Here is a 284131-nt window from a genome sequence, read left to right as displayed (position 1 = left end):
GCTGTATTTGCGATAGTGATTCTTTAACTACCAGCCAGCTGTGCAGAATTCATCCCAACAAAACAAGGTGATTCAGGTAGCTACGCTGCTATTGGCTTAGACTGCCGGGGGACACATCTGGTTACATGGAGCCCTCTCCTCTCCTCTCCTCTCCTCTCCTCTCCTCTCCTCTCAGCTCATAAACTGCTTATAAACTGTTTTCTTGTCTGTAACAACATCCATGTCACATCCTGCCCTATAGGTAAGGGATCCCTCTTCTGTTGCTCACCCTGAGGTTTCTCCTGTTTTTTCAATTGAGTTTTTCCTCAAATCAAATCAAATCAAATAAACGTTATTTGTCCCGGGAGGGAAATTCGTCTTGGGCATAATACAGCTGCTTTGTACTTGTAAAACATACATACACAGTCCATACATTACAGTAACAACACTGGCACACATATCCAAGAGAGAAAAGAGAGAAAAAAAGAGAAAGTGTGGAGAGTGCGATAAATAGTTTAAAATACTCATAAAACAAGTTCAAAAAATAAAAAAACATACTAAAAAACTAAAAGAGAACAAGGGATGTTAATTAAAGCCAGCAGGTGAACAGGCAAACCGGATGTAATAGATATGATTGACTGATTAGTGAGTTGATGGGTTCAGTGGATGAAAGGACAGAGGATGTTGTTATAATGCCATGTAAAGCCCTTTGAGACAAACTGTTTATAAAAATGGACTAGGAAGAAAAAAGCAGAAAAAAGCAGTCGCTCAACTCATAGCCTTTGATGTAGAAAAAGTATATATAATTTATTAAAAAAGGACCAACGTTTCGACCTCACACAGGTCTTCCTCAGGGTGTACTGGCACGGAACACTGATGAGGGGATAAATAGGTACAGGTGTGTGGGGCTCGAGGGGGGCGTGTCCATCCACAGTCGAGCCAAGACAATATCAGTATAAACAGGGTAACCTCATCACTTATTATCACAATTGTATGCCACCAACAATAATATAACAAATATATAGAAAATCTTATGGACACCACCATAATGTGGTGCCAAAAAAATTCAAAAAGTACAGCCACAACACAAAATACATAAAATTGTATGCAAAAATGTCTATGTAGGCTACGAGACCCAATCAAATGAAAGGGATGAATAACAATTAGTAGGAAAGGGTGTCTGCTATAAACGATATAGAAACTGTGGAGAAATATGAGAAAACAAAACTCCGGAGGGTAAATAAAGTATCTAGCAGAACCAAAAAACCACGTTGAGCATGTATTGTCAAGTACAGTCAGAAAAATGCACAGTCAGAAAAAGAGAGGGTTATCAAAACAGCAGTGCCACTTGCATCGAGAACAAACGATTACAGGTGACTGCCGAATACACTTCGTAGCCTAATGTATATCTGGATTAAAAAAATGTACACTAATACAATACAGGTAATAAGGCTGGAGGAGTGATGACAAGACCCTCAAACTCCAAGCAGAATAGAAAAAACTTACAGCTATTTATAAAAAATGTTTCAAATCAAAATCAACATTCAAACCATAAGGGGCCAAAGTTTTCAATGAAAAAATCCAAAAAGACTCCCTTTTTAAGAGGAGGGTATCGAGGTCACCGCCTCTTCTGGGGGTGGTCACCTTTTCAATGCCAAGATAGCGGAGGGAGGAGATAGGGTGGCCTGCTTCAATAAAGTGCGCTGCTACAGGATATGTTACATTGTTGCACCTAATAGAGCTTCGGTGCTCGGCTATGCGCACCTTAAGGGCACGGGTGGTCTTGCCGACGTAATGTTTACCACATGGGCAGAAAATTGTGTAAATAACTCCCGTGGTATGACAGGAAATGACCCCTTTAATGGGGATTTTTTTACCTGAATGTGGGTGTTTAAAAGAAGATGTTTTAAAAGTGCTGTTGCACTGCGCACACGCGCCACATTTGTAATTCCCATCTGGGATAGGAGTAAGCAAGCGCTGAGAAGGGCGTTCAATAGGGGGCAGGTCTGAATGGACAAGGGAATCTCTGAGATTCCTGCCACGGGAAAAGACCACCATTGGGGGGTCTGTAAAGGAATCGCCCAAAGCGGGGTCTGATTTAAGAATATCCCAATGTTTGCGCAGGATGGGATTAATGTGTTCTGCGCAGCGGGAATATAATAAAAAGGGGGCCCTTCTTACTGCTTCTCTGAGCACCTCTAAGGAGATCAGTGCGAGAGACAGTATGAATTCTAGATGTGGCTACTTCAAGTTGTCTCTCCGTGTACCCCTTTTGTTTGAATTTATTTTTCATGTTTTGTAAATTCCTTGTAAAGTCACAAGGCTCTTTACAAATGCGCTTCAGCCTGCAAAACTGACTGTAAGGGAGGCTGTCTTTGAGAGGACGAGGATGACAACTGTCCGCTCTCAATAAGCTATTTCGATCAGTGGGTTTGACAAAAAGATCTGTATGCAAATCATGATTTTCTCTAATGATCAAAATGTCCAAGAAACTGATTTTATTAGAGTCAAAGCTCATGGTGAATCTGAGATGTTCAGAAGTCGAATTGAGAAAGTCACGGAAAGACAACAATGAAGATAAAGAGCCCTGAAACAGGCAAAAAATATCATCCACATATCTCCTGTACACCACTATATTGGACAGAAAAGGATTGACCAGTTTATTGAGGATTTTCGTTTATTCTAAATAACCCACATATAGACTGGCAAAATTGCATGACATATTCGAGCCCATAGCTACACCCTTTCGTTGCAGGAAAAATTTATCTTGAAACATGAAATAGTTGTAGGATAAGACCATCTCTGCTAAGGTTGTAATGCATAAATTCGAAGGACAGGGCTGAGTGCGGGGTTGCAAAAAATGTTCCAGCGCTGCTATACCTTCATTGTGTGGGACATTAGTGTAAAGCGCCTCCACATCAAAAGTAACCAAAAAACATTCAGGTGGCAGAGGATCTAAAGACTCAATGATGGAGAGCATATGACCTGTGTCTTTAACATAGGAGGGCAACTGCTCAGCCAGCGGTTTAATAAAACAATCAACAAAAGTGGACATGGCAGAAGTTAAAGAGCCAATACCAGCCACAATGGGCCGTCCTGGTGGATGAGAGGGATTCTTATGAATTTTGGGGATAGTGTAAAACACAGGAATAATAGGATGCTCGCAGAAAGTTAAATTCATTTTTAGAAATTTCACCTGTGTCCAAAAAATGGGTCAGTGTTTGAAAAATGATCTCTTCAAATTGTGAAGTGGGGTTGTTGTCTAGGGGAGTGTAAAAAGTTGTATCATTAAGTTGTTTCAAACACTCAGCTGTATAATCATCTTTATTTAAGAGTACTAATGCTCCACCTTTATCAGCCGATCGTATGATGACAGAGGGGTCTGATTGTAAATCAGATAAAGCTTGTATCTCTAATGAGTCCAGGTTGTGGTGAGTATGGTAATTTTTCTTATTACAAAGTAGCTGTTCAACATCCCTTTCCACCAATCTGCAAAAGGTCTCTATAGAGGGGTTACGATTGGGGGGGGGCATGAAATAACTTTTGCCTCTAAAAGGCGTGTGAGTAAAGGGCTGTGGGATACTATCCCCTGAGCTATGGGACTCAGAAACAGAAAAATTGTCTGCTGAAAAAAATTCCCTTAATCGGATGGTTCTGAAGAATTTAAACATATCGATTTTTACATCAAAATCATTAGACTGATGAGTAGGAACAAAATTAAGTCCTTTATTTAATAAGCTGAGGTGATCAGGTGTAAGAACCTTACTTGAGAGGTTAATAATGTTCAATGCTGCTGCTGTCTCCAGGCCCGGGTCGCAGGTCTCCGTGTGTTGTGCGGGGCTCCTCTTCCTCCTCCCCCGTCTGGTGCGCCGCGTGCGCGGCCGCCTCTGTTTGTTTGTCTGACGGGGGGGCGGTTGGGCGCCTCCTGATATAAAAAATCAGAGCTGGAAAAGGAGGAGGTGCTGGTGGAGCGGTGGTCCCGGGAAAAAGCGCGTCTGCGTGGGGCAACATCTGGACGGGTGTGCGCAAGAGGGGGCTGCTGGTCCATGGATCTCCAAGTGTAGACCCTGGCCTCCTCTTTGTCTTTCTTGTCCAGGTTGAATTTCTTGATTTTCCTCTCTTTGAGCTCAGATTGCAGTTTGTTTAGATTCTCTTGGTGAGATTGTAGAGTTTTATTGTAAAGGTCATCGCTCACGGAGTTTTGTAAAACAGTTTTCTTCTCCGAGATGTTAATGTCTAGTTCAACAATGTCCTTTTTCAATTGTTCTACTACAAGGGTCATGAGATCAAAAGAGCATTTGTTTAAGATTGCGCACCATCTCTCACAAAACTCATCAGTGCGTTTGCCCAAGGAAGGTGCTTTTTGCCATCTTAACCCTCTGGGGATGACGTTCTGGCGAATGTAGTCACTTAACGTTACCGCATGCAGGTGCATTCTCAGCCTGCGTGTGGAGAGGTTCAGTAAATCCTTGGAGGCATTGGGATCGTTGGATGCCTCGTCAAACAGAGACTCACTGAACACAATCTGGTCTCGTTGTGTCTGGCTGTATTCAAAGCTGTTAAGCTGTGACATCTTGAAGGCTATATCGTTAGGGTGCTGCTCCTGGGTAGAAGGAATCTTGAAAAGAACGTGGTAGGAGCGCACACCAGAATTGAAGAGGAGCTGACAGCCGGAACAAAAACAGTGAAGGAAGAAAAAAGCAGTCGCTCAACTCATAGCCTTGATGTAGAAAAAGTATATATAATTTATTAAAAAAGGACCAACGTTTCGACCTCACACAGGTCTTCCTCAGGGTGTACTGGCACGGAACACTGATGAGGGGATAAATAGGTACAGGTGTGTGGGGCTCGAGGGGGGCGTGTCCATCCACAGTCGAGCCAAGACAATATCAGTATAAACAGGGTAACCTCATCACTTATTATCACAATTGTATGCCACCAACAATAATATAACAAATATATAGAAAATCTTATGGACACCACCATAATGTGGTGCCAAAAAAATTCAAAAAGTACAGCCACAACACAAAATACATAAAAAATTTTTTTTATAAAAATGGACTATACACATATTCTTGCCTTGCCTCTGAGGACGTGGACCTCCTGCCTTGTGTCTAGTCTACATCTTATGTCTCTCGGATGCTGCCCCCTGGTGGCCACTCATGGTCAGGACACGAGTCCTCTGTTACCCAGGACTCTGTCAGGTTGATGATGGATCTAGAGTCCAGACAGAGAGACAGATGTGAGCCAACAAGACAAATACAAAGTAGAACTTGACCTTTCTCTGGTTTCGGTACCGTCCTGAAACAAGATGGCTGCCTCTGTGTTTTGGTGCGCTCTTGTCCGTCTTGTTTTGTGTTTTAATTCAGTATAGTATATGTGTATTTATCATATACGGTATGCATATTTCCTTTTTGTATAAAGTATATGCATATCTTTTGCACTAGAATATTTTAATTCATTCTATTTTATTTTATTTAAGTTCTTAATTCTCTAAATTCTTATTCTATTATATTTTTGGTACCTTTATGTTTGCACCTGACACCAAGACAAGTTCCTCGTGCTGTAAACTGACCTTTACTGCTCTTGGCAATAAAACAGTTCTGATTCTGATTCTGATTCTGATTCTGATTCTGAATCTGAAGAAGTTTCTAAGTGGGTCACCAACATGTTGAGCCTCTCGTTGTCAGGCCTGGGGTGGTATGAGGCGTTGGTTTCTGTTTGTTTGTCTCAGCCTCCGTATCTCGGCCTTCACTGGATCTTATGTGGTTGGTTTGTAAGTGTCAAGATCATGACAAAATAAAGCATCACCTTTTTCACCTCCGGATTTCTCATCAAAGTTCTCACCGCATCTGAGGCTTGTTCCTGTCGACTCTACTGTAGAAGTGGACTGAACTGCTGTGACATAATTTTGACACCCATGAATTATTTCCACCCTTCCCGTCAGTGTTTGGTTGGTTGTTTTCTGGTGAACTAAACCCACCAATGTTTCATGACCTGTTAGTGTGAAACAGAAACCCCCCTTTTGTGTAAATACCATCAACCAAGAGGAAGTGGTGTTGACTCTGCTGAGATCTGTAGTGCTGAGTCTGAGCTCTGATCACAACAGTGTGAGCTAGGCAACCATGGGAGCAACATCTCTTCTCTGGCTGCTCTGTAAGTACAATACTAGTTTTTAAAGTATTATATTTGCAGCATTTACACAGGTTAGATAGATGCAGAATTGTTTAATGAGGGGGTCAGGGTGCATTCAGAGTTGTTGACCCATGGTGGATGAAGCTGTCAGTGGTTAATGTTGAATGTCAAACCGTCCTGTGTCCTCAGTGTCGACTTCTGTCCTCTGCTGCTCAACAAACCAAGGTCAGACAACGTCTACTGTTAACGGTCACATCGATGTTTGTATAAATTACAGCAAACATCAACATTAAATCTGTTTTCTTCTGGTTCATGAATTTATTTTAGCTCGTCTGACTGTGAGTCCCAGCAGCTCTCAGCTGTTTAGAGACTACCCAGTGTCTCTGAGCTGTGAGGAGGACGACAGCTCTGCTGGATGGAAGGTGATGAGGAACACAACCAGAGGACAGAGGAGTCAGTGTGATGACTGGGGTAGATCAACTGGTTCCTCCTGTAGAATCAGTGTGACCGTCCCATCAGACAGTGGAGTTTACTGGTGTGAGCTGAGAGAGGGAGCAACAAGCAGCAGCAGCATCAACATCACTGTGACTGGTAAGATCAGACTGTGGAGTCAGTGTTGATGAAGCTGTGTGGAAATGGATCAACTGCTGTACTTTGTCTCTGTGTTGAGGTGGACCAGTGATCCTGCAGAGTCCTGTCCTCCCTGTGATGGAGGGACATGATGTCACTCTGAGCTGTCAATCAAAGGAGACCCCTCCCTCCAACCCCCCAGCTGCTTTCTATAAAGATGGCTCCCTCATCAGGACTGAGCCTACACGTCACATGACCATCCACCATGTTACCAAGTCTGATGAAGGCCTCTACAGCTGTGACATCACAGGCCATGGAGGGTCTCCACCCAGCTGGATCACTGTCACAGGTCAGGAGGTCAAAGGTCACAGGTCAGCCTCAGATAGGGCCAACGGGTCAGAAAGACGATGACCTCTGCAGTTGTGAAGAAGTATTTTGGCGAGATCACTGATTTATTCGATAGTGTCCGCAATGTTCCCAGGACTTAGATTAGATTTACACTGAGGTCCAGCTGTAGATGTTGTTGTGGGACACTCCTTAGCGGAGATTTCTACTGTTGACTTTGACCGTCCAGAGTTTGAGAAAACTTGTGGATGTGTCCCATCTACATCTAAATAGGTTCTAGATAAGCTAATACCAACCTACAGTCTTAAAACATCAGAGATGTGTTCCAAAACTCGCAGTAATTCTGGTCTCGTAGGCACTATTCTGGGAATATGGGATGCTCATCATCTCAGAGTGTGTGCATTCTCTGCAAAAGTTCAAGGGTGTTCAGCTCCATCAGGGTTCGAGCTTGTCGTCATTGTGGTTTGTGGTTTTCCTGAACAGAACTTGAAGACACAGCTGAAGTAGAGGTTGAGGAAGTGGTAAGAGCAGCAGCGAAACTGATCAATAGTCTTCTAGATGATAGTTCACTCTGGAGGGTTTCTGGGAATGTCCAACAGGAAGGAGATCCCAAGGTCTTGAAGGGGTTGGAAGTCGAAGTCCGATTCAATCTTTCACTCATGTGTGATGCCTTCAATGTCCTTTTTTATTGGGTCTGATTATTGTTTGCATCTGTTTTCAGAGAAACCCTCCCCCACCACACCTCCTCCCACATCTGGTTTCTCCATTGCTCCTCCCACCTCATCTCCCTTATCTTCTTACCTCTCTGTGTTATGGTCCATTCCATCCGGCCTGGTTCTGCTGGTTCTGCTGGTTCTGGCGGTAAAAGGGTGCATCTGCAGGAAACACAGAGGTGAGGCTCAGACTTTTGGATTCTTGGCTCTTCATTCCACCTGTAGGATCGGTCCAACCTTCAGATCTTCAACCAGAACTTAGTAGAAGTAGGAAAGTGAAATAGGAGCCATACACCTCTAAAATAAATAGAGACAAACGTGAATGTGCATTTTTTTTTTAAAATATCGGTACAGAGATTTTAAATCTTTGGCAGCTTTGTCACTTCAAAACTTCCCTATAATAAATGTAACTTTTGTTAGGCATAAAAAGAAGCAACAAAGAGCACAGGCTCAACAGTTTGTTCTTCCTGTTTGACACTGTGGTCACACTTTTTTCTCGATTGCTAAGACACATTTCTTCTGCTCTCCTTTTCTCTAAACTGTGAACACGAACCCCAATTTTCAAGCTACATTCACAAAACCTCAGGCTCTTCTTGCAAAACCAAACTTTCACCTCAAAACAGTTTAATCTGTTCTCAAAACTGAACTATGTTGTCAAATCGTGCCCCAAGTCAATCAAAATTACATAGAAGCTCTGTCATGTCTCATTGGAAGGAAACAGCCACCAGTGTTACCAGTGTTTGTCTTTTCTTTTGCTGCCAGTCTGCTGCTGCTCAGCTGTGAAACCATCAGAGGACGTCACCTACCAGCAAGTCGTCATCAAACCAAACGGGAACAGAGGTACAGCTTCGTTAACCAGCCTCATCTCTATTATCCACATTGTCTGTCGACTCATTTCTTCTTCTAAGAGAGAAATAAGTTAAATACAAGCTGGTGTTTACCTAGACAATATGATTCATATTGCTCACTGCAGATGCACAACGACAGCCTGTCTGTATCTAGACAGCATACTGTGGCTTCTCAGTTTCCAGTCGCTTTTCACACCAGAGGTGTTAAAGAAAGAACATGTGAGAAAATGGTGATGTAGGCCGACTGTGAAACATAAGCTCCAGTGTGTAATAAATAACAAGGTTTATTGGCAAAGTCTGAATACATTACCCATGAATATATTTGTATAAGTGTAAAATCACTATACGATAAAACCTGTTTGGTTTTCATAGCCTCATAATTCTTCTTTTACATATACATATAAGAAGGGTCTTGCTTTAGAGAGTGTTGCCATCTTGCGCCGCCATGTTTGAACGGCCCAGTCCTAGTAAACTAATTGTTTTGTCCTTGGAGGCCACCGTCACTTTGCCGACACTAGGGGTGAGCGCTGCAAACTAGAATCTGAACACTAGATATCAGGGGTTTTCCCCCCATTTTACACACTAGACCTTTAAGTTCTTCATCTCAGTCAGAGTCAGAGGTCAGAGGTCAGTCAGGACCTGCTCTCAACTCACCTTTCTGTGTGTGTTTTTGTTTGTGTGCAGAGGTTTCTCCAAAGCCAGAGGTCGTCTACTCTTCGCTGAGGACGTCCTTCCCTCCGAACACCGACGTCCTCCAGCTGCAGGTGGAGGTCTGACCAGGTGACCCGGTGGTTCTGAGCAGAAGAAGGTGCATTAATGATGTTTCTGGTGTGGGAACTGCATCAAAGTGTTGGAGAAAGACCCAGTCTGAAGATATTCACAGATGTAGCTAACCACAAAACCTCAAAGAAGAGCAACAGCTCTTCACACCTGAGGGGAAAACATGTTGGTTGATCGTCACATAATGGACTTCCTGTTGGTCAGTTAGTCTCTGCTGCTCCAGCTAAAACCATAAAAACCAGCCGTCTGTTATTTATCAGCAGGATTACGCAAAAAGTGCTGAACTGATTTCCACCAAACCTGACAACATGGGTCAGGGAGCAGATCCAGTCTGGTCCATGATGTTGGACACCGGGTCACTGGTCCTGGTGGAGCTTTGTATGGTTTACTGCAAGGTTGACAAGAGGAGAATTGGTTTATACCAAAGAAACTCATTAGGATTTTACTACAGTAATCCAACAGGCTGAGACATAGAAAGCAACAGTGTGTTGACCAGTGACACGGAGCAGCCAGCAGGTGGCAGCATCAGTCTGCACACTGGAACTAAACCTGCAGGATGAACTCTGATCCACTCTGAGAGAAAAGTGAAATGTGGTTTGGTTTCCCTCAGCCTTCACTCAGATTTCATCATCAGGCTCTTCAGGTGGTTTGTTGATGTTTGGTTTTATGTTGCAGCGCTGACAGGACGTGTCCCTGTGAAGTGAAAGTGAAACGCATGCACCGGCTACATGACGCTCCCTGCATTAATAACCCCACAACTATTTTCACCTCTGAATATTGGAGACGAACAGTGTGGGCCAGGGGAGGGGAGATGGTTTCAACATGAAACCAAACCTCTTCAGGGAAACCAAACAAACTGCAGGCGGGGAAGTTCTGTAAATATGAAATCAAACATGAATCTGCCAGTTTTGTAATATTTGTGTTGATCTTTGGTGAAATGTGTGTGAAACTGTGCAGGTCTGACAATAAAGAGAAACCAAACCAAGAATTAAAAAAAAACAACAACTTTATTTTACCTACGAGTAACAACCCTGTCAACACGTTCTCACTCCCAGTGCGTCAACCCCCTGACGAACGGTCACTGTCCCTCCTCGTCACATGCCTGACTCATTAGGTACCCGTTTTTCGTCATGAGGTGACGAGCGGGGATTTCAATTCATTCCAATGCAACCCCCTTCGCGGCGATATGTGACGCTCAGAGTAAAGTGATCCAGCCGACCGGACGCGGCGCTGAACGACGCACTGAGCTGGAAAACTTTTTTTCCCCTTTGAAGCTTTATTGAACCTGGTGTGTCTGACATAGCTTTCATCCAAGCCGTCATTTTGGTTATTATTTATTTACTGATCTTGGCGTTGGTGCAGAATAATAAATAAACAAACAAACAAACAAATAAATAAATTACATCCTTGTCGGAAGACCAGACGGGGTGGGGGTGTGTAATAAATAAATAAATAAATAAATATTTTTGTCCCGTGCGTAATTGTCAAGATCCGCATTTCGATTAAACTCGCCTTTCTTCTTTTGTACGAGTTGTTGGACGACTGCATTTTCATTTTATTTACTTATTTCCCTGTCCTAAGTCATGTTTATGGATACACAGTTGAATATTGTCATTTTACCCTCGGCATTTTCCCCTCACTTTGCTGAATATCTGTTGATTCATGTCATAAACACGTTTTGTTCATTAAAAACATGTGGTGTTTATTAAAAATATGTTGTTCATTCAAATCGGTTGTTGTTCATTGCAGAACAATAGAATATTAATACGGTGATTTATATACAGATATTGATCGCGCAGTGTGACCACAATCACTACGCACGGAGGCGTGAGGGACATTTGAAACAGCTGTATCAATCGTCCCTGCAGCGACTACTGACACTTCAACCTGTTTTGGCTCTAAACTTCAAAACTATGACATTGCATAGTTTAGGACCTGTTTATGTACGAATTCATCTGTTGTTAGGTCATATTATTATTGCATGAAACACACAATACAACTTTTGATCACAAAAAAACTACCGCACGTAACATTTTACTTTCCGTAGTAAAAAAAACAGGTTCGCGCTAATAACTTTTGAATGGCGTGACGTAATTTCACAAGCTTTCCCAGGATTGGTCGGTGTTGAGTGCTGAACTAGAGGATGTGACGTCATTGCAACGGCGCCACCATAGACTGCGACACTGCCATCTACGGCGTCTGGACGGAACTACAACACCTTAACAGTGTGTTTGTGATCATGAGGAGTGGAAATTAAGCCATGTTGATTTAATTCAACAGCATGTGAATAAACAGTGAGGAATCAGAACAGTTAGACAGCTCTTTTTCAACAAAGTCCAAATAATTCAAGTAACTCAAGTCATATAGGCCTTTTTTTTTTTAATTGCAGAAAACAACATTTCTCCCCCCTTCTCCCTCCTCCCGCCCAGGAACCTTAGTTTATAATATAGTGTAGAATGAACCCGTCCACTGTAGTAATGTTTATGCACAACTGCACCATTTTAGCCAGCTCCTTTATTTCTGGTTTTACATTGGACAAACTGATTAAGGCTCCATTTTCAGGAGACACAGCTATTCTTTAATAACTTCCACATTCGTTGGGTTACGTTCAGAGGTTTATCAGGGCAGGGCCTAGGGTCATCCAGTGTTAGCAATTACAGACCCATCTGACCTTCACAGGGGTCACAGGTCAACTTTTCATGTGAAATTTGACGATTTTTGCTATCAATTCAGGCATAAAACACCAATACTTGGAGCTGGGAAGCTGAAATCTTTAGATTCTAGTCCAGACCTTGGAGCAGATTGAAGATCAGAGCTGTGCTCCACTCAGAAGTGTCCAAAATGGCCATGGTAAGTGTCAAAGGTCACAGGGGTCAAACATCAAAGTTAATCCTAACAAAACACACACGCTTTAAGTAATCATCATGAAATTTAGATGAGTTGTATATCAGAGAGTCCTCTATCATTATATTGTATTCCCATTGCTCTGGGGGCCACGGGGGGCCCCTGGGGGCCACTTCGCTTTCCCATGCTCTCACAGATTCGGGTGTCGGGTCAGTGGATAAGGGCCTCACAATGAGTCCACAGGCCAAGTTTCAAGTGATTCGGTTGGTTTCTATGGAAACAGCGGCCTCCTGGAGACAGAGGAATGCGGCTGTTTGAAGCCCCGCCTCTCGAAAAGTAATGGCTCAATCAGGACCTTTTCTGACTCAGAAGGTCTCTCAGGCATTAAGTCTGAGAGGCTCTGAATCTGAAAAGCTGAAATGGATGAAATATATTTCTAAAAGTCGTACAGTTCTGAATTTGATATCAGTGGTTCCGGGGGCCCAAGACGAACGCGTTGATGTGCGTTCGGTCCTGATTGAGCCATTACTTTTCGAGAGGCGGGGCTTCAAACAGCCGCATTCCTCTGTCTCCAGGAGGCCGCTGTTTCCATAGAAACCAACCGAATCACTTGAAACTTGGCCTGTGGACTCATTGTGAGGCCCTTATCCACTGACCCGACACCCGAATCTGTGAGAGCATGGGAAAGCGAAGTGGCCCCCAGGGGCCCCCCGTGGCCCCCAGAGCAATGGGAATACAATATAATGATAGAGGACTCTCTGATATACAACTCATCTAAATTTCATGATGATTACTTAAAGCGTGTGTGTTTTGTTAGGATTAACTTTGATGTTTGACCCCTGTGACCTTTGACACTTACCATGGCCATTTTGGACACTTCTGAGTGGAGCACAGCTCTGATCTTCAATCTGCTCCAAGGTCTGGACTAGAATCTAAAGATTTCAGCTTCCCAGCTCCAAGTATTGGTGTTTTATGCCTGAATTGATAGCAAAAATCGTCAAATTTCACATGAAAAGTTGACCTGTGACCCCTGTGAAGGTCAGATGGGTCTGTAATTGCTAACACTGGATGACCCTAGGCCCTGCCCTGATAAACCTCTGAACGTAACCCAACGAATGTGGAAGTTATTAAAGAATAGCTGTGTCTCCTGAAAATGGAGCCTTAATCAGTTTGTCCAATGTAAAACCAGAAATAAAGGAGCTGGCTAAAGTGGTGCAGTTGTGCATAAACATTACTACAGTGGACGGGTTCATTCTACACTATATTATAAACTAAGGTTCCTGGGCGGGAGGAGGGAGAAGGGGGGAGAAATGTTGTTTTCTGCAATTAAAAAAAAAAAAGGCCTATATGACTTGAGTTACTTGAATTATTTGGACTTTGTTGAAAAAGAGCTGTCTAACTGTTCTGATTCCTCACTGTTTATTCACATGCTGTTGAATTAAATCAACATGGCTTAATTTCCACTCCTCATGATCACAAACACACTGTTAAGGTGTTGTAGTTCCGTCCAGACGCCGTAGATGGCAGTGTCGCAGTCTATGGTGGCGCCGTTGCAATGACGTCACATCCTCTAGTTCAGCACTCAACACCGACCAATCCTGGGAAAGCTTGTGAAATTACGTCACGCCATTCAAAAGTTATTAGCGCGAACCTGTTTTTTTTACTACGGAAAGTAAAATGTTACGTGCGGTAGTTTTTTTGTGATCAAAAGTTGTATTGTGTGTTTCATGCAATAATAATATGACCTAACAACAGATGAATTCGTACATAAACAGGTCCTAAACTATGCAATGTCATAGTTTTGAAGTTTAGAGCCAAAACAGGTTGAAGTGTCAGTAGTCGCTGCAGGGACGATTGATACAGCTGTTTCAAATGTCCCTCACGCCTCCGTGCGTAGTGATTGTGGTCACACTGCGCGATCAATATCTGTATATAAATCACCGTATTAATATTCTATTGTTCTGCAATGAACAACAACCGATTTGAATGAACAACATATTTTTAATAAACACCACATGTTTTTAATGAACAAAACGTGTTTATGACATGAATCAACAGATATTCAGCAAAGTGAGGGGAAAATGCCGAGGGTAAAATGACAATATTCAACTGTGTATCCATAAACATGACTTAGGACAGGGAAATAAGTAAATAAAATGAAAATGCAGTCGTCCAACAACTCGTACAAAAGAAGAAAGGCGAGTTTAATCGAAATGCGGATCTTGACAATTACGCACGGGACAAAAATATTTATTTCTTTATTTATTTATTACACACCCCCACCCCGTCTGGTCTTCCGACAAGGATGTAATTTATTTGTTTGTTTGTTTGTTTGTTTGTTTGTTTATTATTCTGCACCAACGCCAAGATCAGTAAATAAATAATAACCAAAATGACGGCTTGGATGAAAGCTATGTCAGACACACCAGGTTCAATAAAGCTTCAAAGGGGAAAAAAAGTTTTCCAGCTCAGTGCGTCGTTCAGCGCCGCGTCCGGTCGGCTGGATCACTTTACTCTGAGCGTCACATATCGCCGCGAAGGGGGTTGCATTGGAATGAATTGAAATCCCCGCTCGTCACCTCATGACGAAAAACGGGTACCTAATGAGTCAGGCATGTGACGAGGAGGGACAGTGACCGTTCGTCAGGGGGTTGACGCACTGGGAGTGAGAACGTGTTGACCCTGTACATTTTTTTTCCAGTACACATCCCTCTGCAAAGAACTGATGAAGCCTCTTGGATGAGAGGTGAAACGTCTTCCTAGACAAATAAACAAGTCCAGTTCCTTTATATTTAAATTCCTTTGAGATCCCTGTGCAAAAAGGCAACATTCATAGACAGACATTAAACACATGTATTGCACAGAGACTATTGCACAGTCCGTACAGCCTCGAGCAGCATTCTTTGACAGTTTAATGGAGATCTGAGGGGTAGAGTTTCACTTCACAGTGTAAGTCGACTCAGAGTTCAGGGTTAGGCTCAGAGTTTGTTGAACCTCCTTGCTAGAATACCTAACAGAATAAAGAGTCTTTTGACAGTGAGGAGTTGATCTGGTCTGAAACAAATCCTGTGGTTCTGTGTAAAAAACATTGATTCACTGAGCTTTGCGCTTCACCAGCGCTGAACTCAGGGAATAACCTGATGAAGGCAATAATATTATTTAGCCCTTTTGGCATTTTTATACCTTTTTTTTGTGATCAAGTTTTTATTATTTCACCCCCCCCCCCTTTTTACAATATGCCCACATTAAATCAAATTCACAGCAACATAATTGACATACATACACCACCGTACATCGTACATATACCACTGTACATCGTACATATACCACAATACTGTACATCATATATAAAATGTGTACGTCATAACTGTATGAGCTATTGTCCCACCCTTATCCCACCCATACCACCCCCCCTCCCTCTCCTGGCTTATTTCCCTCCCCTCCCCTTGCTGGATACAGTCAGTATCTGAACACAAAGGGGGAAGTACATCACATACAGTTCAATTAATTAACACAGGAGTGCCAAGTCCCCTTGTCCCTCTCATCTTCTACTAACAAATGTCCAAAGAGTACACCAGTAATAATAGAAAAAAAAGGGTGATCTTATCAGTTCACACTGCCAGTAGTATCCTTCCAAATATTCAGCATACATACCAAACATACCATACAGGTACCCCTCAACTCACAAATCCATATGCACAAATTTCCCCAAACATTTTTATACCTTATATTTTTCTCTCTGTGATGGAGGGGATGAACTCTGACCTCAACCTGGGCATGGCCTAAACTAGAGCGCTGTAATAAGAGAGTAACAACACTTCCATTGACTCCCGTGGTAAGCCTCATGTACCCCTAGTGGCAGGATATGGGTATTGCAAAAGTGCCCAGAAAACCCATTCACTCCAGTGTATGTGTGTTGCCCACTTGCTGGTAAATGGATGAAAACGGCCATGTTTTTGTTTTTAGGTGTCTTGGTCATATCAAATTATACTTATAATTTGGGGTGGTCCACGTGTGGTTTACCTCTCAGACACTTGACAACAACAACAACAACAACCACCAGAACAACAACCAGAACAACAACAACAGCAGTGAGAGCCAGGACTGCTGCTGCCGTTTCCCCCTTCCACATCTCCTGCAGCTTCTTCCCCAGATCTTCCAGTTGGTCCCGCAGGCCTTCTGGTGTTTGTCCTGCGGACGAGACAACAGGAAGCAGCTGAGGTCACGTGACCACAAACCTGCAGTCGATGGAGACACACACACACACTGGGCTGGGCGGACTCACCTGAGTGTGGGTTGACTGTGAGGTGACACATCTCAGAGTGCGTCACTTTACTTCCCCTCAGGTTTCCCATTGAGACGTAACAGCTGTACGTCCCGGCGTCGTCCACGGTGACGTTCTTCAGGACCACGGAGACGTCTCCGTCCTTCATGTCCGGGTCTCTCAGCTCCACTCGGCCTTGGAAAGACGGAAGCTGGTAGCTTTGGTACGAGCGCTTGTTCCTGTCAACCCTTCCTGTAGAAGTAGACGTAACCGTCTGATCTCAGGTCAGGTCTGGTCCACGTGAACACCTGGATGTCTTCACTGGTGGGACTGTGACACGGCAGCAGGACGCTCTGCTCTGGTGCCACCTCCACTTCCTGCTGACCTGAAGAAGACCAAACCAGGCAAACCGAAATATATGATTTTCACCCAAAAAAAACAAACATCTTTCTGTTGATTTGAATAAGAGTGTCATAACTACTTCTGATGGGACTCCTATCTGGACATCTGGATTGATGACAAGTTGTCTTTTCAACCACATGTAGCAGAACCAAGGGGGTCTGAGAAGTGAAGCTCACTTCCGCGTTAAAAAAAAACTGCAATCCCCTCGGATTCCTCTGGGGGCTGGTGTCAGAAAGCAGCATTCTCCATAGACCCCCATGTTAAAATCACCGACTTTACATCCTCAATAAACATGATCAAAGCCTGGTGTCAGAACGTTTTTTTGGTCTCAATCGATAGTTTCTACCCCCACACACACTCTGAGGGGGGTGATTTTTTTTTTAACTCTACCGTTTTACTGTTATTAGGTTAAAACTCTGGCCAATTAGGGCACAGAAACGTTGAGTGACAGGTCCGGAGACAGGCTGCTTCAAGGCCAGTGGGCGGGTTCTCGGCCGGCCAATCCAACATGGCGCTGTTCAGGCCGCCATATTTGAGTCCCAAAACGACTCCCCAAAACGACTCCCCAAAACCAATGGGTGACGTCACGGATGCTACGTCCATTCTTTTTACAGTCTATGGGCAGAACTAACAAAGTGAAACCTTTATTAGCATTCTTTTACAGAAAAAAATCTGGCCTTCCTTATTAGCCACTGTAGGAAGCAGATAGTAGTAGCATACAAGCTTTTTTTTTATCAATAGGCAATTGGACTATAGCTACGGGAATGTCATTCATATGCATGTTTTGCCATCTACACTAAAACTACAGTTTATCACACTGCAATTAGATTCATTACTGGTGATGGTTCATGACCCATGACCCCTGTTTATTTATAAGGTCTTTCTTTAAAAAAAACTCCTTTACTTTTAAGTTACCCAGTTACTCCACTCATGCCCATAATCCCTCGACTCTTACAGTAATATCCCAAATGTTAGAACTGTAGAATTGTTGTTTTTGTATTACTGCTTTATATTTACATCTTGTATATTGTATTGATGAATTGTTTGTAATCAGGGCGTCATCATGGCTTTCAGTTGGCCCTCCCCCAATAAATAAAGGCAGTTTCCAGCTCATGATGCAGCGCCAACTCTCTGCATGCTCGGCTAAATTTAGTTACCAGGCTTTTATTATTAGTCATCATGTCAGTAATGAGAACTCCAGCTGCTGCGTTCAGTTACAGCACTGAAATATAGATGCAGCATGATTAAATACAGTTTCTGTTTTGTTTTTTGGACTCAACAAACTTAGAAACTCAACATGGATGTGACACTGACATCAGTGCTGCTGCTCTTTAAGAGGCATCACACGGCAGGTTATCTGTGTGTGATGGGATGTTGGTGTTAGAAGGACAATGAGAAGCAGTCAGATGGTACATGCTGATTTATTTCATTATTTACAAGAAAAAACAAACAAAACCTGCAGCTACAGCAACAGCCACATGGAAATTGATGCCCTTTATCGTGAGTGCTACTTGGAAACTTCCATGCACAGGTTTCTACTAACTCACCTAACAAAACCATTAAAAAGAACAAATGCATATATATACTACAGTATATTTACAAAACTGAACACACTGCTGCCTCCTCAATATAACAAATGAATAAACACACACCAACTTGTTACTAGAAATAAAAACACCCCCCTGTCTCTCTTATTGGTCCCTCCCACAGCTAGAAGAAGGAGTCCGACCACGGTGGAACCTTTTGGTCATACGTCCTGAAGCAGACGGACAGAGACGTCTAACTCAACTAAAAACAGCTTCACACACACACTTATGGCACAGTGAACAAAAAATAGGGTGCACGACTGCACGTACTTTCTCTAACGTCCCTCTGTCTCAGGTGCAGCAGAGCCGACACCACATCACCTGCAGAAGACAAAACACAGATGGAGCTGCGTAAGAAATCTGCAAATATATAATGTGCAGAATGCTGTGCTCAAATCTAAAAAAGTGCAAATGTTTCTGCCAGAGTGCAAGAGCCAGTGTCCATGTGCACTCTTCAGCGTGGATGTTTTTAATGAGCTCAGCCCGTTGGGTCAGAAGCTTGACGTTCTCACCTTGAGCCACACAAACAACGACAAAACAAAGTAAGAAAACTTTGAGGGAATCCATGAGGACGAGTTCAGAGGAGCAGTTGCCTGAGCGGTTGCTGAGGGGAAAGTGTACATGAGCAACAGGTCAGGTTTATATTTGGCACCGAGGGAGTTTTAGTGTGATGGGAAGATTTGAAAGAACGCAGGCTGGATGTCACCGGACAGACATGTGCACACTTCTCAGCTGAGCTGCATGTAAACTTCTTAACTTCTTAATTAACTAAATCTTTCCTGGAACAGTCAGAGGCTGAGGGGAAGTCACGATGCTGAGCAGTAATGACTCCCTCTCTTTCACTTTCCCTTTCAACTGTGCAACATTCACCCCGAGCCTAAGGTCTGGATCTTCCTCTCCGGCAGTAAACCCCTGTCTTCAATTAAAGAACTGGCTCAGTGTAGTGGACAGATCTAAACCAGTGTCTGAGAGACTCTATCGGGCAATTAACATATTCAAACAAGCCCCCCCCCCACTGTCCCTTTGTGGGCAAACACACTGACTGGAGATGAGACATTAATGAGACTTGGTGGGCACATTATTGCTGTTGTTTTGAATTCTACAAAGTCTGAGTCTTTGGTGAGCTGGAGATAATAATCCATCACACCACTGAATGTTTGAACTGATTTCCTCTGGCCGGAGTCGGAGTCAGTTTATTTGCCATCTGCAGGAGGGAACCCACATTGGAAAACGATTTGCAAGAGATCAACACGAAGGACAGAAGGACAGAAGGACAGACAACAGTAGACAACATTGTTAAAAACCTAGAATGTGGAAGAATAGCGGATGCTATGCAGATGCTAATGGGGATCTCAATAAACATAAACATAAAGGTGGTGCAGGATTAGTTGAAGGTCCAGTGGTCCTCCAGACTGGTGCACCAATCACAGCAGAGGAGGAAACCTGGAGCTCTGCAGATGCATCAGCCACAACAAACTTCCTGTGACTGCAGAGTGTTGAGGCGACAGCACGGCCCCCAGCGCCCCCCGCTGGCAGAGCGCTTTAAAACATTCACATCCACATCAAACAAATATAAGGAGTCATTTCTAAACTGGGATTTTACTCTGCAGAGATGCACACAGTTCACTTAATTTCACTCTCGAGGAATGAATCAAAATCATGCACATCCTCTCCACACCGGAGCCTGAGCGTTGCTTTGCTTGTTTTATTTACATTTTTTGCATCAATCAGCTGATTGAGCTGACAGACTGAAGTGAAGTCTTGTCTGGAAACTGCGTGGCAGGAAGTCACACTCAGACTGAACTAAGAAGGATGTGGGTTATTCAGCCGTGGCAGTCGGGACTGATCGTCATGCTGTGCAGTGGAACGTCTCTCTGTCTGCTCTGTAAGTACCAGCTCTTCTCTTCAACAATACAAATGCTTTACAAAACTTTAGCTTGTTGTGTTATACTGGGCCAACTATCTCCAGTCATCAATCATTTTGTTTTTCAAATTTTTCCCAAAAAGTTGACAGAAATCCTCCAAACTTCAGTAACTACAACCCTAACCCTAACCGTAACCCTAACCCTACCCCTAACCCAGAGTCTGTTTACTACTGGAGGTTGATGATTTTTTTTAAATATTATTTTTTATTAATTCTTTTTTCAATCAAAAATAACACAAACCAAAACATGTGACAAAGACAAACAAAGGAAGAACAAAAAAACAACAACAAAAAACAAAAACAATCCCCCCCCACGTTCTTCACTCACACACATTCACACATCTATGGAGAGAAGCTTACATGAATTAAAGAAAATCCAAAATAAAAAAGAAAATTACAATAATGGAGGTTGATGATTGTTCGAATGTTTGGTTGTGATCGGATCATGAAGTCAAACAGATTATTTAATTTGTTCGATATTTAACCCAATGTCATTTTCCCTTCAGCGCTGGTCTCACTGCTGGGATGCACCACCACCACAGGTCGGTAAACTCTCAACCACACACCAAGACCATGTTTCACTTTGACTAGTGTGTACTCTATTTTTTCACACCTGCTGCTGCAACAACTTGCAGCATGAGACTCTGCTGGGACTAATGCAACAGTTAGAAGATGATCTGTTTCTATGTTGCATGTTGTCCTCATAGAGATGATGTCAGAGTGGATGTTGTTGCAGACCAGATTATAAACACGACAACTGAAAACTGCTGCTTTCATGTCCTGTGTGTTGTGTGGTGAATGCTGCACCTTGAATTTAGTGGTTGTGATCTTGAGGTTTGTGGATCAGGATCTTTTAGAGCTTTCCATATTGGCAACGACATTAATAGTAACCCCTGTCCCAGTTTAGATCATACCCTGAGCTTCAGGAGTCACATGGTTGTTCATCAATAAGCAGCAGCATGAAAACCAGCGTCACCTCCCAGCTTCATGGTTCATGGACGGTTACGAAGGACAAGTCTGACGAGCCTGTCAGCGATTGAATGTCTCTTTGCAGATCCGTCTGGAGAAGAAGACGATAAGGCGAATTTCCCAAAAAACTAGAGCCCACGGCAATCACAAACAGGTCTTTTACATTGGTGGGCTTAACGCCGTGACGACAGAAAAGTGATGTCAGGCAGCTTTTGTTTGACAGCGTGGTGTAAAGGCCTGTGTGGCCTTGATATTCGGGGATGTGAAGGCCACATAGGCATCGGCAACAGTGGGTCCTCCTTTCTCTCGTGTGTCGGTGTAGCCGATGTCATATCTGGCCCTTTGTGTTGTGTTTCTCACGGCCTGCCCTAGGTGGGGTTCGAACCCTTGTCTCCCGCACGGTGCAACGATGCAAACCGTTTTGCCAAGAGCTCAATGAGCGATTGGCAGTCTGGTTAGCACGTCCTTTATGGGTGAGTGAGTGCACATCCGTTACTTTGGCAGCCATTGAGTTAGAGAAGTGCATTCAACTTTTAAACCTTTGTGTGAAGTGGGTTTTTGCTCTACAGGATGAACCAATGGAAGTCTTTACAGTTCATCAAGAGCTGGCGTTATGATCGTCAGAGCATCTTTGAGACCCTAACGAGACTCTGATTCTCTGAATTCTCTCTCAGCTCGTCTGACTGTGAGTCCCAACAGCTCTCAGCTGTTTGAAGAAGACTCAGTGTCTCTGAGCTGTGAGGAGGACGACAGCTCTGCTGGATGGAAGGTGATGAGGAACACAACCAGAGAGACCAGGACTCAGTGTGATAAATGGGGAATTTTAAATGGTTCCTCCTGTAGACTCAGCTACGTCGTCCATTTAGACAGTGGAGTTTACTGGTGTGAGCTGAGAGAGGGAGCAACAAGCAGCAGCAGCATCAACATCACTGTGACTGGTAAGATCAGACTGTGGAGTCAGTGTTGATGAAGCTGTGTGGAAATGGATCAACTGCTGTACTTTGTCTCTGTGTTGAGGTGGACCAGTGATCCTGCAGAGTCCTGTCCTCCCTGTGATGGAGGGACATGATGTCACTCTGAGCTGTCAATCAAAGGAGACCCCTCCCTCCAACCCCCCAGCTGCTTTCTATAAAGATGGCTCCCTCATCAGGACTGAGCCTACACGTCACATGACCATCCACCATGTTACCAAGTCTGATGAAGGCCTCTACAGCTGTAACATCACAGGCCATGGAGGGTCTCCACCCAGCCGGATCACTGTCACAGGTCAGGAGGTCAAAGGTCAGCCTCCAGTTGACCTTGTTTTGACCTCATTAGTGCAGCTTCAATGATAAATCTTAAAACGTATTTAAATCATTTTGATGAATTTCAGACAGACCCACCACCACAGCTGGACCCTCACCCACCTCTCCTCCTGGTTCCTCCACCACCTCTACTTCTCCTCCTCTCTCCTTGTTGTTGCTTCTTCTATCCGTCTGTGGACTGGTTCTTTTGGTTCTGTTGGTTCTGCTGGTTCTGCTGGTAAAACAATGCGTTCAGATTAAACCTAGAGGTAAGAGACAGACTAAAGATTTTATATGATCATATATATGATGAATAAAGGAGACATATTCTGCCCCCTTTCCACAAATTAAAATAGTTCAATGTCTGTGACCTGCTTCAGTCAAAATACCCCAAGGATCAAACATCACAGCTCTTTTCATCCTCTCAAATCAGCCCTGTTCAGAACGGCCTGTCCCTTTAAATGCAAATGAACGATTGCTTGCCCCGCCCCTTATACTGATACAGGTAGGGGTGGTGTTATGCAAATTCAAAAACTAATTACATCATTGCTGGACAACCGAGGGCTCAATGTGGCTCGTAAAGCCACATGGATTGCAGTGCAGGGAGCCTGAAAATTACAGATTTTTTTGTCAATTCTCACATTTTGGGGGCCGGAAGGCCAAACAAACACCCAGATATATGTTAAAGAGCCTTCAAGAAGTGATATTTCAATACTGTCCAATTTAAATGTCTATGGTCTTAACTAAAACTTGTTTATTTCCCAGCTGCTGAAGCAAACCGTGGAGAAGGCGAAAGGGAAATCCTGTACTGTGAAGTTGAGATACCACAACACCAGCCGTCCGTCAGACAGAACAGAGGTGATGCTTTATTTAGACGTTACCGTAATGTGCAGCTTTAACGTTTACGGCCTCGTCTCTGCGTCGGCCTTCAGGTCGTTCAGGCGCTGGACTTTGGTTGCGTGCTGTTGTGCAGTGTGAGTTGTGGGTCTATTTTGAGCTACACGTTGAACAGGAACTGACAGCTCTGACAGCGTCCAGTTTCCTGGTAATAGTTAGTGTTTGTGACGAGCAGAGGAACCGAGAGACGAGTCGGTCTTTATTTAGTCTCTTCAAGTTTTACTCAGACTCACTAATCTGAAGAAGGTCGCCTGTGTGTGTTTTCTTCAGAGTGTCTGTCAGAAAATGCTGTTGTCTACTCGTCGTTGCGGAAGGCTGCCAGACAGTCACACCTATGCAGTCACTACTGGTGAGGTTTCCTGTTTTCCTGTTCTCACTGAACCCAAATGTGTTTGAATTTCTCTGCTGAAAACTCATGAGAGTGTTTTTTATGTCTCACAGGATGGAGCCGAGCTGAGCCGCTGAACAACCTCACATCACAACTCATTTACTTCTTTGTTACGCTACTATTTATAAGTCTGTAATCACAGCTGTTCTGGGTCCATTTTCTCACCCAAATATTTATATTTCATTGGTTTCTCTGCAGATATTTAGTTTATAGGTTGTCTGCTTCTGTGGGTTTCACAAAGACATCAGGTGGAACATCTGACCATTTCCGACTCAGTTGAAAGAAAACCTCCAACCACAAACACCTCCAACCTTCAGACGGTGGAGGAGAGTTTCCGTAGACTGTCGAAGAGAATAGAAACTTCAATTTCTAGAAAGACGAGCAAAAATGAATCACACAAAACCTCAAACTGCTGATGGCAAATATCCTGCTGTAATGATGCTAAATGACTAAGCCTTGCCTGTATTTCAATGCATCAACTAGACACCATCAGTTTACTGTTTAACCAGCAGGGGGCAGTGTTACATCATCAAATTCTCAGGTACTTTGCAAGATGCAAAACTGCATCCTGCAAAACAAAGTACAAACCAAATTCTTCCGAAACACGTGACCTGTCGATCCGTTTGACTCGAGGCTGTTGAATCATCTGATCCATCATCACAAGATCTACACAAAACACACAACCAGCAAGATGTAGAAAAAAGAAATTGGAACAGCAGAATGGCATACAGTGGTTAATTTAAATTTCCAACAAACTTGACGACATCAATTTGGAAAGTGCAAGATTTTCTACTGAGATATATTTCACCAAGTTATCTGCAGGTCATAGCTCTAATTTCACAGAATGTTGTAATTTTTGGATCATTTGATTCATATCAAAGCTGTACGATATTACATGTGTAAAGTTTAAAAAAGGGTGACTCTATTTGATCAAGTTAAACCAGCTTTTCTTGGTCCGACATGTTCACACACGTTGATGTTAACTCTACTCAAGGAGAACACACACATGAAACAAACATTTTCAAGAGCAAACCACATGTGACATTCTGCTGCTGCACAAAAACACCATTTGTCAGCTGTTTCAAACCAAAAGACAAAGACAGAAATGAAACAAATGAAACTTGCATGTTATATGATGGCTTTATCAGCACTTTCAGTGTGAAGTACAAAATTATTACAAACTCTGTCATAAGCTAATCACATTTCAGTTTTGAGACAAATACAATGTCTTTGAATGTTTCTTTCTATCTCCATTTAAGAATAAATTACATTTACAAAAATATATCATTGTGCCTTTTTAATTAACAAAGACCCTGATTGGCTGGAGAGTGTGCAATGTTGATGCGGATGTGAAACAGGATCAGGAAGTCCAGTTGGGGCGGGGGGGGGGGCAAGATTTACGATTGGTTTGGTTTGTGGTGCTAACAGACAGGAAGTTCCCAAAGCGGTGTTGGACCAGAGTCAACTGTTTTAACGCTGCATCGTCCAGGAAGCCTCAGAGAGAACTGCACCAACATGTGTTTGATACTTGTGTCCACATTAGTGTTCAAATCCACAGTCAGTCAAAGGAGAAGTGAAATAGTCTGAGGTGAAGGAATCCGCCTGATGACCTTTGACCGGGGGAATCCCAATCAAGTAATCAGAACTCCTCAGGGACACAGTTCCCACCCAGGACTCTGTAGAGTAATCTGGTCTGAGTCCTGCACATCTGGATTTGGGCAGTTCATCTGTTCTTCCCTGATGGATTCTCCTGATACTCCGTCATATTGGCTAGAAAGCGTCTCTGAACTTCCACCTTCAAGTCTCTCTGCACAGGAACTTGCAGAAGAGTCTGATCGGTAAAGCTGGTCCACTGTGCCCAGATCCAGCTTCAGGACAAGGCTTTCTAACTGTAAGCTACATCTCTTTTTCCACTTTCTACACCTTGGGACACAGACTTCTAGCCTCGTAAACCAGCTGCTCCCAGAAATGCAATTCATTTCATTTCTGAGGGAGAGTCTGGCCTCATCCCTGTTATAAGCGTTTGGCCTGAAACCCTCAGAAGGCCGAGCCAATCAGCGTCGCCACTGTGATTGACACAGCACGTTGGCCAATCAGGGACCGACTGGTGCAAAGCTTCGTCACTACACCAACTTGCTGATTGGCTGAATGGGGTTGTCTGTCAACGCTACTACTCCCGCCCACCCCAAATGCTTACAACGGGGATGAGGCCAGAGTCAGACTCTCCCGAGAAATGAAATGAATTGCATTTCCGGGAGTGGCTGGTTTACGAGGCTAACAGACTTCCACATGACCGCTCCATCACTCAATGTCTTTGGAGACATGTCAAGCCTCCACTTCCTCCTCCACAGTTCAACAGCTGGAGTTTCCTCCCTGGATGACTTCATCTGAGGACAGGCCCCTGTCCCAAAGTATGGGAGGGTGCGGCTGGTGTGCTGTCTTTGGTCATGTGCCTGACACTGGGACCAGAACGGCTCGGTTTGAACCTGGTACGAGTTTGGTATGTCAGGTGCACAAGCCTCTCCACCACGACAAGGTAACAGCACTGAGAGAGGGACGGAAAAAAAAGATGGACGTAGCTGCCTCAGGTCTCCATGGCTTGGATTCCTCATTGAAGGCAAATGGAGGAGTTGTGCAAACAGTCGTCATGAAAGAGGAAGTGATTCCGTAGACAAGCTGTTTCTGTACCAGGCTGTAAACATGTTTATCTCGGCTCTAGTGGTCAGCTGGAGGTTATTTAGTTTCAGTTCATTTTTCAGCTTCAGTTTACACTGGTTTAGACAACGCTGGAGTGGGGGCTGATGAAGCCAAATCAACTCTTATGTGGGTTGAAATTTCAGATGTGCTGTGGGTGCACCGTTCACTACCACACAGCCTCTGCTTTATTCAGCGAGGACATTACATACAACCATGGTACCATTCTTCATGAGTAGCACCATATCCAGGGGGGGTACATCTGTCCTTTTCTGTTGAAACCCCTCCTCACAGCTGTTACGTCATGTGACATTCCTTCAACACTCTGGTGAAGAGGAGTTGCAGACGAGCCTGATACACAGACGTTTGTGTGGTCAATTTAGACACAACTGTCCATAGTAATCTGGTGACTGTATCCATTACATCCTGTCACATTTGTGGATTTGCATGCCAACATGCTGACAAGTATCAAACACATTTGTGTCCTTCCCACTGAAGATCTATTGAATTTCACACAATGAAGCATTGGCGTTGTGCAGAAAATACAACCGAATGTGGTTCAACAGATGCTGCTGCTACTTTTCAGAGTTGTACAATCCCAACTGGTAATAAGAACCAGTATACAGCCAAGTTCTTGTTATGGTGGCCTTCGGATGTTTTCATGAACAGCTGGACACAATGGACTCATAGTTGTTGTCCATACACGCACAGTAAATCACTGAATCAAATCAAACCCAGGATTAAACGCTCACATCCATGCAAGAACTTATTCTCATGCAGATGCAGTTTTTCAGATCAGGCTCATTCGGTACCTTTGTGGTTTAGTGGCACCACTGCAGACATAGAAATTTAGTGCGTGCACACCCTTGCTGGTTTTCTTGTCTACAGTTGCTATGCTAGTACATTACATTCATTTAGAAATGCAAACAGATGCAAATCATGCTTCCTCCTACACTCACCAGCCGGAGACGACAATTTGAAATGCTATGGGAGGGGTAAGACAGGTGATAGCCACACCAGGCCACACTGCTGGGGTCCTGGTGACCACCACAAACAATTGGTGATGACCTCATCACCTCAGCTGTGTTCTCAGCATCTGAATCTCTGTGTTCAGCTCTTTATCCGTCTGTAACTTCAACCTGAATCTCCACGGTTCAAAGTCAAGTTTCTCTCTGTGTTTGTTCAGACATTAGCCTCAATTTACCATTCAATGTTCTGATTGTGAAGAAGTCTAAGCATATTATTTATCGCTAAACCCATTATTGGAGTTATTCATTAACCAAAACAAATATTAAGTGGATAGAGGTAAATATTCTACTCTGTTCTGTCTGTAAATTATCTTTAATGCTGCAGGTGACAGAGCCTCAGTGTTTGTGACACTGAGCACCTCTTTGTCCTGTGCAGTGGGAAAACACCAGATACATGGTTTGATACCTGGTGACGTAATGGAAAAACCCTAAACCACAGCAGCACAGGACAGAGAGATTACCCTCTAATGGTTAACTGCATGCATCAAAGGCAAAACCAACAGACAAGACACAGGAACAGTCCAGTATGTCCAACCGTGTGTTGACCATTCCCAGTGTTTTCATCCATACGACCTGCAGAACACAAACATACATGTGACGTACAATTTAAGGTAATTTCTAAAACAAAAGTTCTTTATTTTAAGAGCAGGCTCAGAGAGAAAACAACAACCTGAATCACTCACGTGTTTCTGTGACGTGGAGGTTGACGATGCTGACCGGGTCGGCCACGATGAAGGCCCTCTTCCTGCGCATTGCCTGTTTGACCCGGCACTCGTACCTCCCGGCATCGCCGTGTCTCACGGTCTTCAGAATCAAAGACAGGTCACCGTCCTTCAACCGACTGTCCACCAGCTCCACGCGGTTTTCAAAAGATGGATGCTGGTGCGTTTTATCCGCCTGTTCGTCCCGGTAAAAGAAGACATACTTTGAGCCCAGGTCGGGTCGGCTCCACTCTGCCGCTCTGATGGGGGAACTGTTGGGGGCTCGGCATGGAAGAGTCACATTTTGTCCAAGGTGAGCTCTGATGTCCAGGGGACCTGAAAGACAGAAACAAAACAGCAGTTAGCAGAGAAGTTATTCATCAAACAGACAGTTGTACAGTGTTTGACCTTGTGGTGGTTCCTCTTGTCAATCAGCCACTGTGTTTGTTAAACAACTACTTAAAGCCTATCTATGTTTGAAATGACAACACTGATGCTTTTATCATGGTGGGAGATTTATGGTGCATTCCAGTTCAATTAGGATTTGTGAAAAAAGAACATTTTAGTCAGTTTTCCCAAGCTCAGAAACTCTAGGGGAACCTCACCAAAACCAATCAAAATCCAAGATGGCTGCTGTGCACATCAACAAAGGTTGAATTTGTCGTACCATTCTGGTTCTTAGCACCTGTCTCTCATTAAATCACAAGTCATACAAGATACCATACTACTGACAATGAATTCATCCATTAAGTTACACAAATTAGGCTACAGCACAACAACAAAAGACAGTGGGGGGGAGGGGGGCAGTGGCTCAGGTGGTAGAGCAGGTCGTCCAATGATCAGAGGGTTGGCGGTTTGAATCCCGCTCTGTCCCGGTTGCTGCCGTAGTGTCCTTGGGCAAGACACCTTACCCACCTTGCTCCTGATGGGTCGTGGTTCGCGCCTTGCATGGCAGCTTCCGCCATCAGTGTGTGAATGTGTGTGTGTATGGGTGAATGTGATGTACTGTAAAGTGCTTTGGGTATCGCTCAGGTATAGTAAAGCGCTATATAAATACAAGACCATTTACCATTTACCAACAAAAAGATAAAATCTTCAAGAATCCTCAAAATCCAATGGCCAAGACCACATTAGTACAGAAGAGCTATTAGAAAAGAGCCGACATGAAGCCACTGAGCGAGGAAGTTTAGTGGAGAAGATGGAAGATGATTGCACGAACATTTATGTCTACACTGGTAATTATGAAACTGAGCATTCAATGTTTACTGATCAAATTCACTTATTATTGATTAAGCTATACTTTGAACAATGTGATAACCGAGCTGAAGTGTCATGTTGAATAATGAGATGGAATCAAGCTTTGGTCCCGTGTTACAAAGGATCAGTGTGATAATAGTTTTTATGTTTTTATGTTTAGTTTTTTTTGTGTGTGTCTTTATGTTTTTATGTATTTTACTTCAGTGTTTTGTGATCTGTGTTGTTGTCTGTATTGTCTCGCTGCTGCTTGTGACATTTTAAATTTCCCTTCTGGGATTAAATAAAGTATTCTATTCATCCCTTTTCTATTCAATACAATGAAGAGTTAAAGGGACATCGAGGAGTTTTGGAATTTCCCATGAGCCTCCGCGCACACGGTGAAATTCTTGGACTGGCGCAAGACGGACAAAAGCAAAAAGAATGTTTTGAAATCAAGAGTGAAAGTCGGAGGTTGGAAGATACCGTTGTAGTTTCGACCATGAACGGCGATTCAGCGGCGTTATTCCCATGACGCGCCAGGCAGCGTCCGCAAACACTAATAATAATAACAAAATAAAGACAAAACGATATATGTATCGAAAATGGACCCATTAACAAGTGGTAACATAGATTCATCCACATTAATATGAGACTTTTTTTTATAACCAAATACAAACTCCTCGTTGTCTCTTTAAGCCAGGACACTTTGAGTGTTTTATACTTTTATACTGTGAAGGGATCAAGTGTTTTTTTTATACTTTTGTGTAGTGTAGAAAACAATTCAAGCTAGACTTACTGTATACATTTGTTTTGAACTTAGTTGACCTGTTATGATTAGTTTACTATGTTATGTGACGTTTATTTATGTTGGCAAGCCTGTTATCCATCAAAAGAGACGTTGCCTGTTATCCATCAAGAGAGACTTCCTGTTGTGCCAGAGCAGAGACAGAAAATTAATGAGCAGACCAGGCCAGAACAACAAGATACGCAGGTGTCCTTGACACACAGGAAGTAAGAAACTGAGGACACTCCCCGCCTTTCCGAAAATTGACTTCCATTCTTTGTAATAGCGGGGTTTCCTATTTTTTCTAAAGACCCCACTCATATCTCCTAGCCCGCCTCTTCCCGGCGTTGAGCTAACGTGTCAAGGCAAGCACATTCCTGGTAGCTTGCAGCTCACCTGCAGCCTTCCACTCCGTCAAGGTGGTTACCCAGGATCACCAATATGGCTTCCCCCTCGGTAACCCTGGACACCAGGGATGCTAGTGGCAAGAAGAATAAAGAGGCGCCTTCCTGCTCTTGCCCAGAGGCGTGCTCTTATATATCGGGCAGAGATGGTCACCTTCTCTGCATCGTGTGCATGGGCATCAGCCACACCAAACTTGCTGCCGCTAACCCCGACTCATGCATCACCTGCTCCGGCATGCTGCCGCCCCCAAAGCAGATCCCCCTCTCTCTGCCTCCTCATTGGGAGATGCGGAGCCAGCCAAGCCTCCAACTCGACTTGACACAATGGTCACCTCTGTTCCGAAGCATTTCCCCCCGCCCAGTCCAGGCCTGGAAGGTGGGGGCTTTTCTCTGTTCCGGTGTGGCCACCAAGCACAGTTTCACCGCAGTGCACACCCAAGAAAATAAAAACGCAGTTGTTGCAGCCTGGCTCATTGCCGAGGACACAGCTAAAAACTAAAAACAAAATATAAACCTGAATCAGAGCCCCTCTCCTCCAGCAGAGGGCGCCGTTGCTCCGCTCTCCAGTCGGGCAGAGAGGTGGCAGGGCAGGTTGCAGCTGTCCATCCCTTTGTGCTGAAAACAGTTCTCAGAGGTTACAGACTACGGTTTGCCTCTCGACCACCCAAATTCAACGGCGTGTTGGTTTTGGTTGCAAGTGACGATTCAGCTGAGATTTTGGAGGGAGAAATCTCCTCCCTGCTGAGCAAGGGAGCAATAAGAGTCGTTCTGGAAGGAGAAATCCAAGAGGGTTTCTACTGCCGGTATTTCACGGTTCCAAAGAGGGGAGGGGGACTGCGCCCCTCTTGGATTTTCGTGTTCTGGACATTTATCTCAGGAAATACAAGTTCAGGATGTTCACCCTCATGGTGCTGTCTCGAGTCATACATCCAGACGATTGGTTTACTTCAATCGATCTCCAGGACTCATACTTCCACATTCATATCCTGCACACAGGAAATTTCTCAGGCTTGCCTATCAGGACATAGCCTACGAATACATGACACTTCCATTCGGACTTTCTCTCGCTCCGAGAGTGTTTACAAAGTGGGTGGAGGCAGCTCTGAACCGGGAATAAATTAATTAATTTAACACAATAAATGTGACAAAAGCAGGTAAATGTTATCATACTGACACATAAGCATATGCTATCCTATCCTGTTTACGCTCAGTCATGAACCAACAGATATGTGAAACTGGTGGAAATTTGTGCCATCTCCTCTATTTGTTTAACATAATGGCTGGCTAACATCCTGACATCCTTAATGATCGTGGCAGATTTGCGTATGTGCGCTCATTTGCATCATGATGTTGCTGTAACCCTGCAATTACTACTGCCGCCATGTGAACTATACCAAATTAGCTCCATACGCCTCAAAACGACCTGAAAATGCATTTATATGACACCACTGAATTCTTACATTTGTTTTAGAGCCATATTAAGGAAATAAAAGTGAGTTTTAAAGTACGTAATGACAGAGGGCCAAACTCTTGAACAACAGACCCAAGTTCATTTATTTCTGGACTGCGCATGTCAACTCTAGCAAATCCGCAGCAGCGCCATCTATTGGCAGAAAGATTATCTCACTGCGTACTACAGAAAACTGTTCAGTTTTAACAATAATGTGTTTGTTTTCAATAAAAGTGAATGTGAAAACTAACTGTCCACAGCAGTTAAAGCAATTTTTTGTAATATTGAACAAACTGACATTATTTAAACACAAAAAAACACACAACCTGGGGTTAATAGAGTTAACTGTTAATAGAGTTAGCGTTAGATGTCACATGAGGATAGTCTGGGAAAAAAAACAAAAAAGCTACTAAACCAGTTGCTATGTGAACAAGCAGCTGCTTGTTAGGACATGCCGGCAGGTGTGAAGGCAAACAAAAGAGCAGATGCCAGGAAAGAGGAAAATCCCAACGTCTCTACAATAAGTTTGATATAATGAGGATGGATGATAATAAGTCTTGAAGACAGCACACATGGAGATTAGGTCATGAAAAAAAGATATTCAAATTTATAATCATATCTCCTGTGTTATGTTCCAGTGACAGTTGGAAACAGTTGCCCTCACACTTTTTCTGGGGATTTCCAGTGAAGCTGAAGTCCAGAGTATCCATCACTTCAATTAAAATGAAAGACTGAAACAAAACACAATGTACTGTAACATACAGTAAAGGAAATACAATGCAATTCACAGAGACAAATACACAGGTATAGGTACATTAAGACATTTGTTGATAGTTGAAGGAAATGAGAAGAAAATGGGTTTTAAAAGTCAGAAGTCTGAGCAGCTGTAATGAGCAGGAGGGGTGATGAAAACATTAAGTCATGTCTGAACAGATACCTCAGACTGACATCAACATTAAACATCTTACTCACTGTCTGAAAGAGCAGAAGACAACACCCCGACCAGAACCAGCAGAGTCCACAGGAAACAAAGACTCATGTTGTTGTTGTTGTTGGTTTCTCGATGACAAAAAGAGCCAGCGACTGAAAATCAGAAAGTCCACTGAAAATCACTTTTTCACTCCAAATATTAGGACGGCGGTGTGGAAAGCCCCCAGTTATCAACTGTCTCAAGGGTTGTGTGTGTGTGTGTGTGTGTATGTTGAGCCGATGCAGCTCCGCCGAGAGAGAGAGAGAAAGAGAGAGAGAGAGAGAGAGAGAGAGAGGTTCAGCCCACTTCCTCAATGTGTGTTGCACATCCTTACAATAGCAGCAACAGAAGGAATCACTTACTTGATTTTACTGACTATTTGAATTTGTTTCTATATATTGAGTTTATTTGTGATGTTGCTGTTGTAAACATAGCTATATTGCTACTGTAGAAACATTCACAGTAGCAGCCACAGTAGTCATTTCTTGGTTTTGTCACATTTTAGATGTGTCGTACTGTACTTCTAATTTGCAGTTGCAAACCCAACAGTGCCCCTTTTATCTCCTCAAGCAGGCCGGGGTTTTGTTCCCTGATTAGGGCCTGGGTGGAGCTGTGGGGGAGCAAGGAGAGAGAAGGAGAAACAAGGCCAAACCCCTTTTAATTCAATTCAATTCAATTCAATTTAAAAAAAAACTTTATTTATCCCCGAGGGGCAATTTAAGAGCAAGCTGAGCAGTTCAAGTAAAATCACATAGACAACAAACACACGCACACACACAAAACTACAAATATGAAATAATAAATAAATAAATGCAACTTTAAAGTGCAGTGCATTCATGTCCTTCAAGTCCAATCAAGTCCAATCCAACCCTCCACACAGTTCATGGCCGCAACAGTAATGCAAGCCATGTTAATGTGCAAATACCATATTAGCCTTAGCCAGTTCAGATATCATGATTTGGTTTCAGGAATCTGTAAATTGGTCTAGCTTATTGTCTAGCTAAGATAAGTATGCATGCCACCACTGGAATGGGCAGCTGCAATTTCATTGTATTTTAATGCAGTGACAATAAGGAATCTTACCTAACCTCTTATAGGTCTCTGGGTTCGTTAGCTATGCTACGTCAACAAATCATTGACATCAGCATGTTGATTGCAGCCCTGTAGGCATGCAGACTAAACGGTGTAATTTGATTTTATTAATTGAACTATTCAACTGTAATTTAATGTAATTTATTTATTTTGTTATTAAGGTTTGAAAAAAAATTTGGCGCACGCACCTACTGCCCATTTGTGACGTTGAGCCCCTGCCCCCCTCTATAATCATGTGCATGTCCCTGATCCAACTCACAATTTCAGTTCAAGATACGTTGTCCTTTTATGTTATGAGACATGATAATCACATGTGATATGAAATCATGTTTGAACTGGTCAAAATGACCTTATAGTCTCTTGACCTGGAATTGTGACAAATGCCATAATTAAATTGTGGATATCATCACCTCGACAGTTCACTGTTAGGAACACTGTTAATCTCCTCAGCGTCAATACAGATGGAGCCGACTCACATGCAACTCATCACACCATAAAAGGATAAATATTTGTTGAATAAATAGAGACTTCCTCCATCTTTGGCGTCTCTGTTCTGTTCAAACATATTTGTTTTCCATGACGTGAGCTCGTCCATCCTACGTTAAGGATATAGATCCTGGTTCCCGCTCCTGCCCATAAAATGCAAATGTCACTTCTGCATCTGCCTCTCTTATCTTTCTTTATGGGGCCTGTTATGACATTAAACACAATAAACTCTGTGTTTAGTTTCACAACCCATTAAATGTGGGCAATTGCCTGGGGAACAGTCTGGAGCAATGGAAAGTGTGTATAAAGGATGAGAGACGTAGGACTCTCCAGTTGCAGTCAGCTGTTGTCAGACTGTTCAAACATTATGTCGTCTAACTTCTTCTTGTTTACCTTTCAGTGATCCGATACATGATTTTCCTGCAGAACATGCATGGTGAACTGTAAATGAAGCTCTGCAGTGAAAATTCACAACAACTTCCTTTTTTTTAACTGAACCACTGGGCGTTTGACTTCTTATCTAACAACAGCTGTGCACACCTGTTCTTATGGTTCTTACATCACCTGCCAGTCCAAACCTCTGCAGGTGTGAACACGAAGACGTCGCAGCCAGATTCAGGAATATAACAGAGACCATAGCGCCCTCTGCTGGCTCACCCTGGTTGCTGCAGGGTTTGCAGGGTTTTGTAATAAACAACGTATAAGTGTAATTTGATATGACCAAGACACAAGACAGTTTTCATCAATTTACAAGCAAGTGGGCAACACACATACATTGGAGTGAATGGGTTTTCTGGGCGCTTTTGCAGTACCCATATCCTGCCACTCGGGGCGCAAAACCCTTACCACAGGAGTCAATGGTGGTGTCCTTACTCTTTTTTCCAGTGTTGTAGTTTACCGTAACTGGTGCATTCTGGGAACATTTTTGCCTTCATGGTTAGTTTAGAGCTGATCATGTAGACGTTCATTCAACACTGTCTTTTAAAATGTGACCACCATGAACCTGACTCTGTGTGGCCTAAACAAACAGGATGTGATGTCGCACTTTATACAGAGGTAAACAAGCAGAGGACAAACACGCAGGCCAAAGATGTGAGATGTTACAGGTTCATGTTGAAGTTACTGTGCCGTGGAGGAAGGTACAAAACGTTACGAAACAATACGATGCCCTACATTCATTAGGGTTAAGCACTAACCACGTCTGTTAGGGTTTGTTTGTTTGTTTGTGACTCCCACTCACACATTTATGACTGGCATTGATCTATCAGATTTAAAAAGGTCAGTTTCCATGAGGTTCGTGCAGTCGATCTGGGGCACTGGAGGCCCCACGGTGTGAGCTCAGCCTCAGAGACAGACAGCAGCTGTGAAACGGGACGGTGCAGAGCTGAAATGCAGCTCGGTCGAGGATGTGGTCCGTGAAGTGGGACACAAGCCATGACACTATAAAAACTCCAGCGTGGCCTCTTTGTCTGCGTGCAGCAACGCTCAGTGACAGAGCTGAAGATGTCTGACCACACTCAGCCTCGCCCCCCCCCCTCATTTCTCAGTAGCTCGACCACCTTGTGCATCTTGGCCACGTACTCACCAGGTGAGACGCTATAACTAACCTGCCTGCATCGCCCTCGCTCTGTCAGACGATCAAAGTGACCGAAACCTTCTCTTCGACGTGTATTAAGGTAACGTTTGGTTTCATCGCCTGCACATCTCAACCTCCAATGTGAACAAAACACCACAGTAACATTTCCCCTAGAGACAGAAACTGAGAAAACCACAACAAGTGCCTCAGTTGCAGAAAGGAAGAAGGCAGGGCTTCACTCTGACTCACTAAAACTAAAAAAAAACTAAAAAAAAAAAAAGAAAGCCCAACTCTCACTACATTAGTTATTGTGACCATGGAGGACACGTCTTCACCATGTCTGCTCTGTAAGTGTCTCTTTTTCTGTCTTTATGAGCTTTGTGAGTTTCTCCACGATGCAGGAACCGGCTTCCCTCCAGATACCTGAAGAACCCTGAGCAGATGCACCAAGGTTCAAGAAGGAGGGAAGGGTAATGGGGGTGGTAACGGGGGTGTTTGGGGCAGAAAATCTGTCCTGATGCCTCAACCTAGAGATAAAAATCTTAACGCCAGCCTCGTTTATAAACACCAGGTATCTGCAGACTTGATTTTATCGCTATGAACCGACTGAACTCTGCTGCCTCAGCCTCGACGGGTTATAGTCCGACGTCTGATCAGGAAGTGATCAGAGGTTGAACTGTCCCCCCGTAACGGCTCAGGCCTGACTACGGGTTCAAGGCCGTGGGCCAGCAATGCTGAAGCTTCCCGCTAAAAGTCTGAGTCGAGGTCTTAATGTGTTGTCCTCAAGGTTTCTGTGAAGTTCCTATTGGAACAAGAGGACGAGGTAGCAGAGCTCTCTTTAGCTCTGACTCAACATGGTGACTGGAGACCGACTCCGTCACACTGATACTGTACTCTACTGTACTCTCTGAAGCTGCTTCAAATGCAGCGCTTCGATCGGTTTGATCTTCTGAAAGACCTCGCTGTCGTGCAACAACCTAAAGTACCCCCCCCCATCTAAGGAGAGTTTCGTCCATTGCTATAATCCCTAGGTTCATGACCTTTAATTGTCCGTGCAAGCTGTTTTTAGATCGACGCGGCAGCTGCTCAGTGAACGCAACGGAGGCACACGATCCTTTCATGCGTTCAAAAACTCCGAAACGGTCTGGTGGACGAGTTGTGACCTGCACATTCAGCACGCTATGAAATAATAACGTATATAATTGTGGAATTGTGGTCTTGAATGTAATTCCGGCTGAATTTTCCTCCAAAACAACTCTGTCTGGTAATGTTACATTATTATTTCATATAGCATGATGAATGTGCAGGTCACAACTTGTCCACCAGAGCGTTGTGGAGTTGTTGGGTTGTGTATTTGATGAGTTTAATGAGAGAAATGCGGAAGTACTGCGCCCCTGTGCAGAGCTCAAGTCTCCCGTAGATCAAAAAACAACATGTACTGACAATTAAAGGTAACAAACCTACTGCTGTGACTACAGGGATTATGGCCAATTTGCCAAAATGTTGAACTATAGCTTTAACCGTCATTGTTAAAGCAACGCTGTGTAGTTGTTCGACCTTAAAATAATGTTTCTAAACTCTTTGAAGTGGTAGAAAAGGGTTCATAGGATGAATGGTGGCGCTGCTGCAGCCTGAGTGGGGTCGTCCCAGCTGCAACTGCTCTCTGTAACTTTCCTGTTCGGGTAGGACACAGCGTTAAACGCAAGCGCCCTTTGCTGGGCTGCACGGCCGGCCAGCCTTCCCTCCAGAGCTCCGGCCGCACACAAAACCCTCTCTGCTTGGTATCAGTACTGGCTCCGTCAACACATTAATGTAGGCTACTAACTGTGCTTCTCCAGGGACACAGTATGCAAAAAATCGTACATTGTGTTACATCAGATCTGTAGTCTGGTGATGATACAATAGATCTTTGGGTTCTTTGATGCATGATTCTTCGGTGCATCATGCAATCAAAGTAAAGCCGTTGTCAGTTTGAGGAACCTTTGAAACGACCAACGAGACAAAGCGTTGTTGGGTCCGTCTCTTGAGGAGCGTATAGCTGTAAGGTTCCCAACCTTCTGACCTGGTTCCATGTGGACGTGTTCTTCTTCCAGGGTTGATCCTGACGCTGTGCTGCATCTTCACTAAGGGTGAGTTCACGTCTCCTCCTGTCGTCCAGACCCCAGCTGGTCCTGGTTCAAATGTAGAGTTTCTGTGACAGAAAAGACACAGGAGTCAGAGAGTTTCTGCTTCTTTAACGTTTTTTATATTTGTTAAAGTTAAATAAGTATTAATGGCCCCCCTTCTCTCTCAGCTCGTCTGACTGTGAGTCCCAGCAGCTCTCAGCTGTTTCAAGGAGACTCAGTGTCTCTGAGCTGTGAGGAGGACGACAGCTCTGCTGGATGGAAGGTGATGAGGAACACAACCATTGATACCAGAGCTCAGTGTGGAGCTGAAGGTGGGTGGGGGAAATCAAATGGTTCCTCCTGTACAATGAGCTACATCATCCCATCAGACAGTGGAGTTTACTGGTGTGAGTGTGGAGAGGGAGCAACAAGCAGCAGCAGCATCAACATCACTGTGACTGGTAAGATCAGACTGTGGAGTCAGTAGGTGCGTTTCCATTACCCCTTGAAATGCGCAAAACCTAAATATCGAAATGAAAAACTGGTAATGGAAACATTTCGAAAAAACTCTCAAATATCGCTAAAAAGTTTTGTAACACTCACATGAGGTGGTTTTTGAGAAGTATTGATACAAACGTGTATCGCAAAAGTGCTTTTTTTCACTGCTGGTGACGTGTAGAAGAGCGAAAAAAGTGTTTCCATTACACTTTTGCGATACACGTTTGTATCGATACATCTCAAAAACCAAACACTTTTTAGCTATATTTGAGAGTTTTTTTTCGAAATGTAGGTGTTTCCATTACCAGTTTTTCATTTCGATATTTAGATTTTGCGCATGGAAACGCACCTACAGTAGTGTTGATGAAGCTGTGTGGAAATGGATCAACTGCTGTACTTTGTCTCTGTGTTGAGGTGGACCAGTGATCCTGCAGAGTCCTGTCCTCCCTGTGATGGAGGGACATGATGTCACTCTGAGCTGTCAATCAAAGGAGACCCCTCCCTCCAACCCCCCAGCTGCTTTCTATAAAGATGGCTCCCTCATCAGGACTGAGCCTACACGTCACATGACCATCCACCATGTTACCAAGTCTGATGAAGGCCTCTACAGCTGTAACATCACAGGCCATGGAGGGTCTCCACCCAGCTGGGTCACCGTCACAGGTCACCAGTGCAGCTTTAGTCATAAAAAGTTCCTTAGTCTCATTTTAAAACTGTGTGAACTGTGAAATGACTGAACATATTTGTATTACCTTCAGAGAGTCCGACCACCACACCTGGACCTACAACCCCTCCTCCTCCTCCTCCTCTCTCTGTGCTGCTTCCTGTTGTATTGGTTGGTAGTCTGGTTCTTCTGGTTCTTCTGGTTCTACTAGTTGTACTGGTGAGACAATTTGTCCGGAGGAAACCTACAGGTGAGACACTGACTGGACATTTCACACCCGCTGTCTCTCTGTATATGTGACCATCATTCATCCGGCTCCTGTCGTTCACTCTGCTGCTGCTTCGATCCAGGTCCTGAGGCTGAGGTGGCGGGACTCGATGACATCACAGCATCACATCACCCGGGCAGACAAAGCAGAGGTAGCGTAGAGCTCGCACTGGGTTCATAATATTGTGACTCAATGGTTTAGATGTGTTGATGTTTGGTTGTTTCCTGTGGCTGAAGTGTGAAAAGATAGAGAGGGAGGAAGAAAAAGAAGAAGAGGAGGAAGAGGAAGAGGGGCTCTGTGGTTGTTTCCTGTTTCATGAAAACCACCAGTGAGAGCTAGAGCTGAGCAGCCTCACTGCTTCACAGTTTAAAAAAATTACAGGCATCATCATCGTCTATATCTAAAGCAAACTGAATCTGATTCGTTGTATCAAAACCACATGACCAATCACATTTCCTTTCACACCCACGTGACCACATGGTTGGTTATGATGTGTCTATGTGTGTGTTCCTCTTCCTCTGTTCATGAAAGTTCATTGGTATTCAATCATTTGGATTATGAAAGGCAACATGTTTATTTTGTACTCGATTTATAATTCATTAATTTATCTGTCATTGATCATGAAACAGCAATGAAACAAGGTAGAAGTAGAAAAAATAGTGATAACAACAGAATAAACTAAGTGTTATTAACCCTAAAGTTGTGTAATCATAACTGACCCAAACTAACTCTAATAAACCATGAACACTATCACCAAGAAGCCCTAACTAATCTTAACAAACCCAGAGCAACCACAAACCCTAACTAACTCTAACTTCTGACTAATCTTAACTAACCATCCTAATCTTATCTAACTCTAACAGATCCTAGTCTTACTAACCTTAACTAACCCTAACTTCTGACTCATTCTTACTAACCCTAACTAATCTTAACTAACCCTGACAAACTGTCTCTAATCCTAATTAATTTCTAAATAATCCTGGTTCATTCTAACTAACCATGAGTAACCCTAACCAACTTCAACCCCGAGTGATCCTAACTAACAATTACTTACCCTGAATAACCCTAATTTATTCTTATTAACCCTGACTAATCAACCAACTGACCTACTAACTCTTAACTCTGAATTCTAACAAACCCTGAGTAATCTTAACCACCTTTAACTAACGCTAACTAACTAACTAACAAATCCTAACTAACCCTTACTAACCATAACTAAGTGACTAACCCCGACTAACTCTAACTAACCTTGAGTGATCCTAACTAACTCTTACTTACCCTGAATAATCCTAACGTATTCTTACTAACCCTGACTAATCTTAACTAACTAACTAATCTTAACTCTGACTAGCCCTGAGTAATACTAACTAACTATAACTAATCCTAACTAATTTAAACTAACCTTAACTAACTCTAACTAACCCTAACTAACTAACTAACTAACTAAGGAAATCCTGACTATTCCTAACAAGTTATTACAACGCCTGACTAATCTTAATTAACTTCTGACTAACCCTGAGTAATCCTAACTAACTTCTAAGTGTTCTCGTTTTTAAGTTTTATTAACAAACAAATGAACTGACGAACATCAAAAGAATGAACAAACTAACTAACTAACTAACTAACTAACTAACTAACTAACTAACTAACTAACTAACTAACTAACTAACTAACTAACTAACTCTGACTAATCCTAACTAACACTAAATATCCCTGAGTAATACTAACTAACTCGAACTAATCCTAACTACTTTTTACTAACCCCAACTCACTGTGACTAACTCTAACTAACTAACTAACTAACTAACGCTAACTAATCCTGACTATTCCCAACAATTTATTACAAAGCCTGACTAATCTTAACTAACTTCTAACTAACCCTGAGTAATCTTAACTAACTTTTCTAGTTTCTAACTCTTACTAACTAACTAACTAACTGACTGACTGACTGACTGACTGACTAACTAACTAACTAACTAACTAACTAACCCTGGTCACATGACTCTTGTGTTGCAGAGCCGGAGCCGAACACCATTTACACCACAGTGAGAACGACAGCCGACGTCCGGACGGAGAGCAGCCGAGGTACAACAAGCTCCGCCCACTGTGACATCACCAGTGTGTATGACACGCTGCACCCACGTCCACACGCACACGTCCCCCAAGTTTATGACCACGTGCACAGACACATACACTAGTTTCTAAGTATTACTAACAAATGAACTGACAAATATCGAAAGAACAAATTAACTAACTCTTACTAACTAAGTCCTACTAACAGAAGTAAGGTGAATGTTTGTGTTAATATAAGTCTTAAATAGTTGTATCTTCCGACAGCAATCACTTCTATAGAGTGTTTGGTCTGAAACACGGGTCTGTCAGTCACTCTGCTCTGCTCTGAGCCCAGGAGAAAACTTTCCTTGTATCCTACAACCTTTATCCAATGAGGAGAGAGAACGGCATAAAGGGGCAGTCCTCTCTGTGTGTGCAGCCAAGGGATGCGCGTGAATGTGGTGACGTAGGGACGAGGGCAGGGACTGCTAACTCCATCAGCTGACAGGAAGTTAGCCAAAACCACCGGATCGCTTACTTCTGCTTTAACTAACCCTATCGTCTGACTCATGCTTTGTAACCCTAACAAACTGTCACTAATCCCAACTAACTAATCCTGGTTAATTCTAACTAACCTTGAGTAATCTTAACCACCTTTAACTAACCCCAACTAACTAACAAATCCTAACTAACCCTTACTTGCCCTGAGTGATCCTAACTAACTCTTACTTACCCAGAATAATCCTAACATATTCTTACTAACCCTGACTAATCTTAACTAACTAACTAATCTTAACTAACCCTGACTAGCCCTGAGTAATACTGACTAACTATAACTAATCCTAACTAATTTTTACTAACCCCAACTCACTGTCACTAACTCTAACCAAGCCTAACTAACTAACTATAACTAATCCTGACTATTCCTAACAAATTATTACAAAGCCTGACTAATCTTAACTAACTTCTTACTAACCCTGAGCAATCCTAACTAACTTCTAAGTTTTCTAGTTTCTAAGTTTTACGAACAAACGAATGAACTGACGAACATCGAATGAACGAACAAATGAACTAATAAACTAACTAACTCTTACTAACCCTGACTAATCCTAACTAATTCTTACTAACCCTGACTAATCTTAACTAACTTCTTAGTAAACCTGAGTAATCCTAACTAACTTCCAAGATTTCTAGTTTCTAAGTTTTACTAACAAATGAACGAACTGACGAACATCGAATGAACGAACAAATTAACTAATAAACTAACTAACTCTTACTAACCCTGACTAATCCTAACTAATTCTTACTAACCCTGACTAATCTTAACTAACTTCTTAGTAAACCTGAGTAATCCTAACTAACTTCCAAGATTTCTAGTTTCTAAGTTTTACTAACAAATGAACGAACTGACGAACATCGAAAGAACAAACGAATAAACTAACTAACTAACTAACTAACTAACCCTGGTCACATGACTCTTGTGTTGCAGAGCCGGAGCCGAACACCATTTACACCACAGTGAGAACGACAGCCGACGTCCGGCCGGAGAGCAGCCGAGGTACAACAGGCTCCGCCCACTGTGACATCACCAGTGTGTATGACATGCTGCACCCACGTCCACACGCACACGTCCCCCAAGTTTATGACACCGTCAGACCACGTGTACAGAAACACACACAGACACACACAGACACACACACCAAGTCCAGTCATTCTAATCTATAATGTGTGTGTGTGTGTGTTTAGCGGACAGAGAGATCGTCTACTCTTCACTGAGGTTCTCACCACTCTGACCACTGACGTCCTGCTGCTGCTTCACTGCTCACTCACACTGGCCTCATTATTTATTACACTGTATATAAATGAATTACTGATCGATCAATAAATGTTAAACTGTCACATGGTCGTCACTGGGGTTTTTATTTCACCTTTGATCACCAATATCTTAATCCAATCCCAGTCCCAATCCAAGTTTTTAAGGGGAGACACTGCAGGCGAATAGGGTAAAAATTTTAACTAACAGATTTCACCATGAAACATCCCAAATTTATCACTCACATTAAGACAAATATTTTTTGTATTATAAGTTTTGTCAAATTTTATGTTGAAATATGTAAATGAGGCAATATCTAATGAAATATGCGCTAATTTGCATACATTTCCAGAACCGAAATCTGAAAAATGGATAAAGCCCCTTTCAAAATTCTTGTTTTATTTTGTTGACATATTAGAGTCAGAAGTTTTTACAGAGGGGATTTTGGATATCTCTTTTTTATCACTTTGTAAATGAGAAAATACTGTCACCAGCCCTAAAACATCTAATTTCTCCATGTTTTTAGGAATAGGCTGTGAATGATATATCAACAAACCCGTCTGTAAAAACCTTCAGAATATAGACAGGAATATAAAACTGGAAGGTTTGGTGTCTGTAAGTGCTGCTTCAGTGGAGATTTCTAGCTCAAGGCATCAATGAGACATCGTGTCCATGAGACGGAGACGTCTGGACAGACAATAGCCAGTTGTCAAAGATCAGGGTCATGGTAACATGGTATTTATATTCATTAAAAAATAGTAATAATAATAACAATAATAATAATAATAATTATTATTATTATCATTATAATACATTTGAATATAATTTACATCAATATTCTGCTTCAATGTGTTTCCATGGTTAAGACTCCTTTCAGCCAGTAGGTGGCAGCAAATCTCCATCATCCAAACAAACATCATCACACACGACAGGCTTTTTCTTTCTTTCTTTCTTTCTTTCTTTCTTTCTTTCTTTCTTTCTTTCTTCATGAGCTGTCCCTGAACGCATCACCTGTTTGTTTACAGTAATCTATCTCCTGCTCCAAGAGTTGTTTTTTTTTTAAATCAGATTTAACAAGTTTCCCCTGTAAACAGAAACACCACATGTAGTTTTTTTTTCTTCAAAAATATCTTTATTTCTGATTCCCTACCAAAAACCAAAATTTCATATTTCCAGCAAACAGGAATGTGTTGTGAAGGAATGCACCTTTTAATACTGAGTGTATTTGTTCCTATGGTTCCAGTTGTTTGTTCATTTCACTCAGTAAATGGTCCAAACATCTTTCAGAATGATTCCAGCTCTAAACTAAACACAGCATGAAAAAGAGGCAGAAACACAACAATACTGAGAACTGAAGAAGAACCTGAGGCAGTGGCTTCTTCTTCTACACAAACACAAACTAACAGCAGGTTTATACTAACAGTGTAAAAATCTAAAACAGGTAGAGGCTCAGTAGCAAATACCACAGCTGCATTATGGGATGTGGATGGGACACATGAAAGAAAATTAAGGTTTAACTTAAATAAAACCATCCAGTCTAATCATACTGGTGTTTTCTTTGTTTGTTTTGTTTTTTACAGTGTCAAAGTCAACATCAAGTCTCGGCGCTAAAGCTTGACTGATGCTTCTGCGTCAAGTCGATGGCTCAGAACACAATTTAGCTTTTCCAGCTTTGTCCTTCATTCTGTACCGTTGTTTTTTTAAAGTGTGTAGCCTTCATTTTTCCACATCAATCATCTCCAACTCCAAAAACCAACTCTTTGCACTTTTGGTCGCCATTGTTGCAGGACAAAAAGTTTCCCAAATGAGATGTGACAGACCGACGTGGTTACGCAGAAGTATCAAACCGGCTGAAAGCTCAGTGCTTCTTCAGCTTTTAACAATAAATACTGTTTGTCGATTAGTGAAATAATCGTGTTTCTAACAGGAGGTTTTTAAGGTTTTTCAAGCTTATCAACGGGAAAAAAAAATCTCTACCATGTTGTAATGTAGCTGCATGACATCAAATAAACAACAAGCAGCAGCTAATGCTAAGCTAAGATAAGCTAATACTAAACTAGAAGCTCTTCCTCAGTGACATTTGTCTGTTCTTCATTTAGCATAAATTATTCCTTTTGCTTATCCTGACCAGCTTTGTAACACATCACTCATGTTCCTTACTGCTTTAGCTGCCGAATAAACTGAACCCAGTGGTTTAACCCTCGGCTCGAGACTGACCCTAAATGGAGGAATATTGACCCATACATTTGAGAGTGTGCAAGTACATTTTTCATCTACTTGCTCATGTGCAACCAGTAAATGTGCCCTTTTTTCAAAGAATTTGGACTCTCTCATTACAGGTGTTTGGCCAATGTGTGCAAGGATCATGAATGAAAAGGGTGCTCAAATTTTCTAACTAAATCTTAAGTTAGGGGGCCACTGTGTGGAGTAAAAAACTATTTAAAACTCAGACTAAAGAAGTCATTTTAGATCGGAGCAGAGCCATTGTTGTTTTGGTTTCTGGGACGTACAACATAGACAACAGCAACAGCGACAGCAGCAACAACAACAACAAAAACAGCTGCAGCCGCCACCAGACCAACGATCAGCCCAACTCGTTCGTCTTTAGGGGGTTCAGGTCCAACAGGATCTTTGTCGACCTTCAGATCGATGAGACTTCTGATCGTGGTGTCCCTCTTGCCCCGTCCCTCTGTGGCCTCCAGGACCTGGCACTCAAATCTCCCAGCGTCTTCGAAGGTGACGTTCCTCAGAACCATCGATGCCTCTCCGTGCTCCATCTTGGGATCGATCGCCTGAGCTCGACCACGGTAAACCAGATCCTGGTACGATTCAACACAGCCGCTGTCGGCCCGGCAGACGAGAACAGAGCTCTGGTTCTTGGTCCACTGGAAGAACTTGATGTCTTCACGACCTCGACAGGGAAGAGTGGCATCGTTCCCGGGCTTCACCGTCACCTCCAGCGGCTGAAGGTCTGAAGAAAGCAAGAGGACGAAAGAGGAAGTCATCAACACAGAATAGAACAAAAGTACTGGTTCTGACGCTTTAAACTTAAACTTCATTTACTGTATTTATATACGGTAAAAGATATGCAATAAAGTAAAAATACCCATTATCTCATCATCATCAATTAAATGGGTAAATAAATACGTAAACACTTGGACTTAAGATAATCTAAAACAGATAAAAGGTGTCAAAATTAAACTATATAAATAAAAAACATAAAACAAAGATTCATTTTGATACATTGCTGTAAAAGTTACTGTAAAACCTGACACTGTAGTGCCACTGGGAGAACAAGCTGATTCAACACTTTCACTTTGAGTCACACACACTCACTTTAGGGCCAGAAATACTAACTGTGGTCTGACATCACTGTCGTTTCCATGGTGACAACCATAACAACAACAACATCCGTGCCCATAATCTGACAATCTGCAAGGAGGATTTCCTTTTTTCACTTCCTCTTAACACTGCACAAAAAAAATAGCTTTTGTCTTCGTTCTGCAACTCTTTTTTTTAACCTTTATTTATCCAGGAAGGATCCATCGAGAAAACTCTTGAACTCCTCCTCAGAGTGTTTTATTTTATTTTACTCAGACTCTTCTGTTTCAGTCAAGGGGGCAGTTGTCGGTCTGAGAAGTTTTTATTTTATTTTATTTATTTTTTTTTTTCCCATTTTTATTTAACATTTGTTTTTTTTTATTAATCCAGTTGTGGATCGTAGTATGTTGATGTGCATTAAAAAAAGAACAAAACAACTCTTCTTTGGTAGCTAAGGGAAAAGTAAAACAATTCAGGCAACTACAGCATCTATAGGTCTGAAATGCATTTAGTACTGCAGCCAGATGACCACACACTGGTGGCATGCAACGTATGTCCGCCCTCATTCAAACAAAAAAAAGACCAGATCAACTCAACCTCAAACCACCCAGTTAGATAACTGCTAGTTTTTACGTTCCTGTTCCTCTTCACTTGAAACCTTTGATTCAGCTGGTCAAGCTGAGGGAAACAGAGGAAAGCTAGAGCGACCCAGTTGTCGACTAGGACAGGTGCAATCAATCAATCAATCAATCAATCAGGCTTTATTTGTATAGCACTTTTCATGCCCATGGCAGCTCAAAGTGCTTTACATGTTAAAAACAAGCAATATAGGGGACACATATTGGGAGACATACATAGATTTGCAAACACATACACATTGACACAATAATTTTAGAACATTGGATTTTATCGGGGAAACGCTATCTAATACTCACTCATTTGCAGTGGGGAAAACACTAAATAAAATGAAGTAAAATAAATAAAATTGAGAAGACGAGAAACACACAAGGTAAAATGAAATAAGATAGATAGAATGAGAGGATAAGAGAGATACTATATCAAATGAGGTAAAATAGATAAAAAGAGAAGAGGAGAAAGACACTAGGTAAAAATAAGCAGATGTAGTGGGATAAAATAGAGAAAAGAATGGGTGAATTAAAATAGAATAAAAAAGATAATAATAGTAAACAAATAAATAAGGAAATAAGATAAATTAAATTTAAATGCATGTTTCAGAATAAAAGAAATAGTACGAGTCAGTTAAAAGCAAGGCTAAAAAGGTAGGTCTTCAGTTTGCCACAAAAACCAAAACTGGGAAGTAGCCAACACGAGGTGAACTAGAAAAGAAACGACTGAAGCAGGCCTAAAGCATTTAAACCATCGATGATGCAATCAAGTTTCAACAGGAGACTTAAGGTCTTTGTCTGAGAATGCGTTTTTGCATCGGTTGACATTCTGCTGTTACATTTCTCAAATTCAAGTAACCAAGGTATTTCAGGCAGTTCATTCTGCAGTGATCAAGAAGGTAGTAGAGCGAGATTCGTCGGTCTGAGAAGTGAAGCTCACTTCCGCGTTCAAAAAACTGCAATCGCCTCGGCTTCCTCTGGGGGCTGGTACTGGAAGGGAGCATTCTCCATAGACCCCCATGTTAAAATAGCCGACTTTACATCCGTGACGTCATGGGTGCTACGTCCATTCTTTTTACAGTCAGTGCCACGTCAGTGTTCTAAGCTTGAACTGGAAACATGTGCTGCATGCTGCAGGGTCATCTGCAAGCTCTGCTTTTGGGGTGGAAGAGAAGAGGGAACAACGACTGAGCCAAACCTGTGACCTAGATTTCACGCTCTGAGCTGAAGAAGACTTAAATTAGTCTGTTATATAATCGTCATTGTGTGACTTTGGAGAACACCACAGAGGAAACGTAACCGCTAACTCACTGACTCACGATGCTCCAGCTTTAGCAGCGCAGGCTAATGATGGTGGGCGGCCGGCGGACGGCGGGTGGCAGCGAGTTCATGACTAAACAAGTCAGAGGAAGTTTTCCTGGGAGATAACAAACTCAGCATTCCCAAACGTTTTACACATGATGTCATGCTTTATAACACTAAAACCATAAATACACTGCCAGTAAATATTGTTCCTCCAGTCAACTCCGTCTGGTTTTGAAGCGTGTACACACACAGACCACACCCTGGCAATGCACCAATATAAATGTCAAAGTGTTTGTCTGAAGACGGAACAACTGGAAGATCACAGGTTTGGTTCGAAAACCAAAAGCCAAAACCAAAGAAATGCGCCATTGTTCGCACACACACACACACACACACACACACACACACACACACACACACACACACACACACACACACACACACACACACACACACTCACCTTTGAAAACTTCCTGTGCTTCAATCCAGAAAAACCAAAACAGAAGCAGAAAAACTTGACGAAGTCCTGCAGCCATCCCATTAACAGCTGGATTCACACACTAATGAATAACCAACCCACTGGAGACTGGCCTATTTTATCTGCTCTTCAACCTCCCCACCCCACCCCCCTCTGATCTCTGATTGGATCATATATTACTGTCATTCTTCATTTACCCACCTCTGTTTGGACCTGAGAACTCACACGATGCTGCTGTGACCGTCCCCCTGGTGTAAACACTCACCATCCATGCTGCATTTTTTTGGCACGTTATCCTCCGTCTGCTCAGCACAGGAAGACTGTTGATCTGCTGCCAATTTCTCTCAAACAACGCCGTCTACTTCATGTTGTGGAAATTCCCAGGAGCTATTGCTCTGGTTCACCACGTCTTTGATCTCTGCAATGAGGAAAAAGAATAAGGACAAGTTAGAAAGTTCATCATGCAGGCTGTCACACAAGATCACATGACAGTGACTCAGCACATCTCCTCCATAATCTTTTTGTGTACTACTCTATGGAATGCAGCTATGACTGTCCAAGACAAAAAATGTGCACACTACACACTTGGCGAAGCAAACAGGCACTATGTCACCAACTTTAAATAAACATATCATTATTATTTCAGACTCAAGGTCCATAGGCAAGACGAAGAACACAACAACCGACACACAACACATACAATAAAAGAGAATAAAGCTTAAAACTTGAAAAATAAAAGATATCAAAAATTGGAATTAGAAAGTAAAGAAGAGACGTGTCTCCGGTGCAGAGACTGACACCTGATGGAGCTACTGGCAATGTTGTCAAACTATTGATTATATGATTTTCTGAGGCATCAAGCCGACACATAAATCTATACATTAGGTTTCTAAGTGCAGTGTTAATGGTGTTTACAAACATTTCAAACACTCAGCCATCAAAGTCTCTTAGTAAGTAAAATTCTTAGAGCATCATTATAGGAAACCTGCAGTTTCTGCATGCTTGCTTCCTTATCTAACAACCCACAGGTGTGCGGTGTACAGTAGAACAGAGATATTTTGACGTCATCTGTACATGAATGAAAGTTGTATTTTGCCTGCATTTACAGTTTTAGTGATGATACAAGAATGAAATTGGGCACAAACACTCCTTAAGGGTCACTCTTTTGGAAAAATGTGGTGGCAACTGATAATTACATGCTGATTTGGTACAATACCTGGAAGCCATCTTGAAAAATGGCCGCCCTATTGAAAAGTGGCCAGAGCCTTTTTCCAAAAGAGTGAGCCTCAGAGAGTAGTATTGTGTGTTCCATTGATTCTGAAATTCCTCTCCTCTCTATCTTATCTCTCCTCTCCTCCTCTTATTCACGATGGCAGAAGAAGCCACCTACTGGTCAGAGACGATGTTCAAACCCCTTACATGTCTATTGGAGGTCAGTCAGAATAATAATAATAATAACAATAATAATAACTTTTCATATTTCATAACATTTCATAACTGATTCATTGATTAAATGATGTATCTTTTTCCTGCCATCAAAAACAACAACAACTTAATCCTAGATATTGTTCTTGATCATATGTCCAGGTTGAATAACTTCATAATAACCACTATAATACATATTTTCCTTGACCATAAATAAATATATTCTAAAATATACTCATCTACCCTCATAATAATCCCTGCTTTTATTTATAAAATGCTATTTCTTACATGTAATTGCAGCTTTTAGTAACATATTTCTGTATGTTTATATTTCAACCTTGTTGGTATAGCGATATGATAAATAGAGACAGTCAAAATGATATTTTGTCTTATTTATAGGCTATATATTATTTACACAGATAGGTTTTATTAAATTGTCATTCACACCATAAAACATGAGAAACTAGATGCAGAACTCCAGTCTCAGTACTATATTATATAAAATAAGCAAACAATGAATTACAATTAACAGTCTAAAATAGAAAAGTAAAAATTGATTTTTTTTTTTTTAATTATTAGATTTATAGTGTCTCTATTTAGTTTATTGTAATCTCGCGAGACTATGATGGCAGACAGCACAGAGGGCGGATTGAGGATCATCAGACCTGCTCAAACATTGACCACACAATATATAAATAATTCTGCTCTGTGCCTGTGTTTCCTGTCCCAAACAACATCATCAACATCAACATCACTCACCTGCCCCCCCTCCCCTCTCTGTCGCGCTGCTCGGTTCCGTTTTTACGTCCAGGACCCGCTGGGTTCGAACCGGTTCTGACCGGTTTCTTCTCCATGTTTCATGTGTGAGTCAAAGTTTCCGTCTGAACAGTGAGTCACCACACCCTGCTCTTCTAACTGCAGCTGCCGTAGGCCCCGCCCACCTGGTGGAGCCTGGTCTGATCATCTGACATTCACTTCACCATGGTTACAAGATAATCAATCAATCTAATCAATCAGATACAGGGATGTTGTGTGTGTATACATATACAGTATATATTTTTTTATAACATCACTATATAATTTCACTGCTTTGCTGATTTTCTGTTTTGTTTAATAACTCAATTGGACAAACGATGTATTTACTATTATCATCATTATTATTATTATTATTATTATTATTATTATTATTATTACATAGTTTTGTTTTATTATTATTATTTACTTTTAAAATGTATTTAAAATACATTTAAAAATGTATTTTAAATGACTAATGTATTGTAGTTTTGTTTCATTTGAGAGCTGATTTACATTTCTCAATTTCAATCAACAAAATCACAAAAAAGATAAATAGATTTGATCAGCTATAGCAAAATTAGTTTTTTCTTTGTTCATTCATGTATTTAACATTTTTTATATTGTTTAATCAATGAGGCCGAGGAACAACTCAATTCAGATATTGTTATCGATTACCTGGTGCCTATTGATCACCTGTCCATCCACAATGCGGACAATAACTGCAAACAGAACCTAATAATATAGCTATAATACTCACAAATATAATAAATAAACACAATAATAAATATTTCCCTTGGTTATACATTCATATCATCACAAACAATATTCTTATAATCACAGTTTGTATCTATACCTTTATAACAAAGATACATGTGTTTATAAATTTTGATTGCAGCATATTTTTAGTTTCTATATGTTCATTTTAATCTAATATGTAATAATAATGTTTCAGAAAAAAACTAAGAATTGTAAGGAAGAAGTACCATGTGTCTACCAGCAGGGGGCAGGAATGCTTTCTCAACACAAGGCTGCGTGTGTGTGTTCATGTGCATGTTTGTGTGTTTTGTAACGTTGGCTGACAGCCGAGAACATTTTGTTCCGACTTCCCTGACCTGAAGCAGAAAGAGAAAGTTAAAGTAAACTCAAGTCCAGTTCATAAATAAACATCAAGACATCATCCTGCAGCTCCAAGTCTCTGTGTGTGTGTGTGTGTGTGTGTGTATCATGAGTTGATCATGTGGCTCGTCATCATGGGAGCTGAGTTGTCAAACTCATTTTGTCCCAATGCATTTTATTTTGATTTTAGAAACAACTGCATGTTTCAACGCAGAGGAGGAATGTTGTTTATGAGTTCATCTGTGTCTCTGCAGGATCCAGGTTCTGGTCCACAAACAGACTGGACTTTACTCAACTTTCTCATTTTCAGTCAGGCAAATGTATTTGTGTTTTGTGAATTTCAACAAACAAGACAAAAGAGATGAGCATCTTAGTGGTTTATTACAGATGCCAATGGACACTCCACAGTGGTTACCTGAATGGAAAAGCATGATGACACTGAGACCATAAATCCTATCAAGTTTCTGCCATACATGATTTTTACAACATTCTGATCACATAAGGAAAGTATATTATTTTCACAACAGTTAATAAGGTGCACAATTTAAGGTGCTTTACAAAGGCATAGAATTACATTCTAATAAAAAAAAGAATGAATGAGGTACATTTAAAAGAAAAATAAAGTAATAAGACAGTCGAAGACAATAATAAAACTTGGAATGATCAAAGTTGTAGCAAATAATAACGTCTCAATGGTGATTTAAAACAAAGTGATTAGTTTGTTTTAAGCTTATTCTATTGACTTGTGGTATATTATCAGTGGTATCTGTGCAGGTTTACCTTCGTTTAATAAATGGGTTAGCGCTGCATTTGAAATGATAAAGAAGCACAACGACCCCCATAAAGTGCACACACACAGAGTTTGGTGACGCTCACAGCAAACTAGTCTCCTTCTCCTTCTCCCTGTTCTTCTTCTCTGGTTTTGGTCTGTGCGGGGTTATAAACCACACAAACACAATACCAATACACAACACAATGATACCAACAACTACACCAACAACAACACCAACACCAACATCACCACCAACAACAACACCAACAGATGCATCCACTTTTCCTCCCTCCTCGTCTCCTCCCTCCTCGTCTCCTGCCTCCTCGTCTCCTGCCGTCTCCCTCAGCTCCTCTGTTTCTCCTGCAGAGAAAAATGTGAGATATCAGTTGTCAGGTGGGTGATGAATGCATTTCCTCTTCAAACTGCTGGATTTACCCGAAACAACGTCATTGAGGCAAGTCCGGTCACGTTTGTGTGCGTTGCGTGAACACGAGAGAGCGCACCAGGCAAATTCACTACAGGACTGTTGAGGCTGTAAAAATGTCCTAAATGAGGTAGTTTCCAGTAAACTCTGGACTATCTCCCTTCAGGACACTTGGATTGCAGTGGACGAGCAGTGTGGAGGAATATTAAAATGGTTGTTGTGTAGTTTTATGGACCTTTTTGTGTCGGGCCATATTACTCTCATATAAAGTTTTGGTTGAACTAGGAACCGGCTCGGAACTCGGGGCCCTTTGACTCTGAGGGTGTTTTCACACATGTTTAGTGATTACCAAATGTTAAACTGATACATTGTTTCATTTTTTCAGTTAGTGCGGTTGCTTTCACACCTGCTTTTTGTCACTCGGGACCAAACTTGGAGAGCGTCACGTCTCCATGACTACCGGTTGAAATCTGGAAGTGCTGATTGATAAAACTTTCCTGATGGAGACTCCAGTAGGGCCGGTTGTTAGTAGCTCTGGTCATTTATTTCTATATTGTTTGCATGTATAACTCTGTTTGGTACTTCCGGCTGGTTTCCGGTTGCGTTCACCCAGCTCGGTCCCGTTAGTTCCCGGTTAAACGTTAAACACGGGCGGACCTCTGCAGCTCGGTAACCACGGTAACCAGCTGCTCCGCGGACACAAGGGACGGACCTGCCGACCTGTCCGGTGTCTGAGCGACTCAGTGGACACGCAGCGACCGGCTGCCCCGCTGCTGCTGCTGCTGCTTCGTTTGTGGGTCAGAGCTCCGCAGCACTGGAGCAGCGGGCGGTCTCCCCGCTGCGTTAACCCGTTGTCAATGACTACAGGAGCCCTTTTAGCTCAAACTTGTTGAGTTCGCCTGGCAGTTGGGTCGCACCAGAGTGCGGTTGCTTTCACACATCAACTAGTGCACCAGAGTTCAGCTGGAGCCGAACCGAGACGAGACGAGACGAGACCACCTCCTCAGGCTGCACTAGTTCTGGTGCATTAGAGTGCGATGTGCTTTCACACACTGACCCAAACGGGACCAAATTTAGTGCGATCTAAATTTAGTGCGCACTAACACTGCAGGTGTGAAAACACCCTGAGACTCTACCTGAGTCTGTGACCGTCAGCTGCACCAGGCTGCTCTGCTCCACGTGCTTCTTCTGACCTCCTTCCACCTCGGTGGTCGTGACCCGACACTCGTACGTCCCGCTGTCGAGGACGGTGGCGTTCCTCAGGACCACGGAGACGTCTCCGTCCTTCAGGGCCGACTCCTCCTTCAGCTCCACCCGGCCTCGATACGTCGGATGGCGGTAGCTCTCGTAGGAGCGGTTGTTGCGGTAGAAGAAGACGTATCCATCCACCCTGGGTTTGATCCTGCTCCACTCCAGCAGAGTGATGGACGCCGCTGTGGGACCGCGACACGGCAGGATGGCGTCATGTCCACTCCTCTGTCTCACCACATCTGGCACTGAGCAGGAAGAAACTGTTAGACAGGAGTACGGCTGCATCCCTGACAAAGATCTTCTTGGTCGACCAACAGTGGTCATTAATAATAATGGTTTACATTTATATAGCGCTTTTCACGATATCCAAAGCGCTTTACAGAAACCACTATTCATTCATACACATTCACACCAGTGGTGGTAAGCTACGTGTGTAGCCACAGCTGCCCTGGGGCAGACTGACGGAAGCCAATGTGCGCCAAATGGCCCCTCTGACCACCACCATGATCATTCATACGCATTTACACGAGGCAAGTTGGGTTAGGTATCTTGCCCAAGGACACTACGACGAGTGGGATTTGAACCACCGACCCTCTGATCATTGGACGACCCGCTCTACCGCCTGAGCCACTGCCGCCATTAGTTGACCAATCGTAGCAGATAATGACACAGTGGTTCCCATGGCGGCCACAGGCCCATCTGGGTTCACCACAGTCTCTCAAAGAAACTTTTGTGATGATACATCGACTTACAACAGGTTGAATGACACCTCTGTCATGGCCTGAGGGGGTCTGTATCATTATGGTCTGTATCGCCTTCACTGGCACTAAACAGCTTCCAGGTGGATGGTAGGAACCCCTCCACACAAAAAACTACAAATGTGCTGACTGTCCCTCCCCCCTTTCCCCATTCGTTAAAAAGACGGTAGTCGCCGCGAATGCCTATGAGACTACCTCTATCATGGCAGAAGCAGCAAGTTTTGTCTGAAGATACTAAAAAACGAAAGAGGAATAGCAAATTCCATCAGGCACCGCTGAGTCACGGGGCCGGGTGCCGGAGCCGTGACTCAACACTGCAGCACCGTGCATAAATTCATCAGAGAACAGCTTGTGCAGGACAGGAAATTGTGTGCAAAATACAAAACAAAAACACCAGGTTAATTTTCTAAATAAAATACACCGTATTTATGGCCGATCATATTTCCCGCCCTAAAGCTTGAAAATGTTTTAATGGGCCGAGGCCTGAAGTCAACAGGTCAGAGGTTTTCAGACACCGTTTCACCTCGTTGACACCATGAACGAGGAGATACTGATTGTAATATCACAAAACAAGCAGATCAACAGGTCAACACCGAGTTGTTGCACGCGATCGGGAGCTAAGGATGTTTACAACGCTACATGCCGGTGCTCATGGGCAATGGAGTCTTCCTTCAGGCAAAACACTACCACTTGTTCCACTGGCGCCGCCAAACTCAACCAAAACTGAAAGTTGCTAAGTATCGCTTTACATAACAGTGATTCACCATCTTATCTCTGATCTCGGTCACTCAGCCCCGCCTCCTGCTTGATTGCAATCACTGATCTGTGTCTTACAACCACGTTATTGCAGGGACTTACCATTTAAAACAAAAACTGACAGTATCTGGCCCTTCAAATTAAAAGCCCTCTAACCTTTCATACACGATTCAGTCATATTGACTTCAAGTCAAACCAAATTCAGATTCTTCAATTCAGCCTGACTGAACAAACACAGATGTCAGGTGGGGTTTATAGCAACAACACTCCCGTTGAGCGAGCTAATGTTACATTACTTCATAATGAGATCATGTATAACATCTGTAAACATCTTCAGTTTGACAGTGTGACAGTGCGATGATGACACTGGTGCAGAACATGTTATACTGATGTATTCCTTCAAAAAGTCCTATGGTATATTCAGATTTTCTTTTTAAACCAAGGACCAGGCATGTGCACACATACAGTAGGGCCCAAGGGGTGCTTGAGCCCCTGCCCTTTTTGCCTCATATTAAAAAGTGCCCTTTTTATGTGTGTGTGTGTTTTTTTCAACAAGTAAATAAATTCCTGTTGTGCATGGGGATGTAAAAAAAAAACAAGGGCGTTGTAAAAAATGCCATGGTTATCTACCCTACGCATTTCCTTGTAATATACACAGCATGTGTGTGTGTGTGTTGAGCCCAACGCAGCCTCTCTGTCCGCTGCTGCTCCTCTGGGTGGCGGCCCCGCGGTGCGCACTCCCTCACATGCACGTCCAGAGAGAGAGAGAGAGAGAAGTTACAAGCTGCTGCCTCATCGATAACTCTGTGTGTTGCACAATAATGCACATGAGAAACGTGACAGTGGAGCGACTTTTCTAAGTTATGAATCCACCAACATAACTTCCATTCAACAAGCTTAATATGAGTCATATGCGGAAAAGCTCCCATTTGTGTTTGCTTGGCTAACTGCTTGTTAAGAGTTAAGTCCTCTGTCTAACATCACCTGAATGTAGTGAACAGCAGCAGCAACAGGAGGAATCACTCACTCAGCTTGATTTCACTGACTGTGTGTGTGTGTGCGTGTGCGTGTGCGTGTGCGTGTGTGTGTGTGTGTGTGTATGTAAGTCCTGTAATGTGTTTCAATGTGTTTGTTTTTCTTTCATTTCTTTACCTGACATTGTATGTTGAGTTACCGGTAAGTTGCTGTTGTAAACATTGCTGCTGTTCTGAAACATGCACAGTAGCAGTCACAGTAGTCATTTCTTGGTTTTATCACATATAGATGTGAAGCCTGTAGCCTACAATTTTGCACTTGCACTCACATGATTTTTTTTTTCCTGCAAGTCATGTTAAAGCAGAAGTAAGTGGTCCGGTCGTTTTCGCTAATGCTGCGTTCCAGGCAGGCTTTTGAAACCGTAAATTACAGCTTCAAGTCACGACTTACGACTTTGTAGCGTTCCAGGCAACCCACTCGTGTTTCTCCGACCTGTTTTACCTGTGAAAGTCACTATAACGGCCACTCGTAACTTCTGACCCGTGAAGTCGTACCAGATCGAACTGGTACGACTTCACGGTCGGAAAAATACGAGTTTCCTTGAACGCACCATAACAGTCCTCGTCCCTACGTCGCCACATTCACGGCGTCCCTTGGCTGCACACACAGCCCTGCATGCCGTTCTCTCTCCTCATTGGATAAAAACTGTAGGATACGATAAATGTTTTCTCCTGGGCTCAGAGCAGAGCAGAGTGACTGACAGACCCGTGTTTCAGTCCAAACACTCTATGTAAGTGATTGCTGTCGGAAGATAGAACTATTTAAGACTTATATTAACACAAATATATCACTTACTTCTGCTTTAATGTGCACCACCCAATACCATATCAGCCTTACAGTAGCCTACCAGTTCAGAACTCATGACTCTGTTTCAGGAAGTTGGGAAATTGTTATAGCGGGTTGACTGCAGTCCTGAAGGCGTGCAGGCTTTCTCAACCGACTAAATAGTAAATGTAATTTAATTTAATTTAATTATTTAGATATAAAGGCCTGAAAAATATTATGCATATAGCTACTGCCCTTTTATGAAGTTGAGCCCCTGCCCCTCTATGTGCACTTCCCTGTCAAAGACAATGACCAAACAAAAAACAGAAGTCATATGGGTTTTAATCTAGCTAATGAATAGAAGATTATAGTTTCACTTTTGCTGTTTTCCTTTTATTTTCAACTGAAACTTAGTGAGCATTGGTAGCCTACGATGTTGATGTTGACAGTCAGTCATTCCGTCGTTATTATTTGTTTATTCTTACTTCTTAACTTAGATTCATAAACTACGTCACACAGCAGTAACAGCTGTGATAACAATAACAATAACAGCAGCTGTCGTCAGACGAAGACAGGAAGCGTCACACGCACACAAACACACACATAGACACACTCACCTTCAGCTGCAGATATAAGGCAGTAGTATTTCAGAAAACAGAACCCGAGAAACAACGAAGACATGTCGGTCGGTGAGACATTTAAACTGAACTGAAAGTAAACAGAGCAGCTGACAGAGAGGGAAGGACGAAAGAGAGAGGGGGGGGGTTGTCTCTCGCACACACACATAGCCTAAAGCCCGATTCCACTGTGGAATTTCAGGTAATTTTTTCCCGGGGCTATTTATGTTATTATGCTATTATATTATCATAACAGGTTCAGCACAGGAACCCCCCACCCCCTCCGAAAAAACATCCCCTGGACCTTTAAACACGGGTGGAGCTTCTTCTTACTGAGCTGGTTGGAATGGGATGTGACGCAAAAAGCCCCGAAATAAGCGGCCTTTTTAAAAACCCAGTATTACTGCTGCTTTTACATTACTACACAGCCGTAGTAGAAAGTGTCTATAATACCAATAACACAACAACAAAAGCAGTAAAAAACAAACAAACAAACACACACACCTGAACAGTATCTGGACCACGCAGCTCCACTCTTCTTCCCCGTCCACACTGCGCGATTTCCGGGGTTCAGCAGCCCTACCTAATCCCCTCCTCCTTCTCCTCTCCCCCTGCTCCTCCTCCTCTATCTACCTCCTCCTCCTCCTCCTCCTCCTCCTCAGACCGTGGCAGTGGTCCACGCGCGACACGTCTTCCCCTCTCTCACCGACGGACTGCACGGACTGACTCCTGCTGCACATCTGTATTGTATTCTAGCTCCGCTCATGACGTGTGCGTCGCAGCTTCTGACTGCAGGCAGATGTGTGAAGTTCTGCTTCTGCTTTTGTGGTATTTTACAGCAGCTGCATCCCTGAAGTTACCGTATGTGTGAGGTTTGGGTCCCTAAAATAAAATAAATTAATTAATTAATTGTATTGACAATTACGAATAAATATCAATAGAATAGACACAAATCAAAAAGATACAATTGAAAGAAAAAAAAAGATAAAAATAATTAAATAAATGAGGTACCAAAGAATCTAATTAAAGCAGAAGTAAGCGATCCGGTGGTTTTGGCTAATGCTGCGTTCCAGGCAGGCTTTTGAAACCGTAAATTACAGCTTCAAGTCACGACTTACGACTTTGTAGCGTTCCAGGCAACCCACTCGTGTTTCTCCGACCTGTTTTACCGGTGAAAGTCACTATAACGGCCACTCGTAACTTCTGACCCGTGAACTCGTACCAGATCAAACTGGTACGACTTCACAGGTCGGAAAAATACGAGTTTCCTTGAACGCACCATAACAGTCCTCGTCCCTACGTCGCCACATTCACGGCGTCCCTTGGCTGCACACACAGCCCTGCATGCTGTTCTCTCCCCTCATTGGATAAAAACTGTAGGATACGATAAATGTTTTCTCCTGGGCTCAGAGCAGAGCAGAGTGACTGACAGACCCGTGTTTCAGACCAAACACTCTATAGAAGTGATTGCTGTCGGAAGATATAACTATTTAAGACTTATATTAACACAAATATATCACTTACTTCTGCTTTAATAAAATGACAACTGAAATTGAGCAAAACTATTTAGTTACTAAAAACAGGTGATAAAATACAGTCTTCAATCAATGTAATCACTATGGTGTCACTATGGTAACCCCTGTTAGTGTTCTTCATGCCACTTATGGTGTATAGATGTCCCCTGAACATCTCACTGCCAGGCTTCCAATTCAATTCAATTTTATTTGATGAAGAGGGACAATGTAGCCTACCATTTTAAAATAAAATGTAGATCAATTCTAGCCAACAAGCTAATTTCTATTGACAGTCCCCCTATGCTGAAATAGAAACAAGTAGGTTAAAGAAAACACAAGTATAGAATGGTTGTTGTTGCAAACAAAGTTGGAAATGTGTGAAAAAGGACCAAACACTTTGCAAGAGCAACGTGCAAAGATGTTGAGAGTCAGAGCTGCAGGTAGAGACACGTGGAGGAAACAGGAAACTGAGGGGGAGGCAGATATCATGTTCATCTATCGACACTTTGACCACCAACTACTGCTCAGTTACAAATTCTCTCCCGGTTGTGTCACTTAGTTCAAAGTCAGCTTTATTGTCAATTCCACAATATGTACGTACGGGGCAGGAAAGAATCAAAGTCGAATCGAGTATTTAACTGGGAGCCTATTAAAAACTAACTTAAATAGTAGTAAATGGTAGAAGGCACAATAACAGCAGTAGTAAGTGCAAAATAATCACAGTAGTGCAGGTATTGTCATATTTTGGACTGGAGTAGCCTATGTGTGCATGTAGTTCAGAGTTCAGGTTGTGTGGGCAGGGGCCAGAGCGGGCAGGGGGTGGGGGGGCAGTGCAGGGAGAGAGTTTAGCATGACTGCTTGGTGGAAGAAGCTTTTCTCCAGCCTACTGATCTTGGCTAATAGCAGGTTGTTCTCTAAACATATAATATTAAAAATATGTAACTTCTTTGTCTTTTTCTGATCAAAAATCAAATCTGTCTTTCATAAATCCGTATTTGACTGAAGGTGAATCACACCTGCATACAAATGAAAGCTTTCTGGTACCTTAGTATGAGTTGTTACAAGTCGTTACAAATACATAAGTGGGCGACGCACCGAACCGAGGCGGCCATGTTGCAGCGTGACCGTAGGTAACCACGGAAACTGAGTGGAGCTGTGGGCTCGGCCTGTTAAAACTGTCACCACTGTGTAGTGTGAGGAAGGACGGAGGCACTGGTGTTGCATTCAGGTGCAGTCAGGCAGACGGCCGTCGGCAAACCAACCGGATGTCATTTAGGTAAAACAATACCACATCACCATGACAACATGTTGTCACGCCTGTATTGTTTTGTCTCGTGCTGGCGGACCACTTGTTTATCCTGTTACATGCAGCGTCTGTTGTCTGTCTGACGTCTGCCCCATTTCACCTGAATGCAACATTAAGAATACGTTCAGATACGCAACCGCACTGCTAGATGGGGGGAATTCCTACGCATTATACCTTTAAGGTCAGATATTTTTTTCATGACACAATTCAATCAGATCATGAAATAAAATTTTTACTCCCGTTCACTTACATGGAGATTTTTTCCGAATGGAGGACCCATGGCGAGCGTTACTTCCTGCTTCCGCTTAGGCTCTCTGTAATTACAAATAGTGAGGTCATTAAGAAATGTAAAAATGAAACAAGATGCAAGCACCCTGACAGAGGCCCTGCCCTCATTTTACAGCTGGTCCAGGACCAATCATTAATTGATCAGATTTTTAATTATTTTGAATGCAATTGATAATTGATCAGGGGGGAAGGAGGAATAAAACAGCAGATGAATATTTTCTACACGTGTCTTCAACATAAGTGTGTTTTTTTCTTTCTTCCTGTGTTATAATATACGTAATGTTTCTCTCTTTTTGGTGCTGCATTCGCTGTTCAAGACAAAACCACAGATGACACTCACAGAGGAAGGAGTGGGTTCATCTGCAGAGACGGAAAAAAAACGAGTCACAGTTTTACTTTGTTCTGTTGGACAATGGGACAGACGTGTCCTCTGAAGCTGCTTGGTAAGTAAAATATATATTTATTATATTAATATCACTTTATACATGTAGAGTATGAGACAGATCTACTTCACTTTAAAACCCATAAAACAAGGTACATGTATTACTGAACGGACGTCGTAGAGTTGAAATGACCAGTTTCACATGTTCAGTTATGTGGAGTAAAAACAGAAAGTGGAAGATATTTTAAGAGATGTGCAACTCCAACTTCTTCATTCAGATCCACAAGAGTTTAAACACATTCAAACATAAGTTAAAACTTGTGAAAAGTCAGATTTAATGAGGGCGACTGATCAGTGTTAATGGTTTCATCACCTCCGCCCCCGGGCACATCCTGTTTAACTGTGACTGTTAAAAGTCTTGTTTTTTTCCCCCTCTTTTGTAGCTTCAGACTGATTTATTGTGTTCAGTCAAAGTTTTCATCAGTTTCAATCATCAGTTCCATTGTTGGTCATTTTCTTTCTCTTCAGTGCTGGTTTCTCTGCTCTGCGGCACAACAGACCAAGGTCAGTGAACACATCATGGTATAAAACTTCTCAACAATGGGCATTCTTCTTCCTGTGCTTTTATTGTGAAGGGCTGATCCATGAGAAGATTTTTAAAAACCATCTCAGTGTAGTTTTCCATCTCCTCTCTTAGCTTCCTTCAGATTTCAGAATAAAACACCCAGAGAAACCAAATCCTGCAAAGTGGTGGATGGTGGGTCCAGGTGGTGAGGAGGCGGGGCTTAGTTGTGACATCACCCTTTTTAGAGTAGCTCTGTTGTTTGCCCCCTTATTTTTTACTCCATTTATTCCATTTGTTTTAATACTGCTGATTATGGTTTTATGCCTATATCCTGACTGTTTTATCTCACTTTGCAAAGCAGATCAGGTTTTTGTGGTTTTATGTTTTTCTAAATGTTTGTGATGACGGTGTTATTTCACTTTATCTGTAAAGCACTTTGTAACTGTGTTTTGAAAGGTGCTATACAAATAAAGTTTATTATTATTATTATTATTATTATTATTATTATTATTATCACAAACTAATAGGAAGTCCTGACGGCTGGTTTTAAGGCTCAGTTTCTAAATACAGGCTTTGTGCATTTCTCTGTGGACTGAAGCTTTGATACTTTCAAAAGCTTTCATAGTATATATATATATATATATATATGACAGTTGACAGACAGTTGATTGTGCCTCACCCGGACTATTTACTTTTCTTCTATATACAGGGCATGAAATAGGCACCTGCCAACACGCCAAATGTGGGTAACTTTTGTGATTGGCGGGTGAAACTGTCAATCTGCCTGCCACATTGGCGTGTAGCCAATAAGACAACACAACACTGAGCAAGTGGTGTGTTGTTGACCAATTGGGTAGCCTATGTGTACCTGCCTTTTTTTCAGTACCGTGAGTACTGAAAAAATACAACTTTGCCCTCAGAGGACCGTGTCGATGCCTGACGGGACTGATGTGTATATTATACACGTGTGGTCTCGGTTCGACTACAGTCGAGATTGCGGTCCGTTTGTGAACGCGTCCAGACTTCGAGCCGCTCCAACTGTTCGGTGTCGCCACAGTCTGAGCTCATAAACATGACGGGCCACGTGTCTTTCTCCCGTCAGTTGTCATGGAAACGTGACGCTCTGACAGTGGTGCGGAGTACGGACCATAATATATCCGTGATAGCAGTGGCGAACCGTGGACCCAGACCCTGGGCCTTCAATAGGACCATCTAGCAATAAAAAATTTAACATAGCAATAGAAATAGTAGCCAGAGCCTTGTCACATGGATGGTCGGCATATTACATGTTTCTTTGCCCTAACTGGCTTCACAACACACAAGGTGATTCTGGAAAAAGCTGGCTATCATGAATCACTTATTTTTAAAAAGAAAAAATGAAACAAGCAAATCACACATTCACTTATTTGTTTAGCTGGAATGAAAGTAAAATGTCAATCATGAGCTGTTCAACAACTAAAGATGTATTTTGAGCTTAGACACAGTTGAATTTCACTGTAGATTTAATATTTCTGCCAAAAGTGGCTATAAAACAAACACCTCCTGAGGTGACATGGGAAAAGGCACAAGCTCTTTGTAAATGCTCAGCCATTTTTCACTGGCCTTAATGGCTATCAAACTACCGGTATAAAATTGTAGGTTTACACCAGGGGTCCCCAAACTTTTTGCAAAGAGGGCCAGATTTGGTGAGGTAAAAATGTGTGGGGGCCGAGTCGGCCGACCATTCAGCCTGACATCCTTTGAACCATTAACATTAAATGCAAATTAACTATTTAATACTTTTTTTCATTGTAAATGGAATATATTATATTATATTTTCAAAAATCAAAAATTGCACTTGAATAAAAATCACAACCAAAAACAAGAATAGACCCTGTCCTCTGTTAAGAAAAGATGCACTCAAATATAAAACCACGCACAACCAAAACAATAAATAAAATGGCTTTATCAAGTCTCAACAAAACTGCACTTGAATAGATATTGACCGTGTCATCACAGTAGATGAGGTTAGTAGTGACTGAGGCTGTGTATGTCGCTCTAAGACGGGTGTGGTGGGGGTGTCAGCGGCGTGGAGCGGGTCTCTGTAGCGGGGACAGCTCCGTGACACCGCCGGTGGGGGCTGTAGGGACGGGGGCGGGGGGCTCACGGCAGCACCGCTGCTCGGTGAAAACAGCAGTGATGACGTGCTTTCACGTCTGAGTCTCCAAACCAGAAACGTTTCTAACAGCACCGGAAAAGTCGCTAGATTCAGACAATCTCGTTGTTGTTGTCACCGTGGCAAAGTGCCGTGTGTGTACGGAGGAAGGGAGGGGCGGGGGGAACAGGGGTGACACATCCAGCAGGAGGACAAACTATCCTGCGTTTAAATAACATGTCCAAAATATCTGCTTGACAACTCATGGAGCTGGAAGCAGCCCTAAATAAGTAACTACACTTTAACAACAAGCCCAAAAACCCGCAACCCACGACTACCAATATAAGCGACTTCACAGAAAAACAAGCCCAAAGTCACGTATAATAAGCGGACTTGGCAACCCGCTCCCTCAGTATTTTGGGATGTCGTGATATGGTCCCGCCCACAACTCAGTGGAATATGATTGGCTAAGACACCTGTCAATCTCAAATTCATGCCCACATTGACTTGCATTACACGGGCCTTCAGTCACAGCCACTGAAGGCCCTGCAGGGGGAGTCGATGATTTACTGCCCAGATACCGTTGGAAGAAAAATTGTGATTGGTCCATTTCCCGTTCCATTATATTAACCCATTGTTTCCCAAGAAATATTAGTCCAACTTTATAACAATGATCTAGAAAATATTACTTGTGTGTTACTCACTGTATAAAAAAAAAAAAAATTAAAAAAAAATTAAATAAAATAAATGAATAAATATATAGTAGTACAATATTTCAATATTTTTTCTTAGGCCTTCACTGAATACCTTGAAGGCCCAGAGGGTTCCCCTCTGCGTGATAGTTTGGACCAGTGAAAAAAAAAACATGTGTAAACGTGGAACGTATGAGCTGAAAAATGAAACAATGTGTCATTTTTGCACCAGTGGGAACAGCCTGAAAGTGAATGAATGAGAACAACAGTTCTCTGGTTGAACTACTTGAAGGATGAAAGCAAAGATGGTTTATAAATATATGTGTATTCCGTACAAGTTCAAGAACCATTCTTATGCATTTTCTGACTCATTCACCGTCATTTTAGGCACCAAAAATGTTGTCTGGTAAAAAACCACTGTGGCAGGTGGTATACTGTATATATATAACCTACACTACACATGGACGTCTACCTATGGAGCTTTAAAACAAACATCTATCTGGATTAATTCATTTCATTGTGACACTGATGTTAATTCTCTCTCAGCTCGTCTGACTGTGAGTCCCAGCAGCTCTCAGCTGTTTGAATATGACCCAGTGTCTCTGAGCTGTGAGGAGGACGACAGCTCTGCTGGATGGAAGGTGATGAGGAACACAACCAGAGACACCAGAGCTCAGTGTGACGACTGGGGAAAGTCAACTGGTTCCTCTTGTAGACTCAGCTACGTCACCACATGGGACAGTGGAGTTTACTGGTGTGAGTCTGGAGAGGGAGCAACAACCAGTAGCAGCATCAACATCACTGTGACTGGTAAGATCACGTCAGGAATACACTGGGAACGGCCGCGACGCGATACGTAAGCGGGGCGGAGCGGAGTCTTTTACCTGCTACACCAGGCACGGACGCGACGCGACGGCTTCACTGTTTGTCGTTGCAGCTGTCAGCTTCACCTTGCCAAGCTGCAGTAAATGAGTGACTTTATGCATCCCTACTGTTAAAATGGATTCACAGGTAATTTGCTGACTATGTAGGTTTGCAAGTGCAGACTATATTAAATGGTATCAATTAACTGTTCAACTACACGATCGTGGATCCACAATGTAAAAAAAGCAAACCCCATAATGTTGCACTGCTACTGGCTTTGCCTCTGGTACATGAGACATTTATTTTAATCACTTTTAAACGTAATATATTGGTTTTATACACAAATCTCTGTAGTTTTCTACCTGTTGGAGGGCCACGAGGAAATAAAATAGACTTGGCGCGAAAAAGAAGAGAAACGCCGCGCGACGGCCGCTGGAGTGCGCGTTGCTCACATGGCCGGTGGAGGAGCTTCCATTGACTGAATGGGCGCGAGCTGCTGCGGGTGTCGCGCGACTCACGTTTCGCGTCGCGACCGTTCCCAGTGTATTTCAGCTGTTGGAAGTAGGATGGATCATGGATCAACTGCTGTACTTTGTCTCTGTGTTGAGGTGGACCAGTGATCCTGCAGAGTCCTGTCCTCCCTGTGATGGAGGGACATGATGTCACTCTGAGCTGTCAATCAAAGGAGACCCCTCCCTCCAACCCCCCAGCTGCTTTCTATAAAGATGGCTCCCTCATCAGGACTGAGCCTACACGTCACATGACCATCCACCATGTTACCAAGTCTGATGAAGGCCTCTACAGCTGTGACATCACAGGCCATGGAGGGTCTCCACCCAGCTGGGTCACTGTCACAGGTCAGGAGGCCCAAATCATTTCTGTATCTTCTCCAGAGATGCCCTCCACCACCGCTCTTCCATCAGCCTCCATCACAACATCTATCATCTTCGTCTCTGCGTCCGTCTGTGGTCTGGTTGTTCTGGTTCTACTGGTTCTGCTGGTGAGACGATGTGTCCGGAGGAAACCTGAAGGTAGGACGCACAGAACTTCTGTTAAGATGCTGTTGAAAACCATTAATCATCGCCTCAACAAGAACTAGGCCTAAAGGACACAACCGTTGTAGTTGGTGGTCAAAGTGTCAATAGATGAACATGATATCTGCCTCCCCCTCAGTTTCCTGTTTCCTCCACGTGTCTCTACCTGCAGCTCTGACTCTCAACATCTTTGCACGTTGCTCTTGCAAAGTGTTTGGTCCTTTTTCACACATTTCCAACTTTGTTTGCAATAACAACCACAAAGCCTGGCAGCGAGACGTTCAGGGGACGGCTGTAAACCATAAGTGGCAGTAAGAAGGGGTTAGGCTACTGATTGATTATCTGAATCTGCCTGAATCTTACTGAATTTTATCCAAGACGACAGTCGCTTCCTAAACCCAAACCACAACCACGGCTGTTTTTATAGTTACCATGGTAACTAACGATTAAAGTAGGTTCATCACTGTCCGTATGACAACTGAGGACCAAGTTGAGAAAACCTAAAGTGAAACCTTCAGGTGAGATGTTTTGTATTTCTTTCTGCAGAGAGTGAAGCAGCTCCGGTGTCGACAGCAGCCGTCAGTGATGAGGCGGACTGGACCACAGGTATGTACAACAACAACAACGACAACTGGGGGTCAAAAGTCAAACTGAAGCTGAAACTTCGTTGAAATTTTAAGTGTACGTTGATGCTGAGGGACAGTGTGTAGACCAGGGGTGGGCAATTATTTTTTCCAGAGGGCCACACTGACTCCGATAAAGTGAGTGAAGGGCCACACGATTCGAAATCAAATTGAAACATCAAATATTTATTGCTGAATTATATATAATTATATATTAGCCTATATAACTATATATTTGGAGGAAATGATTGCATTACAATAGGCTGACAGCCCACAATCCATGTAATCGCATTTTCAACTTATATCCATCACAGATCACTGAAGAAACATGCTGTATTGTGATATAAATATGGACTCAAGGCAGATTGTTTTATCAAAACTTACTGACCATAAATGACTGCACCAATTAATAATGTTCACAGACACCTGAATATTAGGCTACAATTAAGCACTCAGATCCTTTTCAGTTCTGATTCAGTGAGACTGTTCTATTTGTATGTAGATAACCTTTTATTTATGAAGAAACACAATACTCCTTTGCTGCTGCCTAACAGCATCAACATGAAAAAAAAAGACTGATTTGATTACAAGCGTAGCCATTGGTGGATGGAGGCTTCAGACGCACGTGGCTACAATCAGTCATATGGTCGATCACGTCAGAAAACCCAGCGATCTCATAAAATACTCTTTTATCACAGTTTGCTAAACCTTAGTGTTTGGGAAATAATAATTAGGTGCCGTGATGGGGCTTTGTAACCGTCAGCAGTTATGATTCGGCTGACGGAGGGTTGTGAAACACCGGCCCGGTCCCGCGGTCTAGGCTACCGCTGACAGGGTCCCGGTGGTCAGAAACTCCGCTGTGGAGAAAACCTGCAGCAGAGCGGCTGCTCTCCCTCCTCCGTCGGAGCTCCGGTGTCCGACAGAGAAAGAGACTGAGCAGCCGTCTGTCTTCTACCTGGAGGAGGTTACTTTCTGTCTGCGATGTGCAGGCTCCTGTTCTAACAGGGCTGTCACTGTTTCAAACAGCTGATTAGTGTGCATCAACGTAATAAAAGCAATCGGGTCATAATAGCAGTTCGGCTCACGGGCCGGATTGAGACGGCATGCAGGCCGGGTCTGGCCCGCGGGCCGTAAAATGCCCATGTATGGTGTAGATCAACAAGCTAACGACTCTAGCTGCAGCCTCCTCACCAGCAAACATTCGCTCTCTTTTAGCTCCATGTTTGTTCTCCACCACCAACTCCTGAAGTCCGTAGCCACTGGACACTGACTTGTAAATTATGGTTTAAAACAGCGAGGGCAACCTGCTAAATACAACTCATAAAGGCATCTCTAGGCAATTGAATCAGGTCAACTGGACTTTTGTCTTTTGTCTTTGTAGACGTTTCACCTCTTATCCAAGTGACTTCATCAGTTCGTGTAGACTAGACTGGCGAGAATGAGAAATACCTGAGTCAGCCAGTCTAGTCTACACCAACCAGTGATGGCAAGTACTTTTAGAAGTATTCATTTTTCTGACAACTTTTTACTTTTACTTAGTACATTTATAACGCAAATATTGGTACTTTCTACTCCTTACATTTCCCAAAAAGGCTTGTTACTTTTTTTTATATACATATCAGGGTTTCCGCGGCAAAATACATTTATGGCAAAATAAAATTACAGCTTGACTCAAGCTGAGTCTTCATACAGTAATTCCTCCTCAGCGGGGTTGGGGTCGTCATATCACGCCGCCAGGTCGTCTTACTCTCTTTTTTCTCATTTGTACAATACAAATGCCTACAATTGACTATAGCGAAGTACTTTAGGATACATCTTGTGTCTGGCAGGTAAACGTAATGTTTGTTCAAACAATAGGCAAGGCAAGGCAAGGCAAGGCAAGGCATCTTTATTTATATAGCGCATTTCATACCAAGGCAACTCAATGTGCTTTACATAAAGACAAAACATTAAAAAAAAGAAGCATAAGACAGAATAAAAACAAACAAAACACTAAAAACAGAGTTAAAAGCAAGAGCAAATAAAAGTAAAAGAAAAAAAAAATAGATAAGTTTAAAGTTCTCAGCTATAAGCACATGAAAAGAGAAATGTTTTTAACCTGGATTTAAAAGTGCTCACAGTTGGGGCTGATCTCAGTTCTGCTGGTAGTTTGTTCCACTTGTGAGCAGCATAACAGCTAAATGCTGCTTCACCATGTCTGGTCTGAACTCTGAGCTCCACTATCTGACCTGAGTCAGTAGATCTCAGAGCTCTACTGGGTTTATACTCTACTAACATGTCTTTCATGTATTCTGGACCTAAACCATTCAGTGATTTGTAAACCAGGAGCAGAACTTTAAAATCTATTCTGTAGCTGACTGGGAGCCAGTGTAAGGTCTTAAGAACCGGGGTGATGTGATCTGATCTCTTTGTTCTGGTTAAAACTCGAGCTGCAGCGTTCTGAATGAGCTGCAGCTGTTTGATACTTTTTTGGGGGAGACCAGTCAGAAGACCGTTACAGTAGTCAAGTCTACTGGAGATAAAAGCATGAATCAGCTTCTCCTGATCAGTTTGGGACATAAAACCCTTAATTCTGGATATGTTCTTCAGTTGATAAAAGGCTGATTTGGTAACTGATTTGATATGGCTGTTGAAGGTCAGATCTGAGTCTATCAGCACGCCAAGGTTTCGGACTTGGTCTTTAGTTTCTAAAGACAGTGACTCAAGGTGTTTACTGACAGCAACCCTCTTCTCTTTATTTCCAAAAACAATGACCTCAGTTTTTTCTTGATTTAACTGAAGGAAATTTTGGCTCATCCAATTTTTGACTTGCTCTAAACAGTGACATAATGACTCTATTGGACTGCAGTCATCTGGAGACAGTGCAAGATATATCTGTGTGTCATCTGCATAACTATGATAGTTGACATTAGAGTTCTGTAGAATTTGACCCAAAGGCAGCATATACATGTTAAACAGAAGGGGTCCAAGGACTGACCCCTGAGGAACTCCACACGTCATAGCCACTCGATCGGATTGATAACTACCAATGGTCACAAAATAACTCCGTTCCTCTAAGTAGGACCTGAACCATTTTAGGACTGTCCCGCTGAGTCCTGCCCAGGTTTCCAACCTGTCCAGCAGTATACTGTGATCCACAGTGTCAAACGCAGCACTGAGATCCAACATGACCAGAACTGACACCTTGCCTGAGTCAGTGTTCAACCTTATGTCATTTAACACCCTAATAAGAGCTGTTTCTGTACTGTGGTGAGGTCGGAAGCCTGATTGAAATTTGTCAAAGAGTCCACTGGAGTTTACGAAGTTGCTGAGTTGATTAAAAACCACTTTCTCAACGATCTTGGCTATAAAGGGAAGATTTGAGATGGGTCTGTAATTGGTTAAAATGGTAGTATCCAATGTTCTCTTTTTTAAGAGCGGCTTGATGGCAGCTACTTTCAGGGGTTTAGGAAACGTGCCTGATTGAAGTGAGCAATTTATTATTTGCTGCAGATCTGTTTGGACAGAGCTTATAATAGTTTTAAAAAAGTCAGATGGTATTGTGTCAAGACAACATGTCGATGTTTTAAGATGCTGAACTGTTTCTTCTAAGGTTTTTTGGTCAACTGTATTAAACTCTGACATTACAGTTGATTTATTCCTAGGTGATTTTAGGGATTGCATCATTGTATTATTTTGCTGATTTGTGTTGATATTTAGCCTTATGGATTTGATTTTTTCATTGAAGAAGTAAGCAAATTCATTGCATTTTTCTGTGGAAAAGAGTTCTGAAACTATCTCTTTTGGGGGGTTGTAAGCTTATTAACCATAGCAAACAGAGCACGAGTGTTGTTGATATTCTTATTAATCATTTCAGTAAAGTGTTGCTGTCTAGCCTTGAATAGCCCATGGTTAAAATTACAAAGACTTTGTTTGTAGAGGTCATGGTGGATTTGAAGTTTAGTTTTTCTCCATTTACGCTCAGCTTTCCTGCATTCTGTTTTCAGAGCCTTTACCATCAAAGTGTTCCTCCATGGTGTTCTCTGTCTGGCCAAGGTCATCTTAGTTTTAATAGGTGCAATGGTATCAATGACATTTGAGATTTTGCAGTTGAAATTATCCAGGAGTTCATCAACTGTCTCTGCACTCACAGTTGGTGACATGACTATAGCCTCCATAAACTTAACACTGGTATTCTCATTTATGAACCTTTTCCTAACAGATACAGAGGGTAACTGCATGTCCGGAGTTATCTGTAAGTCAAAGAACACACAGAAATGATCAGAAAGAGCCAAGTCCTTGATATCAACAGATGTAATGTCAACACCTCTACAGATAACCAGATCCAGAGTGTGGCCTCGGGTGTGTGTGGGCCCTTTCACATGTTGGGAGAGGCCAAAAGTGTCAAGAAGAGAGCATAGTTCTTTGGCATTTGTGTCCATGTTATTGTCTATGTGAATGTTAAAATCCCCTGTTATGATAAAAAAGTTGTAGTCAGTGCAGATAACTGACAGCAGTTCGGCAAACTCATCAAAGAATTTTCCTGGGTATCTTGGTGGTCTGTAAATAATTAGGAAGAGAACTTTTGGATCACCCTTTACTAAAAAACATAGATATTCAAAAGAGCTAAAATCACCAAATATAGTTTCCTTGCACTGAAATACAGATTTAAAAATGGCAGCAACTCCCCCGCCTTTCTTACCACTTCGACACTTATTCATAAAACTGAAATTTGTTGGTGCAGCCTCATTGAGAATGGTAGCACAGCTACATTCAGTCAGCCATGTTTCACTAAGAAGTAAGAAGTCTAGATTATAGGTCATAATGATGTCATTTACTAACAAGGATTTGTTGGCTAGTGATCTGATATTAAGTAGAGCTAACCTTGTGGAGATAACAGGAGACACTGGTGAGTTTCGAGGTTGACAAGCTATACTCACTAGATTGGTAGATTTAATTGAACCCTTTTTATTTCTCACCAGTTTGATCACTTTTCTGTTACCCGTCACCACAGGGATTGAGAAAGCTGCCTGAACTCCATAGGGCCCTGACTTTTCCTGGGAAAGAACATTCTTGATATCAGTATTGCAGCCTGGACCCGGCACATATCATTCAGATTCAATGATATGATGATTCAGAGGAAGTGGGGGGGCTCGGTGACTTTTGGTCGAGGGTTGTTTCTGACGTGGTGGAATGCGAGGGGGTGGACGATGTGGGGGGTTAATTGGGGAAAATATGAGACCCTGGCGTGGTGTTAGTTGGATTCCACTAGTGAGAAAGCTCTTCATCCTGTCAGGGAAATCCAGAAATGGGGAGTCAGGACTAGATGAAGAGAGTTGGGGGCTGGATGGGGTTCGGGGGGTTGAATGTTGGGAGTCTCCTGTTGGGGCCGGGGGAGACTCCCCCTTTGGGGCTTTTGGGGCTAAGGGAGACTCCTTGTGTTGTGTTGATGGGGCTGGTGGATGATCCACTTGTTGGGGTGCAGATGATGACGTTGTTGGGGCTGGTGGATGATCCACTTGTTGGGGTGCAGGTGATGACGTTGTTGGGGCTGGTGGATGATCCACTTGTTGGGGTGAAGATGATGACGTTGTTGGGGCTGGTGGATGATCCACTTGTTGGGGTGCAGGTGATGACGTTGTTGGGGCTGGTGGATAATCCAGTTGCTGGGGTGCAGATGATGACGTTGCAGGTTCTTTCTGAGTCTGCTGTCCTCCGTTGTCAATCCTTATCTCAGCGCCCTCACCAGAGTGCCGTCTTATCTGCTGTTTTGGATTGTTTTGTCTCTTGTCCTTGACAGGGACTGCTGGTGCCTGACGCAAAAAGTAAAAGATGTTGGCACTTAGCAGCTGTACTCCTGACTTGTTAAGGCTAAATCCATCTGCCTTAAAGAGGTGCCTGCGTTCCCAAAAGATGTTGAAATTGTCAATAAAGTTCAGTGATTGAGCAGTACATGTATCTTTAAGCCATCTGTTTAGCATCATCAGCCTGCTGAATCTCTCATCTCCTCGCCGAACTGTTGGCAGAGGTCCACTGAAAAACACCTCAGTATTCAAACACTGAACTTTGTTTATCAGTTCCATGAAGTCTCGTTTTAATAGCTCTGATTGTTGCTTCACAACATCAAGGGCTCCTGTGTGTATGATGAGCGATTTCAATGTTGGATGCTCAGCAACAATCTTCAAGATCTTTTTTGAAACATCAGACACCATGTCATTGGGAAAACACAGTACCTTGGTGTTGTTCTTGCTGCAAAAGCGTTTTATGTCATACACAGCTCCGTCACCCACTATCAGAGTTTGAGGCCCAGTGGTTAGCTCTCTCTGTAGCCCTTTAGCATCAGATTTAGCCTCATACCTTTCTCTGGTCCTGGGAGATGAGCCTTCTTTTGGGGAGTCTGGGTCCTGTGAAAGTGGAGCATATCTGTTCTCAAGTAGAATCCCTGTGTCTTGGGGCAGTTTGCTCGTAGCCTTGGTCCGTGGTTGTTTTCTCCGTGGTTTTGGGGTTGAGGAGACAGTCCTGTGTGATGGCAGTGCAGGCCACTCGGTGTCGTAATCCATCTCCGAGTGCTGGGTTCTGCCTGATAATCGTCTTCCCATGTTTGAGGGAGGTATTTTGTGGTGCTTTGGCTTAGCACCAAGAGAGTTCCAGGGAGGACTGTTTGATTTACTCCCATTTACACCTGGCTCCGGCCGTGCCTTGGTTGTGCCCGTTAGCCTTGTGTTAGCCTGCTCCCTTTCACTGTTTTGGAATATCGGCAGAGTAGTATCATTTCCATATTGTCCATTTACCTCCACGTTCACTTCGAGCCGATGCATTTTTGTTTCCAGTACTGCTATCTTCTGGAGCAGTTTGTGGTAGTCCTCCGTGGAAAAAGGAGGCATCTTGCTGCTAATTAGCTTCTGTTAGCTGAGCTCCTCAATCCCGGTCACGACAGTGCCGGGTTGTGCTGCTGATAAGCCACACTCTCAGGGTAAAACAGTTTAAAAAACAGTCGTAGCCTCCAGTAACTATCATAAATTAGGCTTCCAGTGATATGTAGGTATCCAGGAAAAAATACAAATAAATTTCAAAAGGAAAAGATTGCAATGGGAAAAAAAAGAGAGAGTGAAGCGGAGAGCAAAGGAGTGAAGCGTCTGCACTCAAGCAATGACTGTTGTCATGTTTGACATTGATGAAATGGATTCCAGATAAATTATTGTGTGGTCATTAGCTTTGCAGTGAATCGTGCAATAGAAATACTTTTTACTTTTAGTAATACTTTTGAGTACATTTCAGAGCCTGTACTTTTTACTTTTACTTGAGTAGATATTTGATAGGCCTACTTTCACTTTTACCTTAGTCATTTTTTACACAGGTAAGAATCTGGGTACTTTGCCATCTCTGACACCAACTGATGAAGCCACTTGAATAAGAGGTGAAACGTCTTCAAAGACAAAAGCCAAAAGTCCAGTTGACCCGATTCAATTGCCTAGTGATAGCAGAAATAACAGGTAATGCAGTAGTGATGTATTGTGAGCATTGTTTGTATGTAAAAGTACCTTCAGTTTATGCAGCCGTTGCATTCACATGACCCGTCTGTTGCAGGAAGCGATCCGGGTGCAGTTTACACAGCGGTGAGAAGAACAACAGACGTGGCTTACGGACAAGTCTTCATCAGATCACACAGCATGAGAGGTAGGCGACAGTCAGTCCACATCGGGTTCTGGTTCTGTGTAGAGACACAGTTCATACACATTAGATATTAGATGCGACTGTGTGGTCCTGATGGATGCATTTCAGTTGCAGTCATTATGCTAAGCTATTGTAGCATTGATATTAGGGCTGGGCCGATACGCTTTTGTGCCGATTCGATTCTCTAACGATTTTTGGGACCCGATTCGATTTAAATTGCGATTCTGATTAAACAAGTAGGCTATTGCGATTTGATTTTACCAAGTATTGCGATTTTATATTTCAATTATTGTGATTTTCTGTCCTTAAACAAGAGCAGGTTGAACCAAACACTTGACAATACATCATAAGTCATATTATTTATGTCATATCAAAAAACAATACACACATCACATCAGTTTGTCTGTTGTGTTCGTTTGTTCACATAGATATCTGTGAACAAACAAACACAACAGGCCGGTTTGACTTTGTCGAGTGTAATGGCACAGAATACATGATCGTACAATAAACATTGGTCGTCCCAAAAAAAATAAATAATTTAATTTAATTTAAAAAACAAAAATCTAAAAAAAAAATCGATTCTCATATGAGAATCGATTTTTAAAAATTGCCAGAAAAAAATCGCGATTAATATAAAAATCGATTTTTTGGCCCAGCCCTAATTGACATAGGACAAAACTATGTAGTGGGCCTATGTGCCTCCAATAAAATGAACTGTGTGTTTGTGTGCAGAGTGTCCACCGGACCCTGAGGTCATCTACTCGTCCCTGAGGTTGTCCCCCACAGCTCCTCACCAGCCCATCCACTGACGTCCTGCTGACCAACTGATCCCATTATTTATTTATATAAAATGTCTGTAGGCCTACGTTGTGTGTGTCGGAGCTCCTGCAGCTTTACAATATTATGTGTGAGTGTGTGTGTGTTTTAATAAATGAAATGTAATTTAATAAACTACTGCAGCTAATAGTTGATTCATAATAAAACTAAGCCACTAGCTATAGGCTATATTAATAATTATTATTTATCAAGCAAAACTAATAAATGCTTCATCCTCTCAGATGTGACACTCTTATTGTGTTTTTCTTTATCGCCATTCGTGAAGATAATTAGATAAATAGATTTCAGACACCCCTAACGTGGACTGTACCATTCCTCATGTCTGCTTGTTACTGTAAGCTCAGGCTGTGTCACACAAGCTGAACAGACACTGTAGGTGAGTAGCAGTAGCAGCAGCTAACAATATAAGTTGTTTAGTTTACTTTTTCACCTGCTGAATTTCTCTGAATGTCAGACAGTAACAGATGAAAGCTAACGTTTTCCAATGTATAACTTTAGTCTGGAGTTATAGTTAAGCTAACTAATGCTAGCTACTAGTTTCTCATTTTTACATTGGTTTCATGCTCGGATGGTTTCTAAATTTAACCTGAAGTTACTATTTAAATAATTCTTCATATTAGCTCGTGACTTTCATTCCCATTGTCAAGTTATTGTTTTGTTACCAACACAAAATATCATACATCCACTGTTAGCTGGTTGCTAAAGCTAACACTATCCTGTAAGCCTGAAGTAACAGTCAAGCTGACTAATGCGAGCTAGTTCTTCTCACTTCAGTGTTGATTTAGCGTTCAAATGTTTAAATTCATTCATTTTAGCTGGCAAGTAGCTTAACCTGTCATTCTCAGATATTGAATTTGTTACCGACTTAAAATATATGTGATCTACTGTTAGCAAACGCTGGTGCTGAGTCATGAGCTAATGTCTGTGAGCTATTAGTTGTAGTATAGCATCACAATAGATAGATAGATTCAGACCCAAAGTGGACTACACACCCCTAAAGTGGACCGTGCCATTTCTCATGTCTGCTTGTTAAGCTCCTGTGTGTCACACAAGTTGAACAGACACTGTAGGTGAGTAGTGTTAGCAGCAGCTAACAATCTAGCTTATTTAATGTGGTGTTAAATGTTAAGGTTTTTTGCCTTTATGACTTTATGAATTAGATTGTGTCAGACAGTTGAAAGCGAACAGTTTCTAACTGTAGCCTGAAGTTATGATCAAGCTAACTAATGCTAGCTAATTTCTCACTCTAGCCTTGATTTAGCGCTCAGCTAACTAGTGTTAGCTAAGTTTGACCTGAAGTTACACTTTAGAAAATTAATTTTAGCTAATGACTAGCTTGACCTTTCAGTCTCAGTGCTATTGGTTTGTTAAGGACATAAAATATCTGTTAGCAAACGTTGCTGTTGCTTAGTCATGAGCTAATGTCGGTGAGCTAACAATTTTGGTTTTAGCATCAATGTGGAGTTTATCACTTCATTTGTCGGTTTACAAGTTGTTGTTTTTTTTCACTCGGGAAATCAGTCGTTTAAATAAAATCAATTGCTTATCAAGCCGGCGAATATATATTACGATGCTTTAATGCTTTAAAAATGATCGGTATTTAGTCAGTGTTATGAGTGCTGCATACGACTCTGTGGTGGAGCAGTGTGGCGCCAAACCGACCTGTTGAAGAGGAACGGGGAGGAACCATTGTACCAACGACGACATGTTGCTCTCGGAGTAAATAAGGAGGAGCACCAGAGAGACTTTAAAACACCGGCGAGCTCAACAACACGGCGGACAGTACGGTATCTGGATAGCAGCATGGCTCATCGGTAACAAGGGGAAGATCCATGGATCCATGGGAAGAACAGAGGTGACACACCGGTGAGTAAAAGCGACGTTTGGTTTGTGTCGTTAATTAATTTACTGTGAAGTTTTTTAGCCGTTGTTAAACTGTCGGACGTTACCGAGGAGACGGTTGCAGTTGCAGTTTTAGAAGCTGTTAGCATTCGGAAGCTAACGGCTAGCGGCTAGCGGCGAGTCAGCTGAGAAAACAGTAACAAACCGGCGGCGATCGCGACACATCGTGACAACAACAACACGGCACCATAGCAGGTGTTTAATAACAGTCGGTGTGTAACTTAAATGTTCTGTTTTGTCATTTGGCCACACGGTCACGGAGAAAAGTAGTGGTCCAAGCGGTCGGAGTAGGAGGAGTGTCAGAGCCTCAGTAACTTATAACGGTAACTTACCAGTTTAGCTGCTGTTAGCATCAGGAAGCTAACGACTAGCGGCGAGTCAGCTGATAGAAACTGCTTTTCCATTAACCGGCGGCGAAAGCGGCACATAATGACAGGTTTTTAAAAGCCGACTTACATGTTATATTATGATTCATGTTGAATGTCATACCGTTATAGTCACGTGTAGGAAGGTTTTTGTCGGAGCGTCGTCCTGTCTGTTACTGCCTCGGCAAACGGGTCTGTGTACGTATGGTGTTAATGTATGGTAAATAATGTTATTCTGTATTTTATACAAGGCAGTGTTGAGTGTATGTAAAGATGGCACATGTATGGGTTGTAGTAGCTGTCATCGTGTGTGTCCAGTCCACCACTGTCCACAGGCGCCATGCACTGGATCTGTCACTACGAGGCAGCCATGTTTGTTTTTATCTAACCAGGAAGTCGCGTTTCTCTCTCCTGTTGGTCAAACAGTCAGATTAATATCTTGAAAACATGAACTTTAAATCATTTTATCTGACTCTGTGTTTATATTTTTTGTTTCTGCTTTACCATTAACTACGAATACATGTAGCACTAATATTTCACTTATGATGGAATAACTTAAAGGACATTTACAGGCAAATTCAACCTGCGGCTCTAGTTTCCTAATATTTTAGGTCTAAAAGAATGATTCTGAAGGTTTTCTTTTTAATGTCGCCTGTTCTGCAGCAGTTGCAGTAGCACAAAACCACACATTTTTTTCACAAACTATGTCAGATGGCTATTCAAAGATACACCAAGGAGTTTGTTTACTGAAAGGAGCTGTAATATAAAGTCTCGCGTGGGAGTCAAGTCAAGGCTCACTATGTTTACAGCTAGATCAAACAGCCAGATTAACTCTTACTCCTACGGAAACTAACCCTATTACAGCTCTGTCTACAAACATGTCGTCTTTCTTGAAGTAACAGCTTCAGTTCCCACCGTTCCTATTACACGCTGCCGTGGCGATGCAGGGGCAGACATTAAAAGGAAAATCTACTGATTCATTCTGTTCGACCTAAAATACTAGTAAACTACAGTAGAGTCACAGGTTGTGTATATGACTGGAATTGTCCTCTAAGACCAAAGAAAGCACTGCTTATGTTTCTCATTGTGTGACCCCTTCAGATCACCGTGATGTGGACCATCACCCCAGTCTGCAGCGCCGCCGGCCTCCATCTTCTCCCATCCAGCCTCAGGGTATTTAAACACACAGTTCTCTGACAAAACCATCACAAAAACACTTTTGACATTGACATTGACATTTTGACTTGAAATTGAATGACCCCCCCAATAAAGTTCATAATTAAAATATATAGTGTAAACCCACTACAGTTTGATGCCCTATGATGTCACCAATCACTTATACATTTTATTGAGGAAACTTGAATGTTGAAATGAACAGAGAAGCAACAGGAGTAATGATCAAGACTAGGGATGCAAACAATTAATCGACTATCGATTAATTGTCGATAAGAATTTAATCGATTAAATTAAATTACTTGCAATTAATCGTTCCTTTTCAATGGGAGTTTTACTGTGAAATGTAAACAAGCAAAGCCGACATAATGTAGCGGATCTCTGTGTAAACGTGTGCAGCGCAGCGCACTGCAGCACTCAAGGGAGAGAGGGAGAGGAGGTGAAAAGAGACAACAACACCTGTTGTAGCTTTACGGGACTCAGGCTGTACCATCGCTAACACACAGACGACCAGTGAGTAACGAGTCAAAAAGCCGCCGACACGGAGCTGCCTGAGGAGTTGTAATGCAGCCTGAACGCAGCTCAAACCCACGGTGCCTCAGCACGGCGACCAAGCTTTGATAAACACACCGGATCCGCGCTGGTTTACAGTATCCTTCCGTAGTTTAGCCGGTCGCTACCGGAGCTTAATTAAAAAAAGAAAAAAAAGCGCTCGTTGCGGAGCCGCGGAGAACAGCGCGTGTGTCCACGCTGTGTTGGTTTATGTAACTTGAGGGGACAAATGAACCACATATTTATTGTCATGCATTGCTGACCTGGGCATTGTTTCTCATTAAATTAGAAAACCCTTTCCTATCATTCCCCTTTTCCGTGCATGGTTGAAGGAGACTGGCTCGCATCCACACTCCCACTCCCTCCTGCGCCGACATGTCACCTTAAGTCACATAAACCAAGTACGGGTGTGTGGACACAACCACCTATATTGTTGTCAGCGCCTCATCACCGCTGGTGTTTAAAAGGCTCCGTTCTTTCTGCAGTCAGGTTAAAGCGCACATCCGCCGTGTTGGTAAATAAATAGTCCCTCTGTATCAACGGAGGAAACCGTGCTTGCAGGCTTGGGTTGGAGGTGGTGTGAGTGCGGGCCAGCGAGGGACAGAGGAGGGGGCATTAGAGCTTCAGCACGGTACAGAACAACTGGCCCTAGTGTGAGTGCGCCCTTATTTGTGGCCGCTGCCAGCGCCACACGGGCTTTGCCTTTCAGCAATCAAGCGCTGTTTTTGTCAATGTTAAAAACAATAACAGCAACAGCTGTCGGCAGCTGAGATCGCTGTGCCGTCACCATAGAAACGCAAGACGCATTACGGCTCATTAGCAAAATACCTTTCAATGGAAACACCCGCAAATGGCAATTGCACTTTTTCGAAGTTTCAGAAATATCGCTTTTATTTTGCAAAAATCTGTAATGGAAACGCAGCGGTGTCTCTCATCTCATCTCATTATGATAGGACTTCAACCTCAGAGCTCTCTGTCCCAATAACGTGCTACTTAAACATTTTCATTGTGCTGTGCTCTTAAAATAAACTAACAAATACTAGTGTAAGTCCATAAGGAATGTTGATCTTAAATTTTCCCCTAAAATTTAGGTTCTCAGGAAAATCGCCGCTTATCAATTAATCGATCATCGATCGATAAGGTCTATCAACTATCGATTAATGAATTACTCGATAATTTGCATCCCTAATCAAGACACGTTTATTATCAACAAAAAGACACTCAACTGTAGTTCACAGAAAATGATATGATGCTGTGTGTATATATTGATTGTAAATTTGTTGTCATTGAAGTTTTTTCTTTTGCTACAGTGAAAAAAAATCTAAATTCAAACACAATGCATGTTACTTTTTGTGTTTCTTCTAATGTAAATGTGTTATTTCTATTTTATCTGAAATAAATGATTTGATAATGATGCACACTTCATGCTTTCCCTGTTGTTTACATTCTTTTAACTTGACTCTCTGTTGTGTTGTCAGTCAACCAGGCGGTGGCAGCACTGGAGCTTCAGTCTGTACAGCAGCTCAGCATGGTTTCGACTTTGAACTAATAAACACTAAAGGACAATGAGCCTAACAATATTCACAAAGCTTTTCCAAGGTAACAGTTTAACCAAAGCAAACAAGAGAACAAGAGCTTGGAGCCTTTTCAATCATCTACAATATAGTGTTGACGGAACAAGTTCAGGGTCAAAAAGACAGAGGACAAAGAGAAGGAGAAAGAGAACTGGGCTGTTGAAAGACTCTGTGTGTTGTGCGTTGATTCATGTGTTCATGTTTGTGTTGTTAGGATCAGTGCATGGTGGATTAGAGGCCAGTGTGAAGGTTTAATCATATAAAATTAGCAGTTTGGTGCTGTGCTGTGCATGTGATAGTTAAGGCTCTACAGAGGCAGTGTTATAATCAGATCTGCTCCTGATAATTCAATATTATTTGACATTCAAATCTGTCAGGAGACAGGCACACCCTGACATTTGCCTGCATAACACAGGATGTGCGTGCCTTTAGCTCAACAACAGGATTTCATAGTTATTACACCACACCCAGTAAACATATAAATAACATGTCATGAATATGATGAAAAGTGTCATGATTGAGCTGTAACCAAGGTCAGAAGAGTGACTGCTTTGGTGCTTTTAATTTGAAGGAATAGAGGTAGAAAGAGGAGTCATTGGTTGTGGATCGTTTTATAGTTTGAGGTAATGAAAGAGGAGCTTGATATGAGAGGACAGATGCTCAGTCGTCTGCTCTCTGTGGTTGTCTGGTGTGCTCTCTAAAATGGCAGCTGCTGCTGCTCAGGCTGTGGTTTTACTGTGAGAGAAGGACGCTCCCTTCTCTTTCGTTCTTTAATCATAAGAGTTTTATACCCTGCTGCTTTAGGCTGTAAAACACCAGAGAAAATACCAAAAACTCTACCGACTATCTGTTTCACTCTTCACTCACACTCTAAGTTTCATCTTCTTGTAATTTGTTACTGGTTTTGTTTCTCATGCACTGGCAAACGGCCAAGTCCTGAGGCGGACCAGGATATGAGATGGCACCAAACCACACAAAGAATGAGGGGGAGGGTAAAGAGCACCAGGCTCTCTGAGGACATGTGGCAGATAGCCAAAACTAACATTGTGGTCTGGCAGAAGATCAAATGCCACGCTGCGTTGTTTAAATTCAAATATGAAGGGGTCGGTTACAGGCACGAACACGTCTGCTCAATGTGCCTCACAGAGACTTAACTCATGAGTGTCCAGGTTGCAGTTCTGTCTGTATTTTGACTGTTTTTTGTAGATGGGGAAAACTTTTTTTGTCCCACTTGAGTTGAAATACTGATCAACTTCCTTCAGTTGAAATACTTAGCAACTTCCTTCAGTTAAACGGGAACCATAAGTTCCCTGTTGTTGCTAAATGTTGAATTACAGGAAGTGATCACAATCAGCCACAGTCTGAGGCCAGGTCCTTATAGCAGCTTTAGTCTAATGTTTACAGTTTTCTAGATCAGAGGTTCTGTTCAAAGCTTCAGAACAGTGAGAACTACTTTTTCTGAAATTTCCTTGTTCACATTCCTCAAAACCAACTAAACTGTGATGGAGAATCAAGAGGAACAAAGACTTGTGATATGATATATAATATAAAACCCTGATGATTACTCAGACTCTGCTCACCTGACAGTCTTGTTGCACCATCACTGGCTTGTTTATATTCAAAACAGCGAAGGGACAGGAGACATCAGCAGCTCTTTGTTTGACTCCACATTTGTTTCCACAATAAATAATTAAAATAAGGGAACAAAAGGGCAACAGGGTTCCGATGTTCCACTGACAACAGGACATGAAAGACATAGGACTGCTGAACACACTGATATACAGGACCATAAAGCTGAACAGACTGATATACAGGACCATAACTGCTGAACACACTGATATATAGACTATAACTACTGAATACAGGACTGAAACCCTGCTGAATGTACTTCACATGTTTCTGATTAAGTGGGGTCACATTGTTGTGGTCATTGTCCCCACTCACACGAGGGCTATTTCCTCTTTATTTGGAATCATGGAAGCTAACCCTTTACTAACTGTTACTCATACCCGTGTGAATAATCTAAAAAAGGATTTTCTAGGAATGTAATGAGCTTTGACCATTGATCTTTAACCACCAGAGATGGACAGAGTAAGACATGAAAGACATGACGTTTCTTTGAGATCTAAGAGATTTTGTCTTCACAGGGCCAACACTGTCTTATGAGGTCAACATAGCCTTGACCTTTAACCTCCAGCATTTAATCAGTCTGTCTTTTGGAGTTTAATTTTGAATTTCTTTGTTTTGAAAATACATGAATTTGTCTGTTTATCACAGCCGTACAGTGCCAACCGACAAACAGGATTTTGATCTCAACACTGCATCTCTAAAAACTTTTTGTGACGTTGACTAAATTTTCCAGCGACCCACTCAAAAACCACCTGTGGGCCCCGGGACCCACTACAAAACCCATCAACACCTGAGAGGGGGAGGACAGCTTCTATAAGACAGAGGACTGGGGGAATTTTCAATAGCCGTGTTTCCACTGCAGGAGTTCCTGGTAAAGGGAGGGGGTAGGAACTTCTACAGGAACCGTCCTCTCACTCGGCCCTCTCAGTGGCCGTGTTTCCACTGCAGAGTCGGACCCCGCGGTGACGTCATGAGTTTCGATCGCCGCTTAATCGCTGTGCGACAGTTTTGACCGTGACGTCACCCAGGCAGGTCACAAGCACATGCACAAAAATCATAACAACAACGAAGAAGAAGGATGGAAGGAGCTGAGGCGGCAGCCGCATTTCTGGTTTGTGTGTTTGTGCACATGGCGGTTGATTGTAATCCTGCTTGAGTTTTTTTTTTTTTTTTTTTTACTTTTCACGGCATTGTTTTGCGGCGTGATGGATCCCCAGTGTGTCGAGGTGCGCTGATATTTTCATTTCGCCGCGATGACTCAAACCCCCTCTGAATCTCCTCGGTGCCGTAGACTGCAATCAATGTCTGCACCTCACCGTCGGTCCATTTGTGTACATCTTCCTGCTGTTTTCTTGTTGTTTACAGCGGTGTCTGCTAGGCTAATGCTCCCCTTCTGCTCCCCCTTTTAAAAATGCCGGTTGTTTTGGTGCTTTCTGGTAGCGTCAGAGCCTGCTCTAGCTTTAGCCAATCAGTGCCGGGTTAACCTCGAGCCCCATCCAGGAGCTTTTCAGGGCCGAACGGAGTACCTACCCTGGAGTAGGTACTCCGTTGGCCCCCGTAAAAGTTCCTGTAAATGGCCCTGTGGCGGAGGTTCCTGCAGTGGAAACACGCACCAACGGGGCTGGCCCCGTAAAATTACCCCGAAGTTCCTGCAGTGGAAACCCGCCTAATGACACATGTCTTCCTCCCTTATACAGTCATGGTCTGTATTTGTTTCATTATGTTGTTAGATGTGGTGACCTAGAGGGGAAATATGCCTCATGGTATCTCCATGTGACTCATCCAGACAAAGGACACACTGATAGTCATGTTATCCATCCGCCTCCACCACATTCTAGTCATATTTTCTATTATAGACTGCAGTTTCTTTTAGTCTGAATTATTACTCTTCTACAATGACAGAGACTCAGGCCAATAGCCCATCAGCCCTCTGCTTCTATACCATGAAGTAAATGAGGCCAAATAAGTAGTTAAAGAGAGAGTCGCTTTTCTCAGTACAACCACATCCTTACTGAGTGAGATAGAGGGGGAGGAGCTGTAGAGAGCTTTTTTTAAACCACAACATATCTACTCTGCAGTTGCGAAACCATTTTTGGTGATCTCTCTCTGCACAGCAACACATGACTAGCAGTTATTAGAAACAGAGTTGCAGTCAGAGAGAGAGAGAGAGCATGTGCTGCATCAAGTTTACTGTTTATAAACTCTCATAAATAAGTGTTATACTCATATATAATCAGCGTTGCAGAGCACAAAGTCACTGTGCAGCTGAAGCCTCCTGGTTTATTCAGCTGGTTAATGTTATAAAGACTGAAGTGTCAGCTCAGATCTGAACCTGGACTCTGACACAGACTTCAGACTTAATTTATAACTGCTGTGGTTGTAGGTTTCTTTTTTGGTTTCAATTTTTTACAGCTACATTTTGAACAATAACTGCCTCAGTTCTGCTCTGGTAAAAAACTTCCTCATTCAGACTGAGAGTGGGGGAGGGGAGGCGGGCAGAGAGCTGCTGCAAACGACAACTCGCCCACCCTGTGCAACCATTTTGTGCGCTCTTGTCTGCACAGGCACATGAATGAATCATTTAGATTGTGGTGTAGTGTCTGTAGTCTTGGTTGTGTTAGATCTATCATTGGACGTCAGAGCACAGAGTCACCATGCAGCTGGAGCTCCTGGTTTATGAGCTGGTTAATGTTCAGCTTCATTTGTCCTTTGCAGGAAACTTGTTTTTTTTTTTACAGCTAAATTTTAAACTTGAGCGGCCTCAGTTCTGCTCTGGTAAACAACTCCCTCACTCAGAGAGTGTGGGGGAGGGGGGCAGAAAGCTGCTGCAAACGACAACACCCATCCTGTGCAGTGTGCAACCATTTTGTGCGCTCTTGTCTGCACAGGCACATGAATGCATGATTTAGATTAGTCAGAAACAGACTGCATGGTTCATGAATTCTAGTCTGGTTCACTGCCTGTAGTCCTGGTTATGTTAGATCTATCATCAGGATGTCAGAGCATAAAGTCACCGTGCAGCTGGAGCTTATGAGCTGGTTAAAAAGACTGAAGTGTCAGCTCAGATCTGAACCTGGACTCTGGCGCAGACTTCAGACTTAATTTATGCTGCTTTAACTGCTGTGGTTGCAGTTTTTTTTTGTTGAGTTTAGTTTTTTACAGCTACATTTATGAACTTCAGCTGACTCAGTTCTGCTCTGGTAAACAACTCCCTAACTCAGTGTGGGGAACGGGAGGGGCAGAGAGCTGTTGCAAACGATAGCGCACCCATCTTGTGCAAACATTTCGTGCAGTCTTGTTTGCACATGAATGCAACATGTAGATTAGTCAAACAGTGAGAGAAGACAGCATGCAGTCTATCTGGTTCACTGCTTGAAGTCTTGGTTATGTTTAGATCTATAGCATAAAGTCACTGTGCAGCTGGAGCCTCCTGGTTAAGCATTTGCAGACTGGACAGGTTTTAGATTTTAAGGTAAATCTTATTCTCACACACTCGGCTCAAAAACTGCTGCAGTGAAGAGTTTCTGCAACATGTGAATGAGGAATAATGCAGCTCTTTGTTTGAACAGGTTCCTCATTCAGATAAAACCAGAGGGGCGGGAGCAGCTATGAACCAGGATGTCTGTTAATGATCCATGTCACCTTGACACAAGGCAGTTTTGTTTATAGTTCCCTTGATAAGATGTTCCTGTAAAAGGTCAGTAAACATGTCTATCAAACCTGTAGCAGTCTGACCTGTCCGACCTCACACTGCAGCTGAACCTTGAGCTTGTTGTGTTCAAAAAATGCCTGAGAGACCAGATCTGTAGGGGATAATCTATGATTAAACATGTTTGTGCAGCTCAGGTGTGGTTGATCCCTGGAGGGCGGGTTGAGTCATGTTTCAACCGCTCAGTTTACTCAACAGGTTTAGATTCACTTCTACAGAAAAGAAACCAGAGATAATTAAACTGAAAGACTTTATTGCTGGTCATCAGAGGTGACTCAATGACTGTTCAATAGAAAAATAGACTTTAGAATTGAAATCATGAAACATTTCCCCTATAACAAAAGTGCAAAGTTGCTTAATATCACATAAGTTACATGATGTAAATCACAACATGAGAATAAAGCTTCACTATATGAAAAGCTGCAGGAACATGGAGGTCTGTTTGAGTCCACTCAACAATATTTTTACAATGTCCTCCTCATTATTATTTACATCTTTACACAAATAATATTTGTACATTAAGTTGGTTCGGTTCAGTTTAGTCTTTTTTGTGTGTGTTTGTTTTAGCTTAGCACATTTCATCCTTTTTAAACATCACATGGTTAGATACTAACTTTTACCTGCACATCAATGTGTAAGTGTTAATAGAGTTTCATTTAAACTCTAACTCAACAACATAATGTTGTTTAATGTAATCTCTATTGAATCTTTGTTTTATGTGTGAATATTTTGTAACTAATTATCTAACAGTAGTTTTACTGACTTCCTGTCTCCTGTTACAGACTCATGTTCCTCTATAGTTCACATGAGAGAAAAGATTCAAACCTCAACACCATAACTATAAGATGAACAAAGTTTTTTGCTACATGATTAAATGTTGATGGTCTCTGCTGTTAAACTGACAAACTGTCCTGTCTCAAAGTGTCTCAGTCCAGATTGAACTCAGCTCCACAACAAACTGATGGATCCAGAGGAGAAACACTGAAGAGGAAACCTGAGACTCTGATTGGCTGTTACTCAGAGGTCACAGGTTACAGGTGAGAGTTATAGAGAGCCTATGCGGAAGCAGGAAGTAACGTCACCATGGGACCTCAACTCGGAAAAAGTCTCCATGTAAGTGAACGGGAGTCAAAGTTTTATTTCGATTTATTATATTTATTATTCCGATTAAATTGTGCCATGAGAAAAAAATATGACCTCTACCTGTTTAAAACATCACGGTTCATGAAGAGAAATCAGCAGTTTGTTGTAAAACTATTGTAAAATACAATTCAGAAGAATCCGTAACCAGAAAGACTACAGGTGGCGTAGGTGACGTCACCACATGGCGTCCTTCCTTTCCCGTGTCAGTTGGTGGCGTATTTTTTGTGGGACACAGATCTGTATCCGCAGAGCGTCTTCACACAAAATACATTCTTCCGTTGCCGTTTTACGATAAACTGCTGATTTCTCGGCATGAAACGTGATGTTTTAAACAGGTAGAGAGTCATATTTTTTTCTCATGGCACAATTCAATCGGATCACGAAATAAAATTTTGACTCCCATTCACTTCCATGGAGACTTTTTCTGAGTTGAGGTTCCATGGCGACGTTACTTAGGCTCTCTATATTTATGTATCTTTTAAATAGACACACATTGTCGATAACCAGCAGCCCTAGTATCACTGCTCTGAGAGAATTGCCTTTAGTCTGGCTCATCACCTGGGAACGGTTGCCATGGGAGACCTTCACCAGGAGTTGATCACTCCAGACAACACAGCTCCCAGGATCCTCTGAGCTCTCAAACCCCTCCACCGCGCTAAGGTAGCAATTCCAGAAGGGGATCTCACCTGTACCTGTGACCTCAGCATCACAGCCAATCAGAGTGTCTGGTTTCCTCATCAGTGTTTCTGCTCTGGAGTCTCTCAGTTTGTTCTGGAGCTGAACTTTAGATCTGGACTGAGACACTTTGAGACAGGACAGTTTGTCAGGAGACACTGGTCTGTCTACTGCAGAGACAGAGACGTGGAGGAGAAGCTTAGATGGTGGAGGGGTTAGACACAAGAACCTCATCCTCCATTTTACTGTTGACTGTTGAAGCTGGCTGTGACTCTTCATCAAGAGGAACTTTGCTTGAACCCTGACCTGAGAGTCCTCTATGTTTTTTATAGAACAGACCACCACCAACAGCAACAAACAGAGCCAGACCGACTCCCCCTGCAACATGTCCTCTGCTGTCTCCTTCCTCCTTGACTCCTCCCTCCTCATCTCCTCTCTCCTCTGTGTCTCCTGCAGAGAGAAGCAGAGTGAGGTATCAGCTGTCAGGTAGGTGATGAGTGAAGAACACAACAGAGTCTGGACTCTGGGACTCACCTGACTCAACCTCCAGGTTGAAGGTTTTGATTGGCTTGGTGTCGAAAGTGGCTCTTTTCCTGCGGTTTATTTTTCTCTGGAAGACATGACACTCGTATGTTCCTTCGTCGTCTCTCTTCACGTTCTTCAGGATCATGGACACGTCTCCGTCCTTCATCTCTCTGTCCTTCAGCTCCACCCGGCCTTTAAAAGACGGATGCTGGTTGTATGGAACAGGCCATCCGTCCCGGTACAACAACACATATCCTGATTCCAGGTCAGATCTGGTCCACTCCACAACTATGACGTCAGTGTTGCTGGGAGCTCGACATGTCAGATTGACAGACTGTCCAGGTTCAGCTGTGATGTTCTCTGGGACTGAAACAGAGCAGAGAGGTCAAAGGTCAGAGACCAACTCCACACTCACACAGCAGCCAATCAGAGAGAGGGAGGGGTCACTGGTCAACTGGACAAAACACACACACACACACACACACACACACACATATTCAAGAGCTGAGACTGTAGCTAAATAAGATAAGATATACTTCATTGTCCCCTGGTGGAAATTTGTTGTGGACAATAATGCAAGGGGACTGTAATGCCTTACAAAAAAGAAAAAAAACACAGTATAAGACAAAACCACGTCACAGTACAAACACATTACAACAATAATAGCACTAGGCATAACTCACCTTCGTCAGTAGAGACCAGACAGAGGAAAACGAGTGTCAAATAGAGAAACAGAAATGACACAGAAGACATTGTTGGTCCTGATGGGTTGTTGATGAAGATTTTGAGGTTATTAATCCTGACTGGGGAACCTACATTTAATCTATAATCCTTAAAGTTTAGGTTATAGATTTAAGTTAATTTCACATGAACCTGTTGGAGATGTAGGTGGCTGAGGGGAAAGTCCGAGAGAGAGAGAGAGAGAGAGAGAGAGAATAGTCCGTCTTCTTTCGGCTTAAGTCATGGTGTGTGTCAGAGTGAGAGGCAGTAGAGCTTAAAAAACTGAGACAACCACTCCTCTACAGAGGCAGTGGAGGGGGGTGAGGGAGTTCATGCTTCCAACGTCTATGGTTTACAGCTGCTCTTCTTGTAAACCACGTGACTTCAGCCTTAGGGGAGGGGCCTGTGGCTGAGAGGGAGGAGGGCTGTTGGACTTAAACCCTCCCATCAGCACCAGACTGGTCCCTGCAGTGAAGTCCAAGCTTAACTTGTACCCATTATAGTACAGGACTAATTACAGCTGCTGCATATCCAAATGTTTCGGGTCATACTGACTAAATACTGACTTACATGTTAGTATGTACAAAGATTTTCGGTTTTTTTGCCTGGGCAACTGAATAGCTCTGTTTTGCAGAGGTATGAATTGTGGCTTCAACAACCTGCAAACTAGTTACCTTTCGGCTACAATCGTCATTTTTTTGGTCAATTAGGTCATTTACGTGAATCGTGCAGAACTGGGGAGTTTTTCCAATAGACCTTATTGGATGATGAACCTATCGGACAGCTTTTTATTTTGAAAATAATAAATGGGAGGCAGGGGGGGTGACACGCAGATATGACCGCTCAACGTGGGATTCAAACCAGAGTTTGCAGGTCATCTCCATGCCATGTATTTGTTCTGTTCAGTCACCAGGACCATCACTGATTAGATCACCTTCCTGGCTGAAGGAAGAGCTGTGCTGATTGGAATAAGCTGGTTTAATGCATGAGCAGAACACATGGCATGGAGATGACTCACTGAAGCCACAATTCCCCACATCTGCTGTTTTGTGTGTTTGAGCTGGCAGCTGTTTGAGCACACTCCCACCAGTTTCTTCACCACTCAGTCAAAGAGTAATAGAGGTTGATGCACCAGTGTCCTTTTATTATCTATGGCTGATCATCAGATCAGATCGTAAACTACTACAGCCAGAAGGAAGAAATCACATCCTTTTACTTTCTGTGTCATAAACTAAACTGTTTTCTTGTCTGTAACAACATCTCTGTCCCGTCTGTCCGTCCTGGGTGAGGGATCCCTCCTCTGTTGCTCACCCTGAGGTTTCTCCTGGTTTTCCAAAAGGGTTTTCCATGGAGTTTTTCCTCAGTCGATGTGAGGGTCTAAGGACAGAGGATGTTGTTACGATGCCATGTAAAGCCCTTTGAGACAAACTGTTTGTAAAAACAGGCTATACAAATAAAATTGCCTTGACTTGCCTTGCCTTCATTGCTTTGAGAGCTGAGCACCAGGAACTCACCAGGACATTGTCTTTTTTCTTATGCTGGATCAAGAAAAAAAACAACCAACTGACCACCTTACCCATCCCTGATACAACTACTGTAACCGAATTCCAGCCCTGAGAAAAACATGGTTGAAACCACACACACACACACACAAAAAAAAAAATACCTACATGTGATTCACCAGGTGTCTCCCCCCAAAACATGTATGCTCTATGTAACTACACTGCCACATTAGCTCATTAGACCTCAGTACCAACTCTCTTCAGTGGTGTGCTGCATTGATCATTCCCAATCAAACATCTCCCTCTGCTGGTCACACACATCCACTCTCATGTTAATGTTTCAATTTTTCACTTGAGTTATGTTTTTAACTTTTGACCTCAACACTTCTAGACAAATACTGTACTGTAGACACATTTTTATGGAAAAGCTTTTTGACTGACTTTGAAGCAGCTTTAATCTGAGGAATACATTTTAGTTTGAAAACTTGATAGACCACACGCTGTTCATCACAGGCCAACAAAGCTCAGACCCTGAGGAGGCTTAAGGTTCAGTCTTTTTTTCCAGTTAGTGTTACCAGGTTTCTGTATTTCAGTTTGTGTGAATATGTACAATCTACAGCTCCTCTGTGTGAGAAGTGCCACTGTAGTAATTTGTAAAAAGTTTAAAAATGTAATTATTTTTGGTTTTCTTACACTATTTTCCTTATTGGAAACTGATGTTCACAGAGCTTAAAGTAAAGTGGAGGAAACCAATGAGTTTGTATTCATGAAATAGTTGTATATGTCAACATTTCAACAACAGTTAAACCTGAGTCTTTATAGCAGCACAGACAGAGAGAGAGAGAGGAAGGGGGTGGGCTCTACACGGTGTCACCACTTCAACATGTCAGAGCTGATCGCAGAGCAGAGCAGAGGACGATGGAGGAGACGTCTCTACACCGTCTGATCTGTGAGTAGGTCTTAGTTTTATACCAGAAGAGACAGAGGAGCAGCTGATGGCTGGAAAACCTGCTTAAACCGGCATGTTTACAGAAATGTTTATTAATGTGCAATGTCTCTGTATATTTAAACCAATAAATTCAAATTCAAATTAAAACAATTAAACATTAACGACTTGGGGGTTGCCACAGGGCAACAATGCTCTCATGTTAATAATCTGGCACAGCTGCAGTGATCCTGTGGCATCAGACCATCAGACGCCTTTAAACAAACCAGTGATTAAACTTCTTCAGTTACAGTTTGTAAAACTAAATAAGGTTCTTCTATCCAGATGATGAAGCATCTGCTTTCACATCTGGATTCATCAGAGTTTTAGCTCTAATTGCTGCGAGTATTGAACTCAAACCAACCTGTTGTGTCTTTGTAGACCTGATCTTCCTGCTGAGCTGCACAACACTACAAGGTCAGTGATGTTATTATTTTTATATTGGAATAAGAACAATGTTAACAACAATAATAGTAATAATATTGTTGTTACCCATGGGGGCTGTGATTTAAAACTATTGAGAAGATGATGAATTTGACAACAGTGAAATGTTTCAGCAGTTTTTGTATGTGCATTTTATTTTATTTTTTACCTCTCTCTCAGCTCGTCTGACTGTGAGTCCCAGCTCTCAGCTGTTTAAACATGACTCAGTGTCTCTGAGCTGTGAGGAGGACGACAGCTCTGCTGGATGGAAGGTGATGAGGAACACAACCAGAGACACCAGGACTCAGTGTGGAGCTGGATGGGGAAGATTAAATGGTTCCTCCTGTAGAATCAGTGTGACCGCCCAATGGGACAGTGGAGTTTACTGGTGTGAGCTGAGAGAGGGAGCAACAAGCAGCAGCAGCATCAACATCACTGTGACTGGTAAGATCAGACTGTGGAGTCAGTGTTGATGAAGCTGTGTGGAAATGGATCAACTGCTGTACTTTGTCTCTGTGTTGAGGTGGACCAGTGATCCTGCAGAGTCCTGTCCTCCCTGTGATGGAGGGACATGATGTCACTCTGAGCTGTCAATCAAAGGAGACCCCTCCCTCCAACCCCCCAGCTGCTTTCTATAAAGATGGCTCCCTCATCAGGACTGAGCCTACACGTCACATGACCATCCACCATGTCAACAAGTCTGATGAAGGCCTCTACAGCTGTGACATCACAGGCCATGGAGGGTCTCCACCCAGCTGGATCACTGTCACAGGTCAGGAGGTGAAGTGTTGGTGTGTCAGACCAAAAGCAGAACCGATACCTCTTGATTCATCTTCCCTTTGTTATTTTTTTCTTTTTAGAAAAGCCCCCCACCACAGCTGGACCTACAACCACCTCCCCTCTTCCTCCTCTTCTCTCTGTGCTGCTGCCTGTTGTATCAGTCTGTGTTCTGCTTCTACTGGTTCTCCTGGTTCTCCTGGTGAGACGATGTGTCCAGAGGAAACCTACAGGTGAGAGACTTTACACTCAGATTTAGTTTTTCTGAACAGTTATTATAAAGTTGTTGTAAGGCAAGGTAAGGCAAGGCAATTTTATTTGTATAGCCTGTTTTTACACAAACCTCAGGGTGAGCAACAGAGGAGGGATCCCTCACCCAGGACGGACAGACGTGCAATAGATGTTGTTACAGACAAGAAAATAGTTGATAGTTTATGACACAGAATGGGGGAAACATGTTAACAAGAGCTGATGGAGGAAGCTTCAGGTAGGCAAGGGAGGCAGGGAGAGCAGGCCAGCTTAATGGGAGGACTGGATGGCAGACAGGTTCATGGGAAGGGAGGGCAGGTCGGTCTAACAGCACCATAGCTATAGCTATAAAATGGTTCAGAGCTACCTGAACCAGCCCTAACTAAAAGCCCTGTCATAAAGGAAGGTCTTAAGCATAGATTTAAATGTAGTTAGAGTGTCTGCCTCTTTGACCCATGGAGAGAGCTGGTTCCACAGTAAAGAAGCCAGTGGAGAGAAGCTAAAGTACATTTAGTCAAATTAGTTATTTTCATCAGTGACTTTACAGTTCATTAATATTCACAGTAATGATAAATATTACTTATTTTCTATATTCACAGCTGATGATGAAGAGGTCAAAGGTGAGATCACAGGCGAAAACTTGACGTACGCTGACATCAAGACAGTCCGTCAGCAGCAACAGCCAATCAGACGGAGCCAAGGTAAAACAGTGTGTGTAAGATTGTGTAAAATTCTTCTGACCGTTGAAGTATTTTTATGCCAGAGTGAGAGTGTTTAGGGGAAGTGAAGACGTCTGTTTGTCTGGACGTCACCTCTTCAAAACTCAGACTTGGTTTTCGTGTTAAAATGAAAGAGACGTTCAGATGAAACGGAGCGTGAGCGGTAATGAAGCTGAAGATTTATTTCCCTTCACTTTGCTCGTCCTCTGTCAACAACACACTGTCCCCCCATCACATGGGCCTCCCGGTGTCCACGGTGCCTCTGCTGTGGTTAAGTGAGTGTTGGCAGAAGACAGAGCTGCTGCTGGTCTCAGATCTGTGCAACTGCTCTGTGGTCGTCCAACTTCCTGTTTCTGATGAAAACACCTGAACTCAGTGTCAATCTGCACACGCTCTGCCCCGAGTCTTTTATTAGACACAAAGGCAATCTAGGCCATAACGTACAACACACACACACACACACACACACACACACACACACACACACACACACACACACAAAGTAAATCTAAACATATGACTGTTTAAAGTGATCAAACTTAAACTTCCGTCACTATTAAACACTGTGTGTTGTCGTCATGTCACCAACCATTTTCTATTTGATATGAAATCAACCTTTGTCCTGGTGAGTGTTGTTGACTCTGTGGACGTGTTCGTCCTGTGGTAGAGACGTTGACTGGTGCTGCGGTCTAGTTTTCCGGTTCATTTTAGCCTCTCACACATTTCCACCTTAAATTTTCCATCACGTCACACTCACACTCCAACTGTCAGAGAATAGGTTTTAATCTTATTGTTAATTTTTGGCATTATTAATTAACAGCGTTTGTACAGTGGCAGTAGTAACTGACCTGGAATCAGCTATAATGACAATAATACAGCTTTTTGCCATTGTTAAGACACAGAAACTGGTGCTCGTGGCACAGTTATTGAAACCACCAACTCGTGTAGCCGATCTGTTGACCAGATATGCTGTTTTATACGCACATGTTCTGCTTTACACTGAGTTTGCAATTCTTAATCACACTTTTTTGCAAATGACTACACACGGTTATCTACGTTACACACATCATTCAAAACTAAAAGCCTGTGTGTGCTGTTTGCTAAACACTGCTGCAGAAACAGAGTTCCGTAAAATGTGGGTGTTAAAACAAAAAAAGTGTTTCCCCATTGCATTTGTGTTCATAGTTTTATTCACAGCATGCTACAAATAGAAATAGGCACTGATTTGCTATTTGTGTATAAAGTTGTGATGGAAAAATAACATTTTTCAAAGAGTTCATATAGTTTTGAATGAAGTGTTTGCTGTGCAAGAGATGTCTGAAATTTTGTACCTTGTGTGTATATGTTTGATTTTTGTGTGTTGACAAAAGGGCCATAGTTTTAAAAATTGTGCTTTACCAAAAGTAAAAAACTGTAATATATATAGGCTATATACAATAGCTACACAATATAATATATGTATTGAACCTCTCAAGACAATATAAATAAGCTTTAAAATAATATAGAGAATATAGAATTGATAGAATGCCTTTATTAAAAATATGAGTAAATAAACAACATAAAACACCCTCATACACAAGAATGTCCCCTCTCTCTCTTGTCCAGAGAGCGATCCAGATGTCGTCTACTCTGATGTCAGGACGCCACAAGAAGTCACTTATGGACAAGTAGTCATTAAAGATGGAAGATCAAAGACGAGAGGTAAAGTTGCTCTACTGGGAGCATACCTATGTTCCCCGGGTTCTATGTTCCCCTATACGGAAATATAGGACCCTCTTTTTGAAAATGGGTAGGGGAGAGTGGGGTAATTTGTGCCATGGGGCAAGTAGTTCCACCCCTGTTATCTAGAAAACCATAGAAGAAGTTGGTCATGTGACCACATATTTTTGAAGGGGCATCCATTTCACTCATCCTATCAAGAAGGGAGACACATGGCTTGAGAGAAAAGCACATTTATGTTCAAAAAACAAGTTTTTGCCCTCCAAAGTCAAATTTCTATGATCAAGGTTTTTTGATTGCCGTGTTTGAACAATTATAGATAACTTTGAAAACAGTTCACACATGTTTTAGTGCTTTATTAAGCTACACCATGAGTCTATACAGTTAGCATGATGCCAGCTCAAAACAGCTGGGGAATCCTTTTTTCTCAAAATGCTGGGCTTGGGGTAATTTGTGCCAAAGGGCCTGGGTTAAGTTGTGCCAGTGGCAGTGCTGTCTGTGTATAGGAGAAACATGGCAGTGGGCACGGATTTGCTTGAAACTTAACATGTGTGATGAGGGACCGCCCCTGAACACACCTGCCCAGTCTGGTTGTGCTCGTAGCCTGGTGGATGAACAAAACACTGCGTTTCTTTGCGCCACAGCCCCCAGTGTGCCTCAGGCCTCCACGACTACATGGGGACAAGCGAAGGCCCGATCATCGCCGCTTCTGGCTTTAATTTTGTATTGAATGTCTTGCTTTTATATAGCATTAATATTTGTGAGATTAAAATGATCTGTTTTACTTCAATTATCAATGACACAATTTACCCCAGTGTATTCTCTCTAATGGCACAACTTACCCCGCACCGGGGGCAAGTTGTGCCAGATTTTTTTTTTTTTTTTCTGAAGCTATATTTCTGAAACAGTTGATTTAAGATTCAAAGTGATTGTTCCCAGGGATGCACAACATCCTAAACTATATGTACATATATTAGTTGGGGGCATTATTATAAGCCCCTTGCTTTAAAGGCAATTTAAGTAAAAATTGGCACTACTTACCCCGCTCTCCCCTACTATGTTCCCCATTTTTACCAAAAAGGGTTCCCCGGTCGCAATACATACCGGGGAACATAGGACCTTTTTTCAAAAAAAGGGTCCTATGTTCCCTGCTGTTGCTGGTCGATGGTCTCTCTCTACTTATCTGGACTCTCTCTCTATCTGGCCTGTCTAGCCTCTACCTGGTCTTTATTTACTAAACTTAACCAACTCCTTTCTTCATTGCCTAAACCCAACCAATGGGACAATTACACTTCTCACTCAAAGTCACAACTCAACTTCTCACTCAAAAATAGGGACCAAAAATATGCCAAGTCACTCACAACTCCACTTCCAGGTATGGGACCAAAAATTGCATGTTCCCCGGGTCCTTTGGGGAAAAGCGGGAAAAAGCCATTTTCTAAAAAAACGTGGGTCCTACGTTCCCCGGTCTGGACACAGAGGGGAACATAGGACCCTTTTGGGGAAAAACGGGGAAGATAGGACCCTTTAAAAAGGTCCTATGTTCCCCGGTCCCATACAAAGTGGGGAACATAGGGATGATCCCGCTCTGCTACATGCTAACATGCTAACGCAGCAGTCGACATGAAGTCGTTAGAAGATCTGAGACCTTCTCCTCTGATTCTACTAAACCACGATGAAAAACAACACAGATGTGCCATGAAAACAAACCAACAAAACTTTATTTAATCAGCTCTTAAACACAGAAGTGAACTTTGTGTGTTCTGGCCTGTGCAGCAACAGAGAGTCACACGTGTTACACTTTATACAGATCAGTGTGTTTTTTCAATGGAGAATACTGTGAAAACTGTCAGACGGCAGCTATTCAGATATTTACACCTGTACCACAAAACCACTGCCTCCTGTAGCACCTTGTTGTTACACCGTCAAAAATGTTTCCGATGTCGTCTACACTGCAGGGAGGACCCATAGGCCTAATGCTAGTATAATGCTAGTACAAGCAGAGTCAGACGGACTGTTCGATGAGTTTTTACCCAGAGTTCAGTCTGTCAGGCTTCAGGGTTCAGACTGTTGTTTTATAGAATAAACACGTCGGTTCATTTTAGGGGCGTGGCCTAATTATGTCACTCGTGCTACTGCAACTTTGTTGATGTTTACCCAGGGGGCAAAATCCCAGTTTTTTGAAAAACGGACACGGAGCGTTGTAAAAGGTTTGACACCAGAAATGATATCTAGGAACTTCAAGGATTAAAACCTGGGTGGACAACCCGGTCAACTAGCTGCTGGAAAGCTACAGGGGGCCAAAACCCCTTTCTGGGGTCATTTTGCTGGCGAAATGATGTAAATGCAAATATTTAGGTACTACAATGGCATAAATAGTCATACAACTATAAAACTTGGCAGAGAGTATCTTGACACATAGGGGGAGGCATGAAAAAAAGATTCTGGGGTTTGTTGCAACTCAATTTTAAGATATCACCCTCAACATCCCAAAAAAGACCAAAAAAAGTACTGTTCGCCTGACAAATTCTCATGAAAATTATTATTTTTCAGCACTTTATGGAGAATATCTATGCTTAACATATATATAGAAAATTTCCTTAATTCATAAGCTTCCATTTGAGTCCAAGATAGCCTTTCTACTAGCTACTGGAAAGCTACAGGCTGCCTCCAAACAATGCAACACCTATTGTGAAAAACTGCATGTTAACTGGCATGATCAGAAACCATTCTATTTCTGGTCTCCCCAAAGTGAACAGATAGATAGAGAAGACCGTTGGCCACAGCAAGTGGGGCTTTTGAGATAGAAAGGCTAGCTTGGTTTCAAATGGAAGCTTATGAATTAAGGAAATTTTCTATATACATGTTAAGCATAGATATTCTCCATAAAGTGCTGAAAAATAATAATTTTCATGAGAATTTGTCAGGCGAACAGTACTTTTTTTGGTCTTTTTTGGGATGTTGAGGGTGACATCTTAAAATTGAGTTGCAACAAACCCCAGAATCTTTTTTTCATGCCTCCCCCTATGCGTCAAGATACTCTCTGCCAAATGTTATAGTTGTATGACTATTTATGCCATTGTAGTACCTAAATATTTGCATTTACATCATTTTGCCAGCAAAATGACCCCAAAACGGGGTTTTAGCCCCCTGTATCTTTCCAGCAGCTGGTTGACCGGGTTGTCCACCCAGGTTTTAATCCTTGAAGTTCCTAGATATCATTTCTGGTGTCAAACCTTTTACAACGCTCCGTGTCCGTTTTTTTGCTTTGCCCCCTGGGTAGTTTGTGACGTTGTTCCTAATTAGCTGCTGCTAAATCTAAATTTGCTAAGGAAGTCAAGAACCAGAAACAGAGCAGTCACCTTCAAAGTAAAAGTTACATGATTTGGACAAACATGAACATAATTTAAAACATTAATAGATTCCCTCTGAACTTGAGGTTAGTATCTTTGTTTCTCTGTGTTTTTTTTTGTTTTTTTTGTAATTTATTTTTTATTGACATTCAGAAACAGACATTCGCAGCATATACATCATGTGAGCATACTTCTTGCATCTGTTGTCTGCCCTAAATGCCGAAATAGTATTTTAGTTTATATCTAAGTTATGAGAAGAAAAACTTACAACCATAACTGTTTCTCTGTGTTAAAGACAAACACTGTCTGTAAATATGGACGTCAACATGTCAGACTCTTACTTTGAAGGCAAGTGCTCTCTGTTTCAGTTTTCATTGAAATGATAAATAAATTAATTAATTCAACGTGCACTGACCAATGAAGAACCAGCTCAGTGGGGCGATTAGGCCGACAGATGAAGCTGTGGTCGATCTCGACTTTAGTTTGACGTGTTGCAGCTTGGCCTTCATCGGAGTCTTCCTCAGCTGCTTGTTTTCTGCTTCTCTGTTGCAACCGATCGTTTTCTACTTTTTTTGTGCCAAAACCTGTGAAACCACAGCAGCAGCTTCCTCCTGCCGATTCCTCTGAGCTGTGGTCTGATGATGCTGCTGCTTCTGACGATGTTGTTGCGACACATTTATCTGTATCTATTCTGCACTCTGCGGTGAATGTGTCAGGTCCGTTTAATAGAAGTGAAGAGCGCTGTGGTGGTCCAGCTTCCTCTTTCTGAGGAAGACACGACTGTTTGTCTCTGGTCAGCAGCAGTGAAGCTACTTTCTGTTCTCACTAACAGCGAGCGTGTTTGTCAAACACGGTCAAACACACTAGGTTTTCACACCACAGTATAGATAATCGTATTAATTCTTCCATTGTGGTCGAACCACCGCTCGTGCAAGCATCTCTCTCACGCCGCTTCAGGTCCACCTGCTAGTTTCTGCTGTGACCTGACAGCTGCTTTGTTTTCCAGAGAGAGAACCGGTGAAGACACAAGACGTCACGTACGGACAAGTGAGAGTGAACCGGACCAGAGGTAAAGCTGCTTCTCTCTCTGTGGACTGGACGTCTAAACTGATGCTGCACAGATACTGATTATAACAAACTGTGTGTGTGTGTGTTCAGAGTGTCCACCGGCGCCAGAGGAGGTCGTCTACTCTTCAGTGAAGACGACGCCCACGTCTTCACACCACTTGCACTGCTGACGTGTGTTCACCAGAGGCCCCTCCACCACAGTACACACTGTTTTCTATGCATGGTGTGTGAGAGTCACACGAATGCTGTGAAAAGAGTCAGATGGCAGCTATATGCAGATATTTACACCTTACAAAACCACTGCCTCCTCTAGCACCTTGTTGTTACACTGTTAAAAATGTCTGCTGGTGTTAACTTATATTTAGTCCTACTTGACTTACTGTAGTTTTCGCAACAATTGTAAATATAACAGTGATGATATGTTTATTTATCAAAGGACTCAGGAAGACATCAAATGCAAAAGTATGACACATGGCATACAAAATAATTTAAAAAATATTATTAAAAAATATATCAAATAATGTTGTAAATAAAATACTTTAATGGAAGTAAACGTAGCTCAGTGGTGCTGCTGAGGTTAAACACACACTGTAAGGCAAGTTTGGAGGAAGACAATCAGTATAATCATCATATTATCGTTGTTGTTGTTGTTAATATTATTAAAGCAGAAGTAAGCGATCCGGTGGTTTTGGCTAATGCTGCGTTCCAGGCAGGCTTTTGAAACCGTAAATTACAGCTTCAAGTCACAACTTACGACTTTGTAGCGTTCCAGGCAACACACTCGTGTTTCTCCGACCTGTTTTACCTGTGAAAGTCACTATAACGGCCACTCGTAACTTCTGACCCGTGAACTCGTACCAGATCGAACTGGTACGAGTTCACAGGTCGGAAAAACACGAGTTACGAGTTGCCTTGAATGCACCATAACTTCTTGTCAGCCGATGGAGTTAGCAGCCCCCCCCCGCCCTCGTCATGGATCTATTGGTCCTCGTCCCTACGTCACCACATTCAGGCGCGTCCCTTGGCTGCACACACAGAGAGGACTGCCCCTTTATGCCGTTCTCTCTCCTCATTGGATAAAACTTGTAGGATACGATAAAAGTTTTCTCCTGGGCTCAGAGCAGAGCAGAGGGACTGACAGACCCGTGTTTCAGACCAAACACTCTATAGAAGTGATTGCTGTCGGAAGATACAACTATTTAAGACTTATATTAACACAAATATATCACTTACTTCTGTGTTAATATAATTAGGAGCCTTGTTGTGTCAGAGCTTGTTCTTCGTGGTCCGTTCTCAGTCCCACGTACGTGTATATATAGATAACCACAGCAGCACCTGCCTCAGAGGAAACTGTTCCCACCTCCACAGCTTCAGATCCAAACACGCTCCCTGTTCTTGTCCTGTTTTCATTCATATTTAACAACCATCATCCAGCCATATTTATATGTTTGACTGTTGTAGTTTTGTTCCTGCAGCAGAGATCTGGCGTGTCTCTCTCTTTCTGCAGGATCAATAAACTCCGGTATCATTAGTTGTTTCTCTCTCGTGTGGTTCTGTGGGTTCAGCTTCAGAGTTTGTGTGATGGAAAATGTGACTTGTTCCGATTTGGTTGTGGCTAACCGATGCACACATCTGTGTACAACAGAGACGACAGAGAACAAATGAACAAGAACCACAACCGCAGCCTTTAAACAGCCTGAACACCGTTCACCGCTTCAGAACAAAGAGTTTGGAGAGTTTTGATTCTGTTACCGACAAAAACAACATCAAGACTTTGTCATTTATACATTTGTCTTGTGTTTACTGATTTCTGCATGAATGTAAATGAAATATCTGAGTCGCTGTAAACGAAGCTGAAACTAAGTCTAGTGAGGATTGGGCTTCAAAACTATTGATTAACATAAGTTATTGATCTGATATCAAGCAAAGTTTGGAGTCATTGATGTGCAGAAACTGATGTGCAGTGGTATCACAGAGTGACACCGGCTCTAGAAGATCTGTGGTCCAGACACGTAGAACAGTTTGTCGTCTGCATAGAAGTGACAACAGAAACATTTACAGATGAACTGTTGATTATTATAAATTATATTTTGCATTTATTTGAATCTGTGGATCTCATGAGTTTCATGTAACTTTGTAATATGTAATTTCCCTACAGGGACAAATAAACTACTACTACTACTACTACTAATATTTGCATTTACTCTTCCATCAGATGGTTTAATCCAGAGTGAGGTCACTGAAGCTTCAGTTTGGAGACCTTGGCGTCTCCATCTGTTCAGGAAGTGCAGGGATACAGTGAGTTCATCTTATTCGTTATCTATCTTAACGTCTTTGATCATGACATTAAACCACAGTGACAGCGCCACCTAGTGATTCCACGACTGTAGTTGTATAATTAGGAGTTATGTATCATTTCATCATGGTGGCTGACTGCATCCGTAATTAGATTAGAACCAAGTAATCTTGTCGTCTTCTGCTGCAGCAGATGTTTTAAGAGAAACATCTGTAGCTCACCAATAGGAGCTGAAGAGCTAGATGTTCCTAAGAGGTTGTAGTAGCTAAAGAGCCAGATGTTGTGGAACAAACACTGAGCTTAAGGAGGGAGAGGGAAGAGTAAAGCCCAACTCCACAGATTCGACCATGTGTCTGTGTCTGCTGGAACTGATCGTGTGTCAGTGTTGTGTTCACTGCTGCTTCACTGACCCCAAGTGGACAAAGAAAAGAACTGCACTCCTCACATTATGATCGTCCATATCATGTTATAGTCTTTTTTATTTTTTATTTAACCTTTATTTAACCAGGCAGAATCAATTAAGGACAAGTTCTTATTTACAACCTTATAGTCCACCCACTGTCACAGATAAATTAATACATAAATGCATGAAATCTAAAATAAATAAAGTTGTACACTTAGTCACAGTATCCTTAATAAAAAAAATAAATGTTAAAGGTACAATATGTGTGCAATATGTGTTATGTTATGGGATGTGTGCAATATGTGTTATGTTATGGAATATGTGCTATGTTATGGGATGTGCAATGCTGTTGGATTAATATGGATGAGGTGTATTGTTCTTTTGTTTTTTGTTTTTGTCACTGTGGCTATTAAGGCATTTATGGCGCAGCTACAGTGTCCAAGACAAATTTCCCTGAACAGGACAATAAAGTTTATCGTATCGTATTGTAATATGTAAGAAATCTAAAGCAACTGGCTGTAAAATCATCCTAATATGTCACAGAGACTCAGGAATAATGTTTATATAACATGATGAACTCACCAACAACAATAGTACAGCCAGAATATTCACATTACTTTTTTTTTTTGCAGATCGCAAATCATGTTTATGTTTTGAATCCTACGTGTTGGCATGTGTTGCCACCCAGCGCTCTCTCCCAGTCACAGCGTCAGCGGCATTTCAGCCCCTGGGTTGCCAGTTAGCTTCCACTGAGCTGCAACCACGGCTGGGAGATAAAACGAGATCGTGAAAAAAAAGGTTGTTTTCTATTATCGGTTATTATAGTCATATTTCCTTGATATCACACGGTAGAAATAAGCGGCTTGTCGCTCTGCCGTTTAATACACAGCTTGCTGTTGTGAGCATATAGCCTAGATTGTTTGAGCTGCTGCTAAAGCTAAAGCTAAAGGGAAGCATTAAATTCAAATTTTATTAAGGGATAACCCCTTGAGATGCATCATCTTGTCTTCCAGGGGGTCCTATACATCAAAACAATCAGACAATACAATACAATACAATACAATCACATATACACAACACAAAACATACAGTTAAAGTGTCCACAACAGCTCCCAAATCCCCCCCGCCCACCCCACCATACCCCATCAGCCCATAACCCCATCACAAGGGCAAAAAAAAAAAAGGTGAAAATACATGAAAATAAAAACTAATAGCAACAGCAGGGGGTCTGAAACAAGGACATTAGTGAGGTCTTGAACAGATGGAAAGAAGTGACAGATCTAATAGATGGTGCCGGGTTACTGTGTGTGTCAGAGCTGCACACAGACACAGCGTCGGAGCAGTGAAATGTAACAATAACTTTCAGATCACCTGAGTGACGTGAACTCCGCTCGTAGTTACTGAGTCAGAGCAATAAAACAGTGAGATTGTTGATGAATATTTAGCTTTTTACTCTGCTTTGAGACTTTAAGACTGACTGTGAGTGAGCAGAGCAGAGGTTAGCGCGTCGCTGTCTGGCAACCTCGAGTCTGGGGAGTAGGGGATGGGGGAACAACAACGGCAACAATTTTGGCTACATTCTTACATATCGCTTCTTTTAACAAATGTAAACATGTACAGCACAGGCCTGACAATACTTAGCTTTTCCCCTACAGAGGTTTAATGCATGTCAGTGTTATTGTTTAAACTCAATGATGAAGGTGAAACAGAACCTCAAACCCAAATCTTTGGTCATATTCACATTTTCTCAGTGGGCAGCTACTTTTACCCAAAGTCCAACAATAACAATAACAACAACACACATGATCCGAGGAGTTCCTCCAACCTTGACTGACGTTTGACGATCTCCAGTCATGGCCGTCTTGGAACAGCAGTGTAACTTCTTGTTGTGTCAGTCCTCAGGTGTTTGATGGAGGTTTAACATCATGCATCTTCTGTTCCCCTGCTGAAGTCTCGACCTGTCATAGTGAAATGATTTTAGATGTTGACTATAAGGAGAAGTTTGGTCCCGGTAACAAGTCTCCGTTGTCAGCATGGAGCTTCTCCTCAGGCTCAGTGGTTAGTTGTAAGTGGGTTAGTTTGCAAAAGCCTCAGTTGGTGTGGACAATGAGCTGCACGGTGGGGAAGGGAGGGAATGGAGCATCAGGGGATACACTGATGATGTACTACGTCATACAGATGTCAGATCAGCAGCATTAGGATTTGATTCTGAACTCGCAACATTGATCGATTCCACTGTTTTTCCCCCTTCCTTCGAGCATTTACTATAGATTGCTATGACCATTACTACAAGTAAAACCAAAACAACAACAGCAGGAATACCAAAACATAGGATGTGGAAGGTGGTGATTTGTCTGTACCCGACGTCTTCATGTGCGTCACCTGCAGAGAGGAGCACAGGTGTGAATTGTCCAATTAGAAGAGAGGGACAACAGGCAGCCAGGGTTACACACACATTAGTATCATTATTCAAGCTGGACGTTTATGGAAGCGTATTGCATTCACTTGAGTCATTTATTTTTTGGTTTGTTTTTTAGGGTAATTATTTCTGTTTTTCAGACTAATTTTTTTCAGTTTTTCGTGGCTTTTTTTTTTCAACGAGATTTCAAAATCCCACGAGAAGCTCCCACCTGCAAGTAACGTTTAACAGCTGCAGTCAAATCTCCACTTCATCACAGATCTATTACACACTGATGGGGATTTTTATTCAAACTCCACTTTGGCACAGGTTCCACCATTGCTTTATTTTCATGACTGACGGCTCGAACACAAGCATCAACAAACTTCTCCCGGGGCAAGCTACATCCGGGAGCGTATAACAAACATCCTTCAAAATAAAAGTACTTCTCATAACCATGGATGTAGATCCATGCTGAGTAAAGGTGCATTCTTCTACATTGCTTAACATACATCCATGGATATGCTCCACAAAAAATACAGTCTTATTTTCACTGTGTTCTCTTTAAAGTGAAATTCCGGCGTAAGTGTAAACCATGGTCAAACACACCGTAACACCGAGTTAGACCCCCCCTCGAGAGATCAATTTGCCCGACCGCTACATTCACGAGATCCACCAACTTCAGCAAATACCGCAATATCGCCACACACGGCGCTGTCCGGATCCACTGTCTGACCGCAACCAAAACGCCACCATTTGCCCAAAATAATGCTCAGAACTGCACCAAATGTCATCAATAGTACACACAGGGTCCCAGCACGTAGTAGTAGAGTTGTCAAACATCTGCTAGCTTTTGCCTGTGCAGCTCTTAAAAATGCTCATTTGCGCCTATATCGTGGCCAGCACTCGATAATAATAGTTATAAAGTGATATGCAAGATAAAAAAAAAAAAAACTCTGATTGTATTTCCATGAGGTAATTGTTGATTGAGCTGCGGAACTCCGGTGCACTCGGTGATCGACTCGTCAGGGCTTCCTCACCAACAAGCGGCTCCCGGAGGAGAAGTAGGTGAGTTGTATCTGGTCTCCTTGCTAAAGAAAACAGGCAAAGCTAGCAGATGTTTGACAACTCTACTACTACGTGCTGGGACCCTGTGTGTACTATTGATGACATTTGGTGCAGTTCTGAGCATTATTTTGGGCAAATGGTGGCGTTTTGGTTGCGGTCAGACAGTGGATCCGGAGAGCGCCGTGTGTGGCGATATTGCGGTATTTGCTGAAGTTGGTGGATCTCGTGAATGTAGCGGTCGGGCAAATTGATCTCTCGAGGGGGGGTCTAACTCGGTGTTACGGTGTGTTTGACCATGGTTTACACTTACGCCGGAATTTCACTTTAAAATTCAGATTTTCATTGAAAGGAAACAACCTGTTACACCACCTCAGAGAGTGTCACTCAGAAAATATCAGAGCAGTCTGATGTAGCACCTTTATTTTGAAATCAGTCCTCACATTACTTGCAGGTGGGAGCTTCTCACTCTCGTTAAGTCTGAAAAATATTACCACGAAAAACAGACCAAAAAGGTTACATGCTGCTATTCAGACATGCCGCTATTTCGACATTGACTTCTAATTGTCGGAATAGGGCCATTAACATTATTTTTTAAGCGTCCCACTATTCCGACATTTTTTTTTTTCATTGTCGGAGTAGCGGCACTTTACTATTTTTCAAACATTCCGCTTTTCCGACATTGATTGATTACGTTATAGTCAGAGTGTCCTTCTGATTTATTTTTATTTTTTCATCTGAGACACTGTTTCTCATACACAAATACATAGGCCTATTAGAGAAGAAAAAACATACCCTCCAAGTTTAAAAACACACCGGCAGCAGCGCACACTGATCTGCAGAGCTGAGACTGTTATTATTCTGTCACCTGAGTTTATCCTGCTGCTTTACATTGTTTTAACATAGGTAAAAGAAGAAAAAAAAGATTGTCTGGAATAAAGGGGCAGATTACATAAGATTATTCTTTTTTCTGTTCCCTTTTGTTGAGATTTGGGAGGTTTTTGCCTGATTTATTGCCCGATGCCATGTATCTAGCCCCCCCCCCTCCGCCTGTTGTCTTCGTTGTCACTTTGTTGTCGCTCCACAGAGCGCACATGGCTAATTAATATGCACGTGCTGACCATATGGTTGTGTAGGCATTCCGGGGACGGAGGTGTGTTCACGTGCGCAACTGCGCACCATTCTTGGATCCAGTTATCAAAGTTGAGGTGCAGAGTTGTGCACGCACAGTTTGATAGATCTGAAAAAGGTGTAAATATTTTGGGATGTCTTTTCACCGTAGGCCTAAGCAAAACATTTAGTAGCAGCAGTTTACACTGCTTACTTACAGTTTTGATAAATGAGGCCCCAGGCCCTGAGCCCAGAGCCCAGACGCTCACAGCTGCAGCTCCGCGGCTCATCCGCGGCGCTGTCCGTGGTGCTGAAGGTCACAGGTTAACTTGACAAACAAACTGCAGCATAGTTCTGTTTGTTTATCATATGTGTCAGTTTTGTTTGCTTGATAGTTGAGTTGTTGAGATTAAGAACATCACTCCCTCATCAAACCAGTGATAGACATGCTGAAAAGAAAAGACAGAGAGAGACGCGCCTGGGTATCGCAGCTGTAAAAAAAAAAAAAAAAAAAAAAAGACGTGTCGGAATAGCGGTATCAAAAAGTGTCGGACTACCGGCATGTCTAGATAGAGGGATGTCGTAATAGCGGGATGTCTAAATAGTGACATGTCGGAATAGCGGGATGTCTGAATAGCGGGCGGACCCCGACCAAAAAAATGAATTACTTAGAAAAACCAGATTTTTTTTTTTTTTACTCAAGTGAGTGCAATACGCTTCCGTAAGATGTTAGAAGGTGTTGGAAGACATTTTGTCATGCGCAGACGTTGAACCTGGGGCTCCGTGTGGCGGCTGCATGCATCATCAGCCGTGTGTTACTTTTACATCACTGATGACCAGTATTATAGTTTCTAAGTTGAAACCCACCTGAGTCTTCAATGCTCAGGTGGATGATGCACCTGAGATCGGAGGACATCCTCTTCCGGCGGCCCGGCCCCGGCTCGCTCAGGGTCACGTGACTCTCGTACCTCCCGGTGTCGTTGACGGTGACGTTCTTCAGGATCAAAGACACGTCTCCGTCCTTCATGTCCAGGTCTCTCAGCTCCACTCGGTCCTTAAAGGACGGGTGCTGGTACGACGGCATCACCCCTTTGTCCCGGTAGAACAACACGAACCCCTCCGACTTCAGGTCCGGTCTGATCCACTTCAGAACCTCGATGGGTGTCTGAGTGGGGACTACGCAGTCCAGCGTGACGTCCTCCCCGGGTTTCCCCTCAACCTGCCGTGGGTCTAAACAAGAACAAGAAGCCCCTCCACTTTATCGAGACTAAAACTGGACAATAATCAGTTATCATTTTACAATTGTTGTGCTTTTGTCTGTCAGAATTTTTTGTGTGTGCTTATCATTCTCTATTTGTCATCTGTTTTTTCTTATATAGTCAAAATAAACACAAACCTGGACTTTAAAGCTTGAACATTGCACAGTGTTCACTTGCACATACTCTACATACAGTACAGACCTATTATACTTTACTATACTTTATTCTTGTACCTGCACTTGTTTAACAATAATAATACAATAATAAAAATTTAAGTACACAGTTTCCTTCTAAGCTTTTCTGATGCTGATGAATCAGAATACAGTTTCAGTTTCAGTTTCACTTTGGTAGGGAAACACCCTAAAAAAAAACACGCCTCAAATGGAGCTGTCCATGGTGCTGAATGCTGAGCTGAAGCTTTTCTAATTTATCCTTTCTCTCTCAGTTGTTTTCGGCTTTTTCATTGTCCTCTGATCTGTTAAGCACAGACACAGTGATATGACTCTGACCACTGAGCTGAAAAATGTTTCTGCCTGTTAGGATGTGGAGTTGAGAGATGAAATCATTCAAACACACATACACACTTACCGACAGAGGCATATGTTCCTGAAAATGCTGTCATCAACAAATAAATAGGGTAGTTCCTGTCAGGCGACAACATCGTCTCTTACAGATGCACTCAGTCCGGCCGGTCCAGAGCTGAAGATGCTGCACCTGCTAACGCTGCTGATGGAGAGTGTGGGGGTGATGGTGATGGTGGAGGAGAGCATCCTCTGCTTCCAGGAAATCAGGTGGTTGGTTTCACATGAGAGTATCTCTTGGCTGCCACCAGATGGCAGCAAAGAGACACCAAACAGACGCTCTCCCTCCCCCCACAGCTCTTCACTGACATGACATAAAGGCTGAAGCATCACACATGACGGTAAACAAATATAGACTGTTATTAAAATTAAGTCTTGTCAAAATCTCTTGTTAAAATATCACCCAGGAAGCTGGTGAACACCTGTGTCTGCTCTTTCACTAAGGTGAGGTAAACTTTATTTGTATGGTAAGGGAGCTTTGTCTCTGGCCCATAGTGCAGCTTGGTTGCATAGCAAAACATTCAATTAACAGGGAGACTTCAATGTACATAATCCACATACTGAAGAGACATACAGGACATACAGGATACATAGAAGCGGTCGTAGTAAGTGCTCCCAATAAAAACTCGGTAACACTTTACTTGAAGGTATCGTCATAAGACTGACATGACACAGTCATGAATAGGGATGGGTACCTTTCGCATTTGAATCGATATGGTATCGATACTCGGTACCTGGGAACCGATACCGGTACCAATCGGTACCTGTTTTCGGTACTTTTTGTGTGTGTGGTAATTAAAAAAATAAAAAAAATAAAAATGTCTAAAATTTTAATATTTACCTCCTAACAACATCACAACTCCTCAGCCTTTAAGAGTATGTTATGTTTTAGGGATGGGCAATGATTTTTTTTTTTTTTTTTTAAATATATTTTTATTTTATTTTATCCCACAAAAAACACTCATATAACAAACTACAAAAATGGGGGAAATAAAATAGGTTAAACAGCACGCAGACAGACATAATAGACATAAAAATACAAAAAACAACAAAAAACAAAAAACAAAAAAAACAAAACAACAAAAAAAAAAAAAAGCCAAACATCAAAAAAACATTAAAAATTATAAAAAAAAACAATTTATAAGGTTACCACAGATTACCTATACATCTTTCAGTTACTAAGAGTCATTCAATCATTTGTGAAAAAAGATAAATAGAAAACTACTACAGCCGTACAGTTTACATGATAGAAAATAGTTGAGGAGAAAAAAAAAAAAAGAATAAGAGGAGGGGAGTGTAGCCTACCCAGCCACCACCTCTATGAAGGATCGCCAAGTCCTGTGGAAGCTCTCTTCAGAGCCCCGCAGAGTAAATCTCAGTTTTTCCAACGCTAGGTGTTGCATGGCGTCTCTCCTCCACATTATGTGAGATGGTGGGTTTGCCTGTTTCCAGTTGAGCAGAATGAGTCTGCGGGCCAATAGTGTTGTGAACCTAGCCACAACTTTATTAGACCCCCTCAGGGGGCTGTTCTCCCCTGCAACCCCAAAAATGGCCAATACCAGGTCAGGATCAAGTACATGCCCAAAGCAGTCTGATAGAGTCTTGAATATAGAAGTCCAATACTGTGACAACTTTGGGCACGACCAAAACATATGTGCCAGTGTGGCTGGGTGGATCTTGCATCGGTCACAAAGTGGATCTGAATCTGGGTACATTTTACAAATTTTAACTTTAGAGAGATGAGCTCTATGCAAAACCTTTAACTGTATAAGGCCATGTCTAGCACATATGGAGGAGGTGTGGACATTCCTCTGTGCATTCTTCCATTGGTCTTTTGACAGTTCTAAACCCAAGTCTTTCTCCCAAGCATTTTTTATATGGTCTAGGGTGATCTCTGCATATGCAGCTAATTGGTTGTAAATAAAGGATATCACTCCTCTCGTCGTGGGATCAACAGAAAAAAGTACATTCAATTGCATAGGTTTGGGAATATTTGGGAATGTAACTGTATTGGACTGGATGTAACTCCGGATCTGAAGATAAGCAAACAAGTGAGACGGTGGTAGGTTAAATCTTTTACATAACTGATCAAATGTAGGAAATAAACCATCTATGTACAAATCCTTCATTCTACTGATCCCATTACCAGACCATCGCTGGAAGGTGTTACTTTCCAACGATGGGACAAAGTGTTGGTTTGGGGACAAGGGAGCCAAGAGGGAACCCCTCAGCCAACCAAGACTGTGTCTTATCTTGGCCCAGATTCGCAGCGAGTGGTCCACCACCGGGTTGTGATGGGTGTATTCGTGAGATATAGGGAGAGGGGAAAACAACAGGGCACCCAATGATGTGGGTCGACATGAGTCTTCCTCGATGTGAAGCCAAGCAGGCCGGTCATCAGACACTTTGTACCTGTTCCAGAATGAGAGGTTTCTTATGTTGCAAGCCCAGTAATAGTTCTGAAAGTTCGGGAGGCCCAGCCCACCAACACATTTTGGGCGCTGCAGGAAAGCCCTCCTAATCCTTGGCTTTCTTTTGTTCCACACAAACTTAGAGATTTCACTGTCCAATTGTCCAAAGAAAGATTTGTTTAGCACAATAGGGATACATTGAAACAAAAACATAAACCTTGGGAGAACATTCATTTTTACGATATTCACTTTTCCTGCCAGGGTCAATGGGAGGTGGGACCATCTCCCCAGGTCTCTGACGGTGCGCTCCAAGAGTGTCTTAAAGTTCAGTTTGTACAGATCTGAGTATGTTCTATTGACCATCACCCCCAGGTGTTTAAATGAGCCCTGTACCACCTTGAACGGAAATTGGGAGTAGGATATACTCTGAGCCGCCGAGTTTATTGGAAATAATTCACTCTTAGAGAAATTGAGCTTATATCCAGAAACTTTACCAAATTCCTTCAACAGAGATAAAATGTGTGGGATTGATTCAGCCGGACTCTGAGCATATAAGAGCAGGTCATCTGCGTATAAGGAGACCCTATGTTCTCTACTTCCCCTATGTACACCCTGAAATTGACCCGAAGATCGTAATGCAATAGCTAAAGGTTCAATGACCAGGGCGAACAATAGGGGAGAGAGCGGGCAGCCCTGCCTCGTCCCTCTGTGGAGAGGAAAGGGGTCTGAGCGGAGATTATTAGTCAGGATATATGCTTGGGGAGCCTTATACAGGAGTTTCACCCAGGATATGAATCGTTCGCCAAAACCAAACTTTCTCATTGCAGTAAACAAAAAAACCCACTCGACCCTATCAAAAGCCTTCTCAGCGTCCATTGAAATCAATATCTCTGGGATTGTTGGATCTGGGCTAGGGGAGTAAATTATATTAAAAAGTCTTCGAATATTTGAGAATAAAAATCTGTTTTTAATAAATCCGGTTTGGTCTTCTGAGATCACTGACGGGAGAACTCTCTCGAGCCTAGAGGCCAGTGTCTTTGCCAATAGCTTGGTGTCAACATTAAGGAGGCTGATGGGTCTATATGAACCTGGTTCGAGTGGGTCTTTGTCCTTCTTAAGTATCAAAGAAATGGAGGCCATATAAAAAGTAGGGGGGAGTGACTTATCAGCCCCTGAGAATGATTCGTTGAAAACGTCCAGCAAAAGGGCAGAGATCTGACCAGAGAAGGCTCTGTAGAATTCCAGGGTAAACCCATCTGGGCCTGGAGCCTTGGAGCTCTGCATGCATGTAAATGAATTATTTAATTCCTCAATGCTAAAGGGTTCTTCCAGCATAGCCTTATTCTCATTAGAGACTTGTGGAATAGGAAATTTACTAAGAAAGGATTCCACCTGAGTCGTGTCCACCATGGATTCTGATACATATAATTGAGAGTAATATTGTTTAAACGCTGTGTTTATTTCCCTGGGATCTAAGGAAGTTTTTCCATTACTGGTATTAATTTCAGTTATCATCTTAGAAGCAGCCGATTGTCGTATCTGCCAAGCCAGGAGTTTCCCTGGTTTCTCACCATATTCATATGATCTATGACGGGAGCGTAACAGCTGCTGGGCAGTATCTCTTGTGGAGAGAAGGTCGAACTCAGTTTGGAGTGCGAACCTCTGCTCAGCAAGGTCTGGGCTGGGCATAATTGAGTAGCGGCTATCAAGTTCAATAATTTGGTCTGTTATGTTGGTGATGCGCTCCCGTCTACGTTTGTTTTCAGTAGAAGAATAATAAATGATCTGACCACGTATAAAACATTTTAAGCTTTCCCACAGTATACCCCTTGAGACTTCACTCGTGTCGTTTATCAACATGAAATATTCTATTTGTGTCTTAATAAACTCAGAAAATGATTCGTCTGATAACAGAACATTATTAAAGCGCCATGTTCTGGTTCTTATAGGCTTGGTAAACAGCATTTTCATAACGTGGGGAGCATGATCTGAGATGACAATAGCCTCATATTTACATTCTTGGATTAAGGGAAGTAGTTTACAATCAACCAAAAAGTAATCTATACGGCTAAATGACTGGTGAACTGGAGAAAAAAAAGAATAGGTTCGGTCTGAAGGGTTTTTGAATCGCCATGGGTCCATAATTTTGTAAGTGGAAAGGAATGCCTTAATACATTTAGCCGACCTCGTCAGAGGCTGAGAGGAGGTAGCTGATCTATCCAGACTAGGATTCAGAACACAGTTGAAGTCCCCGCCTGCGATGAGGTAGTATTTATTCAAGTCGGGTAGAGACGAAAAAAAAGTGGTAAAAAATTTCTCATCATCAAAGTTAGGAGCATATAAACTTGCCAGAGTCACTGGGACACCAAGCAAATTACCAGTCACCACTACATATCTACCAAAGGGATCTGCGTTAACATATGAAGGGTTAAACTGGATTTTCTTATTAATTAAGATAGCTGCCCCTCGTGATTTCTGTGTAAAGTTTGAGTGGAATATTTGTCCTACCCAGTCTTTCCGAATGACAAGATGGTCTTTATCAGCAAGGTGCGATTCTGAAATAAATGCAATGTCAACCTGTAAATGTTTAAGATGTGATAGAACTCGGGCCCTTTTTTCAGGCTTGTTCAGGCCCTTTACATTCCAAGAGGCATAACATATTGCATTCCCTTCTAAAGAGTTGAGGCTTGTCATGGTACCCTAAAACTTTCAAACAACACCAGTGGAGAATGACCATGAAGTAAAAACAAGATATAAGGCTCAGTGGTAATAAAACAAAAGATATTTACAAAAACACTTAAACATGTACCCCCCCTCCCTCTCCCCACCCCACCCGGGGCAACAAAAAAAACCTGCATGACTCCCAATGCAGGCCTTGGAGCCGTTAATGCTCCTAATTATGGTCTGTGGCAACCAGTAAGCCAGGTCCAATTGCAGAAAGTTAATAAAAGGGAAATAAATAAGTGGGGGAAAAAAAAGAAAAAAAAAGAAAAAAGAGGAAATGAATAAATAATAATAATAATAATAACAATAATGATAATAAAAATAAACGAAAAGAGAAGAGGAAAAAATTAAATGATAAGGAGAGAGAAAAATAAAATAAACCTATAGATACCTCAATATATAAAGAGAAAATAAGAGGGGGGGGGGGGGGGGGGGGGCAGGATGGCAAACACAAAATAGGCTAGACACATGTCAAATTGCAGATTCTGTTTGTATTCAAGTGTCAGGCTTGGGCATACTACATTACATTTATCATACTGGTTAAATGGCTCCCCCCTCTCTCTTTCCTTCAGAGAAAAAAAAGAAAAAAGAAGATAAAAAAAAAGAAAATTCGATTATTGTCTACTCACATTGTCCCGAGGGAGGAGTCCAATATGTCTCTTTGTATGCCGGTACCCCAAAGGGTTAGAGAAAGAGAAGAAAAAAAGAAAAAAGAGAGGGGGAGGGGGGGGGAGGGGGTAGAGGTGGAGAAGATCTTACTCTAAGATGTGACCGCTTTCTCCTTGAGGAATTTCTTCACCTCACCGGGGGAGTTGAATGTGTGAGGCTCTTCTTCAAAAACCACCCGTAGTTTCCCCGGTTCTGGATGAAAGAATTTGATATTCTTTTCGTAGAGGAGATGTTTCATCTCCTTATAGGCGGCACGGCTCATGGCCTGACTCCTCGTCAGGTCCTGGACGAATCTGACCCGGCGCCCGGAGAATTGGAGCTCTTTACCCTTGGCCCACTTCTCGAACCGGGTCTTGTCCTGGTACCGCAGGAACTTCATTATGATGGCGCGGGGTCCCTTGTCCTCCTGCCTGTGGCCGACGCGATGCGCCCTCTCCAGCTCCGGTTCCGTCTGAAACACCTCGGTGCCGGACAAATCCCTCAGTAGCTTGGACATGAACGCCACCGGGCCCGTATGGGTTTCGGATCCCTCCGGTATGCCAAACACTCTCAGGTTAGATCGCCTGGAGAAAGCCTCCAAGACCTCCAATCGTTCCTCCACCTGCTCTAACTTTCCTTGCAGTTTTATCACTTTGGGCGTTGTATTATTGATTATGGTGAAGTTTTCTCCCACCTTCGCCTCGTTGTTCGCCACTTGTGTCTCCAGCGCTGCAGCCTTGCTAGCGGCGTTCTCAGCCACGCGTCTCACCAGTGCAACACACTCCTCCACCTTGGCAATAAACTCCTCCAGAATAGCGTCCCGGATGGAGTCTTTGATAGTTTTGGCTAGAGTGTCAGTTAAGGTAACAAGCCGGGCGTCCAGGGCTGCCATAGTTATCGGATCTTTAGCCATGCTGAGTGATTCTGTATCGGTGTCAGCGCCCTTACTTGCTGCTGCTCTGGTGAAGTGTTGTTTAATCGAGGTCTGATTTGTTTTTTCCATACGCTGCGGCATCAAACGACCGTTTCAAGATACGTCTCGTCTGGTTATTTCACCACTATTAAGCAGACCAGTGGCTTACTGGTTCGGAGAAATAATTATGTTAAGAGGAGCTCTGGCTCACGGCGACCTCCTCACGCCGCCATGACACTCTCGAGATGTAAATAAAGTGTGGGCAATGATTTTAATATAATGGAATAGTCATTCAATTAAAAAAAAAAATGAAAAAAAAAAGTTTATGAGACTATAGTCTTGTCTGAAAAAATGTCCGTTTTTACTGTGGGAAAAGGAGAAACATGGAGAGACTCCTACAGCCATCAGAAAGCTCTGTGTGAAACTTTGTGAAAAAACAAACAAAACAGAAACTGCAGTGCAAACTCTGCAACATGTGGACTTCACGTTTTGAAGAGAGGAGAGGGGGAGACTTCATCCTCGTTTACATGAGCTCTCATTACGTGACGAGGACATGACGGACCGCTTCGGTACGGATTGTCACAACAGTCCGTTCGTCATTATTAAATGACGGACGGCTGTCTTTCAGGTAGTGATTTAAAACGACGGGCTGGCTCTACCGCTTCTCCGCCTCTCATTTCAGAGAGAGTGAGAGAGAGAGAGAGAGAGAGAATGGGGGCGGGCGCGAGTGTGCGGGGCTCATGCAGACTGCACTCTCACTGACGCACGACGAAGGTGCGTTCAGGTACCGAAATGTGGTACCGATTGACTTTATGTGAATCGATACTCGGTACTTTGGTGGGAATTCGGTCGGTACCAAAAAAGTACCGAATTTCGGTACCCATCCCTAGTCATGAACGTGTCATAAACATTATGTCAATGTCATAACGTTGTCATTAAGTGTCATTCGGTTAACCCTAACCCTAACCCTACAAAAACCGACTCATTGGAAAATATATGAACTTACTGATTAATGGCACAACATTAATACAGCGATCAATATCTTGCACCAAATGAATGTGTGAACATTCACGAAAACAAACAAGAAACGTCGTCATTTGTGTCTGACTGCAGTCTCTCAAGTCCAAGTCGAGTGCTCGGCCCAAGTCTGGTCCAGATACGTTCACATCTGGGCAGATTCAGAGTGTGTGTTCACCAGTGTAGGTCCAGATGTCAAAGTAGCATCCAATAGATCAGGGCTGTATATGAGCTGTATATCAGACTGTGGAACTGGACCTGTACAGGACCAGAAGGAAACCAGAACGTGGTCTAGGTCTGACCTGTATTTTTGTTCTAAGATTATAAGTTTGGATTTGTCCTTCCAATGAAAACTTCTGAGCAAAAGTGTCTTTGAAGGTTACAAGGTGACAAGGAGAACAGTTCATTTCCGTTTAACAGCAGGAAACAAAAACCACAACACGTCTCTACCCTGGTCCAGACAGGGAGTGAGTCATATGACCGAGTGTCAGGATGGAGCGAGCATCTCTTCAGTTTCTGCTCTGTAAGTACCAATGTTTGTGTTTGTAGAAGGACTGGGCTCAATGTTACAGTGATGACTTTATTGATCAGAGAAGAGGAAGACAAGGCTGAAGAAGCCACGTGCTGTTAAATATGTTATGTTACATATTTAATACTGCTTGAGACTTTTTGTTGTTATACAGCCGCTTGTTAAACTGTCAATATTTCAGTGTTTATTACAGATTTTATATGAATTACATCAGCACATTGTAAAAATGTGTTTTTTTTAAAGCACCCTCACATTTCTTTGTAAATAAATAAGTTGGAATTTCTTACCAGGCTTTTAAAACATAATATGACAGTTTTTAGTCATGTGTAACTTCAATCTGTCTGCTGATTGTTAATAATTGTGCATATTGAACCTTACTTCACCCACACGCACATTATTTTATTATTATTGACATTTTAAGTGTCAATTACATGTTGACTTTGACTACTACATTGTCCTCAGGATACAAAGTCACATCATCTGCATAGAGTCGTATACACGTCCCAGTCTATTCCCTTTGTAAACTTCATAGGAAATATTGATTTTGTGTAAAGTATTAGTTTTATAAAGCAGGTGCCAATCAGACGCTCGGTGCCACCAGCTCTGTGAATGTTTGCCCTCACTTTACTTTGAGGTTTCTCAGTTCTTTAATCTAAAACTAACCTGACTCTCATTTCTCTCTAGTGCTCTGCGGCTGCACATCATACCAAGGTCAGTGAACGTCGTGCAGCTGATCTGAGCCGGTGTGTTCAGTGTTGCTGATTCAACCTGTTAATCCGATTTCTGCACCACCTGTTATATGAAACCCACCTAAGATCTTGTTTAAAACAACTGAACCTTCATTTTTCAAACTGATGGTCAACGATTATTTCACCCACGGACATTTATCACTAATATTACATATATTGATCTCTTTTGGCCTGTGGGTGGATCAAGTGGGTGTCTGTTGATATTACAGTGAATGACATCACAAACACTCATAATAAGAACCCAACCTCAACCCGACCACAAGAGAGAGACCAGACGAGGTTCTGAAACCCGACTTGTGGAAGTAGAGACTCATACCTGAACTTCCTGTTGACTGACACTGATCCAACACCGTCACATCAGTCACTGCTCACGTAGCTGCAGATCCCATTTAAAATAAACAGATTTTTATATTCTCTCTCAGCTCGTCTGACTGTGAGTCCCAGCAGCTCTCAGCTGTTTGAAGGAGGCTCGGTGTTTCTGAGCTGTGAGGAGGACGACAGCTCTGCTGGATGGAAGGTGATGAGGAACACAAGCAGAGACACCAGAGCTGAGTGTGACGCCTGGGGAAAGTCAACTGGTTCCTCCTGTAAAATCAGTCACATCGTCCCACTGGACAGTGGAGTTTACTGGTGTGAGCTGAGAGAGGGAGCAACAAGCAGCAGCAGCATCAACATCACTGTGACTGGTAAGATCAGACTGAGGAGTCAGTGTTGATGAAGCTGTGTGGAAATGGATCAACTGCTGTACTTTGTCTCTGTGTTGAGGTGGACCAGTGATCCTGCAGAGTCCTGTCCTCCCTGTGATGGAGGGACATGATGTCACTCTGAGCTGTCAATCAAAGGAGACCCCTCCCTCCAACCCCCCAGCTGCTTTCTATAAAGATGGCTCCCTCATCAGGACTGAGCCTACACGTCACATGACCATCCACCATGTCAACAAGTCTGATGAAGGCCTCTACAGCTGTGACATCACAGGCCATGGAGGGTCTCCACCCAGCTGGATCACTGTCACAGGTCAAGAGGCCACAGGTCAGGAGGTTCACTTTGATTTCATCAAGTATCTATCCACATATTTACCTGACCAGGTGAATCTCTCTACAGGTGAAGGTACAACCAATGCTCCGCCCGCTGCCTCTTCCCATATAATGCTCATTCTGCTCCGTCACCTGGTTGTGATCTGTCCGTACGTCATCTGCACTGTCATCTTGGTGTCTCTGTATCGGCAAGGAACCCCAGGTATCAATCAATCAATCAATCAATCAATCAATCAATCAATCAATCAATCAATCAATCAACCAATCAACCAACCAACCAACCAACCAACCAACCAACCAACCAACCAACCAACCAACCAACCAACCAACCAACCAATCAATCAATCAATCAATCAGTCGATAAATGTTGATTAATCATTTTTCCTCATCTGACTGTAGGCGCTCACCTGTCCATCTCCATTGTGCTCAACCCGGCCGAGCAGGGATTGGATGATTACAGTGATGATGTCATCACCGCTGTCACCACAGAGCATCTCTTCTGAGCCGCTCCACCATGTTCCTCCTCCGTCTGTGGAGCCCAGTCAGGTTCTGGTTTGACTTGAGTGGAGCAGCATGGTGGCCCCGCCAACTCTTCATACCTGTCAGAGTTTGATGGCTCTGACAGTAGCTTAACTGTGATGTTATAAAACTCACCTGTTGACCTCTGTAATCTGAATAACTCTCTCTCTCTGTAAAATTAAACTGACAGCGTTCAAGAAACATTTGATTAAATGTATTTCTCCTCTTCATTCCGATCATTCTCTCATGTTGGCCTTTTTTGTTTTTCATTTTAGATTACGTTCCACCGACCACATTGATTAGATCGCCCCACACAAGAAGTCAAACGCACAGAGCATCTGGTAAATTTCAAAATAAAAACACAATGGACAAACCTCCATCACTTTGTCAACATTAGTTTCAGGCGCTGGCACAAGCTACAACTCTCGATCCGGCCTGCGGGTTTCTATCCCACGCCCAACGCAGTCCGACACACCAGCATTGCTTTACTTAGCAATAACGCATGCAGACGTAGGATACCGTGTTTGCTCATTTACTCACATTGGCAGCTACATACATACATGGCACACATTATCAATACCCGCTATTTTTAAGAAATGAAAATGGCTGAAAGTTGGGGAAATATCAGACCCTGGTCAGGCATTCGGGAAAGCACTGGGAATGCCGGGGGTCAGAGGAACAACCTGTAAGGGACTGGTGAACAACATCTCAAAGCAGGCAGAGTCAGCATCCGAGTCGGCTGTGGCTAAAGAGAGGTGAGCCGTGGCTAAGCCATGCTTCCAGAGAATGAGGAGGGGAGCAGAGCTGTAACATCAGCACAAGCCGCTACCTTGAACTCCTATCAACAGAGCCCGGGTCAGTTGAATGTGACAGTGCTGTTGGGTTCAATGCTCAGATAGGCAGTAGTTGCTGGAGACGGTAGCATTAGCACTGGCTACTACCTGGAGCTTGCAAGAACGGAGACTGGGTTAGATGAACGTGGCAGTGCTGTTTGGATCGTAGAGGAGCAGTGTAAGGTGGCACTAGGGGGGGTAACACTGGGACGCCAGAGCTTACCTGGACGTGTAGTGGGACTAAGAAGAGGAAACACCGACGAATGGAGGCTCCCAACTGATGACCCCCAGAGATGTGTCAGTAGCCGCTGCTCACTGGTAGGCAGGGGAGCGTACCTATGTTCCCCGGATTCTATGATCACCCATAGGGGAATATAGGACCCTCTTTTTGAAAAAGGGTCCTATGTTCCCCGTTTTCCCCAAAAAGGGTCCTATGTTCCCCGTTTTCCCCAAAAAGGGTCCTATGTTACCCGTTTTCCCCAAAAAGGGTCCCATATTCCCCGGTCGCAATACATACTGGGGAACATAGGACCCTTTTTCTGAAAAAGGGTCCTATGTTCCCCACTGTTGCTGGTCGATGGACTCTCTCTACTTATCTGGACTCTATCTGATAATCTATCTGGCCTGTCTAGCCTCTACCTGGTATTTCTACTCAACTTAACCAACTCCTTTCTTTATTGCCTAAACCCAACCAATGGGACAATTCCACTTCTTCCAATTTCTTGTGCATAAACATGTTTTATAATCTAATAGATGATGCTATTAAAACTACAGCAGTGTTAATTAGTGTGAATGTGTTTTCACTTCTATATGTGACGGTTGACGGTCCTGTCACTATGCCTCCAATTGATCATGTGCCCTGGTTACTTGGCCACATGGTCCCTTTGGTTGAATGGTCAGCGCGCATGACTCTAACCCAGGAGAATAGGGTTCAAGCCCTGCCCGGGCCATCCTTCATCCTGCCACATATAGTTAAAATAAGTGAAGGACAGAGAGTCTGTCGCAGAGTCTGATCACTTTATTCTTCAACAACAAACAATAACAATAATTTAAAATACAGATATTTATTGACATGATGATGATGATGAACAGTCACTCAATGAAGATGTCTCTTCATCTTCTTATTTTCTGTAAATAATTAATGTCATTGCACAATGTCCCCTAAATAAACTAATAATAATAATAATGTTTGTTGTGATCAGAAGTGATGCTCAGTGGTGACTGCCATGACATCATCATCGACCTGTTTGGCTGGTGCTGTTTCCATGGAAACAGATTGTTTCTTTCCTGTGAGAAGGGTTAATGATAAGATTAACAGAATCCAGAGGCTGATAATTAATCCATGATCAATATACTTTAAAATAGTAAATGATAGAGTGTTTGTTACCTTTGGCTCTCTGTCGATACAAAGACACCATGATGACAGTGGAGACGACGTACGGACAGATGACCACCAGGTGACGGAGCACAGTGAGGAGGGAGGAGGAGGCAGGGGGAGGAGGTCTTTCTGTAGAGAGATTCACCTGGTCAGGTAAATATGTGGGTGAATAAGTGGTGAAATCAAAGTGAACCTCCTGACCTGTGACAGTGATCCAGCTGGGTGGAGACCCTCCATGGCCTGTGATGTTACAGCTGTAGAGGCCTTCATCAGACTTGGTAACATGGTGGATGGTCATGTGACGTGTAGGCTCAGTCCTGATGAGGGAGCCATCTTTATAGAAAGCAGCTGGGGGGTTGGAGGGAGGGGTCTCCTTTGATTGACAGCTCAGAGTGACATCATGTCCCTCCATCACAGGGAGGACAGGACTCTGCAGGATCACTGGTCCACCTCAACACAGAGACAAAGTACAGCAGTTGATCCATTTCCACACAGCTTCATCAACACTGACTCCACAGTCTGATCTTACCAGTCACAGTGATGTTGATGCTGCTGCTGCTTGTTGCTCCCTCTGCAGACTCACACCAGTAAACTCCACTGTCTGATGGGACGAGGAGGTTGATGTTACAGGAGGAACCAGTTGATCTTCCCCAGTCGACTCCACACTGAGTCCTCTGTCGTCTGGTTGTGTTCCTCATCACCTTCCATCCAGCAGAGCTATCATCCTCACAGTTCAGAGACACTGACTTATATTCAAACAGCTGAGAGCTGTTGGGAATCACAATCAGACGAGCTGAGAACAGATTATTTGGATTAAAACATAACAAATATCATGATGTTGCTGTCAGTGAGTGAATATCAAGTGTTTACATGATTTGTCTTGAGTGAATCAACTGACATTGATGATGTTAAAACTCAGTGCAGAGTTCATCATTTATGATCTTTACTTGCTTAAACTGCCTGTCCTCCTCGGGAAACTGCACTCATTGACCCACAGATCTAACTGGGCAACACTCTGTATTCCATAATTAACTAACATGAATTTTACTTTACAGGGCCGCCATGATCAGGCGTGATGTCCTGCACTAATGTGGTTCGAAAAAAAGATTTTCCTTTTCTTTTGTTTGTTTGCAAGGTTCAATTCTGATTCTAATAGCAATGTATATTTACCTTAACTTTAATTTGATCTATTTTCATTGTTTTTAAATTGTCCACGTTACATTTTCAACTTATCCCAGACAGTCTCTATAATAACTCACCTTTTCTTCCCCCTTTAACGGTCGGAATAGTCAGGTGCCCAACAAACCTTCTCTCACCCTCGCTACACGGATAATCAGGTGTCCGCCACCTTTTCTTCCTCCCTTTCTACGGCTGGGAGTAATCAGGTGCCACAGGTCCCAGAGCTGCACTGGTAACCCCAGCGTGTGTTACAACTAACCCAGACTATGGGGTGAATTGAATTTGTGTTGCAGAGATAATAGTAGACACATGTAACTAATGTAGTTCATGTGACAGTTTGAACGCTCTGGCTTACTGTAAAAGTGCTCCAAGATACAGACAGAAATAAAAAACCCTACAGCCCGAGACATGGGATTGTTATACCACATAGTCGGCCAGAGCGGATATGTGGAGGTCCGCAGGGCATGTCTGAGAAAAGCTCAATTTGTACGACTGTGCGGACTCCGTGTACTCGCGCCAGTGCACTGCACCATGACAGAATAGTGTTAGCAGTGCCCATGGATTGTGGGAAATGTGGGACACGGTTTAATGACAGCGATGTATGGAGCCTCTTAGGAAAACCAGTCGGTAAGTCATCGGTCCCTTCTGCTATCAGGCTGTTAGACTGCAGAGAACTGGACTTGAAATTAGAGCAATACTGTTTTATTCATTAATATGATATGTGCGTAATGTTTTTATGAATGATTGTCCCTATTATGGTGAACTGTCGAAACTGAATTGCTCTTCAGGGTTAGTTAACAGTTTTCTGTATCTGTATCTGAAAATGTCAGGGTTTGGTCCGCGGTGCTTTGAGGTTTCAGAGTCGAGCGCATCACAGCGCACGTCCGCGTAGGAAGTTGGTGCGCTCGACTCTGAAACCTCAAAGCTCAAAGCATAGACTATAGTTAGATGGTTTTGTTGTAGTGGGTTCACTGAAATACAGTATTAATGCTCCCATTAAGTGGGTATACTGTGTATACATACATATCACATTGACTACACCACTGGTGTAAACTGATCTCTTGATAACACACACGCACCTCTCCCTGTGACTTTTACCATTTACTTCCCTCATTCTCCTTTTTCTGCATGTTTGGGACAATCAGAAGAAATGATAGACTTGATAGAAACAAACAAACTCAAATATCAATGAGTTTCAATTGGTGGACTTTGGCCCAACTGTCGATGATCATTAGTTGAAGCTACTGCACGAGGACTGCAAGTCTACATTTGAACTGACAGGTTTGGACAAGTTGGCAGGTCTGTATTCACATCCATGATTATTGACCTGCCAACTGAACCGTTAACCAGGCTCCTGTACAGGTCAGTCACTGCTACGACCTCAGCTCATCCTGTTGTTGATCATATCAGACAGAGAAAAGAGGCGTTCACTGACCTGTGGTGGAGCTGCAGCAGAGCAGAGACATCAGACCTGCAGAGACACAACAGTGAGACAAACAGACTCTTTGTGTAAAGCAACAGAGTTGCAGCAGTTTGACTCACAGAGCAGCTTGAGCAGAGAGGATTCCTCCATCCTGACTCTCCAACCAAGTCACAGCTGCTCTCTGATCAGCTCTAGTCACTGCACATTAAACCCTCCTCCTTCCTCTGTGGTTTCTGCTGCATTCACACCTACTACAGAGAACATCCTCACCATGATGCCTTCACTGACCCTCACACTGACACTGCTGTGTTTTTGGTCACGCAGATTCTGCTCTTTGATTTTCCTCAGTCAGTTTGTTTCAATAAAGCTTATTAATGATCACTTATAGATTATTGATCATCTAAACGAGGCCTCACATTAACACAAACAGCTGCTTGTGAGAACAGATCAGAGGAAGTGACCTGATGAGTTGTTGTCTCTGTCCTCTGTTTGACCACAGCACTGTGGTCAGAAAACCATAATTAACAACGAGGACGTGTTGTGATACGCCGTAGATGAACTTTCTTCCTCTTTATTGTGCTGCTGTGAGCAGACAGACAGACTGGGGCCTTTAACCAGAACGGTTTAAAAAACTGTGAGTCGGAAACCAATCAGTTCCTCAGCAGTGTTGCTGCTTCCTGCTGATACCAAACCTTCCTTTACCTGCCTTGTTTTTATTCTTGTGACCAGTTTGAGGAGTGAGTTGTTTGTAGGACGCTGCCACCTAGTGACTGGAGGACAGAACAGCTGATGTGAATAATGACTTATTATAATTATATTAAACATAATTATTAAACTCATGATAATGTAGGACCATGTTTTATAATCTAACAGATGATAACCGTATATGTTAACAAACATGAATATATTAAAACTACAGCAGTGTTAATTAGTGTGAATGTGTTTTTACTTCTATAGTTAAAATAAGTGAAGGTCAGAGAGTCTCTGAGTCTCTGAGTCTGATCACTTTATTCTTCAATAACAAACAATAACAATCATTTAAAATACAGATATTTATTGATATGATGATGATGATGATGATGATGATGGTGATGGTGATGATGATGATGATGTTGATGATGATGATGAACAGTAGCTCAATGATGAAGATGTTGATTGTGATCAGAAGTGATGCTCAGTGGTGACCGCCATGACATCATCATAGTCCTCAGACAATGTCTGTTCAGCGTCTACTGTTGCCATGGAGACAGGTTGTTTCTTTCCTGTCAGACGAGTTAATGATGAGATTTAGATTGAGTTCATGAACAGAATTCAGAGGCTGATAATTAATCCATGATCAATAACTTGTAGAGAACAGTAACTGATAGTGACAGAGTGTTTGTTACCTTTGGCTCGATACAGAGACACCATGAAGACAGTGGAGACGACGTACGGACAGATGACCACCAGGTGACGGAGCACAGTGAGGACAAGATGGAGGGAGGAGGAGGCAGGAGGAGGAGAAGAGGTGGTAGGGGGAGGAGGTCTTTCTGTAGAGAGATTCACCTGGTCAGGTAAACATGTGGATGAATGAGTGGTGAAATGGTGAAACCTCTGTGGTATATTAATGTGTTGATGAAAAGAAGGGATCACCGCTGACACGTCTTCGCTTGTATTCAAAAAAGGAGTTTATTAACAAGAAGAAGATCAGTGTACAAAAATGCGGAATCCTGGAGCATCTCTGGTCCAAAATGAGATCTCTCTCTACTGGCCCATAGCTCTGACCTTATATATGTTTCTAACTCCAAACACTCCACCTTCTCCAAACTAAGGAATGCAACTAATCAACAAAGACAACCTTGATCTGGATCATTTACTTTCTGGCATTTAACCTCTTGACCAAATCGATAACTTTTGGGCTACCATAGGTCAACGGAAGAAGATGCCCTTGACATAAGGTTTCAGCCTTTAGGCTAAACAAAACAATCATCAACTTTCCAACAGACCAAATTGCTTCTAGGCAGGATATGGAACCCATGAAGCAGAGCATCAGTTCACACATTCCTTCAGTTCAGAGAAAGCACACACACAAAGAAGAACATAAGACAATACAAGATATTTAAGCAAGAAAGTTAAGGTGTATAATACACTACACCTCCTGACCTGTGACAGTGATCCAGCTGGGTGGAGACCCTCCATGGCCTGTGATGTTACAGCTGTAGAGGCCTTCATCAGACTTGGTAACATGGTGGATGGTCATGTGACGTGTAGGCTCAGTCCTGATGAGGGAGCCATCTTTATAGAAAGCAGCTGGGGGGTTGGAGGGAGGGGTCTCCTTTGATTGACAGCTCAGAGTGACATCATGTCCCTCCATCACAGGGAGGACAGGACTCTGCAGGATCACTGGTCCACCTCAACACAGAGACAAAGTACAGCAGTTGATCCATTTCCACACAGCTTCATCAACACTGACTCCACAGTCTGATCTTACCAGTCACAGTGATGTTGATGCTGCTGCTGCTTGTTGCTCCCTCTCTCAGCTCACACCAGTAAACTCCACTGTCTGATAGGTCGACGTAGCTGATCTCACAGGAGGAACCAGTTGATCGTCCCCACCAGTCTCCACACTGAGTCCTGGTCTCTCCGGTTGTGTTCCTCATCACCTTCCATCCAGCAGAGCTGTCGTCCTCCTCACAGCTCAGAGACACTGAGTCAAATTCAAACAGCTGAGAGCTGCTGGGACTCACAGTCAGACGAGCTGAGAACAGATTATTTGTATTAAAATATATAAATCTGATCATGTGTCTCCAGTTATTAGACATTGATGAAGAATTCAACCATAATTCTAACTTCATGCTGCCATGAGCACTTTGGTACTTTATTGACTACAAACAAGCAATCCAGCACTTTATCTAAGCACATTTCTACTTTGCACTTTACATCAGATTTAGCCTGTTGGAAGGTCTATCTATGTATCATTATATTGTATAAACGTTGTATAGTACTATTTTGTATTGTATTGACTCTGGTACATCTGATTTCATGTTCTATACAGATGGAAATGAGCTCTCTGCTGAATCTTGTTCAAGCATCTTCACATTCTTTTGTCTAATGTATGTGTACACTGTCCATAAACCTAATAAAATACAAAAAAAAAAAGATCATTGATCTACAGGGTCAAAACATTGATGCAGCTGATATTCAGACTGAGAAAAGAGGCGTTCACTGACCTGTGTGTGTTGTGCAGCAGAGCAGAGACATCAGACCTGCAGAGACACGACAGTCAGGTTGAAAGAGGAAACACTGCAGCCTACATTTCCCACAATGCAACGTGACAGAGTGTGGTGTGTAACAGCCGGACTCTGCTGCCTGAGGAAGTGAAGTGTGACGGTGCAGACTGAGACTGAACCTCCACCTGTAAACTGACTCTGAGGAGAAAGATGCTCAACCGTCCCTTTAACAAACTACACTGGTTTTACAGTCGCCTCAAAGCATCATGGGAACTTTAGTAAAGACAAAGTAGCAGAAACGCACGCACATCCATAGACAACACTGTGTGCAGGTGCAGAGCCAAACTTTAGTAAAGACACCATCAGCTCTCTAAAAATCTCTATTCTAATGTATTATTCTCTGTTTTTATCAGTGTCACAGCCACAGAAACGTCATTTCATTCTTACATTCACTGCAAGGTGTATATTTTCTGAATGACAAATAAAACTGATATCTATCTATATCTATCTATGAGCAGAGGTCCGGTCCTGATGTTGGACTGGATCCACACAGAGACGTGACAGTGATGTAGAAACCAAAGCAGATGAAAGAGAAACTCACAGAGCAGCTTGAGCAGAGAGGATTCCTCCATCCTGACTCTCCAACCAAGTCACAGCTGCTCTCTGATCAGCTCTAGTCACTGCACATTAAACCCTCCTCCTTCCTCTGTGGTTTCTGCTGCACTCTCCCCTACTACAGAGAACATCCTCACCATGATGCCTTCACTGACCCTCACACTGACACTGCTGTGTTTCTAATTAGGCTACACAGATTCTGCTCTTTGGTTTTCCTCAGTCAGTTTGTTTCAATTAAGCTGATTAATGATCAGATTTGTATTATTGATCGTCTAAACGAGGCCTCACATTGATACAAACAGCTGCTTCTCAGAACAGAGGGCGGTCAGAGGAAGTGAGCTGCAGCAGGTGTTGGTGTCTCTGTTCAACCACAGCACTGTGGTCAGAAAACCATAATTAACAATGAGGACATGATGTGAAACTCTGTAGATGAACTTTCTTCCTCTCTATTCTGTTGCTGTGAGCAGAAAGACAGACTGGGCCTTTGACCAGGAAGCTCTAACCAGAGATGTTATACTATGTTGCCTATAAGGACTTTGGTTTAAGACACTGGGGGAGTTCTGGTGAACTACCGCCCCCATCTGGACTGGAGGTGAAACTACACTCTGTTGTCTCTGTTGCTGATCCAGTTTTAGTTCATGAACTGAACAACACATATGTCTCATATATTTCTGTCAGAGTTCCCTGAGACAGCTGACTTCAGCTCGGCCTTCAGCACAACCATCTGTAACTGGACACTGAACTTCCTGTCCACTGGATACTGGTCCTGGTTCTGGTCTTGTTCCCGGTTCCAGTTCTAGAGTTCCTGGTACAGAGACCTTACTCTGCTATACCTTGCCTCACCTCACCTCAACTTATACCTTTCCTCACCTTATACCTTACCTTATACCTTACCTCACCTTATACCTTACCTAACCTCACCATACCTTATACCTTACTTCACCTTATACCTTACCTAACCTCACCATACCTTATACCTTACTTCACCTTATACCTTACCTTACTTCACCTTACCTTATACCTTGCCTCACCTTATACCTTACCTTACCTCATACCTTACCTCACCTTATACCTTACCACACCTCACCTTACCTCATCTCACCTTATACCTTACTTCACCTTACCTTATACCTCACCTTACCTTATACCTTACCTCACCTTATACCTTACCTAACCTCACCTTACCTTATACCTTACTTCACCTTACCTTATACCTTACCTCACCTTACCTTATACCTTACCACACCTCACCTTACCTCATCTCACCTTATACCTTACCTAACCTCACCTTATACCTTACCTCACCTTATACCTTACCTTACCTCAATTATACCTTACCTCACCTCACCTTATACCTTAACTTACCTTACCTTATACCTTACCTTACCTCACCTTACCTTACCTCACCTCCCCTCACCTTACCATAACTTACTATAACTTACCATACCATACCTTATTTTACCTGCCTTGCCTTTGTTATCATTGTTTTGACCAGTTTGAGGAGTGAGTTGTTTGTAGGACGCTGCCACCTAGTGACTGGAGGACGGAACAGCTGCTGTGAAGAATGACTTATTATAATTGTATTGATTTAATAAACACATGGTACTTTTATAATCTAATAGATGATAATCCTACATGTTAACAAGCATTAATATATTAAAACTACAGCAGTGTTAATGAGTGTGAATGTGTTTTCACTTCTATAGTTAAAATAAGTGAAGGACAGAGAGTCTCTGAGTCACTGAGTCTGATCACTTTATTCTTCAATAACAAACAATAACAATCATTTAAAATACAGATATTTATTGACACGATGATGATGATGATGATGAACAGTAGCTCAATGATGAAGATGTTTGTTGTGATCAGAAGTGATGCTCAGTGGTGACCGCCATGACGTCATCATAGTCATCAGACAACGTCCGTTCGACTCCTACCATTGCCATGGAGACAGGTTGCTTCTTTCCTGTCAGACGAGTTAATGATGAGATTTAGATTGAGTTCATGAACAGGATTCAGAGGCTGATAATTAATCCATGATCAATAACTAGTAGAGAACAGTAACTGATAGTGACAGAGTGTTTGTTACCTTTGGCTCGATACAGAGACACCATGAAGACAGTGGAGACGACGTACGGACAGATGACCACCAGGTGACGGAGCACAGTGAGGACAAGATGGAGGGAGGAGGAGGCAGGGGGAGAAGAAGAGGTGGTAGGAGGTCTTTCTGTAGAGAGATTCACCTGGTCAGGTAAATATGTGGATGAATAAGTGGTAAATGGTGAAACCTCCTGACCTGTGACAGTGATCCAGCTGGGTGGAGACCCTCCATGGCCTGTGATGTCACAGCTGTAGAGGCCTTCATCAGACTTGGTAACATGGTGGATGGTCATGTGACGTGTAGGCTCAGTCCTGATGAGGGAGCCATCTTTATAGAAAGCAGCTGGGGGGTTGGAGGGAGGGGTCTCCTTTGATTGACAGCTCAGAGTGACATCATGTCCCTCCATCACAGGGAGGACAGGACTCTGCAGGATCACTGGTCCACCTCAACACAGAGACAAAGTACAGCAGTTGATCCATTTCCACACAGCTTCATCAACACTGACTCCACAGTCTGATCTTACCAGTCACAGTGATGTTGATGCTGCTGCTGCTTGTTGCTCCCTCTGCAGACTCACACCAGTAAACTCCACTGTCTGGTGGGATGACGTAGCTGATTCTACAGGAGGAACCAGTTGGTCGTCCCCATCCAGCTCCACACTGACTCTTTCCTCCAGTTGAGTTCCTCTTCATCACCTTCCATCCAGCAGAGCTGTCGTCCTCCTCACAGCTCAGAGACACTGAGTCATATTGAAACAGCTGAGAGCTGCTGGGACTCACAGTCAGACGAGCTGAGAACAGATTATTTGGATTAAAATATATAAATTGGATCTTGTGTCTCCAGTTATTAAACACTGATTAAGAACTCAGCTCATTAGTTTTATTCCAGCAACAGAGAGAGAGGACAGAGCTCTGAGCTCGGAGCTTTAACGTTGGTGTTGGAGCATCAACAAGATGCCTCAGGACGTTGATTTCCTGTCTGATTTTCTGTCATTGAGTTTTATTCTGCACCTCTCTTTTCTGCTGTTGGCTGACCACTGCGTTACAAGTACAACTTGCATATTACCATTGTTGGTATTAAAATCAACTCTGTAATTTTGAATTACCATCGTTGGTATTTAAATTCCTTATTATCAATTTTATTATTGTTGTCCACTATAATAACTCTTATTTAATAAAATTGTAATTCTAACTTCCTGCTACCACAAGCCCTTTGCACTTTATTGACTACAAACAAAGCAATCCAGCACTTTATCTAAGCACATTTCTACTTTGCACTTTACATCAGATGTAGCCTGTTGGAATGTCTATCTATGTTCTACCGTTATGCTGTATAAATGTTGTATATTACTATTTTTATTGTATTGAGTCTGGGACGTCTGATTTTATGTTCTATGTAATGAACTACAGATGGAAATTAGCTCTCTGCTAAATCTGGTACACGCATCTTCACATTCTTTTGTTTAATGTCTGTGTACACTGTCCATAAACCTGGTAAAATACAAAAACAATAGATCATTGATCTACAGGGTCAAAACATTGATGCAGCTGATATTCAGACTGAGAAAAGAGGCGTTCACTGACCTGTGTGTGTTGTGCAGCAGAGCAGAGACATCAGACCTGCAGAGACACAACAGTCAGGTTGAAAGAGGAAACACTGCAGCCTACATTTCCCACAATGCAACGTGACAGAGTGTGGTGTGTAACAGCCGGACTCTGCTGCCTGAGGAAGTGAAGTGTGACGGTGCAGACTGAGACTGAACCTCCACCTGTAAACTGACTCTGAGGAGAAAGATGCTCAACCGTCCCTTTAACAAACTACACTGGTTTTACAGTCGCCTCAAAGCATCATGGGAACTTTAGTAAAGACAAAGTCGCAGAAACGCACGCACATCCATAGACAACACTGTGTGCAGGTGCAGAGCCAAACTTTAGTAAAGACACCATCAGCTCTCTAAAAATCTCTATTCTAATGTATTATTCTCTGTTTTTATCAGTGTCACAGCCACAGAAACGTCATTTCATTCTTACATTCACTGCAAGGTGCATATTTTCTGAATGACAAATAAAACTGATATCTATCTATATCTATCTATGAGCAGAGGTCCGGTCCTGATGTTGGACTGGATCCACACAGAGACGTGACAGTGGTGTAGAAACCAAAGCAGATGAAAGAGAAACTCACAGAGCAGCTTCAGCAGAGATGATTCCTCCATCCTGACTCTCCAACCAAGTCACAGCTGCTCTCTGATCAGCTCTAGTCACTGCACATTAAACCCTCCTCCTTCCTCTGTGGTTTCTGCTGCACTCTCCCCTACTACAGAGAACATCTTCACCATGATGCCTTCACTGACCCTCACACTGACACTGCTGTGTTTCTAATTAGGCTACACAGATTCTGCTCTTTGGTTTTCCTCAGTCAGTTTGTTTCAATTAAGCTGATTAATGATCAGATTTGTATTATTGATCGTCTAAACGAGGCCTCACATTGATACAAACAGCTGCTTCTCAGAACAGAGGGCGGTCAGAGGAAGTGAGCTGCAGCAGGTGTTGGTGTCTCTGTTCAACCACAGCACTGTGGTCAGAAAACCATAATTAACAATGAGGACATGATGTGAAACTCTGTAGATGAACTTTCTTCCTCTTTATTCTGTTGCTGTGAGCAGAGAGACAGACTGGGCCTTTAACCAGGAAGCTCTAACCAGAGATGTTATGCTATATTGCCTATAAGGACTTTGGTTTAAGACACTGGGGGAGTTCTGGTGAACTACCGCCCCCATCTGGACTGGAGGTGAAACTACACTCTGTTGTTTCTGTTGTTGATCCAGTTTTAGTTTATGAACCGAACAACACATATGTCTCATATATTTCTGTCAGAGTTCCCTGAGTCAGCTGACTTCAGCTCGGCCTTCAGCACAACCATCTGTAACTGGACCCTGAACTTCCTGTCCACTGGATACTGGTCCTGGTTCTGGTCTTGTTCCTAGTTCCAGTTCTAGAGTTCCTGGTACAGACACCTTACTCTACTATACTTTGCCTTACCTGACCTCATCTTACTATAACTTACCATACCTTAACTATTGCTAATTGTTGTCCTGTGTATGTATTTTATTGCTACTTTTATTATTAGCGTATGTCATCGTCAGTGTTGTGTCACTGTTGTGCTTTAGTTTTGTATTGTTGTTGTATGCTGCTGGCTGCACTACAAATTGCCCTTCGGGGACAATAAAGATCTCTTGACTTGACATACCTTACCTTACTTTACCTTACCTCACCTTATACCTTACCTTATACCTTACCTTACCGCACCATACCTTACCTCACCTTATACCTTACCTTACCTCACCTTATATCTTACCTTATACCTTATACCTTACCTCACCTCACCTTATACCTCACCTTATACCTTATACCTTACCTTATACCTTACCTCACCTTACCTTACCTCACCTTATACCTTACCTCACCTCACCTTATACCTCACCTTATACCTTACCTCACCTCACCTTATACCTCACCTTATACCTTACCTCACCTCACCTTATACCTCACCTTATACCTTATACCTTACCTCACCTCACCTTACCTTATACCTTACCTCACCTTATACCTTATACCTTACCTTACCGCACCATACCTTACCTCACCTTATACCTTACCTTACCTCACCTTATACCTTACCTTACCGCACCATACCTTACCTCACCTTATACCTTACCTTACCTCACCTTATACCTCACCTTATACCTTACCTTACCTCACCTTATACCTCACCTTATACCTTACCTCACTTCACCTTACCTTACCTTATACCTTACCTCACCTTATACCTCACCTTATACCTTACCTCACCTCACCTTATACCTCACCTTATACCTTATACCTTACCTCACCTTACCTTACCTCACCTTATACCTCACCTCACGTCCCCTCACCTTATACCTCACCTCCCCTCACCTTATACCATACCTTACCTTACCTTACCGCACCACACCTTATACCTTACCTCACCTCACCTCACCTCACCTTACCTTATATCTTACCTTAACTCACCTATACCTTACCTTACCTCACCTCCACTCCCCTCACCTCACCTCAACTTATACCTTACCTCACCTCGGGGACAGCTCTCCATTCCGACACACCTCCACTTCGAAACACCGCTGTTCCGACACAGCCCCCCCGCAGCTGTCCAATGTCCAAGGTGCTGAACCGCGTGACGTTGTTTACATTCTGCTTCGTGGCTTGTCTGTAAAACGTGCGCTGCTCAGGGACTGGGCAGATCTGTCCCACTTGCTTTCTCCCCGACTTCGTTGTTGGAGATCTCCACACAGTAATAGAAATACACTCCCTCCCCCCGCTCCGCTCGAGCGCGGCTGAAGCCGGCTTGAGCTTATATGGGCTCGAGGCTGCTGCAGCCGCCGCTCATGCTGACAGCTGACTGAGGGAGATGCTCTGGTTGGGCTTAGGCAATGAAGAAAGGAGTTGGTTAAGTTTAGTAAAAAGACCAGGTAGAGGCTAGACAGGCTAGAAGCATAATGAACGTTATATGTCATTAATATGAAGTATTTGCTTGTTTTGCTGTTAATTATGCACATGATCCGTTTCAACCCCAAAAAGGAAAAAAGGATCAATGCGCACTGGGGGTTTCCCCCAATAGCCATTTCGGAGTAGCGTGGTCTTTAGAAAAAATAGAAAACCCCGCTATTACAATGAATGGAAGTCTATTGTCGGAAAGGCGCGGCTTCGGAAAGGCGGGGTGTAACCACTCACCTCCCCTCACCTCACCTCCCCTCACCTTACCTTACTATAACTTACCTCACCTCACCTTATACCTTACCTTACCTCACCTCCCCTCGCCTTACCTTTCTATAACTTACCTTACCTTACTTTATCTGCCTTGCCTTTCTTATTATTGTTATGACCAGTTTGAGGAGTGAGTTGTTTGTAGGACACTGCCACCTAGTGACTGGAGGACAGAACAGTTGATGTGAACATTGACTTATTATAATTGTATTGATTAATAAACACATGATACTTTTATAATCTAATAGATGATAATCCTACATGTTAACAAACATTAATATATTAAAACTACAGCAGTGTTAATTAGTGTGAAAGTGTTTTCACTTCTATAGTTAAAATAAGTGAAGGTCAGAGAGTCTCTGAGTCACTGAGTCTGATCACTTTATTCTTCAATAACAAACAATAACAATCATTTAAAATACAGATATTTATTGACACGATGATGGTGATGATGATGATGATGATGATGATGATGATGATGATGAACAGTAGCTCAATGATGAAGATGTTTGTTGTGATCAGAAGTGATGCTCAGTGGTGACCGCCATGACGTCATCATAGTCATCAGACAATGTCAGTTCAGCTGCTGCTGTTGCCATGGAGACAGGTTGTTTCTTTCCTGTCAGACGAGTTAATGATGGTATTTAGACTGAGTTCATGAACAGGATCCAGAGGCTGATAATTAATCCATGATCAATAACTAGTAGAGAACAGTAACTGATAGTGACAGAGTGTTTGTTACCTTTGGCTCGATACAGAGACACCATGAAGACAGTGGAGACGACGTACGGACAGATGACCACCAGGTGACGGAGCACAGTGAGGACAAGATGGAGGGAGGAGGAGACAGGGGGAGGAGCTGGGGTGATGGGAGGTCTTTCTGTAGAGAGATTCACCTGGTCAGGTAAATATGTGGATGAATAAGTGGTGAAATGGTGAAACCTCCTGACCTTTGACCTCCTGACCTGTGACAGTGATCCAGCTGGGTGGAGACCCTCCATGGCCTGTGATGTCACAGCTGTAGAGGCCTTCATCAGACTTGGTAACATGGTGGATGGTCATGTGACGTGTAGGCTCAGTCCTGATGAGGGAGCCATCTTTATAGAAAGCAGCTGGGGGGTTGGAGGGAGGGGTCTCCTTTGATTGACAGCTCAGAGTGACATCATGTCCCTCCATCACAGGGAGGACAGGACTCTGCAGGATCACTGGTCCACCTCAACACAGAGACAAAGTACAGCAGTTGATCCATTTCCACACAGCTTCATCAACACTGACTCCACAGTCTGATCTTACCAGTCACAGTGATGTTGATGCTGCTGCTGCTGCTGCTTGTTGCTCCCTCTGCAGACTCACACCAGTAAACTCCACTGTCTGATGGGATGGTCACACTGATTCTGCAGGAAGAACCAGTTGATCTTCCCCAGTCGACTCCACACTGAGCTCTGGTGTCTCTGGTTGTGTTCCTCATCACCTTCCATCCAGCAGAGCTGTCGTCCTCCTCACAGCTCAGAGACACTGAGTCATATTCAAACAGCTGAGAGCTGCTGGGACTCACAGTCAGACGAGCTGAGAACAGATTATTTGGATTCAAACATATAAATCTGATCATGTGTCTCCAGTTATTAGACAATGATGAAGAATTGAGCTCATCATAGCCCTATGTTACAAGTAACACTTTTACCATCATATTACCATCGTTGGTATTTCAATCACTTCTGTAATTTTGAATTACCATCGTTGGTATTTAGATTCCTCATTATCAATTTTATTATTGTTGTCCACTCACTATAATAACTTTTATTTAATACAACCATAATTCCAACTTCATGTTGCCACAAGCACTTTGCACTTTACATCAGGAGCAGCCCCTTGGATTGTCTTTAAGTGTTGAGTGTTTAGTGTGCTGTTCCTCCTTATACTATCTGTACCTCATACTTCCAGAGATCTTTGCATTTCATTAAAGCAGATAACAGCGGCACGGCCGTTTCGGCTAATGCTGTGTTCAAGGCAGGCTTTTGAAACCGTAAGTTACAGCTTCAAGTCACAACTACGACTTGGTAGCGTTCCAGGTAACCCGTAGCTCGTGTTTTTACCGTCCTGTTGTCTGTGAAAGTTCCCTATAACGGCCACTCGTAACTTCCGACCCGTGAACTCGTACCAGATCGAACTGGTATGACTTCACAGGAAGGAAAAACACAAAGTACGAGTTTCCTTGAACGCACCATGAGTTAGCAGCCCCCGCCCTTGTCAGGCATCAATTGGTCCTCGTGCTACGTCACCACATTCACGCGCATCCCTTGGCTGCACACACAGCCCTTCATGCCGTTCTCTCCCCTCATTGGATAACACTTGTATCCCACAAGGAAAATTTTCTCCTCGGGTTACAGCAGAGCAGAGTGACGGAGAGACTCGTGTTTAGGCTGAAATACTTCATGTAAGTGATTGCTGACGGAAAATAGGACTATTTAGGACTTATATTAACAAAAACATTCCACTGATATCTGCTTTAACTACAATAGTATAATTTTTTTGTTTGTTTGTTTTTAATTTTATTTCTATTTATATACACATATATCAAGAGTCAGTGAAGCGAAATTTTGTTCTATGCACACTGTGTATTTTTGAATGACAATAAAGTAGCTATTAATTGATTATTGATTGATTGATTTTATAAATAAATCAGCACGTTATCTTGGCACATTTCTACCTCACACTTTACATCAGATGTTGCCTGTTGGAATGTGTATCTATGTTCTATCGATATGTTGTATAAATGTTGTATATTACTATTTTTATTGTATTGGGGTCTGGGACGACTGATTTTATGTTCTAGATAATGAACTACAGATGGAAATTAGCTCTCTGCTAAATCTGGTACACGCATCATCACATTATTTTGTTTAATGTATGTGTACACTGTCCATAAACCTCATAAAATAAAAAAAAATACAAATCTACAGGGTCAAAACATTGATGCAGCTGATATTCAGACTGAGAAAAGAGGCGTTCACTGACCTGTGTGTGTTGTGGAGCAGAGCAGAGACATCAGACCTGCAGAGACACAACAGTCAGGTTGAAAGAGGAAACACTGCAGCCTACATTTCCCACAATGCAACGTGACAGAGTGTGGTGTGTAACAGCCGGACTCTGCTGCCTGAGGAAGTGAAGTGTGACGGTGCAGACTGAGACTGAACCTCCACCTGTAAACTGACTCTGAGGAGAAAGATGCTCAACCGTCCCTTTAACAAACTACACTGGTTTTACAGTCGCCTCAAAGCATCATGGGAACTTTAGTAAAGACAAAGTGGCAGAAACGCACGCACATCCATAGACAACACTGTGTGCAGGTGCAGAGCCAAACTTTAGTAAAGACACCATCAGCTCTCTAAAAATCTCTATTCTAATGTATTATTCTCTGTTTTTATCAGTGTCACAGCCACAGAAACGTCATTTCATTCTTACATTCACTGCAAGGTGTATATTTTCTGAATGACAAATAAAACTGATATCTATCTATATCTATCTATGAGCAGAGGTCCGGTCCTGATGTTGGACTGGATCCACACAGAGACGTGACAGTGATGTAGAAACCAAAGCAGATGAAAGAGAAACTCACAGAGCAGCTTGAGCAGAGAGGATTCCTCCATCCTGACTCTCCAACCAAGTCCCAGCTGCTCTCTGATCAGCTCTAGTCACTGCACATTAAACCCTCCTCCTTCCTCTGTGGTTTCTGCTGCACTCTCCCCTACTACAGAGAACATCCTCACCATGATGCCTTCACTGACCCTCACACTGACACTGCTGTGTTTCTGATCACACAGATTCTGCTCTTTGGTTTACCTTATACCTTACCTCACCTTATACCTTACCTCACCTTATACCTTACCTCACCTTATACCTCACCTCACCTCACTTTACCTTATACCTTACCTCACCTTATACCTCACCTCACCTTACCTTATACCTTTTTTCACCTTATACCTCACCTCACCTTATACCTCACCTCACCTCACTTTAGCTTATACCTTACCTCACCTCATACCTTACCTCACCTTATACCTTACCTCACCTTATACCTTACCTCACCTCCCCTCCCCTTATACCTTACCTTACCTCACCTTACCTTATATCTTACCGTACCTGACCTCACCTTATACCTTACCTTACCTCACCTTATAACTTATCTCACCTTACCTTATATCTTACCGTACCTGACCTCACCTTATACCTTACCTTACCTCACCTTATACCTTACCTTATCTCACCTTACCTTATATCTTACCGTACCTGACCTCACCTTATACCTTACCTTACCTCACCTTATACCTTACCTTACCTCACCTTACCTTATATCTTACCGTACCTTACCTCACCTTATACCTTACCTCACCTTATACCTTACCTTACCTTATACCTTACCTCACCTCACCTTACCTTACCTCACCTCACCTCACCTTACCTTATACCTTACCTTACCTCACCTTACCTTATACCCTACCTCACCTCACCTTATACCTTACCTTACCTCACCTTACCTTATACCCTACCTCACCTCACCTTATACCTTACCTTACCTCACCTTATACCTTACCTCACCTCACCTTACCTTATACCTCACCTCACCTCACCTTATACCTTATACCTTAACTCACCTCCCCTCACCTTACCTTACTGTAACTTAACATACCGTACCTTATTTAACCTGCCTTGCCTTTCTTATTATTGTTCTGACCAGTTTGACGAACGAGTTGTTTGTAGGACTCTGCCACCTAGTGACTGGAGGACAGAACAGCTGATGTGAACATTGATTTATTATAATTTAATTAATAAACACATGGTACTTTTATAATCTAATAGATGATAATCCTACATGGTAACAAACATTAATATATTAAAACTACAGCAGTGTTAATTAGTGTGAATGTGTTTTCACTTCTATAGTTAAAATAAGTGAAGGTCAGAGAGTCACTGAGTCTGATCACTTTATTCTTCAATAACAAACAATAACAATCATTTAAAATACAGATATTTATTGACACGATGATGAAGATGATGATGATGATGAACAGTAACATGATGAAGATGTTTGTTGTGATCAGAAGTGATGCTCAGTGGTGACCGCCATGACGTCATCATAGTCCTCAGACAACGTCTGTTCGGCTTCTACCGTTGCCATGGAGACAGGTTGTTTCTTTCCTGTCAGAAGAGTTAATGATGAGATTCAGATTGAGTTCATGAACAGAATCCAGAGGCTGATAATTAATTCATGATCAATAACTTGTAGAGAACAGTAACTGATAGTGACAGAGTGTTTGTTACCTTTGGCTCGATACAGAGACACCATGAAGACAGTGGAGACGACGTACGGACAGATGACCACCAGGTGACGGAGCACAGTGAGGACAAGATGGAGGGAGGAGGAGACAGGGGGAGGAGAAGAGGTGGTAGGGGGCGGAATGGTAGTAAAATGTTTTTCTGTAGAGAGATTCACCTGGTCAGGTAAATATGTGGATGAATAAGTGGTGAAATGGTGAAACCTCCTGACCTGTGACAGAGATCCAGCTGGGTGGAGACCCTCCATGGCCTGTGATGTCACAGCTGTAGAGGCCTTCATCAGACTTGGTAACATGGTGGATGGTCATGTGACGTGTAGGCTCAGTCCCGATGAAGACGCCATCTTTATAGAAAGCAGCTGGGGGGTTGGAGGGAGGGGTCTCCTTTGATTGACAGCTCAGAGTGACATCATGTCCCTCCATCACAGGGAGGACAGGACTCTGCAGGATCACTGGTCCACCTCAACACAGAGACAAAGTACAGCAGTTGATCCATTTCCACACAGCTTCATCAACACTGACTCCACAGTCTGATCTTACCAGTCACAGTGATGTTGATGCTGCTGCTGCTTGTTGCTCCCTCTGCAGACTCACACCAGTAAACTCCACTGTCAAATAGACGGGCCACATTGATTCTACAGGAGGAACCAGTTGATCTTCCCCACCCATTTCCACACTGACTCCTCTGTCCTTTGGTTGTGTTCCTCATCACCTTCCATCCAGCAGAGCTGTCGTCCTCCTCACAGCTCAGAGACACCGACTTATATTCAAACAGTTGATAGCTGTTGGGACTCACAGTCAGACGAGCTGAGAACAGATTATTTGGATTCAAACATATAAATCTGATCATGTGTCTCCAGTTATTAGACATTGATGAAGAATTGAGCTCATCATAGCTCTTTGTTACAAGTAACACTTGAATATTACCATCGTTGGTATTTAAATCACTTCTGTAATTTTGAATTACCATCGTTGGGACTTAGATTCCTCATTATCAATGCACTTTACATCAGGAGCAGCCCCTTGGATTGTCTTTAAGTGTTGAGTGTTTAGTGTGCTGTTCCTCCTTATACTATCTGCACCTCATACTTACAGAGATCTTTGCATTTCATCAACTACAATAGTATAATTTTACAAATAAATCAGCACATTATCTTGGCACATTTCTACCTCACACTTTACATCAGATGTAGCCTGTTGGAATGTCTATCTATGTTCTATCGTTGTGTTGTATAAATGTTGTATATTACTATTTTTATTGTATTGAGTCTGAGACGTCTGATTGTATGTTCTATGTATTGAACTACAGATGGAAATTAGCTTTCTGCTAAATCTGGTATATGCATCATCACATTATTTTGTTTAATGTATGTGTACACTGTCCATAAACCTAATAAAATACAAAATAAAAAAGATAATTGATCTACAGGGTCAAAACATTGATGCAGCTGATATTCAGACTGAGAAAAGAGGCGTTCACTGACCTGTGTGTGTTGTGCAGCAGAGCAGAGACATCAGACCTGCAGAGACACAACAGTCAGGTTGAAAGAGGAAACACTGCAGCCTACATTTCCCACAATGCAACGTGACAGAGTGCGGTGTGTAACAGCCGGACTCTGCTGCCTGAGGAAGTGAAGTGTGACGGTGCAGACTGAGACTGAACCTCCACCTGTAAACTGACTCTGAGGAGAAAGATGCTCAACCGTCCCTTTAACAAACTACACTGGTTTTACAGTCGCCTCAAAGCATCATGGGAACTTTAGTAAAGACAAAGTAGCAGAAACGCACGCACATCCATAGACAACACTGTGTGCAGGTGCAGAGCCAAACTTTAGTAAAGACACCATCAGCTCTCTAAAAATCTCTATTCTAATGTATTATTCTCTGTTTTTATCAGTGTCACAGCCACAGAAACGTCATTTCATTCTTACATTCACTGCAAGGTGCATATTTTCTGAATGACAAATAAAATTGATATCTATCTATATCTATCTATGAGCAGAGGTCCGGTCCTGATGTTGGACTGGATCCACACAGAGACGTGACAGTGATGTAGAAACCAAAGCAGATGAAAGAGAAACTCACAGAGCAGCTTGAGCAGAGAGGATTCCTCCATCCTGACTCTCCAACCAAGTCACAGCTGCTCTCTGATCAGCTCTAGTCACTGCACATTAAACCCTCCTCCTTCCTCTGTGGTTTCTGCTGCACTCTCCCCTACTACAGAGAACATCCTCACCATGATGCCTTCACTGACCCTCACACTGACACTGCTGTGTTTCTGATCACACAGATTCTGCTCTTTGGTTTTCCTCAGTCAGTTTGGTTAATCAAGCTGATTAATGATCAGTTATAGATTATTGATCGTCTAAACGAGGCCTCACATTGATACAAACAGCTGCTTCTCAGAACAGAGGGCGGTCAGAGGAAGTGAGCTGCAGCAGGTGTTGGTGTCTCTGTTCAACCACAGCACTGTGGTCAGAAAAGTCAAGAGTGCCTTTATTGCCCTTTGTGCAATAAGCTCTTTGAGACAAACTGTTTGTAAAAATAGACTATACAAATAAAATTGCCTTGCCTTTATTGTCATTTTACTTAGATAATGAAATTTGTCTTTGGACCCACGGCTTAAAAAACACTTTACATACAATACAGTAACAAATAGATAACAGATAAAAAATATAACGGAAGAATAAAAATAGACTTTAAAAGAGATGAGGCAGAGATGTTTGCAGAGATATGTAGGGTGGCTGGAGATGAGGGAGTAAAGTGCAGTTGTGTGTGTGTGTGCCACTATAGGGGGACGATTGCCTTCACAGCTCTGGGAAAGAAGCTGTTCTTGAGCCTTGTAGTGGTCGTTTTGATGTACCTGTACCGCTTGCCAGAGGGCATCCGTACAAACAGTTCGTTGCCCAGGTGGGTGGGACCTTAAAACCATAATTAACAATGAGGACATGATGTGAAACTCTGTAGATGAACTTTCTTCCTCTTTATTCTGTTGCTGTGAGCAGAGAGACAGACTGGGCCTTTAACCAGGAAGCTCTAACCAGAGATGTTATACTATGTTGCCTATAAGGACTTTGGTTTAAGACACTGGGGGAGTTCTGGTGAACTACCGCCCCCATCTGGACTGGAGGTGAAACTACACTCTGTTGTCTCTGTTGCTGATCTAGTTTTGGTTCACGAGCAGAACAACACATATGTCTCATATATTTCTGTCAGAGTTCCCTGAGACAGCTGACTTCAGCTCGGCCTTCAGCACAACCATCTGTAACTGGACCCTGAACTTCCTGTCCACTGGATACTGGTCCTGGTTCTGGTCTGGTTCCTAGTTCCAGTTCTAGAGGTCCTGGTACAGAGACCTTACTCTGCTATACTTTACTTTGCCTCACCTCACCTCACCTCAACTTATACCTCACCTTATACCTAAATGATCAGAGGGTTGGCGGTTCGAATCCCGCTCTGTCCCGGTTGCTGCCGTAGTGTCCTTGGGCAAGACACTTTACCCACCTTGCTCCTGATGGGTCGTGGTTCGCGCCTTGCATGGCAGCTTCCGCCATCAGTGTGTGAATGGGTGAATGTGATGTGTACTGTAAAGCGCTTTGGGTATCGTTCAGGTAGAAAAGCGCTATATAAAATACAGACCATTTACCATTTACCTCACCTCACCTCACCTCACATTTTACCTTACCTCACCTCACCTTACCTTATACCTTACCTCACCTAACCTCACCTTTTACCTTACCTCACCTCACCTTATACCTTACCTTACTATAACTTACCATACCTTACCTCACCTCACCTTATACCTTACCTCACCTTATACCTTACCTCACCTTATACCTTACCTCACCTCACCTTATACCTTACCTTACTATAACTTACCATACCTTACCTCACCTCACCTTATACCTTACCTCACCTCACCTTATACCTTACCTTATACCTTACCTCACCTCCCCTTATACCTTACCTTACCTCCCCTTATACCTTACCTTACCTCACCTTATACCTTACCTTACCTCACTTTACCTTACCTTATACCTTCCCTTACCTCACCTCACCTTACTTTACCTGCCTTGCCTTTCTTATTATTGTTTTGACCAGTTTGAGGAGCGAGTTGTTTGTAGGACACTGCCACCTAGTGACTGGAGGACAGAACAGCTGCTGTGAACATTGACTTATTATAATTGTATTAAATAATAAACATATGGTACTTTTATAATCTAATAGATGATAATCAAACATTAATATATTAAAACTACAGCCGTGTTAATTAGTGTGAATGTGTTTTCACTTCTATAGTTAAAATAAGTGACTGAGTCACTGAGTCTGATCACTTTATTCTTCAATAACAAACAATAACAATCATTTAACTCATTGAGTGCCGCGCTCCTTTCCAAAGTTTTAGTCAAGTGTACCGGCAAATTAGACCATATTTGACTTTTTATTTTAGAGCCATAGTGTATTCTATATTATTGCCACCAACACATACTGTAGCTCATTTGAAAGGTTTAACTTTATCCTTCAAATGGCCACAAACCGTTTGTTTCTACGTGCCTCCGTTCCTGAGAAAAGTCAAGCTAAACATGGCTGGGTTTCACCAAAATCCCTCCTTTTTTTCTAGAAAAGGAGATAGAGCGTCTTTTATGAAAGGTGCGCTGTTTGTGTCTGTCGCTCTTCTGACACTCGCATTTCTGGATCAAAGGGCTCGTATAAGATAAATATACACAACAATTGTTGTTCTATTCACAAAACCACCATCTGGGGCGGGGGGGGCGCCACTAAACAACAATAACACAGACGCACCGTGCCGTGTCACAGCCTCTCGCCGCGGAACGTGAGGCTCTGCCGGCCACAGCGGCTCGCGAACACCGGTCCCGCCGGTGGTCGCGGTCCGTCTGTGGTACGGGTCGGTGGTGCCGGTCTGCTTTGACCCAGAGACCATCAGATTTTACCGCGGGAGGACTTTGGGGAGGACACGGTGTTGCTCCAGATGAAGACCGGGCGGGACTGTCGGCTGAGAGCTTCCTGGTTCAGCTCCCAGCTGCTGCAGCCTCGCGGGTGAGAGCGGAGCAGCAGCGGAGCAGCTGCGCTGCATCTGCATGCAGAACTCCGTTTGCAGAAGCTGAGTTATGATAAAAACTTCCAGATCATGAGCTGTCATGTGACTTTGATCGTCATCTATTTCAGTTCTCCTCGTCGTAGAGTCCCCAAATTTACATATAATGTGTATTAAAGTGTCTATTTTCATAATTTAAAAAAAAAGCAAAAAACGAAAAATTTCGTTTTTGGCACTCAACGCATGGGAACGAAAAACGAGAAATTACGTGGTTGGCACTCAATGAGTTAAAATACAGATATTTATTGACACGATGATGATGATGATGATGATGATGAACAGTAGCTCAATGATGAAGATGTTTGTTGTGATCAGAAGTGATGCTCAGTGGTGACCGCCATGACATCATCATAGTCCTCAGACAATGTCTGTTCAGCATCTGCTGTTGCCATGGAGACAGGTTGTTTCTTTCCTGTCAGATGAGTTAATTGTGAGATTTAGATCATAGAGTTCATGAACAGAATTCAGAGGCTGATAATTAATCCATGATCAATAACTTGTAGAGAACAGTAACTGATAGTGACAGAGTGTTTGTTACCTTTGGCTCGATACAGAGACACCATGAAGACAGTGGAGACGACGTACGGACAGATGACCACCAGGTGACGGAGCACAGTGAGGACAAGATGGAGGGAGGAGGAGGCAGGGGGAGGAGAAGAGGGAGGAGGTCTTTCTGTAGAGAGATTCACCTGGTCAGGTAAATATGTGGATGAATGAGTGGTGAAATGGTGAAACCTCCTGACCTGTGACAGTGACCCAGCTGGGTGGAGACCCTCCATGGCCTGTGATGTCACAGCTGTAGAGGCCTTCATCAGACTTGGTAACATGGTGGATGGTCATGTGACGTGTAGGCTCAGTCCTGATGAGGGAGCCATCTTTATAGAAAGCAGCTGGGGGGTTGGAGGGAGGGGTCTCCTTTGATTGACAGCTCAGAGTGACATCATGTCCCTCCATCACAGGGAGGACAGGACTCTGCAGGATCACTGGTCCACCTCAACACAGAGACAAAGTACAGCAGTTGATCCATTTCCACACAGCTTCATCAACACTGACTCCACAGTCTGATCTTACCAGTCACAGTGATGTTGATGCAGCTGCTGCTTGTTGCTCCCTCTCTCAGCTCACACCAGTAAACTCCACTGTCGAATGTGGTGATGTAGCTGATTCTACAAAAGGAACCAGTTGATTCTCCCCACCAGTCTCCACACTGAGTCCTGGTCTCTATGGTTGTGTTCCTCATCACCTTCCATCCAGCAGAGCTGTCGTCCTCCTCACAGCTCAGAGACACTGAGTCAAATTCAAACAGCTGAGAGCTGCTGGGACTCACAGTCAGACGAGCTGAGAACAGATTATTTGTATTCAAACATATAAATCTGATCATGTGTCTCCAATTATTAGACATTGATGAAGAATTCAACCATAATTCTAACTTCACGTCGCCACGAGCACTTTGGTACTTTATTGACTACAAACAAGCAATCCAGCACTTTATCTAAGCACATTTCTACTTTGCACTTTACATCAGATTTAGCCTGTTGGAATGTCTATCTATGTATCATTATATTGTATAAACGTTGTATAGTACTATTTTGTATTGTATTGAGTCTGGTACATCTGGTTTTATGATCTATACAGATGGAAATTAGCTCTCTGCTACACCTGGTACATGCATCTTCACATTCTTTTGTTAAATGTATGTCTACACTGTCCATAAACCTCATAAAATACACACAAAAAAAGATCATTGATCTACAGGGTCAAAACATTGATGCAGCTGATATTCAGACTGAGAAAAGAGGCGTTCACTGACCTGTGTGTGTTGTGCAGCAGAGCAGAGACATCAGACCTGCAGAGACACAACAGTCAGGTTGAAAGAGGAAACACTGCAGCCTACATTTCCCACAATGCAACGTGACAGAGTGTGGTGTGTAACAGCCGGACTCTGCTGCCTGAGGAAGTGAAGTGTGACGGTGCAGACTGAGACTGAACCTCCACCTGTAAACTGACTCTGAGGAGAAAGATGCTCAACCGTCCCTTTAACAAACTACACTGGTTTTACAGTCGCCTCAAAGCATCATGGGAACTTTAGTAAAGACACCATCAGCTCTCTAAAAATCTCTATTCTAATATATTATTCTCTGTTTTTATCAGTGTCACAGCCACAGAAACGTCATTTCATTCTTACATTCACTGCAAGGTGTATATTTTCTGAATGACAAATAAAATTGATATCTATCTATATCTATCTATGAGCAGAGGTCGGGTCCTGATGTTGGACTGGATCCACACAGAGACGTGACAGTGATGTAGAAACCAAAGCAGATGAAAGAGAAACTCACAGAGCAGCTTGAGCAGAGAGGATACCCCTCCTTGAACCGCCACCTTACCGTGGTGGAGGGGTTTGAGCACCCGAATGATCCTGGGAGCTATGTTGTCCGGGGCTTAATGCCCCTGGTAGGGTCTCCCAAGGCAAACAGGTCCTAGGTGACGGGTCAGACTAAGAGCGGTTCCAAAACCCCTCATGAGTGAAAAAATATCAAGGACGTGCACGTCGCCCGGATCGGCGTCACCGGGGCCCCACCCTGGAGGCAGGCCTGGGGTTGGGGCTCGCAGGCGAGCGCCTGGTGGCCGGGTCTCCGCCCACGGGACCCGGCCGGGCCCAGCCCGAAGGAGCGACGTGGGCCCGCCTTCCAGTAGGCTCACCACCCGCAGGTAGGACCATGAGGGGTCGGTGCCGTGTGTTTTGGGTGGCAGCCGTGGGCGGGGGCCCCGACGACCCAATCCCCGGACAACGACTCTGGCTTTAGGGACATGGAATGTCACCTCGCTGGGGGGGAAAGAGCCTGAGCTCGTGCGGGAGGCTGAGAAGTACCGGCTAGAGATAGTCGGGCTCACCTCCACGCACAGCCTGGGCTCTGGAACCCAACTCCTTGAGAGAGGCTGGACTCTCTTCCACTCTGGAGTTGCTCACGGTGAGAGGCAGCGAGCTGGTGTGGGCTTGCTCATAGCTCCCCAGCTCAGCCGCCATGTGTTGGAGTTCTCCCCACTTAACGAGAGAGTCGTTTCCCTGCGCCTTCGGGTTGGGGATAGGTCTCTCACTGTTGTCTTGGCCTACGGGCCGAACGGCAGTGCAGAGTACCCGGCCTTCCTGGAGGCCCTGGGAGGGGTGCTGGAAAGTGCTCCAACCGGGGACTCCATCGTTCTGCTGGGGGACTTCAATGCCCACGTGGGCAGCGACAGTGTTACCTGGAGAGGTGTGATTGGGAGGAACGGCCTCCCCGATCTGAACCCGAGCGGTGTTTTGTTATTGGACTTCTGTGCTAGCCACAGTTTGTCCATAACGAACACCATGTTCAGGCATAAGGGTGTCCATCAGTGCACGTGGCACCAGGACACCCTAGGCCGGAGGTCAATGATCGACTTTGTAGTCGTGTCATCTGATCTCCGGCCGTATGTCTTGGACACTCGGGTGAAGAGAGGGGCTGAGCTGTCAACTGATCACCACCTGGTGGTGAGTTGGATCCGCTGGCAGGGGAGGGAGCTGGTCAGACTTGGCAGACCCAAGCGTATCGTGAGGGTCTGCTGGGAACGTCTGGCAGAATCCCCTGTCAGGGAGGTCTTCAACTCCCACCTCCGGGAGACCTTTGACCAGATTCCGAGGGAAGCCGGAGACATTGAGTCTGAATGGACCATGTTCTCCACTTCCATTGTTGACGCGGCCGTCCGGAGCTGTGGCCGTAAGGTCTCCGGCGCTTGTCGCGGCGGTAATCCCCGAACCCGGTGGTGGACCCCGGAAGTAAGGGATGCTGTCAAGCTGAAGAAGGAGTCCTACCGAGCCTGGCTAGCTCGGGGGACTCCCGAGGCAGCTGACGGGTACCGGCAGGCCAAGCGGACGGCAGCCCGGGCGGTCACGGAAGCAAAAACTCGGGTCTGGGAAAAGTTCGGGGAGGCCATGGAGGAGGACTACCGGTCGGCCTCGAGGAAATTCTGGCAAACCATCCGACGCCTCAGGAGGGGGAAGCAGTGCTCCGCCAACACTGTTTACAGTGGAGGAGGGGAGCTGTTGACCTCGACTGGGGATATCGTCGGACGGTGGAAGGAATACTTAGAGGATCTCCTCAATCCCACTGACACGCCTTCCGTCGAGGAAGCAGAGGCTGAGGACTCAGAGGTTGATTCATTCATCACCCAAGCTGAAGTCACTGAGGTAGTCCGGAAGCTCCTCAGTGGCAAGGCACCGGGGGTGGATGAGATCCGCCCTGAGTACCTCAAGTCTCTGGATGTTGCGGGGCTGTCGTGGCTGACACGCCTCTGCAGCATCGCGTGGCAGTCGGGGACAGTGCCTCTGGACTGGCAGACCGGGGTGGTGGTCCCTCTCTTCAAAAAGGGGGACCGGAGGGTGTGTTCCAACTATCGGGGGATCACACTCCTCAGCCTCCCGGGGAAAGTCTATTCCAGGGTGCTGGAGAGGAGAATTCGGCCGATAGTCGAACCTCGGATTCAGGAGGAACAATGCGGTTTTCGTCCTGGCCGTGGAACACTGGACCAGCTCTACACCCTCCGCAGGGTGCTCGAGGGTGCATGGGAGTTTGCCCAACCAGTCCACATGTGTTTTGTGGACTTGGAGAAGGCTTTCGACCGTGTCCCACGTGGCATCCTGTGGGAGGTGCTCCGAGAGTATGGGGTCGGAGGCCCTCTGCTGAGGGCTGTACGGTCCCTGTATGACCGGAGCAGGAGCTTGGTTCGCATTGCCGGCAGTAAGTCAGACCTGTTCCCGGTGCGTGTTGGACTCCGGCAGGGCTGCCCTTTGTCACCGGTTCTGTTCATTATTTTTATGGACAGAATTTCTAGGCGCAGCCAAGTGCCGGAGGGGGTACGGTTCGGGAGCCAAGTTTGATTTCATCTCTGCTTTTTGCGGATGATGTGGTCTTGTTGGCTCCCTCGAGCCAGGACCTTCAGCATGCACTGGGGCGGTTTGCAGCCGAGTGTGAAGCAGCTGGGATGAGAATCAGCACCTCTAAGTCCGAGGCCATGGTTCTCGACCGGAAAAAGGTGGCTTGCACCCTCCAGGTCGGGGGAGAGTTCCTGCCTCAGGTGGAGGAGTTTAAGTATCTCGGGGTCTTGTTCACGAGTGAGGGGAGAACGGAGCGCGAGATCGACAGGCGGATCGGTGCGGCGGCCGCAGTAATGCGGTCATTGTATCGGTCCGTCGTGGTGAAGAAGGAGCTGAGCCGAAAGGCAAAGCTCTCGATTTACCGGTCGATCTACGTTCCCACCCTCACCTATGGTCATGAACTCTGGGTCATGACCGAAAGAACGGGATCCCGGATACAAGCGGCCGAAATGAGTTTCCTCCGCAGGGTGGCGGGGCGCTCCCTTAGAGATAGGGTGAGGAGCTCTGTCACCCGGGAGGAGCTCGGAGTAGAGCCGCTGCTCCTCCACATCAAGAGGAGCCAGCTGAGGTGGCTCGGGCACCTGTATAGGATGCCCCCTGGACGCCTCCCTCGTGAGGTGTTCCGGGCATGTCCCACCGGGAAGAGACCAGAGGAAGACCCAGGACACGCTGGAATGACTACGTCACTCGGCTGGCCTGGGAACGCCTTGGGGTCCCCCCGGAAGAGCTGGAGGAAGTGTCCGGGGAGAGGGAAGTCTGGGGATCCCTGCTCCGACTGCTGCCCCCGCGACCCGACTCCGGATAAGCGGATGAAAATGGATGGATGGATGGAAATGGAAAACCTGCGGTTTATATTCAAGTGCGGCCTATATATGTATTTTCTTTTAAAATTTAGCTGGTGCGGCTTATACTCAGGTGCGCTCTATATTCTGGAAAGTACGGTAATTCAATTGTAAAGCGAAGTTTAAAATCTAAATGATGGTAAAAAGGACGTTACTTTTGCGACCACAGAAAAATTTTAAAATCAGTCCAGAGCCCATTGATGAACATTGAAAAAACGACAGATTCTTGAACAAAAACGAATCTAAACGTCCACACGCTGCAGTTGGGAGTATGGATGGTATGAAATGAACTGATCATAGGTGACCTGATATCTGAGGTAAACATTGATTACCACGGGAAATGCGATGGTGAACTGTAGAAACTGCATTGCCCTTCAGTGATAAATACAGTTTTCTGTATCTGTCTGAAAATGTCACGGTTTGGTCGGCTGTGCTTTGAGGTTTCAGAGCTGAGCGCACCATCGCTTCGACTCTGAAACCTCACAGCACCGTGGACCTGGTGGTGTAAGGTACTGTAACCTTACCTGTACCGGACTCTGTGGGAAACACAGGCTGTTCTGGGGAGTGAACCAGAGATGTAGTCTAGTTAGTTGTAGTGGGTACATCTACTGAAATATTAATGAAATCATAGTGAACCTCCTGACCTTTGACCTCCTGACCTGTGACAGTGATCCAGCTGGATGGAGACCTGAGACCTGTGATGTCACAGCTGTAGAGGCCTTCATCAGACTTGGTAACATGGTGGATGGTCATGTGACGTGTAGGCTCAGTCCTGATGAGGGAGCCATCTTTATAGAAAGCAGCTGGGGGGTTGGAGGGAGGGGTCTCCTTTGATTGACAGCTCAGAGTGACATCATGTCCCTCCATCACAGGGAGGACAGGACTCTGCAGGATCACTGGTCCACCTCAACACAGAGACAAAGTACAGCAGTTGATCCATTTCCACACAGCTTCATCAACACTGACTCCACAGTCTGATCTTACCAGCCACAGTGATGTTGATGCTGCTGCTGCTTGTTGCTCCCTCTCTCAGCTCACACCAGTAAACTCCACTGTCTGATGGGACGAGGAAGCTGATCTCACAGGAGGAACCAGTTGATTCTCCCCAGTTGACTCCACACTGAGCTCTGGTGTCTCTGGTTGAGTTCCTCATCACCTTCCATCCAGCAGAGCTGTCGTCCTCCTCACAGCTCAGAGACACTGAGTCATATTTAAACAGCTGAGAGCTGCTGGGACTCACAGTCAGACGAGCTGAGAACAGATTATTTGGATAAAAACATATAAATCTGATCATGTGTCTCCAGTTATTAGACATTGATGAAGAATTCAACAATAATTCTAACTTCATGCTGCCACGAGCACTTTGGTACTTTATTGACTACAAACAAGCAATCCAGCACTTTATCTAAGCACATTTCTACTTTGCACTTTACATCAGATTTAGCCTGTTGGAATGTCTATCTATGTATCATTATATTGTATAAATGTTGTATAGTACTATTTTGTATTGTATTGAGTCTGGTACATCTGATTTTATGATCTATACAGATGGAAATTAGCTCTCTGCTACACCTGGTACATGCATATTCACATTCTTTTGTTAAATGTTTGTCTACACTGTCCATAAACCTGGCAAAATACAAAAAAACAATAGATCATTGATCTACAGGGTCAAAACATTGATGCAGCTGATATTCAGACTGAGAAAAGAGGCGTTCACTGACCTGTGGTGGAGCTGCAGCAGAGCAGAGACATCAGACCTGCAGAGACACAACAGTCAGGTTGAAAGAGGAAACACTGCAGCCTACATTTCCCACAATGCAACGTGACAGAGTGTGGTGTGTAACAGCCGGACTCTGCTGCCTGAGGAAGTGAAGTGTGACGGTGCAGACTGAGACTGAACCTCCACCTGTAAACTGACTCTGAGGAGAAAGATGCTCAACCGTCCCTTTAACAAACTACACTGGTTTTACAGTCGCCTCAAAGCATCATGGGAACTTTGGTAAAGACAAAGTAGCAGAAACACACGCACATCCATAGACAACACTGTGTGCAGGTGCAGAGCCAAACTTTAGTAAAGACACCATCAGCTCTCTAAAAATCTCTATTCTAATGTATTATTCTCTGTTTTTATCAGTGTCACAGCCACAGAAACGTCATTTCATTCTTACATTCACTGCAAGGTGTATATTTTCTGAATGACAAATAAAACTGACATCTATCTATATCTATCTATGAGCAGAGGTCCGGTCCTGATGTTGGACTGGATCCACACAGAGACGTGACAGTGATGTAGAAACCAAAGCAGATGAAAGAGAAACTCACAGAGCAGCTTGAGCAGAGAGGATTCCTCCATCCTGACTCTCCAACCAAGTCACAGCTGCTCTCTGATCAGCTCTAGTCACTGCACATTAAACCCTCCTCCTTCCTCTGTGGTTTCTGCTGCACTCTCCCCTACTACAGAGAACATCCTCACCATGATGCCTTCACTGACCCTCACACTGACACTGCTGTGTTTCTGGTCACACAGATTCTGCTCTTTGGTTTCCCTCAGTCAGTTTGTTTCAATGAAGCTGATTAATGATCAGATTTGTATTATTGATCGTCTAAACGAGTCCTCACATTGATACAAACAGCTGCTTCTCAGAACAGAGGGCGGTCAGAGGAAGTGAGCTGCAGCAGGTGTTGGTGTCTCTGTTCAACCACAGCACTGTGGTCAGAAAAGTCAAGAGTGCCTTTATTGCTCTTTGTGCTGTTTGTAAAAATAGGCTATACAAATAAAATTGCCTTGCCTTGCCTGGCCTTTATTGTCATTATACTTAGATAATGAAATTTGTCTTTGGACCCACGGCTTAAAAAACAACATACATACAATACAGTAATAAATAGATAACAAATAAAAATAGAATGGAAGAATAAAAATACACTTTAAAAGAGATGAGGCAGAGATGTTTGCAGAGATATGTAGGGTGGCTGGAGATGAGGGAGTAAAGTGCAGTTGTGCGTGTGTGTGTGTGTGTGCCACTATAGGGGGACTATTGCCTTCACAGCTCTGGGAAAGAAGCTGTTCTTGAGCCTTGTAGTGGTCGTTTTGATGGACCTGTACCGCTTGCCAGAGGGCATCGGTAAAATCAGTTTGTTGCCCCGGTGGGTGGGACCTTAAAGCCATAATTAACAATGAGGACATGATGTGAAACTCTGTAGATGAACTTTCTTCCACTTTATTCTGTTGCTGTGAGCAGAAAGACAGACTGGGCCTTTAACCAGGAAGCTCTAACCAGAGATGTTATACTATATTGCCTATAAGGACTTTGGTTTAAGACACTGGGGGAGTTCTGGTGAACTACCGCCCCCATCTGGACTGGAGGTGAAACTACACTCTGTTGTTTCTGTTGTTGATCCAGTTTTAGTTTATGAACTGAACAACACATATGTCTCATATATTTCTGTCAGAGTTCCCTGAGACAGCTGACTTCAGCTCGGCCTTCAGCACAACCATCTGTAACTGGACCCTGAACTTCCTGTCCACTGGATACTGGTCCTGGTTCTGGTCTGGTTCCTAGTTCCAGTTCTAGAGTTCCTGGTACAGACACCTTACTCTACTATACTTTGCCTTACCTGACCTCATCTTACTATAACTTACCATACCTTAACTATTGCTAATTGTTGTCCTGTGTATGTATTTTATTGCTACTTTTATTATTAGCGTTTGTCATCGTCAGTGTTGTGTCACTGTTGTGCTTTAGTTTTGTATTGTTGTTGTATGCTGCTGGCTGCACTACAAATTGCCCTTCGGGGACAATAAAGATCTCTTGACTTGACATACCTTACCTTACTTTACCTTACCGCACCTTATACCTTACCTCACCTTATACCTTACCTTATACCTTACCTTACCGCACCATACCTTACCTCACCTTATACCTCACCTTATATCTTACCTTATACCTCATACCAGGGCTGCCCAAACTGGGACCAATTATTTTTGGCCCGCTGCCCATGCTCGAATTGTTATTAATTTTAGTCGGAATATCTCTTTTAACTTTTATTTATTGTTGCACTTCTTCTCCTGACCACAAATTAACATTGTATTACATTGGGGTTAGGGTGGCGCTGTTGAGCTCCCGTCAGCTCAAATCCGGCCGTGACCACAGAGTGAGAAGATCTTCTTCTTCTAACGGCGGCGGTTAGCAACCTGTTAGCAACCAACTAAAAAGAGTGAGAAGATGCTGTGATGGAGCGTGGGAGGCAGTGGCACTGTGATAAGAGGAAGTTTAAAAAAACTTGGGAACACGAGTACTTCTTCACAGAGATTGATTCCGTGGCAGTATGTTTGATTTGTAAGCAGAAAGTCGGTGTTTTAAAAGAATACAATCTTCGTCGCCACCACGAAACGCGGCATTCCCATCAGTTCGCAAAATACACCGGAGAGGAGAGAAAGGTGAAGGCTGCAGACCTGTTAGCAAAGCTAACTTCCCAACAACGCACCCTTCTCCAGCCCTCAACTGAACAGGAGAATGCCACTCGGGCAAGTTATCGTATTTGCTCCCTCATTGTCCGAAGCGGACGACCTTTCGCTCTGGGTGATTTTGTGAAACAATGTCTGACAGTTGCTGCTGACACAGTGTGCCCAAATCAGACGCGGGCTTTTTCCCACATTAGTTTGTTACGGAACACGGTGACCCGCCGTGTTGAGCACATGGCCGAAGACATTCGGGACCAAATTGTCCAGAGAGCAGGTCGATTTGCTGCCTTCTCCATCGCATGTGACGAAAGCACCGATATCTCGGACTCAGCTCAGCTGTTAATCTTCCTGCGAGGAGTGAATGAGGACTTTGAAGTGTGTCAGGAACTCGCGGGCCTTGAAACACTGAAAGGAACAACAAAAGGCACGGATGTTTTTATGGCAGTGCAGCGAGTTATGGATAGGAACAGCTTGAAGTGGGAAAACCTATCAGGCATCACGACCGACGGCGCCCCGGCTATGGTCGGTAAGAGAGTAGGTCTCACTACACTTGTGTCAGACAAAGTCCGCGAGTTTGGTGGGTCGGTGTTAAAATACCATTGTATTTTACACCAAGAACAGCTGTGTGCCAAATCCATCGGCCTAAAAAACGTGATGCAAGATGTCGTTGCCATCGTGAATAATATTCGCTCAAAGGCGCTCTCACACCGTCAGTTCAAAGCCCTCCTGGATGAGATGGAGGCACAGTACGGAGATGTGCTGTACCACCAGGAGGTCAGGTGGCTGAGCAGAGGAAAGGTTTTGCGGCGTTTCTTTGAACTGCGTGAGGAGATCGGGGCTTTTCAAGCAACGAAGAAAAACAACATTCAAGTGCCTTCCGACAAACACTGGATTTCCGACCTGGCTTTTCTCGTGGACATTACAGAGCTACTGAATATCCTGAATCTTCAGCTTCAGGGGAAGGACCAGATAATCAGTCAGCTGTATGATCACGTCAGAGCCTTCAAGCAAAAACTCCTGTTGCTCAGCAGACATCTCTCAACAGGTGAGGTCTGATTTCAATACTGTAATGAACAAAAAATAATGAATTAGGCTTGTTATTGATCCTAACCATGTTAATTGTGTGACCTATGCATCCATATGTTGTGTCAAATTTAAAAAAAATTAGGCTGCATCATTAAATGGAGCACTAATTTCTTGCATCTTACATTGTTCCTTTTTTCTTTGTGTCTCTACATTCAGGAAATTTGGCACATTTTCCAAGCCTCAGAGAAGTTGGGTTGATGGAGGAAGACAAGCCAAAATACCATGACATTCTCAGCAATCTTGTGGTGGAGTTTGACAATCGCTTCAAAGATTTTCAAGAAAATGCAACAGCATTTGAGCTGTTTGCGCAACCCTTTTCTGTACCTGTGGATGCAGTCAGTGAGGAGCTTCAAATGGAACTTCTGGAGCTTCAGGCTGATTCAGACCTCCATAGCAAGTTCAGAGAGCTTACCTTACAGGACTTTTACAGACGTGTTCCTGCACACAGGTATGCCAAGATCCGCAAACATGCACAGGTGATGCTGTCCCTCTTTGGAAGCACATACGTCTGTGAGCAGGCTTTCAGCCTGTTGAATCTCAATAAGTGTAAACTGAGAAATGCACTGTCTGACCCTCACTTAAGTGACATTCTCACTTTGTCAGTAAGTGAGCTGGAGCCTGATGTTGAGAGAATTTTAAAAACCAAGGGCAGGCTTCATGTCTCCCACTGAGAGGCCTTCTGCATGTTACTGAGGATTACATGCCTAAAAATTACTGTTCAAGGCAGTGATGAATGTAGCATTTTTGTACCAAATGTCTGGTGATAAGAGTATTATTGCACTTTTTTTTGCATATTCTGCTCTGTATGGTTAATGTTAATACAGTCCAGTGATCATAAAAAATCTAAAGCTGTTGCACAATTATATTACTATTACTTAAAAATGATTGTTCAAGGCAGTGATGAATGTAGCATTTTTGCACCACATGTCTTTCTATGAAAAAATACACCTGTCACTTTGGAGCATGTTCTGCTCTGTATGGTGCATATGTTAATACAGTCCAGTGATTTATAAAAAAAATATATAAAGCTGTTGTAAAATTATATTTTTATGACTTTAAAAATGATAGTTCAAGGCAGTGGAGAGTATAATATTTTGGTCTCATAGAGGCATGTTGTTGAAGGCACAGGCCTTTATTATTATTTTTCTGCTTTCAATAAACAGCAGTGTTGATTTTCCAAATTTGTATGACTGTTTATTTTGCACAGTTATATCATAGGCCTATTTAATTTAATGCACCGCAATATGAATGTCTAATTTTGGCCCTTGACCCTCCACCCCGAGCCATTTTTGGCCCTCCACTGAGAAGAATTTGGGCACCCCTGCCTTATACCTTACCTCACCTCACCTTATACCTCACCTTATACCTTACCTCACCTCACCTTATACCTCACCTTATACCTTACCTCACCTTACCTTACCTTATACCTTACCTCACCTTACCTTACCTCACCTTATACCTTACCTCACCTCACCTTATACCTTACCTCACCTCACCTTATACCTTACCTCACCTCACCTTACCTTATACCTTACCTCACCTTATACCTTATACCTTACCTTACCGCACCATACCTTACCTCACCTTATACCTTACCTCACCTCACCTTACCTTACCTTATACCTTACCTCACCTTATACCTCACCTTATACCTTACCTCACCTCACCTTATACCTCACCTTATACCTTACCTCACCTCACCTTATACCTCACCTTATACCTTATACCTTACCTCACCTCACCTTACCTTATACCTTACCTCACCTTACCTTACCTCACCTTATACCTTACCTTATACCTTACCTCACCTCACCTTATACCTCACCTTATACCTTACCTCACCTCACCTTACCTCACCTTATACCTTACCTCACCTTATACCTCACCTTATACCTTACCTCACCTTATACCTTACCTTACCTCACCTTATACCTCACCTTATACCTTACCTCACCTCACCTTATACCTCACCTTATACCTTACCTCACCTCACCTTACCTTACCTTATACCTTACCTCACCTTATACCTCACCTTATACCTTACCTCACCTCACCTTATACCTCACCTTATACCTTACCTCACCTCACCTTATACCTCACCTTATACCTTATACCTTACCTCACCTCACCTTACCTTATACCTTACCTCACCTTACCTTACCTCACCTTATACCTTACCTTACCGCACCATACCTTACCTCACCTTATACCTTACCTCACCTTACCTTACCTCAACTTATACCTTACCTCACCTCACCTTATACCTCACCTCACGTCCCCTCACCTTATACCTCACCTCCCCTCACCTTATACCATACCTTACCTTACCTTACCTTACCGCACCACACCTTATACCTTACCTCACCTCACCTCACCTCACCTTACCTTATATCTTACCTTAACTCACCTATACCTTACCTTACCTCACCTCCCCTCCCCTCACCTCACCTCAACTTATACCTTACCTCACCTCGGGGACAGCTCTCCATTCCGACACACCTCCACTTCGAAACACCGCTGTTCCGACACAGCCCCCCCGCAGCTGTCCAATGTCCAAGGTGCTGAACCGCGTGACGTTGTTTACATTCTGCTTCGTGGCTTGTCTGTAAAACGTGCGCTGCTCAGGGACTGGGCAGATCTGTCCCACTTGCTTTCTCCCCGACTTCGTTGTTGGAGATCTCCACACAGTAATAGAAATACACCCCCCCCCCCCCCCCCCCCCGCTCCGCTCGAGCGCGGCTGAAGCCGGCTTGAGCTTATATGGGCTCGAGGCTGCTGCAGCCGCAGCTCGTGCTGTCAGCTGACTGAGGGAGATGCTCTGGTTGGGCTTAGGCAATGAAGAAAGGAGTTGGTTAAGTTTAGTAAAAAGACCAGGTAGAGGCTAGACAGGCTAGAAGCATAATGAACGTTATATGTCATTAATATGAAGTATTTGCTTGTTTTGCTGTTAATTATGCACATGATCCGTTTCAACCCCAAAAAGGAAAAAAGGATCAATGCGCACTACACACTGGGGGTTTCCCCCAATAGCCATTTCGGAGTAGCGGGGTCTTTAGAAAAAATAGAAAACCCCGCTATTACAATGAATGGAAGTCTATTGTCGGAAAGGCGCGGCTTCGGAAAGGCGGGGTGTAACCACTCACCTCCCCTCACCTCACCTCCCCTCACCTTACCTTACTATAACTTACCTCACCTCACCTTATACCTTACCTCACCTCCCCTCGCCTTACCTTTCTATAACTTACCTTACCTTACTTTACCTGCCTGGCCTTTCTTATTATTGTTATGACCAGTTTGAGGAGTGAGTTGTTTGTAGGACACTGCCACCTAGTGACTGGAGGACAGAACAGCTGCTGTGAACATTGACTTATTATAATTGTATTGATTAATAAACACATGATACTTTTATAATCTAATAGATGATAATCCTACATGTTAACAAACATTAATATATTAAAACTACAGCAGTGTTAATGAGTGTGAATGTGTTTTCACTTCTATAGTTAAAATAAGTGAAGGACAGAGAGTCTCTGAGTCACTGAGTCTGATCACTTTATTCTTCAATAACAAACAATAACAATCATTTAAAATACAGATATTTATTGACACGATGATGAAGATGATGATGATGATGAACGGTAGCTCAATGATGAAGATGTTTGTTGTGATCAGAAGTGATGCTCAGTGGTGACCGCCATGACATCATCATAGTCATCAGACAACGTCCGTTCGACTTCTACCGTTGCCATGGAGACAGGTTGCTTCTTTCCTGTCAGACGAGTTAATGATGAGATTTAGATTGAGTTCATGAACAGGATTCAGAGGCTGATAATTAATCCATGATCAATAACTAGTAGAGAACAGTAACTGATAGTGACAGAGTGTTTGTTACCTTTGGCTCGATACAGAGACACCATGAAGACAGTGGAGACGACGTAGGGACAGATGACCACCAGGTGACGGAGCACAGTGAGGACAAGATGGAGGGAGGAGGAGACAGGGGGAGGAGAAGAGGGAGCAGGTCTTTCTGTAGAGAGATTCACCTGGTCAGGTAAATATGTGGATGAATAAGTGGTGAAATGGTGAAACCTCCTGACCTGTGACAGTGATCCAGCTGGATGGAGACCCTCCATGACCTGTGATGTCACAGCTGTAGAGGCCTTCATCAGACTTGGTAACATGGTGGATGGTCATGTGACGTGTAGGCTCAGTCCTGATGAGGGAGCCATCTTTATAGAAAGCAGCTGGGGGGTTGGAGGGAGGGGTCTCCTTTGATTGACAGCTCAGAGTGACATCATGTCCCTCCATCACAGGGAGGACAGGACTCTGCAGGATCACTGGTCCACCTCAACACAGAGACAAAGTACAGCAGTTGATCCATTTCCACACAGCTTCATCAACACTGACTCCACAGTCTGATCTTACCAGTCACAGTGATGTTGATGCTGCTGCTGCTTGTTGCTCCCTCTCCAGACTCACACCAGTAAACTCCACTGTCTGATGAGTCAACGTAGCCGATTCTACAGGAGGAACCAGTTGATCTTCCCCAGTCGACTCCACACTGAGTCCTGGTCTCTATGGTTGTGTTCCTCATCACCTTCCATCCAGCAGAGCTGTCGTCCTCCTCACAGCTCAGAGACACTGAGTCATATTCAAACATCTGAGAGCTGCTGGGACTCACAGTCAGACGAGCTGAGAGGAGAGTATTTGTATTCAAACATAAATCTGATCAAGTGTTTCCAGTTATTAGTCATTGATGAAGAACTCAGCTCATTAGTTTTATTCCAGCAACAGAGAGAGAGAGGACAGACAGCTCTGAGCTCTGAGCTTTAACGTTGGTGTTGGAGCATCAACAAGACGCCTCAGGACATTGACTTCCTGTCTGATTTTCTGTCATTGTGTTTTATTCTGCACCTCTCTTTTCTGCTGTTTGGCTGACCACTGCGATACAAGTTTATTATTGTTGTCCACTATAATAACTCTTATTTAATAAAATTGCAATTCTAACTTCCTGCTACCACAAGCCCTTTGCACTTTATTGACTACAAACAAGCAATCCAGCACTTTATCTAAGCACATTTCTACTTTGCACTTTACATCAGGAGCAGCCCCTTGGATTGTCTTTAAGTGTTGAGTGTTTTGTGTGCTGTTCCTCCTTATACTGTAATAACTCTATTGTTTGTTTGTTTTTTACTTCCAAGGTTCTTAGCATTACATTAACTACAACTGTAAAATTATACAAATAAATCAGCACTTTATCTAAGCACATTTCTACCTTGCACTTTACATCAGATGTAGCCTGTTGTGTCTTTCTATGTATCAATTATATATTACAATTTTTTATTGTATTGAGTCTGGGACGTCTGATTTCATGTTCTATGTAATGAACTACAGATAGAAATTAGCTCTCTGCTAAATCTTGTTCACGCATCTTCACATTCTTTTGTTTAATGTCAGTGTACACTGTCCATAAACCTAATGAAATACAAAAAAATAGATCATTGATCTACAGGGTCAAAACATTGATGCAGCTGATATTCAGACAGAGAAAAGAGGCGTTCACTGACCTGTGTGTGTTGTGCAGCAGAGCAGAGACATCAGACCTGCAGAGACACGACAGTCAGGTTGAAAGAGGAAACACTGCAGCCTACATTTCCCACAATGCAACGTGACAGAGTGTGGTGTGTAACAGCCGGACTCTGCTGCCTGAGGAAGTGAAGTGTGACGGTGCAGACTGAGACTGAACCTCCACCTGTAAACTGACTCTGAGGAGAAAGATGCTCAACCGTCCCTTTAACAAACTACACTGGTTTTACAGTCGCCTCAAAGCATCATGGGAACTTTAGTAAAGACAAAGTAGCAGAAACGCACACACATCCATAGACAACACTGTGTGCAGGTGCAGAGCCAAACTTTAGTAAAGACACCATCAGCTCTCTAAAAATCTCTATTCTAATGTATTATTCTCTGTTTTTATCAGTGTCACAGCCACAGAAACGTCATTTCATTCTTACATTCACTGCAAGGTGTATATTTTCTGAATGACAAATAAAACTGATATCTATCTATATCTATCTATGAGCAGAGGTCCGGTCCTGATGTTGGACTGGATCCACACAGAGACGTGACAGTGATGTAGAAACCAAAGCAGATGAAAGAGAAACTCACAGAGCAGCTTGAGCAGAGAGGATTCCTCCATCCTGACTCTCCAACCAAGTCACAGCTGCTCTCTGATCAGCTCTAGTCACACTAGTGCACATTAAACCCTCCTCCTTCACACATTGATACAAACAACTGTTTTTGAGAACAGAGGAAGTGGACTGCAGGTGTTGGTCTCGCTGCCATCTGCTCTGTTTAACCTCAGGACTGTGGTCAGAGCTGCACGCCATCATGAACAGGACGGAGCTGTGGTTTCACCAACGTGCATCACCTCTAGAGACTGAACATCCTGTGGACTGTTTCACTGTTTAGCTGTTTGTCTCTGTCATGTGCATGTTCAGTTTCCAGTGAGTGAAGGTCACCTGCTGCTGGAGCTCCGCCCACCTGAGGAGCAGCTCTGTTGTCCTGGAGACGAGCAGCAGGCCTCAGACAGGGACAGTCTGGAGAACTGGACCAGAACCAGTCTGGAGAACTGGACCAGAACCAGTCTGGAGAACTGGATCAGAACCAGTCTGGAGAACTGGATCAGAACCAGTCAGGAGAACTGGAGACACTGTTGATGTTCTCTCAGTCGACCAGCAGGTGGAAGCACAGGAGCTGAATCAGCTCTGACCTTTGACCCATCACCCTCACTGAGGCCAGGACTGTAGAACCAGAACCAGTATCATACGTTTTATTGATCATTATATTATTTGTCAGGTCAGAGCTTCAAAGCTACCTTACCTTACTTTGCCTTGTCTTACTATACCATCCCTTTCCTCCCCTTTCCCTCCTTTACCTTACCCTACATTACTTTACCTTACCTTACCCTACATTACTCTACCTTACCTTACCCTACATTACTTTACCTTACCTTACCCTACATTACTCTACCTTACCTTACCCTACATTACTTTACTTTACCTTACACCACATTACTTTACCTTACTTTATCTTACCTTACCTTACCCTACATTACTTTACCTTACCTTACCCTACATTACTTTACTTTATCTTACCTTACCTTACCTTACCCTACATTACTTTACCTTACATTACCTTACCCTACATTACTTTACCTTACCTTACCCTACATTACTTTACTTTACTTTATCTTACCTTACCTTACCTTACCTTACCTTACCCTACATTACTTTACCTTACATTACCTTACCCTACCCTACATTACTTTACTTTACATTACCCTACCCTATCAGACAGGGACAGTCTGGAGAACTGGACCAGAACCAGTCTGGACTCTGTAGAGCATCGTCTGACACAAACACTGAGCTGAGACTTTGTTGATGTTCTCTCAGTCGACCAGCAGGTGGAAGCACAGGAGCTGAATCAGCTCTGACCTTTGACCCATCACCCTCACGGAGGCCAAGTCCAGGACTGTAGAACCAGAACCAGAATCATATGTTTTATCGATCATTATATTATTTGTTCCCATCCTCGCTAAACATCTCTCCATCTTTATTTTTTTGTCATCAGCAGAATCACAGCCTCTGTTTCAGAGGTTGTGACCACAGGTCAAAGATTCAAAGCTACCTTACCTTACTTTGCCTTGTCTTACTAAACCTTCCCTTTCCTCCCCTTCCCTTTCTTTATCTTACCCTACATTACTTTACTTTATCTTACCTTACCTTACCTTACCTTACCTTACCCTACATTACTTTACTTTATCTTACCTTACCTTACCTTACCCTACATTACTTTACTTTATCTTACCTTACCCTACATTACTTTACTTTACCCTACCCTACATTACTTTACCCTACCTTACTTTATTTTACCTTACCCTACATTACTTTACTTTATCTTACCTTACCTTATCTTACCTTACCTCTGAGCAGCTCTAAATCTCTAGTTTTTGGCATCAACAAAATTACAGAGCTTCATCCTCCTTCAGCTGAAGTTTCTCAGCTCAGAGACTGTGAACACACCTGTCACCTGTCACCAGGGTGATGTTTCCTGTCCAGCTGCTGATCAACCAGGACAAAGGCAGCACAGCTTCTCACACTGAAGGAAGAACTGGGGTGTGATTACAGTGTGTGTCCAGAAGAGGGTGCACGTGTTCATCAGTTCACATCGAGTTCTGCGTTGACGTCCACAGACTCAAGTCAGAGGCTCCTGATATAGCTTTTAAATCTTTAAATTTGTGAATAACTAAACTAAATAACCATCTCAGCACTTCATTACAAAAGTGTCTGAACGACCACCAAGTCCTGTGGTGCTTTTAACAAGCTAAAGACAAAACCGAACGTCCCAGTGTCTCAAACCCAGAGCAAAGTTGAAATGGATTCAACTGAACAGGAATGTTGTGTTTGTTCTTGTGTCTTTTTTTTAACAACCAATCATAGCTGTTATGGCAGATCAACTTTGAATCTCCTCCCTCCTGAATCTCCTGAGTTTTGACTGTGAACTCCCTCCCTCCCCCTCCAGACTGGAGGCCACATGATTTACATATAATAGCTGCAGACATGTCCAAAGTCCACGTCGACTCTCTCAACTCAGCTCTCTGTGCAGCTCTTCTAAATGAGTCATGTTCCTTTGTCGCCCACATCTAAGTGAATAAAGTGACAGACAGGAAGTTCTTCACACCTTTACAACCTGTCTGGGTTCTGGTGTAGAGGAAATCAGGTTCATTCAGGTCTGAAAAGGCCTAAAAGAAGGGACTGTTTGTTTGTTTTTTTCTTTTGTACTTGTCTCTATCTTGTTTGAACATGTTTAAAATGTTGTTGTTTTTCTGTTCTGTCTCTGAAGCTCAGTAATACTTCAGTTCGCTGACTAAAGTCCGCCCCTGTTGACTCCATAAACCAAACCAACCGCTTTGACTCCACCCTCGCGAGGCAGTACTAAGGTTGAAAAAGAGAACAGCTGTTATCAGTCAGGGACTTCTCACTTCTGCTGCTCCTCTGCTCAACTTCATGTGTGTGAAACCTACATTTCATCTGAAGCCTAAAAACTGTTAGAACTCAACGTTAAAGTCGACCTCTCTGTCAGGACACAACATGGCTGCTGAAGTAACTGCGTCACACTGGACTTCACCGTCCCTTCGTCTCCTCCAGATGTTCTGGTGTCAGGCTGTGAAGGTGAGTTGTGTTCATGTTTATTAACCTTCTCTTCAGACGAGTATTTCAGACGTAAAACCGACTTTTGACTGAAAATACTGTCTGCATCGTGTTCGACGGGGAATGAGGGTGAAGGGCGGAGTCTTGTTCTCCTTCAGCGCTCCCCTCCCCCTCTCAATGACATCAGACGCTTCCACACAAATATGGTAGCTATGACAGATTTCACGTCATATGTCCAGCCCTCCATCAGGTCTGACATTACCGGAACCTACACATTGAGATTTACATGCCGCAGCTTTTCGCTTAGCGACAGATTAGAGGAACGATGATTGCTGCTGTACTACTGTCTCTGTGTCTCTGTTGGACACTGTCCCTCTGTCTCCTGGTGTCTTCTGCTGACGGTGATGCACTGATGTCCATCGGTGAGCGGTCTATAAATTGTTTAGCGTTCATGCTAACATTAGCCTGCACGGTGCACATCTTGTTGCGATGCCACAGCAGCTTCCGTGTTGTATGTGACTCATGTTGTTTGACCAACAGATGATCTGTAAGGTTATTTGGGGGTATTTCATGGTTTTATCAGACTGGTCAGTGAAGACAGAGATGAGGAAATGACACAGTTAAGATCGTCACAGTCGACGATCGGTGCGTTGGGTAATGCCAACATGGGTGTGCTCCGACCACTCGACCACCGTCGTTGTTTGTAGTTGTTTAGAGTAAAAGTGCACCATTAAAACCTGAGACGTTTCTGTTCAGTTTTATTCTGTCAACCCATAAACTGTATGTGACCAGACATTTCCTCTGACACTCAGACCAACGGTTCACCACTGTGTTTGTGATGTGTTGTTGTGGCCGCTTGACGTTTTCACTACCTGTGATCTGTTCACTAATGAAATGAAATGAATTAAAACTTGTCACGAGGATTTTGAAAGTTTCCCATGAACCTGATAATATCTTGATAATAATGAATCATTAACTCTAAATTTCTCTGCTGTGTTTCTGTTATGGAAGGATTTCAGTCAGGAGGAGAGAGAAAAACAATATGAAGGCTGAAGTGTGGTTGTAACAGAAAATACTTTAACTTTAAGATAAAGATTGAAAATAGCAATGTTATCTTAACTTACTATACCATACCTTGCCTTACCTTACTATACCATACCTTACCTTACTATGCCTTACCTTACAGTACCTTACTATACCATAGATTACTTATCTGTACCTTACCATACCTTACATTGTTATAACTTAATATGCATTACTATACTATACCTTACCATTCTTTACCTTATTTTACCTTACCTTACATTACTATGACATACCTTACTATAACTTACCTTTCCTTACTAAACCTTACCTTATTTTGCCTTACCTTACCTTACCTTACTATACCTTACCTCACTTTACATTACTATACCATACTCTACTATACCAAACCTTAACCAGGTTAAAGTGATTTTAACCATCCGGCTCTACAACGCACCGAGTGTCAATATGATTAGAGACCGATGATCCTTCTCCCTGACCTTTGACCTCTCTGCTCTGTTTCATTCCCAGTGAACATCACAGCTGAACCTGGACAGTCTGTCTCTCTGCCATGTCGAGCTCCCAGCAACACTGAGATCTTAGTTGTAGAGTGGACCAGACCTGGACTGGAACCAAAATATGTGTTGATGTACCGGGACGGGGGACCTGTCACAGAAAACCAGCACCAGGCTTTTAAAGACCGGGTGGAGCTGGTGGATGGAGAGATGAAGGACGGAGACGTGTCCATGATCCTGAAGAACGTGACCAGAGACGACGCAGGAACATTCGAGTGTCACGTCCATCAGAAAGAAACAAACAACAGGATGAAGAAAAAGAGAGCCAATCTGAAGAATGAGGCCATCAGCACCATCAACCTGGATGTGAAGTCAAATGAGTTTAACTCAGGTGAGTCAAAAGCCACTTTCCCACAAAAATTTGCGGCTTAAAGCAGGTTTTTTAAACGCGGGTTGATCCACTTACAGTCGGCATATGGCTCCTTTCCCACTGGCCTGTGTGGCTGTTCCCCCTGCGTCTGGAGAGGTCAACAGCGAAGTAAACAAGCAAAAAAAAAGCAGCATGGAAGCTGATGAGGCAGTTGTTTAAAACTTATATTTAAAAGGAAGTAGTCGACACAATAATGCGGCTTTATTTCAGACGTTTACATCAGGACCAGACGTTACCACGGGCACATAATGTAACAGCACACATGTCACTACACACATGAAAACAATTACCTATCATGTGTTTATACAGCATCTAACGCTGCATAAACACGGTGGTCAATGTTTTTTCCGTCCCCTGGTGCTGAACCTCCTCTTCCCCATGGATCATGAGAAGTTCTCTCTCTGCTGTTCCACCCATATTGATTGAGTGCGAGTACGAATGGCGACAGGCGTGACGTCATGTAAATGAGCGGGTTGACCCAGGTCTGACGTTCCCATCGCAAGCTGATCAGAGTCCAGCCGATTAAAAACCTGCGTTGATTGCAGAGTCGCTTGACACTGCCGTCAGAAGCCGATTGTTAGTGGGTTTAAATAGGTTATTTGGCCGGGGGGCGACCGCCATTCCGACGGTCTGCCAGTCCGGAAATTCCTTCCAAGGGGCCGCTGTTCTGAATGAAACAATCGCGCCGCCTCCTCCAAAGTTTCACCCAGGTGCGAGTCTGATGCAGCCGCGGCGCTCCTGCTGAAAAATAAATGTCCTTGCTCTGTGCTTTGGTTGGGTTTGGGCAATGTAGAAAGGAGTTGGTTAAGTTTAGTAAAAAGATCAGGTAGAGGCCAAGAAAGTCTCTGCTGTACAGCTCCTCTGGGAGTCGGTCCCTGATCTCCTGCGCCAGAGGCAGATGCTCTAACCACTGTACTACCAAAGCATTCGCTGCAATGTGTGTACCCAGTGCCTTAAACCTTTTAATGGCAGACTTTTTTCAGGTTCGGAAAGGCACCCCTTTTCCATAAATAATTAAGGGCCGGCATTCCGACACATTAAACGTTCGGAATGGCGGCCCTTCGGAATAGCACCCTGGAACCTCTTTGGTCAGTGGGAAAGGGGAAACAGAGCCCAGACTCTGTTGTGTTCTTCACTCATCACCTACCTGACAGCTGATACCTCACTCTGCTTCTCTCTGCAGGAGGCACAGAGGAGACAGGAGACAAGGAGACAGGAGACAAAGATGGAGGAGACAAGGAGAGGGGAGAGAAGAATCACCATGTTGGACTGGCAGTCGGTCTTCCAGCTATCCTGCTACTTGTCGCTGGTCTTGTTGGTGTTTTCTTTTATATAAAACACAAAGGACCAACACCAGTTCCTCCTGATGAAGAGTCACAGCTGTAAACAGTAAATGGAGGATGACCTGCTCCTGTACATCACAATCATCCATAGGTCAAAATGTCTCAGTGTCTCAGTGTCCTACATGTTTGAGTCCAGAAGCGATGATGATGATGATGATGTTGCAGGTGTCCATGCTGCTGTTGCTCTTCATACTGTGTATGATGTGTATATAATATTAGTAGATTTTATCATTATTGCTCTTTGGAGACATTTGTACATTGTGGTACAATGAATAAAAAAGTTAAGTTGGAATTAGTTGGATTCATGTTGATTCTTTGTTGTCGCAATTGTTCACCTGCAGAGACTCTTGATTCAGGTGAGTCAGGATCCTGGACTCTTCAGACCAGGGGTCACTCCTAACAAGAGTTGACTCATGAGTAAAAACGTTCTTTGCTGAAAGCTGCACCCAAAAGTTAGTTGTCACGTGTCTTACTCACATTTTTAGTGAAGTGGAGGACTGGATCTAAAGTGTCGGTCTCAGAGCTGAGTTGCCACAGTAGGGGAGACCGGGGTTGGTTGGCACACTTTTCACTCTTTGCCATAGCACTCTGGCATCATTTATGTGAGAATATTCAAACCAGCATTAAATGAAAGGTTAAGGTGTCAGCTTTAACTAAACACATTTCAATGTCCACAGTTATATTCTAAAATTAAGTAATTTATGAATAAAATCATACTGTGCACTTGTGCCAACCAGCCCCAACACGGGGTTGGTTGGCACACTTCATGGGGTTGGTTGGCACAATGTAAAAATGAATGGATGAAGCAACCAATATAATAATAAATTGGAAATTTAATTCTAATATATTCAAATTTAAGAAGATAGCATGTATATGCATGCATATATTTGCATGTATAACACTAAAACAGGGCATTTAAGGCCACGAACAAAATAACACGTACACAGAACATCAAAAAGTAAATGATTTGAGCTTTTTTTTTTTTAAAGAGAAAATATTCAATGAACATATAATTTATTCTTAAATATAGCATATCACCTCTTTGTATTTTTATGTCTTTCCATCTCACTGTGTTTTAGATTTGCTGTGTGGGGTGGATGCAGATTATTTACATTAAGGCCTATATAGAATCATTGGAATTACAGTATTGGCATATGTTAGGCTTTGTGGCCCATTTCACTGCATAAGTCATGTGCTCATTTCTTGCACTCAGTGCACTGAATTGTATGAAATTATGTTTAATCACATTTAATATATGTATACTGCATTTTGGGGTTGGTTTGTGTGTGCCAACCAACCCCAACATGAGTGTGCCAACCAACCCCGACCAAAACAAACCCACTTTTGTGAATATATGATGTTGCCCAGTTAACATCACTCATCAAAGACTTTCAAGTTTCATATCAAATTGAAGCTGACTCCTATCTCTACAAACTGGAAGTAACACATTTCCAATATCTTTATCCAAAGCAATTTTATAACACTTTAAGTGCGGGGGGCAATTTTTTACTTTTGGTACTAAAAAACTGATATTTTGCCCTCAGCAAAAAAGCAAGTCATTTTTAGATGTTTTAACAAACTAGATAAGTGCAGCTCAAAAAGATGATCATTTTGATGTCACATTTGTGAGTCTGTGACCAACAGGAGGCCAGAAAACAGGGGTGTGCCAACCAACCCCTGTAGCCAACCAACCCCGGTCTCCCCTACTATGTGCTGTAAATTGAATTTTAGATGACGTATCTTCCATGTCCATAGGAATGACCAATTGCTGAAGGTAATCCCATAGAAATATCTCAGTGAACAGTTAAATGGCTAATGGGAGTGTATATTCAACCGTATTTTGACAATAACCTACAAATTAATACAAAAATACATTAGAAATGTATCCAAAATAAAAGCCAATCTTTTATTGGAACATTGTTGCATTTTCCCAAAGGCGAGAAATCGAAGCATTGTGATTACTTTAATTCTCACATGAAAGCTCTGCTGTGTGAGGTTATTGGTGAGGCGACTTATTGAATCTGTGACAAGGATGATACCCACGATATCGTTTGATCAACTGGTCAAAGCCAGAACTTCCTTCTGCTCAGTGCCATCCACTACTGTCAGCTCCCAACCACTTTGGAATCCTCTCGAGGTCTCTTAAATATCTGAATTGATTCTTAAGTTTGAGAGAAGGACTAAATTCCCCAAATTTTTCAGCACTTCAGACTAAAATGGCCTCTAAGATGCTTGATAAATATGTCCCCGCCATGATGTTTATACTCTTGATGAAATACTCAGTTAACGACCTGCTGCTGTTTTCACTGACTCTATCTGACAAATCTAAATGATGCATTTATGTCTGCATGTTTACAGGATGGGCATGTTGTAGTTTGCAGCGTTCTGCAGCCCCTCCCCCACACTCTCAGTCTGAGTGAGGAAGTGGTTTAACAGAGCAGAACAGAGTTGGTTAAAGTTTAAACTAAAGTTGTAGAAAACTGTGAGTCCGACTGAAGTCAAAGTTCAGCTCTGAGACAGATTTATCTGAACTGTCTTTAAATCAACCAGAACTAATAGCACTGAGTTTACAACCTGATGCCATCTCCTCAGTCGCCTATGACTCCTGATCAACCTGATCAATAAATTAATCAATACGTGGTTATGAACTGAAAGCTGAATGAAGCTGAAAGAAAAAACTTCAGGTTGTCAGGTTCTGGTGTTTTACTGTCTGAAGCAGAGTGTGAACCTCTCACAGTTACAGAAAAGGGAAACAGGAAATGTACTTTCACAATAAAAACCACATGCAGGCAGAGAGCAGACGACTGATCATCCGTCCTCTGATACCAAGTTCCTCACACTACAAATGATCCATAATCAATAACTCCACTTTCTACTTCTATTCCTTCAAATTAAAAGCACCAATTTCAGTCCATAAGATGGCAATGTCCACCAGCGTGTTCACTGGGATATTTTACCCTCCGGCGGCATCACATGGACGTTTATTTCGCCATCACAGTCCTGGACGATGAGGCAGGTTAGGGACCATGGTGAGCTGCTGTACAGCCTGAAGCTCCCGTGCTGCCACCTGCTGGTCGATTGAGAGAACAACAACAGAGTCTCGGCTCAGTGTTTGTGTCAGACGATGCTCTAGAGTCCAGACTGTCCCTCTCCAGGACACCCCAGTAACAGCATTATAAAGTTTGCTGATGATACGACCGTGGTGGGACTCATTTTGGGACTCACCCGGGATGAGGTGGAGCAGCTGTCTGTATGGTACAAAGCAAACAACCTATCCTCAACACCAACAAGACAGAACAAATTGTCATAGATTTCAGGAGGAAGACAACACACATCCAGCCCCTGCTCATCGGCGGGGAGTTTGTGGAGAGGGTCCCCGACTCCCCAACATCCGGTACCTGGGCGTGTACATTGAGGACAACGGGACCTGCGTCTACATCAGAGCCACCATCAAAAAGGTACAGCAGAGACTCTTTTTTCTGAGGATACTAAAATACAACAATCGAGCACTCTTACATATTGCACTGGTGTGTGGTTTGCCATCTGCACAGCTGCAAACAGAGAAGCGCTGCAGAAAGTTGTCACCTCAGCCCAGAGGATTATTGGTTACGACCTTCCTTCCCTCAACACATCCTCAGGGATTCAACCCTCCAGGGAAAGGCACTTGTTGAACTGCTGCCCTCTGGCAGATGGTTCAGGACTTTGAGAACAGACAAAGAACAGAGTGAGAAACTTTTGTGCAAGAGCCATAATTGCACTAACACAGCCTACTGCCTAATCTAACCGAAACACATGTGTTTCATGTGTCATAACAATTATGTTTTGCAATAATAGAGTTGTATTTATATTTATTGAATGGCATAGTGAGTGTAGTGAGTTGATACTGTTTTTCGCTTGTTTTTTTAAACCTACCTATGTGTCTTTTTATTTTTTGACACCCAGGGGGAGGATGATCCTCTCAATGTCTTTGTGCTTGTTGCAATGATAATAAAGACGTTCTACTTCTACTAGCTGCTCCTCAGGTGGGCGGAGCTCCAGCAGCAGGTGACCCTTACTCACTGAAAACTGAACATTCACATGACAGAGACAAACAGTGAAACAGTGAAACAGCAGCTGCTCCTGTCACTCAGTCCACAGGATGTTTGGTGTCTAGAGGTGATGCACTTTGTGAAACCACAGCTCCTTCCTGCTGAAGATGGTGTGAACCTCTTCTGACCGCAGTTCTGAGAAACAGAGCAGAGGACAGAGACACCGACACCTGCAGCTCACTTCCTCTGAACCACCCCCCTGTTCTCAGAAGCAGCTGTATCTATCAATGTGATACCTCGTTTAGACGATCAATAATCTATAACTGATCATTAATCAGCTTCATTAAACAAAATGACTGAGGAAAATCAAAGAGCAGAATTTTTGTGATCAGAAACAGTGTGAGGGTCATTGAATGCATCATGGTAAAGATGTCCTTTGTAGGTGAGAGTGCAGCAGAAACCACAGAGGAAGGAGGAGGGTTTAATGTGCAGTGACTAGAGCTGATCAGAGAGCAGCTGTGACTTGGTTGGAGAGTCAGGATGGAGGAATCCTCTCTGCTCAAGCTGCTCTGTGAGTCAAACTGCTGCAACTCTGTTGTTTTACACAAAGAGTCTGTTTGTCTCACTGTTGTGTCTCTGCAGGTCTGATGTCTCTGCTCTGCTGCAGCTCCACCACAGGTCAGTGAATGCCTCTTTTCTCCGTGGTAAATGGTAAATATACAACCACTACAGTTACAGCATGCAGAATGGTGCCGGAGGACATCAGGTCAGCTTCATCAGTAGCTTGTTTTAAATCCCTACTCAAAACTCACTTCTATCAAAAGGCCTTCCCTGATTTTATATGATGTGACTTAATTTGTCTTGGTTGTCATTTTAATTGTTTTTACTGGAAAGCACTTTGTAACATTTGTTTTGAAAAGTTCTATATAAGTAAAGTTTATTATTATTATTATAGTGCAGATATAACTAACCACACACACACACTGAAGATACTTGATCAGTTCAGTTCTACACATGGACTGGGGATCGAACCACAGACCCTCTGGTTAGTGGACGACCCAGTTGTGTGGTGGTTTCTGTAGCATGGAACAAAGTGATGAGTTAGAGCTGCACTTCACATCTGGACATCCTGTTCATGGGTCACAGTAAGAACAGTCAGTACGTTTACATGCAGAGCTTAATCGAGCTATGCTCAAAATTCAATTTTGGCGTCAAGTCGGACTTCTGTCCTTGTCTCAATATACATGCAACTGAAAAAAACGAATAACTGATGGGGTCCGCCCCCTCATGCAGCGTCACCTGTTGTTTCAGCGGGTTAATACGCCCCCTGCCCTGTTGACTTTTCTGTCACCTCCTAAAAAACTGAATATAAACAACTTATAAGCTTAATAATACATTCTCAACTGCAGTTCCCGACCAGACGCGTCAGTCTGGGCTGGATGCGCACTGAGAATAGGATACGGGCTTCCTCTCTCTCTCTCTCTCTCTTTCTCTCTCTCTTTCTCTCTCTCTCTCTCTCTCTCTCTCTCTTTTTTTAAAATAAAACACTCTTGCTGGTTGCGCTGTGTGAAATGCATTGAATCGGCGCTGATGTTGGGTTTTTTTCTTTACTTTGCGGGGTTCAGGCGACTTCTCTGCTCCACTCTGTGCCGTCTCTACGGTTGTGGAGCATGAACACATGCGTTGTCCAGTTATACTCCGACTAAGGTGTATACATGACGGAGAAAATCGAATTCCAATCGCATTATCTGGGTGTCTTAATCGGAGTTCTCCAACTCCGATTTCAGTCGGACTAAGGTGTTTACATGCACTTCAGTTGTCCAGTTATAGTCGGATTAAGGCAATAATTCGTTTTTTTCAAGGGTCATGTAAACGTACTGAGTGAGTTCCTCACTACAGACTGATCTACCAGTTGGTAGGAAGTGGATCCACTTCCAGCGCAGACCCCCCCAACAACAACAACAACAACAACAACAACAACTTAGAAACAGGTTGAATGAGTCTTAACGTTTCTCTCTGAAGTGAGATCTGTGTGTAGTTTGTTTTTTGTGGTACATACACTACCTGTTGTCTGATCTGTAATAAAAGTGGCTGTCAAGACACCAATGTTTTCTAGCACTGTCAAAACTGTCTGGTGGAAAGTGTTTGTGTTGAAAGGAGTCAGTTGAAGTTAATGTACTTTGACCAAAAGTTGGAATATCACTTATTCTGTCTGAACAGAAGGCAAGGCATTTTTTCTATAGCCCGTTTTTACCACCAGTTTGTCTCAAAGGGCTTTACATGGCATCATAACAACATCCTCTGCCCTTAGACCCTCACATCGACTGAGGAAAAACTCCATAGAAAACCGGGGGTTGGGGGGGGATTCTCCCCCACTCCACCCCATCCCCGGCCAATCGCACCCAGATTGCATCTCCTGGCAATGCCTTGGGATCCCCCAGTCATAGCTGGCCAATGGTTACACCCCGCCTTTCCGAAGCCCCGCCTTTCCGACAATGGACTTCCATTCATCGTAATAGCGGGGTTTTCTATTTTTTCTAAAGACCCCGCTACTCCGAAAAGGCTATTGGGGGAAACCCCCAGTGCGCAGTGCGCATTGATCCTTTTTTCCTTTTTGGGGTCAAACGGATCATGTGCATAATTAACTGCAAAACAAGCAAATACTTCATATTAATGACATATGACGTTCATTATGCTTCTGGCCTGTCTAGCCTCTACCTGGTCTGTTTACTAAACTTAACCAACTCCTTTCTTCATTGCCTAAGCCCAACCAGAGCATCTCCCTCAGTCAGCTGTCAGCACGAGCGGCGGCTGCAGCAGCCTCGAGCCCCTGTGAGCTCAAGCCGGGTCCGGCCGCGCTCGAGCGGAGCAGGGGGGAGAAAAAAAGTGTATTTCTATTACTGTGTGGAGATCTCCAACAACGGAGTCGGGGAGAAAGCAAGTGGGACAGATCTGCCCAGTCCCTGAGCAGCGCACGTTTTACAGACAAGCCACAAAGCAGAATGTAAACAACGTCACGCGGTTCAGCACCTTGGACAGCTGCGGGGGGGAGAGTGTCGGAGTAGCGGTGTTTCGAAGTGGAGGTTGGTCGGAATGGAGAGCTGTCCCCCTGGCCAATGTAGCCCGGGAAAGGGAAGTCTGGCACTTTCTGCTAGACCTGCTACCGCCGCGACACGATCCCAAATTTGGATGGAAAATGTTCAGGGCAGGATATGAAGAGAGAAATCTTATTTATTTTAGTTATTTTATTTATTTATTTAAGCCAGAGAGTGAAGAGACACAGGGAAGCAGAGAGAGAGAATGGGGGAGTGACATACAGGAAACAGTCAGTACGTTTTCATGCAGAGCTTAATCGAGCTATGCTCAAAATTCGATTTTGGCGTCAAGTCGGACTTCTGTCCTTGTCTCAATTTACATGCAACTGAGAAAATCGAATTACTGACGGAGTCCGCCCCCTCATGCAGCGTCACCCGTCGTTTCAGCGGGTTAATACGCCGCCTGTCCTGTTGACTTCTCTGTCACCTCGTAAAAAACTGAATATAAACAACTTATAAGCTTAATAATAAATTCTCAACTGCAGTTCCCGACCAGACGCACCGGGCTGGATGCGCCCTGAGAATAGGATACGCGGGCGGGCTTCCTTTTTCTTTCTCTCTCTCTCTCTCTCTCTCTCTCTCTCTCTAATAAAACAATCTGGCTGGTTGCGCTGTGTGAAATGCATTGAATCTGTGCTGACGTTGGTTTTTTTTTCTTTACTTTGCGGGGTTCAGGCGGCTTCTCTGCTCCACTTGGTGCCGTCTCTACTGTTGTGGAGCATGCGCACATGCATTGTCCAGTTATACTCTGACTAAGGTGTATACATGACGGAGAAAACCGAATTCCAATCGCATTATCTGGGTGTCTTAATCGGAGTTCTCAACTCCGATTTCAGTCGGACTAAGGTGTTTACATGCACTTCAGTTATCCAGTTATAGTCGGATTAAGGCAATAATTCGGTTTTTTCAAGTGTCATGTAAACGTACTGAGTGATGTGACCTGCTTTCAGGGTGTGGGCTCCATATCAGATGCAACACTTGACACTACAGTGGGTACTAGTTTCATTTGGACGATTTCACGCGAGATTCACGCGTGAGTCACGGGAGAGTCACGCGGATCTTCTGTGCAGGAGTAAATTGTGTTTTCACCAGAAGCTGCAATGTGCCCCAACAACCGCCAGGTGGCATCTGTGAGCAGCAGGAGCACCTCCGTAAGACAGCAGCACGGAGCAGTGAACATGAATGGGAAATGCAATATAATAATAATACAGTATAGTTTTTCAATGAGAAAAATGTAACGACGGCAGCTATACGTCTCACTCTCTTTTATCGGTTCTCAGTCTCGTCAACTCCAAACACACCCGTCTGTGTTTTTAAAATTAGCGAACTACTGTACAGTAGTGCCGCAGATTTCTCATTCCCCACCTTGTTTGATTGAGAGTGTTGCTGGATGATTTCTCGTGTCACTTTCGGGCTGGGCGATAAAACATAGGATATCCTGAAATAACTTTTCCTCGATAGAAATAGGCAACAAGACGCGGCCGATACAAAGTTGATAGGTTTCATTCATTCATGTTTTGACAGTGTGTGTGCCGAGCGGACCCGTTTAGAGAGACACGCGTCTATATGGGACAGGTTTTTATTTAATTTAGAACAAACCTCATTCTCAGCAAAAAATGGAAAATATATAGTCTAATATAATAAAATGGTTCTGTTGTTTGGCCACTGTTTAAAATAGGTCTGATCGATCCAGAGCAGCATTCACTTACAAGTTTAATCAGCACCAATTAAACTTCTTATAAATAAACGCAAACATTCAATAACTGGGTCAGGTCGGACCTCTTTTTTTCTCATCTTCCTCACAGGAGAAATGAGGTGTGCGCTGCGCTGCGGTCACCTCGCTTCTCTCTGACGCGTCGGTGCTCTGTTTGTGATTTGTCTGCTGCCTTGAATCTGCGTGCACGTTCACAGATTCACAATAAGACAAACCAGGGTTGAGTTACCGAGTTAATAACCAGCGTTGTGGTACCGCTGATCTGGAGTGACAGTGTTGTGAAAATCGCTATGAACTGGTACTCTGGTTTTAGGCGCTCTACAATCTCATAGTTTCAAAGAAAATGGATTGATTGATATTTACTTAACGAAATGAAACAAAAACAATATTATATTAATATATTCTTGTAACTTTAGAAAATATAACCCGGGGGAAAAAAGGCTTACAAACTTGGACCAAAACGGCTCAGTAATACGCACTACACATCTTATGAACGTGATGTAAAGTAATAACTTTATGTATGTATATATATATATATATATATATTAAATGCAGCCTCTAAAACTAGAATGAAAAATATTTTAATATGTTCCACCTTCTCGGCTCTATTGAAAGTAATGAGTTTAATAGACATTAGCAATGACCAATAGGTGTGCTTGTAATAATTGCTGTGACGACAGCTGGACACAATGTAACACATTAACATCCTCTTTATCTCTGACCAATGGGTGTGTTTGTGGATACTTCACTCAAGTACATTGTCAAACAAAAGTCCTGCCCCCCACAGTAGGCTACTTCACATAGTTGTTTGCTTACCGTAGCTCTCCTCACACTTTTCAGTTCATAGTCTAAGCGAACAAATTTCGTCGTGTTTCATGTAATACATTTCACATGTAAGGGTTAGACACAGATTGAGACCACTTTATGATGTTTAGTTGTTTTTTTTTTAGTTCATTTTCGTTTCTTTTGGATTTTTGTGCGTATTACTGAGCCGTTTTGGTCCATGTTTGTAAGCCTATTTTCCCCTGGATTATATTTTCTAAAGTTGCAACAATATAGTAGGCCTAATATAATATATATTGTTTTCGTTTCATTTCGTTAAGTAAAAATCAATCAATCCATTTTCTTTGAAACTATGAGATTGTAGAGCACCTAAAAACCAAAGCACTACTTCACTGTAGCAATTTTCATACACACACCCAGTCTCGTTTTCAATAAAACACACTCGCATTCTATTACAATCAGTGAAAAAATATGAAAACAATATTATTTTAAAAAATGACAGTTGATGTTGCTCTAGTTTTTTTGTTTGGATAATATACGCTTCATATTTAAAAGTGCTCATGTTCAGCTGTCGGAAATTAAAAGCAGCCTCCTTTTGTTATATTTGCAGCAACACTGTTGCTTCAGACTGTGATCAGCTTTTTGTCTTGCTCAGCCTACTTTCCATTAAAACAACCTGCTGCTCTCGGCTGAAATCAGCCCGTTGTCGCTCCATTCTACGATTAAAGTAGTACCAACAAAGTCACTGTTAACAAAATCAACATCTAATCTGTCCCTTCAAATTGTGTGTTTGGAGCAGCTGCTGACAGATGTGTATTAATGCTCCGCTCATGAGTCCAGCCGCATCGGGTCCAGGCTGCTGGCACGGACGAAGCAGCTTAAACAAGCTCGTTTAAACGAGCGATCGTGGGCTATGAGTTGATTGTTACATTCACCAGAACTTGCAGAAAATAGACAATTTACTCAAACTTGGAGCCAGACCCGGCCAGGCTACAGGAGAGATCAAAAATATGCCTCATGGGGGTCCAGGACCCCCATGAGAACCACTGATTCTGTTGAACTTAGGCTAGGTACTACTGTAACCTACTGTAACCACTGTGATACACTAAAAAACAACAACATTGATCTGATTGACCAGCGTAGCGGTCCCTCTCTCCACTCACTCTCTAGCTCTCTCGACCACAGCTGCAAATGAAGTACCTATGGCCTATGAACAGCGCCACTCTCAGCTACGTTGTGGTCAAACGTGAAATGATCCCAAAATCTTTTGAGCTGCATCTCAGTACGATGCTTCCACCTAGTGGCTACAGTGTGACCTACAATTTCATGCAACGCGTGAATCACGCGTTACGTGCTCCATTTGAAACTAGTACCCAATGTAAGGCAGCCACTTTTAATAAGAGGTCACAGAAAATTAGTATTTGAAAATATATTGAAATGACTGAATTTGATTCAGTTTAAACACTGAAGCCACCACCTCCATTGGCGATACACTGCAGCTCAGATGTAAACAACGAAGAAGTCAGAAGATCAAGTTAGTTCTGTCAAAACTGATCATCTCACATCACATTTTTTCTTCTCACTCCCTCTCAGCTCGTCTGACTGTGAGTCCCAGCAGCTCTCAGCTGTTTGAATACAAGTCAGTGTCTCTGAGCTGTGAGGAGGACGACAGCTCTGCTGGATGGAAGGTGATGAGGAACACAACCAGAGACACCAGAGCTGAATGTGGAGTCGACTGGGGAAGATCAACTGGTTCCTCCTGTGAGATCAGTATGACTCTGCCATGGGACAGTGGAGTTTACTGGTGTGAGCTGAGAGAGGGAGCAACAAGCAGCAGCAGCATCAACATCACTGTGACTGGTAAGATCAGACTGTGGAGTCAGTGTTGATGAAGCTGTGTGGAAATGGATCAACTGCTGTACTTTGTCTCTGTGTTGAGGTGGACCAGTGATCCTGCAGAGTCCTGTCCTCCCTGTGATGGAGGGACATGATGTCACTCTGAGCTGTCAATCAAAGGAGACCCCTCCCTCCAACCCCCCAGCTGCTTTCTATAAAGATGGCTCCCTCATCAGGACTGAGCCTACACGTCACATGACCATCCACCATGTTACCAAGTCTGATGAAGGCCTCTACAGCTGTGACATCACAGGCCATGGAGGGTCTCCACCCAGCCGGATCACTGTCACAGGTCAGGAGGTTTCACCATTTCACCACTAATTCATCCACATATTTACCTGACCAGGTGAATCTCTCTACAGAAAGACCTCCTACAACTCCACCTCCTCCCTCTTCTCCTCCCTCTTCTCCTCCCCCTGCCTCCTCCTCCTCCTCCCTCCATCTTGTCCTCACTGTGCTCCATCACCTGGTGGTCATCTGTCCGTACGTCGTCTCCACTGTCATCATGGTGTCTCTGTATCGACAAAGAGAGAGAGGTAACAATCAATCAATCAATCAATCAATCAATCAATCAATCAATCAATCAATCAATCAATCAATCTCAGACTCATCAGTTTGTTTTGATACTATCATACAGAGAGTGACCCACCTGTCTCCATGGCAACAGCAACAGCTGAACAGACATTGGCTGAGGGCTGTGATGACATCATGGTGGTCACCACTGAGCATCACTTCTGATCAGACCATCTTCATCATAGTTGCTGCTCACCATCATTTCAATAAATATCTGCTGAATGTGCTGTGAATATCTGTGTGGCGGAGTTAAAGGGATAGTTCACCCAAAATTCAAATTCCTCATTATCTCCTCCCCCTCATGTGGACTAAGGGCTGGGAGAAGTTTCAGAGTCCTCCGTGGCTTCTCTGAGTTACAGGGGGTCTCGGCGTAGCAGTGCATCATGTCCATATGACGGTTGTGAACGGAGCTCACTTTTCTTCGTCCAAAAAGACACACCAAAAAACATCCAAATACCTCCATAGTGCTCGTCTGTAATGTCCCTTGTATTGAAGCCCCAACATGAGAAATTGTTCTGAAAAAAAATTTAATAACTCTATATTTTAAGCTTGTTTGTAGCGGAAGCTCCCAGTGTTGCTCTGCCGGAATCTCACGCAATTTGCGGAGCCGTGAACTGGTTGTCAATGCAAATTGTGCGAGATTCCCATTCGCAACCGTCATTTATTTTAATGTGCTTATTCCACTGTATCAAAGAGTAACAAGTGTGTACTAACACAACTATTACATAGACTATGTTGTGTAACAGCACATGTGGTACACTATCGAAGACACTGATTATTGCAGTTAATGTGTAAGAACTGTGGTATCCCAGCAGGTACACTTTATTTTAATGTGCTCATTCCACTGTATCAAAGAGTAACAAAGGTGTATTAACACAACTGTTACATATACTAAGTTGTGTAACAGCATACATGTTCCAAGACTCAAGAGGCAGGAGGAAGATTGATGGAAAAGTTTGCCCCTGGTTTCACCCATTTTTCTTGCAGATGTACCCCTTCCCCAAAGAGAGACAAAGTATTGTAACAAGCATTTCTTATTACAAGTGTAACAAGGACCTGTAAGAACACAAAAATACACTATGTAATTACAATGTAAGTACATGTTATTACATACGGTTACATATGTAATTACACTGTAATTAATTAGGTAGATACAGAGGAACAAGGACCCCTTAAAATAAAGTGTTACCTTCCTTTAAATGTTTTCTGACAAAATTAAATTACACTTATTTCAGATTGGGTAGCCAAAAACAATTCAAGTCTAAATGTATTATTTTTGGATCAAACCATGCCCTGATAAGAGATATGTAATTATGTGTCTCCATAAATGGTAGCTGTCGAGCAAGTTAATGAGGCTAACTTCTAGGGCTTAACCTTGGCAGTAAATGATCATGGCAGAATCGTATATATAAAATTGTTGGAAAAATGGGAAGAAGTATATCCATGATAAGAAGATTCCCCACCCTACAGGTTATTCAAGCTTTGGTATCACATCTTGATTTTTGTACTGCACAGCTATATCTGGTCAGGCACAGCTAATAAAGAGCTGTATAGAGCACATACAAACACATCTCTTGCCCTTTGGTGTTAAACCAAATGCATGCTGATCTTGCCTAGCTAAAAGTGGAAGACAAATTTAGACAGAGTCTTCTAACTTTATTCAGGAAAACAGACATGGCCATGAGACAAGAAAGGTAACACATATTATAATTCCTAGACCAAGAACTAAGGCCGTGAAAAAAAAAAAGTTATGTATGGAGCAATTTCTGAGTAGAATGAGTTGCCATACTTCATAACTCAAGCAACAAGTAATGTACTGCCCTTATAATTCATACACAAGTGCAAAGCTAGACAATCAGCTACGAATATAATTCTTCCAATAAACCACAACGCTTGACTTTTCTTGTTCTTTAATGAAGTCTTCTTTTTGTATTTTCCCCATAAAATTGAAAATTATTGCAGAGATAGAAACACAACTCAGTTAAACACTGTACAAGCAAAAAGGATTGTACTATAAGTACATTTCAATTAGCATCCATCGATCAATCCAAAAAAAATGAGCAGAGTAAGCATCTGCTGTAAGCTAGAGTACATTTTTACAAACATAACAAAGGAAGTCTCTATCACAATTTCTAACAGAAATACACTAGCATTTAACAACTGTCCACATATAATACTTAAAGATAAATATTTTCCAAAGCATGATATGATATGATGTCTGCTTAGCTTGTCTATGCTCAACTTGGCTCAACTCAACATGCAGCAGAAAAAAAACCACAACCAACACAGTTGGAACTTAAAGGTGTACAGAAATGGCCGTTTGTCCTGTTTGTCGCGCCGAGTTGTCACGAGCTGCAACACGAGTTTACCCGAGTGAGGAAAACGAATTTGATTGGTCGTTATCGAGCGGGCGGGATATTCAAAGCTTGGAGCGAGACCGAGCTCCGTGTGTGTGTGCGTGTCTCAGACGTTTGAATGATGGATTACGGATCCAATATCAGTGGCTGATGAATCGTGTACAGGCTGACGTATAATCCGTGCGCCTGCATTATCCAATGGGAAAAAAAAAAAAACACTTTCATCCCGGATTTACTCAAAAATAGAATTTTGCACAAAGTTTGGCCTACAACGTCTGAAAGATGAGTTATTACACTAATTTTATGACCCAGAGTGGGCTCAAATTCAATTTTCTTTTCTGTACACCTTTAAAGAACAGAGCTTTCACTGCAACACAGTTTCTCACAACCAGACAAGAATAGGCTATAGACTTTTAAAGACTTTCTACCTGCTCAGTTATTAACTTATTTAACTTAACATTTTAACATTCTGTCCTGTCCAGCCCCCTGGAGACTGTTGAGCAGGTGAGTGAGAGGAGAATGCTGCACAAACTGACTGCCATCATGGGCAACCCCTCTCACCCTCTGCATGGGACGGTGAGCGGCCTGAAAAGCTCCCATAGCAACAGGCTGAGACACCCCAAGTGCAAAACAGAGCGTTTTCGCAGGTCTTTTATCCCCATATCAGTTAGACTTTTTAATAGTTCTATTTAATTTGTAACGTCTGTCGCACTTCTTTTTGAAATCTCCCGTGCACTTTAAATTGTTTTGTATGCATAGTTGTCTACCAGCAAGCATTTGTTTTAATCTGTTACTTTGCCCAGCAAGTAGAGGGCACTGTAGCACTTTCTCCCTTTGTCTTCTTTTTCTTAAAGTATTCTTTTATGAATTGTGTATTTTATTATTTGTCTTGTTTTTATTTCCTTTGTTAAATTGTGCTGTCATGAACGAATTTCCCTTCGGGGATGAAATAAAGTATAATCTAATCTGATCTAATCTTAAAGGCAGCACAATTAAAGCAGAAGTGAGTGATCCGGTCGTTTTCGCTAATGCTGCGTTCCAGGCAGGCTTTTGAAACCGTAAATTACAGCTTCAAGTCACAACTTACGACTTTGTAGCGTTCCAGGCAACCCACTCGTGTTTTTCCGACCTGTTTTACCTGTGAAAGTCACTATAACGGCCACTCGTAACTTCTGACCGGTGAACTCGTACCAGATCGAACTGGTACGACTTCACAGGACGGAAAAACACGAGTCTACGAGTTTCCTTGAACGCACCATAACAGTCCTCGTCCCTACGTCGCCACATTCACGCCGTCCCTTGGCTGCACACACAGCCCTGCATGCCGTTCTCTCTCCTCATTGGATAAAAACTGTAGGATACGATAAATGTTTTCTCCTGGGCTCAGAGCAGAGCAGAGTGACTGACAGACCCGTGTTTCAGACCAAACACTCTATGTAAGTGATTGCTGTCGGAAGATATAACTATTGAAGACTTATATTAACACAAATATATCACTCACTTCTGCTTTAAAGAAGTAAAAAAAGCTAAAAAGGTTATTGGTGCTGTATAAATTTAGTTCATTATTTCTATTATTAGAATTACAAGTTGAAACCAGTGCATGAGAGTTGATCAATTTGACTTAAGTCTCGACTTAGCTAAAAGTTAAATTTGGAATTGCATTCTTATTTTGTACAGTGAACAAGTAATACAGTTTTCATGCTATTGTGTTCTTATATTAATTAATGTTTGTGCTGGTTGCCCTAGGCCACCAGGTGGCATCATGAGTCAAGTGAAGAAAAATGGCAGATGTCAAACATTTAATTAGACCCATTGCCATCTCATACTCAGCAATACATTGCTTGACTGTGTCTCTTCTTTGGAGGCTGTTTACTGATGATGGTTCGGACTTTAACCATGTCAACATAGCTTTTTTCGTGTGATTTTTACTATCTTTTCTCAGGTTCGGAGTTCTCTGAGGCAGGAGTGCCCTCTGTAGCCATGATAGGTATAGGACACTGGTGCATCAAAGTCTGCCGGGCTTTGACTGAGGGGTGGGGGTGGGAGTGAGGGGTATTGGAGGGAGTGTGCTCCATGAATCTGCCAGCTCATGTACACAAAACAGAGCCATTCAGTTGCTCAGGCAAGAAACACAAATTTGGACAAACCAGCATGTTAGTAAGTCAGCATTAGTTAATGTGACTAGAAACATCTGGATGCACAGCAGCTGTATGAGGAGCTGGTCCAGTACTGTACTGGGTTCAAGTTCAGCCTTCGACTTTACTACAGGGACCAGTCTGGTGCTGGTGTTTAAGTCCAACAGCTTTCCCTCTCAGCCACAGACCCCTCCCCTCAGGCTGGAGTCACATGATTTACAAGAAGAGCTAGAGGAAACATTAGCTCCCCCCTCCAGCGCCCTCCTCCGCACATAAGAGTGACACTCTACTGCTTCTCTCTCACAGACTGAGACAGGAGGCTCAAGAAGACGGACTCTCTCTCTCAGGGACTTAGTTGGCATCTCTGTGATGACCAATCAGGATTTGACTACAACAAACTAACCATCTACAACCCATCAGGACCAACAATGTTTGCTGTATCATCCCTGTGTCTCTGTTGGACGCTGTCCCTCTGTCTCCTGGTTTCTGCTGAAGGTGAGTTCTGATCTGTTCACAGTGCAGTAGATTCTTTGAAGGCTGTTTAATTAGGGGTATGATGAGATCTGGCGAGATTAAAGGGATAGTTCACCCAAAATTGAAATTTCACTCATGATCTCCTCCCCCTCATGTGGACAAAGGGCTGGGAGAAGTTTCAGAGTCCTCCATGGCTTCTCTGAGTTACAGGGGGTCTCGGCGTAGGAATGGATACCACTTTTCTACAAACAAACTTAAAATAGTATTTTAAGTTTGTTTTAAAATAGTATTTTAAGTTTGTTTGTAGCGGAAGCTTCCAGTGTCTCGGTTCACTGCTCCGGCGGAACAATTTCTCATGTCGGGGCTTCAATACAAGACGGACATTACAGACGAGCACTATGGAGGTATTTTGATGTTTTTTGGTGTGTCTTTTTGGACGAAGAAAGAAAAGTGGTATCCATTCACAACCATTATATGGATAAATACTGCTGTGCGGAACCCCCCCGTAACTCAGAGAAGCCACGGAGGACTCTTGAAAACTTTGGGTGAACTATCCCTTTAAACTTGACTATATTTTAAAAATCGGTCTCGCGAGATTTGTGAGCTATCCAAACTTTTTTTTTTTTATCCACACTTCTATTTATATTTTTAAGAACAGGGTTTGCACTACCAGTTACCAATACTTTGCACCCCTTTCCACTACACAGTTGTAACTCTACTCTACTGGGTTTAGGTGCTTTTCAATCACAGCTGAGTTCCCCCTCAGTAAAAACAAAATTGATCAACCAGCGCTTCCAGCGTTTAATAAACGATCTGTGGCGGCCACAACTCTGTTGTTTTATATTTTTTTAAAATAGGATTGGTCTCAAGTTTAGGTGGTTGGTGTAAGCTGTTTTCTTTTTCATTTACTACTATACTGGCACAAAATCAAAACAACATAAATCATTAATAATACTTGTGTAGTATTGGTTGAACTAATTAGCCGACTCTGAAGTTACCTGTAATATTAATGAGTTTGTAAATGGTAAATGGTCTGTATTTATATAGTGTTATATACTATACCTGAACGGTACCCAAAGCGCTTTACAGTACATCACATTCACCCATTCACACACACATTCACACACTGATGGCGGAACTGCCAACCCTCTGATCACTGGACGACCCGCTCTACCACCTGAGCCACTGCCGCTGTAGTACTGTTTGGGTTTGCAGTGCAGTGATCTCCCTCTCTCTGATTGGCTGCTGTGTGAATGTGGAGCTGCTCTCTGACCTTTGACCTCTTTGCTCTGTTTCATTCCCAGTGAACATCACAGCTGAACCTGGACAGTCTGTCTCTCTGCCATGTCGAGCTCCCAGCAACACTGATGTCTTAGAGTGGACCAGACCTGGACTGGAACCAGGATATGTGTTGTTGTACCGGGACGGGAGACCTGATCCAAACAACCAGCTTCCATCTTTTCAGAACCGGGTGGAGCTGAAGGACAGAGAGATGAAGGACGGAGACGTGTCCATGATCCTGAAGGAAGTGACCAGTAACGACACAGGAAGATACGAGTGTCGAGTCTTCCAGAGAGAAACAAACCACAGGAGAAGATCCATTTTAAAGAATGAACCAATCAGCATCGTCAACCTGCAGGTTCATCAGTCAGGTGAGTCCCAGAGTCCAGACTCTGTTGTGTTCTTCACTCATCACCGACTTGACAGCTGATACCTCACTCTGCTTCTCTCTGCAGGAGACACAGAGGAGAGAGGAGACAAGGAGGGAGGAAGCAACAAAGGCTCTGTTGGACTGGGAGTCAGTCTGTCAGCTCTGTTTGTTGTTGGTGTTGTTGGTGGTGTTCTGTTCTATAGAAAACATAAAGGACTCCCAGGTCAGGGTTCAAGCAAAGTTCCTACTGATGAAGAGTCAGTGCCAGCTTCAACAGCCAGCATTAAAATGGAGGATGAGGTTCTTGTGTCTAACTCCTCCATCATCTGATCTTCTCCTCCAAGTCTCTGTCTCTGCCGTAGACAGACCAGTGTCTCCTGACAAACTGTCCTGTCTCAAACCGTCTCAGTCCAGATCTAAACTTCAGCTCCAGAACAAACTGAGAGACTCCAGAGCAGAAACATTGATGAGGAAACCAGACACTCTGATTGGCTGTGATGCTGAGGTCACAGTTACAGGTGAGATCCCCTCCTTGAATTGCTACCTTAGTGTGGTGGAGGGGTTTGAGAGCTCAGAGGATCCTGGGAGCTGTCTGCTGGTGAAGGTCTCCCATGGCAACCGTTCCCAGGTGATGAGCCAGACTAAAGGCAATTCTCAAAGAGCAGTGATACTAGGGCTGCTGGTTATCGACAGTTTGTGTCTATTTAAAAGATACATAAATATAACTCTCACCTGTGGCCTGTGACCTCTGAGTAACAGCCAATCAGAGTGTCAGGTTTCCTCTTCAGTGTTTCTCCTCTGGATCCATCAGTTTGTTGTGGAGCTGAGTTCAATCTGGACTGAGACACTTTGAGACAGGACAGTTTGTCAGTTTAACAGCAGAGACCATCAACATTTAATCATGTAGCAAAAACATTTGTTCATCTTTGAGGTTAGTTATGGTGTTGAGTTAGAGTTTAAATAAATAAATAAATGAAACAAAAACACACAAAACAAAACAATAATAACTTACCTGAATTAACGCAACAGATCCTCTGTGTAAAGATCTGTACAATAATGATGAAAACATTGTAATAATATTATTGAGTGGACTCAAACAGACTTCCATGTTCCTGTAGCTTTTCATATGGTGAAACTTTATTCTCATGTTGTGATTTACGTCATATAACCTGTGTGACATTAAGCAGCTTTGCACTTTTGTTGTAGGGGAAAAGTTTCATGAATTTAATTCCAAAGTCTATTATTCTACTTAACAATGATTCCCCTCTGATCATCTGCAAAGTTTTCCAGTTAACCCTAACTATTTTTCTGTTTTCCTGTAGAAGTGAATCTAACCTGTTGCGCAAGCAGAGACTGAGCTGTTGAAACATGACTCAACCCGCCCGACAGGGATCAAGTTGCACAAACATGTTTAATCAAAGTCATTATCCCCACAGATCTTATCATCAATGTGACATAAAGCATTAACAGACATCCTGGTTCACAGCTGTCAGACACACACACACACACACACACACACACACACACACACACACACACACATTTGAAATATTTGAAATACAACCCAAGTTGATTAATCACAGAGCTGCATTATTCCTCATTCACGTTGCAGAAACTCTTCACTTTTGACACATTGAGTATAACACTAATTTATCAGAGATTATAAACAGTAAACTTGATGCAGCACATGCTCTCTCTCTCTCTGACTGCAACTCTGGTTCTAAGAAACGTTAGTCATGTGTTGCTGTGCAGAGAGAGATCACCAAAGATGGTGGAAGAGCAATCTATTTGGCCTTGTTAACTTCATGTTATAGAAAGAAACAGAGGGCTGATGGGCTATTGGCCTGAGTGTCTGTCGCTGTAGAAGAGTAATAATTCAGAAGTGAAACTACAGTCTATAATAGAAATATGATTAGAATGTGGTGGAGGCGGATGGACAACATGATCAGTGTGTCTGGATGAGTCACATGGAGATACCATGAGGTATACTTCCCCTCTAGGTCACCACTTCAAGTTAGATCTAACAACATAATGAAACAAATACAGACTATGACTGTATCAGAGAGGAAGACAGACATTTCAGAAAAGTTCACTGTTCTGAAGCTTTGAACAGATCTAGAAAGAGACTGTAACATTAAACTACTTCTGCTATAATGAACTGATGAGACCATCAGACTGTGTTGAATGTTCACTTCCTGTAATTCAACATTTAGCAACAACAGAAAACGTATCATTCCCGTTTCAACTGAAGGAAGTTGCTAAGTATTTCAACTCAAGTGGGACAAAAAAGTTTTCCCATCTACATAACAGTCAAAATACAGACAGAACTGCAACCTGGACACTCATGAGTTAAGTCTCTGTGAGGCCGATGTTGAGCAGACGTGTTCATGCCTGTAACCGATCCCTTCAGATTTGAATTTAAACGATGCAGCGTGGCATTTTACACTCTGGCAGACCATAAAGTCAGTTTTGGCTATCTGCCACATGTCCTCAGACAGCCTGGTGCTCTTTACCCTCCCCCTCATTCTTTGTCAATGATAAGAGTTTCTGGGATTTTCTCTAGTGTTTTACAGCCTAATGCAGCAGGGTATAAAACTCTTATGAGTAAAGAATGTAAGAGAAGGGAGCGTCCTACTCATTTCACAGTTAAATCACAGCAGCAGCTGCCATTTTCAGAGCACACCAGCCAACCACAAAGAGCAGACTGAGCATCTGTCCTCTCGTATCAAGTTCCTCTTTCATTACCTCAAACTATAAAACAATCCACAACCAATGACTCCTCTTTCTACCTCTACTCCTTCACATTAATTGATTGAAAATGATTAAACCTTCACACTGGCCTCTAATCCACCATGCACTGATCCTCACAACACAAACATGAACACATGAATCAACACACAACACACACAGTCTTTCAACAGCCAGTTCTCTTTCTCTTTGTCCCTGAACATGATCTGTCATCACTATAATGTAGATTATTAAAAAGGCTCTAAGTGCTTGTTTACTGTGGTTAAACTGTTACCTGGGAACAGCTTTGTGAATATTAGGCTCAGTGTTTATCCCCTGAGTTCAATGACAACAAATTTACAATCAATATGAACACAATGCATCAAGTCTTTTTCTTACTGTGAACTACAGTTGAGTGACATGTTGTAGATAATAAACCTGTCTTGATCATTACTACTGTTTGTTTCTCTGTTCATTTCAACATTCAAGTTTCCTCAATAAAATGTCTAACAACAACAAAGCTGTGACTGTAGTCATGGTGAGGAGTGACTGGTGACATCATAGGGCATCAAACTGTAGTGGGTTTACACTATATATCTTAATCATGACCTTTATGGGGGGGGTGTTTTTTTCCTTTTAATCTTAGAGGACAATTCCAGTCATATTCAACCTGTCGCTCTAGTTTCCTAATATTTTAGCTCTAACAGAATGAATCAGTAGATTTTCTTCTTAATGTCTAATGTGAATAGGAGCTAGCTAAACCGCTACTACAACTCTAACAGAAACATTCCTGTCTTTCTGCACCCTCATTTTATCTGAACCCAAAAGCACATTTCTCTCTCTATTTTTTTTCATAGGCTATCAATAATCAATGTAGTATGAAGAGACTCAATGCACTAATTTATTTATCTATAGGTGTGTCCTTGAGGAAGTGACCCAATTGCACCTTTCTATTACCGGTCCTGTCTGAGAGCACCAATTTACCGGCTGAAGCGCAAGAGCACCCCTCCTTATGTTTAGATGTTGCTTTTAAATAGACTAGTATTAACCCTTACATACTGTTCGGGTCAAATTTGACCCGTTTTGACATTTGACAGCAGAAAAAATACCCTAAACATCATTCTTTTAGGCTGAAATTTTATGACTTTTCCTAAAGTGACCCAAAATACACAAAAATGAAAATATTTTTAAATTGTATACTTTTGAACAGGTGCTACAAATTTTTAAACACTGAGGCTGTTTCGGGTCAAATTTGACCCGTATCTGTTTAGATGGATTTTAGATCCACCAGTGTGGGTCAAATCAAGGAAAATTGTGGTTTTAGGGAATCTTGAAACTGTGGAACTGTACAGGCCATGTTTGTGTGTATAATTTATGGGACAGTGGTGACAGAAACAGAGTTCAAGGGGGACTTCGACACTGTCACGAGAACTGCCTGTGTTCCCACCACATTTGCCCAGGTTCCCACAGAGACAGACACCTGCTGGTCTTTGAGGGGGCATGGGGGAATCTCGAAACAGTGAAATAGTAAAACAGCATAGTAGTGATCATACAGTATGGTTCACAAATGGAACAGAGGTCATCTGAGGTCAAGGGGTGCCTTGACACAGACACGAGATCTGCACCTGCAAGCACCTGGACCTGCAATGTAATAAAATAATCTATAAAGTAACAAATTTGAATCAATTTGCGTTGGGATGGTGGTGGGGGGTCATGACATAGAGGTTCCTGAGCTGCCATTTCAGTGACTGACATCATGGCAGCAAGACTTGGTACAACAGGCCCTTTATCTGATCTTCCAAAAGGAGGAGGTTGATAGTGATCTGGTGGAGGATGTGTCAGAGCAGGAAGACAATGCCAAAGAAAACCATATTATATATAAAGCAGGGAGAGTGCATTTTTTTATAATAAACATTTTATTATTTAATGTTTTCGTGTTCTAAGTGGTAAATGTTGAATTAATATAGATAATTATGATTTCTTATGATATAGCATTTAGCTTATAACATATAGCACGTAATGGTTGCAATGGTTAAACATGGTCATATTATGAACTCCAACAGTTCCACAATGTTCATGCCATTTTAAAATTCAATGAAATATATTTAAATCATTGTGGCTTTTATGTGTTTATGTCTTATGTAGAACAGGATGTAATACTGTGTAATAGCAGAAGTTTTTCTCCAAAAACGAGCGTTGTAAAACTTAAAAAATGCACTCTCCCTGCTCTCTGAATTTTTTTTTAACACTTAATCATACATTAATTTATGTGTCATAGGCTATTTAAACATTCTAAATAGATCTGTAGTTTAAAATTCAATATAGACACTTACTATGAGGGAATTCTTGGTCCGGGTCAAAATTGACCCGAACCATACTGTGAAGGTATCAAATTTAAACAGTATGTAAGGGTTAAATACTGACAGGGTTGGGACAGCTAGAAAGCTGACTGTTTTGCTGAGAAGATTTAATAACCTTTTTATTACTATTTCTCTGTGGGGATGATGATGATTCACACAACAGGAATTATTGTTTTAGCAATTGAGAAAAACTGGGTAAGCTCTCCCTGCCTTCCCTCCCACCAGAAGCTGCCTTCATCAGCTCCTTTAACCATTTCCATTTTTTTTGCATTCTGTGGTATAAACAGTTTTATTGTCTGTAACAACTTTCTACCTCTATTCCTTCAAATTACTGTAAAAGCTGTCACCTTCATGACCTTGGTTACAGCTCAATCAACAGAACTTTCATCATATTCACAACATGTTTGACCAGTTCATTGTTTGCATGTTTACTGCTCATATTTAAGGGGGCAGAAAGTGATTCAGAAAGCCTTCAGAAAGTGATGTTTCCTTAATATGTCCCCTTTGTAAGTTGTCAATCTCAGGGACACCTTAGAATTTTGCTGTGTGTATGTGTGTGTGTGTGTGTGTGTGTGTGTGTGTGTGTGTAGGTGTGTAGGTGACTCACAACATACTACACTGACCTTTGACCTCTCTGCTCTGTGTGTTTGTCTGTTTCAGTCCCATTAACCCTAACAGTTAAACCTGGACAGTCTGTCTCTCTGCCATGCCGAGCTCCCAGCAACATGACGTCACAGCTGTACTGTGGACCAGACCTGACCTAGAACAAAAATATGTGTTGAGGTAATGGGATGGGAAACCTGATCCACATCACCACCGTTCATCTTTTAAAGACCGGGTGGAGCTGATGGACAGAGAGATGAAGGACGGAGACGTGTCCATCATCCTGAAGAACGTGACCAGAGACGACTCGGGAACATACAAGTGTCGAGTCTTCATGAGAGAAACAAACCACAGGAGAAGATCCATATTTGACACTAAACCCATCAGCATCGTCCACCTGAAGGTTCATCAGTCAGAGGAGAGAGGAGACAAGGACAGAGGAGGCAAGGAGGGAGGAGAAAGCAGAGGACACGTTGGACTGGCAGTTCTTCCAGCTCCCTTTGTTGTTGTTGCTGCTGTTGGTGTTATTTTTCATGTGTTCAATAGAAAAGGTCAGGGTCCATACATGGCTGCTGAACAGTCAGTGTCAGCTTCAACAGCCAACAGTAAAATGGAGGATGAGGTTCTTGTCTCTAACTCCTCCATCATCTGAGCGTCTCCTCCACGTCTCTGTCTCTGCCGTAGACAGACCAGTGTCTCCTGACAAACTGTCCTGTCTCAAAGTGTCTCAGTCCAGATCTAAAGTTCAGCTCCAGAACAAACTGAGAGACTCCAGAGCAGAAACATTGAGGAGGAAACCAGACACTCTGATTGGCTGTAACACTGAGGTCACAGGTACAGGTGAGATCCCCTTCTGGAATTGCTACCTTATCGTGGTGGAGGGGTTTGAGAGCTCAGAGGATCCTGGGAGCTGTGTTGTCTGGAGTGATCAACTCCTGGTGAAGGTCTCCCATGGCAACCGTTCCCAGGTGATGAGCCAGACTAAAGGCAATTCTCTCAGAGCAGTGATACTAGGGCTGCTGGTTATCGACAATTTGTGTCTATTTAAAAGATACATAAATATAACTCTCACCTGTGGCCTGTGACCTCTGAGTAACAGCCAATCAGAGTGTCAGGTTTCCTCCTCAGTGTTTCTCCTCTGGATCAATCATCAGTTTGTTGTGGAGCTGAGTTCAATCTGGACTGAGACACTTTGAGACAGGACAGTTTGTCAGTTTAACAACAGAGACCATCAAAATGTAATCAAGTAGCAAAAACCTTTTTATGTTACAGTGGTTGTGGCTGAAGCTTTTCTCTCATCTGAACTATAGAGGGACGTCTGTAAGAGGAAACAGGAAGTCAGTAAAACTACTGTTAGATAATGAAATACAAAATATTCACAGAAAAAAACAGAAAGATTCAAAAGAGATAAAATAAAATAACATTCAGTAACTTTCTATGTTGTTGGGTTAGAGTTTAAATTAAACTCTATTACCACTGTGTGATGTGCTGGTAAAAGTTAGTATCTAACAATGTGATGTTTATAAAGGACGGGGGGAGGGGGAGAAGGGGAGGACTAAACGAGGCTGCTCTCTCTCTCTGACAGCTGCCCACTTGTTTATATCTGAGCTCCGCCTGGCTCCATCTAGTGGCCGAATTAAGAATTTGGATTTGCGATAATGCTCCTTTAATAACAACTCTTTAAGGGAAACAGAAAGGACAAAGCCCAACGTAAATGTACCGGAGTTAGCAGGAAGTTAATTTTCACCCAGTCCTCTGGCAGTTTACATAGAAAGGATTTCCTTACAATGAGACACGACACAGGTACAGTATAACAAGACAGACATAGAATCAGACACAATATTGACAGATGAAGTAAAACAGACAGGACAGAGCAAACAGTCAACAAAACAAAAACATGACATACATTACAAAACACAGAGACAAAGAGGTAGAATAACGTGCTATAGTGGCAGTGCTTTACACTGTAAAGTATGTTAAGTGCAGTAACTTACTTGACTCTAACTCTAACAACTGTTAGATAAGAGCCAACATGAAATTGGAGCATTAACAAACATTCTAGTGCACAGCTCTCTGCCCCTCCCCTCTGGTTTTAGTCTGAATGAGGAAGCTGTTCAAACAAAGAGCTTGTGTTTGTGTTTGTTTGTGAAGTCCCGTGGAAAATTCCACGAGTCATATTTCGGCTCTAGGTCAGTACTTCAAATCAGATCTACCAACATAATGAATTTCAGGACACAAATATACAGACCATGACCAGAGAGGAAGACATGACTCCTTTTAGTTGTCCTCCCCCCTTCAAGTGTCCCGGGCCCAAAGGTGTTTTTAAGTTTTTAGAGATGCAGTGTTGAGATCAAGATCCTGTTTGATGTCGTTTGGCACTATACGGCTGTGATAAATAGAAATATTATATAGAAATATTGCAGTATATAGTAACTGAACCTACTCATTCCTGCACATCCAGATGTTCCTGTCTGTCTGGCCACATATTTCCATCTACATCACAGTGATTATCATCCCTTGCAATGCAGCGAGTGGCGTATCCACCCTCTGTTGTCTTTCTATGTAGTGCAGAGTAAAATTACAGTAATGTACACTAAACATGAGATATACTGCATTAACCCATATTACTGTAGTGTATAACACTGTAAAAGTGCTTCCCACTTGTAAAATGCTGTAGTACAGTACCATACTGTAAGTCTGTACTGTATTAAAGATGTAAGTCTAAATGTAAGGTGTAAAAAGTTCTTGTCCCACTGTAAGCTTAATGCCTGACACGACGATAGTTTGGTGTTGAATTATTGTCCAATACTGTACAAACCTGTTCTCCCTACAATGTGTTAGAGATTGAATTTAGTGGTTCTCTCAACATTTCGACCAGCCTCAGCCATTGTGAGGCCGTGACTGACAACATTCATTAGGAATCTGCCTGTTTATCTGGCCTCTTCTTCGTCCTCCCCAGGTTTTCCCCTTCCCCTTCCTCCTTCCATCCTCACCCCTCTTCCACGACGCTGACCTTCCATTTCTGTGTCTTGTAGAAATGGTAACACTATGTAGGCTACAGTTCATATATGCTTGCAAAGTGATGGTTCATGGGATTCAGCTCTGAGTGATTGTGAAGAAGTGACTCATGGTTAAAATTAATGCTTCACACACCTCCTTATCAGTGAAAGCTGAGGTTGACCTGAGACTATTGTTCAGTTTAGGAGTCATTTCCAGTATATAAACTAGGCTATGATATCAGTGTATTCAGCAGTTGTCAGTATGCAGTTAGTCCTGTATATCAGTGTGTTCAGCAGTCCTATGTCTTTTATGTCCTGTTGTCAGTGGGACATCTAAACCTTGTTGCCCTTTTGTTCCCTTATTTGAATTATTTATTGTGTGTCAAAGTCAAAGAGCTGCTGATGTATCCTGTCCCTTCCCTGTTTTGAATGTAAACAAGTCAGTGTTGGTGCAACATTTCTGTCAAGTGAACAGTGTTTGAGTAAACATCAGGGTTTTATATTATATATCATATGACAAGTCTTCTTCCCTCTTGTTTCTCCATCACAGTTATAATGTTACTATTGTAGTAAAGTACATGATTACAGTAAGCTGGACACTCATGACTCATTGAGTGATGCAGTGTGGCATGTTATCTTCTGGCAGACCATAAAGTTAGTTTTGGCAATCTGCCATCTGCCCTCAGAGAGCCTCAGGGCTCTTTACACCCGCCCCTCATTCTTTGTGTGGCTTGGCACCATCTCATCTCCTGTTCCACCTCAGGGCTGACACAAAACTAAACTGGTTTACTTAACAAATTAAAACAAGTACAAGTTTGTCACAGTGAAAACTGGGATTTATTGCATGAGAATGTGTTCAGAGTTTAAGTTTGCAAAAGCACCGACTGAGATATGAGAGAATGAGGTGAAGATAGTTTATGGTTTTGTCCAAAGGAGGTGGTTTGATCCATTGAATGAGTTTAGACAACTGAGTGTGGCAAAGACTGGGGCTGGGTTTTGTTCTAAGATTAAACACAATAACCGAGAAAATGGAGTATAAAGGGAATAATGTAAATGAGGGGCCAGTTGCAACCTGGGCACCCCAGGATATGAAAACCAAAATAAAGCAATATGATACAAGACATGTACAAGAGCACAGGGTCGAGACTGATGAGGTAGGTCAAATAAAGCATATTTTTATTTAAATACTGCAAAGGAATCAGGATTGAACCTTAAAAAAGGGGGAGAGAGAGAAACTAGAAAACTGGAACTGCTGGGGAAACATAGGGGTGAGTAGGCTATAAGAAAAATTATTTTATTAACAAACTAAAAGGTGCCAGCTATAACAATACTCTAAAACAGAAACATTCCTGTCTTTCTGCAGCGTTTTTTTTAATTTATCTCAATGCACTAATTTATTTATTTATTGGTGTGATTGATGCACAGTCATCTATAGACTACGCACAATCACATCCCTGTCACGTTATAATGGAGACAAACTTGAACCGATCCAATAAACACATTTGGAATCTGCAGTGTAAAGATGTTTAGATGTTGCTTTTAAATAGACAGTATTAAATACTGACAGGGTTGGGACAGCTAGAAAGTTGACTGTTTTGCTGAGAAGATTTAATAACTTTTTTATTATTATTATTTCTCTGTGGGGATGATGATGATTCACACAACAGGAATTATTGTTGAGCAATTGAGCAAAACTGGGTAAGCTCTCCCTGCCTTCCATCCCACCAGAGGCTGCCTTCATCAGCTCCTTTAACCACTTCCATGTTTTTGCATTCTGTGGTACAAACAGTTTTCTTGTCTGTAACAACATCTATTGCACGTCTGTCCGTCCTGGGTGAGGGATCCCTCCTCTGTTTCTCACCCTGAGGTTTCTCAGATTTTTCCCTCCATGGAGTTTTTCCTCAGTGGATGTGAAGGTCATAGCTCAGAGGATGTTGTTACATGTATGATGTTGTGTAAAGTCCTGTGAGACCCGCTACAGGGGAATATAGGACCCCTCTACCTATCTGGACTCTACCTATCTGGCCTGTCTAGCCTCTACCTGGTCGTTTTACTAAACTTAACCAACTCCTTTCTTCATTGCCTAAACCCAACCAATGGGACAATTACACTTCTCACTCAAAGTCACAACTCAACTTCTCACTCAAAAATAGGCAAAAATATGCCAAGTCCTTCACAACTCCACTTCCAGGTATGGGACCAAAAATTGCATGTTCCCCGGGTCCTTTTGGGGAAAAGTGGGGAACATAGGACCCCTTTTCTTTGTTTTAGTTTCTTGCCCTCAGGCTGCACTTGAAAATAAGAATTTTGTTCTTAATTTGCTTGCCTGGTTAAATAAAGGTTAAATTGTGCATGTTTTTCTTTCTGTCCTGTTTTGGTCATGTCTTTGTTGTGTTGAGTTTGCTCTGTCGTTTGTCTTCTGTCTGTTTGTTTATTGTTCAGTGTATTGTCGGTTTATACATCGTATGTGCCTGTTCCCATTTTTAAAAAAAAGGGTTCTATGTTCCCCGGTCCCATACAAAGTGGGGAACATAGGGATGATCCCTAAATGGCCTTGCCTTTAGAGTTATTGATGGGCCGACCAATCTGATTGGATGTGCTGGTTCAGGCAGAAAATATACTGTATACAAATGACTCATGTCAGATCGAGCCTCAGGCTTTCTTTTTTTTTTGGCTGGGTTTGGACTGAGAATTATTGATAATGAGTCGGGCCACATCCGGTCCAGGTTTCAGCACCCGCAGGTCAGGGTTTTAATATAGAGGCCTGAGGCTTACACAGAGAGGAGCAGCACCTGCATGGGGAGCATGGCACTGACTCGGCACATTGCCTGTAGAAAAGCAAACTAGTTCTTTGGAGGAACAAGAGTTGAACTATCACCAGCTTCTTTTTGGTGGGAAAGGGTTATTAATAAAAGTGAAACAGATAGATGATAGAGTTTCTGATGTGTTCCCTCGTGTTTTAATCAGCAGGCTATAAAACTCTTAATATTAAAGACTGAAAGAGAAACTCGTTTCACAGTAAAACCACAGTCTGAGCAGCAGCAGCCGCCATTTTAGAAAGCACACCAGCCAACCACAAAGAGCAGACGACTGTCCTCTTTCATCACCTCACACTACAAATGATCCACAACCAATGACTCACCTTTCTACCTCTATTCCTTCAAATTAAAAGCACCAAAGCAGTCACCTTCATGACCTTGTTTACAGCTCAATCAACAGACCTTTCATCATATTCACGACATGTTTGACCAGTTCATTGTTTGCATGTTTACTAGGTGTGGTGTAATAACCTTGCAGCCTGCAGCAGAGCCACAGGCACACACACACACACACACACACACACACACACACACACACACACCCTGTGTTGTGCAGCCAAATGTCAGGATACACCCGTCTGAGAGATTTGACAGTCAAAAATACCATTGAAATAACATTTTGGAGCTGATAATTACACAACCTTGCCTCTCTAAAGCCTAGATCTATTGTGTATCGTCCTCCGGCGTCTCATTCTGAGTTCTTAGATGAATTCCCTGACTTTCTCTCAAATTTAGCAATGAATGCAGACAGAGTCATTATAGTGGGTGACTTTAACATTCATGTGAACGTCGATGATGATTGTCTGGCCACAGCGTTCAAGTCACTTTTAGATTCACTTGGCTAAACAGTTACCTTGGAAAAGCTTTGTGAATATTGTTAAGCTCTTTGTCTCTCAGTGTTTATCCTCTGAGTTCAAAGTAGAAACCATGGTGAGCTGCTGTACAGACTGAAGCTCCAGTGCTGCCACCGCCTGGTTGACTGACAACACAACAGAGAGTCCAGTTAAAAGAATGTAAACAACAGGGTAAGACTGAAGTGCATCATTATCAACTCATTTATTTTAGATAAAATAGAAATAACACATTTTACATCTGAAGAAACAGGGGGTGATAAAGATGTGCCCGTCTAAGAGATTTGACTGTCAAATAATCTTAAAATAAGACGTTGCAGCTGGTAACTGCACAATGCTGCCTCTGAATTTATGGCATATCGACCTCCTGCACCTTGTTCTGAATGGGTTTTTAGTTTTGATCAACCCATTTTCAAAATTTGATCCAATCTATTATCCAAAATCCAATCAGATTTTCTTTGAACAACAGCTGACTTCAAAGTTGAAACTATGGTGATCTGCTGGACAGACCGAAGCTCTGTGCTGCCACCTGCTGGTTGACACAAGCCTCTCGAGCCAACATTGTTTACTTGAGGTCTGTAACAGTGTCTGATCATGGATTGGATCAAATCATGAAATTGGGTTGTTCTGAACTAAAAACTGATTCTGAGGTCAGATTGGATCACATAATCCAGTCTTGGTTTTAAGATGGATCAAACCCTCAGTTTGTGTTCTTCAAAACTTTTTAGTAGGATCGGTCCATATAATCTGGATTATTCTGATCCCAGAAGTCGGAAGATTGAGGGAGGATTTGAGGAACAAAATGTTATTTAAATTCACTTCAGACAACATTTATAATGTAGTAGTATATATTTTGCGCCTGATGTTTAAACCATTATAGTGATAAAGTAAATAAAGTAAACTTTTGATTATTCCAAAAATTAAAAAGTGAAATTTGAATTTTTAATTTTTCGAAAGTAAGTTTGAATATTAAACACATGGAAAAATATTCACAATGTATATGATTTATGTACTGTATATTTGTTTGTTTTTTAATTGTTTGTTGTGGGTCAAATAAGGTCTGGCCGTTTAAAGGACATTGAAAAACAAAAAAACAACTCAGAAAACAATACTTACATTGCATGTTCGGATAATAACACTTTGAATTACAGCATGCTTCTGTTTAAAAAAAGGGGATTTATGAATCTAGATAACTTTGATCCAGATTACACCTTTTGAACAACTAGGATCTTCATTACCGTATTTCCTCTAATAGTAGCCGGTATCTATTTAATAGCCGGGTCTGTTATAATGGCCGGGGGCGTGGTTTACACGAACAAATAAAGGCCGGCCCCAAATACAGGCCGGGTCAATGGGAAAAAAACAAACAAACAGAAAAAACCTGAATTTCAGTCACTGTGGATGCACTGGTCTCAGGCGGCCAAACACGGATGCAGTAACCCACAAGTGCCAGCAGATGGCAGTAGCTAGATCTGAAGTGCCACATGAACCCACGCTTCAAGGAAACAGTCACTGACAACTCGACCGAAGAGAGCTTTAGCAGCATGGCGTGTCACTACCCGATTTGCGACGCTACCCGATCTGTGACAAAACTGGTCACTTGTGCTCCAGCGTTTATTAGCCTAATCCTGTCCAGCTGATCGCTGCTGTTGCGGTACCTGCTACAGTAATGTGTAAAAAAAATATAATTAATTGTAGGCAGAATGAAAACTGAGCACGGTAACTGTCAAATTTGAGCACCAGCATGAAACAGAGGAAGAAATAATAGCCTCTCTCAAATATAAGCCGGTCTCCAATACAGGCCGGTTCCCCTGGGCAGCTAAAGTAAATAAAGGCCTCGGCCTCTATTAGAGGAAATACGGTATATCAGACAGTCTATATAGTCTGCATTCCAGTTTGTCTCTGTGACTCTCATGACACCTGGTGGTGGAGTAACGCTACTACACTGACCTCAGGCCTGGACACACACACCTGCTACTTCAGAGCAGCTCCTCCTGAACACTGTAAACCAGCAGCATCACAGTGGTTTAAACCTGGCATGATTATGTTGCTATACCTTTACCTTTAAAAACACATGCATGTCAGTGTCATTACTGAATTGTTTTATTCATGAGCCACAGCAGCAGAATAGACAAAGTAGTGAAGTCGTCAAACATCAGTTTCATGTCATCTTTTATACAAATTATAAAACCAGAGAATGAAATGAATCGATAATAGAATCTGTGTTCATATGTAAAAGAAAAACATCAATCACTCCTCTCTGTTCAAGTCGTTGTGACTTGTTTATTATCACGAGGCTCCTCCAGAGAATCAGTTCATTTTCCTTTGACAGTCTTAAACCTAAACATGATAAAACTGAGATCTAAGGGAAACAAAGTTTAACTACAAAGCTCTAACACTATAAAACATGAAATATAACAACGTACACATCTGTTGAAGCTTCCCTACAGCTACAGGTGAAGGCTACAGTCAACAGCTCATCACCGCCAACAATATGTCCATGTCATATCATACGTATATCAATAGGATCACATGGTTAAAATGACCCTAACACTAACCCTTAGGAAGGAGCACAGTCACATCCGAGTGTCAAATGAAGCTGCACTCTTGTATCATCAGCTTTGACCATCACATCTGATACTTTGACTGTTTCCTCCACATCTCTGTGAACAGTGATAATAAAGTTTAGTTGAAACTCTCACTCAACAACATGAAAACTGAACACAGAGACATGGAGGAGAGGATCAGATGATGGAGGTGATGAACACAAGAAGCTCATCTTCACCACTCACCACTCAGGAAGAGCTTCGTATGGACTCACACCTGTGTCTGGTTGGTTGTGTTTATAGAGCGCATAACCACCACCAGCAACAGCACCTGCAGCAAGAACACCAAGTACAATTCCAATCACAGCCCCCACTCCAAGCTTTCCCTCCTCTTTTCCTCCCTTCTTGGAGACAAGGAGGGCTCCTCCCTCCACGTCTCTTGACTGAACCTCCAGGTGGACGGTGCTGATGGGCTTTGTCTTTAAAATGGCTCTTCCCGTGCGGTTTCTGTTTCTCTCTTTAACTCGACACTCGTATGTTCCTGTGTCGTCTCTGGTCACGTTCTTCAGGATCAAAGTCACGTCTCCGTCCTTCATCTCTCTGTCCTTCAGCTCCACCCGACCTTTAAAATATGGAAGCTGGTTTTCCGGATCTGGCCTCCCGTCCCGGTAAACAAAAACAGATCCTTGTTCCAGTCCACGTTTGATCCACTCGACAACTATGATCTCAGTGTTGCTGGGGGCTCGACACGGCAGAGAGACAGACTGTCCAGGTTCAGCTGTGATGTTCACTGGGACTGAAACAGAGCAGAGAGGTCAAAGGTCAGAGAGCAGCGCCACACTCACACAGCAATCTTTTTTTTGGCTTCTGGTCAACTGTACAACACAGACACACAGAGACATTAAGTCAACAGCTCCATGTTGACAAGGTTAAAGTCTGAACCATCATCAGGGCCCAGTTGTTCAAAAGGTGCAATCTGGATCAAAATTGTCCTGATTTTGAAATCCCTTCTTTTCTTTTTGCTATCCAGGATCACATGATCTGTCTTCACTTTTATCCCAGTTGTTCGAAGCTGAATTAGATCAATTGTTGCATTGGATCAGTCTGATCCAGATAAACACTTTACCCTAGGGGCAATTTGTTTCACAACAAGTAGCAAACATGCAACAAACACATCCAAAAAACATTCAACATCCCAACTGATCTCAGAATCAGTTTTTAGTTTTGAAAAACCCATTTTTATTATTTGATTCCTTCATCATCCTAAACCCGATCAGATGACTTTTGAACAACTGGGCCCTGTAAGGACGAGGCTGAAGTCTGAACCATCGTCAGTAAAACAGCCTCCAAAGAATCTGCTGCACTGTGAACGGACCAGAACTCAGAACTCACCTGCAGAGACAGACACCAGGAGACAGAGGGACAGAGTCCAACACAGACTCAGAGACGATACAGAGGACATCACTGGTCCTGGTTGTCTCTTTGGTTGTTATAAATCCTGACTGGTCGTCACAGAAGAGAAGCCAACTTTAATCTAAACCGTCTTCTTCAGCCTCCTGTCTCAGTCCGATAGAGAGAGCAGAAGGAGGACAGAGGAGGACGGTGGAGTTCATGTGTCCAGCAGAAGCTCCTCCTCTAAAACATGGGACCTGAGCCTGAGGGAGGGAGGAGGGGGCTGGACGTTTACCCAGTACAACACTGGACCAACTCCTCACAACACAGCTTCAGAGTTCAGACAACTTTATTTATCAGTTACATGCTGTCATTCCGACATCCCACCACTCCGACATCCCACCATTTAGACGTCCCACCATTCCAACAAGGCTAAGGAAATGTGCGTTACTCAACAGGTGCCATCCCTTCTTTAAGACATGCTGATAGAGGAATACCCACACATGGTGTATGAGCCATTTCTGTGTTTGGGTGTGTGTCTGTATGGGGCCAGTAGGCGTCCTCAGAGCACCAGGAAGGGGGGTTACATAGGTGGGAACTAGTGTTTCCGGGTTCAGGCAGGCGAGTCTGTTTGGTGAATGGTGCATGATGGACTTTTGTTCACACTGGTAATGGATGTTGCGCATCGTTATGGTAAGAAAAATAAAGAAGGTTTGCAAAGTAACCAACCAGGAAGTCGTCTGTCTTCTTCAGTGGCCGGCAAGCGCGTCAATCTAAGTTAACCCGTTCTAGCAGCCCCTCAGTGGCTTTAAGCTTTAGGTTTAGCCTCTACACATGGTTGTGTGTAATAACACAGCAGAGCGTAGACAGGGACTAGTCTGCCTGTCTAGCCTCTACCTGGTCTTTTGACTAAACTTAACCAACTCCTTTCTTACTTGCCTAAACCCAACCAGTGCAAAGTCTTTTGGGGAAAAAATTCGCTATTAAAGGAATTGTCGGAAAAGCAGGATGTTTAAAAAAAGAAAAAAATACCATCATTCCGACAAAAATTGTAGGAATGACGGGACGTTTGATAGAAAATGAAGTGTTGCCATTTAGACAATTAGATAGAGATAGATAGAGAATATTTTATTCATCCCTAGCAGGGAAATTCAAGTTAGTCCAGTAGCTCACACAACAATGACACAAAAAAGATTAACACAAAAAACTTTTTAACAAGTGTTATATAAAACGATTGCAGCAGGAACAAATGACCTCTTAAATCTCTCAGTTCTGCAGGTCAGGGAGATGAGCCTTTTACTGTGGCTGCTCCTCTGACCTGTGAGGGTTTTGCGTAGAGGGTGTTGGGGGTCACCCAGGATGGTCTTCAACTTACACCCCATCCTCCACTTAACCACAGCCTCTACCAGCTCCCCCCCCCCCCCCCCTATCACAGAGCTACATTTTTTGATGAGCCTGTCTAGTCTGTTCCTGTCCCTGATGTTGTTACCCCAGCAGACAATAGCAAAGAATGTAACACTTGCAATGACAGACTGATAAAACATACGCAGCATTACATTACAGATGTCAAAGGACCTGAGTCTTCGTAAAAAGAAGAGCCTGCTTTATGTCTTTTTGTACACATCATTTGTGTGTACGGACCAGTCCAGACTTAGTTTGTTTGTCTTTATTGTCTCGTACTGGACAGACCAGAGACTCCAGGCGCCATGAACACATATATATAAAACAATACATCTAAGATCACAAGCAAACACATCATCACACCCCCCCCCCCCCCCCTATGCCCTGAAATCACCTATACATATAAAATGATGCATAACATGATGCCCATCTGACCCCCTTGCTACAGCAACATTATTGCACATTCCTCTTTGCATACAGCAACACACTCATTATTGCACACACCTCTATACATACAGCAGCACACTCATTATTGCACATTACTCTTTCCTCTTACAGCAACACACTCATTATTGCACACACCTCTATACATACAGCAGCACACTCATTATTGCACATACCTCTATACATACAGCAGCACACTCATTATTGCACATACCTCTATACATACAGCAGCACACTCATTATTGCACATTACTCTTTCCTCTTACAGCAACACACTCATTATTGCACATTACTCTTTACATACCACAACATGCTCATTGTCTCTCACCCCCCCCATGTCCCCCCATCTTCCGACAGCAATCACTTACATAGAGTGTTTGGACCGAAACACGGGTCTCTCAGTCCCTCTGCTCTGCTCTGAGCCGAGGAGAAAACATTTCTTGTATCCTACAAGTTTTATCCAATGAGGAGAGAGAACGGCATGAAGGGCTGTGTGTGCAGCCAAGGGATGCGCGTGAATGTGATGACGTAGGGACGAGGACCAATAGATCCATGACGAGGGCGGGGACTGCTAACTCCATCGGCTGACAAGACGTTATGGTGCGTTCAAGGCAACCCGTAACTCGTGTTTTTCTGACCTGTGAAGTCGTACCAGTTCGATCTGGTACGACTTCACGGGTCGGAAGTTACGAGTGTCCGTTATAGTGACATAATCACATCCTCCCTGTGGAGGATGTGATTTGGGTCTGAGGTGATTTTTTGACCTTGCTACGTAACTGTTTGTTCAAATATCTCCTGAATAGATGATGGATCGAAGCAGCATGCCAATTATTTTTCCTGCCCTTTTGATCAGGTTTTGGAGTTGTACAGGTCTCTGTGTATATCATAATATCATTGTGTTCACGCGTGGAGTAAGGTGTACTCCAAGGTACTTGTATGACTGAACCCTCTCAATGTCCACCCCATCCACAGTCACAGGCCGTAAGGATCTCTTGGACCTGCCAAAGTCAATAATCATTTCTTTGGTCTTTGATGTTGTTCTTGTTGCACCAGTCTGTGAACGCCCCCACCAGGTCCCTGTATTCGTCTTCCTGTCCCTTCTTCACACATGCCACTATGGCCGTATTGTCTGAACATGGCAAGATTCAGATGTAGATGTGAAATATGCAGTGAAAAGTGTGAAGAGGTAAGGTGAGAGCACAGTACCTTGTGGTACTCCTATGCTGCTCACCACTATGTGTGGCCGCTCTGTAAGATAGTTATAGACCCACAAGATGATGGTTGGATCTACACCCATCTTCTCCAGCTTTCCTCTCAGAATACTAGGTTGAACTGTGTCAAAGGCACTGGAAAAGTCTAGAAACAGCAGTCTCACATATCACCCAGGTTCATCCAGGAAGGAGTAAATCCGATGCAACATGTAGATGATTGCATCGTCCACCCCAATGTTCTCCCGGTATGCAAACTGCAGGGGGTCCACAGAATGCTGTAATTGAGGTCGAAGGTGGCGAAGTAGTAGTCTCTCCAGAGTCTTCAAGAAGTCAGGGCTACTGGTCTGTAGTCACTGATTCCTGCTGGCCTCGCCACTTTGGGAACCGGCACCAGGCACGAGGTCTTCCAGAGAAGAGGGATCCTACATGACTGCAGGCTCAGGTTGAACATGGTACGGAGAGGCACATCCAGCTGGGCAGCACAGTCCTTAAGGAGTCTAGCTGAAACACCATCGGGGCCAGCCGACTTGCCAGGACGCAGTCTCCTCAGTTCTGCCAACACTTCCTCCAGGGAGAGTAGAGTGTCCTAATGTAAAGCACTTTGGCTTCCCCTGTGGTTTTTTAAATGTGCTATATAAATAAAGTTGATTGATTGATTGATTGATTGATTGATTGATTGATTGATTGATTGATTGACATATACATTTTTGATCATTTTAGCATTAGCTTGAGGTCACTATGACGCTATGGACCGACTGGTGACAGTGAAAATTGTCCCGCCTGATATTAAGCTGCCACTTAGCTCTCAGCTGAGCTGTTCATGGAGAACTACTAACTACTAGTAGATTAATGATGAATTGCATTTCTATGTTATTCTCGTACTTTATTTTAGAAGGATAAAGTGTCCCCGCCAAATGTTGCCAATGAAAACTGTAAGTTCAATGTTCCACTTTACTTGATAATGTATGCCATGCCCCGTAAACATCACAAGGTTTTTTTGCTTGTTTGTTGACAGTTCTGTCAACATACACCTCCAGTAGGATACTGGCCACTCCATCATAAGCAGAAAGATACACAACAGTGGCACATCAACAAATGTTAACGAGGGATCGTACTGATATCTGTGAGTTCAATATATTTTAATTTAATTGAAATATGCCATTTGTTTGTTTTTGTTTTTTGTCAAATTAGTTCAACGTCCACCTCCAGTGAGACAGCAACACCTGCCCATCATGAAGATGACATGTCACCTGCCACCACCATAACTAAACATTTGGTATAAAAAAAGTTTAAATTTCATACATTTTTTTGTTTGTGTGTGTGTGTTTATTTAAGTTGTGTAATAAAGTGCGGTAGTGACAGGTGTTATCATGACTTGGCATCAGTTTGTGAGAACAACAGGAAGTTGTGTAAGACAGTGGGAGGTTTTCATCACCACACTGTGGCTGGTAAGAGGATGTGCTGCAGTGTCCTGTCCTGTTGTCTGATGGTCTGGACAGTATTCAGAAACTTTCAACACTTCTCATCCTATATTATACAGTAAATGATCATGCTTCAATGACCATTGAGTTACATACAACAACAAAAAATGATGGGGATCAGTGTGCAGTCTCCTTTGGCTTCACTGATGTGTAACTGATCTAGTTTTAACTGCAGTGGTTGTGACTGAACTCTTTGATTCCTTCTTCTGTTTTCCTATCTTTCTTATATTTGCACCTGTTTCTAACTGACTGAGGAAAATCGAAGAGCAGAATCTCTCTGATCAGAAACAGTGTCAGTGTGATGGCATCATGGGTTAAAAAATAACCCAAATGCTAGGTTGAATAAGGACCGACTACTTTTTGGGTTATTTCAACCCAAGGAATTGGGTTATTCTTTTACATATTGTTATGCTTACTGCAACAATGGGTTAATAATTGGGTTCAAATTAACCCACTTTCACAGGTCGCTGTGGTGGCGGGAAAAGACGCCCAGTGTGCGAGCAGCATTTTTCAAATGAACCGTCACGGTATTACCCATTCAAAAAAATGAATACTAATACTTCCAACTGCTTTCTGCATCTTTGTTTCATCAGATTGTTTCAAAAAGGATTTCAGCTTGAGAAGCGAGGTCTCTAGGTCAAAAAGTACCTGTACTAATTACAACATTGGGTTATTTTTAACTACTAGGTTGAGCAAGCGCTTCATATGCAACCCAATAGTTGGGTTCAAATTGGTAGCGGGTAGAGACGCAACCGTCACGGTATTACCCAACCCTAACTTAACAAATGGGTTACTCACTGAAAAATAACTCAATAACTTGAACAACACAGGAACTGGATTACAATCATAGCCCTATAACCCAGAAAATTGGTTACGCTGAAAAATAACTCCAAAACTAGAAAAAGCATTTCCAAGAATGGAAATGGTGTGAATGCTGAAAGCAGCTGAACGCTGTTGCAGAATTAGCAAATAGTGATCACCATACAAATGCTTGACTGAGGTAGGAATCGAACCCGCAACCTCATGGTCAGTAGACTTTCACTCTGCCTCAAAGCCACAGTATACACACAGTTACAGAGACTGTTGTCTGTTGATGAGCTGCACTCTGTCTCACTCTGAAGTTAACGAGCCCAAAGCTGCACCTGTTGGAATACCACTGTGTCAACACCAAGAAGGCTTGAGAGTCAAGCTTGAATGACTTACAATGAAAATTTCTGTGAATTTCAGGCTGAGAGCAGCAGTTTCAACATGAAGCAAGTTATCAGAAGTCAACAAAGGACGACTGGGAAAATAATTCACTATAATTGTTGTTGAGGCAAGATTTGAACCAGGAATCAAACCCAAAACCTCATGATCACTAAAGCTTTACTCTGCCGCTTCGCCACAGAGAGCACAGACATAAGCATGTTGCCATTGTAATTTGATGATGTGCTGCAAACGGTGGCAGTAGCAATTAATGTGTCTCTTAACGAACACCTGTAACCAATTGAGGGTGGGGGAGGGGAGCAGAATTCAACATCACATAACAAGATTGCTCAGCCTGGATTCAAACTAGCGACCTTCGGGTTGGCAAGCAGCCACCTTACCAACTGGACTACAGACAGAGTTGTGGAGAAGAGAGGTTGAGACTTTGATGAATGTGAGATTTTTCAATGATGCTTAAAAAAAAGAAGAAATTAGTATAAATGAGCCACAACAAGTAAGGACTTTTTTGTGACCTGTGACTATTTTTTGGTGAATTAAAATCAATGAAAAAGCACTTAACAGCAAGTTACAAAGTTGAGCTCCTTCTCCTGCTGCTGTGAAAAAAATGCATTGGGCTGAATGAGAGCAGAGAGCTCCCTGGCTGCATTAAAAAATATTTTAAATTATTATTTAAGTCTCTTTGCATTTTTGACCAGAATTTTAGCCAGAAGACAAGTGTGGCTACAAAACTGGAGAAAACATAATTTGTCTAGAGTTTATTAATTTGTGGCCGTGCTGACAATTTAGCCAGAAAAACTCTAGAATGTTTTTTTTGCCTCTCTCCACTCTGGCACCACTCTAGCTCTGCTCGTTAGACGCAACACACACCCATTATAAAGCTGAAAAAAAATCAGAAAAAGTTAAATATTTGAAAAAGTATGAAAAATTTGAATACATCCGATAAAGTCCAGAAAAAGCTGCACATTTTGATATAGGAATTGTTGAAATAGCACAAAGCATGAAGGACTAGAAGAAGACCGTAAAAAGGCGGAAGAAAATGGCCGAACAGAAGAACAATAGTGTGCCTTCAGCATTCACACTACTAATATTTAACCCAACACCGCTAACCCAGAAATTGGGTTACAGAAATAACCTGGCATTTTTCTTATCTGTAGTGAATGTGAGTTCAGCAGAAACCACAGAGGAAGGGGGAGGGTTTAATGTGCAGTGACTAGAGCTGATCAGAGAGCAGCTGGGACTTGGTTGGAGAGTCAGGATGGAGGAATCATCTCTGCTGAAGCTGCTCTGTGAGTTTCTCTTTCATCTGCTTTGGTTTCTACACCACTGTCACGTCTCTGTGTGGATCCAGTCCAACATCAGGACCGGACCTCTGCTCATAGATAGATATAGATAGATATCAATTTTATTTGTCATTCAGAAAATATGCACCTTGCAGTGAATGTAAGAATGAAATTACATCTTTGTGGCTATGACACTGATAAAAACAGAGAATAATACATTACAATAGAGATTTTTAGAGAGCTGATGGTGTCTTTACTAAAGTTTGGCTCTGCACCTGCACACAGTGTTGTCTATGGATGTGTGTGCGTTTCTGCTACTTTGTCTTTACTAAAGTTCCCATGATGCTTTGAGGCGACTGTAACACCACAGTAGTTTGTTAAAGGGACGGTTGAGCATCTTTCTCCTCAGAGTCAGTTTACAGGTGGAGGTTCAGTCTCAGTCTGCACCGTCACACTTCACTTCCTCAGGCTGTTACACACCGCACTCTGTCACGTTGCATTGTGGGAAATGTAGGCTGCAGTGTTTCCTCTTTCAACCTGACTGTCGTGTCTCTGCAGGTTTGTTGTCTCTGCTCTGCTGCACAACACACACAGGTCAGTGAACTTCTGTACAGCTTGAATGTGATACTGATATACTAAATGGTAAAATGGTAAATGTCTGTAGCCTATTTATATAACGCTTTTCTACTTGAACGATACCCAAAGCGCTTTACAGTACATCACATTCACCCATTCACACACACAATCACACACTGATGACGGACGCTGCCATGCAAGGCGCGAACCATGACCCATCAGGAGCAAGGTGGGTAAGGTGTCTTGCCCAAGGACACTACAGCAGCAACCGGGACAGAGCGGGAGTCAAACCGCCGACCCTCTGATCATTGGACGACCCGCTCTACCACCTGAGCCACTGCCGCCCCTAAACAACACATACAACAACATTAACATCAGCCGTTTCACAACATTTTTATTGGTGTTAATGTGGAAAATTGTGTACCATCCAGTTGTTGTTCTAAAAGTTGTTTGCATTAGAGACTGTACAAATTCATTAAGTTTGTGTTTGTGATGTGTTGATGTTGTCGTCTCCTCAGCTCGTCTGACTGTGAGTCCCAACAGCTCTCAGCTGTTGAAAGAAGACTCAGTGTCTCTGAGCTGTGAGGAGGACGACAGCTCTGCTGGATGGAAGGTGATGAGGAACACAACCAGAGGACAGAGGACTCAGTGTGGAGTCGACTGGGGAAGATCAACTGGTTCCTCCTGTGAGATCAGCTTTGCCGTCCAATCAGACAGTGGAGTTTACTGGTGTGAGTCTGCAGAGGGAGCAACAAGCAGCAGCAGCATCAACATCACTGTGACTGGTAAGATCAGACTGTGGAGTCAGTGTTGATGAAGCTGTGTGGAAATGGATCAACTGCTGTACTTTGTCTCTGTGTTGAGGTGGACCAGTGATCCTGCAGAGTCCTGTCCTCCCTGTGATGGAGGGACATGATGTCACTCTGAGCTGTCAATCAAAGGAGACCCCTCCCTCCAACCCCCCAGCTGCTTTCTATAAAGATGGCTCCCTCATCAGGACTGAGCCTACACGTCACATGACCATCCACCATGTTACCAAGTCTGATGAAGGCCTCTACAGCTGTGACATCACAGGCCATGGAGGGTCTCCACCCAGCTGGATCACTGTCACAGGTCAGGAGGTTTCACCATTTCACCACTAATTCATCCACATACCTGACCAAGTGAATCTCTCTACAGAAAGACCTCCTACCACCTCTTCTCCTCCCCCTGCCTCCTCCCTCCATCTTGTCCTCACTGTGCTCCGTCACCTGGTGATGATTTGTCCGTACATCGTCTCCACTGTCCTCATGGTGTCTCTGTATCGACAGAGAGCTAAAGGTATCTATCTATCTATCTATCTATCTATCTATCTATCTATCTATCTATCTATCTATCTATCTATCTATCTATCTATCTATCTATCATTTCCTACACACAGTTACACACATCGCACATCTTTTACTTTGCACTAAAATCAACACTGCCAATTTGTTGTATATACTTTTGTACATTACATATTATTTTATTGCTATTTTATTATGTATAGTTTGTTCTTTATATTCTTATCCTATATGTTATCTGACAGGAAGTGACCCACCTGCAATGGTTCCACCCGTCCCAGATGAGCAGACATCGGCTGTGGACTATGATGATGTCACGATGGTCACCACTGAGCACCACTTCTGACATCGTCATCATTGAGTCGACAGCAGCTTGACTGATTGAAGTGGTGTCAACAGATCAATCAGCTGATTCCATCCAGGAAACACACTCAGGTGTTATTAGTCACTGACCAACAGAGAGAGGAGCATCAGGACGATTTGTTAACATTTCTACTGTGTCTTCTGTCACATAGCTTCCGGTTTTCCTTTTAACGTTAACCTTGTATTGTGTTGTTGTGTGATAACAGTTTTAAAGTATTGAAAACAGGTCATACTGTAGCAAACTCAGAAGCTAAGCACCTACAGCATCGTTCACGTCCAGAACTTTGTGTTTTCTATTTGTTGTGTAGTGTGTAACAATGACTGCTTGGTAATTTTGATTGACTTGAGCTATGATCTGGTTTTAAACACATGTGGAAGTGTTTTGAGACCATGGTTTGGTGAATGTAACAGTATTGTTATTGCCATTCATCTTCGTCTTCCAAATCCTACTTCCCATACATGAAACTAAAACACCAAATTTGCTGCATTTCATTTTCAGACAGGCCTTTTGATATTTGAAAAAATTGAGCCTACAGTGCATGAAAACGTTTGACTGTAAACAGTATTGTAAACATACCATCCAATTCTTGCTAAACACAATTCAATGTTCCTGAAAAAAATTGACAAAATCTGGGATTCATGGTTTATGAAGTTTGACAGATATAAGAATTTATCTCAAAAACTGAATTTTTGATCTCTTATGAAGCAAAGACACTTGCTGTTAAAAATCAATCACCAACATCTCCATGCTGTCAAGGTGTAATATATAGATTTTTGTCTTGATAACAGACTGTTTGACATTTTGACAATTTTTTTAATCTGCCTTGACAACTGCTGTAACCATGGTGACTGGCTGAGTCCATTTACAGGATGGTTCTGGGTGTTTGAGGTTGTGAGTTCAGACCTCAGCTAGAGCAGATCGAGAAGAATAACAAAAAATGTACAAATATTAGAAAAATAGAAAAATGTACAAAATACATCAATTTGGTTTTGCATGAATTTACCTCTAAAACAACTCTGGGCCGGATTTACTAAAGGCTTGCGTGTATTAAAACGTGTGCAAACGTGATTGCACGCGCAAACACACGTGGAACCTGATCTACTAACCGGAGTAGATGCAAATTGATTTATTTAGCGCGTGCAATGTGATTTATTTTATTTATTTATTTATTTATTTGGTTCATTTCGGGCATGTCAATTAGTCATCATCATCACACATCATCTCAATCCAATTAATACAATACACATGACCGAAAGGGAAAGCGGGAGAAGCAAAAGCTTATCTAGTCCCGCCCCCAATACTCACATATTCATTTTTTCTGCATGTTACATTTTTGACATAACATTCTTCCAGTATTTTCAAAATTTAACAATTTGACATTTTTTTTTAACATGACATTTCTCAATTTTTTTTATTTTTTTTATTTATTTATTTATTTTTTTTTACCAAACCAGGAAGAGATTGCGGTGGCGGTTTTTGCGTCTTTATTCACCACGTCTGAAAACCATGTACTAACTGATACAACTTTGCCAAAACTTATGCGTTTATTGGTTTGATACCTGTCAGAGCCCCGTGATCTTACATCTCTGCATTTCCTCACGTCTGGGTAATCCTCTAACAGTTTTTCAGCCGTGTTAAAAGTCTTTTACGTGCCATTATGCACGGCGCACGTCTGTCCTGCAGTGCGCTCCTCTCCTCTCCTCTCCTCTCCAGTACCTGGCTGCTCAGCTCCGTCTCTCAGTCCCGGTCCCGGACTGAGACACGTACGTCACCGCTGCCTTCACCCGTCTTTGATCCCTCTGGTCGGTGGTCAGAGTGTTTAGATCCGTGTGTCCCACCTGAGCTCTCTATTAATCCACTGGATCATGGGCGGCACACACACATATTACAGGTGTGTGATTGTTGCTGCAGCTGCTGCCTGTTGGTCACTATAAGACGAGTTGGGCCCTGTAGCGATTTGTGTTTATTTATCTAAACAGAGTGTGAGAGAGATGAACACACATGCTGTCATTGTATGCATCGGATCAAATGTCATTCTGTCCCTTCGTCCGTCCAGCTCTCTGTCCACTCTTTCCATGGCGGAAACGATTACCACACGCAAAACCCTCATTTACATATTGTGGTTTGCACGTGTTTTAATTTAGCGGGTTACTCTTAGTAGATCACCTGTTTTGCGTGCACTAACCAAACACACAATATTTTAGCGGGTACAAACAATTTAGTGCCCGTTATCTGGGATCCGGCCCTCTGTGTGGTAACGTTGTGTTATAATCTCATAGCGTGGTGAATGTGCAGCTCACAACTTGTCCACCAGAGCGTTGTGGAGTTGTTGGATTGTGTATTTGATGAGTTTAATGAGGGAAACCAAGAAATCCCATGAGCCTCCGTAGCGTAGCTCTGAGCAGCTCACGGCTCTGCTCCGCCGTTCTAAAAACAGCTTGCACCGACAATTAAAGGTAACAAACTTCCTGCTATGACTATAGGGATTATGGTGATGGCCCAATTTGTCTAAATGTTAAACTATCTTTAAACTACCTTTAAACAATGTCATTACTACTTCTTGATAATTCATTTGTATGTCTCATGTTGATTCAATCATGTCTGTCCATCAGAACCTTTAGATGCCAATAGCTTCTATTGTGGAAACACACAACACACACGTCTCTTTCTCTTCTGTCTTTTTGTCCATTCACTTGTTTACTGCAGTTACCTGGGAACAGCTTGGTGAATATTGTTATGCTCACTCTATCTCAGTGTTTATCCTCTGAGCTCAAAGTAGAAACCAAAGCATGGTGAGCTGCAGTACAGACTGAAGCTCCAGTGCTGCCACCTGCTGGTTGACTGACAGAACAGAGTCCAGTCCTCAGTCTGTGGAGCGGCTGGAGGTTTCAGACCTCTAACGGCCCAGGTGTTCGAAAGTAATCAGATTTTGGATGATGGATCAGATCAAATCTTGAAAATGGGTTGTTCAAAACTAAAAACCGATTCTGAGATCAGATTAGATCGTGTAAACCAATAATCTGGATCAAACCCTCAGGTTGTGTTGTTCAAAACTTTTTAGTGGGATTGGGAAAACTTTGATCCAAAATATCAGGATTATTCTGATCCCAGCAGTCAGGTAGATTCAAAGGGGATTTGAGGAACAAAATGTAACTTCAGAGAGTCTATATAGTCTGAGCTCCAGTTTGTCTCTGTGACTCTCATGACACCTGGTGGTGGAGTTACGCTACTGCACACACTCCACACACACCTTCTACTTCAGACCAGCTCCTTCTGAACACTGTAGATAGAAATGGACCAGCAGCAGTATCAGTGGTTTAAACCTGTCATAATTATGTTGCTAGGTAACCAGAATAGGTGAATACATCAGAGCATGATCTGATGAAAATAAAACGCATGTTTTAGTAGTGAAGTCGTCAAACATCAGTTTCACATCATCTTTTATACAAATTATAAAACCAGAGAATGAAATGAATCAATAATAGAATCTGTGTTCATATGTAAAAGAAAAACATCAATCACTCCTCTCTGTTCAAGTCGTTGTGACTAGTTTATTATCACGAGGCTTCTCCAGAGAATCAGTTCATTTTCCTTTGATAGTCTGAAACCTAAACATGATAATACTGAGATCTAAGGGAAACAAAGTTTAACTACAAAGCTCGAACACTATAAAACATGAAATATAACAACGTACACATGTGTTGGAGCTTCCCAACAGCTACACGTAAAGGCTACAGTCAACAGCTCATCACCGCCAACAATATGTCCATGTCATATCATACGTATATCAATACTGCCCCACAAAGGCAAAGTGCAGTATCTGTAAAAAATGCCAAACTGAGAAAAACAGCTTTTTGTGTTTTTCATTGTCAGGTCTAAGCATCAAATTATGAATAACTACCAAGTCTATAATTGATTAGATAAAGGTGGACTGAATTACATTTATTTTGTAGTTTGTCTTTCTGACCAATTTTGACCGTTTTATGGCAGATACTGCACTTTGCCTTGGTTTTGGTGCGGATACTGCACTTTGCCTTGGTTTTACTCCAATGGAGTTATAGGGTAAATTATAGAAGTAGGGAGTACAGTACTCTTTGCAGATACTAGATAGGTAGATAAAATAGATAAATATGTTATTAATCCCGAAGGAAATTCATCTGCACTTTGCCTTGGTTTCATTGTACTTTTTTGGATGGACAGCAAAATACTAAAAAGCCCAATAACTCTGGAAATTTTAGCAGTACCAATATCAAATTCTACCAGATTGAAGAGAATATGCCTCACTTTTGATTGTCCAAAAAAACATAAAATGCAGATACTGTACTTTGCCTTTGTAGGGCAGAATAGGATCACATGTTTAAAATATCCTGACCCTAACACTAACCCTTATGAAGGAGCACAGTAACACCTGAGTGTCAAGTGAAGCCCAACTCTTGTGTTGTGTGTTTGTGTTTTATCACATCTCATCAGCTTTGACCATCACATCTGATACTTTGACTGTTTCCTCCACATCTCTGTGAACAGTGATAATAAAGTTTAGTTGAAACTGTCCCTCAACAACATGAAAACTAAACATATAAAATCTGATTTCTGTTCTGCAGCTGAGACACTTTGAGGCAGGACAGTTCGTCAGGAGACACGGGTCTGTGTCCTGAAGAGACAGAGACATGGAGGAGGTGATGAACACAAGAAGCTCATCTTCATCACTCACTGTGACTCTTCATCAGGAATTTGAACTCTAATCTGTGTTTCCTTTGTTCTTATTATTGTGGGCCACACCAGCACCAACACCAACACCAACAGCAAGAAGACCAGCAAGTACACTACCAATCAGAGCCCACTTCCCAGCATTTCCTTCCTCGTCTCCTCCCTCCTCGTCTCCTCCCTCCTCGTCTCCTCCCTCCTCGTCCGACTGAACCTCCAGGTGGACGGTGCTGGTGGACTCATTGTCATTGAATCTTTTCTTGATGTTTGTTTTTCTCTGGAAGACTCGACACTCGTATGTTCCCGAGTCGTTTCTGGTCACGTTCTTCAGGATCAAAGTCACGTTTCCGTCCGTCATCTCTCCGTCCTTCAGCTCCACCCGTCCTTCAAAAGACGGATGCTGGTTTTCCAGATCAGACCTCCCGTCCCGGTAGAAGAAGACATATTCTGGTTCCAGTTCGGGTCTGGTCCACTCTACAGCTACGATGTCAGTGTTGCTGGGGGCTCGACACGGCAGAGAGACAGACTGTCCAGGTTCAGCTGTTTGGTTTAATGGGACTGAAACAGACAAACACACAGAGCAGAGAGGTCAAAGGTCAGAGAGCAGCGCCACACTCACACATCAACCAATTATTTTGGCTTCTGGTCAACTGGACAACACAGACACACAGAGACATTAAGTCAACAGCTCCATGTTGACAAGATTAAAGTCTGAACCATCATCAGGGTCCAGTTGTTCAAAAGGTGCAATCTGGATCAAAATTGTCCAGATTTTGAAATCCATTTTATTATTATTTTTGTATGTAATCCATCTTAATTTTATCCCAGTTGTTCAGAGCAAAGTTGTATTGGATCAGTCTGATCCAGATACAAACTTTTCAGGATTACCAAATTCAGATAATCCAGATATTGAATGTTTTAAATGTGACCGTGTGTCACACTGAAGGCTGATAGTAACGGTGTGCATGTATTGTTTTCTGTACTGTTTTGTGTTTCTTCTGTTTTGTCTTTCAAACATCTGTCCAGCATACAAATAAAAACAAATTTACAGTAAATAAGTCAAATACATGGTAAATATTTTTCCATGTGTTTCAAATTTGAACTTCAAATTTCAAATTTAAATTTTCATTTAATTATCCAGTTGTTGGGAAAAAAGTTTTTCATCTGTGGAATAATCAAAAGTCAACTTTATTTACTATCACTATAATGGTTTAAAACTCTGGTGCAAATATAAATACAAAACTCCTCAGTCTCACAAGAGTAATGTAAAATAGGTGAATATATGAGAGTAAAAACACATGTAAGTGTCATTAATAAATTGTTTTATTCATGAGCCACAGCAGCAGAATAGACAAAGTAGTGAAGTCGTTCACAGTTTCATGTCATCTTTTATACAAATTATAAAACCAGAGAATGAAATGAATCTATAATAGAATCTGTGTTCAAATGTAAAAGAAAAACATCAATCACTCCTCTCTGTTCAAGTCGTTGTGACTAGTTTATTATCGCGAGGCTTCTCCAGAGAATCAGTTCATTTTCCTTTGATAGTCTGAAACCTAAACATGATAATACTGAGATCTAAGGGAAACAAAGTTTAACTACAAAGCTCTAACACTATAAAACATGAAATATAACAACGTACACATCTGTTGGAGCTTCCCTACAGCTACAGGTAAAGGCTACAGTCAACAGCTCATCACCACCAACAATATGTCCATGTCATATCATACGTATAGGATCACATGGTTAAAATATCCTGACCCTGGAGCACAGTAACATCTGAGTGTCACATCTCTGTGAACAGTGATAATAAAGTTTAGTTGAAACTCTCACTCAACAACATAAAAACTAAACATATACAGCAGGGAAAATAAGTATTGAACACGTCAACATTTTTCTCAGAAAATATATTTCTAATAGAGCTATTGACATGAAATTTTCACCAGATGTCGGCATCAACCCAACTAATGCACACATACAAAGAAATCCGAACATTAATGTCCATAAATTAAGTTATGTGTAATAAAGTGAAATGACACGGGGAATAAGTATTGAACACATGAAGAAAAGGAGGGGCAAAAAGGTATGGAAAGCCAAGAAAGCAGCTGGAGTTTGTCAGTATTTAAAATGTAATCCTGTCTCCTATCAGTGCAAAGTAATATCTGCTGGTTTAGTCCTGATTGATGCCTTTTAAAAAGGTTTCTCACCACCAAGGTGTCAGACAATAAGTATTGCATTATGGGCAATGGCAAAGAGCTGTCTAAGGGCTGTCTAAAGACCTACGCAACCAAAGATTTCAGACAGAAGAGTCAAAACAATAATCAGAAGGGTTCCCTAACAGTCCAGGACACTGGTGGAGAGCTTCAGAAAGACCTGGAATCAGCAGGTACAGTTGTTTCATAGAAAACAATAAGTAATGCACTCAACCACCATGGCCTAAATGCACCACACCATGCAAGACATGGAGGCCATGGTGGTTGAGTGCATTACTTATTGTTTTCTATGAAACAACTGTACCTGCTGATCCCAGGTCTGTCTGAAGCTCTCCACCAGTGTCCTGGACTGTTAGGGAACCCTTCTGATTATTGTTTTGACTCTTCTGTCTGAAATCTTTGGTTGCGTAGGTCTTTAGACAGCCCTTAGACAGCTCTTTGCCATTGCCCATAATGCAATACTTATTGTCTGACACCTTGGTGGTGAGAAACCTTTTTAAAAGGCATCAATCAGGACTAAACCAGCAGATATTACTTTGCACTGATAGGAGACAGGATTATACTGACAAACTCCAGCTGCTTTCTTGTCTTTCCATACCTTTTTGCCCCTCCTTTTCTTCATGTGTTCAATACTTATTCCCCGTGTCATTTCACTTTATTACACATAACTTAATTTATGGACATTAATGTTCGGATTTCTTTGTATGTGTGCATTACTTGGGTTGATGCCGACATCTGGTGAAAATTTCATGTCAATAGCTCTATTAGAAATATATTTTCTGAGAAAAATGTTGACGTGTTCAATACTTATTTTCCCCGCTGTAAAATCTGATTTCTGTTCTGGAGCTGAGACACTTTTACCCCTTTCCCACTGGCCAAAAAAACAGTTTAAACTCGCTAACAATCAGCTTATGGTGGCAGTGGGAAAGGCGCACCGAGTCAACCCGCTAATTTACGTGATGACACGGAGCGTTACGTGACGCCACGTCATCGCACCGGTCGCGTCTCATGTCACGTACCAAAACAAAGCTCCGCTCTCATTCGAGACTGGGATCCAAAGATCTAACAACACTGACCAAAAACAATTGAAAAAAAGAAGCAACAGTCTGTTTAACTGACGTGTTGGGGCCGCGGACGTCCGTCAAATGGCCGCGGCGGGCGACTGTGGTATGACACAGTGTTTCTCGCACCGTGGATGAGAGCGGGGCGACTGGTTTATGCTCTCGGCTCATTTTGGTTAATGGGAAAGGAGCAAAATGCCGATTGTTAGCGGGTCAACCCGGGTTTAAAAAACCTGCGTCTACCTGCTAGGTTTAGTGGGAAAACGGCTTTTGAGACAGGACAGTTGTCAGGAGACACTGGTCTGTGTCCTGAAGAGACAGAGACATGGAGGAGTCAAACACAAGAAGCTCATCTTCATCACTCACTGAGACCTGTCATCAGGAAGAGCTTTGTATGAACTCTGATCTGTGTTTCCTTTGAAATGTTCATAGAGATAATAAACACCAACACCAACAGCAACACCAGCAACGAGAACAACACCAAGCACAGCACCAGCCACAACCAACCCAGTTGTTAATGTTGACCACTCGCCTCCGGACTGAACCTCCAGTTGGACGGTGCTGAGGGGCCCGGTGGCTCCTGTCCGACACTCGTATGTTCCTGTGTCGTCTCTGGTCACGCTCTTCAGTATCAAAGTCACGTCTCCGTCCTTCATCTCTCTGTCCTTCAGCTCCACCCGTCCTTCAAAAGACAGATGCTGGTTTTCTTTCTCAGGCCTCCCGTGCCGGTAAAAGAAGACATATGGTTCCAGTTCAGGTCTGGTCCACTCTACAACTATGATGTCTTTGTTGCTGGGGGCTCGACACGGCAGAGAGACATCTTCTCCAGGTTTAGCTGTGATGGTCACTGGGACTGAAACAGAGCAGAGAGGTCAAAGGTCAGAGAGCAGCTCCACACTAGAGCACTGGAAAAGAGAGTGAGGACAGCATTGGTCCAATGGCAGCGCCTCCTGGTGGAGGAATATGGGTATTGCAAAAGCGCCCAAGAACTGACATCTCTGCATTGATGGTGAATGAGCAGTGTGGTATTTTCAATAATTTAAGGACATTTATAGATCACCCACGTTAATAGCATCATTGAGGATCCTTTACAGATAAACATTGACACATTGGCGAGTAAAAGAAAACAAACAAAAAAAACAGTTGTCTACATTAATGTTCTACATTGTATCTACATTTTGTAATAAACAAATTATAAGTATAATTTGATATGACCAAGACACCTAAAAACAAAAACACGACCATTTTTTTCCAATTTACAAGCAAGTGGGCAACACACATACATTGGAGTGAATGGGTTTTCTGGGCACTTTTGCAATACCCATATCCTGCCACTAGGGGCGCAAAACCCTTACCACGGGAGCCAATGGTGGTGTCGTTACTCTCTTTTACAGTGCTCTACTCCACACTCACACATCAACCAATCAGAGAGAGTGTGGGTCACTGGTCCTCTGGTAAACTGGACAACACAGACATTAAGTCAACAGCTCCATGTTGACAAGGTTCAAAGCTGAACCAACATCTGGATCAATATTGTCCTGATTTGGAACCCTAACCCTTTTTTAAATCTTTTTTTTACCTTCTTTTATCTATCCCTTTTGTAATCTGTCTTTACTTCTATCCCAATTCTTCAAACCAAAGTTGAATTTGATCAGTCTGATCCAGATGCAAACATTTCAGGATTACCAAATCCAGATAATGAGAGTTTTAAATGTTACTGTGTGTTTATTTAAACATGCAATGTATGTCTTGTTTTGTTTTATGTGCTGTTTTTTTGTTTCTCATGTATTTTAAACATTCAGACGTAAACACTTAAACAAACAAAAACAAATATATAGTACATAAGTCAAATATATTTTGAACATTTTTCCTTGTGTTTAATTATCCAGTACTTCTTAGGGAAAAGTTATTCATTTGTGGAATAATCACAAATTTACTTTATTTACTTTATCACTATAACCGTTTAAAAATCAGGTGCAAATAGATACAACATTATAAATATTGTTTATTTGACCTGTTTAAATTGAACAATTTTTGAACAACTGGGCCCTGTAAGGACGAGGCTGAAGTCTGAACCATCGTCAGTAAAACAGCCTCCAAAGAATCTGCTGCACTGTGAACGGACCAGAACTCAGAACTCACCTGCAGAGACAGACACCAGGAGACAGAGGGACAGAGTCCAACACAGACTCAGAGACGATACAGAGGACATCACTGGTCCTGGTTGTCTCTTTGGTTGTTATAAATCCTGACTGGTCGTCACAGAAGAGAAGCCAACTTTAATCTAAACCGTCTTCTTCAGCCTCCTGTCTCAGTCCGATGGAGAGAGCAGCAGGAGGACAGAGGAGGACGGTGGAGTTCATGTGTCCAGCAGAAGCTCCTCCTCTAAAACATGGGACCTGAGCCTGAGGGAGGGAGGAGGGGGCTGGACGTTTATCCAGTACAACACAGCGTCGGACTTTTTGACAGCCTGATGGCATTAAGATAAGGTCTGAGGACAAGATGTGGTCGGGTTGGGAGAGAAAAACCTGTAAAAGGTATAGACTGTACATGGCAGTTGTCTAGGCCAAGGTTTTTCAGTCTCCAACGCATGCCTTGTCTCCTTCCTCTTCTCTGGTGGGGGGTCCGGTGGGAGTATGTTTTATCCATACCGTGTAATAACCACAGTTCAGCTGGAATTCCCACCGGTAGGCCCATACGAAGAAGAAGCACTCGGCTGAGAGGGACGCGGCTATACCGGGACTTTCATTGTGTCCAGCCACCTCTTGACACAAAAGAGCTAGTGATAGCGTTATCATGCATAAAAGTCCATATAATTGTGCACAAATTCAAATGTCAAATTTTAAACTTTCTGCAAATGTGTTGAAATGGTCACAGTCATACCTGGTGAGTCATCTCCAATGTGTTTGGGGAAGAGACAAAACATCCTCTGTGACGATGTTGAGGTCTTGATGTATGCTGACGACACTAATATTTACACAGTGGAAAAATGCTGAAGGAGTTGCAGCCAAACTATCAGACACAATGTCTAATTTAATCTTGTATAACCTTAAATATGGAGAATACTGTAGCCTTCACTAAACTAAAAAACATGAATGTACACTTCAACATTTATGTATGTGGGCAAGTTTAAAAAAACATTGATGAGTTCAAATATCTAAGGGTCACCCTAGATTCCACTTTGACCTTTAAAAAGCATGATAAAATCTTAAAATTCAACGTTGCCAATTTCCATCACATTAGAAACTCTTTGACAATGGATGCTGCCAAGATCTATCCATGATTCCTTCTCCTCTGATTCTACTAAATCATGATCGCTCTTTGAAAGAGAGGTGACAAAGGGACGACCAGATCCCTCACTGGCTTCCCATGTGTATTGAAGTTGTGTAGTGACAGGTGTTATCGTGACTTGGCATCAGTTTGTGAGAACAACAGGAAGTTGTGTAAGACAGTGGGAGGTTTTCATCACCACACTGTGGCTGGTAAGAGGATGTGCTGCAGTGTCCTGTCCTGTTGTCTGCTGGTCTGGACAGTATTCAGAAACTTAGAAACCTTCAATACTTCTCATCCCATATTATACAGTAAATGATCAATGCTTCAATGACCATTGAGTTATCAAAATGTGTGGCAGTGTTTATGTTAGGGTTGCTATCTTTCTTAATATTTGCACCTGTTTCTAACTGACTGAGGAAAATCGAAGAGCAGAATCTCTCTGATCAGAAACAGTGTCAGTGTGATGGTCAGTGAAGGCATCATGGGTTATAAAATAACCCAATTTTAACCCAACTGTGGAGTTGAATAAGGACCAACTACTTTTTGGGTTATTTCAACCCAAGGAATTGGGTTATTCTTTTTATGGGTCAGATTGTTTTAGACTCAGCTGAAAGTAATGATACTGTGGATTTCCAGGGCAACAAATAGCAGACGGTGGACAGTTCATAAACTCTCTCTGATATATTCATATACATATGCATGATGAAAAATAACATTCTAATAAATCCCAACTTTGACTTTATTCCCCTAAAGTGCATACATGTAGTGAATGGCCTGTAGCCGCACTGATGAGGGATTAAAAGTAATTAAGGCTCAGCCCCTGCTGTCTGGATATTAAGACTATGTACTAGTATACATATACGTATAGTCTAAATACCCAGACAGCATACCTTGATTCGTCTTCTGTGCTGTTCAAAAAAATGAATACTAATACTTCCAACTGCTTTCAGCATCTTTGTTTCATCAGATTGTTTCAAAAAGGATTTCAGCTTGAGAAGCGAGGTCTCTAGGTCAAAAAGTACCTGTACTAATTACAACATTGGGTTATTTTCAACTACTAGGTTGAGCAAGCGCTTCATATGCAACCCAATAGTTGGGTTCAAATTAACCCACTTTCATAGATAGCTGTGGTGGCGGGTAGAGACGCAACCATCACGGTATTACCCAACCCTAACCCAACAAACGGGTTACGCACTGAAAAATAACCCAATAACTTGAACAACACAGGAACTGGATTACAATCATAGCCCTATAACCCAGAAAATTGGTTACGCTGAAAAATAACCCCAAAAAATAATTTAACCCAACACCGCTAACCCAGAAATTGGGTTACAGAAATAACCTGGCATTTCTCTTATCTGTAGTGAGTGTGAGTGCAGCAGAAACCACAGAGGAAGGAGGAGGGTTTAATGTGCAGTGACTAGAGCTGATCAGAGAGCAGCTGTGACTTGGTTGGAGAGTCAGGATGGAGGAATCCTCTCTGCTCAAGCTGCTCTGTGAGTTTCTCTTTCATCTGCTTTGGTTTCTACATCACTGTCACGTCTCTGTGTGGATCCAGTCCAACATCAGGACCGGACCTCTGCTCATAGATAGATATAGATAGATATCAGTTTTATTTGTCATTCAGAAAATATACACCTTGCAGTGAATGTAAGAATGAAATGACGTTTCTGTGGCTGTGACACTGATAAAAACAGAGAATAATACATTAGAATAGAGATTTTTAGAGAGCTGATGGTGTCTTTACTAAAGTTTGGCTCTGCACCTGCACACAGTGTTGTCTATGAATGTGCGTGCGTTTCTGCTACTTTGTCTTTACCAAAGTTCCCATGATGCTTTGAGGCGACTGTAAAACCAGTGTAGTTTGTTAAAGGGACAGTTGAGCATCTTTCTCCTCAGAGTCAGTTTACAGGTGGAGGTTCAGTCTCAGTCTGCACCGTCACACTTCATTTCCTCAGGCTGTTACACACCGCACCCTGTCACGTTGCATTGTGGGAAATGTAGGCTGCAGTGTTTCCTCTTTCAACCTGTTGTGTCTCTGCAGGTCTGATGTCTCTGCTCTGCTGCAGCTCCACCACAGGTCAGTGAACTTCTGTACAACTTGAATGTGATACTGATATGCTAAACAACAGCAGCTGCCCCCTCCATATATGACAATCTAACAGCAAGTCCTCATTTAAACACCATCCAAGCAGGGCCGGCCCTAGCATATTGGTGGCCCTAAACAAGATTTTTGTTTGTGGTCCACTCTAAGCGTAAACACCAAATCACATACACTGCTTAAAACTGAATACAGACATGTTTGATAGACAGATGTAACAATACTCAAGCATTTCCATAGCCTTCATCTTCTCCTCAACACCAAAAAAACCAAATGCATCATCTTTAACCGGAAACATACTCCCACCCCTGAACCAAAAATCCTCTGTGCTAACGGCTCGGAACTAGAGTTCGTCTCCAAGTACAAATACCTTGGCCTCTGGTTGGATTCTTCACTCTCCTTCACCACCCACATCAATCACCTTCAGTCCAAAGTCAAAGCTCGTCTGAGCTTCCTTTACCGGAACAAGGCCTCCTTCACCCGTGCAGCTTGTCAAAATGACCATCCTACCCATATTCGACTATGGTGACACCATCTACAGAACGGCATCTCACTCCACTCTCAGCAAACTGGACCCACTCCACCACTCCGCCATCCGTTTTGCCACTGGGGCTCCATTCACCACTCACCACTGCGACCTCTATAACCTGGTAGACTGGACTTCCCTTCACACCAGACGGCTCCATCACTGGTTTCTGCTCATCTACAAAACCATTCTCGGCATCACACCTCTCTACCTCTCTTCCCTTCTGCACCTCTCTCACCCTGCCCGCAATCTAAGGTCCAGTGCTTTCATCAACCTCTCCATCCCCAAAGTCCGCACCGTCTTTGGACGCAGTGCCTTCCGGTTCGCTGCAGCCTTTGACTGGAACACCTTACAAAACACCCTTAAACTCTCTGTCCTCACGTCTCTCTCTGTCTTCAAACAAAATTTACTACATACCACAGTCGACTCCTGCACATGCTAACAGGCTTCTCGTCATGCCCCATTGTTTAATTACATTATATTATATTGTATTTTATTGATTATATTGACATACTGTATGTACTGTTTTGTAGAGAATTTTTCTGTGTAATTTATTAACCTTGTTTCATTTTTAGCACTCCCCTCTCCCTTCCCCCTCAGGCTGCACTTGAAAATAAGAATTTTGTTCTTAATTTGCTTGCCTGGTTAAATAAAGTTTAAATAAAAAAAAAAAATTTATGTCTAATCTTCCGCTCTAAGTACACTGAGGCCAATTTGTCCTAGAACACCGTATAAAGAAATAATTTAGGCCAAATTTTCTGAAAAAATTTCAAATCCCTTGTGAAAACACTCCTTCAGTCATGAGAACAAACTCTTTTGGTGCTTGAAATAGGATATGAATACAGTAATAGATAAGTGTAGAAAACAAGTCTAAAATGAAATTTTGTAAAATCGCCTTTTGAGCATAAATGTTGTCATTCTGGCATTCTATGTTCACCAAATGTCTTAAATGTGAGATAAAAGAAGCCGAATATTGACTTCAAAGCTTCATCAGATTTTTTAAATGAGAAATTAGCTTTTTTTCCTCTTCAAACTAAAATATTTACTAAATAAACGGAAAACACACAATTTACATTGTTCATATAATGTGTGTTGTCACTGTGTCTGTGCTGTGTGAAAGGTAAAAAAAAAAGTGTAAGAGCTCAGGTCTGTATACAGAGCTGGAGCTGAGTTTAAGTCTGAACTTTCTCATATATTTTTTTTAAATAATCATGCTCATCAGATGAGTCAAAACTTTCAGCATCTGAAGCACCGTCATCACCGCTTCTCTCTCTCTCTCTCCTAACGATTCTGCGGGTTTGAAGCTTCACCGTTGTTTTAATTGACAGGTTCGGTGTCCTCTGCCGTCTCTCTCCATGCCAGCCGCTGTAGGTAAACCATGGAGCTAAAACTGTGATAGGAAGGACCTTAGTGATCCCAGAGTGCCAATTGGTTGGCCGAAGTTGACTGACAGGCGATTCAACCAATCACGTATGCTCAAGTTGACGGACAACGGATTCAACCAATTACGCACAGTGAGAGGGGACGATGCGTGCACCATGCTCTGTTACTGGCTCTCAAACCCTGGCTGTGAATAACGTAGGTCCTCGAGGGCGGGTGTATTTGAAAGAGGAGAGCCGTCCCTCGGTCACGGGAGCAGTTAAACCGCGTTTCTACGGCGTAAAATGACCGAAATATAAACAAAAACATATCAAGACCGTCGCGTAAACGCGCGCGCCAACCTCAGTTTTTAAATGACTTGAATTGAACCCCAGTACCTTCTGATCATGTGGCCCCACCTGACGGCTGAGGCCCTAAACAACCGCATAGAGTGTTTATGCCAGGGGCCGGCCCTGCATCCAAGAATGCACTATTTAACAGCTGAGCAATAATCCAGTCTGGCACGTATAATATCTTATCTCTGTTTCGTCCCGTCTGTTTTGTTCCTGTTAAATGAATGACTGATATTATGACGACTACAAACTTGTTTAAATGCAATCAAATGTAAGGCGTAAAATGGAAGATTTCACAGCACCAATGTGCTGTTGTAAGTATTACTGCAAACACGATGTATTAAGATGTCTATTTGACTGATATGATATTGAAAATGTTTTTTACATCTCTTTTCGATGTATGGTACTTCGGACCCCAGGAAGACTAGCTTGTGCCATTGGCATCAGCTAATGGGGATCCTTTTAAATAAATAAATAAATAGACACTTACAACAACATTAAAGGTACCTTTAAAATTCTAAAAATCTGAGTATATCTGGTAAGTATTTGACAGTAATCGATGACATAAGTGAGTTGACATTTGAAATTTGGTCATCTGTGTATGGAGCAGGGGCCAAAATTTGTCCTACCAATAAAATTAGTCCAACCACCTGAGATGGTTGGACTAACTGGTGGATAACTTTTAACATAAGCCGTGTCGCATTAGAAACAGTAAAAATGTATTACATTTGTGACAATGTATGGATGTTGTCATCTTCTAAGCTCGTCTGACTGTGAGTCCCAGCAGCTCTCAGCTGTTTAAACATGACTCAGTGTCTCTGAGCTGTGAGGAGGACGACAGCTCTGCTGGATGGAAGGTGATGAGGAACACAACCAGAAAGACCAGAACTCAGTGTGGAGTCGACTGGGGAAATTCAACTGGTTCCTCCTGTAGAATCGGCTTCCTCAAAACATTTGACAGTGGAGTTTACTGGTGTGAGTCTGCAGAGGGAGCAACAAGCAGCAGCAGCATCAACATCACTGTGACTGGTAAGATCAGACTGTGGAGTCAGTGTTGATGAAGCTGTGTGGAAATGGATCAACTGCTGTACTTTGTCTCTGTGTTGAGGTGGACCAGTGATCCTGCAGAGTCCTGTCCTCCCTGTGATGGAGGGACATGATGTCACTCTGAGCTGTCAATCAAAGGAGACCCCTCCCTCCAACCCCCCAGCTGCTTTCTATAAAGATGGCTCCCTCATCAGGACTGAGCCTACACGTCACATGACCATCCACCATGTTACCAAGTCTGATGAAGGCCTCTACAGCTGTGACATCACAGGTCACAGGTCTCCATCCAGCTGGATCACTGTCACAGGTCAGGAGGTTTCACCATTTCACCACTTATTCATCCACATATTTACCTGACCAGGTGAATCTCTCTACAGAAAGACCTCCTACCACTCCAGGCCCTTCCACCTCTTCTCCTCCTCCTCCCTTAGCCCCGCCCCCCGTCTCCTCCTCCCTCCATCTTGTCCTCACTGTGCTCCGTCACCTGGTGATGATTTGTCCGTACGTCGTCTCCACTGTCCTCATGGTGTCTCTGTATCCACACAGAGCCAAAGGTATCTATCTATCTATCTATCTATCTATCCATCCATCCATCCATCCATCCATCCATCCATCTAACTATTTCTTTCAATCTCATCATTAGTAACTCCTTTGACAGGAAGTGACCCACCTGTCCCCATGGCAACAGTACCACCCATCCTAGCAGAGCCGACATTGGCTGAAGTCAGTGATGATGTCACGGCGGTCACCACTGAGCATGACTTCTGATCAGAGTTCAGTTCCATCAGTAAGAGGCAGAAACTCCCCTGTTGTTTGTGTGTGGATCATATTTTGTAGCTTCATGTAACAACAGTGACTGCGTTTACATGGACTTCAGTACCCGGTTTTGATGGTTACCCCGATTTTGATCAAATTTGGGATATGCTGTTTACATGAACTTAGAGAAACCTGTTATTCAGTTTCCTTGTATCCATAATAAACACCAGTATCCCAGTTTCTGATTACTGCGTCTTATGTGCGTATGCGTGTTTCATGTTTATTGTTTTACAACAGGAAGCATAACAAATTGAAAATCTCTACAAATAAGAAAAAGTACAAATTAACAACACTGCCATGATATATAACTTAATGAATGAAGATAAAATGTAATGCAGACTGATCGGTTCATTGTAAAACATTTATTTATTGATGTAAATGTGGTGATTTCTGTACGTAGGCTCCAGAGCCCCGAGGCAGCGCTGCTCCTCTGTCCAATACACACATGAAGCTTCACTTTTCATTCAAACAAACTAATGCGACTGCCACAATTGTTAGATTTCATCAATGAGACCAACATTTATCTCCTAAAAATAATTTAACCAGCCGGTGGTAAACCTCTAAAAGTAAGTTAATTGGCGATCGTTTTCTCCCCCGGGTTGACGACGTAGGTTGGCCGGCCGAGCAGCTCTGCAGACCGGCTGCTGCCTCTGTGATGTTGCGGTTGCTGCTTCACTTCTCCGGAAAACATTGTAGCAAATTTTCCGATGATGAGTGGCTTTCATATATCAGGTTTACATGCTGGTTTCTTTCGTTCTTCAGGCAGCAAAATCGGGATATGGTGTTTACATGCTCAAATCAAAAACAGTATACTTAAAAACCCTGATATTGAATTCCATGTAAACGCAGTCAGTGCGTGAATTCCTGATCTTTGGTATTTGACCATGTTACCTTCTGCCTATTAAAGGGATAGTTCAACATTTTGGCAAATTGGCCCATTGCCATAATCGCTATAGTCATAGCAGTAGGTTCATTACCTTTAATTGTAGGTGTAAGCTATTTTCAGTACGGCGGAGCGCAGCAGCTGGCTGCTCAGAGCTACGCTATGGAGGCTAAGGGAATTTCTTGGTTTCCCTCATTAAACTCATCAAATTCAACATCCCAAAACTCCACAGCGCTTTTGTAGACAAGTTGTGACCTGCACAACCACCACGCTATGAGGTAATGACGGAACGATGCGAAACGGAGCCGTTTTCGAGGTAAATACAGGGTAAATACGGAGACTGCTTGCTGAAAAACTGTCCCTGAACGCAACGCGCATCAGCGGTTTTGTATGAATTTACCTCGAAAACGGCTCCGTTTCGTATCGTTCCGTCATTATCTCATAGCGTGGTGGTTGTGCAGCTCACAACTTGTCTACAAAAGCGCTGTGGAGTTTTGGGATTTTGTATTTGATGAGTTTAATGAGGGAAACCAAGAAATTCCCTTAGCCTCCATAGCGTAGCTCTGAGCAGCCTGCTGCTGCGCTCCGCTGTACTAAAAATAGCTTACACCTACAATTAAAGGTAACGAACCTACTGCTATGACTATAGCAATTATGGCAATGGGCCAATTTGCCAAAATGTTGAACTATCCCTTTAACATGTTGAATACGTTTTTGTATGTTTGAACCGTTCCTTCTGTTTCTGTGACTCTGAACATGTTGAATAAAGTGTTGTACATTTGAAGTAGCGGTACTTCCTCCTGATTTCTTTGTTTATCTGCGTTTTCACACTTTAGTCATGTGGAAGGTTTAAAACTCATTGTGGTTTGATTTTCTCGGACAGAGTGAGACATCCTGTTTGCATCTCTTCACACCCTAAAGACTAAAGTCACTGATGAAGCAGGAACTCAACATTCAAGATTCAAGATTCTTTATTTTCATTGAGACCATCTCATATCTATGTATATACACATAAATATAAATAATATAAAACATTTTAGCCGTTAACACATTTTCAGCCAGACAGGACAAACTGAGTCAAACACTGATGCCAACATCTGCTTTATGCCCCGCCCCCTGCTCTGACACCTGCTCTGTCCATCAGTACATGTGTTAACCAGCAGGTGGCAGCACTTTTCTCCGACTGAACAGCAACAGGCTTCTGTAAAACTGCTCTCAGATCAGTTTGAGACCTTGAACTCATCAGGATCAGTGTCTTCATTAGACACTGGTCTGGACATGAGTCTGTCCTTCTGTCTGTGGACCTGAGTTGACTTGAGATGATGACGATGATGTCGACGATGAAGCCGTTTCCACTGCCGTCCAGTTTGTCCTGGTCGTCATCTCTCTTCAGTCTGTGGTTGAGTGTTGTTGAAACTGACTGTGAGGCTGCAGCTCACTCTTCCTTCTTCTGCAGCAGCAGTAGCAGCCCTGAGTGGGTTCATCCATCACTGTACAGAAGAGGCTGAACCTGCTGTGTAACAGAAGGGAGGGGTCTTCAGCTGTTGTAGACAAGGTCATTTTATTTGTATAGGCCGTTTTTACAAACAGTTTAAGGGCTTTACATGGCATCATAACAACATCCTCTGCCCTTAGACCCTCACATCCACTGAGGAAAAACTCCATAGAAAACCCTTTTAACAGGGAAAAATTGGAGAAACCTCAGGGTGAGCAACAGAGGAGGGATCCCTCACCCAGGACGGACAGACGTGCAATAGATGTTGTTACAGACAAGACAACAGTTTATAGTTTATGACAGAATGTGGGAAACATGGAAACGTTAAGGAGCTGATGGAGGCAGCTTCCGGTGGGAGGAGAGGCAGGGAGAGCAGGCCAGCTTACTGTAATGGGCTCTATGCACAGCTCCACCACTTCCTGAATTTAAGGCAGGTCCTTCATTTCCTGTCTTACATTATTGGACAAACTGATTAATCCAGGTGTGTCTGACCATTGTGACTACTCAGACACACCTGGATTAATAAATTTGTTTGGTGGACCAGTGATCCTGCAGAGTCCTGTCCTCCCTGTGATGGAGGGACATGATGTCACTCTGAGCTGTCAATCAAAGGAGACCCCTCCCTCCAACCCCCCAGCTGCTTTCTATAAAGATGGCTCCCTCATCAGGACTGAGCCTACACGTCACATGACCATCCACCATGTTACCAAGTCTGATGAAGGCCTCTACAGCTGTGACATCACAGGCCATGGAGGGTCTCCACCCAGCTGGGTCGCTGTCACAGGTCAGGAGGTCACAGGAGTTGTGTTGTGTAGAAGGAATAGACAAGTACTCCGACTGAGTACAAAAGAACATGTAGAGTTTACCGGAGGCTCTGTAGTCAAGTACAAAGTCACATACATCTTACTTAGCGTATAAGGTGATATGTTCTTTGTAATGTGTAACCCAGCCTGTAGTCCGGTTGTTGGAGTTATCCATGGCGACAACATCAGTTGCCGGGGTAACCATAGCTTTAGCTTCGGCAAGCACACTTTCAATCTGGGCTAGCATTGCAAGGGCTTTCTGTAGTGGGGGGGGCAACCGCCATTCCGACATCCCACCAGTCCGACATAGGCCTCTAATTGTCTAAATGGCAACACTTAATTTTCTATCAAATGTCCCATCATTCTGACAATTCTTGCCTCCTATGGGCGGAATGACGGTATTTTTTTCTTATTTTAAACATCCTGCCTTTCCAACAGTTCCTTCAATAGCGTATTTTTTTCCCAAAAATATTTTGCACTGATTGGGCATAGGCAGTGAATAAAGGAGTTGCTTAAGTTTAGTAAAAAGAGCAGGTAGAGTCTAGACAGGCAGACTAGTCCCTGTCTGCGCTCTGCTGTGTAATTACGCACATCCATGTGGGTATTCCTCTATCAGCATGTCTTAAAGAACCTGTTGAGAAACACACATTTACTTATATCGAAAGCCTTGTTGGAATGGTCGGACGATCGCATGTCTGAATAGCGGTATGTCGGAATGGTGGGATGTCGGAATGACAGCATGTAACCTCTGTAGTGCCAACGTATCCTCCATTAGCAAGCGCTCTCTGATCCTTGTGTTGTTGGTCTTTTTGACAGTTTGATCTCGGATCATATGTTCAGCCATTGCGCCAAACTTACAAGTAATAACGAGCTCATGCAAGGCAGCAGCATACTGAGCAGTCGACTCACCGACGGGTTGTGCCTTCTGGTGGAACTTCTTTCTCTCTGCTACAATGTTCAACTTTGGTATAAAAAATGTCTTTAAAACAAACAGGACATCCAGATAAGAGTGTAAAAAATGCACTGGGATTCTGCGCCAACAGTGTGAATCAACATCATTTCCCATTGTCCTCCATTTTGTCAGCTAAAGCTAGCACTTAATTGTCAAACATACGGATCCATGACTCAAAACGTAGCCTTTACTGGAGGCTCTGTAGTCAAGTCCCAAATCACATGTCATACTCAGCATATATGATGTTATAGTCCACTTACTGGTAGAAAGATGTAATAGCATACACATGACTAGACCACAAGGTCAGGAGGGTCACTTTGATTTCACCACCTATTCATCCACATATTTACCTGAGCAGGTGAATCTCTCTACAGAAAGACCTCCTCCCTCTTCTCCTCCCCCTGCCTCCTCCTCCTCCCTCCATCTTGTCCTCACTGTGCTCCGTCACCTGGTGGTCATCTGTCCGTACGTCGTCTCCACTGTCATCATGGTGTCTCTGTATCGACAGAGAGCCTCAGGTAACAATCAATCATAGTATTTTACTATTTTATTCCTCAGTCACTGTTTCCATCATTTACAGTTCTGTACTGTTGATTATTATTGATTATAGATTAATTATCCATCTCTTTCTGTTTATAAACTGAATCTAAATCTTATCAACTCCTCTGACAGGAAGTCACCCAACAGCTCCACCCACCTCATCTTCATCTTCTTCCTCATCCTCAGCTGGAACCAGACTCCAGTCAAACTGCTGAACCAAAGTGAACGTGTTTCTGAATGAAGTGAGAGATGAATCTGTTCATTTCTCCAACGACCAAAAGTGCGCTTGATTTGCACTTAACCCACACAGTCAGACCGCATGGGAGTGTAAGTATAAATCCCACAATGCACCAGCTGGTGAAGTCTGCCGTCATTGGGAGCAACAAGCCACGTTTAGGAAATGCCACTAAATACATTTCAATAAAATGAATTTGACTTTCTATCTCATAAGTATGACTTTTTAATCTCATATATTTTATATTCTTTTCTCTAATGTTTTTCAATTTCAGTTTTGTCTTTAGGCTTCGTTTACTTTTACATCTGATCAATTTTGACCTGTTTTTTCCTTTTACTTTTTTTTCAATACGGAGTTGGGCTTACATTATGGTTTGAATCTTGCACATAGAGACACTTGTGGAGTAGATAAGACTGTGATCCAGCAGCACTGTTTATTAAAACTGTTGCTGTGTGTGTCCGAGTTGTGCTAGTGTGCACAATGGCACTCAGATGACAGGCTGCAGTGATCAAGTTTGTCCCGATTGCTTTTAAATATCCCCGTGTGCTTGGCCACTTAATGCATGCTTGCACACTATATGTAGTACGTTCCACCAGCCAAGCGCACTCAGCCAAGTGGAGAAATGGGACAGCGCCAGAGTGAATTCCCAGAACCAGGATCAGGTCAACATGTGAATTTTCTGAATGTAAAACACATACACATGAAGTTAGTAAGTCTGTGTCCACAATTCACATTTCATTCTTTATTTCCTACAGATACAAAAGCAACAATCAGTATATGCATACATTTTTCAAAAAAAAAAAGTCAGTCTCTTTAATTTGCTATTTATTTGCTAGTATCCTTCCACATTTTGTACAACTACACCACAGGTAACCAGGAGAAAAGACATAAAGGTAACATTAGATAACTTGTAGTATCTGTATAGTAAATGTGTGTCTGCCACTGATGAAGGCCTTTGGGTCCTGGGGGAACTTTTACCTTGTTTATTATGTGGAATATGTGAGGATCAATCAAATCAAAGTTTGTTTGTTTTGTTTTTTAACTTTTTTTTGTTCGAAGTACATGTTGTTCATTACATCTTTGTATGGCTTAACAGAAGAGTTAATGACAAACCAGGGAATTCAACTATGAAATATACTGTAGTTAAAAAACAAAAACAAACACACAAACAAAACTAACCAGAATTGCATCCACGTTGCATTTAGCGCGTTTGCCTTGATGAATATGCAAATATGAATGTTTCGACCAGAATGTGCAAAATATTGGGAGGAGTAGATGCAAATAGATTTATTTAGCACACGCAACGTGATTTACCAAACCTGAAACAGATTGCGGTGGAAGTCTTTGCGTCTTTATTTAGTATGTTTGAAAGGCAAGTCTGAACTGGCACAGCTTTTTTTCTTTTATTGATTTATTACCTTCGAGGGAAAAAGCTCTTATATCTCGCACACTCGCATTTCCTCGCATCCGTTACGCACAACGCACGTCTCTCCTCCTGTGCGCTCCTCTCCTCTCCTGTAGCTACCTGGCTGCTCAGCTCAAGGACCGGGGCCGGGACTGAGAGACGTCACCTCTGCCTTCACCCCGTCTTTGATCCCTCTGGTCAGAGGATCCGAGTGCGGCCTGAGTGTCCCACCTAGTAGATCAGGCTCTAAGAGTTTTACTAGTGTGTGCGTTGCCCTCTTTCAATATAAAGCTGGTGTGGTGTTGATTTAAATGTCACAGATATTCCTGATTTAGAGGCCTCGTCCACTGCCCACTTCACAACATGGAGACACAGAAGATGCCAGAGAAGAGGAAGTATACTAACATTACCACATTCAACAGGGAGAGGGCAGCACCATTAAATATCTAAACATTAATAGAGTGATAGTTTGTGATTGATAAAAGCATCACCACGGAGTGGATGAAGGTAACAGCTCATCACCATCAAAGATGTTCATCGGTGAAGACCCCTCACCTGTAACTGTAACCTCAGCATCACAGCCAATCAGAGTGTCTGGTTTCCTCATCAATGTTTCTGCTCTGGAGTCTCTCAGTTTGTTCTGGAGCTGAACTTTAGATCTGGACTGAGACACTTTTGGCGCTTTTCCACTACACTTTCACAGCACGGAATGGCACGGCACGGCTCAGTAAAGGTGCTTCCACTACAGCTGAGTTCTCTAGTTCCTCCTCAGCAGGGGCGGGGTCGGCACAGGGGTGATCAAGGAGGCTATCGCGGGGCCACATTGTCTGTCTCTCTTGTTTCTCTCCTCTCGTCAGCTCCAAACTCACTGGTCTGCACCTCTTTAACAGACCAGAGTGGTTTTACACACAGCAACATTTAACTCAGGTGAAGGAACAACAACAGTCTGATGCAGGTCAGCTGGCTCTGTTGCCGCTCTGCTTTTGAAATTTCCAGGTTTGATTCTCATGTCGGACGTAGCGCTCGCGACTCTTCCAGTGACGCCGCTCTGTCCAATCAGTGGAAGGCAGTCGGCTGACGTCACGTTATAGTATCGCTTCGGCTGCTTGGGTCCAGGGCCGAGGAGGAACTAAAATAGTTCCTGGTACTAGGTACTAGGGCTGGTGGAAAAGCAGAAAAAAGCGTGCCGCGCCGTGCCAGTGGAAAAGCACCATTTGAGACAGGCCAGTTTGTCAGGAGACATTGGTCTGTCTACTGCAGAGACAGAAGGTGCGTTTCCATCAGCTGTTTAGATGCATCGAGATGTATCGCATCGGAAAATGATGATGGAAACGCCGTGATTCGCATTTAAATCCCCTGATTCGCACAAACTGAAATACGCTCGCTAGGGCCGGGTTTTGGTTGATTCGAATGGGATGGAAACAGCTGTATGCGAATCAAGTGTGACGTAGCCACTTTCACCCCGTCTACTCCCGTGTTTGCAGTTCACTCACAAGACAACATCAGGGTTTCCGCTGTCACACAACAATTAATTAATTAATTGTGGCACCGCCACGGCAAAATAAAAGCTCCTACACACCTTCATAATGATGTTACTGCACTTCTTCATAGTTCCTCCTCAGTAAAAACGAAACGCCTATCAACCAGCGTTTATCATTAAAGGGGACCTATTATGCTCCTTTTTGCACCAACTAAAATAGTTCCTGGGTGTCTTAAAGACATGTCTGTGACGTGCTTCGGTCAAAATACCCCGGACGTCTGCCCGGCCGAGGAGGCCTGCAGACGGACGTCCGCCCGGCCAAGGAGGCCTGCAGACGGGCTCTGCCTGTGTGAGGAGCCGCTGCAGCTCCGGAGCTCCGTCGGTCCAGCGTTACGTCGCCCCGGCGGTACGTCGCTTCTCACACAGGTACAGCTTCACTTACATGAAACGTCGGCGTAAACTTCTAAATAAAACTCAGTAAAGTGACGCTACAGCGCTACAACAGGCAGGGAAGAAGCAGGAAGTAGACCGCTCCGCTCCGCTCTCCGCTGTGACACCAGGCACAACAGAGCAGCATGGGAGGAGGCGGGGCCGGCTGGAGCAGAGACCTCGGCATGACCATGTAGGGGAGTCCGGCACGCCATGACGTAGACGCGAGCTCATGTAAAAAAAAACTCAGCGCAACCGAGTGTAACAGGTGTGCAGAGAAATCCCAATTATCTAGCAGGGTTTACCTCCAAATGCATTAACCTCAGGATATGACACTTCCACGGCCTCGAGAACCATTATCCAACATTTTAAACATATATAAAAGTCTGAAAAGCTGGAAAAGCATAATAGGTCCCCTTTAAAGGGTTAGTTCGGGTCTTTTGATATGAATCTATATGGCATCCCCATCACCAGTTACGTGCTGAGACAGTTACGTGCTGTGACAGGTTCAGCATCACATCAGGTTCATAAAGCTCTCCCTTTGGCTCTGTGCTAAAACAAGGGATGGCTTCATCACTTGTGTCATAATCAGATATGTTTATGTGAACTATCCGAGCAGTAAACTCAGTGAAACAGCTGATGGAAACACACAGCCGTCTGCAGGCGGCAGCGCGCAGTGATACGCAGGGAGAGAAAATAGCGCCAAGCGATTGCGAGGTCAGACTTTTTCGTGGACAACGGTTTTGTGATGCAAATGTATCACTCTTTTGAACGCATATTGTTTTGAGAAGAAAAACGCTTTATTTCCGTGACCCCAGCCAACTAGCCGGACTACATTCGTCAGCACCGAAACCAGACCGGAACTCCGCTCACGGGACGCAGTCCGGGGAAAGTCACTGTCACAGCACGTAACTGCTGATGGGGATGCCATATAGAGTCACATCAAAAGACCCGAACTAACCCTTTAATAAAGTCTGTGGCACAGAACACAAGAAGCTCATCCTCCACGTTACTGTTGACTGTTCAGCAGGAGGAGCTGTTTACGAAACCCTGACCTGTGGTTCCTCTACGTTTTATATACCACCAACAATAACAACAAACAGAGGCAGACCAACTCCCAGTCCAATCTGTAGACCCTTGTCTCCTGTCCCCCCTGTTCCTCCTGCAGAGAGAAGCAGAGTGAGGTATCAGCTGTCAGGTCGGTGATGAGTGAAGAACACAACAGAGTCTGGACTCTGGGACTCACCTGACTGGACCTCCAGGTGGACGATGCTGATTGGTTCAGTGGGTATATATCCTTGTTCAGTGATTGTTTCCCCCTGGTCGACTCGACACTCGTATGTTCCTGTGTCGTTACTGGTCACGTTCTTCAGGATGATGGACACGTCTCCGTTCTTCATCTCTCCGTCCTTCAGCTCCACCCGACCTTTAAAAGATGGAAGCTGGTTGTATGGATCAAGTCTCCCGTCCCGAATCATCAACACATATCCTGGTTCCAGTCCAGGTCTGGTCCACTCTAAGACATCAGTGTTGCTGGGGGCTCGACACGGCAGAGTTACAGACTGTCCAGGTTTAACTGTGATGTTCACTGGGACTGAAACAGAGCAGAGAGGTCAAAGGTCAGAGAGCAGCTCCACACTCAAACATCAGCCAATCAGAGAGAGAGAGAAGAGTCACTGGTTTCTGGTCAACTGGACCACACACACACACACACACACACACACAATATATTCTTGAAAACCGGGTCCCGTTTAGTCCTCACAAAGATAGTTACACACACATACTATACGTTTTCCAGATAAAGTATTTGTAATTAAACTATGGGAGCCAACACTGCAGAATTAAAACCTAATTAAAAAACCAACAGCTCAGACAGTAACTAATTTAATTTGATCTGAATTTCAGTTTCAATTTGTCAACCATGACAAAACAAATAATTAAAGCAGAAGTAAGTGGTCTGGTCGTTTTCGCTAATGCTGCGTTCCAGGCAGGCTTTTGAAACCGTAAATTACAGCTTCAAGTCACAACTTACGACTTTGTAGCGTTCCAGGCAACCCACTCGTGTTTTTCCGACCTGTTTTACCTGTGAAAGTCACTATAACGGCCACTATAACTTCTGACCGGTGAAGTCGTACCAGATCAGTGAAGTCTGCCGTCATTGGGAGCAACAAGCCACGTTTAGGAAATGCCACTGAATACATTTCAATAAAATGAATTTGACTTTCTATCTCATAAGTATGGCTTTTTAATCTCATATATTTTATATTCTTTTCTTTAATGTTTTTCAATTTCAGTTTTGTCTTAAGGCTTCGTTTACTTTTACATCTGATCAATTTTGACCTGTTTTTTCCTTTTACTTTTTTTTCAATACGGAGTTGGGCTTACATTATGGTTTGAATCTTGCACATAGAGACACTTGTGGAGTAGATAAGACTGTGATCCAGCAGCACTGTTTATTAAAACTGTTGCTGTGTGTGTCCGAGTTGTGCTAGTGTGCACAATGGCACTCAGATGACAGGCTGCAGTGATCAAGTTTGTCCCGATTGCTTTTAAATATCCCCGTGTGCTTGGCCACTTAATGCATGCTTGCACACTATATGTAGTACGTTCCACCAGCCAAGCGCACTCAGCCAAGTGGAGAAATGGGACAGCGCCAGAGTGAATTCCTAGAACCAGGATCAGGTCAACATGTGAATTTTCTGAATGTAAAACACATACACATGAAGTTAGTAAGTCTGTGTCCACAATTCACATTTCATTCTTTATTTCCTACAGGCACAAAAGCAACAATCAGTATATGCATACATTTTTCAAAAAAAAAAGTCAGTCTCTTTAATTTGCTATTTATTTGCTAGTATCCTTCCACATTTTGTACAACTACACCACAGGTAACCAGGAGAAAAGACATAAAGGTAACATTAGATAACTTGTAGTATCTGTATAGTAAATGTGTGTCTGCCACTGATGAAGGCCTTTGGGTCCTGGGGGAACTTTTACCTTGTTTATTATGTGGAATATGTGAGGAAACAAGTGAAACAGCTGATGGAAACACACAGCTGTCTACAGGCGGCAGCGCGCAGTGATACGGAGGGAGAGAAAATAGCGCCAAGCGATTGCGAGGTCAGACTTTTTCGTGGACAACGGTTTTGTGATGCAAATGTATCACTCTTTTGAACGCATATTGTTTTGAGAAGAAAAACGCTTTATTTTCGTGACCCCAGCCAACTAGCCGGACTATATTCGTCAGCACCGAAACCAGGCCAGAAACTCCGCTCACGGGACGCAGTCCGGGGAAAGTCACTGTCACAGCACGTAACTGCTGATGGGGATGCTATATAGATTCATATCAAAAGACCCGAACTAACCCTTTAATAAAGTCTGTGGCACAGACACAAGAAGCTCATCATCCTCCACGTTACTGTTGACTGTTCAGCAGGAGGAGCTGTTTACGAAACCCTGACCTGTGGTTCCTCTACGTTTTATATACCACCAACAATAACAACAAACAGAGGCAGACCAACTCCCAGTCCAATCTGTAGACCCTTGTTTCCTGTCCCCCCTGTTCCTCCTGCAGAGAGAAGCAGAGTATCAGCTGTCAGGTCGGTGATGAGTGAAGAACACAACAGAGTCTGGACTCTGGGACTCACCTGACTGGACCTGCAGGTGGACGATGCTGATTGGTTCAGTGGGTATATATCCTTGTTCAGTGATTGTTTCCCCCTGGTCGACTCGACACTCGTATGTTCCTGTGTCGTTACTGGTCACGTTCTTCAGGATGATGGACACGTCTCCGTCCTTCATCTCTCTGTCCTTCAGCTCCACCCGACCTTTAAAAGATGGAAGCTGGTTGTATGGATCAGGTTTCCCGTCCCGAATCATCAACACATATCCTGGTTCCAGTCCAGGTCTGGTCCACTCTAAGACATCAGTGTTGCTGGGGGCTCGACATGGCAGAGTTACAGACTGTCCAGGTTTAACTGTGATGTTCACTGGGACTGAAACAGAGCAGAGAGGTCAAAGGTCAGAGAGCAGCTCCACACTCAAACATCAGCCAATCAGAGAGAGAGAGAAGAGTCACTGGTCTCTGGTCAACTGGACCACACACACACACACACACACACACCATATATTCTTGAAATCCGGGTCCCGTTTAGTCCTCACAAAGATAGTTACACACACATACTATACGTTTTCCAGATAAAGTATTTGTAATTAAACTATGTGAGCCAACACTGCAGAATTAAAACCTAATTAAAAAACCAACAGCTCAGACAGTAACTAATTTAATTTGATCTGAATTTCAGTTTCAATTTGTCAACCATGACTGTTAGAGCCATTTTGTGAATTACACATAAGGTGATAAATAATTTACATGTGTTGGATTTATCCTTTATATACCGTATTTGAGGTCATAAGAGTGCCTATTAGTTAATAACAGCTGCTCTCTTCTTATTGGCTGAGACGTGCATAACGTGATGTATGCGTAATTTGGTTCAGTTATGATTATGGAGGCGAGGAGAGCACACTAGTTTTTGACCGTGCTGTCATGCTAATTGTGCTAATGATTATTGCCTGATTTTGGATTGCTACACAGTTTTTTATTATTTGTTGTAACTTGAAGAAAGGTTTCAATAAACCCTCGTGAGAAAGAAGAACTGTGGAGTTTTTGTGGCAGAAGACACGCGTCAACTACATGCTTGCGCTCCATAATTTTAGTGTGTGTTTAAAAAGTAAAAAGAGACGGAGCCACAGTTACAATGACAAAACAAATAATTAACAACAACATTGTTCAAAAGACTGTTACTACTAATAGTAGATAACAACAAGTTGACAATGTTAAAGTCTGAAGCATCGTCAGTAAAACAGCCTCCAAAGAATCTGCTGCACTGTGAACAGATCAGAACTCAGAACTCACCTGCAGAGACAGACACCAGGAGACAGAGGGACAGAGTCCAACACAGACTCAGAGACGATACAGACGACATCATCAGTCCTGCTGCTTCACAAACACAACCACCGCTTTGTAGGAGGTGTTTCTTCTTCTTCTTCTTCTTCTTCTTTTGGGTTTTTGGCAGTTCACAACCTGGTGAATATCAGCAGTCTCCTCATCGGGTCTAGAATAAAAGTAAACCCTAATTTTATTGTTTGATACTACGCTGCCTCAACATAACAGGTGCAATAGGGGCCTGTCGGTGAGCTGCAGCGCACTACAGGTGTGAGGAATCAGAGCAATTAGGTCCGACCGAGTCTCTTCAAATATTATTAAAGTGGTTTCTTGTCGGTTGACCGATGGAGTCAACTCATTCCAGTTTTCATGCCGGTGCCACCACAGCAACTTCATATATACAGGTGCCGTCAAAACGGTGGAATCTGTGCAAATCTGCTCATGTTAACAAAGAATCAAAACACTTGTAATACATTTTTTGTTTGTCTTAATGTCAGTAATCAACTCAGTAATTTTCATGGTGATATCTAAAGGTTAAAAATTTTACCCTATTCACATGAGAAAAATAATTAATAGGCGTTTATAAGTCGCAAGTAGAGAAATTGGTTTGGTGATTGACTTGAATGTGTGTCCCCACACTTCTATACAATAAGTTATGTATGTATTCTGTCACAACAGCTGGGAAGTTTTGAGAAGTCGGACGCTCAGTTCTGCTTTAAGTAGAGTATACGATTCTTTCTGACAGTATCATAACCTATAGCGACAAGTGTAATTCCTCCCGGCCAGTAGGTGTCGCACTCACACTCGCCAATTATTGATACACTATAAAAAACAATTCTGTAAAATTAATACTTTTACCCTCTAGACATTCTATGGATGTGTTATTTTTGAAAAATGAATTGTTTTGATGTAAAAGTTGTAGCTATAACCTTGAAGCAAAATATCATGGTTTGCAGCACTGCAATCACAGCTCTAAAACATGTTGTTTTGAAATGTCTGGACACAGTCTTCTATTTTTGACTAGCATATAAAATATTTGGATCATTAGTAAATGTGTATCAAATTTAAATAAATAATTGTATTCCTCCAAATAAAATTTAAAAAATGCAGTCCTTTGGGTAAATCTCAAAACGTCGCCCTAGAGAGTTTTTCGTATGAACACCCAATTCTTTTGTGAAATGATATTGTCACAGTCCCACCTCTCCAACCTGTAACCTGAGCCACACCGCTAGACGTAACGTAACAACAACAGTAACGGCGGACTAACTGTCGGGTCCCTTGAACACTGCGCCGAAGTGACCGAGGCGGAGTGGCAGACGACACTAGTGTGGTATCGTAAGGGCGGGGACTGCTAACTCCATCGGCTGACAGGAAGTTAGACAAAACCACCGGATCGCTTACTACTGCTTTAAGGAAAATTAGATTGTCAAAATACCCCATCTGTAATCAACTAACATTAAGCTCTGACACACATGCTTATCAAACCAGACATGCCACAAGAGGTTATTATCAACTACCGAAAGCTAAAAAAGAGGCTATGCAAAGTACAGTGTTGTATCGAGCAATGCCATCATGGAATGCACTGCCAGAACACATCACTAAAGAAAAAACAAAACTAGGCTTTAAGAGGCTATTGAAATGTCACCTAACAGCCCAGAGGTAGAAAGGGCACATGTTAGAGACACACGAAGAGTGCATAGGCGTACACATATAAATACATAGGCTACACATACATACTCACAGATGTTGATGATTTAGATATGGGTGGACCCCAGGAAGATTAGTGGCTGCTGTATTTTAATCCAATTAAAATAAACAATCAGAGAGTATTCTCCTGTGATTTTCGTGTCTGAGCCCAGTCTCCGGCCTGGTCGCTCCCGGACTTTTAATTGCATGCACGCATGTATGATGATGGTATCATTTTAGATTATGATGATGATGTAATTTTAGATCTCAGATTTTACCTTTAAGTCAATGTAGAAAAAATAGAGGGGAGGTAGAGTGCTGCAGAGGCCACAGGGAAAAAAAAAAAAGAGTATGAAAATGTAGAGTGGCTCAAGGTGCTCTTCAAGGGAAAAATAATCCAAATAAATTGGAAAAAACTGACTGTCTGTGGAAGGATGGTGGTGCAGTCAAAAAAGAGCTCCCGAGGCACTCTTGATTGCTCAGATTTTTTAATAGCTAAATAAAAAAGGACCCAACGCGTTTCGACGCTGTCTTCATCAGGGGTTTGAAGCACAAGATACACAGGCGGCTATTTAACCAAGTGGTTAGGGTTAGCTCATCTGTGAGGCGAAAACACAAAGAGAGGAACTACGTCACCAGGTTGACGTCATCACCGACGCAACCTCAAGTGCAACACTTTCAACCCAAGCGGAGCTAACTCTGCCAAAGATCCAGGAGGGTATTGACAGACTCCACAAAGCCTTGGCTCAAACCAAAATTGAGAAATTCAAACGTGACGAGCAGGTCAGGACTATAAGGATGAAACAGGTTATGCCTGGCCATCTCGCCAAACCCACAGGAACAAACGCACTGGCACAGTGTCTTTCAGCAGCATGCTCAGCAGCGCGAACACGAGTGAAGATGAGGACGAGAATGTGTCAAGCCAAACTACTTCCCACGGTTCTTTTTTAGACAAAGGCATGGATCCAACGACAGTGAGAAAAAGAGGAGGAAAACGAGGCGGGGGAGGCGGAGGAATAAGACGCTCCCGAGACTACGAGCTGCGGCCACGGAACCAGCCCCAGCCCCAGACCCGAGCGCCGAGACAGTGATAAACATCTCAAGTAGGCTATATCCAGTGCTTACATTTCTAAATCATAAGGTGCACGGAACGCAAAGTACACATGACAGCTCAGGGATGACGAGACGGGCACAGGTCCCGGAACGTATGCGGCGCACGGGGGGTGGGTGGGTGGGGGGACACAAGCCTCAATTTCAAATAAATATAAATAACAATTTCAAACTAGAAAATTTCCTCTCGGGAAATTTTGAATGGGCCACGGGAGCTACTGCCGGTTGTGCCATCTCTGTCAACATGGGAATCAAACCCACGATCTTAAGGTCAAGACAGAGCTGATCAGACAGACACATGATCATCTTTCTATAAGCACTGATATGGAGGAGCTGTAACCACATTAGGTTAACTGTGTGTGTGTGTGTGTGTGTGTGTGTGTGTGTGTGTGTGTGTGTGTGTGTGTGTGTGTGTTTATCTTGTGTAATAGGGCCAGGACTCAATTAAAACAATTAATCTAATTAATTAGAGGCTTTGTAATTAATGAATCGCAATTAATTGCATTTTAATCGGATATAAATATTTGACCTGAGAACAGTGAGAAGCATTTTTTTCACATGGATTTTAGTATACCATTGAATGACTGAATAGATTAAAGCAGAAGTAAGTGGTCCGGTCGTTTTCGCTAATGCTGCGTTCCAGGTAGGCTTTTGAAATCGTAAATTACAGCTTCAAGTCACAACTTACGACTTTGTAGCGTTTCAGGCAACCCACTCGTGTTTCTCCGACCTGTTTTACCGGTGAAAGTCACTATAACGGCCACTCGTAACTTCTGACCCGTGAACTCGTACCAGATCGAACTGGTACCACTTCACGGTCGGAAAAATACGAGTTTCCTTGAACGCACCATAACAGTCCTCGTCCCTACGTCGCCACATTCACGGCGTTCCTTGGCTGCACACACAGCCCTGCATGCCGTTCTCTCTCCTCATTGGATAAAAACTGTAGGATACGATAAATGTTTTCTCCTCGGCTCAGAGCAGAGCAGAGTGACTGACAGACCCGTGTTTCAGACCAAACACTCTATAGAAGTGATTGCTGTCGGAAGATATAACTATTTAAGACTTATATTAACACAAATATATCACTTAGGCTACTTCTGCTTTAAGCAACAAAACATAGTTTTTTTTTTCAAGGTGGTACTTAACCAAGACCAACATGCAAATTATCGATTAATTCATTAATCGATATTTGATACAGATTTAAATGGTCTTTCCTGCCAATACACTATGATGATTACTGTAGTATTTAACTAGGCTACATAAATCACAGTAGCATAAACTGATTTGTTGAACGGACCAGGTGATGGGCTGACTGGTCCTGTCTAACTTCTGTGTACTGGGTGCCATTGTGCAGGGTGTTAAGGCAGCCTTCCTCCACTGCAGTCCCTATGGTCCTGGACCCTCTGGCTGGTGGGGTGGGCTGCTTTCAGCTGGGGGGGACTCTATCAGCTGCTCCCACGAGAGGCATTTGACGCATTTGACACCAACAAGGTTTAACTTTAAAACCAGATTAAATCATGGTTTAAGTTTAAATTCTGTTGCACGTTAACTGTGTTTTAATCACATGAAGGTGTGTGTGTGTTTGTGTGTGTGTGTGACTGTAATCACATGAAGCTGGCTCTAGAGTCTGTGTGTGTGTGTGTGACTGACTTGACACATAGTTAGTTAGTAGCTGCATCCTGTGTCAGTCTGCACTATCAATTAAAAAAAAGGCAATAAAAGCCCAAAAAATAAAAAATCACACAAATCTTCCTATTATTCAAAGATTGGCACGGCGGCCTGTTAATAGACAGTAGGTCAGCTCAGTTGTGCAGCAAAACCTGCATTTTCCATAAGAAGCCAGGGGTAATAAGTCTGCTTCACCTTGAACTGAGCTGCTGCACTTGTGCATCCCATCCCTGACCTGTCGCTGGATGTCCCACACAACTCTCCACTCACTGCCTCTCCTCTTCTTCTGAATCTCCCTGCTGTCAGCGGGCTGATGCCAGGGTCCCCACCTGTTGCTCCGGCCACTGTTTCCCACAGTTTCAAATAAATTACGTCCGCCATGAATAGATTTTCCGGCAATATTGTTCCGTTCATTCATCTCCTATGGTCAAGATTTACAAAATAATGGATATTGAACCCTCTGGTGTCATCACATGGACATTTGACAGTTGACTCTAGTGGCATCTGGTGGTGGAGACATGCTACTACACAGTGGCTCTAAACCTCAGGCCTGGACACACATTTACATTGTAGATATCAGACACCAAAAAACTGTAACTGAACAAGCAGCATGGTCTCAATGTGCAATATGCTTATAAGATCAATAATTAAGATAATCAATCATCTTCATTAAACAAACTGAGTCATGTCAGAGTGCAAAAACTCTCTGATCAGAAACACAGCAGTGTCAGTGTGAGGGTCAGTGAATGCATCATGGTAATTAAAGATGTTCTATGTAGTAGGTGAGAGTGCAGCAGAAACCACAGAGGAAGGAGGAGGGTTTAATGTGCAGTGACTAGAGCTGATCAGAGAGCAGCTGGGACTTGGTTGGAGAGTCAGGATGGAGGAATCCTCTCTGCTCAAGCTGCTCTGTGAGTTTCTCTTTCATCTGCTTTGGTTTCTACATCACTGTCACGTCTCTGTGTGGATCCAGTCCAACATCAGGACCGGACCTCTGCTCATAGATAGATATAGATAGATATCAATTTTATTTGTCATTCAGAAAATATACACCTTGCACTGAATGTAAGAATGAAATTATATATTATATACATATTATTATTGATCATGGAGCTGATGGTGTCTTCACTAAAGTTTGGCTCTGCACCTGCACACAGTGTTGTCTATGGATGTGCGTGCATTTCTGCTATTTTGTCTTTACTAAAGTTCCCATGATGCTTTGAGGCGACTGTAAAACCACTGTAGTTTGTTAAAGGGACGGTTGAGCATCTTTCTCCTCAGAGTCAGTTTAAAGGTCAAAGGTTTTTTATTTGTCATTTCTTGTACGGTGTACACGAGATGAAATTGTGTGCTCCTAGATTAAAAGCAGTGCAAAAAATCTGAACATTCAAAAGCATACAAAATATAATCCTATGTTTATTAAAAAGATAATAAATAAATATTATTAGTAGTAATAATAATTTTTAAAAAAGCAGCAGCAGTTTAGGTAAAGTGGTTAAAGGTTAAAGTGCACCGTCACACTTCACTTCCTCAGGCAGCAGAGTCCGGCTGTTACACACCACACTCTGTCACGATGCATTGTGGGAAATGTAGGCTGCAGTGTTTCCTCTTTCAACCTGACTGTTGTGTCTCTGCAGGTCTGATGTCTCTGCTCTGCTCCACAACACACACAGGTCAGTGACAGTGAACTCCTGCTGGCCACAGCTGACGTCTCCACAGGAAGTGGGTGGAGCTTAGTTCAGAGGTGGAGCAGCTGGGCATAAGTTCAGTTTGAATTGGTTTCATTAGTGTACACTCTTGTTGTTCCTCTCCACCATTTTCTTTAAACTTATTATTAGTGTGAATGCTGAAAGCTACTACTTTCCGCCGTTTTTTGGACCGCTTCTAGTCCTTCATGCTTAGTGCTATTTCAACGATTAAAATATCACATTGTGCAGCTTTTTCTGGACATTATCGGAATTACTTTTCTATTTTCAACTATTGATACTTTTTAAAATATTCAAATATTTCTGATTTTATTTTTGTCCCATTAGAAATACATTGGAACAGTCTTCACACTCTGAAACTACTGGTCCTATTTTGAACCTAATTTGCTTCCACATACTTTTACCTACAGACTTCTTTCAAATTCTGATCTGTTGACAAACTTGAATGTATTCAACCTGTGTACAACTTTTCCATATCTTGTACCGTTTTTTACTGACAAATTTCACACTTTTCAATGAGTGTGTATGGCGTTTGATCAGAGTGGGTGACATCATCATCAGATTGGAGGACAGCCAAAAAAGCGACTGGAACTTTTCTTTTGAAACTGCCACCAAAGCTACAAATGACACTCATTGACACACAAGAATTGGTACAATTGGTACAAAGTACAATTTTTTGAACAGCAGAGTAGAAGGAGCTCAACTTTGTAATTCACTGGAATGGGCATTATACTTTGTTTGAATTCACCAAAAAATAGTCACACTTCACAAAAAAGTCCTCTACTTACTTGGTGTGGCTCATTATGAGTTCCTTTTTTTAAGCATTAGTCAGTGAGCCTCTTATACAGGTTTTTTTTTGTTACCCTTCTCTCATTGAATGCAACTGTAGTGGTTAGACCACTGGGCTGATGACCCGAAGATCGTAGGTTCAAATCCAAGCCTCAACAACTTTGTTAGTGAATCATTAATTAACATTAAAGCTCAACTCTTCCCTCTCTCAGCTCGTCTGACTGTGAGTCCCAGCAGCTCTCAGCTGTTTGATGGACACTCCGTGTCTCTGAGCTGTGAGGAGGACGACAGCTCTGCTGGATGGAAGGTGATGAGGAACACAACCAGAGACACCAGAGCTCAGTGTGGAGTCGACTGGGGAAAACCAACTGGTTCCTCCTGTAGAATCGGCTACATCTTCCCATGGGACAGTGGAGTTTACTGGTGTGAGTCTGGAGAGGGAGCAACAAGCAGCAGCAGCATCAACATCACTGTGACTGGTAAGATCAGACTGTGGAGTCAGTGTTGATGAAGCTGTGTGGAAATGGATCAACTGCTGTACTTTGTCTCTGTGTTGAGGTGGACCAGTGATCCTGCAGAGTCCTGTCCTCCCTGTGATGGAGGGACATGATGTCACTCTGAGCTGTCAATCAAAGGAGACCCCTCCCTCCAACCCCCCAGCTGCTTTCTATAAAGATGGCTCCCTCATCAGGACTGAGCCTACACGTCACATGACCATCCACCATGTCAACAAGTCTGATGAAGGCCTCTACAGCTGTAACATCACAGGCCATGGAGGGTCTCCATCCAGCTGGATCACTGTCACAGGTCAGGAGGTTTCACCATTTCACCACTTATTCATCCACATATTTACCTGACCAGGTGAATCTCTCTACAGAAAGACCTCCTACCACTCCAGGCCCTTCCACCTCTTCTCCTCCTCCTCCCTTAGCCCCGCCCCCCGTCTCCTCCTCCCTCCATCTTGTCCTCACTGTGCTCCGTCACCTGGTGATGATTTGTCCGTACATCGTCTCCACTGTCCTCATGGTGTCTCTGTATCCACACAGAGCCAAAGGTATCTATCTATCTATCTATCTGTCTGTCTGTCTGTCTGTCTGTCTATCTATCCATCCATCCATCCATCCATCCATCCATCCATCTAACTATTTCTTTCAATCTCATCATTAGTAACTCCTTTGACAGGAAGTGACCCACCTGTCCCCATGGCAACAGTACCACCCATCCCAGCAGAGCCGACATTGGCTGAAGTCAGTAATGATGTCACAGCGGTCACCACTGAGCATGACTTCTGATCAGAGTTCAGTTCCATCAAGAAGAGGCAGAAACTCCCCCTGTAGTTTGTGTGTGGATCATATTTTGTAGCTTCATGTAACAACAGTGACTGTGTTTACATGGACTTCAGTACCCGGTTTTGATGGTTACCCCGATTTTGATCAAATTTGGGATATGCTGTTTACATGAACTTAGAGAAACCTGTTAAGTTTCCTTGTATCCATAATAAACACCAGTATCCCAGTTTCTGATTACTGCGTCTTATGTGCGTATGCGTGTTTCATGTTTATTGTTTTACAACAGGAAGCAACAAATTGAAAATCTCTACAAATAAGAAGAAGTACAAATTAACAACACTGCCATGATATATAACTTAATAAATGAAGATAAAATGTAATGCAGACTGATCGGTTCATTGTAAAACATTTATTTATTGATGTAAATGTGGTGATTTCTGTACGTAGGCTCCAGAGCCCCGAGGCAGCGCTGCTCCTCTGTCCAATACACACATGAAGCTTCACTTTTCATTCAAACAAACTAATGCGACTGCCACAATTGTTAGATTTCATCAATGAGACCAACATTTATCTCCTAAAAATAATTTAACCAGCCGGTGGTAAACCTCTAAAAGTAAGTTAATTGGCAATCGTTTTCTCCCCCGGGTTGACGACGTAGGTTGGCCGGCCGAGCAGCTCTGCAGACCGGCTGCTGCCTCTGTGATGTTGCGGTTGCTGCTTCACTTCTCTCTTCTAGCAAATTTTCCGATGATGAGTGGCTTTCATATATCAGGTTTACATGCTGGTTTCTTTCGTTCTTCAGGCAGCAAAATCGGGATATGGGCTTATCCCGATTTCTGAAATCGGGATATGGTGTTTACATGCTCAAATCAAAAACAGTATACTTAAAAACCCTGATATTGAATTCCATGTAAACGCAGTCAGTGCGTGAATTCCTGATCTTTGGTATTTGACCATGTGACCTGCTGCCTATTAACATGTTGAATACGTTTTTGTATGTTTGAACCGTTCCTTCTGTTTCTGTGACTCTGAACATGTTGAATAAAGTGTTGTACATTTGAAGTAGCAGTACTTCCTCCTGATTTCTTTGTTTATCTGCGTTTTCACACTTTAGTCACGTGGAAGGTTTAAAACTCATTGTGGTTTGATTTTCTCGGACAGAGTGAGACATCCTGTTTCCATCTCTTCACACCCTAAAGACTAAAGTCACTGATGAAGCAGGAACTCAACATTCAAGACTCAAGATTCTTTATTTTCATTGAGACCAGCTCATTAATATGTATACACATAAATATATATAATATAAAACATTTTAGCCGTTAACACATTCTCACCCAGACAGGACACACTCAAAGTCAAACACTGATGCCAACATCTGCTTTAGAAAATATATATATGCCCCGCCCCCTGCTCTGACACCTGCTCTGTCCATCACTACATGTGTTAACCAGCAGGTGGCAGCACTTCTCTCCGACTGAACACCAACATCAACAGGCTTCTGCAAAACTGCTCTCAGATCAGTTTGAGACTTGAACTGATCAGGATCAGTGTCTTCATTAGACACTGGTCTGGACATGAGTCTGTCCCTTCTGTCTGTGGACCTGAGTTGACTTGAGATGATGACGATGATGACGATGATGACGACGATGAAGCCGTTTCCACTGCCGTCCAGTTTGTCCTGGTCGTCATCTCTCTTCAGTCTGTGGTTGAGTGTTGTTGAAACTGACTGCGAGGCTGCAGCTCACTCTTCCTTCTTCTGCAGCAGCAGTAGCAGCCCTGAGTGGGTTCATCCATCACTGTACAGAAGAGGCTGAACCTGCTGTGTAACAGAAGGGAGGGGTCTTCAGCTGTTGTAGGCAAGGTCATTTTATTTGTATAGGCCGTTTTTACAAACAGTTTAAGGGCTTTACATGGCATCATAACAACATCCTCTGCCCTTAGACCCTCACATCCACTGAGGAAAAACTCCATAGAAAACCCTTTTAACAGGGAAAAATTGGAGAAACCTCAGGGTGAGCAACAGAGGAGAGATCCCTCACCCAGGACGGACAGACGTGCAATAGATGTTGTTACAGACAAGCAGGGGTGGAAAGTAACGAGTTACATTTACTCAAGTTACTGTAATTAAGTAGCTTTTTTGTGTACTTGTACTTTTTTGAGTAATTTTTAAAATCAGTACTTTTACTTTTACTTGAGTACATATTGTTGGAAGAAATTTACTTAGTTACATTTTAAATAGCTTAAGTTACAAAGTAAAAAATATATAACTCTGTGTGGGTTGTCAAAACTAGCTACGCTGCTGCCGCCTCTCTCTCTCTCTCTCTCCCTTCACAGACGCACACAGCAGCAGCAGGTACACACCTCTTTCCCCTCACCGCTACGTGAGTTAGTGCATAACAGGGCTCGTCGCTATGTTGTTATTAGCCATTAGCTGCAGCTAGCGGTTAAAAGCTGACGTTAATGATTAAAGACAACGTTATCAGGCATGTCCATCTATTCGGCTACGTTTATGGTGACCGTGCCAGACACACCGGGGCTGAAGGCCGGACCGGCGGTCCGTTGAGTTAAATGTAGGAGCCCAGTCAGATCCATGGCCATGCTCAGAGGAACAGACAAGCAGCCCACTGCTTGTCTACAGTAAAGAGGCAAGAGAGAGAGAACCTACAGTAAACCCCCCCCCCCCCCCCCCCCCCCCCTCCTTGAGAGCAGACAGGAAAGACAGTAAAAAAAACAGGTGTGTGTGAGTGAAAGAGGGAGAGAGAGATTTTTCTTTTCTTTTTTTTATCCGTATTGAAAATGGTATTGAGTATCGAATATTTTCCTTAATATCTATATTGGGTTGAAAATGTTAGTATCATGATCATGATCGTGACGACCTTAGTGCCAGTAACTGTAACTGTCCATCTGATTGGCTCTGGACAACTGTAGTGTCAGAAGGTCAGAATCAAGTTGGTGCCACAGGAGCTAAAAGATGATGGAGACCAGTGTATCGATGGAGAAGGGACAAGTTTGAAACACAGAGACATGCACGGAGAATGTTAAGCCAATCTCTGGCCATTATAGCCCCCCCCCCAAAAAAAAAAAGTAACTAAGTAACTTGTACTCTGAGTAAATTTTAAATGAACTACTTTTTACTTTTACTTGAGTAGATTTTTACACCAGTACTTTTACTTTTACTTGAGTAAAATTTCATCAAGGTAACTGTACTTTTACTTGAGTAGATTTTTTTGGTACTCTTTCCACCCCTGCAGACAAGACAACAGTTTATAGTTTATGACAGAATGTGGGAAACATGGAAACGTTAAGGAGAGCTGATGGAGGCAGCTTCCGGTGGGAGGAGAGGCAGGGAGAGCAGGCCAGCTTACTGTAATGGGCTCTATACACAGCTCCACCACTTCCTGAATTTAAGGCAGGTCCTTCATTTCCTGTCTTACATTATTGGACAAACTGATTAATCCAGGTGTGTCTGACCATTGTGACTACTCAGACACACCTGGATTAATCAGTTTGTCTGATGAAGGCCTCTACAGCTGTAACATCACAGGCCATGGAGGGTCTCCACCCAGCTGGGTCGCTCTCACAGGTCAGGAGGTCACAGGAGTTGTGTTGTGTAGAAGGAATAGACAAGTACTCCGACTGAGTACAAAAGAACATGTAGAGTTTACCGGAGGCTCTGTAGTCAAGTACAAAGTCACATACATCTTACTTAGCGTATAAGGTGATATGTTCTTTGTAATGTGTAACCCAGCCTGTAGTCCGGTTGTTGGAGTTATCCATGGCGACAACATCCTCAGTTGCCGGGGTAACCATAGCTTTAGCTTCCGCAAGCACACTTTCAATCTGAGTTGACATTGCAAGGGCTTTCTGTAGTGGGGGGGGGGGGGGGGCAACCGCCATTCCGACATCCCACCAGTCCGACATAGGCCTCTAATTGTCTAAATGGCAACACTTAATTTTCTATCAAATGTCCCATCATTCTGACAATTCTTGCCTCCTATGGGCGGAATGACGGTATTTTTTTCTTATTTTAAACATCCTGCCTTTCCAACAGTTCCTTCAATAGCGTATTTTTTTCCCAAAAATATTTTGCACTGATTGGGCATAGGCAGTGAATAAAGGAGTTGGTTAAGTTTAGTAAAAAGACCAGGTAGAGTCTAGACAGGCAGACTAGTCCCTGTCTGCGCTCTGCTGTGTAATTACGCACATCCATGTGGGTATTCCTCTATCAGCATGTCTTAAAGAACCTGTTGAGAAACACACATTTACTTATATCGAAAGCCTTGTTGGAATGGTCGGACGATCGCATGTCTGAATAGCGGTATGTCGGAATGGTGGGATGTCGGAATGACAGCATGTAACCTCTGTAGTGCCAACGTATCCTCCATTAGCAAGCTCTCTCTGATCCTTGTGTTGTTGGTCTTTTTGACGATTTGATCTCGGATCATATGTTCAGCCATTGCGCCAAACTTACAAGTAATAACGAGCTCATGCAAGGCAGCAGCATACTGAGCAGTCGACTCACCGACGGGTTGTGCCTTCTGGTGGAACTTCTTTCTCTCTGCCACAATGGTCAACTTTGGTATAAAAAATGTCTTTAAAACAAACAGGACATCCAGATAAGAGTGTAAAAAATGCACTGGGATTCTGCGCCAACAGTGTGAATCAACATCATTTCCCATTGTCCTCCATTTTGTCAGCTAAAGCTAGCACTTAATTGTCAAACATACGGATCCATGACTCAAAACGTAGCCTTTACTGGAGGCTCTGTAGTCAAGTCCCAAATCACATGTCATACTCAGCATATATGATGTTATAGTCCACTTACTGGTAGAAAGATGTAATAGCATACACATGACTAGACCACAACAGGTCAGGAGGGTCACTTTGATTTCACCACCTATTCATCCACATATGAATCTCTCTACAGAAAGAACTGCTCCCTCTTCTCCTCCCCCTGCCTCCTCCTCCCTCTATCTTGTCCTCACTGTGCTCCGTCACCTGGTGGTCATCTGTCCGTACGTTGTCTCCACTGTCATCATGGTGTCTCTGTATCGACAGAGAGCCACAGGTAACAATCAATCATAGTATTTTACTATTTTATTCTTCAGTCACTGTTTCCATCATTTACAGTTCTGTACTGTTGATTATTATTGATTAGGGCTGACCTCCAAAAGTCGACGATTCGACGATTCGATTCGGAGGGGTCTGATTCGACTATGAACCTCGTAGTCGAATCTAACCCCTACCATTCTGACTATATGGGGGTGCCCACGGCTGCTGAGCATAAATTGTTACATAGAATGTCTTTTTTCGTTATAAAAAGACTATTTTGATACAAAATCTGCCTACTTTCTGTTAATAAAGAGTTCAAAATTATGTGTGCGTTTAAACGGTAGTCTTACGTAGAAATCACCCACTGCAGTTGCACAATTAAATGAGCGGAGGTTTTTTTTTTTTCAAATGAGCGGAGGTGAGCAGTAGGACCGTCAAAGTCACTGCAGAACACTCACGGAGTGGCAAAAAGACGAGGGGCAGAGCCGCCAAAGTTTAAATCAAGGAAGTCTGACAGTCTAACTTCAACATTTATCATGCATGACCTGACAGAACAGCAAAACATTGTGAGGTTACATCTGACTTTGACCGAGATTCAAGAACCTGCTTTCAGTCACGGAAAATAAATTAACTCCAGCGGTGATTTTTTTTTTTTCGATGGATCAGCTGTGTTTACCGTTTCAAGTGTTAATAGTTCTGATGGTTAGACAGATGAATTATTCCCTAACACATCCTAAAGTTTGACATGTCAGAGTTTTTCAGAAGAGGAACTTGTTTTTTTTCCGACTTCCGAGTTGTATTGAACGCACCACAAGTGTCGGGAGTCACAGCTGTAATCTCGTCCCTCTGCAGCCTGTCTGTCTCTCTGCCGGTGCCGCGGTCACACTGTGTGTTACAGGATTGATTAACGTAATGTACGGATTGTCGAGTCCTTCTGACCTCCGTTTGTTTTGATACTACATGTTTTACCCGGTTTCTCTGTGTCCACGACCACCGCTATCCTTCACCACGTTGAGGGATGAGGGATGACTCACAGTCCGAGCAAAAGGAGCGTTGTCCAGGGCAACGTAACATAAACGCATACCCTGGCTCACAATGGCTACTAAAAATCATCCAAAGTGTGGAAAATAAATAAAGGTATTTGTTTTACACCTACCATATTTTTGGGGTGTTTTAGCTCTTTTGTTTGAAACGGAAAAAGTCGCAAATTTGCTGCTATCTAAAAAAAAAAAAAAAAAAAAAAAGGTTCGACGATCAGTCGACTATGGCAAAATCTGACGAATCAGATTCGACTATGAAAATCCTTAGTCGAAAACAGCCCTATTATTGATTATAGATTAATTATCCATCTCTTTCTGTTTATAAACTGAATCTAAATCTTATCAACTCCTCTGACAGGAAGTCACCCAACAGCTCCACCCACCTCTTCTCAGCAGCCATTGGCCGAGGACTATGATGACGTCATGGCGGTCACCACTGAGCATCACTTCTGACCAGAACCAACATCTTCATCATCTTCCTCATCGTCAGCTAGAACCAGACTCCAGTCAAACTGCTGAACCAAAGTGAACGTGTTTCTGAATGAAGTGAGAGATGAATCTGTGGATGTTCACAGAGTCTGATCAGTTCACCATCACTGATCAGTTCAAGTCCAGTTTAAACCAGTTTCAGCCTCAGATTGTCCTGGAGCCACTCAGCTGATGTGAGGTGTTACCTGCAGCAGCAGCCAGCAGGGGGCAGCACCACACTTCACCTGAACATCAACACACTTTGACTCTGTTGCAGCTTTCAATGAGACTGTGGGCCTGTCCCAACACTCGATCACACTTACACACTTGGGTACTTGGCAGGCGCGTTCATGGGCTTAGTGTAAATGCATAAGTGTGTCCCATTTCTCCAACGACCAAAAGTGCGCTTGATTTGCACTAAACCCACACAGTCAGACCGCATGGGAGTGTAAGTATAAATCCCACAATGCACCAGCTGGTGAAGTCTGCCGTCATTGGGAGAAACAAGCCACGTTTAGGAAATGCCACTAAATACATTTCAATAAAATGAATTTGACTTTCTATCTCATAAGTATGACTTTTTAATCTCATATATTTTATATTCTTTTCTCTAATGTTTTTCAATTTCAGTTTTGTCTTAAGGCTTCGTTTACTTTTACATCTGATCAATTTTGACCTGTTTTTTACTTTTACTTTTTTTTCAATACGGAGTTGGGCTTACATTATGGTTTGAATCTTGCACATAGAGACACTTGTGGAGTAGATAAGACTGTGATCCAGCAGCACTGTTTATTAAAACTGTTGCTGTGTGCAGGGGCGGTGCGTGGCGCAGTGGGTAGAGCGGCCGCCCCATGTAGAGGCTACAGTCCTCGCCGCAGGCGTCCCCGGTTCGAATCCTGCGTCGGGCAGACCTTTCCTGCGTGTCATTCCCCCTCTGTCTGCCTCCCCATTTCCTGTCTATCTCTACTGTCATCACTATCAAATAAAGGCAAAAAGCCGAAAAATATACTTTAAAAAAAACTGTTGCTGTGTGTGTCCGAGTTGTGCTAGTGTGCACAATGGCACTCAGATGACAGGCTGCAGTGATCAAGTTTGTCCCGATTGCTTTTACTGTAAATATCCCCGTGTGCTTGGCCACTTAATGCATGCTTGCACACTACATGTAGTACGTTCCACCAGCCAAGCGCACTCAGCCAAGTGGAGAAATGGGACAGCGCCAGAGTGAATTCCCAGAACCAGGATCAGGTCAACATGTGAATTTTCTGAATGTAAAACACATACACATGAAGTTAGTAAGTCTGTGTCCACAATTCACATTTCATTCTTTATTTCCTACAGATACAAAAGCAACAATCAGTATATGCATACATTTTTCAAAAAAAAAAAGTCAGTCTCTTTAATTTGCTATTTATTTGCTAGTATCCTTCCACATTTTGTACAACTACACCACAGGTAACCAGGAGAAAAGACATAAAGGTAACATTAGATAACTTGTAGTATCTGTATAGTAAATGTGTGTCTGCCACTGATGAAGGCCTTTGGGTCCTGGGGGAACTTTTACCTTGTTTATTATGTGGAATATGTGAGGATCAATCAAATCAAAGTTTGTTTGTTTAGTTTTTTAACTTTTGTTCGAAGTACATGTTGTTCATTACATCTTTGTATGGCTTAACAGATAAGTTAATGACAAACCAGGGAATTCAACTATGAAATATACTGTAGTTAAAAAACAAAAACAAACACACAAACAAAACTAACCAGAATTGCATCCACGTTGCATTTAGCGCGTTTGCCTTGATGAATATGGAAATATGAATGTTTCGACCAGAATGTGCAAAATATTGGGAGGAGTAGATGGAAATAGATTTATTTAGCACACGCAACGTGATTTACCAAACCTGAAACAGATTGCGGTGGAAGTCTTTGCGTCTTTATTTAGTATGTTTGAAAGGCAAGTCTGAACTGGCACAGCTTTTTTTCTTTTATTGATTTATTACCTTCGAGGGAAAAAGCTCTTATATCTCGCACACTCGCATTTCCTCGCATCCGTTACGCACAACGCACGTCTCTCCTCCTGTGCGCTCCTCTCCTCTCCTGTAGCTACCTGGCTGCTCAGCTCAAGGACCGGGGCCGGGACTGAGAGACGTCACCTCTGCCTTCACCCCGTCTTTGATCCCTCTGGTCAGAGGATCCGAGTGCGGCCTGAGTGTCCCACCTAGTAGATCAGGCTCTAAGAGTTTTACTAGTGTGTGCGTTGCCCTCTTTCAATATAAAGCTGGTGTGGTGTTGATTTAAATGTCACAGATATTCCTGATTTAGAGGCCTCGTCCACTGCCCACTTCACAACATGGAGACACAGAAGATGCCAGAGAAGAGGAAGTATACTAACATTACCACATTCAACAGGGAGAGGGCAGCACCATTAAATATCTAAACATTAATAGAGTGATAGTTTGTGATTGATAAAAGCATCACCACGGAGTGGATGAAGGTAACAGCTCATCACCATCAAAGATGTTCATCGGTGAAGACCCCTCACCTGTAACTGTAACCTCAGCATCACAGCCAATCAGAGTGTCTGGTTTCCTCATCAATGTTTCTGCTCTGGAGTCTCTCAGTTTGTTCTGGAGCTGAACTTTAGATCTGGACTGAGACACTTTTGGCGCTTTTCCACTACACTTTCACAGCACGGAATGGCACGGCACGGCTCAGTAAAGGTGCTTCCACTACAGCTGAGTTCTCTAGTTCCTCCTCAGCAGGGGCGGGGTCGGCACAGGGGTGATCAAGGAGGCTATCGCGGGGCCACATTGTCTGTCTCTCTTGTTTCTCTCCTCTCGTCAGCTCCAAACTCACTGGTCTGCACCTCTTTAACAGACCAGAGTGGTTTTACACACAGCAACATTTAACTCAGGTGAAGGAACAACAACAGTCTGATGCAGGTCAGCTGGCTCTGTTGCCGCTCTGCTTTTGAAATTTCCAGGTTTGATTCTCATGTCGGACGTAGCGCTCGCGACTCTTCCAGTGACGCCGCTCTGTCCAATCAGTGGAAGGCAGTCGGCTGACGTCACGTTATAGTATCGCTTCGGCTGCTTGGGTCCAGGGCCGAGGAGGAACTAAAATAGTTCCTGGTACTAGGTACTAGGGCTGGTGGAAAAGCAGAAAAAAGCGTGCCGCGCCGTGCCAGTGGAAAAGCACCATTTGAGACAGGCCAGTTTGTCAGGAGACATTGGTCTGTCTACTGCAGAGACAGAAGGTGCGTTTCCATCAGCTGTTTAGATGCATCGAGATGTATCGCATCGGAAAATGATGATGGAAACGCCGTGATTCGCATTTAAATCCCCTGATTCGCACAAACTGAAATACGCTCGCTAGGGCCGGGTTTTGGTTGATTCGAATGGGATGGAAACAGCTGTATGCGAATCAAGTGTGACGTAGCCACTTTCACCCCGTCTACTCCCGTGTTTGCAGTTCACTCACAAGACAACATCAGGGTTTCCGCTGTCACACAACAATTAATTAATTAATTGTGGCACCGCCACGGCAAAATAAAAGCTCCTACACACCTTCATAATGATGTTACTGCACTTCTTCATAGTTCCTCCTCAGTAAAAACGAAACGCCTATCAACCAGCGTTTATCATTAAAGGGGACCTATTATGCTCCTTTTTGCACCAACTAAAATAGTTCCTGGGTGTCTTAAAGACATGTCTGTGACGTGCTTCGGTCAAAATACCCCGGACGTCTGCCCGGCCGAGGAGGCCTGCAGACGGACGTCCGCCCGGCCAAGGAGGCCTGCAGACGGGCTCTGCCTGTGTGAGGAGCCGCTGCAGCTCCGGAGCTCCGTCGGTCCAGCGTTACGTCGCCCCGGCGGTACGTCGCTTCTCACACAGGTACAGCTTCACTTACATGAAACGTCGGCGTAAACTTCTAAATAAAACTCAGTAAAGTGACGCTACAGCGCTACAACAGGCAGGGAAGAAGCAGGAAGTAGACCGCTCCGCTCCGCTCTCCGCTGTGACACCAGGCACAACAGAGCAGCATGGGAGGAGGCGGGGCCGGCTGGAGCAGAGACCTCGGCATGACCATGTAGGGGAGTCCGGCACGCCATGACGTAGACGCGAGCTCATGTAAAAAAAAACTCAGCGCAACCGAGTGTAACAGGTGTGCAGAGAAATCCCAATTATCTAGCAGGGTTTACCTCCAAATGCATTAACCTCAGGATATGACACTTCCACGGCCTCGAGAACCATTATCCAACATTTTAAACATATATAAAAGTCTGAAAAGCTGGAAAAGCATAATAGGTCCCCTTTAAAGGGTTAGTTCGGGTCTTTTGATATGAATCTATATGGCATCCCCATCACCAGTTACGTGCTGAGACAGTTACGTGCTGTGACAGGTTCAGCATCACATCAGGTTCATAAAGCTCTCCCTTTGGCTCTGTGCTAAAACAAGGGATGGCTTCATCACTTGTGTCATAATCAGATATGTTTATGTGAACTATCCGAGCAGTAAACTCAGTGAAACAGCTGATGGAAACACACAGCCGTCTGCAGGCGGCAGCGCGCAGTGATACGGAGGGAGAGAAAATAGCGCCAAGCGATTGCGAGGTCAGACTTTTTCGTGGACAACGGTTTTGTGATGCAAATGTATCACTCTTTTGAACGCATATTGTTTTGAGAAGAAAAACGCTTTATTTCCGTGACCCCAGCCAACTAGCCGGACTACATTCGTCAGCACCGAAACCAGACCGGAACTCCGCTCACGGGACGCAGTCCGGGGAAAGTCACTGTCACAGCACGTAACTGGTGATGGGGATGCCATATAGAGTCACATCAAAAGACCCGAACTAACCCTTTAATAAAGTCTGTGGCACAGAACACAAGAAGCTCATCCTCCACGTTACTGTTGACTGTTCAGCAGGAGGAGCTGTTTACGAAACCCTGACCTGTGGTTCCTCTACGTTTTATATACCACCAACAATAACAACAAACAGAGGCAGACCAACTCCCAGTCCAATCTGTAGACCCTTGTTTCCTGTCCCCCCTGTTCCTCCTGCAGAGAGAAGCAGAGTATCAGCTGTCAGGTCGGTGATGAGTGAAGAACACAACAGAGTCTGGACTCTGGGACTCACCTGACTGGACCTCCAGGTGGACGATGCTGATTGGTTCAGTGGGTATATATCCTTGTTCAGTGGATATATATCCTTGTTCAGTGATTGTTTCCCCCTGGTCGACTCGACACTCGTATGTTCCTGTGTCGTTACTGGTCACGTTCTTCAGGATGATGGACACGTCTCCGTTCTTCATCTCTCCGTCCTTCAGCTCCACCCGACCTTTAAAAGATGGAAGCTGGTTGTATGGATCAAGTCTCCCGTCCCGAATCATCAACACATATCCTGGTTCCAGTCCAGGTCTGGTCCACTCTAAGACATCAGTGTTGCTGGGGGCTCGACACGGCAGAGTTACAGACTGTCCAGGTTTAACTGTGATGTTCACTGGGACTGAAACAGAGCAGAGAGGTCAAAGGTCAGAGAGCAGCTCCACACTCAAACATCAGCCAATCAGAGAGAGAGAGAAGAGTCACTGGTTTCTGGTCAACTGGACCACACACACACACACACACACACACACCATATATTCTTGAAATCCGGGTCCCGTTTAGTCCTCACAAAGATAGTTACACACACATACTATACGTTTTCCAGATAAAGTATTTGTAATTAAACTATGGGAGCCAACACTGCAGAATTAAAACCTAATTAAAAAACCAACAGCTCAGACAGTAACTAATTTAATTTGATCTGAATTTCAGTTTCAATTTGTCAACCATGACAAAACAAATAATTAAAGCAGAAGTAAGTGGTCTGGTCGTTTTCGCTAATGCTGCGTTCCAGGCAGGCTTTTGAAACCGTAAATTACAGCTTCAAGTCACAACTTACGACTTTGTAGCGTTCCAGGCAACCCACTCGTGTTTTTCCGACCTGTTTTACCTGTGAAAGTCACTATAACGGCCACTATAACTTCTGACCGGTGAAGTCGTACCAGATCAGTGAAGTCTGCCGTCATTGGGAGCAACAAGCCACGTTTAGGAAATGCCACTGAATACATTTCAATAAAATGAATTTGACTTTCTATCTCATAAGTATGGCTTTTTAATCTCATATATTTTATATTCTTTTCTTTAATGTTTTTCAATTTCAGTTTTGTCTTAAGGCTTCGTTTACTTTTACATCTGATCAATTTTGACCTGTTTTTTCCTTTTACTTTTTTTTCAATACGGAGTTGGGCTTACATTATGGTTTGAATCTTGCACATAGAGACACTTGTGGAGTAGATAAGACTGTGATCCAGCAGCACTGTTTATTAAAACTGTTGCTGTGTGTGTCCGAGTTGTGCTAGTGTGCACAATGGCACTCAGATGACAGGCTGCAGTGATCAAGTTTGTCCCGATTGCTTTTAAATATCCCCGTGTGCTTGGCCACTTAATGCATGCTTGCACACTATATGTAGTACGTTCCACCAGCCAAGCGCACTCAGCCAAGTGGAGAAATGGGACAGCGCCAGAGTGAATTCCTAGAACCAGGATCAGGTCAACATGTGAATTTTCTGAATGTAAAACACATACACATGAAGTTAGTAAGTCTGTGTCCACAATTCACATTTCATTCTTTATTTCCTACAGGCACAAAAGCAACAATCAGTATATGCATACATTTTTCAAAAAAAAAAAGTCAGTCTCTTTAATTTGCTATTTATTTGCTAGTATCCTTCCACATTTTGTACAACTACACCACAGGTAACCAGGAGAAAAGACATAAAGGTAACATTAGATAACTTGTAGTATCTGTATAGTAAATGTGTGTCTGCCACTGATGAAGGCCTTTGGGTCCTGGGGGAACTTTTACCTTGTTTATTATGTGGAATATGTGAGGAAACAAGTGAAACAGCTGATGGAAACACACAGCTGTCTACAGGCGGCAGCGCGCAGTGATACGGAGGGAGAGAAAATAGCGCCAAGCGATTGCGAGGTCAGACTTTTTCGTGGACAACGGTTTTGTGATGCAAATGTATCACTCTTTTGAACGCATATTGTTTTGAGAAGAAAAACGCTTTATTTTCGTGACCCCAGCCAACTAGCCGGACTATATTCGTCAGCACCGAAACCAGGCCAGAACTCCGCTCACGGGACGCAGTCCGGGGAAAGTCACTGTCACAGCACGTAACTGCTGATGGGGATGCTATATAGATTCATATCAAAAGACCCGAACTAACCCTTTAATAAAGTCTGTGGCACAGACACAAGAAGCTCATCATCCTCCACGTTACTGTTGACTGTTCAGCAGGAGGAGCTGTTTACGAAACCCTGACCTGTGGTTCCTCTACGTTTTATATACCACCAACAATAACAACAAACAGAGGCAGACCAACTCCCAGTCCAATCTGTAGACCCTTGTTTCCTGTCCCCCCTGTTCCTCCTGCAGAGAGAAGCAGAGTATCAGCTGTCAGGTCGGTGATGAGTGAAGAACACAACAGAGTCTGGACTCTGGGACTCACCTGACTGGACCTGCAGGTGGACGATGCTGATTGGTTCAGTGGGTATATATCCTTGTTCAGTGATTGTTTCCCCCTGGTCGACTCGACACTCGTATGTTCCTGTGTCGTTACTGGTCACGTTCTTCAGGATGATGGACACGTCTCCGTCCTTCATCTCTCTGTCCTTCAGCTCCACCCGACCTTTAAAAGATGGAAGCTGGTTGTATGGATCAGGTTTCCCGTCCCGAATCATCAACACATATCCTGGTTCCAGTCCAGGTCTGGTCCACTCTAAGACATCAGTGTTGCTGGGGGCTCGACATGGCAGAGTTACAGACTGTCCAGGTTTAACTGTGATGTTCACTGGGACTGAAACAGAGCAGAGAGGTCAAAGGTCAGAGAGCAGCTCCACACTCAAACATCAGCCAATCAGAGAGAGAGAGAAGAGTCACTGGTTTCTGGTCAACTGGACCACACACACACACACACACACACACCATATATTCTTGAAATCCGGGTCCCGTTTAGTCCTCACAAAGATAGTTACACACACATACTATACGTTTTCCAGATAAAGTATTTGTAATTAAACTATGTGAGCCAACACTGCAGAATTAAAACCTAATTAAAAAACCAACAGCTCAGACAGTAACTAATTTAATTTGATCTGAATTTCAGTTTCAATTTGTCAACCATGACTGTTAGAGCCATTTTGTGAATTACACATAAGGTGATAAATAATTTACATGTGTTGGATTTATCCTTTATATACCGTATTTGAGGTCATAAGAGTGCCTATTAGTTAATAACAGCTGCTCTCTTCTTATTGGCTGAGACGTGCATAACGTGATGTATGCGTAATTTGGTTCAGTTATGATTATGGAGGCGAGGAGAGCACACTAGTTTTTGACCGTGCTGTCATGCTAATTGTGCTAATGATTATTGCCTGATTTTGGATTGCTACACAGTTTTTTATTATTTGTTGTAACTTGAAGAAAGGTTTCAATAAACCCTCGTGAGAAAGAAGAACTGTGGAGTTTTTGTGGCAGAAGACACGCGTCAACTACATGCTTGCGCTCCATAATTTTAGTGTGTGTTTAAAAAGTAAAAAGAGACGGAGCCACAGTTACAATGACAAAACAAATAATTAACAACAACATTGTTCAAAAGACTGTTACTAATAGTAGATAACAACAAGTTGACAATGTTAAAGTCTGAACCATCGTCAGTAAAACAGCCTCCAAAGAATCTGCTGCACTGTGAACGGACCAGAACTCAGAACTCACCTGCAGAGACAGACACCAGGAGACAGAGGGACAGAGTCCAACAGAGACTCAGAGACGATACAGACGACATCATCAGTCCTGCTGCTTCACAAACACAACCACCGCTTTGTAGGAGGTGTTTCTTCTTCTTCTTCTTCTTCTTCTTCTTTTGGGTTTTTGGCAGTTCACAACCTGGTGAATATCAGCAGTCTCCTCATCGGGTCTAGAATAAAAGTAAACCCTAATTTTATTGTTTGATACTACGTTGCCTCAACATAACAGGTGCAATAGGGGCCTGTCGGTGAGCTGCAGCGCACTACAGGTGTGAGGAATCAGAGCAATTAGGTCCGACCGAGTCTCTTCAAATATTATTAAAGTGGTTTCTTGTCGGTTGACCGATGGAGTCAACTCATTCCAGTTTTCATGCCGGTGCCACCACAGCAACTTCATATATACAGGTGCCGTCAAAACGGTGGAATCTGTGCAAATCTGCTCATGTTAACAAAGAATCAAAACACTTGTAATACATTTTTTGTTTGTCTTAATGTCAGTAATCAACTCAGTAATTTTCATGGTGATATCTAAAGGTTAAAAATTTTACCCTATTCACATGAGAAAAATAATTAATAGGCGTTTATAAGTCGCAAGTAGAGAAATTGGTTTGGTGATTGACTTGAATGTGTGTCCCCACACTTCTATACAATAAGTTATGTATGTATTCTGTCACAACAGCTGGGAAGTTTTGAGAAGTCGGACGCTCAGTTCTGCTTTAAGTAGAGTATACGATTCTTTCTGACAGTATCATAACCTATAGCGACAAGTGTAATTCCTCCCGGCCAGTAGGTGTCGCACTCACACTCGCCAATTATTGATATACTATAAAAAACAATTCTGTAAAATTAATACTTTTACCCTCTAGACATTCTATGGATGTGTTATTTTTGAAAAATGAATTGTTTTGATGTAAAAGTTGTAGCTATAACCTTGAAGCAAAATATCATGGTTTGCAGCACTGCAATCACAGCTCTAAAACATGTTGTTTTGAAATGTCTGGACACAGTCTTCTATTTTTGACTAGCATATAAAATATTTGGATCATTAGTAAATGTGTATCAAATTTAAATAAATAATTGTATTCCTCCAAATAAAATTTAAAAAATGCAGTCCTTTGGGTAAATCTCAAAACGTCGCCCTAGAGAGTTTTTCGTATGAACACCCAATTCTTTTGTGAAATGATATTGTCACAGTCCCACCTCTCCAACCTGTAACCTGAGCCACACCGCTAGACGTAACGTAACAACAACAGTAACGGCGGACTAACTGTCGGGTCCCTTGAACACTGCGCCGAAGTGACCGAGGCGGAGTGGCAGACGACACTAGTGTGGTATCGTAAGGGCGGGGACTGCTAACTCCATCGGCTGACAGGAAGTTAGACAAAACCACCGGATCGCTTACTACTGCTTTAAGGAAAATTAGATTGTCAAAATACCCCATCTGTAATCAACTAACATTAAGCTCTGACACACATGCTTATCAAACCAGACATGCCACAAGAGGTTATTATCAACTACCGAAAGCTAAAAAAGAGGCTATGCAAAGTACAGTGTTGTATCGAGCAATGCCATCATGGAATGCACTGCCAGAACACATTACCAAAGAAAAAACAAAACTAGGCTTTAAGAGGCTATTGAAATGTCACCTAACAGCCCAGAGGTAGAAAGGGCACATGTTAGAGACACACGAAGAGTGCATAGGCGTACACATATAATATATACACATACATACTCACAGATGTTGATGATTTAGATTGTTGATGTGATTATATGGGTGGACCCCAGGAAGATTAGTGGCTGCTGTATTTTAATCCAATTAAAATAAACAATCAGAGAGTATTCTCCTGTGATTTTCTAGCGTGTCTGAGCCCAGTCTCCGGCCTGGTCGCTCCCGGACTTTTAATTGCATGCACGCATGTATGATGATGGTATCATTTTAGATTATGATGATGATGTAATTTTAGATCTCAGATTTTACCTTTAAGTCAATGTAGAAAAAATAGAGGGGAGGTAGAGTGCTGCAGAGGCCACAGGGAAAAAAAAAAAAGAGTATGAAAATGTAGAGTGGCTCAAGGTGCTCTTCAAGGGAAAAATAATCCAAATAAATTGGAAAAAACTGACTGTCTGTGGAAGGATGGTGGTGCAGTCAAAAAAGAGCTCCCGAGGCACTCTTGATTTCTCTGATTTTTTAATAAATAAAAAAGGACCCAACGCGTTTCGACGCTGTCTTCATCAGCGGTTTGAAGCACAAGATACACAGGCGGCTATTTAACCAAGTGGTTAGGGTTAGCTCATCTGTGAGGCGAAAACACAAAGAGAGGAACTACGTCACCAGGTTGACGTCATCACCGACGCAACCTCAAGTGCAACACTTTCAACCCAAGCGGAGCTAACTTTGCCAAAGATCCAGGAGGATATCGACAGACTCCACAAAGCCTTGGCTCAAACCAAAATTGAGAAATTCAAACGTGACGAGCAGGACTATAAGGATGAAACAGGTTATGCCTGGCCATCTCGCCAAACCCACAGGAACAAACGCACTGGCACAGTGTCTTTCAGCACGCTCAGCAGCGCGAACACGAGTGAAGATGAGGACGAGAATGTGTCAAGCCAAACTACTTCCCACGGTTCTTTTTTAGACAACGGCATGGACCCAACGACAGTGAGAAAAAGAGGAGAAAAACGAGGCGGGGGAGGCGGAGGAATAAGACGCTCCCGAGACTACGAGCTGCGGCCACGGAACCAGCCCCAGCCCCAGACCCGAGCGCCGAGACAGTGATAAACATCTCAAGTAGGCTATATCCAGTGCTTACATTTCTAAATCATAAGGTGCACGGAACGCAAAGTACACATGACAGCTCAGGGATGACGAGACGGGCACAGGTCCCGGAACGTATGCGGCGCACGGGGGGTGGGTGGGTGGGGGGGGGGACACAAGCCTCAATTTCAAATAAATATAAATAACAATTTCAAACTAGAAAATTTCCTCTCGGGAAATTTTGAATGGGCCACGGGAGCTACTGCCGGTTGTGCCATCTCTGTCAACATGGGAATCAAACCCACGATCTTAAGGTCAAGACAGAGCTGATCAGACAGACACATGATCATCTTTCTATAAGCACTGATATGGAGGAGCTGTAACCACATTAGGTTAACTGTGTGTGTGTGTGTGTGTGTGTGTGTGTGTGTGTGTGTGTGTGTGTGTGTGTGTGTGTGTGTGTGTGTGTGTGTGTGTGTGTGTGTGTATCTTGTGTAATAGGGCCAGGACTCAATTAAAACAATTAATCTAATTAATTAGAGGCTTTGTAATTAATTAATCGCAATTAATTGCATTTTAATCGGATATAAATATTTGACCTGAGAACAGTGAGAAGCATTTTTTTCACATGGATTTTAGTATACCATTGAATGACTGAATAGCTTAAAGCAGAAGTAAGTGGTCCGGTCGTTTTGGCTAATGCTGCGTTCCAGGCAGGCTTTTGCAATCGTAAATTACAGCTTCAAGTCACAACTTACGACTTTGTAGCGTTTCAGGCAACCCACTCCTGTTTTTCCGACCTGTTTTACCTGTGAAAGTCACTATAACGGCCACTCGTAACTTCTGACCCGTGAACTCGTACCAGATCGAACTGGTACAACTTCACGGTCGGAAAAATACGAGTTACGAGTTGCCTTGAACGCACCATAACAGTCCTCGTCCCTACGTCACCACATTCACGGCGTTCCTTGGCTGCACACACAGCCCTGCATGCCGTTCTCTCTCCTCATTGGATAAAAACTGTAGGATACGATAAATGTTTTCTCCTGGGCTCAGAGCAGAGCAGAGTGACTGACAGACCCGTGTTTCAGTCCAAACACTCTATGTAAGTGATTGCTGTCGGAAGATATAACTATTTAAGACTTAGATTAACACAAATATATCACTTAGGCTACTTCTGCTTTAAGCAACAAAACATAGTTTTTTTTTTCAAGGTGGTACTTAACCAAGACCAACATGCAAATTATCGATTAATTCATTAATCGATATTTGATACAGATTTAAATGGTCTTTCCTGCCAATACACTATGATGATTACTGTAGTATTTAACTAGGCTACATAAATCACAGTAGCATAAACTGATTTGTTGAACGGACCAGGTGATGGGCTGACTGGTCCTGTCTAACTTCTGTGTACTGGGTGCCATTGTGCAGGGTGTTAAGGCAGCCTTCCTCCACTGCAGTCCCTATGGTCCTGGACCCTCTGGCTGGTGGGGTGGGCTGCTTTCAGCTGGGGGGGACTCTATCAGCTGCTCCCACAAGAGGCATTTGACACCAACAAGGTTTAACTTTAAAACCAGATTAAATCATGGTTTAAGTTTAAATTCTGTTGTACGTTAACTGTGTTTTAATCACATGAAGGTGTGTGTGTGTTTGTGTGTGTGTGTAACTGTAATCACATGAAGCTGGCTCTAGAGTCTGTGTGTGTGTGTGTGTGTGTGCGTGTGTGTGTGTGTGTGTGTGTGTGTGTGTGTGTGACTGTAATCACATGAAGCTGGCTCTAGAGTCTGTGTGTGTGTGTGTGACTGACTTGACACATAGTTAGTTAGTAGCTGCATCCTGTGTCAGTCTGATTTAGCTGTGTCTGTGTTTATAAACATTTAAACGAGCGCCAGGTGGATTGTTTATGAAGTTAACGAGCTCTGGCCTGAGGATCAAAGAGGTTACCACGGCGATAGGGGCCCCCGCAGGCTGAGACAGACAGAAACGTGGAGAAAAAGAGCCATTTTCTGCCTCTGCACCGGTCTCACATTTAGGCCCAATCCCATTTCTCTTTTTTACCCCTACCCCTTCCCCTACCCCTTGCCCCTCGCCCCTTGAAACGGAGCTACAAGGGGTAGGGGTAGAAAGTCAACCCCTCCGAATTGGGACGCCCCTTCAACAGTCACATACGTCATCACGTAGTGTCACTGGCTTTTTTACGTAAGCTGATGCGGCGAGCTTTTGCCAGAAATCAAATAGCCGTGTACCATATAACTTAATAAAATAAGATAAAACTTAATGCAGACTGATCGGTTCATTGTAAAACATTTATTTACTGATGTAAATGTGGTGATTTCTGTACGTGCAGAGCCCAGAGGCAGCTGCCTGCTCCTCTGTCTGATACATGAAGCTTCACTTTTCATCCAAATAACTAATGCTACTGCCACAACCACAATTGTCAGATTTCATCAATTAGACCAACATTTAAATGCTAAAAAGAATTGTTTACCAACATGCTGGTGGTAAACCTCTAAAAACCCGCGGATAAGTTAATTAACGACCGCCTTCTCTCCCGGCGGGACCGGGACGAGGACGTAATTTGGCCGGCGGAGCAGCTCTGCAGGCCGGCTGCTGCCTCTGTGAGGAGCCGCTCCTCCTGGAGCTTCACTTCTCCGAAAAATCGTCGGAGCAAACTTCTAACCAGCCGTCATTTGGTAAACTAACCGCACATTTGGGACCTAAACAGTTACTTTCTCGCAAGAAAAAATATTAAAACTTAAGAAAGTGACGTAATAACAGCGCTACAGCAAGAAATAAAACAGCTTTTCGTTTTACAGCCACTGCTGCCGGCTGCCGCAAGATGCATTATGGGAAACTTTTCATACCCCTCCGTTTGGAGTGTGCCTCTGAAAAATCTCCGTTTGGAGGGGTATGGCCCTACCACTTCCCCCTACCCCTCTGTCCTAACGGGGATTGGGACACCCCTACCCCTACACGTGAACGCGCAAAACGGAGGGGTAGGGGTAAGTGGTAGGGCCAAGGGGTGAAATGGGATTGGGCCTTAGGCTTAGCATGACAAAACGGTAACTCCTATCAGAACAAAACACAGATCAACGTTGCTCTAAGGACTTACTGAAAATTTTGGTACGATTTGGTGTTTCTACAGTAAATATTTTGGCGACGCTGGCAGTTTTAAAACATCAGGCCGTTCTGCTTCTCTCAGAAAATATTTGTATTGGAGTCAATGAGGAGCAGAGACAGACGTGGCCGCACTCAGAGGCTCCAAGTTTAAATTCTGTAAGTCTCTCTGATATTTTGAGCAGATGATGAGTGACAGGACAAGTTTGTCTTACAAATTCTGAAAAAATTATGTGTGTAGAGTGTAAATTGTGGCCGGGCCGAGTTTGGAAAGAGAAAAAATCTGGAGTTTTTCTGGCATCTCTCCCACTCTAACCGATGATGTCACGCACTCTGACACGAACATTCCGTCCAATACACACCCATTATAATCTCATAATTTCTCCAAAAATGATCATGGTCATTGATCAGGGATTGATCAAAAACTATATGACCTATCAAAACGTGGAGTAATACGACAATACACAAGACTTGTGTCTACTGTTTAAAGTTTAAATGGAGTCTCTAGGTGAAAGTATGCCTGAGCAGTAGACGTTTGTTAAACTCCAATGATTGGTCTTTTTCGCTCTTTTTTTTTTCGCCCGTCCCATTGACTTCAATGCAAAATTTTGCACAGTTTTTCGCGACTTACGTCGCGAAAAATTCGTAGACTGTTGAGAAAAGTAATAGCATACCGATCCCGATCAAACCGCACGTTTTGATATATAATTTGATTCGATTTTCGATTCACTACTAGAGTTGCAGGACTAGTAGTGAATCGAAAATCGTCCGGAAGATGAAAAAAAAAAATAACTGGGAAAAAATCCACACAATAACAGTAGTGCCCGGGCACTGGTCCCTGCAGCTATTTCATAGCTGTTGGGACCAGTGCCCGGTGCGATTGCCCGTGGCCCTAATAATAGGCTATCCATGTTATATGACTTTTACTTGAAATTATTTTAGGCGCAGGCACATGCCCACATCGGTGCTTTACAGTCAGGAATTGTCTCAACAAGTCTAACTTGTAAAAAAAAAAAAAAAAAGAGCTTATAAAAAATCACACAAATCTTCCTATTATTCAAAGATTGGCACGGCGGCCTGTTAATAGACAGTAGATCAGCTCAGTTGTGCAGCAAAACCTGCATTTTCCATAAGAAGCCAGGGGTAATAAGTCTGCTTCACCTTGAACTGAGCTGCTGCACTTGTGCATCCCATCCCTGACCTGTCGCTGGATGTCCCACACAACTCTCCACTCACTGCCTCTCCTCTTCTTCTGAATCTCCCTGCTGTCAGCGGGCTGATGCCAGGGTCCCCACCTGTTGCTCCGGCCACTGTTTCCCACAGTTTCAAATAAATTACGTCCGCCATGAATAGATTTTCCGGCAATATCGTTCCGTTCATTCATCTCCTATGGTCAAGATTTACAAAATAATGGATATTGAACCCTCTGGTGTCATCACATGGACATTTGACAGTTGACTCTAGTGGCATCTGGTGGTGGAGACATGCAACTACACAGTGGCTTTAAACCTCAGGCCTGGACACACATTTACATTGTAGATATCAGACACCAAAAAACTGTAAATGAACAAGCAGCATGGTCTCAATGTGCAATATGCTTATAAGATCAATAATTAAGATCATCAATCATCTTCATTAAACAAACTGAGTCATGTCAGAGTGCAAAAACTCTCTGATCAGAAACACAGCAGTGTCAGTGTGAGGGTCAGTGAATGCATCATGGTAATTAAAGATGTTCTATGTAGTAGGTGAGAGTGCAGCAGAAACCACAGAGGAAGGAGGAGGGTTTAATGTGCAGTGACTAGAGCTGATCAGAGAGCAGCTGTGACTTGGTTGGAGAGTCAGGATGGAGGAATCCTCTCTGCTGAAGCTGCTCTGTGAGTTTCTCTTTCATCTGCTTTGGTTTCTACAGCACTGTCACGTCTCTGTGTGGATCCAGTCCAACATCAGGACCGGACCTCTGCTCATAGATAGATATAGATAGATATCAATTTTATTTGTCATTCAGAAAATATACACCTTGCAGTGAATGTAAGAATGAAATTATATATTATATACATATTATTATTGATCATGGAGCTGATGGTGTCTTCACTAAAGTTTGGCTCTGCACCTGCACACAGTGTTGTCTATGGATGTGCGTGCATTTCTGCTATTTTGTCTTTACTAAAGTTCCCATGATGCTTTGAGGCGACTGTAAAACCACTGTAGTTTGTTAAAGGGACGGTTGAGCATCTTTCTCCTCAGAGTCAGTTTAAAGGTCAAAGGTTTTTTATTTGTCATTTCTTGTACGGTGTACACGAGATGAAATTGTGTGCTCCTAGATTAAAAGCAGTGCAAAAAATCTGAACATTCAAAAGCATACAAAATATAATCCTATGTTTATTAAAAAGATAATAAATAAATATTATTAGTAGTAATAATAATTTTTAAAAAAGCAGCAGCAGTTTAGGTAAAGTGGTTAAAGGTTAAAGTGCACCGTCACACTTCACTTCCTCAGGCAGCAGAGTCCGGCTGTTACACACCACACTCTGTCATGTTGCATTGTGGGAAATGTAGGCTGCAGTGTTTCCTCTTTCAACCTGACTGTTGTGTCTCTGCAGGTCTGATGTCTCTGCTCTGCTCCACAACACACACAGGTCAGTGACAGTGAACTCCTGCTGGCCACAGCTGACGTCTCCACAGGAAGTGGGTGGAGCTTAGTTCAGAGGTGGAGCAGCTGGGCATAAGTTCAGTTTGAATTGGTTTCATTAGTGTACACTATTGTTGTTCCTCTCCACCATTTTCTTTATACTTATTATTAGTGTGAATGCTGAAAGCTACTACTTTCCGCCGTTTTTTGGAACGCTTCTAGTCCTTCATGCTTTGTGCTATTTCAACGATTAAAATATCACATTGTGCAGCTTTTTCTGGACATTATCGGAATTACTTTTCTATTTTCAACTATTGATACTTTTTAAAATATTCAAATATTTCTGATTTTATTTTTGTCCCATTAGAAATACATTGGAACAGTCTTCACACTCTGAAACTACTGGTCCTATTTTGAACCTAATTTGCTTCCACATACTTTTACCTACAGACTTCTTTCAAATTCTGATCTGTAGACAAACTTGAATGTATTCAACCTGTGTACAACTTTTCCATATCTTGTACCGTTTTTTACTGACAAATTTCACACTTTTCAATGAGTGTGTATGGTGTTTGATCATCATCAGATTGGAGGACAGCCAAAAAAGCGACTGGAACTTTTCTTTTGAAACTGCCACCAAAGCTACAAATGACACTCATTGACACACAAGAATTGGCCACAGTTTGCAGCCACACTTGTCTTCTTGCTAAAATATGGTCAAGAACACAAAGATACTTAGAGAATAATTTAAAATATGTTTTAAATGCAGCCTGGGTGCTCCCTCTCTGCCATTCACCCAAGTACAATTTTTTGAACAGCAGAGTAGAAGGAGCTCAACTTTGTAATTCACTGGAATGGGCATTATACTTTGTTTGAATTCACCAAAAAATAGTCACACTTCACAAAAAAGTCCTCTACTTACTTGGTGTGGCTCATTATGAGTTCCTTTTTTCAAGCATTAGTCAGTGAGCCTCTTATACAGGTTTTTTTTTGTTACCCTTCTCTCATTGAATGCAACTGTAGTGGTTAGACCACTGGGCTGATGACCCGAAGATCGTAGGTTCAAATCCAAGCCTCAACAACTTTGTTAGTGAATCATTAATTAACATTAAAGCTCAACTCTTCCCTCTCTCAGCTCGTCTGACTGTGAGTCCCAGCAGCTCTCAGCTGTTTGATGGACGCTCCGTGTCTCTGAGCTGTGAGGAGGACGACAGCTCTGCTGGATGGAAGGTGATGAGGAACACCACCAGAGACACCAGAGCTGAGTGTGGAGTCGACTGGGGAAAACCAACTGGTTCCTCCTGTAGAATCGGCTACATCTTCCCATGGGACAGTGGAGTTTACTGGTGTGAGCTGAGAGAGGGAGCAACAAGCAGCAGCAGCATCAACATCACTGTGACTGGTAAGATCAGACTGTGGAGTCAGTGTTGATGAAGCTGTGTGGAAATGGATCAACTGCTGTACTTTGTCTCTGTGTTGAGGTGGACCAGTGATCCTGCAGAGTCCTGTCCTCCCTGTGATGGAGGGACATGATGTCACTCTGAGCTGTCAATCAAAGGAGACCCCTCCCTCCAACCCCCCAGCTGCTTTCTATAAAGATGGCTCCCTCATCAGGACTGAGCCTACACGTCACATGACCATCCACCATGTTACCAAGTCTGATGAAGGTCTCTACAGCTGTGACATCACAGGCCATGGAGGGTCTCCACCCAGCTGGATCACTGTCACAGGTCAGGAGGTTTCACCATTTCACCACTTATTCATCCACATATTTACCTGACCAGGTGAATCTCTCTACAGAAAGACCTGCTACCACCTCTTCTCCTCCCCCTGCCTCCTCCTCCCTCCATCTTGTCCTCACTGTGCTCCGTCACCTGGTGGTCATCTGTCCCTACGTCGTCTCCACCGTCGTCATGGTGTCTCTGTATCCACACAGAGCCAAAGGTATCTATCTATCTATCTATCTATCTATCTATCTATCTATCTATCATCATTATGTAACTCCTCTGACAGGAAGTGACCCACCTGTCTCCATGGCAACAGTACCACCCATCCCAGCAGAGCCGACACTGGCTGAAGTCAGTGATGATGTCACGGCGGTCACCACTGAGCATGACTTCTGATCAGAGTTCAGTTCCATCAGTAAGAGGCAGAAACTCCCCCTGTTGTTTGTGTGTGGATCATATTTTGTAGCTTCATGTAACAACAGTGTGTGAACTCCTAATCTTTGATATTTAACCATGTGACCTGCTGAGGAGTCAGGATGTCACATAACTCCTTTATGTTTGAACCGTTCCTGCTGTTTCTGTGACTCTGAACATGTTAAATAAAGTAAAGTAGCAATACTTCCTGATTTCTGTGTTTTCACACTTTAGTCACGTGGAAGGTTTAAAACGCCTTGTGGTTTGATTTTCTCTGACAGTGTGAGACATCCTGTTTCCATCTCTGTGAGGTGTGATCTCTGTTAATATTCACACTCCTCACACTAAAGACTAAAGTCACTGATGAAGCAGGAACTCAACATGCTAGACTCAAGATTCTTTATTGTCATTGAGACCAGCTCATTGAAATACAAAAAATATATATATAATATAAAACATTTTAGATGTTCACACAAGTCAAACACTGATGCCAACATCTGCTTTAGAAAACATATATATGCCCCTCCCCCTGCTCTGACACCTGCTCTGTCCATTAGTACATGTGTTAACCAGCAGGTGGCAGCACTTCTCACTTCTACCTTCTGCCGTACCTTCTTCTTCTTCTTCTTCTTCTTGGTGTTGCACGACTCAAGTTCAACGGCGACTGAAGCGTCATGGCTCAACCTGCTGAAGACAAACCAGTCTCCAAATGAGTCAGAAATAGAGACAGAAAACTGACAACCGATGATGATGATGACGTCAATGAACAGCAGCTGAATGTCGGCAGGTCTGAGTGGGTTCATCCATCACTGTACAGAAGAGGCTGAACAGAAGGGAGGGGTCTTCAGCTGTTTGTAGTGAACAACCTCACCACTAGATGGTGCTACATCCAACTCAAGGGTCCTAGAAGATCCTCTGGATCATGGTCACTCGATGCTTTTTTACAGTCTTTGTTTCAGTTTTCTAATGTTTGTTTTCTTTGAGTTACCGGTGCTGCTGTTGGTGCTGCTGCTGGGATCCTGGAACCAGGCAAAAGGATCCGCCCCCAAAAGCTCAGCCATTTACAATAGCCTACAATACAATACATATTTATTTATATAGCACATTTAAAAATACAACCCAGGTTGACCAAAGAGCTGTACAATAAACACACAAGCAAACTAGTGGCAATACAACTAGATGGAACGGGTAATGTAGTTACAATAAAAGCATGCAATACAACAATAAAACAAGAGTGGAGACATATAAAACTAAAATGCCAAGGAAAAGAGATGAGTTTTTAAAAGAGATTTAAAGTGCTCGAGTGTTTGTGCAGTCCTAATATGCAGAGGTAGGCTGCTCCACAATGTCGGGGCCATTTATAGCAGGGAATGCTAATTGGCCAACCCAAATGGCCGGTACACCATGAGGGTGACGATTTTGTGCTTTAATTACGTTTATTATTTTCCTTAGACAATTAGTAATTTCATTTGGTTTGGTTAGGAATAGATTGTGTTTGTTCTAATGAGTTAATTTTCCTGATTTGCTTTGTTTGTAAATTAGCTGTTGTCTTTTGTGTTCAGTGTTTATGTTAATCCCTCTTGTGTTCAGTAGTTTAGGTCTGTTTCGTTCTGTTTGTCTTCTGTTGGTTTGTTCAGTTGGCTTTTGTAGAGTTATTTGACCTCTATTATGGGCCCAGTCTTGTATTATTTTCATTTGAGAAATGTTGATTGCTTTATACTTTGGGTAAATAAAAACCCCTTTTTTGAAAAAGCTAACTGTTGTCCTCATTGCCGACTGACTTGCCCCCCCCCACATGTGTTCATGTCTCTCCACCAACCACCCCCACACCCCTGGCTGCAGAAACCACTGACATCTGTGAACAGGAAGGATCTGTTCATCAAACATCCCTTAACATCAGAACGATGTGCACGTCTCTTCAGCTGCTGCTCTGTAAGTAAATGTTCACGATCCACTTCTCACTTCTAACTCGAGGGGCTTATCCTACGAAAATAAACAACTTTGACTACTTCTCTCATCCGCAACACCACCTGATTATTAGAAGTTGGATGTCAGATGGATGAAACTCAGACGGGTGGTGTGATGTGTTTCAGATCGTTGATGTGATCATGTGACCAATTTCTCCTCAGCTCAGGTGTAACATTAACAAAGTTTCTCTATGGACGTAGGAGTTAATCTGTGTTCTGGATTTGTCTTTATCAAAACTTGTTCAAAACTCAGCTGCCCGCCTCCTCACTGGTGGCTACACGTAAGTGCAACTACATCACTCCAGTCCTGGCCTCACTCCACTGGCTTCCGGTGCATCTTAGAATTAATTTATAAATTGTATTGTTAGTTTTTAAAGCCGTTCATGGATTGGACAGGCTCAGGACCAAAGGCGACCAAGACTTTCGTGTGATTCTGGAATAGCCTGCCCTTCCACTTAAGATCGGCCCTGACCCTAGAGGTGTTTAAGTGTCCTCTGAAGAACCATTCATTCGACATGGCATTCAACTCAGTTTGAGGCAGAGCCCTTCTTGCCTTTTGCTTTTGCTTTTGCTTTGTCCCAATGTATGCATGCATGTTTGTACAATTAATTGTATGTGTGTGCTGTATTGCTTTGTGTATTGTTTTAACTTTCTATCTGTACAGCACTTTGACGACTTCGGTCATTTTAAATGTGCTCTAGAAATAAAATTTGACTTGTCTTGTCTTTATCTCCAAGGTCAAACTAAAGTAGTGTTGTTGTTGTAGTTGAGAGTTATATGTTGACATGAAGCCACTGACTTATAGACTATCGACTGAAGTTCACACCTTTGCTGCATGTGAAACTTCACGCTCGTGTCGTTTCCCCTCAGGCCTGACCACAACCCTGTGCTGCTGCAGACACACACCAGGTTGGTACAGCAAACACATGTGCTGCGTTCCAAAAGCGTGTTGAGTCGCCCTCGTTCACTTGCCCTCAGCACTTGCCCTCGGGGGAATCCCCGCCGCCATCATAAGGGCTGTTCCATTTCTCTAAACAGCTGAAGTGAACTTGGTGAGATCGACCCTTGAGGGCTGAGTGATCAAGTCAACATCGATGGTCACTCCAGAGCTGTATATCACCCACAATGCATTGCAGTGGTGCACGAAAAATACGTCCATGCGGTGGCGATAATGAACCTCAAGCACCAGTTGTGTGTTTACCACCAAAGAAGAAAATAAATGAAAGGGGTCAGTAAATATTCAATTCAATAAACTAGTTTAGCAGTGACATGTCAGAACAAACTATTTACAAGTGGTCGGCTAGTAGAGATATATAATAGGCAAACTCATTTGTCACAAAAAAAACGTGTCTAAAGAGCCTTTTTAATCTGACGTTTCATATTCACATAGTTGCTGTGCCTGTGTTGATGTGAAGTTTAATAAGGCATGTTAATCAGGATTGGTCTGATGAAGCAGAGCTCATCATCAGTGACAGACAGAGAGAAAGAGTAGTATATTGATATTATAGAGTATTGAATTAAAAAAAACGGCCAGCCCCCCCCCTTAAGAGGCAGTACAGCGCTACACCTACGACATGTGGTCGACCAGTGATTGTCCCAGCTGTTAGTGAACGAGGGCAGGTGCGTTCCGTTTACCT

The 284131-nt window shown here is 42.9% G+C and overlaps 24 protein-coding genes, 4 long non-coding RNA genes and 1 pseudogene across 37 annotated transcripts in view; 13 read left to right on the top strand and 16 right to left on the bottom strand.

The window, feature by feature from the left end:
• The window catches only part of LOC146968372 (butyrophilin-like protein 2), a 35365-nt gene extending 4354 nt beyond the window's left edge, over nucleotides 1–31011 (bottom strand). Inside the window, exons 1-4 of the mRNA XM_085760499.1 lie at nucleotides 30929–31011; nucleotides 30798–30832; nucleotides 29018–29041; nucleotides 28333–28686 (exon numbers count right to left, since the gene is read on the bottom strand). Of these exons, the coding sequence (XP_085616625.1) occupies nucleotides 28333–28686; nucleotides 29018–29041; nucleotides 30798–30832; nucleotides 30929–31011 (496 nt within the window). The remainder of the gene's footprint in view (nucleotides 1–28332; nucleotides 28687–29017; nucleotides 29042–30797; nucleotides 30833–30928) is intronic.
• LOC146968374 (uncharacterized) lies at nucleotides 6105–22730 on the top strand. Its single transcript, XM_085760336.1, has 9 exons — nucleotides 6105–6135; nucleotides 6785–7048; nucleotides 7751–7921; nucleotides 8505–8582; nucleotides 9275–9360; nucleotides 16245–16435; nucleotides 18762–18817; nucleotides 22007–22243; nucleotides 22377–22730. Exons 1-9 carry the CDS (start codon nucleotides 6105–6107, stop codon nucleotides 22688–22690), a joined length of 1428 nt encoding a protein of 475 aa, XP_085616462.1. The 3' UTR covers nucleotides 22691–22730.
• Nucleotides 9510–19113, bottom strand: LOC146968375 (uncharacterized). Of its 3 annotated transcripts, XM_085759140.1 has the most exons (5): nucleotides 18979–19110; nucleotides 18737–18787; nucleotides 16500–16863; nucleotides 9864–9943; nucleotides 9510–9758 (listed from the first exon to the last, which is right to left on the bottom strand). In XM_085759140.1, the coding sequence occupies exons 3-5, from the start codon at nucleotides 16645–16647 to the stop codon at nucleotides 9756–9758; spliced, it is 231 nt and encodes a 76-aa protein (XP_085615266.1). In that variant the 5' UTR covers nucleotides 16648–16863; nucleotides 18737–18787; nucleotides 18979–19110; the 3' UTR covers nucleotides 9510–9755. The 3 variants fall into 3 exon arrangements, 2 of the variants coding, with proteins under 2 accessions (XP_085615266.1, XP_085615265.1); XR_015034200.1 differs by lacking the exon at nucleotides 9864–9943 and having other exon boundaries at nucleotides 9513–9758; nucleotides 18979–19113; XM_085759139.1 differs by lacking the exons at nucleotides 9510–9758; nucleotides 9864–9943 and adding an exon at nucleotides 15643–16405 and having other exon boundaries at nucleotides 18979–19111.
• On the top strand, nucleotides 23225–25113 carry LOC146968373 (uncharacterized). Its single transcript, XR_015034209.1, has 3 exons — nucleotides 23225–23500; nucleotides 23810–23888; nucleotides 23981–25113. It is a non-coding gene; the product is annotated as an uncharacterized LOC146968373 (long non-coding RNA).
• An 8308-nt stretch (nucleotides 31012–39319) lies between the features above and the next one.
• Nucleotides 39320–43828, top strand: LOC146968371 (uncharacterized). Of its 4 annotated transcripts, XM_085759120.1 has the most exons (6): nucleotides 39320–39614; nucleotides 39710–39865; nucleotides 39966–40034; nucleotides 41900–41968; nucleotides 43425–43493; nucleotides 43682–43828. In XM_085759120.1, the coding sequence occupies exons 1-6, from the start codon at nucleotides 39404–39406 to the stop codon at nucleotides 43726–43728; spliced, it is 621 nt and encodes a 206-aa protein (XP_085615246.1). In that variant the 5' UTR covers nucleotides 39320–39403; the 3' UTR covers nucleotides 43729–43828. The 4 variants fall into 4 exon arrangements, with proteins under 4 accessions (XP_085615246.1, XP_085615247.1, XP_085615244.1 ...); XM_085759121.1 differs by lacking the exon at nucleotides 41900–41968; XM_085759118.1 differs by lacking the exon at nucleotides 43682–43828 and having other exon boundaries at nucleotides 43425–43672.
• Nucleotides 43829–53184: 9356 nt separating this feature from the next.
• LOC146968370 (cell surface A33 antigen-like) lies at nucleotides 53185–59319 on the bottom strand. The gene is made up of 3 exons (XM_085759108.1): nucleotides 59193–59319; nucleotides 55147–55506; nucleotides 53185–53946 (listed from the first exon to the last, which is right to left on the bottom strand). Exons 1-3 carry the CDS (start codon nucleotides 59254–59256, stop codon nucleotides 53687–53689), a joined length of 684 nt encoding a protein of 227 aa, XP_085615234.1. The 5' UTR covers nucleotides 59257–59319; the 3' UTR covers nucleotides 53185–53686.
• An 8170-nt stretch (nucleotides 59320–67489) lies between these two features.
• LOC146968368 (uncharacterized) lies at nucleotides 67490–77238 on the top strand. The gene is made up of 4 exons (XM_085759136.1): nucleotides 67490–67794; nucleotides 67831–67968; nucleotides 76161–76250; nucleotides 76980–77238. Exons 1-4 carry the CDS (start codon nucleotides 67584–67586, stop codon nucleotides 77054–77056), a joined length of 516 nt encoding a protein of 171 aa, XP_085615262.1. The 5' UTR covers nucleotides 67490–67583; the 3' UTR covers nucleotides 77057–77238.
• On the bottom strand, nucleotides 73896–75556 carry LOC146968369 (uncharacterized). Its single transcript, XM_085760335.1, has 2 exons — nucleotides 74163–75556; nucleotides 73896–74028 (listed from the first exon to the last, which is right to left on the bottom strand). Exons 1-2 carry the CDS (start codon nucleotides 75455–75457, stop codon nucleotides 73896–73898), a joined length of 1428 nt encoding a protein of 475 aa, XP_085616461.1. The 5' UTR covers nucleotides 75458–75556.
• Nucleotides 77239–78853: 1615 nt separating the features above from the next.
• On the top strand, nucleotides 78854–83359 carry LOC146968367 (uncharacterized). Its single transcript, XR_015034210.1, has 3 exons — nucleotides 78854–78950; nucleotides 80453–80524; nucleotides 82555–83359. It is a non-coding gene; the product is annotated as an uncharacterized LOC146968367 (long non-coding RNA).
• Nucleotides 83360–90208: 6849 nt separating this feature from the next.
• LOC146968354 (butyrophilin-like protein 2) lies at nucleotides 90209–206550 on the bottom strand. 2 transcript variants are annotated; one of them, XM_085759133.1, is made up of 2 exons: nucleotides 206308–206550; nucleotides 90209–90691 (listed from the first exon to the last, which is right to left on the bottom strand). In XM_085759133.1, the coding sequence occupies exons 1-2, from the start codon at nucleotides 206375–206377 to the stop codon at nucleotides 90282–90284; spliced, it is 480 nt and encodes a 159-aa protein (XP_085615259.1). In that variant the 5' UTR covers nucleotides 206378–206550; the 3' UTR covers nucleotides 90209–90281. The 2 variants fall into 2 exon arrangements, with proteins under 2 accessions (XP_085615259.1, XP_085615258.1); XM_085759132.1 differs by lacking the exon at nucleotides 90209–90691 and adding an exon at nucleotides 204457–205711 and having other exon boundaries at nucleotides 206308–206517.
• On the top strand, nucleotides 93472–102421 carry LOC146968366 (uncharacterized). The gene is made up of 8 exons (XM_085760334.1): nucleotides 93472–93502; nucleotides 94142–94405; nucleotides 94485–94741; nucleotides 94827–94971; nucleotides 95587–95688; nucleotides 97312–97407; nucleotides 101785–101847; nucleotides 101937–102421. Exons 1-8 carry the CDS (start codon nucleotides 93472–93474, stop codon nucleotides 102014–102016), a joined length of 1038 nt encoding a protein of 345 aa, XP_085616460.1. The 3' UTR covers nucleotides 102017–102421.
• Nucleotides 103835–111043, bottom strand: LOC146968365 (uncharacterized). Its single transcript, XM_085760333.1, has 4 exons — nucleotides 110966–111043; nucleotides 109986–110348; nucleotides 106811–106927; nucleotides 103835–103875 (listed from the first exon to the last, which is right to left on the bottom strand). The coding sequence occupies exons 1-4, from the start codon at nucleotides 111036–111038 to the stop codon at nucleotides 103835–103837; spliced, it is 594 nt and encodes a 197-aa protein (XP_085616459.1). The 5' UTR covers nucleotides 111039–111043.
• On the top strand, nucleotides 119064–121030 carry LOC146968364 (transmembrane and immunoglobulin domain-containing protein 1-like). The gene is made up of 5 exons (XM_085760332.1): nucleotides 119064–119206; nucleotides 119885–119911; nucleotides 120372–120635; nucleotides 120715–120963; nucleotides 121008–121030. Exons 1-5 carry the CDS (start codon nucleotides 119164–119166, stop codon nucleotides 121028–121030), a joined length of 606 nt encoding a protein of 201 aa, XP_085616458.1. The 5' UTR covers nucleotides 119064–119163.
• On the bottom strand, nucleotides 123534–126465 carry LOC146968363 (sialoadhesin-like). The gene is made up of 5 exons (XM_085760331.1): nucleotides 126435–126465; nucleotides 124243–124506; nucleotides 123907–124163; nucleotides 123723–123858; nucleotides 123534–123622 (listed from the first exon to the last, which is right to left on the bottom strand). The coding sequence occupies exons 1-5, from the start codon at nucleotides 126463–126465 to the stop codon at nucleotides 123534–123536; spliced, it is 777 nt and encodes a 258-aa protein (XP_085616457.1).
• On the bottom strand, nucleotides 127383–130156 carry LOC146968362 (low affinity immunoglobulin gamma Fc region receptor II-like). The gene is made up of 6 exons (XM_085759126.1): nucleotides 130126–130156; nucleotides 129525–129560; nucleotides 128786–129052; nucleotides 128458–128706; nucleotides 127701–127844; nucleotides 127383–127577 (listed from the first exon to the last, which is right to left on the bottom strand). The coding sequence occupies exons 1-6, from the start codon at nucleotides 130154–130156 to the stop codon at nucleotides 127477–127479; spliced, it is 828 nt and encodes a 275-aa protein (XP_085615252.1). The 3' UTR covers nucleotides 127383–127476.
• On the bottom strand, nucleotides 131878–134455 carry LOC146968361 (sialoadhesin-like). Its single transcript, XM_085759127.1, has 6 exons — nucleotides 134425–134455; nucleotides 133824–133859; nucleotides 132764–133030; nucleotides 132436–132684; nucleotides 132215–132366; nucleotides 131878–132097 (listed from the first exon to the last, which is right to left on the bottom strand). The coding sequence occupies exons 1-6, from the start codon at nucleotides 134453–134455 to the stop codon at nucleotides 132005–132007; spliced, it is 828 nt and encodes a 275-aa protein (XP_085615253.1). The 3' UTR covers nucleotides 131878–132004.
• Nucleotides 137419–138654, bottom strand: LOC146968360 (sialoadhesin-like). Its single transcript, XM_085760330.1, has 4 exons — nucleotides 138339–138654; nucleotides 138011–138259; nucleotides 137788–137925; nucleotides 137419–137664 (listed from the first exon to the last, which is right to left on the bottom strand). The coding sequence occupies exons 1-4, from the start codon at nucleotides 138652–138654 to the stop codon at nucleotides 137564–137566; spliced, it is 804 nt and encodes a 267-aa protein (XP_085616456.1). The 3' UTR covers nucleotides 137419–137563.
• On the bottom strand, nucleotides 142021–144494 carry LOC146968359 (sialoadhesin-like). Its single transcript, XM_085759114.1, has 6 exons — nucleotides 144464–144494; nucleotides 143863–143898; nucleotides 142919–143185; nucleotides 142591–142839; nucleotides 142365–142520; nucleotides 142021–142241 (listed from the first exon to the last, which is right to left on the bottom strand). Exons 1-6 carry the CDS (start codon nucleotides 144492–144494, stop codon nucleotides 142141–142143), a joined length of 840 nt encoding a protein of 279 aa, XP_085615240.1. The 3' UTR covers nucleotides 142021–142140.
• On the bottom strand, nucleotides 153711–155586 carry LOC146968358 (low affinity immunoglobulin gamma Fc region receptor II-like). Its single transcript, XM_085760329.1, has 4 exons — nucleotides 155556–155586; nucleotides 154215–154481; nucleotides 153875–154135; nucleotides 153711–153766 (listed from the first exon to the last, which is right to left on the bottom strand). Exons 1-4 carry the CDS (start codon nucleotides 155584–155586, stop codon nucleotides 153711–153713), a joined length of 615 nt encoding a protein of 204 aa, XP_085616455.1.
• LOC146968357 (sialoadhesin-like) lies at nucleotides 162410–165564 on the bottom strand (annotated as a pseudogene). The gene is made up of 5 exons (XR_015034328.1): nucleotides 165554–165564; nucleotides 165325–165452; nucleotides 163207–163473; nucleotides 162674–163127; nucleotides 162410–162550 (listed from the first exon to the last, which is right to left on the bottom strand). The product of XR_015034328.1 is annotated as a sialoadhesin-like (transcript).
• On the top strand, nucleotides 167772–190598 carry LOC146968355 (uncharacterized). Of its 2 annotated transcripts, none has more exons than XM_085759129.1 (3): nucleotides 167772–168014; nucleotides 169548–169922; nucleotides 190096–190355. In XM_085759129.1, the coding sequence occupies exons 2-3, from the start codon at nucleotides 169664–169666 to the stop codon at nucleotides 190338–190340; spliced, it is 504 nt and encodes a 167-aa protein (XP_085615255.1). In that variant the 5' UTR covers nucleotides 167772–168014; nucleotides 169548–169663; the 3' UTR covers nucleotides 190341–190355. The 2 variants fall into 2 exon arrangements, with proteins under 2 accessions (XP_085615255.1, XP_085615254.1); XM_085759128.1 differs by lacking the exon at nucleotides 167772–168014 and adding an exon at nucleotides 168297–168394 and having other exon boundaries at nucleotides 190096–190598.
• Nucleotides 175873–183558, top strand: LOC146968356 (uncharacterized). The gene is made up of 6 exons (XM_085759110.1): nucleotides 175873–175903; nucleotides 175975–176010; nucleotides 182518–182784; nucleotides 182864–183112; nucleotides 183183–183356; nucleotides 183458–183558. Exons 1-6 carry the CDS (start codon nucleotides 175873–175875, stop codon nucleotides 183556–183558), a joined length of 858 nt encoding a protein of 285 aa, XP_085615236.1.
• On the top strand, nucleotides 204456–220729 carry LOC146968352 (uncharacterized). Its single transcript, XR_015034202.1, has 2 exons — nucleotides 204456–205126; nucleotides 220269–220729. It is a non-coding gene; the product is annotated as an uncharacterized LOC146968352 (long non-coding RNA).
• On the top strand, nucleotides 213306–215574 carry LOC146968353 (sialoadhesin-like). Its single transcript, XM_085760327.1, has 6 exons — nucleotides 213306–213336; nucleotides 213889–213924; nucleotides 214425–214691; nucleotides 214771–215019; nucleotides 215071–215226; nucleotides 215474–215574. The coding sequence occupies exons 1-6, from the start codon at nucleotides 213306–213308 to the stop codon at nucleotides 215572–215574; spliced, it is 840 nt and encodes a 279-aa protein (XP_085616453.1).
• On the bottom strand, nucleotides 220316–226013 carry LOC146968351 (butyrophilin subfamily 2 member A2-like). 2 transcript variants are annotated; one of them, XM_085759134.1, is made up of 2 exons: nucleotides 225713–225958; nucleotides 220316–220854 (listed from the first exon to the last, which is right to left on the bottom strand). In XM_085759134.1, the coding sequence occupies exons 1-2, from the start codon at nucleotides 225780–225782 to the stop codon at nucleotides 220331–220333; spliced, it is 594 nt and encodes a 197-aa protein (XP_085615260.1). In that variant the 5' UTR covers nucleotides 225783–225958; the 3' UTR covers nucleotides 220316–220330. The 2 variants fall into 2 exon arrangements, 1 of the variants encoding a protein (XP_085615260.1); XR_015034199.1 differs by lacking the exon at nucleotides 220316–220854 and adding an exon at nucleotides 223663–224423 and having other exon boundaries at nucleotides 225713–226013.
• A 16573-nt stretch (nucleotides 226014–242586) lies between these two features.
• LOC146968350 (uncharacterized) lies at nucleotides 242587–246263 on the bottom strand. The gene is made up of 2 exons (XR_015034203.1): nucleotides 246183–246263; nucleotides 242587–242861 (listed from the first exon to the last, which is right to left on the bottom strand). It is a non-coding gene; the product is annotated as an uncharacterized LOC146968350 (long non-coding RNA).
• A 5296-nt stretch (nucleotides 246264–251559) lies between these two features.
• LOC146968349 (sialoadhesin-like) lies at nucleotides 251560–261008 on the top strand. Its single transcript, XM_085759109.1, has 6 exons — nucleotides 251560–251590; nucleotides 252317–252352; nucleotides 253387–253653; nucleotides 253733–253981; nucleotides 254052–254238; nucleotides 260903–261008. Exons 1-6 carry the CDS (start codon nucleotides 251560–251562, stop codon nucleotides 261006–261008), a joined length of 876 nt encoding a protein of 291 aa, XP_085615235.1.
• Nucleotides 261009–266098: 5090 nt separating this feature from the next.
• LOC146968348 (polymeric immunoglobulin receptor-like) lies at nucleotides 266099–268846 on the bottom strand. The gene is made up of 2 exons (XM_085760498.1): nucleotides 268580–268846; nucleotides 266099–266526 (listed from the first exon to the last, which is right to left on the bottom strand). Exons 1-2 carry the CDS (start codon nucleotides 268809–268811, stop codon nucleotides 266099–266101), a joined length of 660 nt encoding a protein of 219 aa, XP_085616624.1. The 5' UTR covers nucleotides 268812–268846.
• An 8754-nt stretch (nucleotides 268847–277600) lies between these two features.
• LOC146968347 (B-cell receptor CD22-like) lies at nucleotides 277601–280509 on the top strand. The gene is made up of 6 exons (XM_085759116.1): nucleotides 277601–277631; nucleotides 278358–278393; nucleotides 279522–279788; nucleotides 279868–280116; nucleotides 280187–280348; nucleotides 280412–280509. Exons 1-6 carry the CDS (start codon nucleotides 277601–277603, stop codon nucleotides 280507–280509), a joined length of 843 nt encoding a protein of 280 aa, XP_085615242.1.
• Nucleotides 280510–284131: the final 3622 nt, after the last annotated feature.

This window comes from Trachurus japonicus, chromosome 18 (assembly GCF_045865225.1).
Source record: "Trachurus japonicus isolate A0001 chromosome 18, Traja_1.0".
Classification (NCBI taxonomy): domain Eukaryota; kingdom Metazoa; phylum Chordata; class Actinopteri; order Carangiformes; family Carangidae; genus Trachurus; species Trachurus japonicus.
Note: the sequence above shows the minus strand (reverse complement) of the source record. Positions and strands in the feature narration are given on the sequence as shown.

Excerpts from the sequence above, each read along its gene's own strand:
- LOC146968355 (XM_085759128.1), top strand. The coding sequence starts at position 168,319 with ATGATTGCTGCTGTACTACTGTCTCTGTGTCTCTGTTGGACACTGTCC. Across the intron at positions 168,395-169,547 it reads CCTGGTGTCTTCTGCTGACG|TGAACATCACAGCTGAACCT; the intron begins GTGATGCACTGA and ends TTTCATTCCCAG. Across the intron at positions 169,923-190,095 it reads GTCAAATGAGTTTAACTCAG|GAGACACAGAGGAGAGAGGA; the intron begins GTGAGTCAAAAG and ends TTCTCTCTGCAG.
- LOC146968354 (XM_085759132.1), bottom strand. The coding sequence starts at position 206,377 with ATGTCCTCTGTATCGTCTCTGAGTCTGTGTTGGACTCTGTCCCTCTGT. Across the intron at positions 205,712-206,307 it reads CCTGGTGTCTGTCTCTGCAG|TCCCAGTGAACATCACAGCT; the intron begins GTGAGTTCTGAG and ends GCTCTGTTTCAG.
- LOC146968374 (XM_085760336.1), top strand. The coding sequence starts at position 6,105 with ATGGGAGCAACATCTCTTCTCTGGCTGCTCT. Across the intron at positions 18,818-22,006 it reads CAAAACACAGATGGAGCTGC|ACTCTGATTCTCTGAATTCT; the intron begins GTAAGAAATCTG and ends GACCCTAACGAG. Across the intron at positions 22,244-22,376 it reads AGACAGTGGAGTTTACTGGT|GTGGACCAGTGATCCTGCAG; the intron begins GTGAGCTGAGAG and ends CTCTGTGTTGAG.
- LOC146968364 (XM_085760332.1), top strand. The coding sequence starts at position 119,164 with ATGGAGCGAGCATCTCTTCAGTTTCTGCTCTGTAAGTACCAAT. Across the intron at positions 120,636-120,714 it reads CATCAACATCACTGTGACTG|GTGGACCAGTGATCCTGCAG; the intron begins GTAAGATCAGAC and ends CTCTGTGTTGAG. Across the intron at positions 120,964-121,007 it reads CAGCTGGATCACTGTCACAG|TATCTATCCACATATTTACC; the intron begins GTCAAGAGGCCA and ends GATTTCATCAAG.
- LOC146968362 (XM_085759126.1), bottom strand. The coding sequence starts at position 130,156 with ATGGAGGAATCCTCTCTGCTCAAGCTGCTCT. Across the intron at positions 129,561-130,125 it reads CTCTCTGCTCAAGCTGCTCT|GTCTGATGTCTCTGCTCTGC; the intron begins GTGAGTTTCTCT and ends GTGTCTCTGCAG. Across the intron at positions 127,578-127,700 it reads GTCTCTGTATCGAGCCAAAG|GAAAGAAACAACCTGTCTCC; the intron begins GTAACAAACACT and ends CTCGTCTGACAG.
- LOC146968363 (XM_085760331.1), bottom strand. The coding sequence starts at position 126,465 with ATGGAGGAATCCTCTCTGCTCAAGCTGCTCT. Across the intron at positions 124,164-124,242 it reads CATCAACATCACTGTGACTG|GTGGACCAGTGATCCTGCAG; the intron begins GTAAGATCAGAC and ends CTCTGTGTTGAG. Across the intron at positions 123,859-123,906 it reads TCACTGTCACAGGTCAGGAG|GTGAATCTCTCTACAGAAAG; the intron begins GTTCACTTTGAT and ends TTACCTGACCAG.
- LOC146968358 (XM_085760329.1), bottom strand. The coding sequence starts at position 155,586 with ATGGAGGAATCCTCTCTGCTCAAGCTGCTCT. Across the intron at positions 154,482-155,555 it reads CTCTCTGCTCAAGCTGCTCT|CTCGTCTGACTGTGAGTCCC; the intron begins GTGAGTTTCTCT and ends ATCTGTTCTCAG. Across the intron at positions 154,136-154,214 it reads CATCAACATCACTGTGGCTG|GTGGACCAGTGATCCTGCAG; the intron begins GTAAGATCAGAC and ends CTCTGTGTTGAG.
- LOC146968371 (XM_085759118.1), top strand. The coding sequence starts at position 39,404 with ATGGAGGGACATGATGTCACTCTGAGCTGTCAATCAAAGGAGACCCCT. Across the intron at positions 39,615-39,709 it reads CAGCTGGGTCACCGTCACAG|AGAGTCCGACCACCACACCT; the intron begins GTCACCAGTGCA and ends TATTACCTTCAG. Across the intron at positions 40,035-41,899 it reads CCCGGGCAGACAAAGCAGAG|AGCCGGAGCCGAACACCATT; the intron begins GTAGCGTAGAGC and ends CTTGTGTTGCAG.
- LOC146968375 (XM_085759139.1), bottom strand. The coding sequence starts at position 16,647 with ATGAAGGACGGAGACGTCTCCGTGGTCCTGAAGAACGTCACCGTGGAC. Across the intron at positions 16,406-16,499 it reads CACAGTCAACCCACACTCAG|GACAAACACCAGAAGGCCTG; the intron begins GTGAGTCCGCCC and ends TCTCGTCCGCAG.
- LOC146968359 (XM_085759114.1), bottom strand. The coding sequence starts at position 144,494 with ATGGAGGAATCCTCTCTGCTCAAGCTGCTCT. Across the intron at positions 143,899-144,463 it reads CTCTCTGCTCAAGCTGCTCT|GTCTGATGTCTCTGCTCTGC; the intron begins GTGAGTTTCTCT and ends GTGTCTCTGCAG. Across the intron at positions 142,521-142,590 it reads CAGCTGGATCTCTGTCACAG|AAAAACATTTTACTACCATT; the intron begins GTCAGGAGGTTT and ends ATCTCTCTACAG.
- LOC146968349 (XM_085759109.1), top strand. The coding sequence starts at position 251,560 with ATGGAGGAATCCTCTCTGCTCAAGCTGCTCT. Across the intron at positions 251,591-252,316 it reads CTCTCTGCTCAAGCTGCTCT|GTCTGATGTCTCTGCTCTGC; the intron begins GTGAGTTTCTCT and ends GTGTCTCTGCAG. Across the intron at positions 254,239-260,902 it reads AGAGCCAAAGGTATCTATCT|TCCTCTGACAGGAAGTCACC; the intron begins ATCTATCTATCT and ends AATCTTATCAAC.
- LOC146968347 (XM_085759116.1), top strand. The coding sequence starts at position 277,601 with ATGGAGGAATCCTCTCTGCTGAAGCTGCTCT. Across the intron at positions 277,632-278,357 it reads CTCTCTGCTGAAGCTGCTCT|GTCTGATGTCTCTGCTCTGC; the intron begins GTGAGTTTCTCT and ends GTGTCTCTGCAG. Across the intron at positions 280,117-280,186 it reads CAGCTGGATCACTGTCACAG|AAAGACCTGCTACCACCTCT; the intron begins GTCAGGAGGTTT and ends ATCTCTCTACAG.
- LOC146968353 (XM_085760327.1), top strand. The coding sequence starts at position 213,306 with ATGGAGGAATCATCTCTGCTGAAGCTGCTCT. Across the intron at positions 213,925-214,424 it reads CTGCTGCACAACACACACAG|CTCGTCTGACTGTGAGTCCC; the intron begins GTCAGTGAACTT and ends TCGTCTCCTCAG. Across the intron at positions 215,227-215,473 it reads GTATCGACAGAGAGCTAAAG|GAAGTGACCCACCTGCAATG; the intron begins GTATCTATCTAT and ends GTTATCTGACAG.
- LOC146968366 (XM_085760334.1), top strand. The coding sequence starts at position 93,472 with ATGGAGGAGACGTCTCTACACCGTCTGATCT. Across the intron at positions 94,406-94,484 it reads CATCAACATCACTGTGACTG|GTGGACCAGTGATCCTGCAG; the intron begins GTAAGATCAGAC and ends CTCTGTGTTGAG. Across the intron at positions 95,689-97,311 it reads GCCAATCAGACGGAGCCAAG|AGAGCGATCCAGATGTCGTC; the intron begins GTAAAACAGTGT and ends TCTCTTGTCCAG.
- LOC146968360 (XM_085760330.1), bottom strand. The coding sequence starts at position 138,654 with ATGATCAGATTTATATGTTTGAATCCAAATAATCTGTTCTCAGCTCGT. Across the intron at positions 137,926-138,010 it reads CAGCTGGATCACTGTCACAG|AAAGACCTCCCATCACCCCA; the intron begins GTCAGGAGGTCA and ends ATCTCTCTACAG. Across the intron at positions 137,665-137,787 it reads GTCTCTGTATCGAGCCAAAG|GAAAGAAACAACCTGTCTCC; the intron begins GTAACAAACACT and ends CTCGTCTGACAG.
- LOC146968370 (XM_085759108.1), bottom strand. The coding sequence starts at position 59,256 with ATGTCTTCGTTGTTTCTCGGGTTCTGTTTTCTGAAATACTACTGCCTT. Across the intron at positions 55,507-59,192 it reads CCTTATATCTGCAGCTGAAG|TGCCAGATGTGGTGAGACAG; the intron begins GTGAGTGTGTCT and ends CTTCCTGCTCAG. Across the intron at positions 53,947-55,146 it reads GCTGACGGTCACAGACTCAG|GAGAAACAGAGGAGCTGAGG; the intron begins GTAGAGTCTCAG and ends TTTTCTCTGCAG.
- LOC146968356 (XM_085759110.1), top strand. The coding sequence starts at position 175,873 with ATGGAGGAATCCTCTCTGCTCAAGCTGCTCT. Across the intron at positions 175,904-175,974 it reads CTCTCTGCTCAAGCTGCTCT|GTCTGATGTCTCTGCTCTGC; the intron begins GTGAGTCAAACT and ends GTGTCTCTGCAG. Across the intron at positions 176,011-182,517 it reads CTGCTGCAGCTCCACCACAG|CTCGTCTGACTGTGAGTCCC; the intron begins GTCAGTGAATGC and ends ACTCCCTCTCAG.
- LOC146968369 (XM_085760335.1), bottom strand. The coding sequence starts at position 75,457 with ATGCCTCCTTTTTCCACGGAGGACTACCACAAACTGCTCCAGAAGATA. Across the intron at positions 74,029-74,162 it reads CATCCACCAGCCCCAACAAC|CCCCATCAACACAACACAAG; the intron begins GTCATCATCTTC and ends ATCATCCACCAG.
- LOC146968368 (XM_085759136.1), top strand. The coding sequence starts at position 67,584 with ATGGAGGGACATGATGTCACTCTGAGCTGTCAATCAAAGGAGACCCCT. Across the intron at positions 67,795-67,830 it reads CAGCTGGGTCACTGTCACAG|AGATGCCCTCCACCACCGCT; the intron begins GTCAGGAGGCCC and ends TATCTTCTCCAG. Across the intron at positions 76,251-76,979 it reads CAGATCACACAGCATGAGAG|AGTGTCCACCGGACCCTGAG; the intron begins GTAGGCGACAGT and ends GTTTGTGTGCAG.
- LOC146968365 (XM_085760333.1), bottom strand. The coding sequence starts at position 111,038 with ATGTTGTCGCCTGACAGGAACTACCCTATTTATTTGTTGATGACAGCA. Across the intron at positions 110,349-110,965 it reads AGGAACATATGCCTCTGTCG|ACCCACGGCAGGTTGAGGGG; the intron begins GTAAGTGTGTAT and ends GTTCTTGTTTAG. Across the intron at positions 106,928-109,985 it reads CCTGAGCATTGAAGACTCAG|GTGACGCACATGAAGACGTC; the intron begins GTGGGTTTCAAC and ends TCCTCTCTGCAG.
- LOC146968351 (XM_085759134.1), bottom strand. The coding sequence starts at position 225,782 with ATGTCCTCTGTATCGTCTCTGAGTCTGTGTTGGACTCTGTCCCTCTGT. Across the intron at positions 220,855-225,712 it reads CCTGGTGTCTGTCTCTGCAG|TCCCATTAAACCAAACAGCT; the intron begins GTGAGTTCTGAG and ends TGTCTGTTTCAG.
- LOC146968361 (XM_085759127.1), bottom strand. The coding sequence starts at position 134,455 with ATGGAGGAATCATCTCTGCTGAAGCTGCTCT. Across the intron at positions 133,031-133,823 it reads CTGCTGCACAACACACACAG|CTCGTCTGACTGTGAGTCCC; the intron begins GTCAGTGAACGC and ends ATCTGTTCTCAG. Across the intron at positions 132,685-132,763 it reads CATCAACATCACTGTGACTG|GTGGACCAGTGATCCTGCAG; the intron begins GTAAGATCAGAC and ends CTCTGTGTTGAG.
- LOC146968348 (XM_085760498.1), bottom strand. The coding sequence starts at position 268,811 with ATGATTCGGGACGGGAAACCTGATCCATACAACCAGCTTCCATCTTTT. Across the intron at positions 266,527-268,579 it reads CCACCTGCAGGTCCAGTCAG|TCCCAGTGAACATCACAGTT; the intron begins GTGAGTCCCAGA and ends GCTCTGTTTCAG.